At 44.6% G+C, this 243,793-nt stretch overlaps 7 protein-coding genes across 14 annotated transcripts; 5 read left to right on the forward strand and 2 right to left on the reverse strand.

Annotated features, from left to right (window-relative positions):
• Positions 1 to 8,310: 8,310 nt before the first annotated feature.
• hrh2a (histamine receptor H2a) lies at positions 8,311 to 16,824 on the reverse strand. 2 transcript variants are annotated; one of them, XR_013467395.1, is made up of 5 exons: positions 16,712 to 16,824; positions 10,490 to 11,805; positions 10,173 to 10,344; positions 9,887 to 10,058; positions 8,311 to 8,902 (listed from the first exon to the last, which is right to left on the reverse strand). XR_013467395.1 is itself a non-coding variant. In XM_040173546.2 (4 exons), the coding sequence occupies exons 2-4, from the start codon at positions 11,493 to 11,495 to the stop codon at positions 10,049 to 10,051; spliced, it is 1,188 nt and encodes a 395-aa protein (XP_040029480.1). In that variant the 5' UTR covers positions 11,496 to 11,805; positions 16,712 to 16,824; the 3' UTR covers positions 8,311 to 10,048. The 2 variants fall into 2 exon arrangements, 1 of the variants encoding a protein (XP_040029480.1); XM_040173546.2 differs by having other exon boundaries at positions 8,311 to 10,058.
• Positions 16,825 to 18,818: 1,994 nt separating this feature from the next.
• On the forward strand, positions 18,819 to 86,498 carry dock2 (dedicator of cytokinesis 2). The gene is made up of 51 exons (XM_040173547.2): positions 18,819 to 19,064; positions 20,465 to 20,548; positions 20,974 to 21,014; positions 21,215 to 21,270; positions 21,355 to 21,451; positions 21,540 to 21,688; positions 21,938 to 22,073; positions 22,571 to 22,728; positions 23,625 to 23,706; positions 23,939 to 24,074; positions 24,628 to 24,703; positions 24,848 to 24,924; positions 26,681 to 26,931; positions 27,152 to 27,250; positions 27,411 to 27,483; positions 27,725 to 27,828; positions 28,687 to 28,891; positions 30,617 to 30,714; positions 30,811 to 30,900; positions 31,040 to 31,140; positions 33,095 to 33,229; positions 36,265 to 36,373; positions 36,672 to 36,742; positions 38,783 to 38,889; positions 49,100 to 49,242; positions 51,858 to 51,953; positions 73,719 to 73,817; positions 73,906 to 74,000; positions 74,554 to 74,632; positions 74,737 to 74,837; positions 75,125 to 75,183; positions 75,298 to 75,446; positions 75,716 to 75,801; positions 75,913 to 76,069; positions 77,299 to 77,339; positions 78,514 to 78,604; positions 79,481 to 79,591; positions 79,961 to 80,050; positions 80,910 to 81,014; positions 81,540 to 81,681; positions 82,251 to 82,332; positions 82,450 to 82,534; positions 82,767 to 82,853; positions 82,936 to 83,112; positions 83,477 to 83,560; positions 83,673 to 83,810; positions 84,242 to 84,369; positions 84,956 to 85,166; positions 85,296 to 85,401; positions 85,881 to 86,029; positions 86,245 to 86,498. Exons 1-51 carry the CDS (start codon positions 19,022 to 19,024, stop codon positions 86,305 to 86,307), a joined length of 5,532 nt encoding a protein of 1,843 aa, XP_040029481.2. The 5' UTR covers positions 18,819 to 19,021; the 3' UTR covers positions 86,308 to 86,498.
• Positions 52,144 to 69,144, reverse strand: insyn2b (inhibitory synaptic factor family member 2B). Its single transcript, XM_040173545.2, has 4 exons — positions 68,994 to 69,144; positions 59,331 to 61,201; positions 57,139 to 57,213; positions 52,144 to 53,959 (listed from the first exon to the last, which is right to left on the reverse strand). The coding sequence occupies exons 2-4, from the start codon at positions 60,845 to 60,847 to the stop codon at positions 53,767 to 53,769; spliced, it is 1,785 nt and encodes a 594-aa protein (XP_040029479.2). The 5' UTR covers positions 60,848 to 61,201; positions 68,994 to 69,144; the 3' UTR covers positions 52,144 to 53,766.
• A 31,571-nt stretch (positions 86,499 to 118,069) lies between the features above and the next one.
• On the forward strand, positions 118,070 to 243,232 carry LOC144406190 (protein diaphanous homolog 1-like). 2 transcript variants are annotated; one of them, XM_078101201.1, is made up of 12 exons: positions 118,070 to 118,074; positions 227,588 to 227,688; positions 227,788 to 227,882; positions 228,310 to 228,411; positions 228,761 to 229,000; positions 229,515 to 229,644; positions 229,837 to 229,961; positions 230,075 to 230,239; positions 230,521 to 230,650; positions 234,494 to 234,583; positions 240,087 to 240,130; positions 241,175 to 241,312. In XM_078101201.1, exons 2-11 carry the CDS (start codon positions 227,595 to 227,597, stop codon positions 240,128 to 240,130), a joined length of 1,215 nt encoding a protein of 404 aa, XP_077957327.1. In that variant the 5' UTR covers positions 118,070 to 118,074; positions 227,588 to 227,594; the 3' UTR covers positions 241,175 to 241,312. The 2 variants fall into 2 exon arrangements, with proteins under 2 accessions (XP_077957327.1, XP_077957326.1); XM_078101200.1 differs by lacking the exon at positions 240,087 to 240,130 and having other exon boundaries at positions 241,175 to 243,232.
• Positions 120,561 to 156,072, forward strand: trpc7b (transient receptor potential cation channel, subfamily C, member 7b). The gene is made up of 12 exons (XM_040174920.2): positions 120,561 to 121,190; positions 125,331 to 126,093; positions 129,759 to 129,941; positions 133,066 to 133,230; positions 136,474 to 136,690; positions 138,003 to 138,236; positions 139,326 to 139,590; positions 149,079 to 149,274; positions 149,933 to 150,154; positions 152,585 to 152,665; positions 153,308 to 153,383; positions 153,612 to 156,072. The coding sequence occupies exons 1-12, from the start codon at positions 120,706 to 120,708 to the stop codon at positions 153,749 to 153,751; spliced, it is 3,027 nt and encodes a 1,008-aa protein (XP_040030854.2). The 5' UTR covers positions 120,561 to 120,705; the 3' UTR covers positions 153,752 to 156,072.
• Positions 161,149 to 165,892, forward strand: smim32 (small integral membrane protein 32). Of its 5 annotated transcripts, none has more exons than XM_040175308.2 (3): positions 161,149 to 161,272; positions 162,520 to 164,479; positions 164,703 to 165,892. In XM_040175308.2, exon 3 carries the CDS (start codon positions 164,834 to 164,836, stop codon positions 165,173 to 165,175), a length of 342 nt encoding a protein of 113 aa, XP_040031242.2. In that variant the 5' UTR covers positions 161,149 to 161,272; positions 162,520 to 164,479; positions 164,703 to 164,833; the 3' UTR covers positions 165,176 to 165,892. The 5 variants fall into 5 exon arrangements, with proteins under 5 accessions (XP_040031242.2, XP_077957330.1, XP_077957328.1 ...); XM_078101204.1 differs by having other exon boundaries at positions 161,164 to 161,272; positions 163,902 to 164,479; XM_078101202.1 differs by having other exon boundaries at positions 161,173 to 161,272; positions 163,720 to 164,479.
• On the forward strand, positions 167,950 to 200,379 carry diaph1 (diaphanous related formin 1). Of its 2 annotated transcripts, XM_078101198.1 has the most exons (18): positions 167,951 to 168,766; positions 181,858 to 181,884; positions 182,570 to 182,734; positions 182,851 to 182,952; positions 183,481 to 183,611; positions 184,758 to 184,841; positions 184,929 to 184,992; positions 185,373 to 185,512; positions 185,855 to 185,960; positions 186,169 to 186,279; positions 186,459 to 186,576; positions 187,472 to 187,589; positions 189,640 to 189,755; positions 192,181 to 192,245; positions 193,679 to 193,858; positions 195,317 to 195,853; positions 197,060 to 197,174; positions 197,314 to 200,379. In XM_078101198.1, the coding sequence occupies exons 1-18, from the start codon at positions 168,668 to 168,670 to the stop codon at positions 197,436 to 197,438; spliced, it is 2,403 nt and encodes an 800-aa protein (XP_077957324.1). In that variant the 5' UTR covers positions 167,951 to 168,667; the 3' UTR covers positions 197,439 to 200,379. The 2 variants fall into 2 exon arrangements, with proteins under 2 accessions (XP_077957325.1, XP_077957324.1); XM_078101199.1 differs by lacking the exon at positions 181,858 to 181,884 and having other exon boundaries at positions 167,950 to 168,766.
• Positions 243,233 to 243,793: the final 561 nt, after the last annotated feature.

Consider the following 243,793-nt stretch of genomic DNA (forward strand, 5'->3'; position numbering starts at 1 on the left):
ACGAAATGTGATGCCAAGAGTCCAATTACGCACGCGCGGTCTTTAGGACGCAACCTTGAGGTTTAGTTTAGGCCCCAAACATTTAGACGAGGTCTCTGTAAAGCCCGCAGCCCACACGAAGCAATTAAGATGCGCATCAATCCTCGCCCCCCCCCCCCCCCCCCCCCCCCCCCCCCCCCCCCCCCACACACACCCACCGCTTGGCAATATAAAAGCTGACACCCTGATTCCAAAAGTCCAAAAAAGAAACGACAACAAAAGAGTGAAAGACTGCGATTTGTTTGAGAAATTACCACTTGATCTGCATAATCGGGGGGTCTGGGCTGCAGCTCGGTACCCGGGGGCTGCGTTTTTATTGCGCGTCTCCTCGCTGTTATCAATTTCACCGGCGCGCCTGACTTTTTAAAAGGGGGACGAGGCCGGCTGCTTCTGAATAATGAATGACACGCTTTTATATTGTCGCTAAAGTGCCCGTGATGTTACAATATGAAAAGGCAGCGGTAAGTAATAGTGCATTTAAAGGGGATGTAGTGTATTATTATGATGTAAAAGAGAAGGAGAGAGGCGGCGGAGAGAGAGGGAGGCGAGCGGGGAGCAGCACCCACAGAAAGCGAGAGAGAGAGAGAGAGAGATTGTTTTATTACAATAAGAGGAGATGAGTTTGCCTCGCAGCGGAATGGGGACCAGTTAATGAAACTTTACCGCGGCTAACGATTTCCCCTCCCTCGCTCTAAAACCCGCCCTTATGAAATATTTAAACTATTTAATATAGGTAGTATTAAGCTGAAAGACAGTGGCATCGGCCATCTGACAACATTTACAAGGCTGCGGATTTTTTAAAAGTTGGGTAAGCAACGCTTTCCCCTCAACCCGCATGCGACCAAAGTCGCGCCGTAAATCACGCTCCCGTTGAGCGCAATATAGAGCAAATGCGTTTTTACTGTTGGGAGACTTGATTCGGTCTAATTTACAGCTTTCTGTGCGCCGAGCCGTGCATCTTCTCACAAGCAGTGGCAGCAGTTTACAGGCTCATCTTATCAATATAAACCTTTCTCGTCTGTAATGGGAGGGGTAAGCCCATGGTGTGTGTGTGTGTGTGTGTGTGTGTGTGTGTGTGTGTGTGTGGGATAGTGTTTCATATTGACATGCTCAGTGGGATTGTTGGATGAGAGGAGAGGAATGGGATCCCCCTTCAGGGACTCGCTAGAGGCCATCATCATGGACCTCTGCTCTCTGGACTCTGGCAAACTCTTAAAAAAAAAAAAGAGCAGAAATGCCAATTTAAAATGTCACTGTAAATGTGAAATATATGGGATGGTAAATATGACGTTAGAGGTTAGTTTCCAAATAAGTAAGACGTCAACTCTAAAGGTTGTTTTCACTGAAGCACTGATGAGTCACGACCGGAAAAAACTTTCAGTGTGTTTTCTTTCTTTTTTTTTTTTTACAAATGAGTCATAAGCTTTAGATGCAAATGTAAGATGCCCTGAGGTATTTGCTCCAACGAACATTGCATTCTAGTTTCACTTGAGGAACATCATGCCTCGTCTCCGTGTGTGCCTGTGAGGGTACACCATGTAAGCCCGTCTGATGGTTGAATGCATGGCTGCCTCTTCACGCTGGTTAGAAGTCAGGGAGGGAGGGAGAGGAGGATGGAGAGGAAGAGAGTGAGAAAGGGAAGTAAGTAAACCGCACAGACGTGAATTATAGGGATGGACGGAGAGCAGAGAGCAAAAACAGGATGGCAGACTGAGATGTGAGAGAAAGAGTTAAATCATTATTGGGGGATCATTTGGGGCTGATGATAATTGAACACATGGTTTGAGTTTGGTCGAGAGGATCCCCGCAGCATTTTGATGTGTTTTGCGATAGTACTTTTAAGAGTTAATCTCTGCCTTTATCCGTCCTGAGTGCTAAGTGAATGTTTCTCCGTGGTTTTTACGGGGACATTTTTAATCTCTCATCGCACTGGATGGCTTCCGGGGGCACCTGCCGTCCACAAAATGACCGATGTAATTAATAAGTGAGTGTGTTTGCTATTGCTTTAATGACTGATTTGTGTGAGCGTGTGAGGGAGTGTGCCAGTGTGTTTAAGAGCAGCTGAGTGCCCCTGAACGCCTCGCGACGCTAATGTGTTAATTCATTACGGCCTGGAGTCGGTTGCATTGTGTCGGAGCTGTGTTGCCCCGTCTCTCCCCGTCTGTGTCCTCTCCGCCTCATAAAAGCTGATTATCCAGCATGTCGCCGCCGTTCCACCCATTCTCTCCTGCCTCTTGACCTCCTCACCCCTCCTGTTGCCTGCCCGCGGGGCGCTCGCGCAGGGGAGGATGTGGGGGGATGGACGGAGGACCAGCTGCCGCCAGACATATAGTGCTCCGGTGCCTGGCAGAGGGAGCTACTCCAGCCCCCTGCTTTGCTGGGCCTTCTGGCCCCTCAGGGTTGGGGGGGGGGGGGGGCACCAGCGTCATGCCACCAGCCCCACCTGTCTGGCCCCGGGCGGAGGAGTGTGACCGATTAGACGCGCACGCTCGGCTGTTCACAGCCATATATGCAGGTTACTGCCGGATGACCCCGAAAATGTCAAGGATCCAGTCATTTACATCAGATCCAATAAGCTTTTTAAAAGCTGCACATTTCCTTTTAACCTGTATAAGTTGAGCCCCAAAAACAAAATGTTGTATATTTTGTAGACCTGCATTCATTGGGCAATGTTTAAAAAAAAAAAAAAAAATTCTGATCCGCACACACACACACACACACACACACAGAGGCACTCGCACACAAGTACACACGGAGGCACTTTGCTGTGAGGCGTGAAAGAGCGAGAGCTAAGTGAGGTCCACTCCAGAGCGCTATTCTCTACATTGATTTCCCATTATCGGACCCCGGTCCCCCTGGAGTCATTAGTGCCGGGATCAAACAGACAGACAGAGAAGCAGACTAATACCAGTCACTTACACCAGCACGGGGAGATCACCTTACCTCCCCGAGGGTAGGAAGGCCAGGGAGGACTAGAGGAAGGGAGGAAACGAGGAGGAAGAGGGGGGAGAAAGGGGGGGGGGTTAGTGGATGGACGAGTGCAATGGGCTAACAGATGGAGACGGCAATGTGCAGAGAGGGAGAGGGGTGGAGTTTTGCAGCGGAACGCTCACCAGCAATAGTAGACACTCTTTGATCACTTTATTTGGTGATGTCCGTCGCGGCGCAAACGTCCTTTCTCGCTCTCCCTTTGCTGCTCTCTCTTTTTTTTTTTTTTTTAAGCTCTGCATCCGCACTGTCCGCGGCTACCTTTCGTAATTTAGCTCTTTTTTTTTTTTTTTTTTTTGTCCTCCAACGTGCAGCCAATAAAGCTCCTCGTCCCTCTCACTGTCAATAGTTTTATGGTAAAGACGCAATGATGAATGGTTTTCATGTAGCCAGCAGCTGTCCCCAAGAAGGAAACAAAGCGACAGGGGGGGAAAAAGTGAAGGAGGAATATGAAATGTGAGATACTCATTTTGGTCCCTTGCTTCGTAATTTCTGTAGATGTATTTATTCTCTATGGATTCAAGGGGAGCAATGAATTCAGAGTATGAATCAACACCATCCATCTTATTCACCAGTGCCTGCCAGTGCGCTCTGGAAGGGGTGGTCAGGCTACACACTCGCTTGGAGACACACACATACACACTCTCTCTCTCACACACGCACACAAACGGCTCAGACGGGGGTGACCCTGGCCTGACCCCCCTGCTGACCCCCAATCTGTTCCCCAACCTCACACCATGAGAGACCGGGGCACACCGGGATAGGGGCACACACACGCTCAAAGACGCACACAGACACACACACATTAGCACAATGTGTGATCTGATGGATATCTGCTCAGACAGTACCATGTGTGTGGGCAGTGTGCGTGCGGACCGCGTGTGTCTGATTGTGTGTGTGGTGCCGTACCCTCTGCCCCCTCCCACTGGTGTTAATTGATTCTTGGTGTGCTTTGCTGATTGGTGTGAGGACCCCTAGAGGCGGACCCAGTCTCCACCGATGCCCCCTCCCCATTAGTGTAGCACCTCTCAGACACACGTACAGCACACACACCAATATATATGTCCACAAACTTTATAGCAAATGTGGTGATTGCACTTACACTGGGGAGATACAACGCACGCACACACACACACACACACACACTCACACACACACACACACACACACACACACACACACACACACACACACACACACACACACACACACACACACACATCCGTGTCTTTCAGGGGGTTTTCACACCCCAGTAAAGAGGAATCTGGCTCGCTGACATGAGCAGATTGCGGCTCATATGAGACGATCCACACAGAAAAAGCAGTGCCCGTGTCTTAGAGGAAATTCAGGAACAATATAGGTGGGCAAAGGTGTGTGTGTGTGTGTTTGTGCGCGCGTGTTTGTGTGTGTGAGCGAGAGCCAGAAAGAGCGTAAGAGAGATGAATCTCCGGTTATTAATTTCCAGCCGCGGCCCCTGGGTGAGATGTTAATATAGGGCTGATTGTGACTAATTTCTTATTAATTGCCATCAGCGATTACACAGTGGCCAGTAATGTGGCTAATTTGTTGAAATGAATTTGGGTTTTCTCAGGCATTTTAATTGCTGCAGGTGGGCAGCGTCCCCGGCACGCTGTCCCTTTTGTTTTTCAGCAGGAAACTTTTGTAGTTGTCCCCGCTGCTGTGTGCGACTATCATCCGTAATGCTGTGTGAATTAGAGCGCATTACTTTAACATTAAGGTATGTGCACAGATGTAGTTTTTCCCCATCTGTGTTTTCTGTCTGACGCACACAAACGCTGCTCTGCAGCATCACTGGGAACGCCGTCGACGTGATATTCGTCAGGCTTATGCATCCCCCGCTCCGTCCATACATCTCTACACGTTCACGCTCATTACAGTGGGGACGGAGGAACATTTAAGTGGTTGCCTTTTGTTTGCGGAATGTTTATAGCTTCCGTTAGCACAGTCTCAACGACCACTGAGGAACCAGTAGATACAAAATCCAAATCCCTCTATAAAAGCAGAGATGCCCTCTGGGCAGCCATAGCTCATAGTTGGCCTGATTTAGTGGCAGCCAGGAATCTGGGCTTGAATAAAGACAGAGCGAGCGAGGGCAGAGTGGGAGAGAGAGAGAGAGAGAGAGGGAGAGAGGGGAAAAGATAGCTCCCCGTGTGATAAATAGCCCCGGCTCTCTCTATTGCATTAGCCGTCCGGGCCGATAGATTGCGAGCCCAATAGACCCAGACGTATGCGATTGGTTTCTCATATAAAAGTTGCATATTAAATTCCTTCACAGGACTGTGCCCCCCAAGCATGAAGGGAGGAAGGAAGAAATGGGAGTGAAAAGGCAGAAAGTAGGAGTGCAAGAGCAAGAAAAAGGCTTTTTATGAGAGGCGAAGCGAAGGCAGGGAGTTTGGGAAGCCGCACTTAGAAAGGGGGGGAAGATAATAGCTGGAAAAAAGTAGCTCGATGAAAAGACAAATGGTGATGTCATGTATTTAATAGGTCCGCCGATATTGGGCGATGAGTGCGAATGTACGTCCATTTAATCAGTATTGCTTCCCAATGAAGATTTCTCTCTTGTTTTGTGCTCACTTTCCACCCCCCCTCCCCCCTCTCCCCCCCCCCACTCTTCTTCTGCTCTCAGCCGCTCTTCCACATGCTAACGACCTCTCTAATTGTTTCCGAGCTCATTAAGGTGCTGATGTTTTAATAGTAATTAATCCGTCATTTGCCTACATGCAAACACGGGCCACTGAGGTTTGTTCATCGCTGTTTCAGTACACTGGTAATGCTGTAGCCCAGTCAGAGGAGACAATATCCTGCTAATTTAGCTCATCACTGTTAATTGGTTGTTAAGTGCCTTTAATTACCATGCAGGCTTTGGGATTCAGGTCGGCGGAAAGACGTAGATCGCTGTGATCGTCCCTGCAGGCTTGTCCCTGCTGCCGTACTGAACTTTGTAAACAGGAATAAATGACCGACGGGCGAGAAGAGACACGCGTTGACCTGTTTTCTTTTTGTCTTTGCCAAGTCTCTTTCCTTATTTCCTTCCTCTTTTTTTTCTTCCTTTCCTCCATCCTCCTGTCCCTTCCTCCATCTCTGTCTCACTCCGTATCTCCTTCTCCATGATATTATTAACTCATTAAGTTTTTTTCATTATTTTTAATAAAAGATGAGTTATGGCTTTAGCCTCACTGTGGCAGCATCCACCCCCCCCCCCCCCCCCACACACACACACCCTCCTCCTCCTCCTCCTCCCTTCCCATTTACACTCTCTCCCCCTCCTGCCCAATCCCCAATTTTCTCCTTCCTTCTTGCCCATATTGTGCCCCCTCCAACACGTTTGACCCTTGAACTGTGGTTTCAGACCCAAGTGTTGCCGGTTTTTGACCTTCTGGCCGCCATCTTTGCTTCCGCCGCAGTCACTCACGTCTATCAATCATCTCTCTTTCTCATAGCGCTGAGAAGTCTTTAGATGGCATTCACAAGATTTATGATTCATGTTTCCCTCTCTTCTGTCTGTGTCTGAGAGAGAGAGAGAGAGAGAGAGAGAGAATAGAGGGAGTGAAAAAGGGAGAGAGAGAGAGAGACAAAGTCAGAGACTGTAGAGAAAGGAAGGAGAGGGGCTTGTCGATGACACAGTTGAATAATGACAATATCTATGATTGATCGCTTATACAGGGCTAGCCGGATGCGGGTACTGTGTGTGTGTGTGTGTGTGTGTGCACATCAGAGTGACAGAAGGAGAGCGAGAGTCCATATGTTTTGTTTTCCACCACATTAATCTGATGTTAAAGAAGCAATGATGAATGGTTCTCATGTAGTTTGAGCTGTCAATGGTCAAAAGATGGAAATGGGTGGCAAGTAACCAGAATCACCAAAGGACACGTTTGTGCAGAAAAAAAGTGGGACTTAAAGGACGTGAAAGCCAATAAATGTATTTAAGTGAGAGAGGACAGAGCACAGATACGGACGGACCCTCTGAGTTATTAACTGCTGTGGTTTTCCCCTGAATGAATCTACTGCAGCATCTGTTTGTCATTTTCTTCTCCCCGTGACCCTTTTTAAAAGGCACGATACATTGTTTCTTATTAGAAATACTCAACGCACCGGAGCTGGACAGAGTTTGGTCACTGTAATCTTTATCCTCAAGAAGTATTCCCTTCTAGTGCGGCTATGCCTTCTAAGTGATGGTGGACGACCACAATAAAGGCATTGGAACTTTGACACCCAGCAGAGCCTAACAAGGGGCTTAACTGTCTTCAGTGTGAAATCCTTGTCTGTGTTTTGATTCGTCCTGGGGAGGTACACCCAGGTTGCCCCGTTTCTCTATTTTCCTCGCCACTATTAACAAAGCTAAACCCTTTTTGAGAGTTGATCACATGCCGTCCTGTTCCGTGACGTCCAACTGGCGGCTGTGCACACAGAGCAAGGGAACACTTGGGCAACAACACGCAGAGCGGGAGATTACATTCTCTGTTTGTCAAGTCAGGAATACCGACTTCCGACCTGCGATTGCGGCACATGTATAATGTGTGTAGAGTTCAAACGTCCCGTTTGAAACCTCTGGGTGCTTTAGTGTTTCTAGTGGCTGATCTCAGTCAAAGTTGAGCAAAGGTGAGCCAGCTGGAGATCGCACCAATTTGGAGAACTACAACCATGTCTCACGTGGCCCACAAGTGTCCGTTAATAAAATGGCACGTTGTGACTCTTTCCCTCCTGATTCCTAATGCCAACACTGCTTGCTGCTGCAATCTCCCACTCAAATGATGTATGTTTCATTTATCTTGGATTCTTGACCATAACTGTACTGGGGGAGTAACTCCTCTGTGGATTCCTTGTGAGAGATCCCATTAGATCCTTTTCAAATGAATCAAACCGTTAAAGTGCACATAATTGTCTCGGACGGATGGAGGGCTGTGTTTTTGTCGCTCCTAATTATATATAATATTATTATTATTATTATCATCATTCATATTAAGTATGACCTCCTTTTTGCAAAGCATTGACAGTTAGTTGAAACTCGAATCCCTCGTTTCCAGCTGGTTTTGACCATTATGTCCACTTCTGTGTCGGTCCTAGAGGAAATAGCTTGAAGTATGGAGAAGGTTAAGTGTTAATGTGGTAGTAGTGTGAGGCAATGTGTGCTGACAGCTGTGATGAATTGTTTCCAATGTACTCGTGTTACCACTCGTAGATTTTTTTTTCTGCATCATCCCACATGATAAAACTACAGCTAATTTGTGTTGCCCTCTAAAAATGGAAGTAGACGTTATATTCTTTATTGAAGCCCCTCTTTATTTGTACAGTAGGCTTTTAATTATGTATCTTACAGGAACAGAACATGCCATTTCTTTAAGTCCTCAGTTACTTATACAATATGATACAAGACATACATTTGCCACCTTTGTGGCACTGAATAAGCATGAAAAAGACATAATCTGCATTCTTCAAAAGACAAGTGGTTTCTACACGGAGTAACTTTAACAACAGTCCAATAATCACATTTTCTTTTCTCTCTGGTGGTGAAACAACCATTTCCGGTTTGTCCAGGTCAAAGTTGTGATTCGTCGTGTTTCCACTGGAGTGCACTCTTGAGTCGGCTTAAATAATGCACATCATGAAATTGATAACCCGTGTGTTAATCGGCTGGTCTCGTTCTGTCCCCCAGTGCTTCAACACTATCGCTGTTAGCTCTCGATCACATGCGTGATGACCGCCGGAGCTCCATCCACGCAGGAGCAGCGTCATTTGTTCGGTTCTCCGTTGGCAGAGGCCGGCTGTGTGCGTACGGTTGGTTCTTGCTGATCTCCCATTTTCTCTCCCAATCTTTTATTTTTTTTATTTTTTTTTATTAAGGATGGAGCGGTTGCTAACAGGCAGAAGAGACAATGCAATCAAAAAAGGATTCAATCACTTTGGGTGTAGAGCATGCAGGGAGGAAAGGATCTTTCATTTTACCACTGTGGGCCTGGATTCGCTCCAAATCTTAGTATGGAGATTAGTCAATTTGCTGCATCGACAATCACTTACGGTACGGAGCTGCACATGAATGTTTTAGCAGGTCTGATGGGTGTTCAAAGTTCTGTGCACATTTTAGCCCTCAGAAACTACTGTAATTATAGCTTTTTTTTGAAGAAGCAAAAATAAATACAATATACAACTGCAATTTGAACAGTTAGTAAGAGCTTTGGAAAGTGAAAACCTAAAACAACATTTTCAGGAAAAGAAAAAATTGAAATAATAATAATAAATAAAAATTATTTTGTATACAATACATCCACAATGACCCAGATCCTCTGTAGATGAAATCTGACTCCAAATAAAGACAGTTGTTTTTTTTACATGAGTGCTGTGAGGATTTCTACTCTTAAAGAAATTATGAGGCATCATCAGTTAGTTTTTTGTTTGGCTGTACTGGCCTTCTGAAATATGCCAAAAATGACATTGCTGTACTTTTTTGCTGACTTTTGTTGTTGCACTTTTAGTTTATAATGTGCAAGTTAGCTACTTTGAATTACCTCGCAGTCTTTAAAATCAATCACCAAGATTATGTTTTGTTTTTTGCTGCTTCAACTAATACACACTTACCAAAGCCCATATATATATATATATATATATATATATATATATATATAGCCCCGCACATACAAAGAGAAAACCACTCAGTCGAAACAGTTCACAAAGTGCGAACAAAGAAATGAGAGCAGCATGTGAAACTGGATAATGTATCTCCTCTGAGCTGAGGGCAGCGCCAATGACACGACGAGGACCTGTGTGTCACAGTCCATTTGTTCTGGGCCCGACATCATCTGTAGGGGGGGGTGTTTACGTCTGTGTGTGTGTATCTGCTTACATGTTGTGTTACGGATGCCTTGACCGCAGCACCAAAGGCCTCCAAATAGAGGGCCTTTAGATCTCTTTGTGTCCTCCGTCGTCTAGGTCTTCCTCTCAGGCTGGTGGGTCTTTCTTCTCGGTTGCAACCGCAGTACACAGCGCCCCCCTCAGCAGCGCGGGCTCAGCACGACCTGCCCTCATTGAGAGGAAAGCGAGTTTAGAGAAGAAATACGTGTTTGTGTGAAGGGTTCAGATGTGGTTCTGTTGGGTTCTGTATGTAATGTACATGCTGAGTAGTGATTGACCTCTCATTGCCGTTGACGTCTGTCACTGCAGTGCCGTTTGCAAAGTGGATAGTCGCTGCGGCCGCCCTGCTGTTCATTTCTTGAAGCGCGACGTTTTGTTCCGTTTGGCCCGCCCGGCACGTGGCGGGGGCGTGGCTACACAGCAGTGTCACCTCTGTAAACTGGTCTCTGGCTGCGAGGGGAGAAGAAGGAAAAGACGACTAAAAAAACTGGAGCAACTGGAATTAGAACATGTGATGTGTGTTAACCCCGGTTGCATTATTTTGTTGCTCATAAATTAACGTGTACTGTGAAAACAACCTGATTGTGGGCTTTACCTGCTGCTGCCGTGTGAGGCGGCTGCCAGCTCATCCACCCGCCGTAAGTCGGGCATCGACATTTCAGTAAATGGGTGTAGGCTGACCTGAAGTCCCGGTTGAGCGCTCCGTAGAGAATAGGGTTGAGGGCCGAGTTCGTGTAACCCAGCCACAAAACAATGGGGTATTCTGGTACTGTGCTCGGGTCCGGATGCTCCTTCAGGCCCAGCACCGTGAACAGAATGAAGTACGGCAGCCAACACACCACGAAAGCCCCGATCACGGCTGCCAGCGTCACCGTGGCTTTGTGCTCCCGCAGAGCCACTGCTGTTACGCTGGAGACCACGGTGGTGCTGGTGGAAGGGTTGTCCCTGCAGTTGTAGCTCGTGATGCAAGTGGGTCGCGCACCGATAATGCGTTTGGCCTGCGCCCGCGCGATGCGCAGTATTCGCAGGTACGTCCAGCACATCGCCACCAGGGGCAGGTAGAAGGTGAGAAGGGCGTCCGTCAGTACGTAGGGCCTGTTCAGCTCGAAGCGGCATTTCCTCTCTGGCGCCCAGGGCCCGTGGTTCTGCACCGTGCCGTTCACGGTGTTCCACCCCATTTGGATGGGCAAGAAGGACACGGCCACGGACACCGTCCAAACGCTGGCCATGGCCACGGCAACTCTCCACGGCAACACCACTGAGGCGTATCTCAGGGGCCTGGTCACCGCCAGGTAGCGGTCCACGCTGATGGCCAGCAGCGTGAGGATGGAGGCGGTGCACAGCATGACGTCCATGGAGATGTAGAAGTTGCAGAAGGCCGGGCCGAGCGGCCACTCGCTGTTGAGCTGCAGCAGGGCGGAGAAGGGGAGGACCAGGAGGCCGAGCAGCAGGTCGGTCACGGCCAGCGACACGATGAAGCAGTTGGTGAGGCAGCGGAGGCGTCGGGAGGCGCAGACGGCCATGCACACCAGCACATTCCCACTGACGGTCAGAAGGATGAGGAGGGACAGGACGACACCCAGCATCACTTGGGACAACATTATCGCTGGTGCTTCACTGGGGACGATCACATGACCGGAGCTTTGTGCGAACGACTGCGAGGTTTTCCTTTCGGGTTTTGGAGATCAGAGGACTTTTTTGCCAAAGAGGACACGCACATAATAAGCCTTGGCCTCGGATATGCCGCTATTGCATAACGTCAATCAGAGGGTTAAGAGCTATTATGAGCACACAGTCTTTGGCTGCAGGAATGTGACTGCTGTTAAACATTTTTCTGCCTGTGGGGGCGCTTCCTGGTGGTCCGTGGCAGTGCTTTGGCTTCAGCATTATCTCCCATGGTTGTAGGGACACCTAGTGGACAGAGATGAGGGGCACAGATTGTAATCAGCACAGCATTTCCTGTAGTTTCAGATATTGCACTGGCATGTGACGAAAGAGAGGTTTGGTTATAACTTGTTATATGTAATTCATCGATTGTGTCTATAATACACAATATACTAGACAATATTTATACATCGACAATAGCTGGATACGTTTTAAACAAATACTGAGCATGTGTGTGTATGTTTGAGTGTGTGTGTGAAAGAGAGAAAGGGTGTAGATGTATTTTGAGACCCTTTTTTACATCTATGGTTTGATAAATATGATGGAATACAATTTCCTTCTGCAATGGAGTCCCAAACTATCATCAAAATGCAGTAAATAGATAAAGTAAAACAACTGAAATGACTGTGACTGTAGTATCAAACTGGCTTTTACTGATCAGTTGTGTTTTCTGTTTCATCTCTTTCGCTTGCTGAGCTCAAACCCTTTGCATGCACGATGCATCACGGTAAGAGTTCCGTTCCGAAATCAACGTAGAACCACAACTATTCTAAATAATCACAATGACTTTGGGGTTATGCATTCTGTCAGACATAGATTCATTTGTATATTATGATGTTCCGTTTTTTCAAGTCAGGCAGAAGTGCAGCTGCCATTTCAGACTGATCGCTCAAGGGAATTCCAATCCCCCTTTTGATAAAACCGCGACCAAAACGGTAGTTTGTTTAGCTCAGGCCAACATGTGCAACTTCATAAACAAGCAGCACTGCTAAATATCTCAGACTGCTACGCCTGAGATGAAGCCTCATGAAGTTTTATTTCAGTTTCAGTTAAATACGATTAACATTTTGATGAAATAATGCCATGGATGGAAGGTTTGGTTTGAATCAGGAGACCAGCGAGCGAATAATGATATGATAATAAATACAGTTAACCAATAGTGGCTGTGAATAACAAAAAGGTTGTTTATGAAACATTCAGCATCAACATAATTCCCATTATTTTGTCAAGGTAATTTGAACAAAAATCCTTTTCTCTTGTATATTCGAGCTTTTGCTCCGTAGACCTTCTCGAGCGGGTTTCCGTGTCATCTACTCTGTGAACTTATCAATGGCATGTCGGCATGAGTCTTTGTTGTGTGCTTGCTGGAATGAGCAGAGCTGCCTGATAAGTGTAGAATGTGTGTGAGTGGAGTACGTGTGTGTGTGTGTGTGTGCGTCAGTGGGTGGTGGGTAATGTTTGCTCGTCTATTTTCTAACACTGTAATGGACATCGGGACATTTGCCAGACTTTATCAGGAGCCGCTCACTTATCACCTAAAAGAGTGAGAGGGACGCGGCGAGGTGCACACGCCGGCTTCACGTGAAAATGGGGGGGAAAGAAGAAAGACCATTACACTACGGGATGAAAAGGAAAATGCCACGGTTTTTAATTAATATCCGGCTCTAACCAGAACACCAGCTCTAATCTGTGAGCTTGTCCAATCTTGGCTCCTTTGTTCGTTGGACGCATTTCTGTCCCCCGACTCACTGCTTTGAACTTCATCCAGAAGTAGCTGATAGCTCGCCCGCTAGCGGATGGAGTCTGGCTCTCGGATGACATCTCGGCTTTTGTGTTTCACAGAACCACTGACGGAGCGAATCCCCGAGAGGACACGTTTCACGTCTTTTCGTCATCCAAATCCGTCTCTCTGGAGCGACCACTTTCCTTGTCTCGCTCCCAAGCGCAACACGTGCAGGTTCGGAAAGGGGTTTAGGCTCAGCTCCAACGCGCGCATGTGAAGAATGTCCTCAAATGGAGATGTATTGCAGTCAATGGAAGCTTCCGAATAACCTCGCCTCGACCCCGGGACACAATGTATATATAGGGATGTGTGTGCTCGCTTGTTATCCGTCTCCGGCCAAATGCATGAGCTCCCTTTCCCATGTCACGGTGCACGTGTGTGAGAACATAACCATATTCGTTTCCTGTTTATTTTTGCACAAATATTTGTGTTACTATAACATTTTATTAATATACCACGCGGCCCACTCCGTTATCAAGAACCAGCAGTGAGCGCGAGCGTCGTTTGCAGAAATGGCTTGCATGTGGTTTCACTTCATCAAGCCGCTGTTAGTCTGCGCCGAGCGCATCGCAGCAGAAAGTCAAAGTCTTTCACCTTCGCGTTGAAGAACGATGTCCTTCTATAGCAAATGCAGGCAGTGTGCTAATGTATTAGCGACCATCTGTTTCCTTTCACAAACTTCTCATCAGTTGTCCCTAATGGAAAACGATGGCGGGTGTTACTCCATATGTATATATTATCAATGACACACAGCAACCCACAACCTGGAGATTCTTTCTTAGTAATGGATCTGGAAGCTTGTAATGGATCGTAATGGCTGATGAGAGCCGGGTTTTCCTCGCGACATAAAGGCGGCTCCACCCAACGGGGGTTTTCTGCTGGAGAATTCAGAGGCATGTTTCCAGGTGACAACCAGAAGGGGACTAAAGGGTCTGGGGCTTTGAGGACGTTCAGGCCCTCACATTATCTGTGTGGAGCAGTTGGTTGAATGAAATAGGAACTGGTTAACCTCCAGGAACAGCGCTCCCTCCCTGTCATCCATCTTCCGACACAAGAACAATGCCAACAAGCTGGGGAGGCTTCAGTCCGCCCCATCAAACCTTCTATTACCCAGTAAGTGGTCTGGTGAAAAGACTCCAATTTGGGTACAGAGATAAAAGGCAGGAGGAAAAGAACGGATCCGTGGCTCTTTTGCAGTTTCCCAGTCGGAGCTCGCAGATGAGTAATGAGGTTATTTACCTCTCAGCTGGGACTTGTTGCTTGATTTGAGATTCTCCAAATACCACGAATTCATTCTGGCACCTTTTTTTTTTTTTAACCAGCCAGCTGTCTTTTTGGAGGTATTAACATATCTGCTCTTCTCCAGCCCAAATGTTTACGTAATCACCTATATTATCACAAATGCAATGCAATGTATTCCAATGTATTTACCGGGAGGAAATCGCTTAATCCGGCCCCAGTGAAATCACTGAAACGTTGGGAGAAGGGTGTCAGATTTACTTTTTTACGTGGTAGCTGCAGCCTGATTGATTGCAGGAAATAACCCAGTTCATTCAGTCATTCGTTCATTCATTAAGCCCATTAAAACGCAATCACAGTCAGCGTATCTGCCTCCTGACGGTTGTGAAGAGGCTCGGCAAGATGACTCACGCACCACTCGCTATGCGCGTCTCTGCCATACTGCTGAAAAGTGTGCGGAGCTCCGTGTCGGCGCTGCACGGCCCAACTACACAACAGTGACCTCGTGCACTCAGTCACACGCATTCTTTGGTGGCGGTTGGTCAACTGCCGAGGGGTCGAAAGATTAAAGAAGCTGAAGCTCGAGTTTATTGTGTCAACTATTTAGCAGAGCTGTAGATTGTCTGTTCCAGATATGATACAGGCATACTTAAAAGAAAAGCAAGGAACTGCTATGAGGTCAATACACCTTTTGTATCCTTGTATGCATGACATATTTTGGCAATAAATGTTTCCTGATTCCTTTTATTTAGCGAGGACCGTCATACTGAATGGGCCCTGCACGCAGTGAACATCCCAGCGACAATCTGAAGGCTTCATTTATCCTCCTGTAATTCAATCAAGCAGAAACACTCGGCTCAATCGCTTCCTCTGCCTTTGCAGAGAAATCTATAGCTGTGTTAATTTTTGTGCCGCGTGGTCTTCTTCTTGTTTGTCTTTGTGCCGTCCTTTTTAAGAGGGAGAAAGGGATGCTGGATGGTGGGTTGCTTGGTAACAGTTGTGTGTGTGTGTGTCCCCCGGCCAGCAGAAAGAAACCGCGGAATCTTGACGAGGCATGAAAACATAACGGTGTGAGTGACAGACGTGAGGTCAGACGGCGACACAGGCAGCAGTGGGGGAGGGGGGGGGGGGGGGCGCATGAAATATGCATGTACACTAACAGCATGCCTTCCTCAGACACACACAAACAAGTTCAAGTCATTACGGGGATAATAGTTCGCCCCCTCATTGTGTCAGCCTTGTCCTCCCCTCAACTCTGTTATGTCAGCGTCACAGCTCCTGGATGCACTGCCTCAACTTAATAATCAATCCTTCCCCAGCATTCCTCCTATCTGCTCTATATCTGCCGATATATTAGATTTTTTTTTTTTTTCACGAGGAAAGGGGAAGGCGAGGAGTTCCCGGCCAAGTCATGAACTTAACCACATCCTCTTCTGGTGGCTCATTGAGCTGATACAAAGACGTCACCTGGTCGTGAACTGTCGCTCACTCGGGTTAACTGATCCACTTTGAGCTCTAATCGTAATGATGCGACAATTTTGATTTGATTTGGGGTTTTTTTAGGCTGCTGCCATAATAGTCATTTGGTGATTCTGTTGTCAAATGGTACTTTCCCGTGTGAAGTATGTAGCTGTAGCAACTGCACTAAAGCAAGGTATAGCATTTTTAACCACAAGTCACACGCACACAGACACAGACACACACAGCACAATCTCACTTCCTCATGTGGAGTGCCGATTAAATGACCCCTTCGTGTATTTGTCTTTGTGCAGAGTTCACATGCTCTCACCAGCCTCGGTATTGACTCAGTTGAGCTTTGCTCAAACACAAACCCACGACTTTCAATCTCAGATCATTAAACCTCAATTACAAAAAAATGAATGAATTTTTTTTCTCGAGGTGGCCAACTTTCAGAGCAGCATTAGGTGTTCGAATGTTGTACACACCAATCATAAGCTACTGCCTCACTCTCTCTATCTTTTACTTGAAATGCATAGCAGGAAATCAAGGCGGTCTCAAACATGCTGGCAGGGCACAAACACAGCTGGAGGGACGACGTTTGTCAAGCCAAATTGTTCAAAACATTCTAATTTACTGAAGAAGATCTAAAGTAGGAATTCATCAACTCACCCCCGTGCTGCTTTTCCTTTCCTGAGACGACGGTCCCTGCTGCCGCGCTCTGCTCCCTGAGAGCGGCGAGAACCACAGCCTCTCTCTCTCTCTCTCTCTCTCTCTCTCTCTCTCTCTCTCTCTCTCTCTCTCTCTCTCTCTCTCTCTCTCTCTCTCTCTCTCTCTCTCTCTCTCTCTCTCACTCTTATTCTAATAGCGCTTCTAATCATGCCTTATAACATCCATGATCCAGCTGCTGTGGCTGTTGCTTTTGGAGACTTGGCAGAAGAATGCAAGCAACCTGTTGCATTCGGTCTAAATGGAGCTGCTGGCAGATAAGTCCAGCTTGCATCGGGGGCCGGCGGGCCGACACACGGGGAAGGTACGGTATTCTCGCATGCATCGCTTCATGTCCTTTAAGATCCAAATTCCACTGAACTCTAAACGTTAAACAGTTGAATAAAGCTTTAGAGAGTGATGGATGGGTGGCTTTCTGGTACATCTATGAGAACTGGACCTGAAAGGTCATAAAGATTTCTAAATCAATCTCTCTATTTCTGGTGCAGCCTTTGACTCAGCCTCTGTATCTATTTTTAATGCGCTATAGCCCCTGATGTTGCCTCGCTATCATTTCCTATAGATCTCTATCCTGGGTTGGAGACATTTAAAACTCCTTATAACATCTCATTTTACTTTTGTTATTGCCTTCTCTTTTCCTTGTTGTTGTTACCTTTGTGTCTTTGGTTCTGTCTTGGGTCCCTAAGCATAGCTGACGCTAAATGGCATGTTTATATCTATTTGTGTATTTTCCCTATGTTACAGCATCTGCTTGCTGTCTCTTTTTATTCCCTCATACATCATATAAATCACTATTTTTTTTCTATGCAGCCTTTAGCTCCACCTTCCTTTGTCCTTGTGTCAAAGCTACAAGGTTCCAGGTTTGTTCCACTACCCAGAACTAGGCGATAACATATCTTTCTTTATCATCTTTTCATTTGTTCTGTCCTTCTCTTCGTTCTTCATCTCCATTTCTGTCTTTCTCTCACTCTCCCTTTTGACCTTGTGTTGCTGCGTCTCACGTGTGCACACCTGGGGATGAATACGCACACCTTTCTGTCAGCGGCAAATCCAAATCCAATCGTGTTACCACAACAATGTACCCTGAGATGTTTCCTTCCACCTCGGGGGTCCACTATGTCATTGGCAGCTCCCCCTTTAAACCCTAGCTGTTGTTTTAAAATCGATGCCCTACATATTGATAAGATAATATGAGGTAATGCCAGCGGAATAAATACAGTAATTACAAATGGTTTAGAACTCTCTACCCCCTTCTATTGGAGATGCAAAGTATTGCCTACATTTGTTAGTGCGTGTTAGGGTGTTAGCAAGAAATGACAGCTTTAGTTCCCCACAGCCAGCCTCGTCCCCACAGCCATGTGTGAGCACCAGATATACGTCTGGCTGCACCCATTAATTATCACCTCGGTAAAAACGCCATGGCTGTATTTCTTTACACCAATCACACCTGTCTCAACACCTGATGCAGCAATGGACAAGTCCAGTGTTATATTAAGGAAGGGCCTATATATACCTTTATATGTGAGTACGTGTTTCAGCCAAGTATGTATAATGTTTTACATATGACATGCGTGCATAATATGTATGTGAGTGTGTCAGTAGTGAGTGTGTGAATGTTTCAATAGTGAGTGTGCGACACATCATGCTGATAATAAAATCTGTCAGCATAGAGGGTTGTTAGTTTAAAAGTGGATGCAGGGAAGATGAAGGAGTGCACAATTAGTTTATACTCAGTTCCTGAAGTAAGCAAACTCCAAAACAAAAAAAATATCTTTTGGAAACTTTGTTCATCGACTTTCAAAGTTGTTTGGTGTGCATTACTTATTTAGATCGGATTCAAGAATGGATCACAAATATGACCTGCGTGCTATTTACATCACCGCTCAACCCCTCCTGTGACAGGAAATGTGCGCAAACAACACAAATAAATGAATCGGCTAAACCCAAATGAGCCAAAGCGAGACACACTGACACGCCGCGCGGGCCTGTGGCCTCTACAGGACTCCACCTTGTCACACTCACTCACTTCCCCTTAACGGCCTGAGGTCAGGAAGAGACGAGAGGCAGAAGAGGAAGAGAGGCAAAGGGGGATGGGCCTGTTGCCTTCATTTCAAGTAAAAGAAAAAACAGAAGTAGAAAGTTGAGCAGGCACTCTGTCAAAAAGAAACAGACAGACAGAGAGAGAGAGAAGGCGAGATCGGAGGTGAATTGGAAAGACGAGACTGAAAATCGAACGAAGGGCTACATGCAAACATGGCTCCTTGGACGCGGACCGCCACAGAGCGCTATGGTGTTGGTAAGTCAGAGGGAGCTCACTTGTGTCTGTCTTTGTGTGTGTGTGTGTGTGTGCACGCGCAGAAACGTTTCTCTGGTGCCTCCCCATTTAGCCGTGCTATGTGCAAGAAGGAGAGAAATGGATACTCACGACTTCCTGCTCAACAGGATGTGAGCAGGTGCTAACGGTCTCAGACAACTTTAGGACGTAACTACCACCAAGGATACTTGAACCCTACAATCACGTTCACCATTAACATTCAATCAGGAGGCACGAGAGCTGGTGGATTGATTGGCGGGTGGAAACGTATTCAAAGTTAATATCCATCCTGAGCCGGTGCAGGCTAAGACAATCTGATTGCATTTCAACGTGCACCTCGACAACACAAAAGCAAGGAATTCACATTTTTGTGTGTAGATAGATAAGCTTTTGGTACATTGAACAAATCCAATATGGGTACGGCTCAGCGTCTCACCACAAGCCGTATTTTATCGGGTATGTGGGTTGAATATGGCCGAGCTGATCACCATGTGTTGCCGTTAGATATGCGAGAAGCACACAAGCTCAGCAGGACACTGATTTCTCACATCTAATAAAGAATGAGTGGATGTAATAGCAGACGATGCACTCCTTCAGTTTGACACACACTTTACATTGTAAGTGATCCATGACAATACATTGAAATCTTTAAGCCTTTTTACCGCTATATATCTTAAGATTGACGTTAAAAAAATATATGTATCTTACATTTTGAATCAATTACTAAGAGGATTACTCAATGAGGTTTTGTTCATCTGTATCTAGACATAATTTCTTCCTGGTCTGCATAAGACTACAAGACAGGAAGTGGAAGAAGAAGGAGGGACGTATTTTCTTTGAAGCCGGAGCTGCATTCAATTAGACGATAGCTTCACTGCTGCACTTACTTTCTGCAACGTACTGACATCCAACGCACTCTTTGCAGGGACCCTTTTGTTATGCATGCCATGCTGTATATGAAGCATTTTTATTACTGGTCAATCTGCATATTACTTTTTAGGTCAATTATTTAGTCTGAAGTAAAAAAAGTTTTATGTGTATTCATTTATTGTTGTAAATGTATTTCCTTTCTATCTGAATTTATTGTATTTTTAATTGTTTTGCTCATGTCATTTTATGGGTTTGTTTCAATTGCTTCTCTTCAGTCACATTTCCCTCGCTTCAAAGGTTCATGTGGCAGTTAGAGAAGGGCGGTTGTTAAAGAACGGCGTCACCTCGCCCACCAAGTCGACGCCGGCGTACCGCCTGTGCTGACATCCATAACATGAGTACTGGCTCCGCTCAGTTGGTGCTTGTGTGCTTGCAAAGTGTTTTCTTTGCATTGCCTTTAAACAGCGGTCCATCAAATGCGCCAGTAACCAGTATAATTATGTCCTTGACAGTCAAGTGGAATTTTGTTGGCAACGGAAAGAAGCAGCTGTCCCTGGAGGTAGGAGATGCAGTCCAGATCCAGGAGGTCTGCGATGGTAAGAATATGACACATTATAAAAATGGGAGGTAGCACTTATGCCTAAATTACCTTTCTATGTTTTTTTCCCCCCCATGTGTTTTCTGTGAAGCATGCAAGATATGTTGATATCATCACTATTAATAGCATTGTTCTAAAACAAGGTTGCATATTAAAATGCAAACTACCAAAATAAAAGATTATGGTAAAAATGGTGCATTTAGCATTATTTAGGTGGCATTTCTTGACGTTCGTTTAAAAAAATATGTTTTACATGATCAAATATTTACTGCACAATTATTTTGGTACCAGTTTCATTTTGTACGCCTCATAGTTCTTTCACCAGGTTTCATAACTTCGACATGTGGTCGAGACATTTCATCATAAACACCACAGATTGTAGACAGGAAAGTAAAGTAGGGTGATGGTCAATTTGTCTTTCAGGTTGGTACAGAGGCCACTTGGTTAGGAACAATGCCCAATGGGTAAGACTTCACACAAACACGTCACCTGTTTTCATGCCAGACGGCACATCACATTGATTTCAGCCGAAAAGTGAGAATAACAACAATCAATCTCAGTCACCGGGGAGGTCTTGTTCTGTAGCTGTGCGGATGGAAAAGGTGAAAGCTACTAATGATTACAATCCTTTCCCCTGATCTCCCTCATGCACATTCCTCTCCAGGGAGTGTTTCCTGCCAGTTTCATTCATCTTAAACAGGTCGTCATTGAAAAGCAGGGGTGAGTGCATTAAAAAAGTCTTCACCTGACGCAAAGTTACGTTGTCTTCACTCGTTTTCTTTTGTCTCGTACGTGCGACCACAGAGACGAGGAGGTAGTGATGTCTGCAGAGATGCCCTTGGTCAAGGAGGTGACCACCACATTGAGGGAGTGGGGAAGCATATGGAAGCAACTCTTTGTGGTAAAAAAACAACAACAACGAGAAGCATCGCTTTGTGGATGTTCATTTGCGCATGTCTGAGCTTAACACTACGCATCCACCTGTCCAGGCCAATAAGCTGAGGCGTGTGAAGCAGGTCCAGAGGCTTATGTGGGACCTAATGGAGTGGCGTTCCCAGCTCCTCTCTGGCACTCTGCCCAGTGACGAATTCAAGGAGCTCAAGCAGAAAGTCACCTCCAAGATTGACTATGGCAACAAGTACGACTTCTTAAAAAAAAAACACAACCCAAAACAACTTTCTCTCACGGCAGTTTTCTGTTGTCTCGCCTCCTTGTTCACCTCAAAATATTCAGCGTCCTCTCCATTTATATTTCATACCTCTCTGCTTCCTTCTGCCTCCCACCACCCGAGTCTTCTTCTCCAAAGCATTTTCTATTTTCCATTTTTTTCTTCTTCTTTTTCTCGTCTGTCCACCGTACACCTCCAATCTCCCGCTTCTCTCCGCAGGATCCTGGAGCTGGACCAGGTGGTCCGCGACGAGGATGGCAACATCCTGGACCCGGAACGGGCCAGTGTCATCAGTCTGTTTCGGGCCCACGAGGAGGCCACAGCCAAGATCAACGAGCGCATCAAAGAGGAGCAGGTAGGAAAAGAGATGAGACGGCAGTGCACCGGGGACCAGAAGAATTGGAACCCAGGAGGGGGAAAAAGCTCCAGACGGAAAGTTTCATTAGGCAGAGAGAGAGAATCTCACGGGTGGATGTGATGGCAGATGCTTTGAGACACAGCTTTGATATTGCTGCACCGCACTAGACTTTCCATCGTAAAGTAGATATCTATTAAATAGATAAGAAATTGAATGGGTGGAACTTTCATAAAGTCTTAAAAAAAAGAAAAGATTTCACTTCCATTCAAATTGGTTTGACTTCATTTCATCTCCATGCAGACTCGTCATTTGTAATTTCCTTCTCCCTTACCGACCCGCAATCAGAGCTCTTACACCCCAGAGTGCAGTAAAGAGCCATTAGTTCTCACAGCAGCGTCTTCAGGACCTTGAAGCGAAGGCTTTTGGCCGCCACCGTATCCGGTTAAACTCTTTGTCCAAAGTGAACCTCCTGCAACTAACGTCCTTCCCCGCAGTCCAACGTCCAGACGGACCACAGCGGCATCTCAGCGCGAATCCAATCCTCGCCCACGCACAGCCTCTACGTCTTCGTCAGGAACTTTGTGTGCCGCATCGGAGAGGACTCGGAGCTCTTCATGTCGCTCTATGACCCCGTCAAACAGAGCATCATCAGGTGCGCCTGGTCCTTCTCTCTTACATATACGCCCCCACCCTCCCCCCCCTCTCTCACAGTGGGACTCAAAAGGTGTTTCATAACATGTTGATGCTTTCTTTTCAGTGTGTTTTCAGGTTGATTTTACGATTCATATGAAAGTTGAAATGTTTCGTCTTCAAATAACAAACTTAAGGTTATGATGGGGTCTGGAAGATTTAATAAAAAAAAAGCTTTATAGCTATAGACTATTATTTAATATAGCTATTATTATTTCTTCTAAAATTGTTCTTTGAATAGTTGATTTAATCAAACATTTAGATAATAAAGCACATAAAGAACTCCGTCCTTTAAATCAAATAATTAAGATGGGTTTAGCCTCCACCGCATCCACCTCAGTACCTATGAAAGTATCACTGAATCAGCTGTCTATGTATCTATCCTCTTGCTCCTTCATTTCTGCCGTGTTTTCTCCATTGTTGAAGCTCTCTAAATTAGAACAATGGGATACCAGAAATAAGAATAAAGCGAACACAAATTATAGGGCAGAACATGCTGACTGGCAGTGCTATGTGGTGCCTGACGGTGCCGATGTTAAGCCCCGTCACTCACTGTCGTACTGTGAAGTTCTAATTCTCACCACCGATCGTCTCTTACTTTCTTGGCATTAGTTCTGGTTTATTTCGGTGAGATGTTTAGGAACTTTTTACACATCCTGCTTTACCCAAAGACCCTCAGCTATGTATCTTTCTTTCTATTCAGTCCTCCGTCACTGTCTGGTTGTGTATATATATATATGTATATATATATATATATATATATATATATATGTATGCATATATATGCTGCATATCAAAGAAATGTGTGGTATCGCTTTGCAGAACAGTAACAACAACTGTTTTCCGTGCTGTGTGCAGTGAGAACTACTTGATACGTTGGGGCAGTAAAGGATTCCCCAAGGAGATCGACATGCTCAACAACCTGAAGGTTGTCTTTACGGTGAGTAACCAGTGGAGGGCACTACCGCGCCGCGGCTCAGCATCAGAGACCACCGCATGAGTAGATGCATCCCCTCTTAGGAGATTGAATTGCTTCTTCATTTTCCCCTCTCACCCTCTTTCCCACGTAACCCGAAGTCCCCGCACTGTCTGTTAATCCTGTTAGTCGTGTGTGTCACTCCCGCTTCCAATCTGTACTAATTGTTCGGCTTTCTCTGTTTTGCGTCTACCAGGACCTGGGGAACAAGGACCTGGGCAGGGACAAGATTTACCTCATCTGTCAGATAGTGAGAGTGGGCAGGATGGACCTGAAGGAGACAAACAACAAGAAGAGCACTCAAGGCCTGAGGCGTCCGTTCGGTGTAGCAGGTACTTATAGAGCCGCCCATGCAGGGCGGTTGTTTTCTTTTGTCAAAGGTGCTTTCAAATTGTTCAAGCACTGTGTGCCACCTTATTTGTAGTTATTAGGTCAATTTGCTTCATTCAACTGCCAAAAGGCACCGGTTTAGCCAACATAATGGCATTTAGTGGACTTAAGGAAAAGTAGACTTTCGCTGTTGTTGGCAAAGGTCAGAATAGTTTTCTCTGATTTGTCAGCAGTTGCTGCTGCAGCTGTTATCACCCATATTCAAGCCCCGTAACTAAACAACACCACAGCAAACACAGTCATCTTTTGCACAGACAAAACTAAAATACTGTTATATGTATTCCACTAACTTTTTTGTTATTGTTGCTTCCTCCGGCTCAAACATGTTTTGTATGTTCTGAATCGACGCGGACGAGTTTGTGATGAAGAGATTGAAATTCAAACGTCCACAGCGGCTGTCATTGCTGACTGATGTGAATCCACATCCGAAATTACCCCGCAGCATTGTCTTTGATTTTGTTATCCCGCACACATTTGTTTCCCTCTTCCTGGCAGTAATGGACATTAGTGATCTCATCAAAGGGAAGATCGAATGCGACGAGGAGAAACAGTTCTTCATTCCCTTCTTCCCGTACGTACATTTTCCTTTTCTATCACTCACACATGGTAATTATATAACAATATTGCCATTTTTTTCCCGCTTCTGCACAATTTTAAAATCGAAAAGTGTTTGTGTGATCTCCAAGTGTGTTTTTCTGTGTCCATGTGGCTCCAGTGTGGTCGCTGAGAATGACTTTCTGCACTCCTTACTGAACAAAGTGACAGCATCGCGAGGGGACAGTGGTGGACAAGGTAGGTCTTCTCTCTTAGTTGTTAAGCCTTGTGACCTAAGGTCAGTGGTCCTGTGTGCATTTGAGGTTCCTACTGGACTGTGAAGACTGCAGTCATTTGTGGTCCGACGAAATGGTCACTTCTCATCAGCCGGTCGCCTTTTGTCTCGGCTAGACATGACGGGCATTATCCTGATGGATCGCATGCGCCCTCTCGCCCATGTCTTTATGTCACTTATCCTTTATTTCTCCCTTTACCGGCCTGCGGTCCAGCTGCACTATCTCATGTTTACGGGGGACTTTGACAGAGATGCTGAGGGCGACATAGATCTCGCTCGGGCCTCTATCTTTTCCGCTCGCCCCTAAACACCCCCGGGCGTAACCTAGATATGAAAAGAGCACCTGGACAAGCAGATAGGGACGGAGCACCTGACGTCAACGCTCTGCTCTTCACGTTAATCAGTCCTATCTCTCACTTTGAGATGCTTCAGCCAAAGTACGCACATAAACACTGACACAAACACAGAGGCCCTGAACAACGTGGGTTTGTCACATCCACCGGAACCCCTCAGAAAACTCTTTCCCCGAAATAAACAAGTAACCCTTCTTTCCGTCCTCATGTCTCTGCTTGTCTGTGCTTTCGAACATAATTATTTCGAAAGCCCATATTCCTTTAAAAAAAGTAGACCCTCCTTTAAACAGTAGACTGACTTTTTATAGTGCTGGTAATTGCATTGTGGTGTAGAACAGCCGCAGACATTTTCACTTCCACAGCTCACTTTGAAACACGTTGCGTTATGCGTTATGCTCCCCACAGATAAATACTTACATTTTACCCAAAGTGGCTCTCACACTGGGCTGAATGTTGCAGGGTTTTAGTTGGCCTTGAAAACATGTTAAAGTGTTTTACATTCTGTTTTAGTCGTACCTCGAAATTTCTTATTCATTCATTTGGCTTTAATTTCTCTTTACTTACCTGCCGAAGAGGAAAATGCCCCTCTGGATCCCTCTTTTGAAATAACCCGGAGTGGCACTTATTTGTCTAAGTTAATGATTGGAAGTATATTGATATTTGTTAGCACACAGTTCATGAAGTACAGTATTGACTTTAACCTTTTGAAAGCCAGACAAACCTGGTTCTCTCCACCTGGATGGGGTGTAATTTTGGTCACTCTCTCATGTCTGTGAAACTACATTAAAAGTGCGATAATCTTTAGGGAGCAATAGATAATGAATAGATACGTCTAATAAATACTCAATCCAACCGGGGAAGGTCGTTGACTGCAAACGGACACCGCTTTATTAAATCCCGGAATTAAACATTTTTCTATCTCTCCATCCATCTGCACACCGCTTATCCTGCACACAGGGTCGCAGGGGGGCTGGAGTCTATCCCCAACTTCGGGCGAGAGACAGGGTACACACTGGATTGGCCGCCAGCCAATCGCAGGGCTACACAGAGACACACAACCATTCACACTCACATTCATACACCTACGGGCAATTTAGAGTCCCCAATCAACCTGATCCCCAGAGCATGTCTTTGGACTGCGGAGAGAACCCACACGGACACAGGGAGAACATGCAGACTCCACACAGAAAGGCCACTGGCCGGAGTCGAACCCAGGACCTTCTTGCCTTATCAAGAATATGTATTTTTATCGGGACATTTCTTGAAAAAGGATGAAACAATTTGGTGGTCAAAATTAAATTGTGAACATTAATGCATAGCCTTTCCTTCCTCCTCCTCCTCATCCTCCTCCTCCTCCTCCCTCCAGGTCTGTGGGTGACCATGAAGGCTCTGGTGGGGGACATAGTTCAGATCCGGAAGGAATACCCTCACCTGGTGGACCGCAGCACCGTGGTCGCCCGCAAGCTGGGCTTCCCAGAGATCATCATGCCGGGAGATGTTCGCAACGACATCTACCTCACCTTACAGGGCGGCGACTTTGACAAGTACAACAAGACGACGCAGAAAAACGTGGAGGTCATCATGTGGGTGTGCGACGAGGAGGGCAAGGTCATACAGGTGAGCAGCAGGAACCCATCGCCTGATCGCTTTGAGGGTGTGTGTTTTTTTTACGGGCCAGTGAACCAACCCTTCCATGGTTCGGTGGGGGGGGGGCGCGGCGCACAGACGCGGCTTTACTCCCAGAAATAAAAACCTATTAAAGCACAAACGCACGCAAACGTAAAATCCCTCAGCTCAATATGTCCTGTATTTGTATGTCTCTCTCCCTGTTCCCTAGAACTCCATCTGTCTGGGTGCAGGGGATAAACTGGTCAGTGAGTACAGATCAGTCATCTACTACCAAATCAAACAGCCCCGCTGGATGGAGACAATTAAGGTGGGTTTGTGTGTGTGTGTGTGTGTTGTAGAGGGAGTTCAAGAACTACTCCACGGTTAGTGGTAGACTTCTTGTGGAGGTTTCTTGAATACATCTGATGTTTATGCATTTGTGATTTACCATAAGCTTCTAGAAGGTATACCTGTTTTTTGTCCTCTAGGTGGCAGTCCCTCTGGAAGAAATGCACAAAGTTCATTTGCGTTTCATGTTCAGACACCGCTCTTCCCAGGAGTGTGAGTATCAGCCTCTCTGCTGCTCTGTTCTCTCCCGACATCCACACTCCCTCCACTGACAGGGCTGAGTGATGGGAGGCAATGTGTTGAATTAGCCAAGGCATCATTACGCACTCTTGATCTTAAATCGGTTGTCCTTCCTCCCATTCCTGGAGTCTTCACCATCCCTCCTCTCCTTTCTGTTCCCCTGATGTCTCTTTCCCCTGAACATCCCTCCTCCTCTTCACAAATCTGTCTCCAGCCAAAGACAAGAGTGAGAAAAACTTTGCCATGGCCTTTGTGCGTCTGATGAAGGAAGACGGGACGGTTCTACAGGACGGGCTGCATGACCTTATTGTCTTCAAGGTCAGAAACAGATAAACTCAAAGTTCAGTATCAATCGAAAAAGACAAATAAATAAATCAACCTGATTTATTCATGGAGACCTTAAAAAAACTTTTAAAAAAAAAGCTGTTCACTCATTGGTGGTTAGTAGAGTAACACAGCCTGTTGATATATCATTCATGGTCAGACTTGAATGACTGTATTAAGCTTGCTGCCGTTTGTAAGGCTTTAATTGTGAAAATGAATTGTAGATTTTACAGGTTGCTGCTGTGATTTTCCTCAAACATAGTAGAAAAAATCAGATCACTTGTCGGTCTGAAATATATTGTAAATACGACGACAGTTATGCTCAGTTTGATCTATGACTAAAAACAATGAAATAGGGAGTCTGGATGGGAGATTATGCCCCCCGGTTTGGTTGAAGCCAAATAGATTTCCTGCCAAATGATCCCAAAGCTAAGATTGATTCCGCCTATTGATTAAATGTCAAATGCAATGAAGATAAATTACTCCTGATGCACTCAAAGACCAAAAGGAAGGTCTCTGTGTGCCTTTTGTTTCTGATTATCTCTCGTTATACCAGCATACCTCACTCATGGCCTCAATCTCTTATTCCCACCCACTCACTCATTATTACCTACTGGTTTGGCATTAAAGAGGGCAGAGTATGAGGTTGAGGGGCTAATGAAATATAGGAAAAATATAGGTTTGCAACCCAGAGGGAAGTTAGTCTGCCGCAGAACTGGCTGCTTCAGTCCTTGGTTGTCATGTTTCCTTCAGAGCCGCCTTGATAAGCAGTGCAGCGCAATCAAGCAAGACATTTTGATTAAACACTGAAGATCGTAGCTCTCATCCCCAACCGGTGCACTGTTCTCTCAGGGTGACAGCAAGCGCATGGAGGACGTGAATTGCTACTTGTCGTTGCCCCCGACGCGCAACCAACATGGTGACGCGCACGCCCACAAGGCGGCAGCGCTGAGCCGCAGCTCCAGCAACGTGTCCGGCAGCGGAGGCCTGTCGGTCAGCTCCAGGGACAGCTTCAGCATCTCCACCCTGGTCTGCTCCACCAAACTCACGCAGAATGGTAGGTGTGTGTGTGTGTGTGTGTGTGTGTGTGGGAGGCGGTTGTCTTTTGTGACATTGGGATTAATATTCTGCTCCTTTTAGATTTGGGAGGGCAAAATAAGGTTTTTGAAAAAAATACATACACCCCCTTATATATACAAATGTTGGCACATGAATTATAAAGGGGAAGGTGTTTTAAAGCAAACCTGAACGGGACATTAATTGAATACTGTCAAGCATGCAGAAAGAATTGACACGCGTACAAAGTCATGGATCAAGGCTTATCAAAGGTCTTCTTCTCCAGCGGTAAAATATATATAGCGGAAAGATAACATAATCAAACAGGGGGCTTTCTGCACATCCGAGTGCCGGGAGCATTATGCTCTGCCCCCATATAATTCTTCCCCCTCAAGTCACCAGGAGTTCATCTAGCGGTTCCCAACCCTTTTAGACCTCTCGCGACGAATGGCTTCAGACGTCTACCTGAACGTTTCCCCATTTCAGCCAGTTCAGCATGTTTTATAAATGTTGCTGAATAAGATAGCCGTTAGCTGCGACATTAGTTAGTGTGTACGTATAAGGAGTAGCTGAAGTGTATTCATTAATTAAATTGGACATTTCTAATTTTAATCTTGCAAAGGGTAGTTTTATAATTCATGTCTCTATTTTGTGTAAAAAAAAAACATTGATTTTTCACAAATGACATTTGATATTAATTATTACTACACTAGACCACCATTACATGTTTCCTCTGGGGGTTCTAGAGATCTAGAGATTCTAAGCGCTGACATCACGTACTCCGTTATCGGTGAGAGGGTTCAGGCATTCTGCGCTCTCCTTGAGCTCCTCCGTCAGATTACATTTGACTCTCCTGAGCTCGCCTCCAGACCTGAAAGGGGCTTTTGCTGGTGCTCCAGGGCTCGATGTTGTTTCGGGTGTAAAAGTTAGAGCCTGATGGCGGTAGCTGACGGGTGAGAAAGGAGTAAAGTGGGCGTCTATAAACATATCTGTTCGGTAAATGGTGGCAGAACTACAGGTGCATGTGGGTGTGACGTGTTTTGATTATGCGATACTGAGCCCCCCCGCCCCCTCGGGAAGGGCGAACCGTGTGTATACATGGGTTTGATTAGTGAAGCCTGGCGTCATTTTGTCCTACACACTCTGGCAGGCAGCCACTTTAGCAGATGCACACACGCACACGCACGCACACACGCACACACACTGAAATGCATCTACAAATGCATAACTGCACATACGTTCCAGGCGGTGCAGTGCATCAGTTTAACAGCTGTTACTGAGAAAGCCAGTCCATCACTATAATGAACATTATTCTGCAGTATTAATCACTTGTACCACACACACACACACACACACACACACACACACACACACACACACACGCACACACATAAACACCCCAACAATCACAACACACACTCAGACATTACTGGAAAGGAAAAGCAGTGAGCTAGCAGAGACATGGACATCTGCCATGTGTCAAACTGTAGCAGAAATAATGAGGGAAACCGTGGATTTGAATGCGCCGCTGACTCACTAAGCAGTGGAACAGCCTATACAGACCAACATGTCACTGACAGCTAAATATAGTGTTAAAGTTCAAGCTTAAAGCTTATTCTGCTCCAAAAAAGAGCGAGACAGAAAAAAACCTATTCAGAAGACAACACAACTAGGACAGTATTTTCAATACAAAAGCTTTAAGCAGCATCAATTCTCTCCTCTCCAGTGGGCCTGCTGGGGCTGCTCAAGTGGAGGACTCGACCCGAACTCCTCAAAGAGAACCTCGAGAAGCTGAAAATAATCGATGGAGAGGAGGTGGTCAAGGTGAGTGGTGTGAATCAGAGTGCGTGAACTTTGATGTGTGCGCTCTCACCGGACCTCTCCCCCTGTGTGTGTGTGTGTGTGTGTGTGTACGTTCAGTTTCTGCAGGACACCCTGGATGCTTTGTTCAACATCATGATGGAACACTCTCAAACCGCCGACTACGACATCCTGGTGTTCGACGCCTTGGTGAGCGCGCACTGCGATACTGTCGTCAAAATAAAGATGTCTATCGAATGTTTGCTATGTGGCCCGGTAAATGTCTACCTCTGTGTAATCACGTAACACCCCCCCCCCCCCCCCTCTGTCCGTCCCTATTGTCTGCCAGATACACATCATCGGTCTGATTGCTGACAGAAAGTTCCAGCACTTCAACACAGTGTTGGAGGCCTACATCAAGCAGCATTTCAGCGCTACACTGGCTTACAAGTAGGTTACTGGCTCACAGCCCACTGCCTTTCCTCACCACGTATGTCTTATCTCAGACGTTTCCCCCCCTTTTCTCATCAGAACACTGAATTTATTATTGTCAAAGCAGTACATTTACATGTTGGGCGTCTTGACTGAGAAGGGAGCAACAAGACAAATGCAAACACTGTAATCCTGTAACATGTAATGTATAAGGTCAAAATATGAGGTAAACTCAATGACCTAATTATGATGTGAAACGACAATGTTTGACTTTGTGTCAGAGACCATCGTACCATCATTGTGTGAAAGCGTAACACAACCAGCGATGCTCCTGTTGCAGGATTACCATCTCTCACGAGGCTATTCTCCCACCTCTAGGGAATTATGAAATATTTAAAATCCCATTAGATAATCTCGATAATGCTTTGTCATCAAGCCAGAAAAGAGAGCGTTTTTGTGGGTCCTAGTATGACGTAGCAGCCTGAAGGACACAAACACACGCACTGCATCAACGGGGCTGCTCCCATTCAGAATCCTGTCAGGTCCGCCGGACCTCAAGCCAAAGTGTTAAACCAATTGTGCTCAATGTCACTTAAAGAAGTGAGGCAGGTGAATACTGCTGTGTATCTAGCTGCAGGAGGTCACTGTGTGTGTGTGTGTGTGTGTGTGTGTGTGTGTGTGTGTGTGTGTGTGTGTGTGTGTGTGTGTGTGTGTGTGTGGGCATTTGGAGCACTTTAGTGGATGGGATTAGAGTTTAACCCCACCTCTCTGTGGAGCAGCATAAGCACTCATGCATGCACCCCAAACACTTCAGTCTCCTTCTTACTCTCTGCTAATTCACTTAACTTGATTCAGTGGACGCCGGAGACAACATTTGTTTGCGTTGCCAGAGATTCATTTAGGAAATTAAAATCAACTCCTCCTGCTCTTTTGTCCGGGACGAATCTTCTTTTCATTTCTCAACTGTTTCTTATCTCTCCTGCTCACTTTGCACATCTGTCTCTCCACATCCCTCCACTCCTCCTTTGCTAGTGTGTCGGCGTTCACCCTCTTTAAAGGGGTCAATGCAGCTTAATGCCTGTGAGCCCAGTGGCTGTTATGTAAAACTCTCTTCACTTTCAAACTCCCCGTTTGCTTTGCTCTGAAAAAATGAATAAATCCTCCCATGCTCGCCTTTCAGCCATGCACCAAACCAAAACCAGAGTGGACTCAATTGGAATGACGCTGGTAATGGGTTGAAGGCCGCCCTGACAGCCGGCCAGAGGCCAGATTATCTTAGGACATTAGACATATTTGAGGCTTTTATTGTTTAAGGGGATTGGGTAAGTTTAACCCAGTTAATAAATTATCCCCTGCTTCCGTTTCATAGGAATAAAGCCATCACAAAGCCCTCTTTAGACCTTCAGCATTGTTTTTTTGTGTAATGAATATCCTAGTAATAATAAGTACAGTTAATTTATATAGCACTCTTCCAAATGCTCAAAATCACTTTACACAAAACATTTTAAAATATTGCAAAAGCTATATAACTAAAAACAAGGGATGATGCAAAGTGTGAGTGATCGGTCAAAGAAAATAGACTGAGACTGAACCCGTTACCACCCTGCGCCTCTCCAGCTGCTCTGACACACTTTAATAATGATGCGTGCGTGTAAAGACGCCGGTGGGTTGCGCATGGGTTGGAAAATGATTCCCCCCCGCCCCCAGCATCTGGAGGCATATCCAAATGTCTGTGAGCTGTGCACAATGTACATCTGTTGAGGTGTGAAATACTACTTTTCCACCTCCTCCCTGCCGGCCTTCTCCCGCGTCGCGCTTTCCCTCTCAGTCTGATAAAGTCTGCCTTTCTGCTCTATGAAAGTGAAACATGAAGTCGGTGATTTATTTCCCAACCCTCAGAAAAGGATGACAACCCTCAACGGATGATTGCTATTTCTTTCACATCATTCTCTCTCCCCCCCCCCCCCCACAGGAAGCTGATGTCGGTGCTGAAGAGGTATCTTGATGTGTCCGGCCGAGGGGAACAGTGTGAGCCGATCCTCCGGACCCTCAAAGCCCTGGAGTACATCTTCAAGTTCATCGTCCGCTCACGCATGCTCTACTCCCAGTGAGTGTTTGTGCGTCTCTTTGTGTGGACCGATCGTTATCGTGATATGCCTACTGACTTATTTTGGCATCCACAACGATGCAAATAGGTGTTCCTGTCGAGCACACACTGAGGCCCAGTGACGTTGCACGAGTGATTGTTTTTGAAAGCACTGCGAGAAACAGGCTGTTGATTTAAAGCCTTAACGTTGCCGATGAGGTGCAGCGTCGGGATCGGAGCCAATGAGGCGACGGGGCAGGACCGCCGAATGGTCAGCCATCGAAACAGCAGACAAAGTTCCTGCAGGAGAGACTTACGAACCCCCGCCCCCCCACCAACCCCTCCGGTGCTGAGCCGAGAGCCGCGCCATACAATGATTTATAATTTATAACTGCAGCGCAAAAATGGATGCTGCTCCATCAGAAAGCCGATCCTCAACAAGTGCCGAGGGCCTTTCCCCTCGGTGACAATGACCTGACTCTGTCTGCGTTTGCTATGTGGGACACAATCGTGTTTGTAATTGAGTACTTGTTGACACGATGTTTAGGGGATATATTGTTTAGAGTTCACTAGATGCAGTTGTGTATACGGTGGCATAGTATGTGTGTGTGTGTTTGTAATTCAACGACCTCTGCAGTTGCCTTTTTAATCTTGCAGATTTTATCGATCCTGTTGGGTGTAGGTTTATTTATTCAGTGTGTGTGCGTATTTGTGTGGTTGCGTGAGATTCCCAGGTGGGTGAGTGTGAGATTGCGCGCGCAGGTCGGCAAGCTGATGAATGCAATATTTCTCCCCTCCTATATCTGTCGCGCCCCAACTACCCGCCGCCGACCACCTCGACTTGCTGGTTGCATCTAGTTTTCACATCAGATCCCTAAACTTAGAAGGCCTCGCCATGGCAGCAGAGAACCAGCTGTTCAAGGGAGCCCCTGCTGCCGTTAGTGGGTCTGCAAGGCATCGAGACTAGCCGTCATTAATTGTTAAATAGGCAGAACCGAAGATTTATTAGCTTGTCAAACCGGCTTCGTGTTCATGCAAAGTTTATCATAAGCGTGTGATGTTTGCTTCCTAAACACGTGAGGCTGTAGTAGATTTTGCCCTTTCCTTCACCTTCTTTCTGTCCCTCACGCCCGGGCTCTCACACTACTTCCATGTGGTCCGGTTCATCGGGTGTAATGGTTCCTTTTTCTTGCCTGGAGCACCTGCTATGTTCTACATTTCTCTTTTGTCCCCTCCTCCCCTTGTCCTCTTTCTTTCCTACAACTTACAATCTCCCGTTGTTATTTCGCCTCTTTTCTTTTCCCCCCGTACACTTCTCTATGGAATGCATCCATCTTGTAATGTAAAAAAAAAGAAGATATTAGATCATATTAGTTATCGCAACAGCTTTCCAATTTTGTTACATCAAAAGTGGACGCATTAATAACTAGTCATAATATTAATACAAACATAAATAATGAGGAATAGTTTATAATAATCATTGCATTGAGAACTAGAATCCCAGTGAAGCAAACACAATTACCTCATACTCCAATAAACTCTTTAAACAGATGGGATTAAACAATACTCTAGGTAATTCAGTGTGTCCAACCCACTTTAAAAAGCTTAGCCGATCAGCTTTAAAGGAGCAGCATCATTTTTATAATATATTAAAATATGCATCACAGCAAAGTTGGTCACTGGACCGTTTATGCGCTTGTCGGATGGGAAAATGATCTGCATTTCACATCTTGACTGATTGGTCCAGAGGGGACCAGCTTTTATAAATCATAACTAGAGCCCCCCTCCACTCACCGCCCTCTCCTGTTCATTTCCTGCCCTTCATCCCTCTCTTCTGTCTCCAGTATTAGTTTGCTTTATATATATATATATATATACATATATATATATATATATATATATATATATATAGAAAGTGATCATATTTTCACACACACGTACACATGCACACACAAACATTCATGCACAGACAGGCGTGGTGGATTAAGCAGGACAATGAGTCATTGAGTCATCATAACTGTACTCAGCAAAGAGCCCAGTGATAATACATGTGTGTGTTACCGACTAATCCCTCCCCCGCTATATTTGCTGCGTGCCACATGCTAATCCTTCCCTCCAGAACTCATAACTTCTTTTGTAATTACCAACTGCACAACTCCGTCAAACCGCACAGAGATAGTGAGGAGACGGGGGCGGACGAAGTTTGACCGGAGGCATGGTGGAACAGTGTGTGTGTGTGTGTGTGTGTGTGTGTGTGTGTGTGTGTGTGTGTGTGTGTGTGTGTGTGTGTGTGTGTGTGTGTGTGTGTGTGTGTGTGTGTGTGTGTGATGTGAATGTCAGCAACAAAGATAACCCAGTTTTTTTTGTTACGTCAGAAGAGGATTGTTATAACCACTGCAGTTATAGATTAAACTTGGCCACATGGTTCCTGCTTCTGTTTAATAGACTATAGGCCTACGAGTGTGTGTGTGTGTGTGTGTGTGTGTGTGTGTGTGTGGTGGCACTACAAATTATTTCTGCAGCGTGGCACTTTGGGAACTTAATTGTACAAGAAGCATTTTCCATAAAAAACCAGCGGGAGCTCAGGTGCTGTTTGTCATCACAGTGATGGGCTCAAGTGACAGAGGCGACAGATACATAGGAAGAGGAAGTGCAGGAGATGCTGTGAACTGAACCATGGATGAATTGTCAAGCCATATGTGTCAACGAACACATTGCATGTTCCATTTTTTACAATGACCTTTTGCAGTACACTTAATAATCAGTCTGTATTTCTGTTACTCTGAAGCATACAATTAAGGCTCTTTCTGTTTATATTTTGCATCCAACCTGGTTTGACCGTTTTCTAGTATTGTCTCTCTCCACCCTCACTAATTATTCATCCTCCTGTTGTCGTTCTCCCTTTTCAATTTGTTGCTACATCCTTCCCTTCACCTCCCTCACAAATCATGTCACGTAATGTTTTGCTGACGTCCGTCTGATGGCTTGTCTTTCTTTCGATGTTTTTTTGTTACATTTTTCCTAAGGCATCCATTAATTTCCTCTCTCCCTCATAGGCTGTACGAGGGGAAGGAGCAGGCAGAGTTTGAGGAGTCACTGAGAAATCTTTTTGAGTCCATCAACAGCATGATGAAAACCGACTACACCACCACTCTGCTGCTCAGGGTAATCATGCACGTTCACCCTTCACACCAAACTTCACCACCTCGCACTGCTCTTTCTTCTATTCTCGTCCCAGTTCCTGCTCGTACCTCTAGAAACATTTAGCCGTCTGACTCTCATCTTCGTGCTCAAACTTCTCGAATAATGATAATTATATAATAATCACATTAAAAAAACTCTCCAGCTGACTCAAGCTTTTTCTTACACTTGTGATCAGAGGCTATTTGATGGCAAAGCCGCCTTACACAGGGTTTCAAGACAGCTTTTTAACAGTGTTTGCTACTTGTGTGTGTGTCATCAGGTTGCTGCTCTGAAGTACCTCCCAACAGTCCTGCATGATGTTGAGAAAGTGTTTGATGCCAAACTCCTCAGGTAAGCTTGCCATAGAAAACACACACACACACACACACACACACACACACACACACACACACACACACACTAGCAGCTTATCTTTGGTCTCTTTCAGGGACACGTGTAGAGAGGATATATTGGAGTGTTCAGCTCAGCGGAAGCTTTTCCTCTTGGCTTTGTTCAGTGACCCCCATCCTTCTCCCCCCCACACACACACACACATTCCCTTCTGGCTGAGCCCTACTTTCTTTATCAGTTGATAACAATCTCATCAAACTGACATATGACAAAAAGGACAAACACTCAAACGCAGCGTGCGCCTCCTCCCACATGCCCCCGCGAGGGAATTGAGAATATCATTGAAACCTTCTCTCGGGTTTATTCTGAGCCTCCCGTGGAGCAATATGACAGACACAGAATGGCTGGTTCAACCTCTCTTTGACCCTGCATCAAATGTACATTACGCTTCGTAGCCCTGGAAATGTCTTCACTTCAACAGTTTTGAGAGTAGAAATTGCCGACGGTTGATTCGTCCTGTAGCAATCTCACAGTCCGACATGGATCTTGTTTTGGTTTGGCCTTCCGTGCTTTACGGAATGAAGACTTTAATTGATGCCCTCTCGACTGGCCACGTTCTACTTCAGACACGGTCTTCCTCGTGATTTCTCTCTTGACCTTCCTTTGACCTGTGTCTGCCTTTCTGAGTTTGTATCATCCACATCTGCCAGCTGAGTCTCCCCGGAGTGGCTCGATGTCAACGCGGTGTCACAAAGGCGCTGCCTTTAACACCACCTGAGAGGGGAGGAAGAGGGACGGCGCCTTTCAAAACCGGTCCACGTATTCACACTTTCTGTCATTCATTTTCTTCACTTTCACGTTCGCGAAGATATAGCGGAGCCATCTGAACTTGAAAGTAACGTCTCCATTGCATTCCCGATCCGAAATGCCTAAGGCGAAGTTTCCAACGGCAAGCCGCGTGCATTACAATACCTTCTCTCAGCTCATTCTTGGACATGGTAAACTCTCAACAGTCACCCATGCCTTGTTCTGCGTGCCCAAGGTGTCCTTTGTGTGTCTTTTGTCCTGTTCAGACGTGGCCTTAAAGGGATCGCACAGGGGGTTTGAAGTGGGGTTGTCTTAAGGTACTTATGCATAGTCAGTGGATGGCACTTGAGAAACAAGACATCTATCATGCCGTAAGATGAAGGCGAGCTGGACTTGAAGCAAAGCTTATCCGTGCTCTCTTCATAGCCGCACGACTTGGTTTACAAAAATAGTCAAAAAAAGGTTTCACCTACAGTATAGATCCCTGATGGAAAATATGCTAAAGATAGCATACAATGAAACTCAATCTCATCGGCGCGTTCACACCTGTGCTCAGAGCTGTCCACTTGTGATTGGATGGCCCAGGATGCATCTTAATGTCGGGTCTGAACAGGGCCCGTGTGGGTAGTAGGATGACATTTGGGCTTTTAATTAAATTCAGCCCGGATGATTAGTGGCCTTGATAAGTCTGCGCTTAGCCTCTGTGCCCCAGCGCGTCAGTCCATACACATCACAAGTCATGCAAACCCTTGTTGTGTTTGGGAACGGAGGTGGTGCATTCCATTCTTTGATGCGGTTGTTGAAAGTGCTTCTGCAACCTCTGCGGCATAATTTAAAGCGATGGAGATGTCAGTCAGAAACAAAATATTGAGATGGAGGGTTTCCCAAGCTCTAAGCATTCAATCTTCCTAAGTGACATCGGGGCTTGCAACCAGACTGTTTAATTATTCTGAAATTGCATTTGGGGGCGGAGGATGACTCAAACCTGTGTCTTCATTAAAGCGTGTTTAGGTTTTGGCTCATTCGTTTTCCTGCTGCAAACAGATATTTGCTCACATCTATGCTTGTGAGATGCTCTTAGTGGTTACATATTTTATCGCCTTACAGGAGAGACGTTGATAATCAGATTGAAACGTGCCATAACTTATGCTCTTTTCTGAAGGAGCAATCCGGTTGCTCCTTCCGTATGATGATCTTGCTGATCACGACCTGCCTATTGCTTCCTCTCCGCAGTGAGCAGCTGCGTGACTTTTATTCCTGCATCCCCCCGGAGAAACTCCAGAAACAGAAGGTGGCCTCCATGACTGAAATCGTCAGCAGCCTGCTCTTCCAGAGACAAGGTGTGTCATTTTCTGCAAGTTATAGCTCTCGGCAAATGAGCTGCTGACAAACAGTGGACCGCACGGTTGTGTGGAGAGCAATGTTCACAGATGCTCACAGTACCGAACACACGGCAGCTCATCCCGGGTCCCGGGTGGAATCCTATGGGGCATTAGTTGCTTCTTACTTAAAGGTTGAGATCACATTAAAAGGTCAGTGAATAATCCCACTGTACTTTATGACCAGTATGGTGTCTTTTGCTTCAAAGGTTTAATCTCGATACAGCACAGTGCATAGAAGTGCGGTACAATCTGCGAGGGTATATCCATTCCCTGTAGGGTAATCCTGTGAAGTACTCTGGATGAAAGCATCAGCCAAATGCTGAAAGGTCATATTAGTGTTTCTGCAGGCATGCTGTATTTGCTTTACTAATACACGCATTCAAGTTGTTTACAGTTGTGTTGAAATGATTTCTGCCACCAAAAAAATGCAATTATGAATATTTGCATGATTTATCCTCTTGTGGTTGAGTTTTAAAAAAGGATGTACCCATCATCACTGTATTCTGCTGCTGTGCCAGTCAAATAAGAGACAAAACAATCTTTTCCTTTATGAGGTATTTTCTATTAGGATAAAGAAAGCAATATGGACTTTAGATGTTACTGCAACAAACCATGTCTGTGCTGCTATCTTCACCTGCACTGACATTACAATCAGTGCAATGGACCCCAGTCGTGTAGCACCTTTATCACAATCAGCACAAGAGGCCCCCAATTAACATCATCGCTAGATGTCAATTGAGGTCACTCTTGATAAGATTCAACAGTCATGAGGCAAAAGTGCATTATACCTAAACACATATGTGTAGTCATCTATTTTCTCTTGTCCTTGAGGTGTTGACATTCCCGATCCGCCCAGACTGAAAACATCCGTGAACCCTCCTGCAAGCGGCGAGTGAATATGCCGCAGTAGGCGTTAGTGGTGAATACAGAGGAAGACGAATGTCATCCATCTTAATATCACAGAAGGTTCTTCTGCTAAAGAGATGACGTAATATGGGTTCGTTTCTCCGGCATATACAAAAGCCAGGGTGTGTTTTCAGAGTGCTGCAGAGTCACTGGCATTCATGAGCCACTTTTTAGACTTTGCACAATTGTCAGGGACACATGTTTTGGTCTGTGTTTTACCTTCCAATCTAGTGCACATACATGATAAGACACTCACCGCCAATCTGACTCCACCCACTCTCTCTGTTCGGCCCTGTCTGTCTAATTAGCTTGTTGCGGGTTGATAAGTGGAGGTTTCCCCTACAGAGGACCTCATGGTGATGGATGGAGTGGGCTAATGTTTTGCTGGTGTATATTACAGAGTTGACAGTGGGAATAATCCGGACTAAGCAGCAGGGGCTAAAGAATGGGAAGTAGGCTGTGAGTGATTGGTAGACCAAAGTTCATTAAAAAGTGGGACTGGGAATGGCTACATGCTGAGTTGGGCCGGACAGATTCTGTGACCTCGTGGACATTCCAGGTCATGTAAAAGAATGCATTCATGCACACCTGGAGCCAACATATTTGTATTGATATGTCCCACAGAAACTAATGACACTTCATCCTGGCATGAGTGTTTTAATGCATTTTGTGCAGTGCTGCATGCTAAATGCGTATTTGCACTGCTTTGTTTTTTCCCAAAGTAGCAGTGGGTCTTCTCATCAGTCAGCCGCTGCCAGCCAAGTCAGTGGCCGGACCTGAACAGGGCCATTTGTTATTGATCCTAGTTCAGATGATTGATTCCTCGGGGGCGACCACGACAGCCTCGGTCTCTGGCTCGCTGTCGGAATACAGTCGCACTATATGTTCCCGGGAGAAGAAGGGGGAGGAAAGAAAGCAATGGATGCCAGGTAGAAAAGCAACAACATATTAAAGAGGAACCAAGCAAAGACACGTAGGGTTTCTTGTCAAAATGCTACGCATCAATTTTGGCAAACCAAATATTCTGAATTATCAGTCAATATGTGAACATTTTGAAAAAAAAAATTGGATAATTACTTTTTGCTCTAGTTGTATCCTAAAGGGCTTTCGTATGTCGTTAGCCATTTGGAGACTTTTTTTTAAATTGCTCAACGGCGGAACCATTAGGAAGAAAACACTTCAGATGTAAAGATGATTGAGATGGAGTCATGTAGAGGAGAGACCAAGGAGATTTGAACAAAGTGGAGGAAAGGATATAAAATGGAAGAAAGATTTAAGACGCAAGGTGAAGATGGCAATAATCTTCCAGACAATATAAGAAATGTGACTGGGAGGAAAAGAAAGAGGGATGGCATGATGTTTGGTGAAGAGGGGGTGGAGGCGATACTTAAGTAAAGGGATGGGAAAGATTGATGACGGCGGTGTGGGGAATTGACAATGACTGTTTATAAAAAGAAGGAACAAAGGATTTGCTACTGGTAACGAGATAAAAGAACATGTGGATGGTTGTGCCAACAGGGAAGAAAATAACTTGGGGATAGTGCAAAATAGAGTGTATTGGAGAAAGAGGCAGACTGGCCTTGTTTTGCTACTAAATAGTCCAGAAGTGATTAAAGTTTTAAGTTCTACTCATACGCAATCTGCCAGCAAACCAGTACCCCCCCCCCCCCCCCCCTCTTACCACCCCCCCTAACCCATCCTCTGGAACTGTGCTTATTTATTTATTTGCGGCTTTATACATTGGTCTACTCCATCACAATCTCCACCTCGCCGAATGACTGCTGACACTTTGTCTAATTGAGATTCATTTTAGCACTGGGATGCTAATCAGACGGCTTGGGTTTCATTCGTCCAGGAGGCTGAAAAATGTAGCAGGGCTAGATCATATATTCATAATGGCTAATGGCCCCTGGTGTCCTATCAGCGCTCTGCAATACATATTTAATAACCCTACCTGCCAGTCCGCCTGTCTGTCTGAACGCGCCTGCAAAGCTCGCCCGCCAGGGAAAAATGTCAATGACATGTGGTAGAGTTTAGATGATGGAAGAGGAGGGTTTGTGTGTGTGGGTGTCAGTGGGAGACAAGAGATACCCGTCATGTGTGGCAGAGCGTGCTAATTAACTATAGGAGGGATTATTCTTTTTGGGCTTTTATTCTATGAGTTCATTGTCAGTTTATTGCAGTAGTAGAAAATTGATTAAAATAAATCAATAATACTACTTTATGGGTTATAAATGTACCGACTGTAATGCTACCTCTTCGCATTCCTTCAAATTATTACATTTAGAACTATAAGGTGTTCATGTGGAATAAAATCTGGATGAAAATTCCTCCCTTCTGGATTTTATTTTAACATTTTGGTGAAATTCAGCAGAACCCAGAAAATGGTTGTTTTATATATATATATATATATATATATATATATATATATATATATATATGTGTGTGTGTGTGTGTGTATATATATATATATATATATATATATACAGTGTTGGGGAAGGGTACTTTTTGGTACTTCCAAAACTGTAATCCTTAACGTATTCCGATACATTAACTAGAGTTAGTAGTACTAGAATACTTGGATTACTTCCACATCGAATTGCATTTTGTATGAGTTTGCTATAACAACTGGAGCTACATGCAACTAAAACTACAGCAGGTGACTACCCTTGGCTAATTAAAAAATAAACTTACTTTAAGATGCTTCTTCAGGTTGGAGGTGGAGTCTTCGGACGCTGAAAGAAGGTTGTTGCTGGCAAGCAAAATTGGTGTTAAATCACGGGAAATCATGCAATTAATCGAGTTAAAATGTTTTCATCTTTTCCCAACCACTTAAATCTCTTCAATCCTGGTTTGCAATGAGTCGGTGTTTGAGTGTGTGCAGATTGCCTGCTTTCAGATTTTGATTGACTGTGTGCTTGGCTTTCTCATGACTAGCATCCATGGGCAGTCTTTGAAAGATTCGATTTTGGGTTTTCCCTCACACTCCTGGGATTATGGCTCTTGGCCAGCACATACTGTATACTCTAACACACACAGGCCCTTGTGCACAGATACACATGTGCATCCTGTTTCCGTGGTAATCTGGTTTAGAAACTAAATTAAATTCTACAAGGCGCATTACGCCTCTATTTAGGCAAATTAAAATGCCGTCAGGCAATCACTGTGACAGATTGAGAGCATCAACACTGATAAGGAGAAAAAAAACGGAGCGAAGAGGAGAGGGACAGCGGGATGAGTCTATCGTTGTGTTTGGCCACTCAATTCCCAAAGCTGACCAAAGTCCCTCATTCAATCCACTAACGCTCTACATTCTCTCTGCCCGGCCGACATTTCCCCTCCTCCGTCCGTACAGATGGAGAACGGACTGCAGTCCTGTGACTCATCTTGTTGTACATATTAAACAGATTAAAGGAAGCCCCATTCGCTTTGGTGTAATGCTCTTATAAGTTGAATACAGCAAGGAAAAACTCTTTCAACGTGACGTGACATATCCCCTAATACGGGAATCATAAAAGCTGCATGTGCCATTTGACTATAAAAATGTTTAGGCATTCCTATCAATCTATATAAACAATAGCAATCCCATTAATTAAAATAAAAGTGCAGCTCGTAAATTCCAAATTGTGAATGTTGTTCACACCCACCCCCTCCATTCTTCCTCCCATGCGGTTACTTAACAGATGCATGTCAGTGCTTGATGAATATGACTGAATGAAGTTATTTTTGTCAGGGTTTAATCAGTTGAGTGAACTCTGTCGTTCCTGCATTCTCCACCAATCAACCTTAGTGACAGTTGCCTTTAGGCCCCAGCTGAGGGGCTACTCAATGTGAATTTCTGCCCTGCGAGAGAGCTCCAGATGGCTGAGATATTACCTTAACCAAGCGGTATTTTGCTATAAATGTGGTGTTATGTGCTCTAAATTAGGATGCTGATACCTAAACCTGAATCTAAATCTTTACCTTTGGCAAGCAAATGCCGAAAGCCAGTGTTTTTAATATCAATGTGGTACGTTTTATGTGCAAGGGTTACCCTAAGGGTAAGCAAGAGTGTGTGCGTGCACCACAAGCGACCTGCACGCATTCATTGTCATGGATTTCTCCAAGCCCTCAGCAAAGCAGCGGCTTGAGCTGCAATTTCAAAGCTGTCAGCTTTACAGCTGCTCAGGGTGCCCGAGTATCTAACTGGTTGCTTACTGGCCCAATAATCCCCCATGTGACCCCATGTTCTGTTCTTAGCTTAGACACGAGTGTGCTTGTCTCTGTTTTGAGTTACAGTATCCTTACTGCACACCTCTTCTATTGGATTCTGTTCCAACTCATTTTCTTTTTCCACCTTCGTCTGTGTCTTGCTTATATTATTTTGTGCTGTGTTACATTAAGCCAGGCTATATTAGCACACTTTGCCTTAACAGCGTCGAGATTTTGCTCACAAATACCAACAAACTGTAGAAATCAAACCTGGTTGAGGACTATAAATGTAAATTAGGCTGTGATTTGGGTGAGTGGGGTAGCGGAGCCGTCTCCACCAAATAACTTTTGGCTGATGTTTTACAGGCCGACCGTAGTGTAGAGAGGTGGGTTGATGGTTCCAGAGGGTTAATGAGTTCTATCAGGGACTACCGAGGCTGCAGTTTGTGACATCGTGGATGAAATGCTGGAATAAAAGAGGGATGGATGTGACTAATGGGGCAAAGTGGAGTTAAATCATTTTGGGGAATGTGTCCGTCACACTTGTTTCTTTTTATTTATGTTCTGATTCATGTTTGACTTTGTTGGTTGACTTCAATGGAAAACTGAATGCAGGCAAGGGTAATGGAGTTATACAACAGTCGGTGTGTGTCAACGGACCTACCCATTGATTATTTCTTAGGGGTGTGAGGGCAGTTGAACGTTAACCAGAAACGGGAGCAGCTTGATGTGCTGTAGCCGTCTGTCTGTTTTCTACGATTGATGCAAAATACAATTTCTTGGACTGATTCAAGTTTCGTGATCCCTTTCTGGGACGGTGGTCATTCATTATACAGCAGCAGCAGCAATAGCAGTTTAAATAGATCACATGAAAGATGTTGGCACAGATGATTTCAAGAGAGTTTGAAGATTCAGGTATTAAAACTGTACTCACCCTATTATTCCACCTGAACACATACAAATGGGGATTTAAAAACTGAAATATGATATAAACTCCAGCTGGGCCAGCAGCGTCTTGCTTTGTTACTTACTTTCCTAGAGGACACTGAGAATTCTCATGCCCAGCTGTCAAAGCAGAAACACGCTTCACTGCAGGACATTCATCTGCCATCGATCTTTCCACAGCAACTAACGCTGCCAACGGCCTAATTGGTCAATAGATTAAGTAGTCTTATGGGGGACGCGGCAGGGGAGAAAGGCACGGATGAGGGGGGGCAATTAGTGGGTGACTCCGACAGAGTCACTTTGTATACTTTGAAGAAAACATCAGTATAGACGGCTCCCTTTGCTGTGATTGTGTTTACTTTGATGTTGTTAAGAGTAATTGTTTTGGGGCAAAGTCTCATCATCATCACGGCAAAAATCGAATGGAAAAATTCACTTCATCACTACATCATTATATATCAACATAGTTTCGAGTGCTTATTCAGACAGGCAAGACAATTTTATGCATTTCTATGAAAGAAATCTCACTACACTAAACAATCTGAGACTTCTTCGTCAAACATACTACCACACCCTAACAAACCAGTGATTAAAGAAGCGGGAGAAGTTAAGACGAACAGGTACTGCCTAAATTCATAGGTTTTAAAGATGGAGCGGGAGAAAGAAGAGTGGATGAGAGGAAACACAAACAGTGACACTGAGGGATGAAAAACCTGCTGAGAGAGACATTTAGTCATCAGCAAGTGGCAAGAGAGTTGGCTCGATCCCCACCTCCCCTCCACCTCTCCTCCACCCCCCCTTCACCCACCCCCCGCTACAGAAAAGATTTACTTGTCGTCGTGCCGACAAACCTCCTCATTATCATCTCTCGTATCGCAGGCACCACCGGAAAGCGATAAGGATGGAGAGAAAGAGGAAAACAACTCGGATGTACAAGCCTCTTAGAAACTATTTTTCTCATTAACGCGTGCTGTGGTTTATTGTGTTTACCTGTCAAATTAAGAAAAACGGGGAGAGCGAAGCGATGAGCTGGCTGCCGAGGCCGCCCGAGCTGCTCTCTGTGCGTCGGGCTGGACACGACTAGTGGCTGTCTGCAGCTCAGTAACCCAAACACACAAACCCACCAGCCCACACGGGCACGTAGGGATTCCAGCTCTTCCACACCAGAGAGCCGTGATGCACCGAATCAGATAGAAAAAAAGACGGTTCAAACCTGCGCACATAGACACACGTGGGTATTAATAATAAAATGCTGAGATTACAGCTAGAATAAATAGACATTTCCAATTGAATATAGATGAGTACTTGAAGCTCGGTGTGCGCTCTGAATATGTTGTGTCGTGTGCGTCAGCGGCTGTGTGGATTCGTGTTTGTTCGAACTGGGGTGTGTGACCGCACGCGGCTGAAGCTAGATGGGAAAAAGTTCAAATGCATCTCAATGTTTGGCCCAAGACGTTGATTTCCATTTGCCTGTCAGCTTTCTTCCACGGCATGGCGAGATTGATTTACTGCATTGTTGCCCCATGGGATAAACACATGAAATGCATCAAACGGGCAAGTGGAACATAGAAGCACAGGTGTGTATTGGAAAGGGAAACCGACCAATGTTAATTTTATTCTGTGAAATTGCACCTCTTCCATCACAAAATTGTTAGGTTTTTTGACACCTCCGTCCCCCTGGGATGAGCTTCTTAAGGCATCTCTTTTTAGGCTCCTTCTTTACAAAGCATCTTCTAGCAGGCCCGACCAAACAGAGCTCTGCAAAAATGGTTTACGGCGACAGGATTGGGACCCATGACTGGGGTTAGACGCTGCCAATCCTAGAAAAGGATCCCGGATTTGTCTGGAGCCCGGAAGGAAGTTCTGTCTGCGTCGCTCAAGCCAGAGAAAAGCCAGAGCACATGGCACACAAAGTGCTGTTCTACACTCGGATGGAAAACAACCAGTGAGATGGAGGAGAAACCAGGGAGGTACAGGAGAAGCTACATTTTCAAGATTATTGCAACCAAGGGCCGGACTTCTCTGCAGCTTCTGCTTTTCACGGTCCTCAAATGCAGACTATTCTTTTCAGAGATGGTTAAACTACCAGGCTATTCTAACAATACTCTTATTCATATTTATTTTGCCTAGAACAAGAAATAAAGTCCCTGCAATGACGTCAAGTTGTGTTTCTGTTTAAAAAAAAAAGGTTTTAAGAAGAAATGTAACAGACACCCACCATGTTTGACTGGAGCACTGATGTCATCCACTGCGCGGAGGCATCTTTTGTTCAAAAAGAGGACATGCACACAGGCTCATTAGTGTGCATGTTTTTTTTGTTTGCATATCCCTTTGTTGGTACAAACATATACCCTCCACACAGAGGTCAGAGTGTGCGGTCAGCACCGTGCAGGGCCCCAGGACAAATGTTCCTCTGAAATAGCTGTAGTTTCAAATGCCCTCTTAAAGAATGACCTAGAACCTGAAAGCTGCACACCATTGTAGTTGGTGTTTTTACAAGAATGAAAACCCCTCAGGACCAGAGTGCAGTTCAAAGAAGTCTCACAGTCAGGCTGGAGCAGCAGATATTAACATTCCTGATGTTTTTCCAAGCTCTGCAAGGTGCAGAGAATTGCCTGCAAAGTTAAAGGTATACTGCACATCGGAGACTGAAGACTATCAGCCTCCTAGTCTGGAAGAGCATTGCCAAGGCAGCCTGTGGTTCTTCCTTTTTATGCTCATGTTATGGAGCTATAGAGGCATTTTCGAACTAAGGTCAAATCAAAGGCAATTCCACCCAATATTCAAACCGCAAGTGGGATGCTGGAGATGAGCTTATAGCTATTAGGGTGCTTAAGTTTTTATTTAGTTAAAGATTTTTTGAACTAAGGCAGCTCCCTGTGTCGGCTGGATCAAGACCCTCCTTAGCAAAAGGCTTAATGCCTGTCGGGGGGGGGGGGGGGTATTCCTGTGTATTCACGATGATGTTATGTGTAGAGTTTCAGGGAAGGTTTTCTTTCCATCTCGCTGCACATCTGGGAAATTATCTATTGTGGTTATGTTTCCCGTGTGGCTCCTTGCACAGAACCAAACTCATGCAATGCATCACACAACAGAATACGCGTTCAAAGCCCCCGCACGCTCTGTATTTCACATTCTCTCTGTGAATATGTTGCACCCAGAAATACCAGCTTGCTTTTTTTGTTTGATTAATAGAAATAAGGAACCATGTAGCTCTGCGGTCGTTTAACCAGGATTGTGGTTTCTCCTCCGTTTTTCTTCCATCTGCACCTGGAGGGCAGACGGAGTAATTATTGCGTGCACAACATTGGTGCTATAAAACACAACCCATTGTTTTCCTCTATGTGAAAAAAGAAAAGATGATGAGCTTTTATTTGATGGGTTGTTCAGGGTTTCAAAGCAAACAGAACACCGTACTGTAATGCTAGAGCCCAGCAGGCCTCCCTCTGGTTTCTAATGGACATTTTTGTTTCTCATGAAACATGATGTTAATTATATTTGAATTATATGGCACTGAGAAACTGCACTTTTTTCCTGTTTTCTCACTGAAACGTTGCCTTTCTCCTGTTGCATGTCTTCTACCTGCGCTGTCCTCTGCCTCCTCCTACGTCTCCTCCCTCCTTTTCTCTGAGTCATCGACGTCCTTCGGTGACTCATGCATTTCCTTGCCTCTCTTTTCCCTTTCACGCGCCCTCTGCGCGTTTGTGTGATGGAGTGAGTGTTGTGATGCGGCTCCACTCAGCGGGCGTTGCTCAGTCAACTTGCGGCTAGAGAGGGATACAGGTGGAGGAGGTGGAGGCCACGAAGACAAGGGAAAAAATAATGACCGGAAAAGTAGTGGTCAAAGCATCTCTGCGATACTTCACTGTGTAAAATACTTTGGACTCATTAAAAAAATGTATCTTTAAGATTTCAAGGACAACACTCAAGTTGAGGTAATTACTGATGATACGTTGCACCTTTGACCGAATCTACACATGATTTAGTAACGATTAGGATCAGTCTGAGAGATAAGGTGATTGATGAGTTGTTAAACTATGTTAAACCTTTGTTAATCCATCCAAATGTTCTCTCTTATTACACCCGACCGTCATCTTTAACCCCACGTGGCTTTGTTCCCCTGCAGAGTGCCGTGATGTGCTGTTACCCATGATGCTGCGGGAGCTGAGCGGGGCCCTCGCTACTATGGCCGACGGGCCTCACGATGAGAGGAGAAACAGTCTGGAGCTGCTCAACAACATTCTGGAGGTGCTGAGCAGGGACAACGTGGTGAGACGCACAGCTCATTTCATCGCCCAAAAAACCCCCCGTAAATCTCACAAATGATCGGTTTTGCAGTTATGCAGCCAACTTCTCAGAGCTTGTCGGGACTCAAGGCTCTGTTAGGATCGGCTTGCCTGCAGGCACTGTGGAGCTCTGTCGACTTGGCTGCTTATTGGGCTCTTGTGGATCTGCACACGATGAATCGAATAAGAAACCTGAAGGGACAAAACGCACATGCGTATGCTTTTGTTTTTTTCGATATAGGCCGGATAAATGAAAACTGCTCATGCAGGGACGACGAAAACAGCGAGTGAAGGAGCAGGAGAGTCAATGAGTGACGGACGTAGTTGAACACGTTTGTTTCATAGACGATAACAAAGAGGAGATGCGGGAAGCTGTAGAGATGATGAAAGTGAAACAGAAGGACAGAAAATGGATGAGGAGGAGGAGATGACAGACAGTCACCTCGTTGCTATCCATCTCTCACTTTCTGCATTCTCTTCCTGTCTCTGTCTCTCTCTTCGTCGCTCTGGGTAGCACGATTAAGTCGTCACACCACAGATGCCTCCCAACTAGAGAGGAATGAAGAGAGGGAGACAGATGTGGATGAGACGACTCCGCAATAAACAGATGCTGGTGTGGGGTTCTTTGTATGGAAGATGTGTGTGTGTGTGTGTGTGTGTGTGTGTGACAATGCTAACAATCAGAGACAGGGACGCATGAGTGCCGATGCTCTCTCGCTTTTGTCCTTCCCCCCTGAAAAAAATGTTTCGTTTTCCACGTCACGTCGCCATAGAGACGATAAACCAGACGGGCTTCAGTTTGGAATGAATGAACAGCATCGTGGTTCACGGCTTTGTCTGCAACTCTCTGAGAAACTTTTCAGAATACCAAAATACCCACAGAGAACCGAGCTGTGTGTGTGTGTGTGTATCAACCTACACATGTGTGTGCTGCCTGCAGTAGATTTAACTTGTGAACACACTTAGCTACAAATCCCACTGGCTGTAAATGAATCCCACAAGACATAACCAGGAATCAAATGTGTATCCGTGCGTTAAGAGAGTGGACATGTGGCAGGTGGATTTTTAATAATCTATTCAAATTCATTATGAATACGTTGAAAATCATTCCCTTTCTTTTTGTGCGTCGCTTTTGTTGCTCTCCTCCGGTGTCTATTCTCAGTCATTGTCTTATAGGAACAACAGCTGCGCCTCACTCGTTGAGTGTGTGTTTGTTTGTGTGCGTGAGAGAGTTTGAGGCAGGCTGAATGGAAATGGTATTCTTGATGACACAAGACACACACACAAACGCACACAACTACTCACACCGACACACCTGAAGAGTTGACGTCTGTGATCCAGCTCAATGTGGTTTAATCTCGCCTACCTGATTTTCATCTTTAAAATCATCAGCAATCAGGCCGGCGCACACACACACACACACACACACACACACACGCATGCCAGAGAGCCGTGACATTTTGAGTCTTTTTTTACTTCTGTTGTTTTCGGCTCTCCAGTCTTTACTTTTACGCTTTACTCATCGGACAACGACACAAGAGTACACAAACGCAAATTTAGTTTGTATGCACACAATGTTGCACACACATACACACGGATGCACCTCGGAGCATTTTGGGTAAAGTGTGTTTGGATGCAGCAGATGCTTTACTGCTGAGTTTCCTCCAGGCAAGTCTGAGTCAGCTTCCATTGACCGCTTCACTGTAGCTTTGTGTGTGTCTGCGTCTGTGTGTGTGTGTGTGCGTGCGCGTGTGTACCTGTGTGTATGTGAGGTCCTTTGCACATGGATACAGATGCTATTTTGAGAAAGAACCTTGTGCTCTTTCCATGTGTCTTTAGTCAGAGCACGTTTCTCTTGTTCCACATACTTCATCAAGAAATAATTTCTTTTTTTTTTCCTCATTAGCACAATTTCTGAGATATTACTCCAGGTTCTTTTTTCATCATGTATTGACCAGCTTTTGCATTTCCAGTATTAAAGTAATACAGATGAATGCTTGCTAAAAGGGTCCAAAGTGCAGCAGAGCAATAAAATGCAGAGAAGATCCTTCTAGTTATGCCACTATGTTTAGATTAAATTGTTCTATCAATTCTGATTCTGATAACACAAACAAAAAGTTGCTGGTTTCGATGTGTACCTGCTCTTGCCATTTAGTTGACGTGATATTTTAATGATATCAGCAGGAGCTGGTCTGAGCAGACCGCTAGGTCCCTCTCGTTTGCCTCTGGCCAGATGGAGAAATAAAGGATTACAGATAATTGGTTTCAGAGCGAAAGTCAGGAATACAAAAGCAGGTCTGCACAAAAGTAAAATCCACCTCCACGTGCCTTCGAGGTGCAAATGTCCACACTGGAGGTGATTGACTGCATGTCCATGGTGAGGCTCCGTTTCTAAACAGTGAATGGACTTCAAATTTATCTTCCATGTTTTATTTGATCTGCCAATCATCCTCTCAGAGGCCCAGTGAAGCTTTGGACTGTGGGTGTTTTCTCTGTGAGGAGAGTTCACAAGAAGGCGAAATAGCTCTACGAACAAAGTATGTGTCAGACAAATGTCCAACATTGACTTTCCTCTTGCTCTCTGCTGCATCTCTTTAGGGTGAAACGTTTCAGCATATCCAGGACATCGTGGTGTCTCTGCTGAGGATCATCAACCGGACATTCATCACGATGGGTCGCGAGCACGCTCTGATCGTAAGTAAATGCCCCTCTGCGCCGGCGTTGTCTCTGCCTGTGCCTTGACTCAGTCATTGCAGAACCTTCTTTCCTGTCTTTTGTTCCCTGGCGTTTGAAGTGGATGCGTGAAAAAGCCAACGCTGTATCCACTCCAGCCTGCCACTCTTAATTTCTTCTTTTTCTTTCTGAAACGTATTACACCGGCACATTTTGTTTAAAATACACACTTTTTATTGCACATACAAGAGGAAGATCAGGGAGATAGTGGCATCATGGGAGCTGTTTTGGTTAATTATTAAGTGTGGCGTCATCCAGGAGTCTGATTGGCAGCAACGTATCAGCCAGAAGCAAGTGGATGTAAGATGTATTCTGTATGTTTTAAACATCTATTTTTGTTTCTCTATTGTAGCTTAATGAAAACTCTAGCAGTAGCAGTGTGCCCAAAATGCTAAATAGATATGGAAATTATTATTTATGCTATATTAAAAGTGAACAAGGGGATGTAAGTTGTGCAAAAATTTCAAAAGGACTTTGGATCTGCATCCGGCGGTTACTGGGTGCCCGATTAAATGAAAGTAATTATTTAGGCCTTTCCATCTGTTGCACGACAAGAGCGCTGCACTGTTTGTGTACGTTGAACTTGGGACTCCACATATTCGCCTAGTTTGTACAGAATGTATTGGGGCATCATTAGCTAAGGCTTTACAACTATTGATACAATGTTGAAACATTACTACAGGCCAATATATGGAGTTATAACTTTAGTTTGCATTGGTTTACGTGTGTGTGTGCGTGTGCGTGTATTGAGTGCTTGCTTGTGTTTCAGTGAGCAACCTGCACTTGTGTGTCAACACCTATAGCAGCATATGCCACTTGCACAGGCATTTGTATGCACGCGTGTGCTGGAAAAGCCTTGAAACTTGCTTGACCTTACGTCAAAACACTCTTGTTTTGAATGGTAATAAAGGAGAGAATCAATCACTCTCCCTGACGGAATGCGTTATCATCTGACACGGCCCGTCCGTCAGCGATCAGCTCCACATCTCACTGTCTCCTAATGTATTCTAAACGCAGTCTTAATAGTCTCCACTGCTCTGCAGTCTCTTTGTTTCCATCAGCTCATTTTCCACTCATACCCTCTTTGCTCTTCAGTTGTTGATACATTCAAAATGTGCCTTTCAAGCCGTCCAAAGACACAGTATGTCAATCAGTTGTTAGATTGCTTGGATTTTCTGTCTTGTTGTGACTCCCCTCGCTAATGGGTGCCATTTATCCAAAATGGTTGTGAGTATTCATACCCAGCTTTAGTGTGAATCCCTCTTGGCTTCGATCCGTTCATACATCGGTCCATCTGTTCAGGCAGCTCACTCAGCCGAGTGACAAAAACAATATGCACGTCTGTAATCCAAAGTGGCAACGCTTCATCTCTCTGTCACGGAATTGCTGTGTGAAAACCGTCCCCTCACAGTCAGAAGTGAACCACGGAGTCTGGTCCCGCAGAGAGGAACCCGTGTGGATCCGCTTCTCAATAATCCTTTTGAGACACATCAGAAAGGGAAAGTTCAGCAGCTGCTTTGGTCCTGTTTGTATCTTCAGTGCATTTCTTCCCTCCCCACTTGGTTACCTGCTGTATATTTCCAAAGATGAGGATGTGGGGGAAGTGCCATTTAATGGGACGCACAGGACGCCGGCGCTGCTTAGGTGGTACTCAAACACACTGCACACCGACAGGCCCGAGAGGGAAAAGCTTTGTTTCATAACTGCTGGGCCTTTGGTGTCCTATAACGCAATCACCATGCGCCATGTGGAAGGTTGTTCGTGTTTCCAAGTACTACAGCCACCAGAAACACTTCTTGCGAAGTTTCTTGACGCGGGCCCTGGCGCTGGGCCGACTGGGGAAGGAGGAGGCCTGTGAGGCGGGGGCGAGCTTGGTCGGAGTGGGTGCAGATACATCGCACTCCCCCTCCAAGGCCTCCAGAACCCCCTGGAAACGTCCCTCCTGTTGTCGGAAATCATGCTCTACGCTGCAGAGGAAAGAAAGAGAGAGCAATTGAAGGGGGGGGGGGTGATTTAATGCGGCGATAGATCACAAGCTGGTGGGAGGAAAACAGTCGAGGGAGAAAGGGAAAAAAGAGAGCGGGACGGGGAAGCGAGCAAAAGAAGATGAGAGGGGAATTTGCTAAATGGAGGAGCTAAAGGAAGCACATTTTTGGGGCTCTTCTGATATGTTCAAAGCAAACCCTCCTGGCTTTCTTTTTCTATGCCCCTGTCATTCCCCCTCCTCGCTCGTGCTCTTTCCCCCTCACCATCTCTCTGAAGTGCCCACCGCTTCGGCTCGTATAGTGTTGGTGGACTTTGAGATTCTCTCTGCTGTCCGTGACTGTGTTTAAGCGCGTGAGGGAATGAGCGTAGATTTGGATTACAGGGGCGGAGCTGCACGGGACGTCTGGAGTTAATGAACCACAGGGAGCGCTAATACAATAACCCTCCTCTAGTAATCCAGCATCCCAATACACACACACACACACACACACACTGCGCAACCCCATATGTGCTCCCCTGACACCACCGACGTGTGCATCTTCCACAACAAGCCTCACGGCTGAGCGAGCGAGGGGAGGCAACTTCTATAAGGAGAGAGGACAGAAGATCACTCTCCTCCAGGAGACAGAAGGATTGCTAAATGAAGGGCAAGGCAAGCTTTAATAAAACAGGGCAGGTCATGAAGGAGAGACACAAAGAGGCAGAGGGAGGTGAAGGAGGAGAGGATAAGTGCCACCAGCGGCGAGGAGGGAATAGAGGCGGAGGTGGAAGCTCCGATGGGCAGAGAGGGGGGGAGATGGCTGCCATGAATAAATGATGGAGGTGATGTACTACTTTGTTACTACACACACATACAGACACACACACACACACACACACACAGCCTATATATAAGGTAAGAAGGTAAAGTGGTGCACTTGTCCAACAGCTACTGAATTTGTGTTTCAGAGCGCGGGACTTTCCTGTGTTGTTTTTTCTTTAATGCACACTTCACTAAGTTTCGACCGCCCCCTCTTTCATTCCTCCCCCCTGTGTCTCCAGCCATATCTTTACCGTCATCATTGTTTTAGTGGGGAAAAGCTGCTGCCCTTAATTCACTGTGCAAGCTGTCTTTTTCCGCCTCTTCACAACGCTGTGTGAGACTGTGTGTTATTGTTGATTCTATCCTTGTGAAAACCTGCAAAATGTTACTTGAAGGGAGGGTGGACAAAAGCTATGCGCGTGACAGGGTTAAGATGGATGGAAGATGGAAGATGGAAGTTCCTCTCCCCTCGTCTCTCCTCATGCAGATTAATAAGGACACACAATGGCAAAACGTCTTCAGGCAGACAACACTTAAACCACTTTTTTCCACAACAATTCATTAAGATGGATGTGTCAGTCGCACAAGTAATTCATCATCTGCATGAGTATCTCTCTCTCAGCTATCTGGCATCTTTTTTTTACCCAGAATCCTCTCTGCGCAGGCTTTCGACTTTGACTTGTTTTTGTCAAAATGTGCATCTAAAAATGTCTTCTGCTTACATGATGTGTGTAATTCTTGAAAGTATTACGCCAATATATGAAAAGAAATCACATTTCCTTTCATATATTGGCCCATCAAGAGGATTCTGATCATCTGTCAAAAATCATTAATAGTATGCAAATTAAAAGCTTGCACTTGCATCAAGCAATAGAATCTGATTCCCTTTATTGGTGGATTGAGTAGCATTTGTGTATGCATGAAGTATTTGCTGGGTACAAATGAACGGATAGTGGAGCGTGAAATAAAATGTCTGAATTGGATGATTATGCAGCCACACACTCTTCAGATTGAAAATATATCAGTCTAATCTTGAAAGTCTATACTGTATTATATATTCAAAGCTTTGATGCTTTTTGGAATCTTTTTTTTTTTTGCCTGCTGCGTATTCAAAATGCAGTTCCATCACATTCAAGTGAGAGAATGCATCTTTGAGAGCAGGCTGTTTTAATAAAAAACACAACAAGGCTTATCATGTGCGTGTGTGTTGCAATGCAGGTGTTTCATCTTTGTTTGTAAGTGGGGGGAGTCAATGCATGTTCATTCCCATCTGTCTACATCTTCATGAATATATGGATGGGATCGTATGTCGACATGTGACAGTCATTTCTCCTTGGAGTTCATTATTATTTTGCCAAAGATCCTGCTGTGTTAATAAAGATCAAGGGCAGCAGAGAGTTGTGGAAAGTGAGAATACAGAAGGTGTGTGCATGTGGAGCTGCTGGAAAACCTGGAGAGATGAAGGCCTTGTAAAATGTGTCTACACCCCCTGTGGGCCTGCAAGAAAGATGTATCTATATTTATGACTGTGAACAAGCAGATCTAGCTCCAATCATAGCTTTTGTTCTTTGGTTACCCGCACAAAAGTGTGCAAAAAGGAGGTTTTTAATGCCGGATTATTCCCGGCAGCGATTAGATATTTTCTGATGTAGACGGTAAACCACACACTTGGTGGTTGGCAGAGACGGGGCAGAGTTTTGGAGGTTGGTTTGCCAGCAGGTCAAAGGTTATTATAGCCATGACATTTGACAGATGGAACGAGGACGTACAGCGGAAACCAGTTGGATTGAAAGTTGGGGATGAAAGTAGGAGAGCTTGAGCAGGCACGTTATGATTAAAAGAAGGGATGGATGGGACGAGGTGATGGGAGGATTAGGGAATCAGATTGTGAGGTTGCAGAGGATCTAGGAATGCAATTACTTATTGAGGTCACACACCGAAGGATGACTGGAGCAGGAAAGACACATCAGTTACTGTAGGTGTGGAATTAATTTGCTTGTTTGCACAGAAGATTCTTTTATGTGTAAATAGCTTTGCCGGAGAGAGCGTCCCCATCTAATCTTTTTCAGAACTGATGATACTGAATTACTTATAGCCTCACATGTATTGTGTAATAGGGATATATTGTACGAGTAGCACGATTATGAGAGGAGGGGAAAGGGCAAAGAGCGGCAGGATACCAGGATGAAAGGCTAATATAAAATCAAATGATAACGATAGATCTGCTGAATAAGTGAAAAGAAAATGGGGAAAACCAAGTGATGAAAAAGTTTCAGGGCTGTTTATTCTGCTGCAGGAAAAGAGTGAGTTGTCATTGCATTACACAATGCAGTAAGCTCATTATCTTGATGGGGTTACCTGTAGATGATGCAGGCTGTCTTTTGGCAGGTGGGGCAGTTGTTAATGTCCTGACCCGTTCTGTATGAGCTGCGACTGCAGAAACAACACATGTAAAACATTTGCACACACATGCAGTAGATGCTCAAATAAACATGCTCAGCTGGTCCAAAACATACCTTTTTAAGAGAATTATATTATTTAGTTATTTAATTTGACCCGTCCCAAGCGCAGGGACGGGTTGGGTAGTTGGGAGCCAAACATCACAAGCTTGATGTTGCATTTGTCAATGAACATGTTGTATATTTTACCGCAGCCATCCTTCCGAATGGTGTGTGCAAATAGACACACTAAGCATGAGCTGGATCAAGCTTACTATACGGAGCCTGAGCCTTGTTGGGAAATGAAGTCGGATGAAAACATTGCATGCTTGCTGCTGTTTAATTTGGACACTTTGTTTTGCCAAGATATTCTGGCTGCCCCTTTACTGAACTGTGCAGATGGGAGATAATCTCATTTATGTTGCAAAAACAGACATTTTGATTACATGGAGGGACACCGTGTGACTGGCATTATTTCTCTCCCCTACCAGTCTTTATAAGAGACAAATGGCACAAGAAAAGACAACTATCTGCCTCGGGAGGGAAAAGAAAACAAGGAGCTGAGCACAGCGACAAGCTCTTTGCTCAGCTGACATTTTTATCACAGCAGCTCACTTGAAGCGCTTTCATTTCTGGCACAGCATCAGACACATGTAGACCCCCTTACTTGCTGTTTATCTTTACCTCCTCACTCTTCATGTCCTCATCCCTCCATTGCGGCCTCTTTCTGTCTCTCCCCTTCTGTTTTGTGTGCCTTTTGTACACTATCTGTCACCTATTTATAATGAGGCACACACACATACTGAGAAATGTGAATATACACAGTGCCACACAAGGCAGGCCAGCGCGTACAGTACACAACGCAGTTTAGAAGCCATATTTTGCATCCTGCACAATAATTACATTTATTGAGGTTAATATGAGTGGGATTAGTCTAAAGCTAGAGAGACATATTGCTAAGAAGCAGGTAAACCATGAGTAAGGAGTAAAAAAGAGGCTGTGTAGGTGGAGAAAGGATCATCAAAGAGCATTTTAAGCAAAGGGGAGAGAGGTGTTTCTATACAATTATCTACTTCCCAACATCAGAACAACTCGAGGTAGGTTATTGGAGCTGATGAGACCAACCGATGGTTATAAAGGATTTGGAAAGAGATGGTAGAAAGGGGGTTAGGACGGCAGAAAGACATCGAACATCCAGCACAGGAGAACGAGCTGCTGACATTGAAGGTGAAATGGTGAAGAGGAGGAAGAGAAGTCAAAGGAGTGTGAGCGAGAGAAACAAACAGAGTGACAGCCAACACATGACAGCAGGGCAGAGTGAGGGACAGCTTGTCAGGTTTGGAGAGAAGGTGGAAATCACAAAATGGTCAGAGGGGATATTACTGATTTAGTGGCCACAGGCATAATTCACATGCGGAGGTGCAAAAAGAGTTAAGGAGGAAGAGAGCGAGCGGGGATCCATTAAGAATGTAGGAATGGTTGGTGTGAAAGCAGGATGTGAAAAAGCTTGAAGTAGGTGAAAGGGCCTCTGGGAAAGGCGAGCCCGTTGATTGAAACGAAGGGATTCATGGGGAGAAGCAATATATGTCGAGGAGAATTTGAGAATAAAAAGCTCAACAGAAGAGAGGAAAAAAAAGGAAGTGATTAGTTTGCTTTGGTGTAGAGCTAAGGTGTCTCCCTGGGGTTACATACCCTTGAATGTGACGGGAAAGAGGAAATCTACTAGCACGTACAGGCTGGTACGTATGACATGTACATCAATCTCACACACGCATGCACACTACAGCAATTCTCCACCGGCCTGACATTTCAATTCTATTACACAGAGTTGACAGCCTACTGGTACATATTGCTATAAAACTTAAATGTACTCTCCCCTTAGTGTCAGTGCTCCCGCTTGACACCCTATCGTCTTCTTCTCCCTCTCTCCCTCTCTCACTAGAGCACTTTTGCAATTAATATCTCTGGATCTGCTTTTTTTTCTCCATCATTGCTCCCTGTTTTCATCCTTATCTTTTTCTCACTCTCTCTCTCGGTGTCTAATCTTCTAGTCTTGTCTCATCACACCACATCCTCTGGTCCCCCCCCCCCCCATTTACTTCCCTCTCTCACCCTTCGCTGAGGGCCTTGCTCTTCTCCAGGTCTTGAATGACGTTGAGAAGCACTTTGATCTTCTCCTGATTGGACTGCAGGTTCTCCTCCACGCTGTGCAGCTGCCCCTCCAGCCCGCGCGGTGCGATCCCCGCGGGTCCAAACAACATCCCTCCCGGAGCCCCGTTACATTGTGCTTTCATATGAGTCCTGCAAGGCTGAGTGTGGTCCTCAAAGGATTTGCTCTTCTGTCTTGCGCCGTCCTTGAGTTTGATCCGCTCCGAGGATTCCCGTTTAGGTGTGTGTGTGGGGTCCTGAGTGTTTTTAGGTTGTGCTACAGGTGTGGCCGGTTTGGAACGAGCAGGCTTCGGGGAGCATTTCGGCGGGAGAGGTGGGGTGTCGGTCGATTCGAAGTCGCCGTGAGGGGACGGAGCTGTCTGTTTAGGAGGGACACAGACTGATGTGTGTGGGTGTGTGAGTTCATCATCGCGCTGGCTGTCGGCCAAGTCGTACTTTTGTTTGTCAGTCAAACGGGCCGCCGCGGATGGTGTTTGTGGGTGCTGCGTGTGCGCGGTAGCTGTGGTGTTGTTGTGCATCTTTGAGTCCGTTGTTTGCGTTGCTGTGTCCTTGTAATGAGTAAAGTCTGCAGAATGCGGCCTCGTCTGCTGTTTGGATTTGCTGTTTGATGTGTGGTTGGAGTGGGAGCTGTGTGTTTTTGGTATAGTGTGCGAAAGCTGTGGTACCGCGCCCGTGGGCGGGTTTCCCGCGTCTGTGTTTTTGCTGCATTGCTCAGGGTCCGCAGCGGATACCTTTCTGGACTTGTTGGGTTTCCGTGGCGGATTCGGTAAAGTCTGGCTGGCTGTTATTTGATTGACGGCCTTCCTGCGACATGCGCCTGTGCACGGTGTGATCTGTGATCGTCTCCTCCCACATGTCCCACAAAGACTGGGTGGGGAGGTCGGCATCAACCGGCAGGGCCGCGGCGGGGTGGCGTGAACAGTCGTACAAGCACCGCCGCTCTTCAACACGGAGCGATGGCCCTCTCCTCGCAGAGACTGCACCCTCCTTCTCTCTCTGGCCGGCTCCTCCCCTTCTGCGGCCTCGCTGCAAACTCCTCCCACTGCATCGGAGGCCACCACGCTGCCATTTGTGTACCTAGCTGTCCGTTTATTTCTCGTGTCCGTGGGGTTTAGTGTCTTGACCTGGCAGTAAACCCGGCTGCCCGGCCCCTGTGACCCCATGTTGCCCTGTGTCAGGCTGTTGATCTCGTTCTGCGATCGCTCCTTGGACACTGGCATACTGTTGCTGTCACTCCCGACGACTCCCGCCTTCTCCGCTGACGCCGTTTTGCAGGTTTCCGTGGTGTGTGGCCGATGTGTGTCGGTTGGTTGGCTGCCGTGTCGTTTGACGGAGGCGATAGTCCGCAGTCCGGGAGATGTTTGCACGCCGACACTGCACAGCGGCCCCCATCGCACCCCTGCCAAGGGAACCCCCAGCGCAGGCACTGGATTGGTTGGGTCGGCCACCCTCCTGCCCATAATCCTCCGCAGGTTGGCTCAGCCCCCAGACGAGCTGAACATGATGGAGGCGGGCCGTGACATCAGCTAACGTCAGCAGGATTATACCCAATTCGAACCCAGAATGCATCCAGCTTTTGTTGGCCAAATGAAGTAGCGGGTTTGTGAGGTAGAGTGAGAGTGTTTATATGTCAATGCTGGAGACAGGAACTCAATATCCAATACGATTTTAAACTCTCAATGTTCTTCCTTTAATGACCTCCTTTAGATTAGATACTACTGATTGGACATCGCAGTCGAGGCTTCTCTCGGGCCTCTAACCGATGGCCCGCAGATGATGAGTTGGACGGAGTCCATGGGCACCGTAGGTTTGTTCTAGAAAGAGGGAGAAAAAGAGAGGCCCAATGAGCGAAACGACAGGAGAAAGAAGGGAGACAGGGAGTGCTTGTCAGATTAGCAGGAAGACACAGTCGTTGGGCAGGTAAAGCACCAAATAAAAGCTTTAACCAATACTGAAGGCACACATTGACCGGATCGATAGAACCATCAACCTCTGATGAGACCAGCAGGTAGGTGGGAGTCACACAGGCAAAACTCTAAATCTCATCAGTTCATTTCTGTAGAGGGGGCTGAATGAACTGGTAACAGTTTCTATCTCTAGTCACAGTTTGTCATTATGTCTTTGGTTAGTTTGGGACTGCAGGTGGTCTTTCATTGCGTGATGACACAGCGTGACGCATTTCAAATGAGGTAATGTTTTCCTCCCACAGCAGTATGTAAACGATGCATCGTCCTTCAACATCTCTCACGGAAACAGGTTTAAAATCTGTTCACTGAGTGTAATGTAATCGTAAACTCTCAAAGACAGTCATGTTGCCTAAATGTTTTTTTAATTGTGTGTTGGGTAGGAAAGGTTATTTTGAATGCCTGGTTTTTAATTATTATATGGTCAACGTTTAATGGCTAAAGGAGTAAAGTTAGAAATTAGACCCACTTCAATGACTAGAGACTAAACTCTTGCATCATGACACTATGATTAGCTGCCAAATTTGGGGCAACGGATTTTTCCTTGGGAGGAAATAGGGTCACATCATGAGCACAGATTGGACAAAAACGGGCCAAAACGACTAAATAAGAGACCAAATCCAGGTTGCCACACTGTCTCTTCACATAATACAAACATTCATTTAAGAAATTTAAGAAATGTTGTACATCAAGGTCAGAAGTTGCAGCCAATTTCTTCCTGCGCACCTTCATTTAAATCCGATCCCTGGCCAAATCGGGGAGCGAATATGCTGGAGTCCCAGAATATTTATGATTTATAATAGTCTATTTAAGGCCAAATAACTAATTTGTGGATGAAATTGAGCTAGTCCAATAAATCAGTAAGCAAACTGAATTCATTTTTCTGTTTACCACATTATTGACACACACACACACACACACACACACACACACACACACACGCAGAGAAAGGAAAAAGGGCTTATTTTGGGCCAGCTGGTACAACATCACAGCGCAGATCCTGGCTGTAGGGTCAAGGTTGTTACAGTATTTTTTTCTTTTACAAAATAGGGGAAATATGTTCCTGTTAGTTAAAAAATTCATGAGTTCACTGTGGAAAGAAATCCATTAGGAGGCCTGTCTGAACAGCAAAGACTGACGTCAGATTCATGCTCAGGAAACGGGCCTTTCAGTAGTGGCCTCCTAGTTAAAGACGTGTTCTCAGTAGCGGACTGAACGCGGACGGCGTGACCGCGACTCGTGTTTAAGCCGTATGTCACATGCTGCTTTGGCGGCATGTGCAGAATGGAAATGGCCGTTTTAGCCCTTTTTTATTTCTTTATTTCCCTGACAGCAAATGTAATTAATTTAGTCAATCTCTTTTGGAATTTCAGTTTTCATTTCTCATGAATTATTAAAACTGAGCGAATGCAGTTTATTACGCTGGTGGGCGTGTCCATCGACTGCTGTATAGAATTGGGAACAGTTTAAATTTAGAATGTCCTCCGTCTGTGTCTGGGGTTTATGGGAGCATCTACGTGTCGTCACACAGTACTCGGTGGTTTGTGCTCAGCTGTGTTTGTGAGCTTTACGTAATAATAAAGATCAAAGAATTTCAACTTCAGGGACACGTTGTTGCTATTTAATTGAAAATGGTGGCAGTGTATTTGGCTCAAGGGCGGCTACTATACCTCAGCTTATTGGGTCACACGTAATTGAGAGTCCATACTGTTTTTAATTGGTTGCCGTGGTAACCGTGGTAGAAGTCTGGATTCAAGCACACACGGGTCCTGACCCCAGAGTTCAAACATCCCTTCAGTTGTGTTTGTTTGTGAGCATGTTGCAGCCCACAGAGGGACTCGGCGTTGAAATTTACCGATGGAAGGGGAAGTTTTTGTGTGCAACGGGGAGCATGAGGACCGCAGATGTTCCTGTGAGTGTGTGTGTGTGTGTGTGTGTGTGTGTGTACGTGTTGTCGAGCAGTTTGCCGTGGGATGATTCAGATGAGTCAATTCAAGGTAATTTCTCTGCTGCTCATTTCCATGCATTTGTCTTTCCCTCGGCAACCACAACAGACATCAGAGCACCTGCTGCAACAATCTTCCTCTCCCTCTGTCTGTGTGTGTGTGTGTGTTTGTGTGGGAGGACACATGCTTGCCCATCTCATGTCTCACTCTTCACCCTCTGACCTGCAGGCTGTCAGACGGTCAGTTCCCTCTCTGATGCCCACGTGTCTCTCCTCATCATTCCACCACTCTATTGGTCCCTCCATCTCTCTACACCTAATTGGGCACCGCTCTCCTTCAGTCGCCTTCGTCTTTCATCGTTACCCGAGTTGGCTGTCGCACTTTTCCCACTCACCGCCCCGTTTTCCATATCTGTCACGCTGCCTTTGATTTACTGTGCGTTTCCCACTCCCCTCTCCCTCTGTCGCTATAGGCTCCTTTTTTCTTAAACTCTCGCCCACATCGCACCTCCGGCTGGGCAAACTGAGCGGGCGGCAGACTGGCAGGTGACCGGATGAAGGGGAGGCGACAATAGAGGACAAGCGGGGGGGGGGGGGGGGGGCAGCAGCGCCGGGAGGTGCAAAAAGGTGGTGGAGGGATAAGGGGGAGAGAGCGGATGAAGGAGAAGGATCACAGACGAGATGAAAGTGATGTGCGAGCATCTGGTGTCAGTGTGTAAGACAGCGTGAGAGAAGAAGAGGCTCATTTTGGAGTGTTTGCTGGAAGAATAAAGAGAGGAGCATGACGGAGAAGGACGGGTGCCACGGAGACCGTGACATTAAAGTGGAGGAAGATGGAAAGCTGGACACACTGCTTGCCAACAATCAATGCGCTTGAGCCTCTCTCACCCGTAGACACACACAACCCCTACACACAAACACACCAACACAAAACGCCTTTACACAGCAGGGTGTTCATGAACAGTTCATGACATCGGTTTCTACGTTTAACCGGTTTCATTTACGCTAAGTTTGTGGATTTAGGGTATTCAAGAAGTCTACAGTTGAAGCAGTCTGAGCAGAGCCTTGTGTGTGTGTGTGTGTGTGTGTGTGTGTGTGTGTGTGTAATTGTCCGTGTGTGTGAGTGAGTGCTCACCCACGCCTTTGCAGCAGTAACAGAGCGCTGAATGCTCCAGCGAGTCTAGTCCTCTGTCGCTTCAAGGTGAGCCTCATTTTTCAACTGCCGATTGACGTGTGTGTGTGTGTGTGTGTGTGTGTGTGTGTGTGCGTGCGTGTTTTAGGGAGACTGAGACTCGCTTTACTGCTCTGTAATCACCCTCCTTTCTCACTCACTGTCGCTCGCCCACTCACCACCAGAACAAACACATTGCTTTATTGGCCCTTAGACAGGGCGCGCACTGCATTTTGGGTAATGTAGTCAGATGTTTTTCTCTGCTTTTTGGGCGCAAAGCAACAACCGATTTACTATTTCTTAGAATTTGATTTTTACATGTTGATGAAAAGGATTTAGGATGGTTTATTGCAGCAATTTTGCTCGGCAGGAACAAGGCGCTACTTTCCAAATGAACGCGAATATGTGTACGAGTCACTTATCCGTCCTGATATGAATAAAAGCACACAATCTGAACTAATTACATGCACAATAATTTATCTATGAATGACTGGAGAAAGAAACTAGAGCGGGATGTTCGCTCAGGAGCCACAACAATCAGCTAAGTATGTGTGTGAGCTGTTAAATCATTAAGACCTTGTTTTGATGTGATTGATGGCTTATAAAATACTGCCGGCGTGGTCAGCTGATAGGGCTGCCAGGCAGGTCAGTTGGGCTGAACGGCTCATAACGGGTACCACTGCTCTGCTTCACCTGAACGAGCATGGTAACGGCAAAAGTCAGCAGAATTACAGAGAATCCTGTGTAGCAATATAAGGTTTTCCCGTCCAATGTTCTACATGTAATTGTAGTGAGTACAGTAAACGGACGGAAATGGACCAGCGTTGTGCCGAATGGAGAAATATCAAATACTTCTGTTTGTGAATGACAATATGTCTTTTGCAAGCTGCGCTGCAGTGTGTGTGTGTGTGTGTGTGTGTGTGCGCACGTTTTAAACATATGTTATTACTGCACTTCAGAGAGAAGGAAAGGATCCAGTAATGATCATCAAAACAACCCGGAAGCCTGCTTGGCTTCGTGGAGCCGGTTTTGTTGTGCATTTTAATTGGGTTTATTGTATTTTTCAGGCAGAGTGCACTTTAGACAGAATTTTTTCAAGTGCCACTAAGGTGAGTGTTCATTTAACAGACGCCAAGTATCTCGGCGAACTCTGCGTCATCCTATTTTGGTTCTCATTGAAGCAGGCCGCACGTTCCTCACTGATTCCACGACACTCGGGCTCCTCTTCAAGGCAGCTGGTGCAAACAATGAAAACAGGGAAACGCACAACTCAATCTAGCTTTCCACATTCACAAAACCTTACTCTATGATTAAAAACTGGTATATTGCAAAGGGCTGTGATCCACATCAACGGGTCCCAAACTTTGAGACCGAAATGATCGCTGACCCTGTTGCTCCTAAATGGGCTTTGGCTTATTTTAAGAGCGTACAGGGGACACATTAACAAAACGTGACTTTAATAGGACACGTTAGCCTGCGAAGAGAGAGAACAACCTGCAGGTTTTCACCCCACTTGAGTCAGTGATGTGTGAGATGTTGGGAGCATCACAGTAAATGGGACAATGATAGAAAGCCCTCGTTCCACACCGACAGGAAAAGGGCCAGTCTGACATCAGTCCTGAAGGCCGAGATGTATCATCGCTCCTTTGAGCGTCCGGTGTTATTATCACCGGCTCTGACCGTCGGTACTTTTTGGATCCGCTGAGCTCCAGAGAATCTCCCGATCAGGGAGGCTTGATGTGTTTGTACGTCCAGATGTTACATCATTAGCTCTCTGGAAGGTTTTGAAACACGTAAATCAACAACGTGACGCATCTCGTGGCTTCCAGTTCTGGCCCTTGCAAGAACTTCTCTGCCTTTTGTTGTTGATGAACCACAGATGATTTAACTCTGTTAGATGCAGACTAGCTTTCCTGAGAAATAAAGTGTGATATCCATTTAGTTTAATTTGAAATGATTGGAGCCATTTCACTTGTGCTTTGAGTGTTAACAAATCCAGCTTTTTCTGAAAAGGTTTTTACCACTTCTAGTTGTTTACGAGGGAAGAAAGTAGGACAGGACGTGACGTGATGTCTTCTTCCACTCAGAGTGGGAAGAAAATAAATCTGTTTGGTTTTATGGTTCAGGCGTATTTAAAAAGCGGTATCAAGGAAAGGGCTTGAATAAAGACAAGGATCATTGACATAACCATCTCCGGCTTAATTCATTTGTTCTGTGTATTCGCTGAGCACCGCAGCCGAGAATCCAACGGGAGACGGAATGTGAATGAGATTTGTCTACAAATACGGAGCAGCGAGAGATAAACACGGTGAAGTGGAAAACTAGATCTTCTAAACCATCAAGGGAAAATAAAGCCCATTAGTTAGTCCACGAGCTGCAGATGACCAGACACACACACACACACACACACACACACACACACACACACACGTCGTATCAGTATGCTAATAGATTGTGATACTGCTTGGTCTGTTTTGCATTTTTCTTTTTCTTTTTTTTATTATTATTATTATTTTATTTTTGATTTTAACTGCACACCGCCCTCTTTCCGTCACCTTTTTATCTCTCCTTTTCACCTGCCGTTACTCTCCATTTGTCTCTCCTCTCCCTATCCTCCTCTATCATCTCGTCTTTCTGTCCCCTACCATTATCACTCATCCTGTCCACGGATCCCATCCGATCTCTCCATCATTACCCCCCCCCAGTCTATCTCTCCTCCTCTCATCCGTCCATCCTGCTGCCCCCCTGGCTGACCTCCCTCCCTCTCCCTGATCCATCTCCCGCCCCTTCTGACTCTCTAGTCCTTTTCTCTTTCACCGCATCTCATCGTCTGCTCACACCTGGCAGTGTCTGTGACACACACACATAAGGACACAATATGAAAGACTCTTTCTCGCTGTCAATCTCCTTTAACCTTTATATCTCTTTCTCCCCGTCAGCCGTCATTCTCGGGAGAAAAGTGGTGCAATTAAAGCCAACGCTGTTGAATGTCCAGACCTATTGATTGGCTTCCCACAGCCTCTAATTTGCATTATACTCTTTCAAATGATTTCCATGCTGCAGTTGTTTACAATATACCTTTTGATCTACTGGTATGAGTTGAATATCAGACATGTAAATTACTCTTTTTTTTTTTATCACTGCCAAAACAATGTTTTATTTGTTTGTTCAGGACTAAAAGCAAATATACAACACTACTAATGGAAAACAAGGAAACATAAAGATAATAACAATCAATCAAAATGAATAACTCATTTGTCAGAAAAAGTGGAATATGTATAAATTTGATTAGTGCAGACTGCATCATTCTTTCATCCCAGGAAGAAAACCGAGAAAAGCAGTTAGTATTTGTAGACACACACACACACACACACACCCTGTACAATCAAGGACTATTGCATTCACTGTATATCAATAATGCTTCAAACCGTACGGGTCTGATATTTGTCACTTATTTATAGAGCAAATATTTTGCAAAAAGGTAATCCCAACAGAATTAGTATTTAAACATAATGAAATAATAGAGAAAGAAAAGAGACCTACAATGATTTTGTTACTCTGTCTTTGACTTGATGTGTTTGTCTGCGCCAAGACTGTTTGATTGTGTAACACAAGCACACCTGCATGTCAACAAATCTTAATTTTAACTCACGTTTCAAGCTGGCCGCTGAGGTTATATAACAGTAAAGTACACAATTCTCAACACTGTAGATTCATGCGCACATGCAAACACACACATACAACAACACAAAGATATACAGCGGCGGCATTAGTATATAAGAGAAGGGTTGTTGCAGTATAATCCCATATTAACACTTTTAATAGCGAATGGACACGCAAAAAAAAAACCTGACGCACACACAGACGAGCGCACACACGTTGCACATTGAACGAAGCATTTGGACTCCTTATGGAATGCAAAAGTTAGAACTGATGTTGTGCGGTGAAACGCAAAATAAGCGCTATGCACATAATCACTCCCAGACGTAATCATATGCAGCAAATCCTTCTGTGACAGATGGGTGGGATTACCTACCTGCCACACACACACTCACACACATATACATGCACACGCAAATGGACTAATGCATCAGACTGTTTCTTTGAACACAAATTTGCACAGGCACCGTCACTATAATGAATACGGCGTCCTGAGGTGGATGCACACACCTTTGGCAAAGCTACAGATTGTGTACAAACAAGATGCCCAAAACGAAGCCAATGGCTGTGTTGTTTATGTTTTCAAGGAGGCTTCCACAGTCCAGAGGTTAAACCTCAGGATTATTCCATTGGGCTCACTGTGGCTCGCTTCCATACAAACAACAGTGCATCCATTCAAATCCTGGCCACTGTCTCAAGTCTTGAATGAGCTGCTTTACAAATAAAGAATTATAACCGCCAGCTACGCGATAAGCACTTCAGGCTTGCACGCTCTCACTCACACACACACACACACACACACACTTATTGTACACATCCTGATCTCTTCTAACAACTGTCTTCCCTTTGCCTCCTCAGTCACTTACCTTTTCCTGTCCTCCCCTTTAGTCGGCGTGCTTGTTCTCCATGTCGCTCTCTCTCTCATGTGTGATAGTCCTTAAGTCCGCCGGTGCGCTCTGCTCCGACCCTTCAGCGCGCTCCAGCCTCTCTCTCTCTCTCTCTCTCTCTCTCCGTCTCATTCTGTTGCTACTGATCCCCGCATGCTGGCGGAGCCCAGTGATCCTCCCTCCTCTCCCTCCCCCTCCATCCCTCTCCCTCGCTCTGATTTATCTCTATCTCATTTATTTCTATGCCTACTGCTATTCCTCCTCAACCCTTTGTCTCGTCAGCTCTCACCTCTCACATCCCGCCAATGTGAATTCCTCCACACTGTCTTTCACTCTATTTCCCCATTTCTGTCACTTTAATGGTGGCTCATGCCCTGTTTTTATGTGTGTGTGTGTGTGTGTGTGTGTGTGTGTGTATTGACCCTGGCATGGTGGTAGAACAGTAACACCTTGGCAGCACGGAGGTATCTGGAGCCAAACAAACACACCCTTTGCCTGCTCGCACACAGTCGATTCTATCAGTCGCTTTAAATATAACTTTTCAAACTCCGTCTAGCATTGCTTCTCTCTCTCTCTCTCTCTTCTCTCCCCCGTCTCCCCGGTTGCTTCACCTGACTCTCCCCTTTGAGCTGTTTTTTTGTCGCTGTCCTCCCTCCTCTTTGCCCCACTTTAGCCTCCTCACGCCATTCTGTCCTCCTTTTCTTTCTTTTTTATCTCCATCGCTCACGCTCACCTCATCCTCTGAGTTTGACTGTCCCACCTCCCACCCTCTGGTTGCCTCGGTCATCCTTTTGTTTCTCTGCTACTATCCACACCGGCCAGGGATGCTGCTGCTTTCTTTTCTTAAGGGCAAACGAGACGGAAAAAAACCTCCCAAACAGATGAATAGAACGTGAGATTAAACGCCATACGACGTCAGGCTCTAATTATGCTTAATTGCGACGGCGCTCTTTTTGTGCACGGCATGACTGTTCGCCTCTTTAGTTATGAAGGCAAGTATATTTTCTTTCCAGTGAAGTTTTAACCTCGAAATCCGTTGGCTTCATTCATTTGGCTTCGTTGCGCGAGCACGTTGGCTTCTTTCCTTTTTTGAGGTTGACGTCAGAGATACAAATATAGCAAAACTGTTTGGTGGGTGAAGGTGTGTTTTGGTTTGGTCGGTGTCGTGTCTGTACGGACAGTCGTTTCATGTGAAAGTGTGTGTGTGTGTGTGTGTGTGTGTGTGTGTGTTGCCAGTGGTCTCTTGTTGCAATATAAGCCCCCGTTGACCTTTCCCCCACCTGAATATGACTGGTGATGTATGCGCCACTGCAAAGTGCTGGACTCACCTTGTGTCGTGTTGCAATTGACCTCTGATGAGGCAAGCGATGGTAGGTGTGTGTGTGTTTGTTTGTGCATGAATTACATAAGCGGTGCGAGCGACAAACACGCGCACATACAACGATGACAAAGCATGAGAAAGCTGTCTGAAGCTCGGGGGTCACGGTGATCTCATTTTGAGGTGGGGATGAGAAGTCTGTCATTGAGGAACAGGAGGAGCGCGAGTACACCGACTGACCTTCAGAGGAAAGTTTCTCCCCTCTTGTTATTCCTCCCCCCTATCTCCCTCCCCTCTGTTTGCCGTCTCTTCCTTGCGTGGATCACCTGATCCTTTCTCCCTGTGGTCGAATCCGAGGACGCGTTGATCTCGCGCTCAACACGTCACTGAAATTCAAACCCATGTTCGCTGTGTCTCAGACAGACACGGCGTCTCGTCACCGTACGTACAGCCACTCTTAATCCTGTCCTTCTATTTCAACCCCCCACCCCCCCCCCCCCTCCACTTTCCGCCAGCTGTCCGGCAAAATGTGCGTTATAGTCACAAATTACAGAGCGGGGGCTGCGTTGGTGCGGTGATCGAGGCTTCCTCTTTTGTCTTTTGTTCATATTTCTTTTTTATATGGGAAGTGTCACATCTGAGAGCAGCATAAAGTACTTCACAACAAAAAGCAGACACGGGAGGAGGAGGAGAGGAGGAGAAATGCTGAGGAGGTGCGCCCCGTCAGGGTGAAGGGCTGTGAAAGGCATCAGTGGGCCTAATACCAATTCCACTGTCCCACGCTGCTGAGCTTTCTGTCAGGGGATTTTAGTGGGAAGAGACTTCGCTTAGATTTGCTGGATACATGACGTTATAACTCGTCTGTGACAGTGTGACCGCATGGTGTCGCGTGTGCGTGTGAATGAATTACATACAATCATTTTGAGGCTTTATCACCACGTTCATCACGGCTGTGTCTTTCCCGGGTGACGGTGACGCTTTGTTCTCCACAGCCGATTTAATGGAGTCATTTAAACACAACAACAACAACAACAACAACGGGATGTTGTCGCAAACTGGCTCAGTAAACCAGTAAGCGAGTCCATGCAAGAGATTCACCCAAAAACCCTGAATTCAATAAAACTAAAGTTTACTCAAACAAACAATACGGTGTGGAAATGGGGAACGTCGCCAACGGGCGGTTCGCTAGTCGTGCAGGTGAGTTTTTAGGTGCTTGTCCTTTTCAAGCTGGAAGTACATTATTAATGAGAGTGTCCAGAGTGAGGAAATGGATGGATAAACGACGGAGAGAGGAGGAGGAGGAGGAGGAGGGGGGAGAAACCCCAGACCTCGCCAGCATTTGTGTCCTTGTTTAGTCCGTAATCTCCTCCCTGTTGCGTAAGGCCTTTGCCTCAGCAAGCCCTATGCTCTCTCTCTCTCTCTCTCTGTCTCTCTGTCTCTGTCCTGTAACGTGTTGATGAAACACATTCATGAGTGGGGACACAAACACCTGATGACCGGGCATTTGGCCCTTTGAGCGCTTGTGTCTGTGTGTGTTTCCAGAAGACGTTGTAGGTGATTGAGTCGTCTGAGAAGAACAATTCCTCAGGAGTGGGGCGACACAACGTGTGACCTTCACACAGACACACACACACACACACAGTAGACGGAGGAGAGGACGCAGGAGAAGTGATTCATCCTCTATCCTGTTATGCTTTCAAGATAACTCTCAGTAACACTACTTCTCCACGTTTTTAGTGCCTCTCGGTGAGTAAAGACATTGTTTACAGACGATATGAAACTTAACCTTTACTCGCGCTCCTCGCTGTCGAATCACATGAGAATTGATTTCAGAGTAACTTTGAAGGAGTGTCGGGGAGAAGAGGGAAAGAAGAGAAGAGAGATTGAATGAGCGGTCTCACACCCATGAGCATGAACAGTTTGAAGTCCAACTGAAAACACGATTGGTGTGTGTCTGCCGTCATACTGGCATATGCGGCTAAAAAAAGTCTGTTTTCTTATTAGAACGAAGCCCCAAGTGCAGGCAGGCGTACACGCAGGCCCTGCGCAGTCTGATTTAGATGAAAACCGTCACCACGTGAGACGCCGCTCATCTTTCATCTCCAATCAGCCATCCTTCATGCTGCAACTTCGTCTCCTGTTGCCAAGCGGCTCTGGAGAATAATTTACACACAAACCCCGGCCGTAACCATGAGGCAGAACACCTGCACATCTGCCTGGGCTTCAAAAAAACGCTCATAGCAGCAATCGAGCCCAACAGAGGAGAGGATCAGAAAACATTAAGCAGCAGAACAAATCTAAAAAGCCGCTGAGAGCCGTTCCTGCTGGTTTACGGATGGAAATGATGAAAAAACAAACAAATAAGAGGGTTGTAAAAGTGAATAGCAACACCAACAGTGCCTCTGCATAGTTTATTTATTTTTTTTCCGATGTTTTTCTTCTGTTTAGCAGAAACATTTTTAAGTGAAGCTTCACCAAGTTACATTTTGGGTCGTCGAAGGGAACGTTGTTAACGGGCTGGACAGGAAATAAGACGGGCCGGGACGGTTAATCTATTCGACCAAGATGGAAAGAAAGGGAAGTGAAATGAGCAACCAATTCAAAGCTCAGTAGTCTATGAAACAGCCCCGTTTATGTATGAAAACTGTTTCGACGTTTGTGTCATTGCTGGTTTCTGTAAATATGGGCGTGTTTGCTGAAGTCGGTTCTGTTTTCGTCTCCTCCGCCCTCGGCCCTCTCAGCGTCTCCCTCCGCTCAGCCTCAGGTGGTGGAAGGGTTGAAATTAAAGCTTTAATCTCAATCAAGGGTTTTTTCTCAGAAAAATTTTTGTTCCTTTTTTTCAGACACACTTAGAACTTAAAAAGCATTTTTTCATCTACTTCATGTCTGTTTTACTTTTAAAGTAATGCTCAGTCCTTCTGCCTCCTCTCCTGTCTGTCCTGTCTTTTACTTTTACCTATGTCCCCATGTCCCTATTTTCCCTTTTCCCTTTGGTTGTTCTGTTCTCAATCAAGAGCTTGAAATGTCTGTTTTTAACATTTGACCATGCCATAATATCACACTGTGTAAACCGTTGACTATTTCTTGCATTTCACAGAATATGATAAGCATTAAAAAACCTTTTTCAAGAAACTGTTTGCCTTTTTAGCAATTTTGCTGTCATGTGGATATTTGTTGCCGCTGTAAGTAATTCAAAATATATTTTTGAAATCTCACATAGTGGCAGACGGCCACAATTTAAACTGTAAAAGGTCATTTATAAAGCAGAGAAGCTGCCAGCCTTCCTGTTTTGCTCCAGGTCCTGTACTATGAGATAACGTCGATGGTTTTTGGACAAACTAGCAAGTGACAGAACTGGTGTGGTTCCCTTTTTTTTTTCTTTGTAGTCCAGGGTGGTCGCCTGCATGACGGCGATTCTCAGTCAGATGGACGATCGCCACTATGCTACATACATCGAAACCTTTGCTGGGAGCTCTGACCTTGTGGTAAGGGTACACACACAAACACACCTGGGGACGTCCGTTGCGTACAAACCCAACACAAGTTCTTCTCCTCTCGCTCACCTCGCTGTAGGACTTCCTGATGGAGTCCTTCCTGCTCTTCAAGGACCTGATTGGGAAACACGTGTACCCCTCTGACTGGATGGCTATGATCATGGTGCAGAACAGGTACTACCAGCACAAAGGTACAGACCCCTCCTTGTTTTGGGGTCTTTCCCCCTCTGACTGAACAAGCCACGTTTGTCTGCCTCGACCTGATGAGGAGTCCGAGAACTGGTTCTTGGGCAGTGATGTGCAGGTTAGAAAAATGTCGCTCTGGAACAAAAAAGGGCGACGAGAGGCGACGTCAGTCAGCTGCGAGTAACGAGAACCGATAGATTCGCGCTGAATGACGCCGAACCCATTTGCCACTTAACTTGCATGAAATCACAAATCAATTACACACCTGCACTCAGGGATTGAAGTCACTCCCCGTCTTTGTGCGTTGTAATCTGAGCTTCTCTTTGGCTTGCGTGGGCTCTTCGTGTGTGTTCCCTGCACCTGAGCGTGCTCCACTCTGTTGCTAGTGTTTGCCTTCAGATGGAGATGATAACAACGTGCACCTTGTACAAAGCCGTTGATTCCCCCGCAGGCTAACGCTGTTAGCCCGTTCAGCACTGTGTTATGTGTGTGTGTGTGTGTGTGTTTGTGTACAATCAACGTATGTGTTTCTCTCCATTAGAGTGTTCCTGCGAGCCATTAATACCTATGCAGACACAATGAACCAAAAGTTCCTCAATAACAACGACTTTGAAGTACAGGTAAGTGTGTTTGTGTGTATTTTTAGGCGTTTACTCATAATATCAAAGATCTATATTGTCGCTCTCTACATCCCTGCTCTGTGTTGCTTCTCTTCTCCTTCTAGTTGTGGAATAACTACTTCCACTTGGCGGTGGCGTTTATTACCCAGGAGTCTCTGCAGCTGCAGCATTTCTCGTCAACCAAGAGAAACAAGATTCTGGCCAAGTGAGAGAAGGGCCACATCATTTCCTTACTCTCCACACTTAGTCTCTGTTGTCTAATGACACAACTCATTTGCGATCTATTCTGGAGTGTGCATTTACTGTTTACACACCCTCGCCTATTAAAACCGTGTGATGCCCGGAGATAGACATTCAATTTGGTTCCTGTCGAGGCAGGTTCGCATTGTGCCCCTCTGGGGCCCTCAGTTCCCGAAGAGAGAAGTGTTGATCAAAAATGTGGATTTGAAACTAAGCTGACTCTTTCTGTCTCTGTTCATCTCTTTATCACAGATACGGAGACATGAGAGAACTCATTGGCTTCGCTATACGCGACATTTGGTACAAACTTGGTAAGAAGATCTAGTTCGTATAAGACCCGTGACCTTTCAGAGGTCAGCCTGCGAGCTGGGTGGGTCAGATAGGGCAGCTTTTTGAATTTGGTCTATTGTGCGTGTCTGTTTCAGGCAGTCACAAGATCTGTTTCATCCCCGGAATGGTGGGTCCCATCCTGGAGATGACTTTGATCCCGGAAGAAGAGCTGAGACGGGCCACCATCCCCATCTTCTTCGACATGATCACCTGTGAACACGCACATTCTGGGAACTTCCACAAGGTTTAAACGCACAAACACACTCCCCAAATGTGTATGGGTTCAGAAATGTTCGCACGAGACAAATTTGCCAAACAAATTGACATTTGCACGCTTGAAAAACGCTGGCCCGTGCACACTGTGCACCCCATCGATGTCCTGTGGCACTGCATGGAAGTGAAAGAGACACCCATAGTACAATCGCTTGATTTTCTCTTCTATTCCTTGTCTCCTTTGTTTTATTCACTCTACTCTCTCTCTCTCTCTCTCTCTCTCTCTCTCTGCTTCTATAGTTTGAGAACGAGATCATTCTGAAGTTGGACCACGAGGTGGAGGGTGGAGGAGGAGATGAGCAGTACATGCAACTACTGGAGACCATGTAGGCTTCAGTATTGGAATATAAATATTACAGCAAGTTGACAAATTGTACTTTCCGTCGCACGTAAACAAGCAGATAAGAACGAACTGGTGGTTGCTTGTCGTCTGCCAGCCTGCTGGACTGCGTTTCAGAGAAACTCACGCTGAGGTCAGAGGTGCAGCACTTTGTCGCCTTGGTGAAAGGACTCCTCATTCGTCTCCTTGACTACCGTACGGTGATGAACGATGAGAGCCGCAACAACCGCATGAGCTGCACTGTCAACCTTCTGGTGAGTGAAAGAAAGGGAGGAATGGAAAGAGGCCGGTCCTAGACGTTCACACTCACACACACACATTCCCACATTGTTAAACTCATTATTATTGAAATGAAGTTCATGAAGGGATGAGAACTTATTATGAAGTGGTTTTGTTCCAAAGAGACCTCGGTCAATAATCTGAGAGGGAACAGAGAGCAAAGAGCCCCACTGATTAAACTGTTAATCATAAAACACTGATTTCACGTCTTGTCTTTCATGTGAAGGTCTTTGTTTCCCGTTTCCTCATTCGATTTGTGTGCTGATGGATCTAAAATCATAAATTCATCTCTGAGTTTGGTCTCCGACAGTTTTTGCAGAGCGTTGCATCAGCTCCTGTCTGCTGCTGCTTTTCCCTCATGTGATGTCCTAATCACATTCTCCCTCCCGTGTACACACGTTCAGATCCCATCTAACATGTGATTGTCTCCACAGAACAATCAAATCATATTGTTCGCCTTATTCGCCGACATTTAGGAGGATCGGTTAACAATAAATGGTTGTGTTTATGTTGGTATCTATAACGTGTCACATTCCCGTGGCACATGACAGAGATGTTTATCTTCTAACCGGTGGCAGCTGCCCATCAGCTATTCTCTTTAAATAGTTCCGACAGCTGAAAGAATCCCTCCTGCTGGTGAGCTCGTGTTGCTGTTGCAGATAGCTGCTTTCTCCGTGTGAGATCGACTGATTACACCCATTAAATTCAATGGCACTCACCTGCTATGTTGTCGGTTAGGAAAGATGCACACAGGTGATGCTGTAGACTCTGTTGCATGTTCCAAAGACTATTGGGTGAGAAATCATCTGATGGAGAACCTACAGCAGCACCTTGGCTACTCAAAAAGCATTGATTCAAACAACTATATGTCTGACCTTTGCAAAAATAAAGTAGCCTCAGATGCCGGATGCTTTGTCTTCACAGTAAACATCACAGTAATTTATTTTTTTTGTTTTTGATTGTTTGTGTGTGTGTGTGTTTGTTGTGTCTGCTGACTCGTGATGGGGAAGCGCGTTTGGGTGGCAGTTTGTGCTCCTTCACTAACAAATGTGCATGCATGCGCACACGCTCATACGTTAACACGCTCGGGCAATCTGAAACACTCACATACAGTAAATAAAAGATGACAAACTAGTGATCAGTGCAGTGATTCAGGATGATATGCCACACACACTGTGACCCAACTTTTCATTTCATTTTGCAGAACTTTTACAAGGACATCAATCGTGAAGGGATGTACATCAGGTATTTGTGAGCCGTCTTTGACATTAAATACCTTTAAGTGGTGCATTTTTGCTTTGTAAATGATTGTGCGTGCGTGTGTTTCTGAAAGTGTGTGTGTGTGTGTGTATGTGTGCGTTTCTGTGTGTGTTGCTCCCTAATCTGACATGGGATTATATGAGTCCCACTGAATTAATGTCAGAATCCACAGGATCAGCTCTTAGTCTGACTGGAGGAGGACGGGATGAGGGCAGGAGGGGGGGGGTTCTACAGATCCCGTCAGGTCCCACGTGCATTTCTGGGCATAGCTTATGGACCTCATTAGTGATCTGTGTGTTTTAATGTGAGCTCAACGCTTTGGTTGATCGGTTGCCTCCATCTATCCTGTGGAGAATGCATTTAGCATTTAATGTTTTGCTTATTAACATTAACAAGCAAACACGATTTAATGGAAATGCATTGCTGTATTACCAGAAGCCGCACGCATGGATAATAAGGACCTCAAACTAATTGGGATCTGGCCCAGCGTGTGAATTAACAATCATCAAATTTGCATCTTAATTGCTTACATTTATATTGAAAATGAACCTCATGTTATCATGACAAGTGGTTATTCCCTAAACTGTATTATAGTAAATTGAATACATACAATAGTATATTGTCTTGTACAGTCATTCAGTCTGTGTCACGCTCAAAGAGGGTAAAAGGCTTTGGTTTTTATTACGGACTCAACATGGGCAGAGTTGCTGAGTTGCTGGTGAACAATTTAAGCACCCCTTGGCCACTATTGACATTCAGTAATGATATAGTCTTACTTTATTAACATACTTTATTAACCCAGCTATGGAAGAATTGGCCTCTTGCCAATGTCATTTTGGTTACCTCAAACTAAAAAACGAATCCGTAAACCAGACAACATTCCCATCTTCCTCGTTGTCGGGCTTGTAATACGTTACAATAGACTTCTTTGTGTGCGCTCCACGTCGTCCACATGTTTAGGGCATGTGTAGGTGTGTGTGTGTGTGTGTGTGTGTGTGACAAAGGCAGCGACCCATTAGTGTGTAAACAAATTAACGTGTACATGCTCCATTTGCTTCTAGCTGCCCAACGGCGGCCTCTAGTGGAGCGGTGTACACGTTGCATGTAAAGGTGAGGTGACCTCTGTTGTATGTGCGTGTTTGTACACGCGTGTTCTCAGGTACCTTTACAAGTTGAGGGACCTTCACCTGGAGGGGGAAAACTACACCGAGGCAGCGTACACACTGCTGCTCCACTCTCGCCTGCTCAAGGTAGGAACCCCCCCCCCCCCACACACACACACACCTACATTATATGTGCATCTACTGTATTTATTTATAGACGCAGTGTGCTACTCTGTCTTTTATTGGTATTGCCAAGTCTAATGACTTTTCTGTCGGCCACGAGCACGCCAGTGTTTTTTATTGGCTGATGAATGGTCGCCTCGTCTCTGGCCTCCAAAAGATTAAGCCGCAAGGTTTAGTTTATGGCCTCGTATCGGCCGCTGTGGGTGCCTCGCTGCGCTGATTGACTCGCCACATGCATTTCAGTGTGTGTGTGTGTGTGTGTGTGTGTGTGTGGCCTCTCTTAACGCTTCATCTCTTTAATGGTACACTAAGAGCCCCACGGAGAGGAACAGGGGAATAAGGGCGTCGCTCTCTTTCCCGCTGTCACTCTCCTGCTCTCGCCGTCTAGTATCATTAAATCAAGGCAGTTCAACTCTATAAAAGTAAATGATTATCTCCATTCATCTCCAGTGTCAGTCCTGTCATACTTGCTTTACAGTAATGAAAAGAGCTGTAATCCTCCTCCTCTCCGTCGAAGCTGATAGACCTGCTGCAATAATAGAAGTCCCGCTTGCAGAGATCATTGTGCACTTTGGTTTGGTTTCTAAATGAATTCATGTGTAATCCACGTAATGGAAGATTAACTATTGCCTCATCACAATTAATGAACAGAGTGCTGCATGCATTTTGTGTGCACTCGACTTCTAATTAATGTTGATTTAATACCACAAAGAAAGTCATTTTTTTAGTTGTTTTAGTTTCAACCTCATCATGAGTGGAACGATGAAAAGCAACGTTGCTCTGACTCTTAACTATTCCCCTTTTGTTGTTCATTTTGCCTTCTTTATGTCTTCATTTCAGTGGGTGGATGAGATGTGCAGTCCCCAGTTTGAGTACCGCGGTTCGCAAACCCAGCGGCAGCTCAAAGAAACCCTCTACGACACCATCATCGACTACTTTGACAAGGGCAAGGTCAGCCTGGATTGAGCCTGCAGCTCTTTATCAAAAGATCACCATCGTGGCGCAATGTGATGATTCGAAGAGGGTCCATCTGTCATCAGAAACGGGCTTTTTACAGAGGCCCTTAGATTCTTTTGTAGAACGATTGGGAAAAAAAGTGTTCCTTACATAGTCGTCGTTGTTGCATAGTCTCTGAGCATCGATTAGGGTTCTATGTTCCCTAAAGCGATGGAAGAGATCTGGAAACAGAGATTTCCACCAGATGAATTCCATCCACGATAGCTGGCGCCAATCCATGAGCAGATGGTGTAATGAAAGAGCCTTCTTCCTCCCCTTCGTGTGTGTGTGTGTGTGTGTGTGTGTGTGTGTGTGTGTGTTTAGATGTGGGAGGAGGCCATCACTCTGTGTAAGGAGCTAGCAGAACAATACGAAAACGAGATCTTTGACTACGAGTTGCTCAGCAAGAGACTGGTAATATAAACACTCACTGTGTACTTTCTGCACACTATTCCATGCATTTCATTGTCTCCTCCTTTTTCTTCTAACTTCCCTTAATAAATATGTAATAGATGTCCCTGGGTGAAAAAGTGTGCGTTTGCAGCAAAGGAAGAAACCGTTTAAGTGTTAAGAGAGCGGCAGTAAGATCGCTCACCTAAAGTTCACCTGTGTTTTACTGCTCCCTGAGTAATTTGTTCAGCTGCCAGGCTGTGACAGTTTCCTGAAACTCAGACAATATTATTCCCAGTCAGCAGTTTTCCACACTAAGTTAGGCATCTACACTCGTAGGAAACTAGCAATGATTCAGCACCACCGTTCGCCCATGTTTGAACGTGAAATCTTCCTTGACACAAATGGTTTCTGAGGAGCTCTGGTTCGAGCTTCCTCAATGATCACATGACTCCCAAAGCGCGATTCTTCATTGGAAATCATCAGCAACTTAAAACTACTCCCAACTCAGCACTTTGTCCACTCAAATCACTTTTCTCTTCCTTCCATCCGTTGCTTCAACCGTACGGCAGACTTGATTTGATCCATTCTCACATCCAGCACCACCATCTCTCCCTTTTCCTTTTTACACAAATCTCTTTCTTCACATGACTGCAGCAGTGGCCTTCCCTGCTAATGTAGCAAGCATGTAATTCTATAAAGCGCAGACGGTGCCCTTGGATGTTGTGCATCCTGTTTTTGCTCCATCAGTCTCCCTCAGAGGGCCACTGTTCTGCAGAGTGTAGCTGTCCCGTTGGCGCAGGCTGATAACACTGTTGCACACAGTTGACTGAAACACATTCTCTCTCTCTCTCTCTCGCTCTCTCTCTCTCCCGCTCGGCAGGAGAAACAAGCCAAGTTCTATGAAAACATCATGAAGATCCTGAGGCCCAAACCAGACTACTTTGCAGTGGGCTACTACGGCCAGGGCTACCCTCCATTCCTCAGGGTTTGTGTTGGCCACTGCTTGTCGGCACTAAAAGTGAACTGTGGTACAACAGAAGTTCTCATTTCCGGAGAACGGAACAGAAGTAAACAGATTGACACCGTGTGAGCAGCACCTACGCGTTGCACCTTGTGATGAATGACGTTGTAGGAGAGTAGTTTTATATGCGTTCTTAGCACTGAACTAAGGTGTTCACCAGCGGTTCATTAACAGACGTGAAGTGAAGAACATTACGGGAACCTGGTAGATTTCAGCAAAGTGCAGAGAACAAAATGTTCCACTGTTTATCGCCCCTTTATGTGTTAGATGTGTTTAACTAGTGGGGTAATGAGTGTGACGGGATGGGGGGGGGGGCAGGGTTTAGAAAGGAGACAAGGTATAAGCCCACTTTGATAAATATGTGCAGTGTGTACCAACTACACTCTCTGTACTCTATGGAAAATACAAATTTTCCCCCGCCTGATCGCCAGTGAAATAAGGGCTGAGGCTGTATGTTTATCAACACCGGTACATCTCCTGTGGCTGCAGAACAAGGTGTTTATCCACCGAGGGAAGGAGTATGAACGCAGAGAGGACTTCCAGAACCAGCTGATGAGCCAGTTCCCCAGCGCCGTGCGCCTCAACACCACCACCATCCCGGGAGACGACATCAGGAGCTCTCCGCTGCAGTGTATCCTTCTGCAGGCACCCCTCCGCCTTCAGGAAAGTAGCGGCTGCAGGGGAATCGTTCCGCATTCTCGGGTTACCCAACTCCAACGGTCTGCACGTCGACGTGCCGTTGGTGCTTCACTTCCCACTGCTGCCCGTGCTTTGGCTGGTGAACGCAGGTCATATTTAGCTTTTGCATACGGCGGGTCTAGTGAAGTAAACCCTTTTGATGTATAGATGTGGAGAAAATGTACATATTAATTAGTATGGAACTATTTGAACTCCACCAGAGTAGTATTTGATTTTTTTTTTTTTGTGAAAAAGGGCAATAAAGCAGATGTTTCCTCAGGTTTGATGTTGAGCCTCTTTGCTTTGTAGTATTTTTTTGACACTGTAGAGTGACGTTAGAGCCATTTTATGATTTCAGAGGGAACGTATCGTTTACTCTTATTGCTCTAATCTTATTAATAAAACCCAGCCGCTTGGGGTGTGATGTATCTCTCAGTTATCAGGCCATATGTTCTGACACAGGGGTGTAGAGATGACCCTCTAACACGGAGTGGGGATTTCTTCCTGAGTGATCTGAACCAGATATCCAGTGTTTCACAGTGAAATCGGTGCTGGAGATTCCTCCACGCCTGAAGAACAAACCTGTTCCCGATCAGATAATCAAGTCTGTGAAACAGCGTGTTTTACGCTTCATATATTGATAAAGACGTGTGACTTTCTGTAACATAATATACATTTTAGTCTTTGCATTTTGACTTTTACCTCTTTACACCTTGCACAGCTTCTACAAGTCCAACTACGTGCAGCGTTTCCATTATTCCCGACCGGTCAGGAAAGGACCTGTGGACCCAAACAATGAGTTTGTTGTGAGTTTTGTTGCAAAACGGCCCATTAATCACAATTGTGTTCAACCATCACTAACTTTCAGTCCAGCACATGAATGTGTGAATTCCAACGTAAACTAGTGTACCATTAAACCCTTGAGTACAACAAGCCTCTGAATAGGACTCTTAATATAAGATATTGTATATTGTTATGAGCCTACACTCACTTTATTGCTTTCCTTTTCTTCTTCTTGTTTTTATTCCCGTGTTTAAGTCGATGTGGATTGAACGCACAACCTTCACCACTGTGTATAAGCTCCCAGGGATCCTCCGCTGGTTTGAGGCTACAGACATGAAACATGTAAGTATGTGTGTGTGTGTGTGTGTGTGTGTGTGTGTGTGTGTTCCTTAACCCACACCCCACCCTCTGCTCCTCTCCCCAGACTACCTTGTCTCCATTGGAGAACGCCATAGAGACAATGGAGTCCACCAATGAGAAGATTCTGACCATGATCAACCAATATCAGGCTGATTGGACCCTCCCCATCAACCCGCTCTCCATGCTGCTCAATGGCATTGTGGACCCAGCGGTCATGGGCGGCTTTGCCAAGTATGAAAAGGTAAAATCAACCCAATTTATAACCCTTTGCTACCACATATTGCTCCTATTATTTTATAATAGCAGTATTGGAGTTTGTTACCACCCTTTTATTTTGGGCTGGATTTTAATAGGCTATAAAAATCTCATGGAGACTGCTTGGAAAAAGATTCCCCATCTCGTTAAAACGTTTTTATTTACATGTGAAGACTATCTGAGCTTTGGAGACATCTGTATCACTTTGTGAGGCTTTAATTACACATGAATAAAATCATCTTCAGTGTTCTTAAATCACGCTTTGGATGAATTCACTGGGAACTGAGCCTGGACCAGTGATATACATATTCAGTATTTTTCATTAGTTTCAAACTGTCCCTCCGTATCAGGCCTTCTTCACCGAAGAGTACAATCAGCAGCACCCAGAGGACCGAGATAAACTGATGCGCCTCAAAGACCTCATCGCATGGCAGGTACTGGACACCGCTACACACACGGTTGAATACATGTACACGCCACATATGTACAGTAGCTCTTGCGTCCATGTGGTTGTTCTGTTGACACCATAACGTTTGCATTTTATAGATCCCGTTACTGGGTGGAGGGATATCTCTCCATGGGAAGAGGGTGATGGATGACCTGCGTCCTTTCCACGAGCGCATGGAGGAGTGTTTCAAGCAGCTGAAGAAGAAGGTGGAGAAGGAGTACGGAGTGAGGGAGCTGGTGAGAACTGGGGGGAGAGAACAAATGTTGGGCAGCGACTTTGGACCAAAGCGGGCTGTTTCTCTGTAATGAGGCCCGGGCTGTTTTTTAAGATCAAAACACCCTCAAAAGCTCTTCAGTGTATTGTTAATGTAGGATTTGTACCTTTTTAAATTCTCTACAACCACAGCGTGGTTGCGATGGTCTGAATGGGGCTGAATGAGGTCATTAACTAAGGGTAAGTGTGTGCGGCCCTTGAGGAACGTTCGACTAATGACGAGCAGGAGTCATGTGATGTTTTCATAACCAACTCCTCTTGCTTTTGCTGTTATTACATTTTCAAACGGTGTTCTGTCTTTCACATTCATGATCTATAGTAGTATCAGAAAAATATTATTAATGTCGTATCGTAGTATTGTCCAATATAACAATGTTAAATTCTCTATTTTCAGCCAGAAATGGATAACAGGAAGTCCAGCCGTCCGCGCTCTGTGCTGCGAACCTTTCGTCAGTCCATCATCTCCATCTCCTCGCTGCAGGGATCTGAATGTGGGACTCCGACCAGGCTCCATTCAGACAGGTAGCCCCGGCCGTAAACTCAAACCGTCATTTTATCAAACACTTTTTAGGTCCTCAAATGTTGCGATGTTGTGAGGTGGAGCTGGACTCTACTGTCCCGTTGACCGGTACCCGGACGAGGACCACCAAAGGAACCGGTCAGGTCCACTTCAATGCAGACGCACTGGTTTCATAGTCCATGTGGGCGTCCCTGTCCTCCCTTTTCCGTTCAAACAAACCAACAGCTACAACGTTCTGCTGTCTGACTCCCATCACATGGGCCAAATGGTGCAATCCTCCTAATCCCTCCACCAGCAGAGTTGTTTGTCAATCCTGCTGGAGCTCTCATGGATCCCTGATCATCCCAAAACACATCAAATCTAAATCTCCACATTGGGCCGTGGTACTGGACGTTTTAGCCCACTGCTCTCTCTCCGTCAACAGAGACATAGTCTTTGGGCAGCCGGAGTCTGTTGATGCTTCTAGGAGGCACCTTAAGAGCCACTTTCATTCTGTTTTTTTTCTGTTCCACAACGTTGTGAACATGAAAAAATGAACAGTCAAGCCCCCTTTTATTCACACCTCACACCCTTCATGCCCCCTGACAGGGACAACCCTCCAGACTCGCCCTCCTCCTGGAACTCCACCTTGCCGCGCTCCAGCGGCAGTGTGAGCACGAGTGTGGGTGCGGGGGAGGGGATGGTGACGGTGGGCGACGCAGAGGTGAAGCTGAGGAAGAGTAAGAAGAAGAAGAAGAGAAGCAGCATGATCTTCATCACGGAGGAAAGAGAAAGGACACAGACGCTGGACTGCAAACGGGTGAGACTGGTCTCTGGGGGGGAGGTAGCTCCTGGGATGAGAGGCCAAGGGTAGAGAGAGAGAGAGAGAGAAGTGACTGTCTGTGGAAGCGACGTTGCAGAATTTCTTGTGATCTCTGTCTCCCTCTAGCTGTCCAAGAAACAGGAGTTCCGCAGTGACACCAACTTGGCCGATCCAGGCGAAGGCAACGTGTCGCTGACCAACGCCAACTCCAGATCGCTGCCTGCCATCACAGGTGACGAACGTACACAAATTCATGAGGTCACATTTTTCACTCAGTGCAAGGAAAAACACATAAAACACACGGTCATGGCAGGAATATGCCTGTTATGAAAGTAACCGGTGTCTGAAAACAAATGCTGTTGCAGTAATGGCCGGACCTCACAGCAACTCTTGGAGCATGGTGGCAAATTAGTGAGTCCGTTCCGGTTGATTGTGATCGTTTCAGAAACGCTCACCAACCTCGTCCAGTTGACCCGCCGCACCTTCACACAGTGTGAAAGTGTCTCTGGCACCCGGCCATGTTGGTCCAGGGCAGCTGAGTCAGCATCGCCGACCGCAAGCTGCACGGCCTCCTCGCGCACGGTGACTACACAGTTCATCAGCAGGACATCGGAAGAGTTATTCACCTTAGATAGTCCGGCTGCAGGAGGAGGTTCATTGCGTGAAGATGCAAACACTAAATCCTCACTTGTCTTTTTTCTCCGTCTGGAGGTCTGTCCTTGGCAGTGCTAGGGGGCGCAGAGGAGGTGGACTCTGTCCGAGCCAGGAGGGACAGTAAGAGCATGTCCGTCTGTGTGACCTCTGACCGGACAGCTGACAGACGCTCAAAGGGCGTCATCAACCTCCTCTTCAAGTCCAAGGTGAGGCCAACACGTTGCACGTGGTCCCAAAAAGAAACACCAACAATTTGACAATTTAAAGGACCAGACCTGCAGTTTGGGTGTATTGATAACATATATTATATATAACATATATTTTAGGTATGTATACATATCAACGTTAACACACTCAGCTATTTTAACACCCAACTAGCATTAAAACTTTTCTTTACACTTTGACTTCTTTTTTTCAACAGAGCTCCAAATCAGAGGATGTGAAGCCCAGTGATTCAGCCAAAGGCGATGCCAATCATTTCTAAATTCTTTTCATTTCAGTTCATTTTTTCATGCATTTTTTTTTTTTTTTTTTTTACAAAGAAGTTCACATAAACCTTCAAGCTAAAGCAAATCATGCACACACACCCTCACTCAGTCTGACTGAGAGTCCCGGTGTTGCTCTTGTCTTAATATAATTGATTTTAGCTGTCAATAAAGACATATTTTTGTGGCATGACCTTTTCCTGCTAATTCAACTGATTCCCAGTGAAGCTAAATGTCATCTTACAGCTTTTCAATCAATTCTGCTTCTACAAGAATGAGCAAACACAAACCATCCCGCCACGCCGCTTGATTAAAGGCCGCCTTATTACACGTTTTCCCTCATTGTTGGGACGGACTGAGGTTAATGAGAAAATAATCACTTGATGAAGCACAAAGGTTTCCCGTGTCATCCCAAAGGATGAAAATTTAAACATGCAGCCAAAAAGCTTTGGCGCTGATACAAAAAACAAATCTAATGAATTGGAGAAAGCTGTGGTTCCTACATTTTTTGTGTGCACAAAGAGATGAGACGCAACTGTTTTTTTTTTAACCAAAATCATGATGTATATTTTGTTGGAACAACAGTTTACTTTTGATCTAAGATCTTAAAAATGTAAGGGAACCATTGGTTTTGCTCATCGACTCCTTGCTCTAGTTTAATCAGATCTGTCCCAGTCATTACACAATCATTGAGCTTTTCTACAAAAAGCTTTTATTTTCTTAAGTTAGAGTAAAAGTTATGTTGCATTAAAAGTAGTACAATATATTAAAAAATGTCACTGCGTGAGAGTGAGTAAACACAAGTTATTGCTGAGACGCCTACGCTCTGGATCCGAGGAACCCAAAAGAGTGTTGCGCTGATTTCCTCTTTTCTCCTGTAGCAGAAGGAAGCCTGTTTGTAGGAGAAACGTTTGCAGCCTGAAGGCCAGTTATAGACCTTCTGTTGTACAACCATTGTTACCCCGCTCTCACTCAGTGTGTTGGTGGCACCACACAGGCTCCGACAACACGCAGGTCCACCCTGGATCCGCTCAACCAAACCCTATTCTGACAGCAAGAAAGTGAGGTGGGCCAGATATTAGCCTGAGCCTTTCTTTCTTTTACATTACATTACATTACACGCTGATGCTTTTATCCAAAAGGACTTGCATTGCATTTTTAACCCAGCATGGCTTTTTACATTTTTGCCCGGGGAGCATTTTGGGGGGGTTGCTCAGGGACACTTTGACATGGGACATGGAGCAGCCGGGGCTCAAACCACCAACCTTACGGTTCCCAGCACACCCTCTCTACCCCTGCGCCATGACGACCATTGACTTTAGTGACATTTGAATCAAAATATTAAGATCAACTGTTTGAAAGAGCAGCGAGGCTCTTGAACATGTGACCAGTGCAGTTAATGAGAGGCATCACCTCCATTGTAAAAAGTTAATTTCCTTATTAAACATCATATTAAATTAGGCAATTTGAATGATTCATTGTAGATTCATGAATATCTCCCGTTCGCCCTGTGGTGGTTTTATTTCCTCACAGACTCTGCTCCATCTCAAAGGAGGGCAGACATTCAGAGGGTGATTCAGGATGATGGATAAATGTTCCTTATTATTAATACTGCCATAATTTGGTGCCAGACAGACCACAAGATTTCTCCACTGCCGATTTCAACTTACAGAATAGCACCATAGAATATATATATATATATATATATATATATATATATATATATATATATATATATATTCATGATTAAACCACGGAGCGACTTTAGTCCAGGATCATCCATCTCACTTCAGCATGAAAGTGAGAAGCTCAGTCTAAGAACATGCTGTGTGTGTTTTCACAAGGAATGAAAGCGCTGCGTCGGACCAATTAATCAATCAATTGCCGGATGAATACCGATACATCAAATATTTGATGTGGGAGGGGGGAATGTGTAACAAATTGCATTTTAAAAGGAAAAGAATCACGCTCAAGATTTATTTGAAAACTGTAACTCATTCATGGCCCGTGGCTATATTCATTATATTCACATCAAAGTTAATGATCTCGCTCTGTGGCTTCTTTGGTTTCAAGACGGAAAACACATCAAAAACTCACAACTCCTGCGGTTATTATTCAGTGTTACTTTGAGCCTTTGAAGGCACGACAGATGCTTGTGAGTTTGAAATGTTCTTTGGAGCTGTGTGTTTGTCTGGTGATATTACGTTTAAAAATATTTGGTTCATGCGCTCAAATGGAATCTTGCCTGCTGCACTTGAAAGACTTCTTCTTATATACAGCTGCTCGGATCATTTCAGTAACTCACTCTGCTGAGTTACTTAAACCAGAACACTTTGTTTGAGTTTGAATGCGTACATATTAAAAACAATGAAATACACACCAATCAAGAGATACATCCTACAGAAAACTGCACATGATGTTGTATTAAGACTCAAGTCAGCAGTAGATTTTAAACACAGAGAGTAATCTCGCTTCCACAAAGTAGTACACCTGTTTTATAGGAATGTTAGGTTTGTGAAACAGAAAGTTTAAGGTACTATTGTGTGAAAGAGACAGAATATATTTACTCGTCTAATGTAAATATATTGACCACTATATATTCCCCCCCACAATGAATACAAATACCTGTTATAACGTCAACTGTATCACAAGTCTCCGACAGACGCAGGCCTTTACGCATACAATCCCGGAGGCCTGGATTCATACTTACAATACAACAATATATATAAACAAAGCTGTTTCCGCTTCTCCCAGAAAGTTAAAATCATCAGAGTTTAATGAGTTGATCCGTCGTTAGATATTATTAAAGCATGTGCGAACACAAAACTCATTTATCTCGGACGCAGCGAGGCGGTCGGCGCATTATAGATTGAGCTCACTGTGGCGTTTCCACTATCCATCCAAACTGTGCGCAGGTGCACAGAGCTGCCCGGGATCCGCATCTCTGGAGGGCGGCAGACGCGCCTGAGCGGGTCCGCTCTGTCAGATGTCCTAATAGGTTTCATCGGCAAACGGTCCGGCCACGGCCTGAAGGGAAGAGGCGATAAAGTCGGTCATTTGAAAACAGTGAAACTAATGTGTGTGTGTGTGTGTGTGTGTGTGTGTGTGTGTGTGTGTGTGTGTGTGTGTGTGTGTGTGTGTGGCACAGTGGAGGCAAGCTCGTTAAATTATGGATCAGCACGGCAAATTCCTCTTAAGCGTTTTCGTTGTTGCAATGATTGTATCAGTGTCATGAGGAAAAACTACCGCCGCCAACCCGAGGAGCTCATGTCCCTGAGCGCGATGATGAGAGCTGTAGTTATGACATCTGTCCTCCAGGGGGCAGTAGGATGCAAGGATTTAAAGAGAAAAGAATGACTACACAGATTGTTGTTGTGGATCCTCAGAAGAAATGTGATAAATCCTCTGATGAACCATCCTGGTGACTGAGTGAATGCTTTGGTCTGCAGGAGAGGAGAAGTAACTTTCTGCTCATCTCATCTCCTGGTAAGTATCACCAAGGTGGCATCTAGTTGAAACGCGAATGGTAACTTATTACATCCTCACATACCTGAATTGATCTTCACGTGTGTGACATCTTAAAAGGAGTGGCTCAAATTGGCTACAAGATATTTTTATATGTCGTCTTTTTGCCACATTTTCTCCGCTCTGGGTTTGCCATTGGTCAGCAACGTTTTTCATCTATACTGCCTTTTTTATAGCCAAGGTCTTACAATCAAACAGTCGGGGTTGGGGAAGACTATGAACTGTCACATCAAAATGTGTACTTGATGTCTGGTATTTCTGGTAAGCCTCCAGTGTAACTCCTTCTGTGGTTGCAGGTGAGATGCATTTCATATGCACATATATGAAAAGCTGTCTTTTGTTGTTGTTGGACACATCATTTGGTCTCTTCACAATTAAAAAAGTGGTTGGAAAGGATTCATTTTTTAACATATTTTTCTTTAGATATTCCCACTCCAGCCTGAAGAGGGCAGTGTTGCCAGCAGTGAGCGCTTCCATTCTGCTTGGATCTGAGGCTATTAGATGAAGGTTGAGCAGCGTGTCCGACTCTGACCCCATGAGAGCTGCAGGGTATGAAATATGCACAGTGTAATTGGAGCCGTGACGTTGGGGAGTCATGACAGATGGCGAAAGGAACCTGGCAGAACTTTTGGGGAGAAAAATATTCCAAAGCTTTGTTGCATATTATTATCATTTGATTTGAGCTAATTTAATGTAAGCCAGTCCCCTGTGTCCTCGACCCAGGGCCGACTGAGGACACGTCAGTGAAGCAAATCAATCGCCCCCATGTTCTATGAGCCGTGCACAAGCTGTTGGGCCTTTTGCCAAGTGCATTCTAGGATTTGTGTTGTACTCCATCATGTGACCTTCCCTTCTTTCGGCCTCCTTGGTTGGATTGAGGACGCTGATGCGTTAGGAATGAAGGCTGTTAAATAGCCAACACAACACGCTCCTTATCAGCCGTGCGCCTCCTCTGCCTTTCTCTCAGTGGACCTTCCTCCTTTCGATTGTCTCCTTCTTGTCACTTACTGTCAGAATTAGTAACCTCGATTTACTCTTACCAGACCATTTTGTTTTAAATCAATGACTTTTGACACTCTCTCTACAGGTTCAACAATAGCTGATGGGGGAGCAGAAATTGGCAGTTTGGGGCGCCTTTGTAATCCTTAATCTGAGAGCTCGTCAACACATGTCGTGCTGATTACGCTCCCTCTTTGTGGAAATACTCACCAGAATGAATGTGATTGTAATGTTCCATAATGTAATATGCTCCTGCAGGCTTACGGGTGGATAATGTACATGTTTAATATAGTGCAGCGCATATACTGGTTAATATATACTGCATCATGTTGTTTAGCCTAAAGTTGCAGATGACAGCGTGCATGAAATATATTAAAGTTTTGCAGGACTACTGACAGATTTCAACAGGCAGTTAAAACTCAGAAGTACTGTTAATGACACTTGACACAACCTCTGTCCTGAATTGAGACAGCTATATTGATTTGGTACCCTGCAAGCTCTGATTCACTAAGCTCTATGCAAAATTGAAATTCCACAACATCAAAGTGAGAGCAGGCATCATGTGCAGAGCTGCAGCATCCAGTACATGATCCAATCAATGTCCCACAGGCTGCGAGACAATTGAGACATTGCAACTGAACGCCAGCACCTCAGAGTCTGTCTCCCATGGTACTTTTATACATGTGTGTATTCAATCATTCACTCCACCTGGTGTGCACAAGTAAACCGAAAATTGTAGTCATTAGTATTCAGCCTTTTTAATCGGGCGTAACAGCACGACGGCCCGTTCATTTGTGACATTTCCAGTTTGCCGCATCATCTGCCTGATTCCAATGGGAATGCAGCGTATTCAGGATTTGAAACAAATGTTATTTTGTGTAAAAGCAACACGTTCTCATCCCAACTCCTCTCATACTGAGGCGCTGTGAGGTCCCTTGGCATTGCCTTCTGACGCACAAGGTAGCCGCTGTGATTAACAACAAAAACATTTGCTTGGGTTTGCAACAAAACCAATTAAAGCTACAAGCAGCGATGGTGGGTCGTCACTACTCAGCAGGAGCGACATCAGGGGATGCCGCTTTGCAAACTTCATTGTTAACATTAATAAGGTCTTAGGTATTTTCTGAGCTTTTTATGAGTCCATAGGGTTAATGGTTGGTAAAGAAAAAAAGAAAAAAATTCAAGAAATATTCAAAAGAATGATTGATTACAAATATTATTATATGTAATAAGGGGGGAAGGAAATCTGTGTTTGCCACATATCTTGCTTTCTACAATATTGCCAGAAAAACAAAAGAAGTGATCTTCATAGGGAACCAATGGGTTGATGGTTAATGGGAAAAAAAACATTCCAAAAAATATTTTAAAACAATGTTCAAAATAATTATTCTAAAATATTCAAAAAATATATTCAAAGCAATATTTAAAGATATATTCATAAAAATATTCAAGAAATATTCCAGAGATATTCAAAAGAATGATTGAATAAGATAAAGATAATTAAGGCCGGGTAGAAAACCTGAGTTTGCCACATATCTTGTTTTCTACAAAATTGTGGGCCCTCACAATGAGCAGAGGTTCCTAAACAAGCAGCCATGGCCACCCAACATTTTATAGAGTTTGCTACAACAAAATACAAGTTTTTGCAGCGGAAAAACACAGAGATGCATACTTACAGACTCACACACACGCGTGACAAAGCGCAAGAGCCTTCCGGCTGTGAGAAGATTTCGCTGCAGCTGCACAGATTGCAACACTACATCAAGTTTGATTGGATAACACACATACTTTCGAGAGGCATGAAGAGACAATTCATCTTCCATTTTTGCTCAAAAGTAACAATGGCGACAAGATTTGTTTCCAAATTCAAATATGTAGACGTCACATGGCTTAAGCTGCTACGGTTGTACCCCTGCAAGCAAAGATCCGAAGAGGGCAGCAGCTCTTCGTCATTCTTTTATCGATTGGATCTTTGTGGGCAACATGGTTTATAGAAGTGTGATTAATAAGCATGACGTTCCCAGGTAGCCTCCAACAGTAAAGGATGACGAGCGCGTTTGACATCTTAAATTGACACACTAAATGGTGATGGCCTCCCCGTATCCAAGCCCAGTCTGTGCGGTGCCACAAGAGTTGGAGGAGTGTTGTGTCCATGTGTGCTCCGTGGCAGTGTTTTGCTGACAGATATTTCCTCGGCCTGGTGACAATTTGTGCCGACCAGAGACACAATGGCAGCAGAGGAAATGGAGAAAAATGAAGATGGAGGGAGCCTGAAAGGAGATGATGTTATCTGTTGGTGAAAGAAAGAAATAGCCAATGAGGGGCTTTGTGGATAATTTAGAGCTGAGGTTACGATCTGATGCAAAGAAAAATGAATCATTATTTGTACTTTAGTCGGCATGTTTGTGTTTAGTTTGCATAAATAAAACATTGTCTTCGATCCACACATTCGAATACGTTGATGTAGACAAAAACCTTTTCTATGAGTGCAAATGTACATGTTAAATGGCATTTCGTTTCCCCCCGTGATGGATGATGTGTGCTGACCCCGAGGGATCTCGTTGATGCTTGTTTGACAAATTGTTTCTCACTCAAGGCGGTGACCTCTGATCGGCCACAACCATAAGATTGCATTTATGATTAGATCCTTTTTTAAGGACGCTACGGGTTTCATCTTATGCGATCTAAATGTAAATCTCTCAAGGGCCCTCGAAGGCGTTTGACAATCTTTTTGTCACACCTTTGGAAAACTTCAAATATTTAGTGTTTGCATATCTAAATGTATGAAAATGATGTATACCGCTGGCCTTAGACTGTCAACACTATCAGCTGATTGGAATCCGATTGTATATTTCTCCCCGGGTTAACATACTTCCATCAATCACAGACCTGCAGTATATTGACCCACTGACTCATGCTTTTCAGATGAGATTTTTGGAGAACGAGGATGCTTCACAAGTGGCACACATCAAATAACTCCTCAAATCTTATCTTAAGCAGTTAAAATTTCACAGGGCGAAATTAAAACACTGAGATAAAGCCATAACACGTAACAATAAACATGCAAAACATGGTTTGATTATGTTGTTTTTTTGCAAAAACATTCTCTTAGCTTCTCAGCTGTTTTTAAAGTATTTTTTTCAAAGGAAATTGTGATAATCTTCATTGGGGAGCTTTTGTATATTATACGTAACATTTTCCTGAAAAAACAACTTTTATTCAGATGAGAGAACTAGACTTTCTATTAAAGCATACAATTTTTTCAGAAAAATCGACGTAAATTCAGTTAGCATGTGGCTGTACTAAAGCTTCTGTAAAACCACCACAGTGTGCACAAAGTGGCTTCATCAGGGCTCAAAGGGATCATTTGAGAAGTTGCTTCTTGGTCATTGCTGCAAAATAGTTCCAGTGATCCGCTGGGGAACTGAAGATACGTCTCTGGGGAGTCACCCTGGGTATCTGACTGTCCTCCCACTGATTAGGAACTTGTCACAAGAGGCCTGGTTGCCGAGGAAACAGCCCTCTATCACCTCCGGTTTCTACCCGCTTCCCGCCGCTCTCCACTCTTCGCTGCGCTCTCGCTTTCCAACATGCTCATTGCCTTTTTCTTTTTCAAAGGGCAAGTGCTTCTAGCGCATGTGTGGATCTCCACGTCTGTATGCCTGTGACGTTGGCCGTGTGTGTGTCTTTGTTTGTAACAGCATGTTGGTGTTATTGGTCACGCAGAGTGGCCACTGTCTCCCCTGGTGATGGACTGTGATGCCAGCTCACCGTAGCAGCAGCTCATTACATGTCTGTCAGTACTAAGCTGGGAAGAAAGATGGAGAGAAAGCGTTGTCCATCTACTTTTCTCCATCTTCCTCACCTATTGTTTTTTTCCTTCTTCCAATCATTGTCTTCTCTCTCCAATATCCTTTACTTTCATGTCACTCATTTCACTTTTTCCTAATCTTCCCGTTCCTCACCCCTCCACTGCCTTCATTCCTTTACTTGTCTCATGCTTTTTATCCTTCTGTGTTTTTGTCACTACGTTCTTTCTTGCTTTTATCGTTTATTGGCTTCATTGCTTCATTAAGTCAATTTTTCCTCACTACACTTTTCTTTTTCAGAAGAAAGAGGTGTGGAAGGAATGAACAAGCATTGTGTTGGAATGGAGATAAGACTGTGGCACCAGCGGTAACTGTAGCTGAAGAAGGGACAAATGGTAATTGAAAGACAGCATGTGTGCAGTGGGAAATGGAAAGATGTCTACGTGTGACAACCAGGAAGAATGACTTCAGGTTAAGCTGAGGAAGTGTGGTAAGCTTTTTTCAAAACAGTAAGGCTCTGATAGTATTAGGGGTGTGAGTTAGAGGCTGCAATTGTTGCGTCTTTTTCTTTCTTTGAAGCAAAGTGCTTCATACATTGTACCTTAGATTCAAAGATAAAGACACCCTCAAAAAAGGAAAACAAGATTTGTGGAGCTGGGCACAGATTTCTGACCTGTATACTCTCTGCGGATAAGAATGAGATCGCCTTTGGGAGAGTGAGACAGACTGCTGATGGTAATTTCTATCTCCCAAGAGATGTAGAATAGAGATAAAGACAGATTCATGGTTATAGGTCGGAACACATTTCCTCAAAGCTCCAAAACATTAAGATCCGGATAGACTGTCCCTGTGCCTTGGAAGCAACCCCTTCCAGCTGTGCGCGCCTGACTGCCAAATGGATGCTGAGCTTTGCCCGGCCCATATCAGAGCAAGAACAGATCTAAACTCACATACCCACCTGGAACTGTGTGCCATGCCCACTAGTCCCACTGGCAATGTGGATTTGCTAATGTGATTAGAACCAACGATGTAGGAGAAGACATTTTACATTTTGAATATATAGTACAGCAACCCACATATAGTACTCAGCCACTGGGACACCCAACGTCTGCAAATGTCTATGCCTTTCATCGACCCATATTGTTCATCTGTTGTCTCTGTCCATTTGGTGCTTCTTGTCTCAGCAGAATAGTAATCGCTGTAAGAGTTTTTAGAGGACGAGCAGGTCCCTCTGGACGATCAGTCCTCTGCACGAGTCTAATTAAACACAGCCTTGTCATTGGCGCCCCTCTTTCCTCTCATCCCTCTGTCTTCTATGTCTCCTACGTCCCTATGATGCACAGCGGGCTTATTAATCACGCTGGAGTTTACAGATCAGCATGCTCTGTCTCAATAACATCCTGTGTGAGAAGAAGCACGCATGGAACTGCAAAGCACTGACGTTCTGTTTGCATTATCAGTAATGAAAGGCTGCTGACTGAGCTATTGCACATGTTTTGTTTGTATTCTAGCTAGGTGGTTCTTTATTGCATGTTCCCAGAAGTGAGCGTGAATGTGCGCTTTGATTTGAAGTGTGTGTCCTAAAGGTACCGTCCCCATTGTCTGAAAGAAGTCGTCAGCCATTTTTTTCAAAATCAAACAAAGCCTGCACTGATTACAAATGATTTAAAAAAACGCTTTTGATGCCAAAAACTCTTGTCTCGTTGCCTTTTCAAAGTGATGATTGTCTCTAGACTGATATCCGGCAAACAGAAAGACAAATAGATGGAAAATGCAAGACAAAAAAAAAAAATTCAAAGGGATTCAAACTGCAGTTTTGGATGTTACAAAGAAATGAACACCACCAAAATAAGATAAGAATGACAATTCTCCATGTATTTTGAATCCTTACATTATTACTAGTAAAAAGGTAGTTGACAATACACAAACCTTCTCCATCATAGATGGTCCTGTAATAAAACATATATGAGATTGTCAGCCTTTAACAATGGCTTCATCAGACAAACTCTGCAAGTCAGACTCTTTAAACGGTGGTACAAAAAAAAACAATTTTCTTAAATGAACTGAATGTGCTGTACTTTCCATCGTTTGGGCTTGGGTTCATACGCTTTGGTTGTAATCATATAGTATGGGGTGTCAGACGTTGTAATAACAAACTCCCACTGACAAGTATCCACCACTGAAGAGAGTTGATATTGATGTTTCAAAAATAAAGCCGATGGCTTGGTACAGCACGCTCCAAAAGGAATGAAAGACAGCCTCGAGTGGAGTTTAAATGTCAGAATTCAGCAGGAGATTTCCCCCGAGGACGTCTGTTTTCTTCAAGTCTTGCCAGAGGTGAAGTTATCTGGAAAGCCCCGCTGAGCGGAGGTGGTGATATCAAGACAGGAGGTGGTTTTCACACTAATGTAAGGGAGACGGTTCAAATGACACAACAAGTTAACCCCACAGAGATATAGTTTAGACTCCTTCCACACAATCACACTACCACTCAGGCATCATCATTATTTCTTAACAAAATTTTATTTGCTACAGAATTTTTTCCACTTTTTTTGCCATTCTACTACGTTCTACTTGGTTCTAGTTATTTTATTACTATTATTTTAGTATTTCGTAATAAAATATCTAGAACCAAGTAGAACGTAGTAGAATGGCAAAAAAAGAGTGGAAAAAAGTCTGTAGCAAATAAAATTTAACCGGCCACTAGAAATGGGAGAGGAATAAAGAACAGTCTAGAACATGTGCCAAAGTCACCAGAAAATAAAAGATGAGGAAGAGACAAATTTAAATGTGTGTCTGAATGCCTGACAGCGAGGCAGTGGGTAGGAAGAGATAAAAGGATGACATGAGGGTGAACAAAACATGTAAGCCAAGCCAGGTGACAGAATGTGACGGAGAAAAGAAAGCTTTTTCTAATCAGCGGAATCGACAGAGAATGAACGGTAATTTTTTTTACACTTACAAAAAATGTACATTTACATTTATCCAAAATCCAACATTACAGATAAACAGGACACTGGAAAGTAATGATCTATTTATTTTCCAGGAGATCGTTTTAAAAAAGTTAAGTCAAGTGAAACAGTCAAATATTTACAAAAAGATATTTGTAAATGCTCAGTAAATGTCACGTTAAACTCATCCAAGCATCTTGGGCTGTGTTAAAAGTCTTATGAGCTTGGCATTAAGCCAGGAAAATGCTTCATGACAATGCTGCATTTTCCATGTATTTGTCTTTCTTGGTGATTGACAATATACCACCAAGCCCCAACTTTCTTCTTGTGCCGTTTAGTTTGTCCCCTCTTTGCATTTTGTTTCTAAGAGAAAGCAGAAGACCTCAGTCACCCAGTTACAAGAGGTGTAATCAGGTAAAAATGAGCGTTTGTCTTGGTGGCTCCGCACTTTAAGACTGTTGCTTTAAGAGATTATTGCTATTATTAGGTTGTTGTTTTTTTTGCTAATGTTTCATTTGGCTGGCAAGTTTCGTGTTGTCCCTCTTCATTACATTACAGGTCAGTTCAAAATCAGCTTTAATTGATCGATCTATACATTTTAAGTGACATCAGTAGAGCTGACGTTTACATCCACTGGCAGATCCGAACTGCTGCGTCAGAAGGAGGAGATAGAGACCGATTGCATCTTTCCCTCTCCCAGCTCCTTATCACAGCAGCCACTTATCTACCCCCAGTGGTATGATGTTGTTTGAAGTGTGGCAGGAACAGAGACAAATGACTGAAAAATGCAGAAGTGAACAACTTTAGGAGCTGAGTAAAAATGCAAAGCTGAAATTGTGAATCAGGGATCAAGTACTGATAGTGTGAGATTATACGGTAAACCCGTGTTACTGTCCATGCCAACGTCCGCCCCATCTGCTCCTTTGTCAGGCTGTCAGAGCTATGCGGAGCGCACCCTGTCACTAACTGCAGTCGATCTATATGTCTATACAAAACAAAAAAGTCATTTGTGAAGGAAGCAAACATATACAGGTCTGCAGTATGTGTTAAAAGGGGTATACCCAAGATGTCAAAATGAAGTTAAGGAGACAGAGAAGTTAGAGAAGCCTACTCATCAAATTTCAATTTAGCAAATGGTCAATTAGAGAAATTGTACGATTCGTACTAGAAAAGATGCAGCAAAGGACCATGGGTTTAACTCTGACGTTGCTCGCTGCGGGAAAGGAATCTCCCCCTGTAAAAATGTTTGATGGGGCATTTTGTTTAACCCCCATAAACCAGCATTCTTAAAACTACTCAAATTTCTGTTTTCATCTGATCTGATGTATTTATTAAGAGGAATGCCAATATAAATATATTTTTTCGTGAGGTTACACCACAATATCAGAGCACCACAAAGCATCGTTAATACAAATTGCTTTTCTGCTCAAAATGAGATTGCAGGTTTCCTGCTGGATTTGAAAGTCTTGCCCCCCCCCCTTCTTCTTATGTATAATAACATATAGGAAAGACTCCAAGGTCAATCCTAGAATTGTTTCCCCTGCGCTCCTCCGCTGCACTATTTAAATATGCCGGAGGGAAGAGTTCTAGTAAAATGTCAAGTTGTATTTTCCATTAAATGAATAGAATCCCACTTTGAAGGAGTTTGAAGCCTGGAGGGATTGTTGCAGCACAATATGATTATGCTGCTGTTTTTTCGTTCAAACCAATAAACCAAAAACAAAGTTTTGTCATTTCCATATTTAAAATGTCTCCGCTGTAGCAGCATTGCACAAGTGACTTCTGCATTTAAAATTATTTTCTTCTGGTATACTGACCAACAATGTGTGAAACAGAGCATCCTTTGCTTTTAATGCACATACAATACATCCTCTCACACAATGGACTGTACTATACTGTAGGTGCATCAATCCATCAAAGACCATACACAGGGCTGGGCGGGATACCGGTTCAAATGGTATACCGGTATATGATCTCCTTACGGTATGAATTTCTCGCATACCGTTCATACCGGTGTTGCGCCATAACAACTGACGTGGCTCTTCGGCAGGCAGCATGTTTTAGTTTTACACATCATCACAGACCGCACAGCGGTCGGAGCTACTTGTCTTACGTGTGTAACCCACAACAAACACTCTTTAACAGGATAAAACACCACAACACAACAGCTTGTGACATATAAACAATATGTAAATCTAATAACTGCATACTGGTTACAGCTCACAACAAGAAGTAACTCTGTTGCTACATTAAAACATGGAAAAGAGTGATACAGGAGGAACAACGAGAGACCAGAGATTCACAAAACCCCGTGCCCAATAGAGGAGCTGTGTCTGTTTTTGGTTTTGGAAAATCCGACGTAAGTTACGTTGGATACGTCTGCCGACCCTCTGGGGGCAACACTAGCAGCCACAACGAGCAAATACGCTAACAAGCTAACTCGCTGGCCAGTTGCGAACGAGTTGGCCAGCGAGCGGCGAACGGCTTTTCAGGTGGCGGGCGGTCCTTTTCAGGGTCAATGAATTAATGTGTTGAATTAAAGCTACTGACAATTTAGATGAATTAAGATGAAGATGAATCATCGTCTTTCTGAGTTTCATACACACTGTCTACATTACTCCAACTTAATGTTTCTGAAAGCTGCAGAGCAAATGAGGTTCATCTAGTTTTTCTGTGGTTGCCTTATTCAATGAAGTCATTATCCAAGAAATCCAGTTAATACACAATCATTTTCACCATAAATCTTTAAACCTCTACTTACAGACTGTATTTCCTATTTTATATTAACCTTACTCTATAGACTTGTTATAACTCTTTTTGTTTTTATTTGCTTTATATAAATGATCGTAGCATGGGAAAGCGATGGAGAAGGAGTCTGTGTGTGTGTGTGTGTGTGTGTGTGTGTGTGCGTGTGTGCGTGTGTGTATTCTACGTGATGATGATAATGGTTTTCCTAGTTTACCATTAGGATAGCACCTGATGTTTGTTTAATCAGCTGTTATTTACATCACAAAAGGGTTTATGAGCCCTTGAATTATTTTGTATGTGTGTTTGCATAATGTGTATGTGTAGGCACATACTGTGTCACTTTTTTATGATGGAAGAAAATTACTAATATATTCCTGAGGAAGTGCACAGATGTTCACCTTTATATCTGATCTGATCTAATTAGTTCCTGGTTGAATTTCCCTCCATTTTCCTACAGGTGAACGAGTTCATTGACCACAGATAGGGTTGTTTTGCTTTTATTTATTGAGCAAGTAAGACAAACTATAAAAAACATCAGTGTGCGAGAAAGATTATTATTAGATTAGATCCAATTTAGTAGCGAAACTTTATTCATAGTCATATTCTTGCCATCGCATTGCCCACATTTACTAGATGTCTGTGGACACAAATCTGGGGAAGTCCTGCAAGTGAACAAGTGTACATAACTCTTGTGGTGTCTGCCAACAAAGTGTCTCTGTTGGGGTACAAGCTGTCCTAAAAACCTTACAATTACTTCTGCCTTCCAACGTTACTTTTGAACGTGTTGTCCAGTTAATTGGGAAGAACCTGTACGGTTCTCAGCTGCCTAACGTTGGCCCAACATGGTGAAACGATTCGGTTCAGTTAAGGTTAGCACGGCTCAGGGAGCGTAGCCGCTAAGGTAGCCGCCTAGCGGGCTAAAGGCGAAGTTTGGGGAATGAAAAGGTCCCTCAAAACAAGTCAGCTAAGTCTACAATGGTGTGATGGTGATATATTGCTACATAACCACAACATCATTGATGTATCATTAAAAACAGAACACACAAAAAGTCTCTGCTAACCATGTAAACTGGTGACTGTGTCGTATCATCGGAGGTGGTTGTGGCTGTTTATTATGTAACCCAACTATTTACATAAATGACTATGAGTGACCCGGGATGGCGGTGCCACTAAACTACGTAACACACAAAGTGGTGTGTTACGTCACCAAATTTGTGTGTTTGAATGCCTTTTGTTCTTGCACTTTACAGCTCTTCTTGTTTATCGGTTTTTTGGCCCTAGTAAATGTAACGTAATATAATGTGGCAGTTAAGAAAACCCATGGTTATGCACAAACCATGAACTACTCCAGAGATCACAAACAGCAGTAAAGGACAAACGCTAAACAAAGAAAGAGGAAAAGAAAGCAAGGGCCAATGCATTATAGGTACATTTACAACTTGCACAGCCTTACAGCAATGACACAATATGGCACCCCATCTGTAAAGACTAGCAACCAATTGTAGTTTTAGTTGACTAATCAATGAGTTGTTAGCTCACCAATACTTTGTTTCATATTTCCTTCATGTCATAACTGTAGCTCACTAGGTGGAGGTACACCTTTTTAGATAACGATGAACGATGCTTTGTCAAGCAGATCAGTTACATCGTCACAGAATGCACACTTTGCGCAAATATTTAATTACACGTAAGGACATAAATGGAGTGTTAAGGTATAAGCACACAAGATGAAATATGAATACATCCATTGTTTATAGGGGGGAACACTTGTAAATATTGTGGCATGTACGCACACAGGCTACACATTCATCTTCATTAGACCAGTGACTGGGAAAATGTTTCCATTTTTATCATTTTCTTTCTGTCTAACCACTCGTTTCTCATATCTAAGTAACAGTTAAATCACTTTAAACCCAGCTGCTCTCAGTACAGAAAGCTGGGTTTCGCTGTGAGATTCCTTATTGCTCTTTGAACTGTGTTTTTAGCTGGTTTTGACGTATTGCAGAAGTTTGAGAAGTCTATGATGCATCAGTCATTTGGGACTAATTACTGTGGATTAACTAACACAAGCAGTTTATCTGCAGTCTGAGCTGACAAAGCACATAATACTTACTTACATAAAACTCTAATAATTAGAATAATAATTTAATTGTAATAAAAAAAAAATCTCAAACCTCATTATGGAGGAATGGTGTCTCGGTGGAAATATGTGTTTGGCTCACACGCCACACACAGAGTTTTGGGGAGCAGATTTAATTTGATGCGGACATGTGATTTAATGGTCTAACAAACACCCACATAGACTAACAAACACACACACACACACAGAAACACATTCATGCCTAAACACATAGAAACACAAACTAACTATGACCACCATATTTATGTACACGGGGAATTCTCACTAATCTCTCTCTTGTCAGGCGGCCTTGCCGTCTATAAACATGATTTCAATACAAGCTCACTCTTCCTTTGTTGGTACAAACCGTCCCCATTTTCCATTCATATTTGATTGCTCTCCATGCTTTAATGATACACGTTAATTGTGGCTTCCAGCCATCTTTGACTGTGGCTCAACAACACAACTGGCGCAGCCTGCAATAAATTCTGCTCAATCCATCAGAAATCTGGTATTTAAATATTTTACCGCAGGTTCTGCGGCAACTTATCCCCCCCCCCCCACACACTTTTTGGTGCTTGCTGCTGGTAAAATACAGGGCCAGCTGTAATGTGTGTCCCTGTTTGCTGCTCCCTGATGTCTGATGTCTATAGACTGTCTGTAGACATTAGTTTATTCAATTGTCTGTTTGTGCAGAAATGTAATCATAGTCCCACACTATGAAATAAGCAGATCAACTCGCCACACTGTTTTATGAAAAGTTTTATTAAGCTCAGTGAGATCAGTAATGAGGCATTAAGATGTGTTCATCAAGTGAATGATACATGTTGTTACAACACTTTTTCACATTGTTGGACTAAATGAAAAAAAGAACGAGGAAAGGAAGAAGTTAAGGAGATTAAGTTTATTCCCCACACAATTTGGTTTCGTCATCAAAAGCTTGGAAACCGTTTCTCAAGGAAACTCAAGCATATAATTAGCAAATACTGATAGATGTATGATTTACTCTTTACGCTTTGTTGATTTTCAAAATGAATATGTCCTGGATGATTTGTTGTTGCTTTTCTCCTCAACCTCTTCCCTAAATGTAATTCATAAATGTGGTTGCCAATGTATAGCAGGTATCTTCTAAATGGAATATATATGCATAAGTGTATTTGCAGCTACCATGTGCCACAGTAGCTGAAATTAAACCAACTCTTGATCCAGAGGTGTGAGATATCTCTAACCTTCCTTTTCTCTCTAAGATCATTGAGGAGGTTGTTGCAATCAGCTGTATGGCTTGTGGTACATATTCTCAGAGACAGGCAGAAGGTTTAGACCTATTTCAGCCCTTGGTTTTTTGGGGGTACGTCGTATTGGCCATTAAGCACTCAGTTTGTGGCACCAGGAGAGTGGTCGTTTAATTCCAGATGTGTCAGAAACAGAACCTTGGGCTGGTTTTCAATGAGAAATTGCAAGGGCTTTATAACTCTATTACTGCACTGGTAAGGAAATTGAATTCATCACTTGGGAAGGCTGAGATTGTATTTCTTATCACTCTTCGCTTCTCATTTTTTTCCCGTCTCAGTTGTTTAGATGCTTTCCAAAAGAACATCTTACAGCAATGATGCGCAATGTGAGCACATTCTCCTGACTATGAACACAAACTATGAACTGACACGTCTCTAAAGGGGCAATGGCTGTTCACTTACCAATAAGAGCATTTCACCGTTTGTCTTGTTAAACTATTCAGTAGAAGTTTATAAGAAGAGAAATGAAAAAGAAAAGTGGCAGCTATGTGTGATGGTGAGGATGAGACGGAGGAGTGAATTTGAGTTTAGAGAAAAGCACGCTGTGTGAGCTGCTGTGAATTACAATTCTGTACTGAGTGCTTATAAGAAATCATTTCAGACACCACTGCAAGCTCCTGTCTTATCCTCCCCCTCCATGACTCTCCTTCTCTTTATCTTTACAGGCCAGAACCAGATAACGGGAAAAGTAGCGGCAGGAAAGCAATGAGGGTTTCCTAATAACCCAGAATGTGCTACAATATTTCTTAGGCCTGGAGACCGAGCTTGACGAATTCAATTAGCTTTGAGGAAAGGACCTTTTTATTACTCAGTATACACTAACAAATTGCTGTAAATTTACGGTGCATTTCTAACGGTATCTTACAGTATGTCATAATAACTGTGATATACAGTTAAATTTCCATCCCTTGCTTGTAAATTAACGGCCAATGTCATGAATAAACAGTTAAAGCTGTCAATTTACAATAATAGCAGACTAACGTAATTCAACTGCATGTTACATATATTTTATGAAGTGGTGAAAATACACGTACAAGTGCAGTGAATGACAATCCATCTTTTGTAGGTTAATGTATGGAAGCCCATATCGGCCACTGAAAAACAGGTCCTGTAAGTCGTCATAATGAGATAGTATCTCATGAGATACAATGATGACTTTGACTTACAGGACATTACTATACATGCTGCTGTCACTTTTATCCAAAACGCCCATAGTTTGACATAATTTTATGTGGAGTAATTGGGGGTTAGGTGTCTTGCTCAGGGACACTTCAACTTGGCACAGGGAGCAGCCAGGATTTGAACCGCCAACCTTGTGCTGCACAGCACACCCTCCCTATCCCATGCACCGCCTTCGCTGTCATTTCAGTGGCCGGAATGTAAAGATTATAAATATTTGTATTATTCAAAGTGTTCATAGCCTAAAAGTGATTTGAGTGTTAATTGTGACCGATCGTGGTTGTCTTTCTTTAATTTGTGGGGAATTAAATGCAAAAGTATACGGTTATAAGTAAACGGTAACATTCTGGTATTTATAACACAAAAACGGCAATCGTTTGGTAACAAACTGTAATCCAATATACGACAACATACCGTAAATTACGGTGGGGCACTGTAAATGAAACAGTAAGTTACTAGCTGTCACAGGCCGGCTCATAGCCTGTGGCAGAAATGAGCGGACAAGAACAACAGGTAAAGGCCAATCAAAAAGGTTTTCTTTATTGTAAACCAAAAACTATTAACTTTAAACAAAGAAACAGGATCATACCTGGAGGAGCAGAGAGGGAGAGAGCATGGTTAGTGAGGCAGTTTAAATATCCTGAGCCCAGGTGGCTCCAATCACCAACGACTCTCCTCTGCCTGCAGGACGAACCGCCCCTGCCAGGAGAGGAAGGGCCATGACACTAGAGTCGACTGCCAGTTAATTCATAGTGAAATCCGTTCAAGTTCACGGCAACATACAGTAATCCATTTTACGGTAACGTAGTGTAAAAACTATTTACGGTATTATACCGTAAGATAACGGTAAATCCCTGGCGTCCTTGCTGCCAGGAAAATACTGTTAATTTACGGTGAAATCTTTTAGAGTGTACGTAACTACCCATGTTTTCTGTTTGCAAAGAGAGTAGCAGCCCAACTTCTTCTATTGAAGCACATCGGTGCCTCTCAATGGAATATCCACATGGTTGCATGACGAATGAAAATTCGTTATTAAGCACGAAAGGAGGGATGGGGAAGTGAGTACTTCGTAAGTGGCTTTTTTGGCTCCACACATAAGAATAAAATCACATCAAAATATTGAGTAAACACTTGTTTTTGGCAGGTATTGGTATTAATCACTGATTTAAAAGTATATTCCTAGAATGTACTTCCTATTTAATAGCAACCTGAAGCAAATATACAGGAGTACATGTTTGTCTTTGCTTTTCTCATCGTATGTTGGCTTGAAAGGGTAAGAGAGAAGTTGTGTGAATAGGCTATTTTGTTGAAACTAATCAATTATCTGAATAACCCAATTAGTCTACATTTGCTTCACTTCATGCTGCTATTGGACATTAGAAGGTTTAATGATACTGTAAGGCCCAAGGGACTAGATCTTATTAAAAAGCTGTTCAACCTCTACTGCACTTACCAGTCAACATGATGCAGCAGTGAGTGATCAATCACCAAACCTTAAGTAACTTTTAAACAACTCTTAAGGTCTTTATCAGTTAATGGTTTGCTGCGTTTTCAGCATTTGGCTGTTGTTTTGCAAAGGGAGCTTCACGATAATACAAATCACAAGAAATGGTTATACTGACTTTGGAATTTTCACTCAATATTATTAATATTATTAAAGTAAGGCAGCCACTGAGCAAACTCTTCTAAAACCTACAATCACAGTACTGAGCATAAGACACTTGATGACAAATGTTGCTCTCCTGCTTTATTGTAGGAGTTATCAGGGTAGTTCCACGCAATCAAGTAAATAGACATAAGAGACTGGTCATTTTCTTGTATGTACACATTGATTCTGGATCACCCAGGTTTCTTATTTACATCCTGGATCCAATTGAGCACAGATCCAATAAGTGCAGTTTACTTCTCACACAGGCTCCCATCTAACCTCAGGCTGGGATCATAAAGATAATGAACATCTGTTGGTCCTTCTGCCAGTATCAGCGGTTTGTATACGTCCCAGGGCTGTTTATCATTCAAATACAGGGAATACTTTTTCTGTTGAGCAGAGGCAATAAAAGATGAAACATAGATGAAGATGAAAGAAACATAAAGCGATATGTGGAAGCTTGACTAGGAAGAAAAAAGAAGAAAAAGTAAGAGTTTCCAGCTCAGCAGGGGCAGCCCAAGTTAATTAAACTTGGCATCTTGTTTAACCCAACTTGAATCATTTATTAAGCCTATTAGTGAAATAGGAAGGGGAGGGTGGCAAAAAAAATACTCCTGTCAATTTATCACCCTGAGAGCGATTTGTTTTATTTCATATTAGGGTTGTCACGATACCAAAATTATGACTTTGATACTATTCCTGCCAAAATATTACAGTACCCAATACTTACGATACCACAAATAGGAAACCACAAATACGATACAGAAATATTTATCTATGATAGTAATAAATAAAACACCTGTAAGGTTCCCTTTTTTACCTGGCATTTGTTCGACTGTCTGTTGGAGGAACAATGCTGTATTTACTTGCATATAGAGTTTGATATTCTCACATTCATATTTCTTAATTCATGGAATAATTATTTTTCCTTAACTAAAACTAAAAATAATTACTTGAAGATCTATTATTTGGTACAATTGTGTGTCCATTCTGCCCTTATGATCATAAAGGCTCATATGAGAGAAATTGTAGGTTATTTTGCATGTATATATTTTTGCTGGACTATTCAGTAACTTATTTGCTGTCTTGTGTTGCACTTGCTCGATGTTTCAGCCCCGACGCTGTTTGCTTACTTTGTTTATGACAGACTAGCAAGTCAACAATTTTCCAAACACAGTCAAACATCAAGCAAGTGAAACACAAGACAAAGCACACGTCCTCTTTTTTCCGGACATTTACTCTATTCAAGGAGGTAAAAGAGGAGCTAAGCTAAGCTAAGGCTACACCTGTTAGGCTGTATGTGGGTGAGCTTGGGGGTGTTCGTGTTTATGATCACATTTGCTAACCTGTCGTTCTTTGAACTCTTTGAAAGGTTTGCGGTGTCTGCTTAGACATATTTGAAGTGTTCCGTCCCTTTGCCTGGGTGGATTTGAAGCAGGTTTTACGGACGGGTCTGTGTGTCGATGGGCTTTCCATCGCAGTCTGCTACATGAGGTCACGTCTCCCCTGATAACTCGCTGTGAGTGACGCCTGACAGGTAGCGGAACAGCGAGTGTGCTCTGAGTGCTTTTTTTAAAGTACCGGTACAACATTTTTTCAAAAATGTTTTCAACGTAAGGGTACCGCGGTACCTTTCTGGTACCGGTACACCGTGCAACACTATTTCATATGCATACGAACAAAACGCCGGAAATGTAAGAAGGAACAGGTGAGTGAACTCTGTAACTCTATAGTTTGGCAACCTTATTTATAGCTTGAGGCCTTACAGCATCGATATGCTTACGTAACTTGTCATGTGCTGATACAGATACGTGAATGAAAAGTATCTTTATTATTTAAATTCGTGTTCGAGTCGTGACTTGGCTACTCCTTTCTCAGTCAACCAATACGACCTTTGAAATCATCGCATTTTGTGTGTGTGTGCGGTTCATCATATACTCTATGGGTATTTTAGAAACCACATTCATTGTCCTCTCACCTCTTGTCTCCCTCTGACGGGCTGTTGCTCGAATACCGACTGGATAGTGAAACGTCAAAAATGTAATTCATAAGTCAAAACGTGCAATTTGTCACCAGTACAGATGAATTACATAACATTTTCGTTTCGAGAATGGGGGAATAACTGCAGCCTTTAAATGGATGTAAGCAATGTAAAATGTTGTTGATCGTATTTCAGAGGCTTTACGTGTGTGTGTGTGTGTGTGTGTGTTTGTCTTTATAGTCTTGATTCCTGAAAAAGTGCTGACTCCCTGGTGATGTTGACTAACATTGTGACAATAGTTTTAGCAATAACTGTTTAAAGTCATGGAACCTCACGGACAAACATACAGCTACGTGCAACAAATTGGTTCCTTCCTCATGAGAGATGAGACATGGAGACATGGAGACAGTATGATGACACTGTGATAGATACGCCAGGCAATTCTCTGCAGCTCCCCTCATATCTCCCTCACATTTGATTGTGGAGACAGAATAACCTCTCAGGAACACGGCTGCACTCTTGTCCACCCTCCTTCTCACTTTTTATTTTTGGCCTAGAGTTTGAACTTCAATCTTTAAATACACTGCAGCGGTGTCTGTATTTTAATCCTCTACCTCTTCCCTGATTGCAGTATACGTGTCTTGACCCGATTAGGTAACAACGCGTGGGGTGATCTCGCCGTAGGGAACTGGGGAAATGGGGTCGAGTTGTTGTTATGTTGTTGGGATCAGAGAGTGAAACAACAGAAATGAGAAGATGAAATCTTTCAGACACAATGCCTTTCTCCCATAAGTAGTTTTGGGCGGTGGGCTTCTCCCCTGTGGTTCCCCCAGAGGAAATAATAACGAGGAGCAGATGAACCAAGAGAAGTAAATGGGATTCGATTTAGTTTAAATGAAATCTTTACCTGCAATGTTTCAGGGGTCATCAACAATGTTTTCATTGGTATGCCCTAGTCTTTCTCTCTAGCTTATGTTTGTTCACCTCGACCCCATTTCCCTCATTCTTCTGTTTTGTAAGCCAGCGAAGAATGTTTCTCTTGAACACTGTATCTAATTTCTATATCTTAAATTCAGCACAAACGTCCACGTGGACTCAAGGTCACTATGACCTCTCAAAACGTTCCACACCACACAAACGTCCAAATGGATGAAATGATGATGTGAGTGGACGGACTTTAAACTGCCACATCCAACTGTGACTGGCAGGCGGAGGCAAACAGCCGTGAAGTGATAATTCTTCCTCTCCCTTTCTCGCCGTATTCCTGCTTTCACAGCCCGACTCTGACTCAGCCAGGGCTCCTGTAGATCACAGTGTGTTGTCTGCTGAAAGGAGTAAGTCTCACATTTAAGGTTGTTATTTTCCTCCCTCCTTTGCTCCCAGCCGCCCCTCTGTCTCATGCCAGGGCACGTCCAAACCTTCTCATCTCATCCATATTTTACACAAAACCCGGCTGTCTTTTTCCCTCTTCAAACCCCGTCCTTTAAGTCTGGGTGCACATTAGGGAAGACAGGGAGAAAGAAAAGCCCTGTGAATGTGATGGACAGAGAAGGCTTAAGGGGAATCACAATGGAAGATGGAGAAAGAGGGAGGAAACCAAATCAAAGCCTGTGTGTTTTATGGGCATTTTAGCTTCGCCCCGCAATGGATGAACACCTGAGCCCAGTTATGTGCACAAGCCACCATGTGCTGTTTGCCTGTGAGGGGAAACACATACTGTACATATGCAAACACACACAGACACTTGTATTTCTTTATGCAAGTCCAAACAGTATAAATCATCACAACAGTTTTATCAGCATTTTCTCACAATCAACAAATATCAACTTCAGAACAACTGCAACTGGTTGTGTAAATGATGAGTTTAGTAATGACATTAATTTAAGCCATTTTTTAAAATTGCGGATCAGGCAATTAGTGATCCGCTCAATGTGGTTTAAATGTAGGTTTTGTAATCTTGTCTGTTCCACAAACCACAACACTGACAACATCCGTTGTTCTTTTGCTTTACTGCCGAAACTCCCTCTGTCCTTTTTCACGAGCAAGAACCGCAGAAGGTTGGCAGGATAAACGATGCCTGTTGTGAGGCGTAAAAGAAGACCAGTGCACGCAGAACCAGCTGGCATTCATGTCTTCAGGTACAGAGACTTAAATTCCCCTGTTTCTCCCTGCCTTCTGTCAGTCACATGGTTCATGCCTTACAAAAGTATTCCAGTAATACAACCCAGACACCTTCAGCCCTACAAAGTAAACTATATCTACGGCTGCTTCTGAACATTTCAGGCATACCCCCCTTTTATCTATTCATTTAAACATTCTTCCCTAATTCATATCTATTACAGGATGCTGGCATGATCCCTTTGGATAATCTTGTATAATCTGTCCAATGTTAACATATGAACTAGCAGTGTTGCAGTACTATATCACTTAACGTACTCTATCTGCAGTACTGTATCTCCCTTTGTATAAGGAGCATTGCAATGCTGCAGAGCAATGAAATCCTTCTTGCAACAGCTGATTTTCATCACCTCATTCATGCTTCAGCAACAGTGACCCCTGCATTACCATGTAATTACATGATTAGTTTGAGAGTACAGTCAAGAAGCAAAGAGAGAAAAAAGTTTTACATTTCTTTTGTGCACTATTCAGTTCTGATTTCATTTAGCTATACTCTGACATCCCAGAGAAAAATAAAGTATACAAACATCCTACTAATAACATAAGCATTCCTGTTCTTAACTTGGGCTAAAATACACTAAGACATTTGCTTAAAATATAAATTAAATCAAACATTTCAGCATTTAAAATGCACTGCTCTTTGCAGAAAGATCAGAAGATCTAAGCTTCTTTACACACTGTAGATTCTGACGCTTTTGGATTTTGATGGACAGCAAATAGGATATTTGTGTGTCGCACATTATCGAGTGATAACTGAAGAGCTTCCCGACAACGTATCGGTTGTGTTGGTCATGTTGTGCGACGTGTTCGGGGTGAGAAGTGCTGCAGTGGCAGCTGTGAGGGAATTGCTTCTGTTTGTGCTGCCCTGCAAATATTACCCTGTTGGTGTCGGCATTAGAAATGGTTCCCTGTTGTTGGGATGTCTTGTTTATTCTCGATCATGTAAGCAAGGTGGGAGCTAAAGCGAAACGTGCTCGCAGATATGACTAATATAACATGCTCAGTGGTCTCAGTGAAAGCATCACTTCACGGCTCTTTTCTTTCAATGCCTCGGGCTACATGTCCCTCATCATTAGCCGACGCTGACAGACAATATTTTACCTTTGAGAAACAACTGATTTGAATCTCAGTCACTGGAAATTGGTTTCTCACTCTGCCAAGCAGGCAGTGGATTATTGGCTGAATCCGCCTCTGGGAATGTGTGTGAAACCATTACAGAAGCTTGGAATTAATAATAATAATAATATTCTTCTAAGGAGCACTAGACTTGTCTTGGCTGTATACAGTCATACATCAAATGTGTCATCCGGCAGAATTTGTACCCCAGAAAAGATTTAGGTTGGTTTGATTAGGTATCTGTGTATGGCTTTTTTGTCATCGACTGGTGACATGATATAATACAGGTGATGGAATGGATCTGCTTTATATGTAAAGAATAATAATACTTCAAGTCATCAAAGACAACCCATGCGAAGATACATGCACATTCTATTTTGACATATAATAAACCATACAGCATTAGATCATTAACAAAAAAAAGAAATTTCTAAGGTAAAAGAAGTATTTCTACTGATGAAATCAAGAGACAGTAATAACATATATATATATATATATATATACATATATATATATATATATATATATATATATATATATATATCAGACATTTTCATTTTAAAAGGAACTGATCTAATTTTGTTGACAGATAGTTTTTCATAAGATCAAATTTTGCTGAGGACATCGTTCCACTCGTCTTACGAGGAAGCAAGAAGCTGTTCAGAGAAACTGAGGCTCGTGCAGTTTCCTCAAAGTCAGTGCGGCCTGTTGAAATCCTTCAGTGAAAATAAAAGTATTTCCGCTCAATTCACTCCAAAGAGGGCTGTGTTGGTCTTGGTGGTTGTGTTGTGTTGTCAAGTGGACCGATCTCAAACGTCCTCCCTCTGCCCCGTGTCTCTCTTCTTCAACCCTGTAGTATAATACAAATATTTCAACGCCAATTTCAAATAGATACCCAGAGATATTTGAACCTCAAATCAACACACTTAAATAATTTTAAAGCTGCCTTCTGATGATTACCAGTTTTCTCTTTGCATATTGGTGGAGAAGCAGAGGGGCTCCCTTTACAACGCATGGAAAAGATGAAATGATCCGTATTTTGAGCCTTCTGAGCCAATGGTATACTGCTGAGAAGGGAACTCCCGCAATTGTCATAATCAATCAATTTTTTTCTCCTTAGTCATTTTGTGAAACCTGACAAAGATCCCCAGAAACAATGCGCCTGTTTTCACAGGCTGAGTGGTACTGATCATAGTAAACTAGTAAAAATAGTATTGTTGTACTGAATTCATCAGTCACACTTAAAAATAATGCTGGCATTGTTTTTTTTTTTATAGTTGCATATGTTTATAAACTAACATTTCTTTCTTTTACAAAACCATTATCTGTGATGGAAAGGAACTCACTCCTAACACCAGGCTTCTGTCACTTTTGTCTTCTGTGCGAAATGGGAAATCCATGTCTGCCACTTCACTCTCTCAGGAACGGTTTCCATTTATAGCGTGGATTCCTCACGCTGCAAAGGCTTGCTGAGGCCGAGGTGATTTAAGGTTTTGGCAAAGAAACAAGTGTAAGAAGACAGTTGTACAGCTTGTGTGGGTTCACCACAAGAGAGTCATTTTGTATTGTGGAGAGAACCAGAACCTTAGTGTGGTCTGAAGATACTCCACTTCAAATACATCCCAGCTGTAGAAAACGTTGATGCTTTGCAGCAAATGTTTTACGCAATGCAAAACAGTATGAGAAACTTCAGATATGTGATATGAATTTTACTTCCCTCTATCTCCTCTACCTTACACTCCTACATTTACAGAATGTAGTATAGAATTATTATGATGCTCTCCTGGATTTAAATGTTGCCACTGAGGGTACAAAACTACTGCAAATAAATGATAATGCTGATTTTTTTGGAGAAGGGTTGCTGAACATCATATTATTAATACATTGTGCCATCGGACAAGACTTAAGGGTTGGAATAGAAAAAAACACATATAATTCATTAAACAATAAAATAGTAGACTACACTTAATGTTCCGCATAAGGACATCTTTGAGGGACACAATGGAGATATTGCTAATTGACATTGTGACATTGTGTTAACAAAATAGCCAATGATAAGTATTTTTTTCAGCTAATGGGTAATATAGGTACATTTATTGTTTATGTGAAACTATTTTAACATTGAGTTAAACATCATTTTAACAAATGAGTTTAACATTTATGTCCCCTATTACAATATTTAAGTCTTACAAACATTTTTTTTTGTACAATTTCTGTCCAATCAATTACATTTATTACAATAGTACAATTACAATTAGTTTCTAATCTCTTTAATTTGCACCCATTTATTTAACTTTAACCATTTCACTTTGTTTACTTTGAAGGGGGCCTCTAACTAAACGTCTCTGTGACTTTAATGTGTTTTTAAGCTTACACATCCAGAGTTCCAGTTGTTTAGCTCAAGGAGCAGCTTCAGGGCCCATGCTGATCCTCTCTGCACAAACCACTGGTGAGGATAATTGATGGCAGGTTGAACTCCAAAGATCTGCTCTGCATGGAATGAAACCGCCTTTCTGCCTTCACACTCTGGGAGCACAAAAGTCAGCTGCACCCTCTAATTTTCATTTACTTTTCACTCCACGTTAGCAGTATTCACAAGGACAGACCTTAACCTACAACAGCCGTCACTTTGGGAATGACAAAGCTTAGATTGGGCTTTTTCCTGCTATTCTTAAACTTGCAAATTCAGTTCATTATTTTTCCCCTTGAATTCTTACATCTGCTGAATTGGCCTCTACCAAGACTCCATCCATTAAAACACCCAGGCGAGCGCAATGCGATGCAAAGCTCATTTCATCTCAACCCGAAGCACTTGCCATCACTTTCCATAATGACTTGGAGTCACGTGTCAAGGTGGAAATGTGCTGAATGCGGCAGAGCAGAAGATATGAGTATAGATTAGTATAATATTAGTGACGCCCATTGCGCTGTAAATAAATGTGTGTGCCAGCAAACCGCAACTGGGAACTCGAATTTGAGAGTGTATTTAATGTGAATAATAAATAGCGATGGCTGAACATTGTATGGTGAATTTTAAAAATTCATGCCAGTGACAACTCTCTGCATTACAAGTGAATATATTACTAAAAAAGAAGTTTTCTCATTCACACTTATTATATATTTTTTCAGTGCGTCCGAACTTTAAATAACAACAGTCGTTGGTCGGTGCCTCTACACAACACAAAGTCGGTCTGATATCTTTGATGAAGGCCGGAAGGCAGAACACCTCATTAAATGCTCTGTCACGAGTCATTCATCAAACTCTGGCGAGCAGACATAGAAGCAGTTTTAAACACTTCGGTGCCTCGCCCATCGCTCAGTAACAGTAAAATATGCACATAGTATGTATTGACTCCGATATCTGCCCGCTATTTCGTTCTGAGCTGCAAAGGACCTCATTTTCTGGTAGCAGAGAGGGCGAGAATGAGGTGAACGCAGGATACTAAAGAGCAAATCTGGAGGGAAGCAACCTTGTTATCTGCTGTCCTCGGGGGAAAAGCTGCCACCATTGATGACGGGATCAAGTTACCAACACAATTATCAGTAGTTCGATGGAGGGATTGAGTGATTGGCTTACGCGCCCTTTCACCTTGTATACATGATACCACTGTTCAAGTCAATAACAGGAAGCCATGTTGCTCGAGGACCGCGTTTATCCGGTACAGATGGGACAACTGTACCACTTCTTTACAGAATTTAGTCACTGGTCAGGCAGACGCACCGCTGAGGTCTCATTAGGGTCCTCAAATCATCTTTTTAACCAACAATAACTTGATTTAATTGTCTGTGTTTTGTGTGTCAAATTTAAAAAAATGATTATGCTACTTAAATCCAGAATGAGTGGTGTTCAAGCCACTAAAATGGCAGTTTCTGCCTTTGAGGAATCCTCTATAGATGCAGCAGGAGAAAAGAGGAAAAAAAAGACACTGAGGTACATGAAATGATAGTTTTGTGTCACCGTTTCCACCTGTCTGTTTCTGTCATTCGAAACCTTTGTGCTACCTTGTCTCCAAAAAAAGTTCTCATACATTTGCATAAGAAATGGTGTTAATTAGGAAATATAAAGCCGGTTGGTCTGAAATGAATTGCTAAATAAAAAACGTAGATAAGGTGGTCGGAATAGAAAGGAAAATGTTGGCGACCCATTAGAATAATATTGTATATCCAAACGTGTGGTGCAGGCCTGATGCCCACATGTCGGCTTGACTTTCATCTCACTCCGATGGACTTGCATTCTGGATGTGAAATGTGGAGCCAGGTCTTTGAACCTCTGATGCATTACTCATTGTTTCTTCCATGTACGTCCTTGCAGGCATCACCACACTGGCACATCTGCTGTCACCAGATGATGGAAATCTTCCGATGGCTCGTCCGACAGACTAGACTGACAGACTAGACTGACTCAGCTGCTGGAGGGTTTTATTAGAGGGGTGCTGAGTGTTCGACCAGCTGCTAAGAGCAGGTAACTGGTAATGGACAGATGGGGTAGGATACAGAGTCCCCTCTGGTGATGGAAACAGCAGGGCTCGCAAAGAGGAAGACAGCGTGCCGTCCCACCTGACCTAAGCCAAGTCCTAATTGAATGGGCAGGGGATTTGTGCAATGTAAAATCAACTACGGTCTGGTGAGTTTTTTACGCTCTTCCGGTCCGTGGGGATGAGGTAAAGGGAATCAGAGATGGTCCCTGCAGATCTCAGTGCATTTGTGTGTTTAATATGTACAGTGAGAAAGGAGGACTCTGATTCGGGCTGCAGAGGGTTGACGTTGTGTTTCAATGTGTGCACAACGTTTGTTCTGGTAAGCTGTGTAATGAACGTGCGGTGACACTGTAATTTGACGTTGTATTGCACGGGACAAAGACGTGCGGCTGCACTGCTTTCTCTCTTTGATCAAAGCTTTCAAAAATCAATTTTTTATTAACACCTTCAATCAGTGATTGTCACAGTGGAGGCTTTTGCGCCGTGACAGATTTGAGAATACTCCTGCTGAGACACATTTGATTGGGTTGAGACCATTTCAACCCGCAGAGAGACTGCGGAATATTGACTTTCCCTTTTGAATGGCCAAATGAGTAATTCCCACATATTACTTGTTCTGCAAATCTGCATTGGCTTATTAGTGAGAAGCAGGAAGAAGAATAGTGTGCCTTGGATTGCTAGAGTTCTACATAATTGTTACACTTACTCACCAGGACACAGAATGTGTTGAATGTAGAGCCTTTTACAATGGCCCTTTCATTTTAGCAGAAGCTTATCAAAACTAAATGGTCTCAACAAATCTCTTTTTTGAGGTGTCTTAATGGAGCTTTGGAACACACCTACACAACAACCGTTTTGTATTGCAAAGGCCCTATTACAAGAGAGTACAACAACAGACTCTCACCACGAAAACACACTCGGTGTGTTGTGACTTTCACTCAGGATGCCGTCGTCGTTGACATTTTCCCTGTTTAAAGGTAAGGTCATACTTCAGATGGATTAAGGAGTTACATAAACAACAATAATACTCGGCAGCCTTGGACGGTCCTCCGTACAAGGTCACCAGGTTTGGATGCATGCACAACATACAGATGACTTGGTATTAAAGTTCCACTGAAAACAAAAGTGAGCACACACTCTTGAAAAGTTGCTCTACAGAATCAATTATGGTCTACACACCTCATGGTTTTGGTAAAAATGTGAAACCATGGCCACTCCTGTTCCTAAGAAGCCCAGGATCACAGGACTTAATGACTACAGGCCCGTCGCCCTGACCTCTGTAGTCATGACGTTTTGAACGGCGAGTCCTGTCTCACCCTCACTGACCCCCATCCTGGACCCCCTGTAGTTTGACTGCAGAGCCAACAGGTCTGTGGACGATGCTGTCAACATGGCCCTACACTTTATCCTCCAGCATCTGGACTCCCCTGGGACCTACGCCAGGATCCTGTTTGTTGAATACCATCATCCCGTCACAAACTCTCAGCTGCACGTGCCCGACTCCACCTGCAAGTGGATCACAGACTTCCTGTCCGGTAGGAAGCAGCACCTGAAGCTGGGGAAACATGTCTCAGCCTCCCGGACCATCAGCACCGGTTCCCCCCAAGGCTGCGTTCTTTCCCCTCTGCTCTTCTCCCTGTACACTAACGACTGCACTTCCAGCCACCTGTCCGTCAAGCTCCTGAAGTTTGCGGATGACACCACCCTCATTGGACCCATCTCTGGTGGAGATGAGTCCACCAACAGGTGGTCTGACTATCTGGTGTCATGGTGCAGCCAGAACAACCTGGAGCTCAACGCTCTGAAGACAGTGGAGATGGTTGTAGATTTTAGGAAGAACGCAACCCTAACCCTAACCCTTCCCCCATCATCCTGTGTGACTCCCCCGTCAATACTGTGGGTTCCTTCCGTTTCCTGGGCTCCATCACCACCCAGGACCTCAAGTGCGAGCTGAACAGCAAACAAAAAAAAAATCTGAGATACAGCGAACTGAAGAGAAACCCTTTTGTATATAAATATATTAAGTCTATGTTGCTGTACTCTAAAAAATGTCACTGTAAATTAACGGTATTTTACTGGCAGTCAACGCTAGTAATTTACTGTTTTATTTACAGTGCCCTACCATAATTTACGGTATGTTGTCGTATATTGGATTACTGTTTCTTACCATACGATTTCTGTTTTTGTGTTATAAATACCAGAATGTTACCGTTTACTTATAACCATATACTTTTGCATTTAATTCCCCACAAATTAAAGAAAGACAACCAAACTAATTTCGGTCATAGTGGTTGGAGTTTATTAGATGCCTTTAAGACAAAAATGTTAGGCCTTTGTAACCAAGAACAAAACATAAAATATGTATACGATAATAAAAAAATGAATCAGAAAATCATTAGGAACAAGGTAAACTAACTGCAACAATAAGCTATAGAACACTTTCGATTGACTGCAGCAAACGGCTGGCGTCCTTAAACCAGTGCCTCTGTAAAACAAACCAAAATTTAACATTTAGAAACACTGTCATTGGTAAAATATTAAAATTACAAAGTTGAGGAAGACAACAAGATGTAAGGGAGGAGAATGTTAATCATGCTAGGAAAATAACACTTACCAACGTTACTTGGAGAGACGAGGCAATGAGAAACTCCTCCGATGTTGAACTGCACTGACAGGTGTTCTGGATGAACTGAGATTACACATCTGACATCACGTTCAGGAGCAGTCGGTCACGATTAACACTCAAATGACAATTAGGCAATGAACACTTTGAATAATACAAATATTTATAATCTTTACATTCCGGCCACTGAATTGACGGCGAAGGCAGCGCATGGGATAGGGAGGGTGTGCTGTGCAGCACAAGGTTGGCGGTTCAAATCCTGGCTGCTCCCTGTGCCAAGTTGAAGTGTCACTGAGCAAGACATCTAACCCCCAATTACTCCTCATAAAATGATGTCAAACCATGGGCGTTTTGGATAAAAATGACAGCCGCATGTATAGTAATGCCCTGTAAGTCAAAGTCTTCATCTTATCTCATGAGATACTATCTCATTATGATGACTTACAGGACCTGTTTTTCAGCGGCTGACATGGGCTTCCATACATCAACCTACAAAAGATGTAGATGGTTTGTGATTCACTGCACTTGTACGTGTATTTTCACCACTTCATAAAATATATGTAACATGCAGTTGAATTACGGTAGTCTGCTATTATTGTAAATTGACAGCTTTAACTGTTTATTCATGATATTGGTCGTTAATTTACAAGCACGGGATGGAAATTGAACTGTATGTTACAGTTATTATGACATACCGTAAATTTACAGCAATTTGTTACAGTGTGTAACAAATCTGGTTATTTGGATGCATCTACAGTAAAGACCTCATTCTAGACAGATTTAATTACAGCATTTAGTCACTGGCAGACAGAATAATTTTCTACCCAAATGCAAAGGCAGTAAAAACAGTTTGGCATGTGTGATCTGTGTTGATTCAATTTTTTGAGATCTTTGTTTACGAGTGGGAATGCGTTGGCTGCATGAATACAAGGACAGATCAAAGCGCTAGGTTACGCCTGCTTATCATCCGTGTGGGTTTACAGGAAGTCTCTGCTTCTAATTACTGGATTACACAAAAAACACACACACACAAACATCCGGACACTGTCTTAAGATATGAAAAGCAAAATATCGACTGTAAAAGGTGTTTGATTCAGGTTTGCCTAAATCTAGAGAGCCGAAAAGTATCCTTATAAATCTACCACTGAGGTAGATGCGGCCTAATTGCTTGTTCTCTGAAGTGATAACCAGATTATGTGTGTAATTGGCATACAGCAGGTGGGTATGTTAACCCCTTCCCTCACAACCAGTTGCGCACTTTTTTTCCTCTTTTGAAACATAAGTTGAAAACAAACGGTTCTGGTCGCACTGCCAGCTCCTCTTGAAAAGAAGGGGTACTTGCATCAAAATCAGAGGATACTTTATTGCCAAGTATTTTATCTAATTTGCTAAATAAAAACTGTTGGTGCAGACAAGTAAGATATTAAGGTTAGATCAAAAAATACACGCAAAGTACTGCAAAAGTCTAGAAGAACACTAAAGTAAACCACGGAATTTCTCGGTAGTAAACCTAAGGACGAGGTGGTATTTTTTTGTAGGCCAATGCATTGAGTAATAGGCTGTCTCCATGCGTGCGCACCCTCGGTGCGCTCTAATTAGCGTGCGCACTCTTGCGTCAAGGTGGAGGCTCCGCTCCTCGCTGCTGCGCTGCTCGGAAGAAACTTGAGCTGTTTAAACTTTGACGAACATCGTTAGATGTCTGACACATAACCAGACATATTTAGAGTGCATGCTGCCCGAGAACTCTCCCAATGTTTGACGAAGGTGACGGAACCGACAGCGGCGAGCGAGCCCCTCCGCCCGAGTCTCCCCCGCCGCCTCTGCCCGTCTGTCTTCCCCGAGGATCTCCTCCTTCACCGCGGCCCCTGGACCTCTTTTCCGCCGCCTCTCCGCTGCTGGGTGACACAGACCCGCCTTACCCCGCCACTCCAGAGTGTCTCCACCCGTCTCCAGAGAGCAGGGAGAACGGGGACTCCCCGCACTCCACGCCCGCAAAGTTATGCCCGAGCATCGGGGAGGGCGGCTCTCCGTTCCTATCGCGGCAGGATGTGAGCATGGACGCGGTGTTCGACCGCTGCGATGACCTGTTCCCCAAGTGGAGAGGACGAGGCGCGGCAACCTCCGACCGCCTTCAGCACCGCGGACAGAGAATCCCGCGGGCTCCGCAGGGCTTGGACCTCGGGAATCACTCCGTCGAGCCCGCCGACACCGAGTTCGACTCTGAAACCAGGCAAACGTGAGTGATCCAATTCGATTCTTCCACACAACTTTTGCCCTTTCACGCAGAGACACGATGCATTAGAAGTCACCAGTGTCGAGGCCTTGTGTCCTTGTGCTTATTTGATCAACTCTGCACTGTGCAGTTTTTGCAGAGAGGCTGCTGAGTGGTAGTTCTGAATTTTGAAAGGGGAGAGCGACTAATCCACCTGGGATGTCAACAAGTAGATGTCAGTGTTGGAGAGAGGCTCATCATATCTAGTTCTGCAATTCACTGTTTGAATTGGGTCTAACTTTGTGTTTGAGTTTGAATTAATAAGTGTGTCTTTGTAGCTTTTCCACTACGCACCCATATGTGTTGAGAGATCTTCATTGATTCCGGTACACAACCATCAGTCAATGAGTATTGTGCGTTTCTGTGTGTGCGTTGTGGGTTAGTGTGAGTAAGTAAAGGAGGAAACCATGTGACACTGAGCAGAGTGTATGAATTGAACCGCACAACAACCGCCCTCTCCCCCCCACTCCCCCCTTCTCCCCCATCCCCAATGCACTCGTCACCCACACAAGAACTCGCACAGAAACGCTAACAAAACATAGTTGGGAATTTTGCTGTCTTTTTTTTGCTACAGTGTCTGACATACAAATATTTTTCTCAGGTGTCTTTATTATGTTTAAAGCAAAATGAAGGAATTGTTATTTCTGCGATTCAGCTCCCCTCGTGGACACGCGTGTTTCTTGACAAGACAGCTGTTATTACTTCAAATATAGCACTTAACACTAACTTTCATTTTCTTATTGATGCCAATCCCATCCCCCAGCATTTCTGATGAAAATGTATTTATAGCAGGTACATTAAAATAAATTCACGTTTTCACACAATGGGTCTGATGGGTCAAACAATTCAATTATCTTTTTACTTTTATTTCTTAAGACATAATTGCTGTACTTCAGTCATCCCATCCCTGTGTTCCACCTAACCCAAAACACAATCATTAAAATATCACATGAAATTTTTACTTGCTCAAACACAAAAAAGAGCAGGGAAGACGTCAACTTGGCTTCTGTCTTAAAGCCTTTTGTTTTGCAGAGCTCCCGCAAACGGCTAACTGTCATTCCGAGGCGACGTCTGGTTTTCTTTCTTCAGTCTTTACACCTCTGCCATCGTGTCCGTGAACCAGCTAGCTTTATCTTCTACGTAGTTTGGAGTAAGCTGCACGTTCTTCTTCCAGGAGATCGTACCCACTCACCAAAAGAACATAATAGAAACACAGACATTCTATTACAATTCAGTGAGCCTTCAGAGTTATATAAAGCTCTTATTTTAAGGTAAAAGAGTTGATGAGTGGTCAGAGCACCGTTTGGAGGACACTGTCCATTGCATCCATGCAGGAGACATCTACATGCACAGCTAGGACATGAATGGCTCCTCTCAATGCACTGCCAGCTTAGTTATGCCTATGTCAGATATTAAGCATGGCAGGCCTCAGAGTTGGCTCTTTGATCTTCTCTGGTCTGCCCCTTTGATACACCAGTGTTCATCTTAAAAGGCTTTGTGTAGAAAAGAAACATGTATGCTGTCCCTGGACAAATGTTGGATGCTTCTGTGTGTGTGTGTCCTTCTTTGAAAGAGAGTGTATGAACATGCCTGTTTCTCATTACAGCTGACAGATCATCCTGCAACTTACTTTTGATCTAAGAAAAATTACAATTTACCGCTTGAGAGAGAGTGTGTGTGTGTGTGTGTGTGTGTGTGTGTGTGTGTGTGTTTGATAAAGAGAGAGAATATGCTGAGAGTTCAACTCTTTAAGATATTCTGCACGTGTGTTGACTCATAAAGTTGTCACACGTCATACTAGTAAATTACTTAACCTATCTGATTGTTTGAGTTGGACGTAATGAGTTCGGTGGCCCAACTTCAGAGTTTAGTTGTATTGAACAGGTTATACAGAGTTTATGACAGAAGAGTCCTCAGTGACTGACACGTTTAATTGATCATTTACTCTCTACACACTTTGCACCTTCTATCGGCTCAAATCCATTGATTAGAATACAATTCTTTTGAATGCCTCATCTTGAAAAATAAATTGGTTTTTGCTTGTTTTATTTGAATATATATTATTCAGTATTTCTACAGTGGTGAGTTGGAGTGTAGTCTAATACATCATTAGCAGGGGTGACATGTTTTGTTGTTAACAGGGCCGGGTCTTTTAAAGTGACCTACAGCAGCCTCTGCTTTGGATGCAGCAACAACACCAGAGCTGAAAAGACTCAGTAACAAATTAAATTGCTGCAGTGTTTGGTTTAGGGATTAAAAATGTTGCCATATAATCAAATTGGAAGCAGGGATTAGAGGTGGCTGAATACAGGACTTCTGGCCAGCAGGCAGGAAGAAAAATGTATTCAGTGTGATATTGGTTTACAATATAGGCATGAGGCACGCAGACACACACACACACACACACACACACACACACACACACACACATTTATATCCATCTACATCCATTAAGTCTGCCTCCTGACTTTGTGACGGTAATTCTGCACAAAAATGATGCAAGTAAATTCTATTTCAGATCAGAATCACAAACGAGAGATGGATAGAGACGAGGTTGGAGAGGGTTGCAAAATGGCAATTTGTTACCTGACTCTGAGGTTACCTAAATGGTCTGGCAGCCACGCTGTCCCCTCACATGTGATTACTATTCACAATGCGTTAACATGTATCCATGGACGGTTGTGTGTTGAGGAGATATCAAGTACAACATCTGACATAATGCATAGTAATTAAAAATGACAAATAATGCCCTTAAGACGGCAATATCCACTGCAGGATTTCCATGTTAGCTTGCGTCACAATTTACGGATGATGGATGTTGTGTCAACATTCTGTGTTAATGCTGCTGTGTCACACAGGTGTCTATTCATGGATGCATTGCGTGTGGATGTGTGTGATAATCTACAATTGTGTGTGCGTGCATGTTTGTGAGAGAAAGACAGGGTTATTTTGTCAGCTTGATTGGCAGTTTGAGGCGTAAACAGATTATCTGGTAAATTGAAATTCTGCAGGAACATTGTACCTTTTAACGGACTCTCGTTCTTTCACGCATACACACAGGGGTTTGCCTTGGTGAGCTCTCTTCATCTTCTCAGTTGCACATCCTTTAACGCTCCCAGGGAATGTTGCCACCGTGAACAGATTTCCATTTTCATTTCCCTCCAACAACACTTCCCGTTTCCACTTTTCATTTCAAAGCTTTATCCTCATCCAGTGTCTCCTCCTTCGCTCCCCCACCGTCACTCAGTCTTTCTCCCTTTTATTTCTCCAGATTTGGGATACATCAAGGCTTTTCCCCCCACCATTTGGGTCAGAGTGACAGGCCTCTCAACACATTGTGTTTTCAAAACACATATGTAGAAATCCAATACTCCTGGATAGATGGGTTTTTCAGTACAATCTGTGATTAACGGTTCTGTTTGTGCAAGGTACAGCTATTACCTTTTTCCCATTACCTTTTGATGAAGAAGATTGTTTACCTGCTCTTTCTTGCTGAGATAGTGTGTCTCTGGACTTGGTGCTTGATTAAAAGAAAACAAACAAAGACATTTTGATCAATATTCATGTTTATTTATTTCTGCATGCATGCATTGATAATGATTCACCACTGACCAAAGAGTCTCTTCGGAATAGCCACTCGCTCATTGTTGTGTGAGTTTGTCATGCAAGAGCCAATTACAGTGACAGCTTCATCTCTCTCTTGCCAATCAGAGCTGTTGACCTGAGGTGGCCCCACAGTAGGATTTGACCCTGGAAGCCGTTCATTGATTTGACAGATATGTCACAGATAGATTGGTCGGCTTTCTCCCGGGTCAGCAGAGTTAGGCACTGCTGATCTTATTTAACTAGTTCCTTTCTATGGAGAATACCCACATTGGGAGACATTAATGCTTTTGTTTGCCTTGTAACACAATTGTCGCTTTGATGTGGCCAATGATGCTGTGGTTTCCTCTTGTCGCCATAATTTCCTCTTTCGCGCATCATCTTTCCTTCGCCATCACCTCATCTCTCTGATTTATTCTTTGTCTCCTACCTAAATTTTCATCATTGTCAACCATGTTCTTTTTATTCCCTTGACTGTTTGCGCTCCTCTACTGTCCACAGGATGGAAGCCATGCATCGCCGACACACCACACTGAGAGAGAAGGGGCGTCGGCAGGCAGTGCGGGGCCCAGCCTACATGTTCAATGAACGTGGCTCGGCCCTCACTGCAGAGGAGGAGCGTTTTCTGGACGCTGCCGAATACGGAAACATTCCTGTGGTGCGCAAAATGCTGGAAGAGTCCAAAACCCTTAACTTCAATTGTGTGGACTACATGGGCCAGAATGCCTTGCAGCTGGCAGTGGGCAATGAGCACCTTGAAGTGACCGAGCTGCTTCTAAAAAAGGATGGCTTGGCAAGGATCGGCGATGGGTTGCTCTTGGCTATCTCCAAGGGTTATGTCCGAATTGTTGAGGCCATTCTCGCCCACTCGGCTTTTGGCGGAGGTCTCCGACTGGCTTTGAGCCCTCTGGAGCAGGAGATGCGTGACGATGACTTTTACGCATACGACGAAGACGGAACCCGTTTTTCACACGATGTCACGCCGATCATCCTGGCCGCTCACTGTCTAGAGTATGAGATTGTCCACATCCTTCTGACGAAGGGGGCCCGCATTGAAAGGCCACATGACTACTTCTGTAATTGTCTAGAATGCATGGAGAAACAGAAGCAAGACGCATTCAGTCACTCTCGCTCCAGGATGAATGCATACAAAGCGCTGGCCAGTGCTTCTTACCTGTCACTCAGCAGCGAAGACCCTGTGCTGACCGCCCTGGAGCTCAGCAATGAACTGGCAAGATTGGCCAACATCGAGACAGAATTCAAGGTAAGGTGGTTTTGGTTTTCTCAACATCTTTTTCTATCGTTCTTTTTTTGTTTGGCAGGTTTTACTCTTTCTTTCCCCGTCCCAAAACTTCTCCAACATGGTATTTCATACGGGTGGGCCAAGGGTTCACCAAAGTTTAGATAGAGTGACGTAGGGGAAGAAGGTAAGATAGAGGGATGCTCTTCAGAAGAAGAAACACACAATACATGAAGTGCTTCCAAGCTTCTAATCTGCATTGATATCTGTAGATATCGAGGGACCTTTTAATATCTCTGTGGAACTCTTCATTGTTTTAGAGTGGTTTACATCAGACTGGCTGTAAATATAAATTCATTCAATTCCATGAGGTAAAGCAAGTATTTCGATGATTATATTTAAAAAGTTATTCAAAAAAGTCCTCAAGCAGCCCCCACTGCCACTGTCACTGGTGGAAGAGGCACATGCCGGTGACACTGTAAGATTGGATGTCCAAATAGCCAGCAAGCGACTGTTCACTGTTAAAGTATTGAGTATCATTGGCCATGGTAGGTCCAGACCTAATCTTAGCAGCCCCTCTGGAAAAATTAAACACAATCAGTGACATTTTCTCCTCTTATGGTCCATTAAGTACAGGAATTAGCCCCTTCACATACCCCCACAGCACAGAAAGGGGGGGGTGAAGATAACCAAAAGCTTTCAACCTTTTGAGACTCATCAAATGATTAATCTTAATCTTTAATTTGAAATCAGTAAAGCAGTGATCAAAATTACTTTTTTAAGATCAAAATCATCAGAAACCAATTCAAACAGTCAAAAAAAGCTTTAAAGTAGCAAGAAAATAAAATGGACATTTTCTAAGCAAAAGCCTTGTGTGAACTTATTAGGTTAATAAGTCCACATGTTTTACTTTGGAGGATGTGAGTTTACTGTAGATCATCTAATTGAACCAATGAGAGAACAATGGCCTCATGGCGTTGCAATTCACGTCTCTTCTTCTTTAACCCTCATGTGTTACTGCATTTCTCTCCTACGCTCGCTATATATTTTAGATTGTCCTCAATCGCCCTTTCCTTAATCTTTTCTGCCCACTTTGGTATTTGTTAGTCAGCCTTCCTGCTTGTCATTCTGTTTTCCGTCCCTAGACAAATTAATGAGAAGGGCTCACCTGAGGGACAAGAGATGTGTTTTTGCTCATCCGTCTCATTAACATCTCATTATCACCCCGTCGCCCTGCTCTTCTTCACATCATCTTAACAACGTTCAAATATGAAACAACTGAAAAAAGGGGGCCGATCACCTGAGATGTTCCTCTTTCATAAGGACCACATTTTCTTTTAACGTTACGTTTCTGTGACGTCATCGTTCGTAACCATGGTAACCACACTCATGTAAGTCCCAGTAACCTCAACAAAACACAGACAAACTCTGCTTCTATATTAATTCTATATATCCAAAATCTTTTAGAAGTTGGAGCACATGGACGCACGTTACGACACAAAATCCTGGCGTTCCGTTTTAATTTGAAAAGAATCAGATGAAGTACTTACCACAGGCCTCCTCTTTAAGCTCTGCATGCCCATTGTCCCATTGACACATGAACAGCCTTCCTCGAAGAACATCCATTCTGTCAGGTCAACACAACAGGACAGATTGTCATTGACTTTTTGACGAGATTCACTGCCCACTTCATCAATCGACATCTGCGTGAGAGACACAGAAGGGTGCTGTTTCATTTCACTATGTCTTTGCGTCATAGCAATTTTTGTTCGATTTAGCAGAAATTAAGCCAAACAACAGCAGAGAAATTGAAAAACAAAAAAACAGTCCAGCGATGAAAACTTTTCCCAGCCCTCTTTTCTTCTCATCCCTCCATCTTACATCTCTCTCTCTCTCCTCATGTTTGAGGCCCAGTTCCCTCATCTGTAACCATTTTCGCTCTGCTTCACGCTTTTCATTCTCCATTTTCAATCTCAGTCATTCCCTTTCCTTTATCTCAACCCCCCAAGGCACAAAGCACATACTGAATTCACTGAATTGTGAACGGATTTTCCCTTACACTGCATGTGTGTTTTGACTATGCGTATGCATTCTCTGATGTGTTTCTTATGAGGTCCAATGATTAGGAAACCATTCGTGTTCACTCACTACCATGAAGTTGTCATTTATTTAACTTATCAACCTAAAGGTGACATACACCAAATTCCGCCTTCTATCATGAAACCCAAAGGGACCAATGCTCAGAATTAACTTCTTTTAATTTGAATGACCTTAATAAATACGTGGTTTTAAATAATAAATCCAAGCCCGAAGTGCCAGATATTACAATGTATGAAATCAATTGGTCTCTGTGTGACTCCAGTAAATGGATAAAACCTTCCCTCAATAAAAGGGTCAATCACCGAAGGAGTGCAAATGAGGTCCAAGTTCAGTAGGTTCACCAACAGGTAGTATGTGTGTCGGTACATTTATTTTATTCGTTTTAAACTAATAATAAGGCTTTACAATCACACTACAGTACATTGTACTGTTAAGTACCCATGGCTACTTAAAACATTTTATAGCATACTTGATGGAGATCTATCATAAGAGTAATACATTCATTATTCATCACTATGAGCCTTGCAAGCCTTCCAACAATTATGGAGACATGATATTTTAACTTATAATAGAGTATGGTGGATATTCTTGAATGCCTATGACACAAATACTCATTATAAATATGGTTAATGCGTTACAGACATGAGCAGGGTCCCCATAACATAATTTACCCAAGCAAAAAGTTACATAATTATGCGGCTTTAATCAGCAGTAACTTAACGCAAGTTATTGACCGATCTAAAAGCAGAAAGCTGAAGAATCAATGTCAATGGCTCGAGGGTAAGGGGAGGAGGGGTCCACAGAGCAACCCACTCGCTTTCAGGCACGTCGGTTGCTCTGCGGCCCGACGCTGCTGATAATAAAAGACGTTTTCATACCTCCTCACAGCGCTAAATATGAGAAAGTGGGAGTAAAACTGCTAATTTCATGCCATCTTTAATTAATTGCTGATGTGATGACCGGAGACGTGGCTGGAAGTTTGAGCGAAGCAGGGATTCTACTTTTTGGTGGTGTGGCTGACCAAAGAAGCCATAATGAGATTCCCTCCTCGGGGACTCAAGGGCTCTAATCATGCTGACTGCTTATCGGCTCCGCCAAACGCTGAGGAGCAGACCCAGCCAGGAGGGGAGGGAGGTAGGGGAGGTGTAAGGCAGATGGCTGAGAGGGGAACTGTGCCGACCGAGACGGGAACAAAAAAGGCCCGACAATAATTATGAATTGTAGTAGAGTGGGAAGAGTACATTCAGAACTTGGAGCTTAATCAGCATACTATAATCATTCAGGAGAGAAACATTTTTCCTTTGGTGCCCCATGAGTGCCATTATTATTATTATGAGAGCTCAGCATTAGCTGCACTCCACCAAACATTTTCCAACAATGGAAAGAACTGCATACAGTTCAAGATACAAAACTGAAGGCAAATCATACCCAAACATTTGATTCAATTTCTGTTCCATTTAGCTTTGCTCTCTTTACGACATATGACATCCCGTGTCATACTCTATGTTGTCTGTGACCTGTTGTTTAAATGATCTATGTGTTTAGATTCCGTTTTAAATAATGTTGATCGTAAACTCTCCCCCTGTCAGAATGAGTACCGTAAGCTGTCCATGCAGTGCAAGGACTTTGTGGTGGGTGTGTTGGACCTTTGTCGGAACACAGAGGAAGTGGAGGCCATCCTGAACGGCGACGTGGACCAGTGCCCTCCGAGTGCGTACAACCGACCCTGCCTCAGCCGCGTCATACTCGCCATCAAGTACGAGGTCAAGAAGGTAAGACGACCAGTGGTCACCTGACGGATCAACTTTACCATACTAGTAGTAGTGTTATGGCGCGTTTCCACCGAGCGGTACGGTACGGTACGAGTCGGGTCGGTACCCTTTTATTTGTGTCTCCACTGCCAAAAGTTGAGAATGGTACCAAAAATCCGAACCCTACCGTACAACCTTTTGGGTACCCTTCCGTTGGGGTACCTGGCACAGTTGTTTGGTACTAAAGGGTGGAGCTAGACTCACTGCAGAACGCCGGAGTTTGCTCAAACAAAGATTGTCGTCTCCTTTTGACAAATAGCCACATATCGAGAAGCAAGAACAGGATCGGCTGTATGTCCTCCATTATTGTTTGTGGTTAGCTTTCAGTTTTCGCGCGATCGAATGACGTCAATCTACTTTCCGTCATATATACCACGCCTATCAAGTGACGTTATCACAACTTTCTGGAATACACCACGCCTATCAAGTAAGGGTACTGTTGGCGGTGTAAACGCTCGCCAAATCATGGTTAACAGACCCGACCCGTATCGTACCGCTCGGTGGAAACGCGCCATTAGATGCAGTTAACATTTGCTCACGTCATGAAACTGCAACATGCAAAACATGCAATCCTGCAGCTACAATGTGTTGTAAAAAAATGCAGGAGCCTGGTTGGAAGGACAGAGAAAAACTGCAGTGACTTATTAGCATTTCAATGCCAAAGCAGGAAGTAGTGGGATATGGTTATAGTGCAGATGACAACTTACTGCTCTCAAGCTTTATCACTACAAGGCCCACCTCTCATTGATGATACATTTCAGAGGCCTAACTTGCCAAATAAATACAGTAAGAGGAAAGATAATACAAAAAATACTCTGCGCTTTAACTCTATTTGTAATGCCACTGTGAGCTGTAAATATCATGAATAAGCCTCTTAACCATTAAGGACTGCTGTATAAATCCAAATATAATTTATTCAAGGTCATATTTCCTCGGCACACGCTTTGAAGCTTTTACTGCCAAAGAATTGATCTCCTTTTAACTAAAAAACCTATAAAGTTTATACCACTGGATCTGAGAGAAATGTGCTATCATTAATGGTGGCCAATCACGTTTGTCTCTTCCCGATGAGGTGATGACATTCAGAGGGATTATTTAATCTCCATATAGTTGGGGAGCAACATCGGCTTTTAATGTTGGTAGACACACATTTATAGCAGAATCTCCGATCCAAAACACCAGATCCTAATTCTCGCACATAATCATTCTTGTAGGACACTCCTTTCCTGATAAATACTCACATCTTTCAAACTCTTTGCTCCCAGATTGTCTTTTATAGTTTTTTAGACAATGCATGAACATTCAAACAAATGTTACTGAATTAACTGAAAGCCGAGTTTTAATAGGAAGTCTCTCTGCCTTTGTAGATACAAATGTAGATACAACTACAGTATGAGTGCAACACATAATTTCACTTCAATAATGAGCTTTACTTTATATTATGGTAATGAATTCCATACATGTAATGCTCGGATGTCAGACAGCCTGCTAAAAGTAGCTCTGCTTGCAGCGGATTTGTGGTTGATGAAATCAGACAGACGAGGAGCTAAATTATGCATGATCTTATAAACTAGGCAGACATGTTTGTGTGTGATGAGGTTTTACCAGCTAAGGAGGTTCTAAATGTTCTTAGTAGTGTCTTCAAACTCAGCCAAGCTGAGACAACCCTGATTTGTGCGTGTGTTTGTGTACGCATCTGAAACTAAGCCCGAGCCTTTTTTTGCCCACATAGTAAGTTTGTGTATTTGTGTAGCTTTAATTTCCCATATAAACAGAAAACTGGCATCAATATCAAAAACATAATCCCTGCTGTGAAAGAGGTGTCTTTATGAAATGTCAAATCAAATGCCCTTTCCCCATTTCCTTAACTACACTCACTGTCTTTGACACAAACACACACACAGCCTATTTGACCTTTGTGCGCTGCATGTTTTCTTTAATCAGGTAAATCCCATTTGTGTGTATGCGTGTATGAGTGTGTGTGTGTGTGTGTGTGTGTGTGTGTGTGTGTGTGTGTGTGTGTGTGTGTGTGTGTGTGTGTGTGTGTGTGTAAGGCGGTGGTTCATGCATGATGGTGTGTGTGTGTTTGTGTGTTGGGCAGTAAATGGTTCGTTCCAGCTGTGTTTTCCATCCTGTACAGGAAAGCGTGACCAATACTCAGGGAGCTAATTAAACGGATGCAGGAAAGGAGGGGGGGGGGGGGGGGGGGGTTGGGGGGATTGCCATGGCAACCAGGTGAAGCCCGGTGCATAAAGCTGGACGCAGGCAGGGTTCATGTGATGGGTCAAGGGATTGATGGACCCGTCGCAGGACAACAACGGAGACACTATGTCACAACGTAGGCGAAGTCTAATGTCTCTCTGTGTGTTGGTTCACTGTGAATGTAGGCATGATTAAGAGCCCGTATGCACACGTTGTATGTGCAGTTTGTCCAACAACAAAAGGTGTGACTAAAACAGGAGACACTAGAGTTTAATTGTTACATCAGTCAACCTCCGACTGGGCATCGATCGCTGTATCGTCCACATCCTTCCTCCTGCTGGAACAAAAAACATCCATCCTGTGCTTCCAATGGACCAGTGGAGAATTTCATCTATCTTGTCCTTTGTTGCAGTAAAGCAACAGATGCTTAAATGCCAGACCGAGCTTGATCTAATAAGGCAAACATGCTTCAGTAATGAGAATGAACAGTATAAACACTCACGAGTGCCTCTCGTTTGCGGCCTGCTTTCTTTTTGCGTAGTTCACGGTAAATTGATTGTTGACATTTTCTTTCTAATTGAAGTCACGGGGCAGTGAGTCCAATCATGTACGGGGTAAAATATTTGTGTTCTAATAAATAGACATTAGGTGTGGCCCTAATTGAATCAGTTTGCACGCTCAGCTACTTGGGCCTTATAAGTGTAGCTTTGGACTCACATGCTGTTTCAAAAATAAAACACCAAAGGTTTTTTTTGAAGATGTGAACTAACCGGCTGTTTGATCATTTCTCTCCCCTTCCTGTCTCTTTCCTCTCCCCTCGCTGCCCTGCGCGGTCGTATCCTCTCCCTTGATTTAACGTCCGTGTCTGCGCCTGCCTCTTCAGTTCGTCGCCCATCCCAACTGTCAGCAGCAGCTGCTGACGATCTGGTACGAGAACCTGCCCGGCCTGAGGCAGCAGTCCGTTGGGGTGAAGTGCTGGACGGTGCTGGGGGTGGCCGCAGGTCTGCCCTTCCTGGCTGTTGCCTACTGGATAATGCCATGTAGCAAGGTAGGAACACATGTGCACCTGAGCGACGCATACATACATACATACATACATACAAGAAGGGTATTTGTGCCTTTTTGTAAAGGAAATGTACATTTAATACAGTATATGGCCAACACGGAAAGTCTACGGCCGACAAACACACCTCCACTATTTGAATATTCATTAAACACAAAGACAAGTGAATAGTTTTATGGATAAAATCTTTGTTTCTGACCTTTTTTTTTGTTTGGCCTGAGGTTTAAACAAAACAAATTGTAAACTAAATCAGGTTTATACTCTGTTGAAAGGCCATTACAGCCATTACAGGGCTTGATTTGAAAATATATTGCTGAACATCCATTATTATAAGCTGTCATCCTCAGTTGCACTTTTGCTGGGCTGTGCTTTAAATTAATGCAAAACCCCAACAGTCTATTACAGTGTTGTGACGGTGCCCATAAACATGCAACAACAACTACACACTGAGGGGATATTCCATCTCAAATCGTCCGTATCCTTCAGTCAGAGACTTGGCTGGTAAAAGTTATATTTCTAATGGTCTGAATGATATCAGATCACCAAATAGTTGTCAAGATATTTAACACTAAAGTGTTGGACAGACAGACGGAATGACCACAGCGGGTAAAAACATATCGATTTCCCATTTAAAAAGCACTGTATAATCATCGTTTCATTTCAGAGCCCAGAGGCACTTTACCATCATTTTGTTAATCGTCAATCAAGTAAATTATAATCTGTCGAGTGACACGCTGACACAAAAACACGCACACAGGCGAGGTTCTGCAAATCTTTCCATTAACCTGGATGATCCTGTGCACCTGGCTCTTTTACTGTGTCACAGGTGGGTACATTTGATGATAAATCAACCAACCAAGCAATTGTATGTGTGTCACAGTCTGCTATTTTGCGATGCAGCGCAGAGAGCAGGAAGAAGGTAGATGCGTGAAATAATAACAAGTCAATGTATTTACATTTTAAGTGTATTATGATTATCATTTTTGGTAATAGTACATACCTGATTTAAAAATCTGGCTAAATATATAAATAGATTTCTGTAGAAAATAGAAAAGCAGAATTACGGACGGTAGGGTGATATAAACAATTAAAGGAAATTAATAACTGAGAAAAGGAATAATGTTTGTGCATCAACATTGTGAATGACACTGATTCATTTCAACAGTTGCTGATGTCATGATGTTCTGTTTTTACAGCACCACATTACCTCAAAACATATTTAATTTCATCTCAGTGGGGGGTATAAAGAAAATATTAATACATGTTGTAGTACTAGCATCTCATTGAAGGGAGACAGAAAATCCACAGATATAATTGTTTTAGCAATCTCTTTTTTAAAGTGGAATATATGAGATGTCCTGAAAATGGTGATTGAAAAGGGTGAAAAATGGGGGAAACAAGCATTGCGTTATGGCATAGGAATTGAAAGATGCCAACGAGACCAATTATGGTTATTATGTAATTGATTATTAATTAAAGGTGTATGTATGGTGGTCATTCCTATATTACAGGTCATAAGATCTTTGGATTGATTTAATGTTTTTTATAGATTTTCTGCCAAACATATTTTTTACTATTCAAGAATTGATGTCAATAATCAAAAATATTCAGTATGAAAAACATTTCACATTTGGAAATTTACGTCCTTTGTGGTTGTAAAGTATCACAAAGCTTCAATGATCCACAAATGATTATATACAATGGCTACTGAGTAGACACACATTATTATTATTATTATTATTGGATCCACTCAGCTTTTCATTCATACCCATCCATTCATTATCCGTAAACACTTATCCTATTCACGGTCGTGAGGGGCTGATGCAGATCCCAGCTGACATTGGAACAAGCCGGTTTAGGAAATATTCCAGGCAACATTTTTAGAATAATGCTGACACAAAGCTGCAGTTTTTGCCCCAATCTGCTTGATTTACAATGTCTGTAAAGGGGTAGAAATAGTGCGCGTAAGCGTACAGCAATTGAACGAACACCAATGCAGCACAGGAGCTAACACAGTCGCACAAAACATGCACTGACACACACACTGAACCATTAGATAATTTGCAACAGGCCCTTTTTTGCTTGGGTTTGTGTGATTGTGGCATATAACACATTTATAACATACTTATTTATCAATACATTACTCCTGAAAAGTGAAAAGATGTATATGACGATGTATATGGAATAATACCAGACATTTAGTGTCGTATTGACTAATGTCCTCTCACCAAACGTGCCTGCCGCTAGTGGCTGCCACTTTTTTGGAGGAGAGCATATCTGCTCTTGTCATCGTCCCGCTGATGAAAAAGAAACCTGTGGAGTTTGAAATCGTCACACAGAAGCAGGCCCCGATCTGGGATCATCTAAGCTCATTTAATCCGATCAGTGAGCCCGATCAGGGGCCGAGCTGCCCCAGTGGCTGGAGGTTTGGAGGAGCTTCGGCGGGGTTAAGATTCCCCAGACGACCTCTCCCCAAATGGTTTAGTCGCGTGTACGCCATGGCGACAGCTATTGAATTTGATATGCCACCGCGCATGCTGAGAGTAGAGGTAGCCTGTGGGTAGTTCATATTAAAAGCAGCAGTGTGCTTGTGTGTGTGTCTGTGTGTGTGTCTGGGCATATTTTTGTGGTGGCATGTTTAATGCTCCTTGTGCCACACCAACTTGCATGGTGTTCGTCCCATATGGTGTGTTTTTGCAGTCGCTGCTGATGGTTTGGCATGGAGTCACTCTGGCATTATGTTCCCCAGTCACGGCTGATGCTCATCGCCTGCCACGATGGTTGTTTAGTGGTGCTGTTCACATTTCTGAGGGCCAAAAATCTCAGGGGCAGCATAAAGAGTGAAAACTGACAACCTCAGTGAAAACAAGTAGATGTTTTGTTTGGGTGCAATTTTGAACCTTTCTAAATGTTCAATTAAAATACAAATAAAATATGTATTAAAATGATTCCCCGAGACAAAAAAGCCCTTTGGTTAATTGTTGTTATTTGCCAGGACACACTGACAGAGAGATATGAGACTAGTTCAGAAATGCACGTCTTTGAATCTAGGGAACTGTTCCCAGATTCTTTCACCAAATCAACTTAATTGATAATATGTTTCCCCCCAAATATGCCTAAATCTGTAAAAGGGTGTTTGAACAAACAATAATAATATGCCTTTAACCGTAATGGTCCTTTGTAAGTATTTGGAAACGTTTTTTCTTATCATATTCCTCTCACTTCCAGCTTGGTCAGATCCTGCGAAGTCCCTTCATGAAGTTTGTGGCTCACGCCGTCTCCTTCACCATCTTTTTGGGTCTTCTTATTGTCAACGCCTCCGACCGCTTTGAGGGCGTGAAGAACCTGCCCAACGAGACCATCACAGACCACCCACGACAGGTGTTCAGGGTAAAGACCACCCAGTTCTCCTGGACAGAGATGCTGATCATGAAGTGGGTGTTGGGTAAGGCTTCTGCTCGCAGGCATGCTGCACACACACACACACATACACACACGCACACACGCACATACACACATTGGTAGTGTTTGAAAGGATCCACAGTTGCAACCAATTAAAAAAATCACTTTCAAGGCAGATTTCTCACCATGATAAGAAATAACCTTGATGCAGCACATGTTTGTTGATGGAAGTTTTATCAAGATGAATTTAACATTTCAATTAAGCCAGATTAGTATCATCATTTTGGGGTATTTGATGTTAATCCAAAGTATGCACTCAACTCCTTCCCCACGAATCAAGGGAAAGCCTGTGTGAATCTTTATGCAAAACCTTGACATGACGCAGATTCAAGAATAATGCAAGATAATACCAACCAAGTGGATGAAAGCCATAAGCCATTATATGTTATGTTCCAAAGATTAAATAGAGTTTTCTGTTTGGATCCGGCACTAGCCAGATTTCTAGAAGCAGTGGCCGTACTGACTCCTAATTATAAGCTGGACGGAAATTTGTAGTTTGACTTCAGAGGTGGTCTTGGGGAAATAATAGAGAGAAAGAAAAATGGTGGAAACATGGGGGCTGATGGAGGAGATGGAGAGGTGGAGTGTAAACCATACAATAAGACGGGCATGAGAGACGGCTGTGAGACAAAGACACATTCAACAGATAAACAGCCCATGGCAGAATCTTCCCATCTGCTGATGTGCTTCCTTTCATCTACAAACACACACATCTAATGACATCATGTGAGTGGTCTGTGTATGTCCGTGCACATATGCCCCTGTGTTTGCTTACGTGTAGGGGCACCGTTCTCTGCCCAGCCGCGGTACTTTTTGGCAGCAGGTGCTCTTGTGTGTGTTTCCTTGTGTGTGTGGGGGGGGGGGGCAGGGTAATTCTAATTCCAGCTGCAAGCTTTGAAGGCCTGGTAATTGTTACAGAGATCATACTGATCAGGGCGCTTTTTCAGTAAGCAATTTTCTCCCTGTTTTGCCTCCAAATAGAGAATGGCAGTCTCGTATAGAGGTGTGTGTGTGCAGAGCTATACAGAGCTGTATATCTTTTTCTTTTCTGGGGGGATTATTTGGAAATAAGGCTTTATGTGACAAAAATAGTCCTGATCAAATGTAAGCTACAATAGTCATGATAAGTGATTTCTTGAAAAAAGTGTGCAAACATCAAACATGACTCATTGGAACTGCAGCACTAACAGCCCTGTCAATTCCAACTCCAGTTGCCTCCCAGCAACAAGGTCCTGGGTTTTAAGCCCCCCTGCGGCCTTTCTGTGCCCACTCATTTGTATGTCCTCCTTCCTCAGGGATGATTTGGTCAGAATGTAAGGAGATCTGGACCGACGGGCCCAGAGAGTACATCATGCACCTGTGGAATGTGCTGGACTTTGGCATGTTGTCTATCTTTGTGGCTTCCTTCACGGCGCGCTTCATGGCGTTCCTCAAGGCGTCCAAAGCCCAGCAGTATGTGGACCTGCACGTACCAGACGAAGACCTTAGCAACGCCTCGCTGCCTGACGAAGTCGCCTACTTCACTTTTGGTAAGCGGTTACTCCTAAAATGTTACAGAAGGCTTTGAAGATGTTTACGGATTCCTCTGGTGTTTATCAGAGATTGCTTGGACCAGGTCTTGAGTGTCTGTAAGTGGCGCTCATTTCTTTGTCTTCTCTACCATTGTAACCAAGGGCATTCGTGATTACGTCTCAATTTATGTTTGATCCGAAAAAATATGTGTTGTTTCAGCTCCAAGGAATGTGCAGATAGTCTTTACAAATCCTAAGCTTTTGACTTGTCTGTAGCACAGCACATTCAATACGCAATTCCATAATAACAATAGCAAACACAGTGAAAAGTGGATCATTTGGATTCACAACCCTCCAAAGATAATTAATAATGATTCTATTTTAATTTCTTTGACAAAGACATCTACCTGCGCAGTGAAACAGTGAAAACTTTTGTTGAAAACGTCTGCAACATAATAATGCATTTAAGGCTCCAAGCTACCGGACTTTAAACTTGTTAGTTGCCGTCCAAGAGAATCTTTACCAGTGCTGACACCTGGTGGGCTTACTCTGCCATGACATAACAGTAAACAGGAAGATGCGAGTCAGTCATCCATACGTCTCATAGTTTGCACTGAAAAGTGCACACATTGTGTCAGTTGTATACACTCCTTTACCGAGGTCACAGTTTAACAGTTGCTTTCATTTCTGTTTTCATGTTTTGGTCTTTCCTCATCTGTCCTGTACCTCGTCGTCCTTGCTGTCCTCTCTCTCTCTGAGTCCCTTCACCCGCTGTCCCCTCTTGCTGCACAGCTGCCTCACACTCACTGACTCTCTCTCTCTCATCCCCATCCATCATCACTGAATAAATCTTCTTACTGGACCTTTGCCAAGATTACACTCTTTAGGAACATCACTTCCAAACAATTATGCACAGGTGACAATTTGTATCAAGCCAGAGGGATGCATGGTTTTCACACAAGGATTTATAGCAAAATAAAACACACTCTGATAGTAAACTACATTGAGATCATTTTTTTCAACCAGATATCAGAAAATGTTTTAAATTCTGAATCCACAAATGCAAATGTGGATGATTATTTCAATATTTGTTTTCTTCTCCTCCAGCCAGGAACAAGTGGCGCCCCTCAGACCCCCAGATCATCTCAGAAGGCCTGTACGCCATCGCCGTGGTGCTGAGCTTCTCCCGCATCGCCTACATCCTGCCGGCAAACGAGAGCTTCGGCCCATTGCAGATTTCACTGGGGCGCACAGTCAAAGATATCTTCAAGTTCATGGTCATCTTCATCATGGTGTTTGTGGCCTTCATGATTGGCATGTTCAACCTGTACTCGTACTACCTGGGAGCCAAGTACAATCCTGCATTCACCACGTGAGTAGTGCTCAGCTAAGACAGCGACTGTGATCGGATGGCGCTTAAGTTTAATTTAAACATATATGATTTGGCTCCCATCCAATTTGAGACGAGGCCACAGAACATGGTCAAATTTCCTCCTTGATGAGATTGTTTGCCGGGTTAATCAAATCCACAGTCCTTCAGTTGCAGAGACCGACCATCAATCTGCAGGGTCAATCAGGCTATTTGGTTTTGGTTAAATAAGCAGGATGTGGAATTGGTACACTCACCCCCTAAAATCTTCAACACTGGGGATTTTTGGTTTTACTTTTAACAAAGTTATGGGTAGGAAAATGTTTTTTTTCCCAGACACTGTTTTTTGTTCACTTTAAAGTAAAAGAGAAATCTACTCTGCAGATCGCCATCAAAAGGTCCATTTTTTACTATAAAATAGTAAATAGAAGTAAAAAGGAAATGACCAGTGTTAGGGACAGGTGTCAATTGACTATTCTGTCTGAGCTCTGGGAAAATGCATCAATATTGTCATATGTCATTCAGTTAATGATGAGCCAAAACATCCATTGGCCTATTGAGTTTGTCAATATGGATGTGAGAGTAAATTGGGAGCAAGTTTCTTGTCTGTGTCTCAAAGTTTTTTGATTCCAGCCCAAAGTATTTGGTAAAGTTTCTTTGAGGCACAATAACTTTCCCTGTAACAAGCCAGGGTACACGCAGTGGATCGTATTGACCATCTGTGATCAGTGATGCATGATTTAACACACCACCACAGTGGTTGGCAGTAATAATAATACAGTTCCTTTTTTAAAGGCACTTAACAGGGTAAAGACAAAAACATTGACAGCAAAAAATACAAGCAAGGCAGAGACATGACGTGATAACAGTAAGAATCAAAACAAAAGCATACAAACTACAATCAGATGTTACAAGCTAATTTAAATAAATGAATTTCAATGCACCAAATGTCACAAGTTGTCCACACTGGGGACTTTGGTCAAAGGAAAGCGGACAACTGCGACGGCAACAATTAAGCCGTGTGCAAGCAGCATTTATCAGGCAGGTCCCCACACAATTAAAAGCAGCCATGTGAGAGAAATGCTAAGTTACATTTTTTAAAAGCTCAGAATCATCCAGCCTATTTCAGATGTAGACTTCAATCAGGACTAAAAATAGTTTTCCATTTTGTCTTAAGTCTATTTTCTAAATCCACATCCATGTATATATCATTTCTTTCTCTACTTAATGGTTATGAAACAATCTCTTTGTGGCACAACAGCTCTGTTATGAGTGTCTGAGTTAGACAAGTCAAGTGTGTCAGACTATTATCGTATTTGATAATTGAAAATCCTCCAACCAAAAAGGGATGGTAACCACCCTAAGTACTCTAATTACACTTAACCTGCCAAAGCGCTGCATTTAACTTCATTGGGAGCATCCATTACAAATGGGCAATTAACTGAGTCAATTTGCACTTAGAGGCTGCAGTGCATACAACCAGGCCTGCAATACCCTGAGTCTGTTCTTTCAACAACCAGAAAATATAAGTTTATTTTTTTAATTTTAGTGTAGAATTCTTACCGACAAGTTATGTATCAACCTGCTTGTAAAGCAATCAATCAAGTCCTGCAACATTTCATTCTGAATATTAATGCAGCTGCCACTTTCTTTATTTTAGCATATCTACTTGCATCACTCATCAGCGGCAAGGAGGTCGTTGTCTTATATTTGTAGAAATCAGATCACAGAAATAAAAAAATATATATTTATGCTTAAACCAATAGTATTGCATTATTAGTATTAAGTATGGCATTGCGAGTGGGTGTGTAATTACATCAGTGGAAAAGTCCATGTTATTGTAGTTTATAATCTGGTATCAAGGCTCACACTTGTTATCAACATGTTACGGTACCTTAGTCGGTTACTTCCTGAGTAATCCTAACAGGTTAGAAAACCAACCTGCACATTTAGTGGAGTCTGATGTTTATGCTCTTGTGCAAAATTAACCTGACAGTTTTTTCATATCAGTTGAGAAACACACAGGGTGACTTGAATTCGTGCCATCGATACTTCATTAACAGGCTTCACAACCATGAAAAACTGCTCCCAGATGTTCCTCCATCTCCTCATTTTGCATAAACCGCATACTGTTTGCCGTGCTGGTTTGGAGTACTCCCAGTCGCACCACTCAGTAGTTGGATGCACCACAGTTTGCTGGCATGAAGGCTAAGACCTGCCAATTCAGATTTGTTTACCTGCCCCTTTGTATTGGGAGAATTAGATCAGATAAAGTCAGTGACCTCTAGGAGCGTCGCCACCATTTGGTTGTTGAGTTGATTGTGATTCAGTTTTTCTGGATGACTTCGCCGTGCCACACAGCTTGCCAATCCATCCGTCTGTTATCAGGTTATGCACCTGTCTGTCCTCCTGCATGCACTTACGTTCACATGTGCACTTGATACAGATGCATTTCTCTTACATCTACACACACTTGCATTGCGTGATCAGTTCAGCTAATGCAACCAAATGTTACACACCTACAGTTCAACATAAACATATAGAAGTGTCAGGTGCAGTAACACCACACACCCTTTGATGTTGTATTTATGCAGGCTCAGCCGTTTTATCTAAACGCACCAGTGTCACACCTCAGAGTCTCACAGGCTGCGCTCTGCTTGGCTGCCCACATGGAGCGAAAGATCCAGGCAACGCGTCAGCCGGCAGACGGAGTTCCCCTCTGGAAAAAAGTGGAAGTAGAGACTAATGCAGTTCAAATGGACTGTGAGAAAGATTTTGGTCACAATCCGTGAGTGAGAAATAATGAAGTCTTCTCAGAAAGGAAAGCATAGGAACAGAACCGGCCCCACGCTTTACATGTGAAGGTGTCCTCGTCATCGCCATTTCATAATCTGGCTCCGCTTATTGTTAGCTCATCTCTTACCACTCTGCTTTAGAGATCAGTATCGAGGCTGATTAGAAAAATCATCACTCATCTTAAAACTTCTGCCTGTTTAAGCAAGAGATTGACCACTTCCTTTCCAGTTGTCTACTCTGGCACTGCGAGCTGTGTAGAAAGGGTTTTAGGATGATAGAAACGGCCTTACATTCTGTTGTTGTTGTTGTTGTTGTTATCAGTGTTGCCACTAGGGGTCAGGCTGGCTTCAACCGGCCTGGACTGAAATAAGCAAGGAGAGGGTACAAAATTTTTTCTCTCTGAATCTGCTCGTCCCCAATTATTATATTTGTTTATAAGTGAAGCCTTTTTTGTCACTGTCTTACTCAATTAAATTCAGATATATGACTGCATGTGATTGGAATGACTGTAATTAATAGTCTAGTGTGCAAACAACGCACCGTCCATCTCTTGTCTCTCTGTTACAGATGAGAACATGGTGCGAGTGTGTCTACTTGTGCTCGTGTGAGGGGAAGGAAGGTGGGGTGCTGTGGCGGATCTCCTTCCCTCTCAGACACACACACATAGACTCACTCCTGCATAAGCTAAAACTCACACAATAAAGTAAATATGCATGCACAGTGGGATATAATGAAGATTGAGCTTTAATAGCCAAACATATTCAGTCCACATGGGCGTGAAAAGAAAGGCTATCTGACTCGCAGACACGCTTTTTCTTGCCCACACATATAAATATACTGTAGCAGTGACGCACAAAAAGGGCACAAACATACACTCACATTCACACATCACACTTCACACTCAATGTTTGTTTTTGCATATCTGCTATAAAAGACTGGGCACACAAACATTTATATACAGATTAATTCACACACACACACACACACCTATCAGGATTCAGATTTGGACAGCGGTCGTGGAGCAGTGGACCTGTCTCTTTGTTCTAGTCAACCATGTGTGACACCACTGCACACGAAGACGGAGCGGGGAGGTGGAGGAGAAGAGGAGAGGTGAATGAAATGGCAAAAGCGTTTTGAAATGATGGCAGTTTAGAGAAATAGAAAAAGACACAATGGGGTGTCAAGGAACAGTGAAACAAATCAAAATAATGATTGTACTGACGCGAAAGTGAAAACGGTGGAGGAACTACTGGATAAGTCTTGGGGACAGCGGAAAGAAAAGATGTGCGAGGGTGCACGGACAGAAGAGGGAGAAAGGATGAGAGAAGGTCAAGAAGACTCACCCCAGATTTAAGAAGTGTTGCAAGGAACTATTTGAATAGATGGGAAGAAATAATGAAATAATTACTAAATACTTTTTTTAGCTGTTCTTTTTTCTCCAAGCCGTTCGTTATCAGTACTATTCACAAAACTGCTCTTTATATACCACAGTTTGAGTCTTTGAGTTTCTTCCTCTTTTTTCTTTGTCAGTGCTGCTTGAGAGGAGGCTTATATCTTAAAGCAAAGAACAAAAGCATGTAATGCAATGTAAATGGAGACAGACAGACAGAGAGAGAGAGGGTGGGCCGAGGCACGAGAGGGTCGGGGTGGGCAAACGGGAGGATGTATTAGCTCTGGAGGCGAGGTGTATGAATTCCTTGAGTTGAGAGCAGGAAGATCACACATGGTAATGGAAACTGTTCAATAATGATAACTAGGCCGTCACATGAAGGATTAATTAACCATGAAGACAATGATTAATCGTAGTAGCTTTTGAAACAGTAGGTCCTTGAAACAAGCTTTTATTGTCTCCTAACCAATGTTTGTTCCATGAATACACTTTTAATCTTTACAGCTAATTCCCCACTAAATGAGTCTTACATACATGATCATTTACTAAACGGCTGACCGTGAAGTTAGACTTCCAGCCCGCCAAAAAAAACATCTATAATAGTAGAAACCCATCTAAAATAAACGGCTATTGTAATAAGTAACGTTTGTAGTTTAGTGTATGTTTCAGTTTTTAGTGGAAAGTGGAAGTAATAATAACATTGTAATTAACTTTGCTGGGCTCGCTGTAATGTAAACCTCCCCAAATCCTTGTGTCGCGCTCCCTGCTCGGGTCAGGCAACGTAAACAAAACAAACGGCAGGGAGTAAGGAAACTAGCAGACGACAGCGGATAGGGCAAACAATAATCAGGAATGTATTATTCTTAAATTAAATCACAAAAGAAATCAAAAGTTGCAAAGAAAGACAAAACAAGCCTTCAGAAGGAGGCCATAACGCATCTCTCAGTGCACGAGCCCCCTGGGTGATCATCAATAAGCCTTTTAAAGGGGCCGGCACTGATCACGCACCCAATCGGGATGGACCATCAATTAAGCCTTCTGCTGGGCAAAGTAAACACATATCACCAGCAATGGTCAGGGACGTAACACCTTGCCTTTTTGGTTTTGTAAAGGCTAATTAAGAAAATTAACATTTTATTTCTCTTTTTCAGGGTAGTGTTTTGGTCTGTAAGCTTCACAGTGCCTCACAGTGTGCAAATCTCCTTTTTTCCCCTGCAGTTAAAAAAAAACCTTCTTGCACCTCGGTATCTTTGCCTACATGTGTGCATAGTTGAAGAAACCACCCTGCAGACTCAGCGAGTATCGCCTTACTCCAGCCTCATGTGGAGAAACGCTCGGCGGGTTTCTGTAGCTAAACTATTGCTGTTCTGTAAAGGAGTTTTAACGGTACACAAAAAAATAACCAAATATAAAATCAGCCAAATACAATGGTTATTGCTGCTTTTCTTTTTAAAAATGTAAATTGTTTAATCCTATAATAATGTATATCATTTCCTTGGAAAGAGGAAGACAACAGAGAGACAGTCAGCAAGAAAGCAGGCCAATTTCAAAAAAGTCAATGTTGCGTTTGTTCCGGTATCGAAACAGTCTCTAATTGCTGTTCTTGTGGTGGCGTTTACCTCCCCGCTTAACCAGATTTCTCTCACTGGTGGCCTGAAGACACACACAAAAACCGCATCCTTTTGCGTTCCTCATTTAAATGTGTAAATATGCACGCACACAGAAACCGACACACACGACACATGAGACAAACGCATCAGCATTTGTTCCTCCGGTTTCTTTTCCCCCTCTCTCTTTTTTCCCTTCTATCAACAAGATAGGCAGGCAGGAAAGTCAGCACATCTGGAGCAGCATTCGTTCATTAAAACCAAGCCCCTGCTGTCGCCATGGTGACGGCTCCTCTGGCGTGACAGATCAGAAGTTGCAAACTCAATGCGAGTGTGTCTAAAACTCAATTTAATAGTTAAAGATGCTTCGCCTTTAGCTGCCTGGCCGACTGACTGCTTGCCTGTCTGCAGGAGAGGAGGGGAGAGAGGAGCAAATCTAGAAGGATACATTTAATATCTTGCTAACGGAAGAGGGGCATTTACATGTTCATTCATCTAATGGGAGAATGTGGCTGCAAATAAATAGAAGAGAGAGGGGGAATAAAAGGTGTAACCCATACAAATAGCTTGAGGGACAGAAATGACTGAAAGCTCTTGGGATGAAAGAGAGAGAGGGAGGGAGAGGGGGGGGGGGGGGCTCTGGAAGAAGAAATGGCATGGGAGTGTAAAGAGAATATGGGCAAGAGAGATGAACGAGAGGCAGAGATAATAGCGAGAGAGAGAGAGAGAGAGAGAGAGAGAGAGAGGAAACGTGGGCCTGAATTTGTGCCTGTCTGGGATTTGGATTTGGGGGCGACTCACAGTCCCCCGCACACACAGAGGCACACAACGCTGTGTACTGTGCCTGAGTGTATATATGTGTGTAGTAGGCAGAGAAGGAGTGGTAGCTTTACTGTCTTGTGTCCTCCAGTGTGTCTTTGTGTGTGTCCTTGTCGTGGGTGTATTTATCCGTCGTGCCGATCGGGAGCTGTCACTCTTGATATCAGATAATAAGACACTGTCCATCTCTGTCTCCAGATACCCACTTGTCCCCGCTGATTCCCCGCCTGTGGTACAATGATGTTATAACACAAACACGCACAAGTTTGAAATCAGATTAACTCACGTGGAAAAAAGGCTCCCATTACCCAGAGCATATGTCAGTCACTGGTCATGTGATAATACACCCATGAGCAGTGTCACAGCTGACATTAGCAAAAGACCAATTCCAATTTCTTAATGTTTTTGATCGGATTTTCCATGATTGCGCTTCTTCCCGGAGAGGCGTCTTACGCAGATTTCGGTGAATCAAATAACCGCCGCCAACACGCCGGCTGCTCGTGCGTCAGCTTTGTCCAGCAGGGACAGAGACCCCCTCCCCTCATATATACATATATACTCGCATGATTCATTTGCAGAAACCAATGTCACCGTTTGCAGTCACGCATGATGTGTTCCCCCGCTGGGAGGACGGGTTTACCTCCGGTAGCACTTAGAATGCTGTACAGTTTTAGAACTTTGTATTAAACCACCTGACGGCCCAAACAGACAAAGTGGGTGTATAAATAGCCACCGCGTTGTCAGTGTGTACTTCTAATTGTGTGTGTGTGTGCGCGGGCGTCTGGGAAAATGGCTGGTTTATTTGCACATTAATGTTTCCTGGAACAAAGCCCTTCATCATTATCTACACTCACATTTTTTGTGGTCAGGGGACATAAAAATGTAAATTGAGAGAGCATTTCACTCGGGGAGGAAGGAGAGCTGGGAGACGGAATCATTTGATCAGACGCATAATTGGGATATAACGTTTTAGAGACCAGATTACATTTGCCTTTTTCATTTTGTTTCATTTTTCGAAGCCCCAGGCCGGCATTTTTATCTTGTAAGAGAGGCTCCAGATAAATGATGAGGCCTTATTTAAAGAGAGAAGCCTCAAGATAACAGTTTTTCAAGGCAAGGCAACCAAAATCACCTTCCTCAGTCTCGCTTGATTGCACGATAGGCAATCACGTGTGTGCTGTGAATAGTAAGTGAAAAGATGGTATTGTTGATGTCTTCCATTGGTCACTGATAGTGTCGCGTTATCACTTCTTGGTCTGATGCCACAACGACTGTTAACACTTTTGAGGATGTTTCTGTTTATACGTGACTCAAAAGCCCGATGTCCCTGGAATTTGCAGTCACGTTGAAAGAGAGAGACCTAATCCTAAAAATAGTTCCAGGTAGCGTCAACCTGTTTAAATGGCTCTTTGTCTTCTTACCTTTGGGCACTGCACATTTTTCTGGTCAGAAACAGATTCATTAGTCCTGTTTAAACACTTTTGTTGGAGAAGTTTAGTTTAAGTGCACAAGTGCCTTGTCGCACTGATTGTTTCAGTTCCTGTACGTGTTTCGATTGATTAACCATTATTTTATGTGAATTTATCTTATTTTGGTAATGTGACTCGTGTCCCAACAGTGAGAAAAGCACAGGTCCCGGCCCTTTTTTTGTGTCACGGTGTGGTTTTATTTCCTGTCTTATTTTGTAGTTTCTGCTTCTTGTCTCCCTGGGTAACTTCACTTCCTGCCTTGTCCTGTCATCCCCTGTGATTGTCGGATTGTTTCCACCTGTGTCCAATCCATTGCACCGCCCTGGTGTATTTAAGCTGTGTGTCTCCTGTCACTTGTCGCGTCATTGTATTGGATGTTCCATGGTCCTGTCTGCGTTCTTGCTCCTTGGCCTTGTTTGGAATCTTTGACGATTAAAGTCGCTTTTGTTGCTCGAACTCTGCATTTGAGTCCTGCCTTCCCCGCATCCCTGACATTTTGTTTGGTGGCAGTATATATGAGTGCAAACCCGGTTTGTTGGCAAACTATCGGTAGAAAATAATTGTTTGTTTAGCTTTGGCAAGCACTGGTGTGTAGTGCACCTGTGTGCGAAACCGCCAGCAACTGTGACTTTAGAACCACTGCAGTGCATAGATGCACCTCGCTCACTCCCAAAGTGTCACGCTATCTGCCTGAAAGGTCCGAGCTGAAGCACCCGGAGGAGTCTCAGTCCCATGTGTGCGTGAGCTGAGCCTCGACTGTGCCGCCGCCAAGCTCTCTGCTTGATTTCAAGTTGGAAGAGGCCCACAGCCTCCGACCAGGAGCCGGAACGTCTTCTCTCCCCACAGCCTCATTGCACCTGGAGCCCCTGCGGCAATTCAACGAGGCAGCTCCACCTCTCTGTCATCTCAATCCCATTGTTGCCACTCACTCACCCAGATTAACTACCCGACTGCCAATGGTGACAGGTCCTGCAGCCTTACCGTGTGTCAGTGTCAGAGAATGATCCCTCAAGCTGAAAAGTTTTGTGCCTGTGGAAGTCCAGTGGAAAGGAAACTTTCGGTATTTATTTTCAACACAAGACTACAGGCTGAACCGATGCTCAAATGCTAAAGTCCCTTTTCCCATTTCCAGTTTTTTTTCCATTTTGACAAAAATCAGACCTGCGTTTGCTTGTTTGTGTGAGTGAGTCTAGGTGTGTATTTGTATGTTTGTGAGTACGATAATGGGATGATGTGTTCAAATTGGACATGAATAATCAGTTGTTCAATCCATGCCACGTTATAAAGCCCACAACATTAAAATGCATTTGTTGTTTCTATGTGCATGTGTTAGAGTGAGACGATGCTCTTTTGGGTGCGTGTCCACTTGTACTTTTTTCTCACTGCCACATCTTGTCTCTTTCGTTACAGGGTGGAGGAGAGTTTTAAGACCCTTTTCTGGTCGATCTTTGGGCTGTCTGAAGTGATCTCCGTGGTGCTGAAGTACGACCATAAATTCATAGAGAACATTGGCTACGTGCTGTACGGAGTCTATAATGTCACGATGGTGGTCGTCCTCCTCAACATGCTCATTGCCATGATCAACAGCTCGTACCAGGAGATAGAGGTAAATATCACATGGTCAGTCAATAATGAAGGTTATAATACTGCCAACTACTACTAATAAGTATTCTATGTCTGATCACATCTGAGGCTGCGGGAGAAGTTGAGAAAGAAAACATTCAATACAATGGTTCAAAGGGAGACTCGGCGGCGGGCCCATCTCCCACTGTGTCTGCAACGACCCCTGCTGTAATGTTTGATTGAGTGAACTCAGCCCCAAAATTCTTCAACCCCTCCCCCCCTTGTAGACCAAAAGCGTAGCTCGCACCTGAGGTGCTCTCACGTGTTCACTGTTATTGACGCAGCTGTCTGCACTGGCGCTGTGCAGCTAAACTAGACTCTGAAGCCTCTGGTGAGGAGAGCGACTGAGCCAGCGTCACCGGTTAATACCAGCTGTAGTTGTTATATACAGAATAATTATATCAGCTTTAAGTCTGTGAGATTAGCCGTGGATCCGCATAAAACACAAGCCAGCAACCGATTACATAATCTCCTCGTAAAATGAAAAATAAAGTAAAAAGTAACTGGTTTTCTTCTCTGAAGTTTCTACAATCTAAGCCTTAGATTGTAGAAACTTAGATTCCAAGGGGTTTTGTAAGGCTTCAGAAACCGAGCTTATTTCAAAGCGCACTCTGCCTCCGTCCTTCCGTCCGTCTGTGCAGGAGGACGCCGACGTAGAGTGGAAGTTTGCCCGAGCCAAGCTGTGGCTCTCCTACTTTGACGAGGGCCGCACCCTGCCCGCCCCCTTTAACATGGTTCCCAGCCCAAAGTCCTTCTACTACCTGGTGCTCCGCATCAAGTCCTGTCTGATACGCCTGTGCAAGGCCAACAGCCGTCACCATAACAACGAGCTGGAGCTGGGCATGCTCAACTCACAGGCCAAGGTCAGTGCGTTGAGCAAACAATATTTTGTTATTTCTCTGCATAGAAGAACCAACAAAGGGATGAAATGATTACTGATTATTGGGATTTTTTATGTTAAAGTAGCTACTAAATGTGTGCCTTCATTTAAGCATCGTTATCCCTTCTAAGTGCTCTGATTTAATTATCCCCACATTTTACAGAAACTCTGAGACCCGATAATTACAAGGTTAATTACTGAGGACATGTAAATGGATTTTCATTATAAAGGGACAATTTTAACAGAAATATTAATCAGCTCATGGCTTTTGCTATTAAGCTCTGTTGTAGTCGAATCCAGGTCAAAAGTTTTGTTCATTTGAAAAACAAACTCAAGGACAGTCCATCCAAATGAAATCCCTGTAATCAAAATAAACTATTGCATCAAGACAATAGCATAAAGGCCATCTAACACAGAAGCAATCATAGCGCTGGCCCTGTTTGCGGGCATTACCTGCCTCAGGTGGCTCAAACCAGCGCCTCGTAAAAGCTATTAGTCAGGCCTGCCTCTCCTCAAATGCCCGGGCAGGTCTGGGAACAAGATAAGCTACACCTCGCTGCCCCTGTGAGCTCCTAAAGTTCTCCGCAGCTTTGACGGTTTAACTGCAGAGCAGAGCAGGTTCAGCAATCAATCAATAGTTAAACCCACACGCAACCACAGTGAATGTCAAGTGAGATCTGGAGAAGACGGCGTGATCCTCCCATTCTTTTGGTTCACGTTTCATGCCAAAAGCAAAGAGATTGAATGTCTGTTAACATCAGGCCATCAAAGCAAGTTATTTAATATGAAGTAGATGTTTTATCGTTTCATGCTTAAATAGGTGTAGTCCTTTTATTTTGACACCTGTGATGAAGCAGGAAGTGCAAAATAGGAACCAGGAAGTTGAGAGCTGTAAACCGCAGAGAGCATAATCGCAGCTGTGTGGCATCCCATTTATAATCCACGTGAATCCTTCGTCTGTATTCCTCAGAAAGTAATGGCTTTTCACTCAACGTTGCCAAGATGGCGTAATTTGTATGAAGAAATTAAAAGGAGCGAGCAAGCTCACATCGCTGGCTCTTGAAAAGGAGTTTGGCTGGCTGTTTGTTTGTTAACACTTTGGAAGTGAAATGCATAGCGAGAACAGTACAATGCCTCCCTTAATGGTTTCTTTTCTCAGTGATGATTGGTTCTGTTAGTAGGCCGCATGCTGTGGGTTAGAGTGTTGTATCATGAACTTCAGCAATATTTTCTTGCCCATTTGAGCTTTTATTCTTAAGGAAAAGCTCAAATGGGCATCCATCTATCAACTTTCTTGTGCGTATTCTGAAGTTATGCAGGTTTTTCTAACATCCCTCTTGCCAGCCACACTGTCCAGGTCATCCCGGGGAAACCCGAGGCGTTCCCAGGCAAGATGAGATGTATTCTCGGTCAAGTGTTTTCGGTTGGACCTCTGGTTGTCTTACCTGCGAGATGTACACAAAAAAAAAATCTGAAGGGAGCGTCCAGGAGATCCAGATCAGAGGCCCGAAGCACCTCAGCTGGCAATTTTCAATGTGAAGGAAAGGCACATGAAAAATGCATGTTATTTATTTGTATGTACGTTCTTAAAAGCTCAACGCCTCCGTAGGGTTGGTGCATATTCAGCAGAAGTTAGTTGCGTCCAGTCTACAGGGCAAGGTCGTGGACTTAGAGGAAACTTAGAACTGAGTTGATAGAGATTCACAGTGGAGAACTGATAATGTTAATTTCTGTTGTGTCGCGGACTCTCGGACGGAATCTCTCAGCAATGATCAGAGGTTTGGGAGAATAATGTGCTTTCAAAGTTCCCACTATTTCCTCATAGCTTCTGTCACCGGGCTTCTCCGGTGTTACTTGGCTGCGCAGTAGATTAAACGTTTTTCCTCCCATGACAGTCAAAAACGTTGGCACAATCACCTCCGACTTGATGCTATTAGCTAACACAAAGTACTCAAAACGTCTTCTCCGCGTCTTCGTGCCGCGCAGAAAAGAAAAAAAAAATATCAAACTGAGACTTTTCACAGAGAATAATACGTGTGAGAACATCCCATTCTCGTCGCCAGTTTTGTTGTGTCGCGGACTCGACAAACACGTCAAAAGGATCGGACATGAGACTCGATAGAAAAGTAATGCATGTACTTTTAATGGACGTTGCGTGACACAAACAAATACCCCGCATCCAGTGCCGGTTCCCTCTTTTATATGGATGCCCCGTAGGGACAAACTTAAGATCAATACACAACAATTTCCCTTCTCTTTGAAGACATCTGTCAGCACCTTCTTTTCATCGTTGTTTTGTTCTGCCATTGTTGCCTCCACCAGCACCCACAAATACTTTTATTATCGAAGATCCCTCAACCCTGAAATGTGACGTTAACACTGGACTGTTGTTCCTATCTCACTATTCAAACAGGATGAACGCCTCAGGACTTATCCACGCCCGGGAGAAGAGTTCATCCCCAGAAAACCGAGAGAACACCCGACCAGATACCAGGTAAGACACGGGAGTCGAGGATAGGTGGAGCGAAGATGACGTCGAGCACCGAAGAATCTCAGAAAGTTTTTAATCAAACGTAAAAAAAAAACGTCAGTGCCTGGAGGGTGATACAGGAAGAGAGCTGGAGAAAATGCATGGGTAGAAAGAGGTAAGAAGGAGTGAGGTATGGAGATGAGCTGGAGACACTTTTTTGTATTGTATTGTATGAAAGGGCATCGACTGAAAAGGAAGCGGGATTGAACGAGTGATTGCAAGTGAAGGAGCGAGAAAAGGAAGGACTAAAAGAGGGAGAGAGACACTGAGCAGAGTCTGAAAATGCCTCTAATGAGCTGTTTGACGGAGATGGAAGGCAGACTCTCCGTAAATGAGCTCAAAGTATCACGCGGAGAAAGGGAATGCTCTCCTCCTGAGTCTGCCCATCACCTTTTCCCCAAAGGGGATCCTAATGGCCTTCACAAGTCCATTGCTATTTTCTCCCAATCCTCGCGGATTGTGTGGGTTCTCTCGCATAAGGCAGGCCTGTAGATGTCAGTTGATAAGACACTTGTACGTGTGGTGAGAGGTAAACACTCAGGCAGAGTAGCTACAGGCAGAGATCACCTTTTCTCTAATTAATCTCTTTTCCTCTCCGTCTCTTAGAATATCATGAAACGCCTGACTAAGAGGTACGTGCTGAAGGCCCAAGTGGACAGAGAGAGCGACGAAGTCAATGAAGGTACAAACGTCCCCTTCACACTCTCATTGCATCATTATTTGCACAGTGCATGTGAGCTGAAGTCCATAAAATGAGGTTTGTATATTATTGCATCTGCTCCATGACTGCAAGTACTCACACGTGTCAGTTGTAGCCCAGTTTACGACGTGCAGATCGGGGCTTACCCGCATGCGTCTGCATTTGCTCGTGTTCACATTCCCTGACTGTCCGTGGGTGACTCTGTCGTAGGTGAGCTGAAGGAGATCAAACAAGACATTTCCAGCCTCCGTTATGAGCTCCTGGAGGAGAAGTCCGATGCCGCCGGAGAGCTGGGTCTACTCATCCAACAACTTGGCGACAAGTTTGGCAAGACCACCGTGAGACACTGACAGGACTCGCAAGAAGGAGCGAGAGGGGAGGGAGGAGGGGGGAGGAAGATGTGAAAGAGGGTGAACACGGGAGGAGGCGGAGGCAGACAGCAGTGCGAGGGGGGAAAGGGAGGCAGGATGTTTATAAGATATACAGACAAGAAAGTGGAGGGAAAGCGGGAGAGAAATAAACTTTTTGAGAAGCGGGTTTCGTATTACGCAATGGTCCAACTAAGGAGGAATGTGCCAAGAACATATCCGCGACAGCACCAGAGCATGAGGTTGACGGTTCAGAGGTGAAGCAAACTCAGTTGAAGGGGTTTATGTTGGCGTTCCAGTTCTAATAAAATGGCGACGTCTTCAGGGGGTTGAAAGATTTGCTTCTATGTCTTCACTTTGTTGGGACGCCTGTCGAGATACTGTGCTCTCCTCGGCGCACTAGGCTATCTAATTAATGCATTTCCATCCATGATGCACAACTTGATCAGGGGTCAGACGATTCAGGAAAAGGAAACCGTGTAGGACTTATCCACTCATTTGAAAGTCATTAAAGCTCTCTCCTAAAAGTCAGCCAGTGACTTTTGTATATGCACACAGCACACGGTGTGCAGTAAGGCCTTTAGTACCTCGTCAACTGTCTCAATTATTTTATGTTAGTAGAAATCGACTTCGTAGAGTTCCAAAAAAGGGCAAAAGTGTCGATGTCATTACAGTAAGTAGTTTACCTCAGTCAGAATAATCTAAATAAAAAGTACTAAATAAGGATTGGATCATTAATGAGTAGCAAATACATGATGGAAAGACAGGATACGTCTCCCACTTTGAAAGTCCAGGTCTCATGTACACTGGACCTTTAAGACAAAAAATTGGACAGGTTTAGATAATCGTTCGTGGGTGTTCTCCTTTTCGTTGGGCCTTTGCGGTTCAAAGTGTTTTCTAAAATGGTAGCAAAGACGTGACATGACCTTGGGAAGTTATGATTACAGCTTAAAAACGCAGGAGGTCAGTGATGATTATTAGCCCATAAAGGAAGACAAACTCTGTGAGTTCGCTTTAGGGCAACCACACATATGTGACACGAGAAAACGTGAGAGATACACAGATATGGAACAGTCGTGCAATCAATGGGTTATAAAACGCCTGAATTCTACTGCAGACGCCATGTGGAGTCATGTTATGTCAGACTTCACCAGAGCTTCATTGAGAAAAGTTTCTTTAACTAATAGAGAAAATGTGATCCAGTGATAATGGAGTTTAACAAACTGCTAATTCGGCCCACCAAAGTTTTAAGTGTGTTTTTATTGTAAAATGTAGAATCATATCTAAATACAAATACAATGCTAATACAATAGATTATTTTGATCGTCCATATTAACTGTCCGTCATGTAATTGCAGCCAATTTGGGATTTTGACAACGAAAAATGGCAACTTTCCCATTATTTCTGGTGCGTGTGTCCGGTCTCTAAACCGGTACAGCATCAAGATCGAGCAACTTGAAGGAGATGTCTCGGACTATTATATTTCTAGTGTGCATGCTTCAGTAGTTTCTCTAACGCTGTTTCTTACTCAATGGCCTGACATGTTTTCCCCACTGGGAAACGGCAGCAACCACAATGCAGGTCTCCAAATATATTGTGCTCATTTATACAGTTCATAAATGAGACGGTTTGGGTATTTTACATGCCATCGACAGATTGGATCGATGATTTGGCTCATAATGTTGTTGGCATAAGGAAAGATGCGCTCTTGTTAACACATTTAAAAGACTCGCACTGCAACTGGTTTGCGTGGGTGTCAGACCTTTTTCATCCTAAAATCATTAACTAGTACAGAGCTACTATGAAATAAGTTACTGCCATAACAAATGTATCTAAATATTTAATCACTTTGTTGTTATTAAAGCGTCTGAAGGTAAAAGTTAACTAGTAGGTGGAGTAAGCCCCTTGAACATTTTGTAGCATTGAAATAGAGTTGAATTAAATTTTCTATCATTAGACCTGAAATACAATTGAAAAGGTTAACTTATAAGAGACATATAGTGGGCGTGTTTTGATTTAGGTACACAAATTATTTCAGAATAATTTCAGTATAGTAGAGTGGGACTTGTTTATTTTTACTGTGAGTGAGAGTAAAAGAGCAGCCAATTATTTTCTGTGTGCAGACCCAGGCTATGAATGAGCAGACTCCCAGAGAAGGTTTATTGATTCCCCCTCCTTTAAACACAAAGTTTACTGAAATACTGTATTTTTCACGTGTTTAGAAGAAATATTGATTAATGCAAAATCTTCTACTGTGTATTGTTCTATTTTTGATCCTTGAATTAAAGACATTACGCTCTGAACAGGCTGTTTAATGACTGGATCGTTGTGTATGTTTTTGCCCATAAGTAGAGTTTGATTATATTCCATGAGTCTAAATATTCAGTGTTGGTCCCCATTAGTGGCACTCAGCTGATGGCAGGTACTGGAGCGGAACCAACAAGTAATTGGAGCATTACTCTGCACTCAAGCGATGGTATGCACAAACACACGCACACACACACACGCACACTCAGAACTAATGCCCAAATATTTAAGCAGTGGGATGACCCAAACTGCACTGCGTGTACGCTTCACACATTAAAACTATTTATAGTACTGCCGTTTTTAGTTGTCTTTTACCAATTGTTACAGGCATCTCTCAGTCCTGGTTTCATGCAAACACAACACACTCACTTTACAATAACAGTTGCACATTCAAAACGCCTTTTTTACATAAACCAGCATGTGCAGCATTTTTTTATTAGCCAATTTCACATATGGGATTTAAAAGATGCAACTGTTCTTATTTTAACAATCTGTGACAAAATCCAAAAAACAATACAAAATGTTTTTTTATCAGGGACGTGGAACAGTGCAAATGGCTCCAAGAAATAACTGAACAAAGGCTCTCAGAAGCTCAAACAATGTTCCTTTAAAACGAAACACACAGCCAGGCTGCCGGTACTCTACTTACACATGAACTGATCTCCATCTGATTACATGAGGTTACCGCGCTGCAGACTCAACAGTGGCATTAACTAAAGAGCCTTAAAAGCCCAAAGCAGGCCCTCTCCGATTGGGACATCTGTCTTCCTGTGAGTCTGTGCACGTGTGCTCCTCATGCACCTGTGTGTGTTGACCTCCCCGAGAGACTCCCCGAAAGCTGCCCTATGAAGCAGCACTGCAAACACTGCTTACTAACATATGTCCACAGATGTATCATCCCTCACTTACACCACACCATTTATTCACCACTCGGCCTGAATGGTTTCAGACTGTCCCTAAAAGACCTTTTTTTGTTCTATGTAAGGACAAAGAACGAATGTAAGTTGTGCATAAAGATGACCTCATGTGGTCATCTTTTAAGTTGTAGTTTGTTGGATGTGGTGGCTTCTAGCTTCAAGGTTGCAACCAATCACAACCTCTTCTGGGTGACAGAAGAGGTTTCTGAAGAGGAAATGTGAAAACATGAAAATGTTGGTGCTTTGTTGGACAGTTGGTGTTTATTTATTTCTCTCTCTGCTCCTATAGAAACATGGCGCCCGTGGAGATAAAAACAGCCCATTTCTTATTTCCTGTTTTGTATTTTTTGATAGTTGCCAAGCATATGCTTAAGGGAAAACTCTAAAATAACAATTACAGGCTTGAGTACACCCAGGAGAGCATCCTCTCTCTTCTCATCAAGTTGTTAAGTCTGGGTTATAATCTTGCTTGCCCTCCGTTTCCTCCACTCTTCCCATAAATCACCATTTGTGTACACCAGTAAGGCAGAATAAATGCCAAAACACTGTCTAAAAAAAGGAGAAAGAAAAACTAATTCAACCCATAAAATGCCATACAGCACACGTGAACAATAGCCGAGCATTTCTGGACTATCGCCACAGTAACAAAATCAGTCCGAGGGAGCTTTTGAAAACAGGAAATTATATTATCTGAACTCCTTCAGAACTCTCCTGCAGACTTTTGATAGGAGTTTGGGCCTTTGCTCAATAACACACTGGTGTGTGTGTCTGTTTGTGCTGAACATGTGTTTGCGTTCTGTCAGTTTTAATCACAGATAAAATCTTTTGGAAGTGTATTCTCCTTTGTGTGAAAGAGAATTGAGCGTGTATTTGCAACCACGGAACACTGTGTGTGTTTTAGACCAACCAAGTGGTGTCATTTGCAGACGCCCAATGCAAGGAATGGTTTCCAGCCGTCCCTCCATCTCTCCTCCTCTTTAACCTCCTTTTCATCTTGCCTGCCTCTCCATCCTTTTCGCCTCCTCCATCTGCCTCTCTCGGTTGCTGCATCTCCTGGCGGAGCAGTGAGCAATGTGGCCTTTTGCCTCTGAAAGACAGGGATTCCGGGGATTTGGAGAAGAGATTAGCCTCCCTCTCCAACACGCCTCCCGCCTACTGCCTGAATGCTCCCACCCCCCCAGGAGACAAACCAGTGCGCTGCTTCGCTGTTTATACAAACACAAACATACATGGCTAGAAGGTTCAACACGTACCCTGCACAAATTACACACTCACCTAGCCGTGAATACTCACATATGCATGCACGCTCATACACCAGGCTGTCTGTGAAACACTTACATTCAAATGGTGAATGGTAAGTTGTTGCACTAAAACCAATTAAAACTTGTGGTAACATAATAATGGATGCATTGACACTTAAAGTTCAAGTCTTACTGTGGCTCTTAACATGTCACATTTGCACACACACACACACACACACACACACACACACACACACACACAGATAGAGCTCCTATCACAAGGCATTAATCACGCCCTTGAGTCTTCTCTCTCTCATCACAGTATCTCCTTTGATTGAAGCTGTGTGGAGAGGAACTAATCAGGAGATTTCTAGAGCATAAAGCTGAAGCCGTCTTACAATCAAAGCCATGCCGAACTGATTATCAGCCACTTTTGTCATACTCTTAAGAATATCATCTAGCATGCTCCAAACCATCTTTCACCTCTCAAAACGACAGCCTGTAAAGAAATCAAAATTCCACCGTGCTGAGACATTCCTGCGTGCCCGTCATTGGCGGAAGGCCAATATCTAATTTCTGGAGCAGTCGGAGGGCTGATAAAGGACGACCGGGTGGGCTCTCAGAAGAAAAGACTGTACACTCGTAGAGTGTAAACTAATTTGTCAAAAGCCGCAGCACACTGGTTCAAGATGGACGATGAGATCAATATGACAACTCGCTGACAAGCCCTCCAGGTGGCTCGACTTGGCCTTTATTTCGGCGCTGAGGAAGGAGAGAGCAGGCAGCCACGAGTGAACCCACGATCCTCAAGTGGAGATAGATGTGTCATGTGCGCATCCATCTCTAACCAAGGATATAGAAATATAAACCTGTATTATCATCATCATCACTTTCATTGCACTGGGAAAAAAAGTCATTTATTGGTGTCAGAGAATAGTTTCTACTCTCATGAGGCAATGAGAGCAGGTTTGAGACAATGAATATTGTGCATTATGGGGTGGGAGTAATTTACAGCTTGATGCAGATTGTTGTAATCAAGCAGCACACAGTGTTTGACCTGCTGTTTAACCTTGTCCAAGGCCCAATTACATCCATTTGAATTTCTCCATTGATACGTGTCACTGATTTAGGCTGAATCAGAATCGGTGGGTCGATTTTTTACAACTTTACAGTTGTATTCTGCTTTTCAAATCTCCAACAGAGTAGCTACTTCTTCAGAGGCCACAACTGATTTAGTTAGTTTAAAGCATGATTGATCCTAAAACTCAACAGACAAATTATCTCCAAATAAGAAGAATTGATCTAAGCATTTCCTCTAAGGACATCGCAGCACCTCAACACAATGAATCTCAATAGAGAGCATAACATTTCAAATAGTCAGCTTAATCATGTGAAAGCACAGCAGATGCACTGATCAGCTAATTACACAATGGTTATCCACGCAGCCTGTTCAAAACACAGAATTAGACCGCGTACGTTTTCGGCGCATCACTCACTATATCATCGTCATATTCTGTACTTTTCAATTTTGTGTCACAGCATTCCTTAACTTCATCATCCTTGAAGTCATTTTCCATTACCGGTCAATGCGATGCACCGTCATCATTGTCATCCTCGGTGTTTACCCATCACATCCGCTTTTGGAATTTTCATCTCTGTGTCACCGAGAGCTGTGAATAATGGATATGATGTGCTGTACAGGAACTGCTACAACATTTACTGCATTCCGAACGCTCTCCCATTCACGCTGTGTGAGAGTGCGAGCGTGAAAGGAGAATGAGTGAGACGTGGAGAGGAAGTTATGTTTATAACGACCTCAGCGCTGCTGCTTGTCATATACAGCAACATTTCCCACCAGCTTGTTTATGTACCTACAACATAGTTTCCCTTTTATGGGCCAACCATAGCTGTTGCGCCAGCATTCATCTTCTGACTCTCTTTGCAAGTTTTTCCTTTATTCTGCTCTGTCTTCTGTTTGCTTTACCCCCCCCCCTCCCCTCACTGTCCCAACTGGCCGCTCTGTGTTTGTTTCTCCGTCTTTTCAATCTGCGACTATTTACTGCTCCGTCACTCTCTGTTTGTCTCCGTCTATATTATTTCCATGTTTTATTCTGCATCCTCACTCTGGTGTTGCTCGAATCACAGGTGGCCTTGACCTCCACGGTGCTCTTGACTATAAGCTCCTTCCGGTTTGTTTTGCTCCCCTGCTCATCCAGACTGGCTTCCCTGTGTCATCCAGTAATCTGCCTCTCCAACACTGCACACGTCCTGCGGTCCTCCTGTGGCTTCTTGGGTGAGTGTCTGCTGGACCAGAGGCCCTGCACATGCTCAAACCAGCGCCAATTTAGCCGGGGCAGCTCTTCCCTTCGCTGATCCTGAACACAACAAAGAAACAGAGAAAAATAGGATTGGCTTTTCTGCTCTTCTTATTATTTGTTTGGTTTTCTGCCCTGATCACATTCTGATACGCGCTGGTGTTCAGTGCTGGCTGATCCTGCTTGGTTTGAGAGGCCGGTTTGAGATCTGAGCCGCACGCCGCCAAATCAAATATTAAAGTGTACTTTATCCTACGCTACAGCAAAATAGAGTATAGAAAAGAAAATAGATTCAATCAAACCTAAATTTAAATACTTATTCTCCTTTATTTGTGGCAGCATACAGTATATCTGCTATAGGTTTCAATCAACTGTTCACCAAAATAAATGATTTGAATCCATGCAATGTGCATATTTGCTGCATATACCATTTTTAAATGTGAAGGTCTCTGTACGTATGTGTTTTGTTGGTTGCAAGACCGTTCCTGCTCCTTTTGAGTATGCGTCTGTAATTTTTACTTTGAGAGCAGGAAAAAGCCTTTAATTCCTCCCTGAGATGATGAGCAGCATTCGGTGTTCTGCCGAGATAATCAAGTGACTACATGTAGAGTGTCTGATTTCTGCCAAAGGGTGCGTTTTATGCTGCTGGCAGGCAGAAATCCTATTTTGCTGGTTGCCTTTTCCCATGGAGGTGAAAGAGGAGACTTTCAGGCTGGTTAGACGGTAAGAATTAACACAATTACAGAAAACGAGAGAGGAAGACATTTGCATTTTTTTAAAGGTTGACGATCGGTGATAGAGAAAAGGGAATTGTACTGAGGAAAGATATATAAAGCAGTCCTAGCTGCTTCTGTAGCCATTAGAGAACAAGACTCAGGCATGTGCTAGCTTGTGTAGGAGTGTGTTGTGTTAGTTTCAGTGTGTCAGCATGTGTTCTTTCCCTTTCACTGTCTGTCCCTTCTTATGTAAGTGTGCAGCTCTGTCTTAGTTTGTGTGTGTATATAAGATGGCTTGGGGTTAATGCATGCCAAACGTCCCCCGTGAGTCTGTTTGTGTGCACATAAGCAGGAGTTTGCACATCAGCGGTCTCGTAATCTGTCTCTCACTGGCTTTTTTCTGTTTTTGTCTGGAGAGCGTCTGGGAGTATAACAGTTATCAGATGCTACCGTATGTCTAAGTGTGGGTCTTTTCTCTTGCATCTGTCTTTTTAAGCAAGAGGTGATTAAGTGGAAGGTTTAGAAATATTCGTCATTGATCCTTTCAAAGCTTTGGTAGAATTGTTTTTTCTATGGGCCATTCTGCCAGCGGAGCCTCAAAATGCTTCAAAAGAATACTAGTTTTTTGTGACGAAAGAAATGAATAAACACAGTGGAATCAAGAAATCAAGTTGCCTCAAAGGGATTCGCACCAATGCCTGAGGAACTCACTGCTGTGAGTGCTAAGTACCATAGATTAAGATTGTGCGCTTCACTTCGAGCACACTTGACATGATATCATTTGAGGTGACTGAAACTGTAATTTGAAAAACTGCAGCAAAAGGCTTTTAAAGAAGACGTTCAAAGCATTGATCTTTGTTCCTCCTAGAAATAATGGAGGTCAAGAGTAATAATATTACAACCCCTGAGCAGTGCCACGTCTCGAGTCGACGGCGGGGAGGAGTGTACCCCATCGCAGGTTTTGTCACAGAGGGTGCGCATAAATGAGAGAGGAGAAAAGTGGTCGGTGTGTGTAGGCCACACATACATAATCCCTGTTCACTTGCAGACCTGCCATTTGCTTTGGTTATGTCTCATCAGCAGGAAACATTAAGCCTCTTTTAAGCTTTGCCGTCATTCCTGTGAAATTGACATTATCAAACTCAGAAAAAAAGAAATCGCACAAATTTTAGTTTTTTTGTTTATCCTAATTTTCAGCTCACGGTGCTTTATGGATGGGTAGTCTTTTTCCCCGCTTTTTTTATGGATTAAAAGGATTAAGAAACAGCAAGAGAAGGAAACTGAGTGAAGGAGGAGAAGGGGAACGCACCCAAAGAGAAGTGAGAGAGACGTACCTCCCAACAGAGCAATGAGGGGACGAGAGCGACAGTACATGGTGGTGTGTACAGTCTGGTGTGTTACCATCTGTATGTATGACACAAACATGGTGAAAGGTCATTGATAGATATGTACGTCATGGTTTATTCTAATCCTTCTCTATACCTTTCCTCTATTTCTTTAAACTTCACTGCATCTCATGATTGTGTTAAATCTGTTATAGCGACATCCCTCACATTTCTGCAAATTGGGTCAGATGGTGTGTCTTTAGATTTGCCTTTTTGTGTGTGTGTGTGTGTGTGTGTGTGTGTGTGTGTGTGTGTGTGTGTGTGTGTGTGTGTGTGTGTGTGTGTGTGTGTGTGTGTGTGTGTGTGTGTGTGTGCGTGAATGAGGACAGCAGCAAGCCCTGAGCAAGGCAGCCAACGAGTGCCACTAAAACTCAATAATGAAAGGTAAACTCCTTAGCCGCCAAAATTACTGACGTCCCTCCACGATTGTAAACAAGGCTTCTGGCTGTTTTTAGATGTCCCATGTGACGTGCACATTTCCCCGTAACCACGTCCACTGTAATCCTCTTTATTGTTGAATGGAGCTGATGCAGGACGCCAGGACCCTGCCGGCTTGCACACAGAACATGTGCACATGAATATGAAACAGAGCTTTTAGGCTCCAGCCCTTCGTATGCATGCTCATGTCCAAAGCAACTGGTTTCCCGTCTCCACCCTAAGCACCTTCTTGTTGGTGTCCGTAGCACAGCACCACTGTCAAATCACTTTCACAGAGGACACACATGTTGCAAACAAAACACCATGGTCATGTGAGATGCAGAGTCCTTTCAATATTTCCAAAAGGATGTGAACCCAAGATGAGTCACAAACTATAAGACTCAGACAAAAGACCTCCTGGTTGATCATTTCTCAAACGTATCCCCACCTATGAGCTTTTACACCCACTCACCAATCTCGCACCCTTTTCCGATCTCACCCCAGAGTGAGACATTCCACACAAGGACCCAGAAAATGGACAATGGACCATGAACTTTCTCTCATTGCTTTGAATTGCTGTATAGAGTGATAGATATATGGGCCGATGGATAATTGGACGGGACTTTTGATGTGTCGGTTTCTCTCTTTACAGCCACACCACCCCGGTGACGTGCATTCTCCCCTCCCTCTCTCTCCCTCTCTCTCTCCCCCCTCCCCCTCTCTCTCGCTTTGTCACATTGTCATAGAATACGGGGGCAAGATGTAATGCTGTTCACGACCCAATGTGCTGCTGCGTCTTGTCCTTCCTCAATCCCTCCTTTCCTCAAATGTTAGGTGCAGTGGATCGATAATCCCGTCAGGTCAGAGAGGCCGTCGGTCACATCTGTCCGACACGTATCGACGCTTTGCTGGAAGAAGAAAAAAAACAGAAGGAGCAAAGGTTTGGAGACGCGGGGGTTCCGGCGTGTCCTTCCTCTGCGCCCTGTACGCACAAGGAAGAGAGAGACCTTGTTTCATTGCGCACCGGAGATCTTCGTTGAACTTCACGAACCTCTGGCGGACCGGATCAGATATCGGTCCAGTCGGTGCTTTACCCTGCAAGTAGCGAGACAGTTTGGATTTATCCGCCAAAAAAAGTGGAATTTGGGTATTGTGCTGTTTCATCCGGACCCTAATCTGCGCTGACACGTGGAATCGGATGCGTTCCGTTTAATATCAGCTCTGTTCATAATAATCCAATTTAGAAACTCGTCGTCTGCGGTCGTAGGTTTGAGGCTGTAAACTCACCGCTCTTCCTCAGCTCGTCCTCCGCGGGGCTGGAGGGGAAAGAGCCGGCGCGCTGAGGGATGCGGAGCCGGGACCTTGTTTTGTTTTTCAGCTCACCTGCGGAACTCTTCGCAGCGCAAACCAAAGTAAGTCATTCCTTGAGTCATTCCTTCTAATGATAATTTGTTGAATTGTTTTGTATTCCAGGTGCTTTATCTAGAATATTTATTTTATGCAACACCAAGACCACTTATGACATCGCTGTGACGTGATTTGTTTATAGGGTTTTTTTTAGACCCTGGGCAGTGACCTTGTCAGACATTGAAGTATTCTGGGTGCAATGGCATGACTGGGTTTTGTATCACACAGGTATCCCTGCTGATTCTTCTTGATCGGTGCATCAGAGATAGGACACACACCCAGACTGAACAGACGCGGGGTTAGTTGGCTACATAACCTCCCCCTGCCGACCGAGGCAGCCGGTGAACCCGCGGGGCGCCATGCTGAGGCAGATGCTCCTCAACTCCACCGACACCTCAGACTTCCACCTGGCACTCGTGGCCCAGTCCTCCACGCACGCCCCCTCCTCCATGAACGCCTCCCACGGCGGTTCGGTGAGCGTCGCCGCTCTCCTGAGACCCACCGCGGGGCGAGGGGGAGGGGAGCTCCGGGAGGGCGAGCTCCACAAGCCGGACCTGACCACCTACATAGTGATGTGCCTGCTGCTCTTCCTGTTGGTGCTGCTCATCGTGTTCTTCATCAACTGCCAGCTGCGGAACTCTTTCTTCGCCTCCATGCCATATGACAGGTCGTTGAGAGAGGCCCGGAGCTCCTACAAGTGAGACCCCCCCCCCAACCCAACCGACCCAGGCCAATCTCTGTGACCTTTAGAGAGACTCCTGTGCGGGGGTTGAAGGACTGACTGGTCTCCTTGAACTGCTGCTGCTGGAATCATGTGGTTTGCCTTTAATAGTTGTCTTGGACACATTGATTAGTCAGTGCCTCGGTGAGTGAAATGTTGCACACATCTTCCACGTCGGGGCCTGTACACCATCCGAGATATATGGCTCTTCGGACCATGGGGGGCATTTGGGAAGCTGAATAGCTCCAGATGGCAACATAACATTAGACTATAACTCCTGCTCAATTTAGGGCGCCTATTTTGGGTGATTAATGAATACAATGTGAAACAATCCATCACGCCCTGTAAACAACTCATCATCCCCGTATTGCACTTTGGAAAGAAATGATATATATCCCTTTACAGCATATTCGCAAACTTGTGTTGATTCATCTCCCTGAATTGGAGTCTAAATTTGCTGTATTTCTCACTGGCCCAGACAGGTTTCAGCTTCTTCTTTTTGTTCACGTAAACGTGGCGTACTGCAACAGAGAGCGTATACAGTAGGTGGCGTATATTCAACATTTTCTATGACTGTAACTTAACCGTCTTGTCTCGTCAAATGAAAGAATCAACGCACAACGCCCTTTTGTCCATGTAAAATGCTGATTCAATTACAGACTGTTTCTATAATGTCACATAAAGATATTTAAATGTACTTTAAGTGTCTCTTCATCTCTGCACCTGCTTGTTAGTGGCGATGCTGAAAATAGCTGTTGATGCGATGGTCCAACCGTTATTCATGGTGGTTAGTCCTACAGTGCATTTTCATTTTTAATTAACCTCTCCCCCACAATTAACACAAGAGAGAATGAAGACCTGAGGCTGCAGTTTATGATGAGACTTTTGCGATAAACTAAACTGTTTTGCACAAAACCTCTCCAATCGTGTTGTTGGAAACTTCTCCCCCAAACCAAGTCAGATATGAGCCTATCTCTATAATCCTGTGCGTGGTCGTGTGTGCGCCCAGCTTAGTGGAAAAGACATTTTGCATTTAAAGTGTAGAAACACAGTTGTTTGTCTTGGAATCGGAGAAGCATTGCAAGCGATAAAACTACATCTGCATTGATTGGTGAATTCATAAATCACAGACCAACTACTGTTTTGGATGATATTCCGCTTACAATTGGGTCAGCATATTCAGAACAACATGTGCCTTGTTAAATCAGTTGCCGTGTATATTTTGATCTTCTTTCACTAAAAATCTTACCACCACCCTATGTAAATTGCATCGGTATTTTAGAGAATAAAAACGTCACAATTGCTTCCTTAAGGAACATTAACTTTTCTGGATATAACGCTGAGTGAGACGACTTCCACCACTTGGTGGCGCCCCGAGGTCGCTTGGACAGTTTGATAACAGTGTGCAATGACAAAGTGCCCACTTCATGTAGGTCGAAGCTTCACGTATACAAAATAGAAAAAATGTGGTATGTGAAGAATGAAAATATATATTTTATTCCAAAAATCTAACAACTGAATCAAAATGTATATTTGACCCCCAAAAAGTGTTTCATTCACTTATTTTTTTTGTGTTTTTCATTGTTAAAGGCCCAACTCCAACTTTCAGGTTCAATAGTCCGTGCTCCACACAATAATAATGATTGTCCCAGTTACACAAGTAAGATCTCGCTTCAGCCGACTCCCTTTCCAGATATGAGATGGATGGCCTCTGCAATATCAAGGAGTGTGTAGTCTTTGGTGTCTGAATGGAGAGTGCTTGGGTTTGCAGGTGCGGATTTTGTGTCTGACCTGTGGACGACCTTATTAGTTTTACACGGCTAAAGCGGCCTGGGGTCAAATTGACCCCGAAGAACACCGATGCGTACAACATGTGTACAGGACATTGAAAACATATCATTATGTTAATTTTATGTTTACCCAGTTGTCCCCGTTAAATTAGGAAAATTCATCAAATTTGAAGCAAAAAAAAATGATGTCTAAATGATCATCTATTTAGAGACGTTAAACATTGAATGGGGTCAAATTGATAGGAGGGTTAAACATCTGTGACACGGGTTATTTTAATATCCCTCATAACTCCACATTAGCTATACCAGTAGTTGTTATGAACATTCAGATACATTTGACTTTACTGGCTCCTAGTGGCGCGGTATTGCTCCTTTGACTTATGACTTGACCGTGTGTTTTTTTCTTTCTTTCAGGATTTTCGATTCTAGACCATAACAAACATTGTGACGTCAGAATTACTGTTAAAGGGGAACTACGCCAACTTTTTGAATGCATGTTACTCAAATGGCCAATGAATGCTAACAATTACTAGAATGTTAAAACTCAATTTGGGGATAGCATTATAGAGAATAAGAGGAGATAAGTTATATATGAAGGAATATGTATTTATATCTATGTATATATATATTGAATACTATATATTATATAAATTCCCAAACATACATTAATGGATCTATTTATACATTTGTTTATTTTAATGGGCCATGTTGTCCTCTCATCAAAGACGTTTTCAGTTTGCACGGGAAGACGTGCACAGTTCCTACTGTCCTGACGTCACCGCACCTTTGGGCCGTGAGAGACCGAACTAGTAAGCGCTCGTCCTCCTCGCATCACCGCTGGTTAACAGGTGCCGCGGAGCTCCGATGACCCGCGGGCCCGCAGCTCAGCGCGGTTGGGCCGAACGGTCTGCGGCGTTAAATCCGCTCAGGTGTCGAGCTGCCGCAGAGCGCAGGCTCCTCCCCCCAACCAGCTCCGACCGGCCTGTCAGAAGAACAGGAAGACTCCTCCGCACCTAGAGACGCAGCGCCGCTTCCCCTGTCACACGGGGGGGTTCAAAAGTTAAACAAACTTGTAGCAGTCATGGAGACGAATTTATGAGACGCAGTCGCGCCGAGTCATCCGCGTTATAAGTCGCCGAAATAACTCGTGGAAGTGGGAAGAGCGGAGTTTTTTTGTTTGTTTTTCTCTCCACGGAGACTTTGCCTTGTGTAGTCAGTCAGACGAGCTAGCTTAGCTAAAGCTAACGGGTAGCTCAGTTACTACCGCTAATTTTCGGGACCTAAAATTGACGTTGTTTCACAAAGCTTTGGGTTGTGTTTCACACGGATAACTCTACCGGTAGAATAAGTCCTCGGTTGTATTATATTGACGCCACATACTGTTTTCATACTTTACGTCCCGAGGACGTGGGGCTGTGCTTTGAATTTCCCTCCTTCAGTGATACGGAGGGGCTCGTTCGGCGTAGCCTGCTTGGCTCTCCACCAACTCATTAGCAACCTTGTGCTAATTGTGGCTAAGTTAGCCAAAGTTACTAGCCAAGGCCCCGGGGGAATACACGGTTGGCTTTTTTTCTTCGCAAAAGTTAAAAAAACCCGTCATTTTTACGTTTGAGCGAAGGGAGATTACCGCCACACGGGTTTATTCGCACAACCAATTCAAAGACACGGATTAAGTTATAACCATGGATCCGAACACGGGGAGCTCTGCCTCGGCATCTGGTCCCAAGAAGGACAAGAAGCCAAAGAAGAACTATGAGGATGGAGAAGGGAAGAAGAAATTTGTGAGTATCCCTGCAGGTTCAACTTGTTGCACCTTGTTTTTTTTTATGATCGTGGGGTCAGAAATGTTGCTCCCAACCCTCCAGATGCTCTTATGTTCCTCCTCCGAGCTACAAAGCAAGACACTGCCTCCCTACCTGTAATTATTGTCACCCCCTGAAGCTGCGTAACAGCTGTCAATATAGCCTGACTTGGCTAGGAAGCAGGATTCAGGTCAAAGTAAGCGAAACATATGAGGAAGTAGCTGGTTTCTAACTTTGAAGACCTGTGACACGATTGTACAAGACAGCAACACTTCAACTTCATGTCTTCTAAGCGCTTTCAAACTCATGAAAACATTGTAATGCCACACGTTTCGATGGAAAGGTGTGGCATTGTCCCTCTAAAAGTTGCCTAGATGACGTCATGTGGTCCATGTGTGACTCAGCCTGGCGGAGCAAGTGTCCCCAGTAGTTTGTGGCTGTCATCAGCCAGCGCACACTGTTGTGTAACATAACCTGCCTTGGCCATGTCTACCAACTGATATCCTACCCACAGACACCCGGTAACCATAGAGGATGCAGTGGACACTCATCTGGTCGGCTTCTGACTAGACACCTTCATGCGGTCACACACGGGACTAATGAATTAATTACTAGGATGTTGTGCGGTTGGTGGTTATTAGACACAGTCTTTACAGCAAATGTACGCTCCTGTGCCTCTTTTCGAAATGGATATAGATGAAAATGGAGAGAGAATTTGATGAGTGACACATTATTACAGTAGTGTTGTTTGCATAGGTTGAGGCTGTAAGTAAATATGAGTCATAGACCGAAATCAACTGTGCAGTGTGCGCTGAGGTAACACTCCGTGCACAAGCGTTTTTGAGTGCGTGTCTGCAGCTTTCAGAAAGAGCTTTGCCCCTGACTATTAATTCTGAAATTGGATCCCAATTCTGGCAGGTTGTCGTACGACTGCGCAGTCACAGTTCAGAAAAAGGTTGAGCAGGTTATAATTCTTTGCGCAGCGTACTCAATCCACTCTTGTCGGCTGCGCGATCTGTGACTTTATCGCCCTCTGCCTCCTCAGACATACCAGTGATGATTACATGATGAGATAAGTACCACTAAAAGTGTGTTTCAAGTCTTCGGGGCGTCTTGGTATTTTGTAAACCAACCCGAAATCCACCTTGTATAAGTGTCTCCATAATGCTGTCTGGGACCGAAGGAGAGGGTGGGTTATCCAGTTTATCTCAACGGTTTCTTTTTAACAATCACTTTTTTCCCCTTAATTTTACATTTGTTATTGCAATATTGTCCACCAGGTTAGACATTTAGACAAATTCTCTAGCTGTTTGCAGCATGACACATTTTCAGTGGCCTTACATTGTTGTACTTCTAAATCACCAAAAACATTTTCCACATACTCTGCCCAATCAGCATTCAGTGTATTAAATATACTGCTTAACCCCCAAATCCTCTCATGTAATGTTTCCTTCTTGACACATGTATCCTTCACAGGAATGCTTAACCTTATCGACTCTTCTGACACATTCCTCTGTAACGGAGCACGATCCAAAAGTCGGTCATCTTTGCTGTGTATTGCTCTCCCAAACACTGTCTGTGTTTCAGGCGCAACGAGAGCAGATCAGCATCCATGGATGCTGTTGCTATAAACAGGCTGCCAGGCACAGTTTGCATTAGCCAGGGATCACTGCCGGGGACGGGTTGTTTGGGATACAAGGTCAAGGTTGATATTTTCCCTCTGCCACCGCTTATTGAGTTTTCTCCTCTTCTGATCTGTTTATATAGGTGAAAGGTTGGCTGAGGAGAGTTTTTCTCTGATAAGGAAAATTAGTTTAGAGGGAGACCAATAACTAATATTCAGAGGCTGTTGTACAACATGAGCATATTTTTCACAGGCTTCTAGTTATTGGCATTTCATATTGTCATTTCAGTCAATTCAACACAGTTTTGGTTAGATTTTCAGCTACAGCTCCTTGCACACATTTCATGCTTTGTCAGAGGAATTGCATGAAATTACATGAAATTGCACTGCAATTGTAAAATATATTGGCCATTCTGACCGTCATGGTTGGTGAGTTTTGATCAAACTTTTTCAAACATGTTTAAACAGCACATGCTTTACTCGCCGGTTAAATATTTCGAGATTTGGAAATTATGCTGGCTCGCCCATGCATGCAACCTCAACCCACCAGTTGGGTTACTTCTGTCTACTTAAGAAAACGTCATAATGATTTTATCTGACTGATACTGTAGATGTGGACTAGAACATACCACGATACATTCTTTATTTTTTCCCCCACCCTTTAAATGAACGCATATGTTCAACTACACTGTATTTAAGCACTATCGGTCACCGGAAGGGCAACCAAAAACCGCACAGCTGTTTTCCTCTGTTTGTCTGACCTGTACGCAGGTGTTGCATTTTGGGACGCTGCTGATGTTGTTGCCAAGGGGCGCCGGTCTAAGCGTTGAATGCTGGTTAACATGCTGGTGTATTTCATGATCAAGAGCAAAGGTAATTGCACCTTCCTTCAAGCGTGAAACCCTGTGCTTGTGATATGCCTCCCGTGCAGCCGTGCACTTACTTCCTGGGGAAAGCACCTCAGCAAATGGTTGATGCGAAGTCAGGACATGAATTAAACCAGTCACAACTTTTCAGTTACTAGTTCCGACTTGGGTAAAAGTCAAGTGGGGTAGTTCCAAATGACCTTTAATGCGCAGTGGGTTTCTTTTGCCCTCTTTCGTTTTCTTTATGTCTGCTGTGATCACCAGACACGCGCACACCTAGGCAGGCGCACACAGACATCCAGCTTCCTGTGCACTGCATCTCCGGGGAAGAAGAGCATACTGTGAGCTGAAGAATAGGATGACCGGGTGCCAGCGTGAAGCTGGAGTGGTTAATGGACTGCTTGGAGCAGAGGCCTCTTGGCTCCGAGTGAACGGGAATACTTTAGGGAGCCAGGCTGAGCGAGGGATTGCAAGTGAGCCAACATTGAGCTGAGTGGGGCAGAAGAAGTGTGTGTGTGTGACTGAAACGAGAGAAAGTCATTGGGGAAGGAGCCAGAAGGCAGAAATGCAGATAAGGGTAGAAAATGTGTAGGAGTCAACAATAACGACGAGTCACAGGGGACGTGACGGGAATGGAAAGTTTAGTTTACTGGGTTGATTCTGGAAAAAAAACGCAGCTGAAGGTTAATTTTCCGTGTCTGAAACCTTTTTAAGCCTGTTGGTCATTTGGTCACACCCCGAGGCAGCAATTTAATCTCAGGTGTTTTATTCGTTGTCAGAGATAAAATTCCTGGTATGTTGCATAAAGGTCGATGAGACGTGGACGCAAAGAGCTCTGGCATCGTTATTCATCGTGGTCCTATAAATTGTTAACTCCACGAGACATGTGATGCATTAGCAGACCTTATTTTTTTGTGACACTTTGGAATTGATTTCTTGAATCAATATTAGAAACTTGGCTGAGGGCTGTTGACATTCTGTCTCAAACTCGACTATTGTCCAGACACTGTTGATAATGACCCAACATGGATGAGCATAGTGTTTAACATGGTGGTCTCTGTTCATTCCCTCCTTACTGTACTTTACAGAGGAAAAAGAAAAGGCCGGGGGCTGCGTTTGATTTGCTCTGGAGCCTGTTCTTACTTGCTAAGTGCTGAGCTGTTCAACACGAGGAGGAATGTCACTTACACGCCGTACTTGGAACCTCGGCGTGTACCGTTTTCATTTAGTTCATAGGAATCCCCAATAAACTTCTTGAGCCTTTGTCCTCTGATAACAATGCATCAAGTGCCTCATGGCTGTGTGGTTTGGAGGCATCTCACAGATGGCTATAGTCACTCGATCCATTTAATGATGGTGGTCCTAGCACGTTGCTTCCAGCTGGTAATCCCTCCACCACTACAAACCACGTGGCTTTCCTGGTACCCAGACCGACAAAAGGCCGCTTCGATGGACTTACTGGCGCCGCTGGAGAGTCACGCTCGGGTTGCTGCTGTTAAAATTTCTCCCTCTTTTCTCATGTTGAAATGCCATTACTGCGACAAAGAACCCCTCTCCATAGAGATGGTGTCAGGTATTCCATTCTCCTACCTTTTAAAAAAATATGAAGAAATCTACAAATGTTTTTAATCTGGATTCCAAAAAAATCTGACTGTATATCTGTATGACAATCTGAAATTTAGGACCGAGATGAAGTATTTATCAGTTGCAGGCGTAGTACATCTCCATATTTTGTGATAAAAGACACATGCCCGTTCCTAGTAACGAAGCGACTCTCTAAAGGTGCAGCGATGCAGTGACTTTTCGGTTTCAGGACACGACCAATTTCGCAGAACAGTATTCTGCGTTGTCATGGAAGAAACGGTTTTGTTCATTCTGTGTCTTGCTAAGCTAACTGATCAGAAATGCCATTTCTCGGCCGCTATGCAAGGGTTCGTCCCACAGTGGCAATGTGTGACATGAATAAACGGGAGTAATGAATAATGGTCGACAGCTTACTCATCCTCTCTGTATCAGTCTGTGTCGTTTGAATATTTACCACCAGGCAGGTTCACTTGCTCAGAAGTTTGTGCATCACAAGGTATAAAGTCCGTTCAGATAAACAGGCCAGAATGGTCAGTGGTATTTGTTTTGTTTGCTCTCATACCCTTTTCAATTCAAATGAACGGCCCCCTCTTAGCATTTCTGCCACCGTATGGCCGAGTTAGATGAACGGGGCTCCCCTTTTCACTGGAAAGAGATGAAGAAACACGGAGCAACATATTCACGCTGTGCTCAATCTGCTCTGACCTGGTGTGCACCGATTGGCCACGTGCTCATTTTGTCCGCTGTTCAATAAAAGTTCTCCTTTGCACTAGCTGGTGTACATGTGTACACACACAAAAAGACACACTCATGGAGATATGTCGACGCCTCCGCCCTGTTATTATTTCTCAAATTCTGTGGTCTGTGACAGGAAGTTGTGCAAAAATAACGAACAGTATGCTTCCTTATTCGTCCCCATTATTGCGCGCCCCTTATCGCTTTCCTTGCCTCCTTTCCATCTATTGTGCCAGACGGTACCAGGGGTCTACTATATACATCCACTCTTAAAGCTTCGCTGGTCTGGATGCCTTAGAGGCCTGGAAGATGTTGAGCTTTTTATGTGTGAAACATTCCACACCGGAGATGGATTATTTGGTTATATGGTGAAGCTTCTCTCATGTGATATAAGCTCTCCACGGCATACATTTCACAACTTTGTGTAAAATCTTGGTAAGTTGTTGACTGGTTTTAACAAAATGGCACACATTAAGGCATGTACAGAGCCCGATGTCAGGCCGATTTATTTACACAATGGCACGTGGCAATGTTGGCTCACGTGGTTGCAAGGGCGGGGCCAGAAATGCATATCACGATTTTTGTAAGATTGTGACGATATTCCGGTATTTGTTTCTAAGTAAACATTCATTATTTGACACTGAAAAGGGCCACCTGGCCAGATGTTGGCCGCTCACTCGCAACCGTCCGGTTAGCGTGTTAGCGCTTTATCATCTCTGGTTGTTTTTCCTGCATCCCTCTTTTCCGTGTTTTCATGTTGTTATGACAGCGGGCGAGCTGTTCCCAGCATGTAGTTTGGTGGGGTAATTTTATAAATGTACAATTATGAGATTTCAAACTGTTAAAGAGCGTTTGTTGTGGGTTATTAAATGTTATGAAATGTTAAAACCATGAGTCATTACACGTAAGACAAGTAGCTCTGACTGCTGCGCGTTTGGCGGTGAGGTGTGAAAATAAAGCCTGCTGCTGGCCAAAGGTAAACGTCAGCAACGACACACACCGGTGTGACGGTACGTGTAAAGTCATACCATAAGGTATACCGCCCAGCCCTAATTTTTGCCCTTTCTAGTATAGGACAACAAATGTCTCCCAATATAAGCGATAATGATAGAACAATACGTTCCACTGAGAATAGTCTCCTGTACACATTGTGTCGGGTGGTCCAGTAGTCTTAACTGGATGAGCTCAGCTCCAGAAAGCGACGTGGATGGACAGACCTCCAGACTGATCCTCACAGATACGAATGCTCTGGGGCCTCATTTATAAAACCGTGCGTAGGATTTGCGCCAGAAGTGGCGTACGGATGAAACATAGGACGTGCGTACGCACAGAAATATTCAGACTTATAAAACCGTGCGCACGCACGTCCTACGCAGTTTCCTCTTAATAAATCACAATCACTTCTAAATGCAGCGCAGTTTTTGCGGCTTCATGCCACGCCCATAATTGCCCATATATAGTCTGTGGAACGCCCACAAATTAATATTAATCGATTGCGAATTCATGACAAACACTGAGAGGAAAACGAAGAAACGTAACGTCACTCAGTGTGAAGTCGAAATGATCATTGGCGAGGTGGAAAGGAGAAGTAAAATGCTTTTTGGAGGACACAGTATGAGCATTGCTAATGCCAATAAGGCACTTGAGTGGCGAAAGGTTGCAGAGCAACACTGCAGCCTCACAACCTCGGATCGTGGCCGAAATTAATAAAAAATGGTCTGACATCAAAGCGGAGGCAAAAAAGCATTTAGCGCGCCATCGCCAAAGTGTGTCTGCCCCCGGTGGGGAAAGGGGACACCATAGCTGTCCCTTCTTGATGAGAGACTGGCGGCAATGATTGGGGATCGGGGACAGGGTCTGGGCCAACATCGGTGTCACGGGGGTCGAGGCACGTTTGGAAGCTGTGCCACATTATGTAGCACAGCACACGCCAGCACGATTTTGCACACCTTTTCAGGAGTAAACAATAACCTCCCTCCAGTGCAGTCGAGGCAGCGCCATCTGCCCTTAAACAGACCGATGGTGCGCTGCACTACAGCATATTTCACTTTTCTTTTTGAAAATGTGTTAATTTGTATTTCTGGTTGTTTTACGCTGCAGATCGATCAAACAAGTGTTCATGTTATTTATGAGGCAGTATTGGCAGTATTTCTTTTACAACAGTCTAGTTTTACACACTTTCACACACGTTTGCGTGTTTCTTGCATTTGCAGACGGTTCTCATTTCACCCGTTTTTGTGCGTACGCATGGGTCCGAGCTTGCGTGAAGGACCGCACATTTTTCTGTCAAGTTTGCTTTTTATAAATACCAATCATTGCGTAGAGAACGACGTACGCCTTCTTTTGTGCATACGCAACGTTTATAAATGAGGCCCCTGGACTCTGTTACCTATGTTGTGCATGGGGAGGGAGGGTGGGCGGGTTGTTCTTGGTGAGGATTACAGTGTCAATCCTTCTCTGAAACTCTCCTAGTCTGGCAGATTACAGCTAATCTCAGACTGAGATGTCATGGCTGTGGAAGAAAGGAAGCTTCTGGACACACATGCACAATCTCGTTACTTCGCATTTTGTTCACTGTGTGAGCTGAGCAATAATGTTCAACAGGGACAAATCCCAAATGAAGCGTAGCAAACTTTGAGGTTGTCTCTCAACATAACTAAGCTTATATAAACATATAAATTTATAACAACAAGCAAATTTAATTCAAACTAAATGTAGAAGACCACTAACACTAATGTTTGAATAGCTCAAATGTAACAAAGGAAAATGCATTTCCCATGACTCTTTTCAAAGAAACCTTTGAGTCTCCATTTGTCCTGTTTAGATATTTATTATGAAAATACCCAGTGTAGGAGCTCCAAAATAGAATAAATGACCTCCCTTATCTCCCCCCAAGGTTGTGTTCCATGCACTGAATGGTCCTCTATAAAATATAAATGTACACTATACTCGCACATCTTAATCAGCCATGCTCACAAGCCTGTGATTTATGGTTTTCGGGCTCTGGCTGAGTTCATATTGTGGCGGGACACACAAAAGCCCATAAAGTGGGCCTCACAACCTTCCCGTGCCCTTCCTCCTTTTTTTTTTTTTTTGCGGTTTCTGTTTAACGCGGCTCTAATAATTTCCACTGTGCGCCTCTCATAAGGATGAACTGAGCTGGTCGTTGTCGGGCCTCCGAGCGACCGTAGGAACAAACGCTGTCTCTGTGCATCCAGGATGCTGTAGTCATCTGAAGGAGCAAGCGCATCAGCCAAGTCTCTGTGTGCTGGCACAGTGGGCCGAGGTATGAGGGAGGTGGAGAGAATTTGTACGCGTGTGTGTGGGAGACTGTAACCGGTTCCTGTGGTAATGAATAAGGGCTGAGATTTGTATTCAGTATGGGAGCTTGTTTTGTGAGCAATGCACCTTTCTGCCTGTGTGGAGGCAAAAAGAGCTGAGATGTGTAGTGTGGCAGCTTCATCACCTCCATAACACCCGGGGCGGGAAAGCAGCCCTTAAAGACGCGCTGAAGGCCCAACGCCTCATCATGTTACACCGTATATATAGACACTGGGGAAGTATAGCAACAAACAGTCAATAATGGTACAGAAGAATATATTGTACAGGTACTTTGAGATGAAACTAGCTGCGGCCATGTTTGTTCTTGGTCAGCACTGCTGGTGCTTCTCTCTGCGAGGATTTAACACGTTTGTACCCGTTCATCTTAAAACACAGTTAGAGTATCCAGATGCGTTAGGAAGGTATAAACCCAAAGTTGTAGTTTTGGTATTGAGACAACTCAACACCACCAGAGTTATGAGTGAGCGTTTCCGCTTTGCGCTCACTCATATGCCGCTTTATCAAAGCGATAAAAACCTCCTCTGAGCATTTCTGTGAGTGACGATGAACTGAATAACCAACGGCGATGTTGAATTGGCTGATTCAGATTGGCCCAAAAGAGACACACCCGTCTCCAGAGAGTAGGTTTATCCCTTCGCATGCGGTTGTTTCTGCCCTTCTGTTTCCTACACATTGCTGTGTGTACGGTGGCTGTTTTGTTCGTGACGTTGTTGTCGGGTCTCTTTTGCGTTCTCCCTCATAACCGATTCACATGTTTTATTACACGCGGTGTTCGCTAAGAAACCCGGTAATTGAGTTCCAAGTTCACCCCTGCGGGAGAGTGGCGCTGTTGTCGAGAGACGCAGCCTCCTCTTTCCCAGTATGTCTCCACAGCATGATGGAGCGCGTGTGACGTTCTAAATGTGAGAAGGGCGTCAAAGTGTCCGTGGAACCAATGCAGTCAGATATTTTCTAAAGGGAGACTTTAACGTATGTGTGTGTGTGTGTGTGTGTGTGTGTGTGTGTATATATATCAAAAACATGTTATTGTTCTATGTGAAAAATATTGTACAGAGAGGGATGAAGAAAGAGAAGCTCCCCTTGTTTTAAGTAGAGGTGGGGCCGTGTGAGTGTGGGTGGGGGGGGTCGGAGGGCAAGGAGCAGTCATGCAGCAAACATGCCCCACTTGCGCTGACGTATAACTCACACGGAGGTCGGTGCACTCAGATGCACCTCGGGTCAGTAGGTCGTATAACGTCAAATTCCCTCCTCACGGCCTCGTTTCACTAAGACACACAGTAAAGTCTTAAAAGTGTGAGGGCAGATTTTGTTTTACTTTAGCCGCCGGTTAACCAGACACGTAAGTCTGTGTGAGCAATACGTCAGGGTTGTGGCTTATTTCCTGCTCTATTCATGAGAGACGTTGAGTCTGGGCGTGTCTGCCCCAGTGCTGCTTCCCCCTTTGTGATATCATGCACAGTGTACGTAGCTGTGGCGACATTGTAAGCAAAATTGTAACACTTTCACACACTCTGTGAGGCACCCCATCCCTCCCCTTACCTCACCCGTACACTCCCCTCTCCTTACCCACCGGCTCTCAGAAATATTTACAGAAGATTGATATCCAGAAATGTTACCACCCCAATACCCAACTTCTCTGAATCACAAATCACACCACAAACAGAAATGTGAGTGCAATAAGCCCACATCCATCCCAACAGACAGGTCATTTGTTTTCTCTATATTTCTGTGAATACTCTGAATTCATAATGTCCTTGGGATTCTCAGTCATACTTTAAATAATGTGTTTAGACCTTATATATAACGTTATGTAAAGCATATCCAGATTGGCAGAAAGGCCTTTGTGTTCTAATCATTACATTGTCATTCAATATTTATTTTTTGATGGCCTTTTGCTTTTAAAACAAAGGTCCCTGCTCAGTCTTTGTCTGCTACACACAACTTCTTTGTTTTTAGTACCGGACTGTGGATGTTTGTGTTAAAGCTGCAAGACTAAATAAAGATCCAGTGTGGCAGCAGGCGAGACGAAAACCTTTTAAACGCGGTACGCAAACAGGCAGGGCACGACACCAAGATCACCGATGAATGACTCGGGCTGATAAATGTAAATCCAGCTCAACTTTGACTTCATTTCAACACAGGCGACTGCAAAGGCCCTTTCACAGTGCTGCACTCCTTCCAGGATAACGTACAATACAGTTGCCTTAATTATACTATGATAAGAACATGTGACTGCTCCCACTCCATTAGTCCATCACAAGCGTTAGATGGTCAGCCTCATGGCCAATCTCGGTTCCCTGTTCATGATTCAGCTTATATATATATATATTAGGGCTTATAGAAGAACTCGATTTAATGTCGGTGCCTCTCTGTGAGCTTGATAAACAGCAGGATAAAGTTGTTATTTCACCTAGCCGCCCGTAGTGCTTTCCACAGTCCTTCAGGTCAGATCGCGGAGTCATCAGATGAAATCCAGCAGGTTCACCAGAAGCTCTCTGAGCTCAGACTCCAGCTGTTTTTTTTTTTTTTAATTTATTTTTTTAACATGTATCTGTAGACACAGCCGTAACACATTCAGCCTGCTGCTGTCTCTGATGCAAAGCCATGTGCGAAGTTACAGTGTTTGAGAAATATGATATGAAGAAAACCTTTTAACTGTAGCTTTAAATCACATGTTTGAACAATAATAGTCACACCTTTTCTCCTTCCATTTGTTGGTGGAGAGTAAATCAGTTGCCAGAAACGGGCTAAAGTAATAATTGAACAAAGTTAGAGAGGGATTAGACTAATGGTAATATTATTTTGGAACGTCTTGGATATCGAAATAATGTTATTGTAGATATTGTTTTAGTGAAACAGCTGATTGTACTTCAAAGCACAAACTCTTTTTCTATGACAATAACAGTTCATTGCCCATAATGAGTTTTAGTTTCATACGTTATTTAGCATTCACTGCCTTAAGGTGATGTGCTGTAAACGATCATGTGATCTTGTGGTGTTGACTGTAGCCGAGCTGTGTGAATGAGCGCTTTGTACCTCGTAAGGAGCTGAGATCTGTCAGTGTTTCCTCTAAGATTTGTAAGCCAAACATATTTAGTCAACTGTACTTGTGGGTTGAAAAGCGGAACTGTGCCCGCTCAGTTAGTTGACAAATGTTGACAAACTGACAAGTTTTTTTTTTTTTTTTTTTCCTCCCCGCCATCTCTAAAGCCACCTTCCTGATGTGTCGTAGTCGGTTTCCTGTGCGATCGCTCTCAATCCAGCGTGCCTCCTGTCAGCCGTGCGTTTCATTAGTGTGACTTTCTCAGAGCGAAGTGGTTAACGGGACGTACCTGCCCGTTAACCACTTCCTTCTCTTGACCGCTCTCCCCATCCTCATTGGTTCCTTTTCTCATGTCACAGAAGAAGAGGCTGTTGTTTGTCTTTCGTCAGGGAGCCCTCTGTGTTTGTAGGTGCACAGACGACACAGGAAGTCTTAACTACAACATTCTTATAAAGAGTGTAAAAAAACCCTTTTTCAATATGTGTAGTTGCTATTTGAAGATCCTGAGACGGCTGTGGACAAAATTCAACGACTAGAGCTGCCACACTTTTAGATGTTTGCTATTACCAGCACACCGAGACACCCGTAAACAACAAACCAAGTTGACTTCGTGCACCCTGAAGTTACTGCCACGTAGGGGATTTTAATGATGAAACAAAATGCATCATAAGAGGAACAAAAGCCAGCGAGCAGCCGATGTCTCGACAGACATCACTCAGTTCATTTCTCAACCGAGTTATGTGTTTGAATGCAGTCTTCAATATGTTTAAAAAAAATGTCTTCACTTTGTCCTGTCAGACATGGTAATGACATGCGAAACATGTCCTCGATATTCTTTTGGTTTTCTTCATGTGACCCTTTACTGTTGCAGTGTAATATTATAAAGCTTTTGATGTTGCTTCATCTGCTCTCTGGAGAAATTTAACGGCGTCTGTGATGGTTTTTTTACAAGCCGGTTGAGCGTCTCTGCTGTGTTGTGGGCAGTCTGACACCTAGCGGGGGAGACACACATTCACATGAGCGCCGTCAACAACCGACTGGGTGATCCTCTCACCATCTATCGCAATACTTTTTTTTTTTTTTTAACTAGTATTTGGCTCGGGTGGTGAATTGTGAGCCAAGAATAAAGCCGATTTCTTGCTTTTGGTCACAGGCGAAGGGAAGCATCTGTCCACAGCTGTGCATTCAGTCCCCTCACGACACGTTTACGTGTCACTTGTGTCCTACAGACTGTTGACATATTGGAGCACTTGGATGTTCTATACGGGTCGTTCTCAGAATATGAATAACAAGCAAATCAAGAACCGTTTACCCATTGGGACGATTAGGTTAGTTAGTTTGACAGTTGAAGGTTACTTGGGATTAGTCAAAGAGACCTTTGGAAGGATTGCTCCACAAATACAGTTCGGCACGGCAAGAACATTTATGGACCCAGACTGACACCTAGTGGCCAGGACACACAAGTGTATTTTCCCCTCTTTATAAATGTACTGCTGTCTCTCTGACCCCCACTGTTTGACCGCTGATCTCTTGGCTCTCTCATGTAATTACTAGCTACCTGGCGAATTGATTACCTCCAACGTAGACTCTTAATACACATGTGTTAGTTATCTAGAGATGTGTATTAATGACGAATGCATTAAACGATGACAGTAATTCATTTGTAGTTTTCCCCTCTGCCATCCTGTGAATCACTCATGAGCTTAGCAGTTTCCTGGGTCCTTCTCCTGTCATAAAGGGTTTCTGTCTAATTAATTATTCTTCTCTCTCTCCCTCCACCTGCCTCCCCCACTTGTCTCCGTCCGTCTGTTTTGACTTATTTATTTTTCCCTACCCTTCCGTTTTGCTCCCTGTCATCTCGTTGGTCCTTTTACAGACACTCAAACGGCTGATTCCTGATGAGGTAGGTTCTTCAATGCATTCCACCATCACACGTGTGCTTCACTTGTCCGTCTGTCGTCCTGGACTTTGATAAAGCAACTCACCATTATGCGCTTGAATGTCACGTCACACAAAGCTATTCCAGCGTAACACTAGTGTCATCCGGCACTGTGCTGCTCACGCTGGACGTGCATGCTGTGAGGACAACGACTGCACGGAAGGCCTGAAACATAGACTTGTGACACAGTATTTATTATTGTTTATGGAAGCGGCCACTTTGTCATCATGCAACAAGATCACAGCTATCCAGAAGTGTTTTTTCTATTTGGCAGTAAAATATGAAGTCCTTAAAACCAGATGCATGGAATCCCAGTCTGAGCGTTGTGTTCTGTGCTGGCCAGTGATGAGTGCATGTTAAACGTTCAACTTTATGTGCAGTCTTTGTCTCTCTAATCCCTAATCACTGTCTCACTCATGATATCCCCAAACTGAGGGAGAAATATCCCTCTGGTATTTTATTACCATTAAATAATTTAACATTGGTAATCAAGAGAGGCCTTTCTCCAAACTGTGAGCTGATTAGGGATTGTCACCGTGCCTGCTGACCTTCCAGTAATGGTTACACACTTTTCATGTTCCTGTTATATCTTTTACTTTTCTCATTGACCTCTTTCCTCTAACATGTGTCGTGTGTTCCGCTGATCCAGCTGGAACGTTTCACCAGCATGAGGATGAAAAAGGACAAGGAGAAGCCCGGCCAAGCGCCAAGCCAGCGACACTCTTCGGCGGCCAGCTACGAGATCGGCCCGCAGAGCGCCATGCTGCACGATCACTCCGATGAATACGTGCTGGAGCTCTTTGAACAGATGCTGGTGAGAGAGACGGTGCACATTTGTTCGAGTTGCGTTCACCTGTCATTTCTTAAATCTACAGATTTGTGATCACCTCATTTTCTCCTCTTCCCATCCTTTCTCCTGTCTTCCTTCAGGTGGACATGAACCTGAATGGGGAGAAGCAGGAGCCTCTAAGAGCAAAAGACATTATGATCAAGCGAGAGATGGTCTCCCAGTACCTCCACACGTCTAAATCCGTCAGTACCCAAACACATGTACTAAAGATTATGAAAGTATTTGGTCCCGTAGCTAATACATAATAATAATAATAATGCATTACATTTACTATGCACCTTTTCATCAATGAATGTCAGAGTGCCATATTATGAACACAGAGTGCTGTGTACCCAGTAGGGTTTTATCTTGTTCATCTTTAACACCAAATAAAATGAGTGATCAGATCTTAGTCACAGTTATGTGCGACTAGCTGTTCAGATAAATGACCCCTACTCGAGCCAATATTGGCTTGTTAGAGACCGTATACAAATATCGGTTCGTCTAATTATCGCAACCATAATCTGATGGGTCATCCCCCCAGGTAGTCGGGTAAATAAAAGCTGCGGGTGTAATATAATCTACAAAACAGGTGGTTGCTGACAAAGTTGTTGTACATATGAAATATACCACACACAGGGCCTTCTTAATTCTGCTCATCAATCAATAACATCATTCATATTCTGTGAGGAGATTAATGTTAATGCAAAACAAAACCTTTCATTGATTAGGGTCAGAACCAGAAGGAGAGCACCAAATCGGCCATGATGTACATCCAGGAGCTAAAGTCCGACTACCGAGACACACAACTGCTGAGCTGCCTGGAGTCTCTGAGAGTCTCCCTCAATAACAACCCTGTCAGGTAACATACACACACACACGCATGTACACACAGAGATACATGCAGTGCATCCTGTTGTGGAGGGCAGATTTCCAACCAATTAAGTTGAACACTGCCTTTAAGAAGGCAGATTCTTCAGCTCCTCACACAGCTGATGTTCATACAGTTGTCCGAGTTGTGTGATCTCTAAAAAACGTCAATAGGTGACCGCTGATTACAGCTGGGGACTATTAAGCCTAGTTTATGCTTCTGCGTTATCAGAGCGACGCAGACGCAAGCCCCCCTTGCGTGTCCCCTGCGTCCCTTTTCACACCTCCTCACGTGTGTCGACCCATTTTTCTAGGCTTGCGTCGCAAGCCTCCCGCAGCGCACAAGGCTGCGATTGGTCCGCTAACTACATCCGTTACGGAGTCTCACATTTCCGTTTTCATAGCCTGATACCGCCATTATTAAAACGAAGAATGTTTGCGCGAGAACGGATCAGAGTAAAGAACCTTTGTCGGAAGAAATGCGTAAATATGACCGCTTATACAAGCAGTCATTGGCGTTTTCTAGAAGAGGGTTGGATTGACGGAGGGAGATCTCAGCAAACGGCGGTTTGCCGATCGAGAGGTGCACAAAGTTGTGGAGGAAAATACGGGACAAATGTGTCCGTGATGATAAGCAACAGTGGCGATGGACGGGGCAATGAAATCTATGATAAATAAATAAACAAACCAACAACTTCCACACACAAAGACGTGACTCTCTATGTCGTCTTCAACAAAAACACGTTACTCCACCTGTTGTTCTGGCGGTGAATTGCTCTGCAACACACGCAGAACCATGAATTGAAAAGAGTGCGTCGACGCGCAGACGCAAACGCAGGAGCATGCGCCTGTCTTTACTGTTAACGAATCAGTGATTATTTGACCTTCAGATAAAACAGTGATGCTAAACTATGATAATCCAAGACAGAGAGCAGTGACTCCTTTCTAGGAACCATGAATAACTAACTCGTCTGATGATAAATCGACTTTTCAAGATACCTCTAAATCAATGTGGGCATGATGGTGTGTGATGACAAGAGAAAACTGCTATGCCAGCAAAGTATTTTCTAAGAGAGTGGGAATGGGAATAAGTCTGGCAAACCCCGATGTAATAATCAGATGCTCTTGTCCCTTCCAGTTGGGTGCAAACATTTGGAAACGAGGGACTCGCCTTGCTGCTCAACCTGCTTAAGAGACTACAGGAGGACAAAGACGAGTACCCGTAAGACCCTCAAACCACAGGGAAGGCTGTCTAACCCGATGTGTCCATAACGTCTTTCTGAATCTGTCCCTCTTATCCAACCACTAGAATGGTGGGAGTGAAATGTCAGCATGAGATCATTCGCTGTTTGAAAGCCTTCATGAACAACAAGGTAAGAAAATGAACAGTTTCCTCCGGTTGATTGGACATAGTTGTTGCGTGATTCTTCCTCTAGAGAGCAGCATTGAGTGAATGTGATTCATTACAATGAATGCAGTCACCGACGATCTTTGAGATCTATGATACTTTGGGGTTTTAGTCTGGTTTCCAACTTTAGAAAATTAGTATGATTTCCATCTTAATCTTTCACGTTTAATAGTCCCACACACTGGTAATTTACCTGGTAAATGAGGTAGTTCCTACGGAATACTTGGTTCTTCGGATGCATCCACTACAATATGAACCATGAGCCTGGTCGCGCTGCAGAAAGAAAAATCATGAAGTACTTTTCCTTCTTCTTTCTCTCATCCCATTTCTTTTCTCCCCTTTCAGCACGGCCTAAAATCCATGCTGGAGTCTGATCAGGGATTTCCTCTGCTGGTCAAAGCCATCAACCCTCGGGTGCCTCATATGATGGTGGATGCTGTCAAGCTGCTCTCTGCAATCTCAATATTGGAACATCCTGAGAACCTGTAAGCATGAGTGAAATGTTAAGAGCATGTTTCAACAGACCAATAACTAACCAACTCTTCTGCACAGCTTAAGCCTAAAGTGCAGTCTAATATGAAGATAGAGCATTAAACTGCTCTATTGGAGCAACTTGGCATTGGCGTCAATAATTGAACAATTTCAAATCACATTTATTTTCTCTCTGTCACCTGTGTATTCCACAAAAAGCTGTCAAATAAGGGAATAGAAAGTACTTTTGGAGTTGTTCATGTTTTTCACAGTAAACGTCATTTGGACGTAGTATCTGATGGAACGAGGTGTAGCAGCGTTTTATATGATGTGCATAACTTCCCTTTTTGTTGCAGTCACGAGCGTGTTTTGGAGGCCATCACCGAGGAGGCAGAGAGACTGAATATCGAGAGGTTCCAGCCACTCCTCGCTGGCATGAAACATCCCATCATTGCTCTGAAGGTGCTCATGGACGCGTCTTTGAACGTTCATAAATCCCCACATGTGTTTTTGTGTGAAAAAACAACCCGGTAGCGCTTTGACAGACGGCGCAAGTCGATGCAGAGTGCAGTGAAAAGGACTTCCTTGGCTGACAAAGTATTCTAGCTGGCATCTGTCCAGTTACTCCACGTTGTGAAATTGACTGTCCAGTGTTTTTTTTTTTTCGCAGGGTGGCTGCATGCAGCTAATCAATGCCTTGATAAGCCGGGCAGATGAGCTGGACTTCAGGATCCATATTCGCTCCGAACTGCTAAGATTGGGACTCAGAGACCAGCTGACGGTACAGAACCCCCCCCCCCCCCCCTCCCTCTTTTTCATATACTCTGCTAAAAACACTCCATTGTGTGCTGTGCGTGATGCCTCTCAACTATCCACACTCAATGTCTCACACTCTCCCTGTAATCTCCCCCCCTGTGCCCTTTTCCTCCCTCCGCCTACATCCCACCGCTCTCCCTGCAGGAGGTGCGGATGATAGAAAACGAAGAGCTGAGGGTGCAACTCAATGTGTTTGACGACCAGGCTGAAGATGACTCTGAGGACCTCAAAGCACGTCTTGATGACATCCGCATTGAAATGGAATATCCTTCTACTGGGCAAAGTTGTCCCTCTGTGGAAATTGCCGCTTTTTGACCTTGGTTACAACATAACTCTGCTGGCTTGTTGTTTTGTGTTGCTTTTCTAGTGCAACCTATATACAACCTTCTTTTATAATGAAAGAATGTATCTATTAGTTACACGGTTAGGATATAGAAGTATATGCATGTGTCCTCCATTATTAAAATGAGGAATATACACAATCAGTTTTCACCTTTCTTCCCTGTTATTAGCATGACAACTTACTTTCTAGCAGGATAGATTCAAAATGTATATTTTCATCCCTGATGGACATAACGGCTCTAAGGACACGTTATGCTTGTTTGGACATTTTTACATTCAAAATCTGTCTTGCTAATTAGAATCTCAGACATTTACTACTCATACTTTTCCTCTAATTAAGTCACCATAACTGTGTACTTAAACAAAAAAGGGCAAAAGATCAGTTTTACCAATTGCTGTAATTGTCCTTGCTGATTTTTCCCTGCAGTTCTTGGTTTCACCACCAGGTGTCTCCCATGAGTAACAATTCAGTGACAGTCTGTTCTTTTCCCTGCTGATCTCAGATGATTTTTGAAAACATATTTGTTTAATACAACAAAATTGTGTTGAGTATTAAAACGCTGCCCCGTTATACAACAACGGTTTTTAGATCGTCCACAAGTTTAGTCCCCAACCCACTATTTATTTAGTTGTAATTTTTAATTACAGAAATGACACTGCTCAGTTGTATAGTAAAGTCTTGTATGAGTAAAAAAAGTGTCTTACTCAAAGTTTATTCTGTGCAGCAAAGGTGGTGTTGGTGGAGACTATCCAGAGTTGTTGTGTCACCCTGTGTTGTTGTTTGTATTGCTTAAGCCTTAACTGGTTTTGCTTCAATGATGTGAGGGAAGTCTTTGAGATTCTTGTCAACACGGTGAAGGACTCCAAAGGCGAAAACCACTTCCTGTCCCTGCTGCAGCACCTGCTGCTAATCCGCAATGACTATCTGGCCAGGTAGTACATGCACACGAATACACAACCATACATGTTCGTTCTCTCTCACACATGCACCTGCTCACACGTTTGCTTATTACAGCTGGCACAGTGAAAAGCTGCATTTACCACAAATACGGTCAAGGTTGTTTTTTTTCTTTCAATGAGAAGGTCTCCAAACCTTTGACTGGTACTATATACATTTAATCAGTTTGTAGTTTTTTATATATATATATATATATATTATATATATATATATATATTATATATATATATATATATATATATATATAAATGTAAAGAACAGTATAAAAAAGTCCTCTTTCTTAGATTTATCCTCTCTCTCCTCAGCCCTGTCCTCCATTAGCTGTTTGTTTTCTGCAGGACCGTTCAAAGGCTGAGAAATTAATACATGCAAAGAAGTCCAATTCCATTTTAATAGAAATGAACGCTATCACCTCTTATCACCAGAAATATGCTAATGTCCCTCCCTGTGTCTTCCAAAGCCCCTGGGGGGTTTAGCCAGGGAAACAGAGGAGGAAGGAAGAGTGAATAAATGAATGACAAGACTGAGGCTAGAATAATAAAAAGACAAGGGCTCCATGGTGTAGTGAGCGCACACACACGCATACGTGTTCTTTCACTCCCGGCTACCGAAAAGGACAAAGGAACACACAACACACCTTTCAGTTTTATTAGCCTCGTTGTTGGTCGTAGAAGCCTTGATGGTAACAGACAGGCAAGGAATTGAGATTTATGTTTTACACAGCTCGGGTAATAAATTGTGAGGATGGAAAGGCAGTTTGGCCCAAACAAACGGTCCCAGCTGAGGTTGTTATGTTACCATCCTCTCCCGTCCGTCCCTCTTTTCCAATCCGTCCATTCTCCAGCCAGCTGATCCGCTGGAAGACAATAGAAGTGGTCTGTAATGGTGTCCGTGGAGAGACTGCAGGTGTGGGAGGGAGGAGAGCCATAGAGTGGCAGAAAAATACCGCTCAATAGTTGCAGAGATGAAGAGAGAAAGGAGTTAGAGGGCTGGACAGTAACGAGGAAGAAATACAACGTTGGGGTCAATTGCAAGGTGGACGTGGAGAGAATGAGGAGAGACGTAAAGGCCATGTAGGAGTTTGGAGGCTTTGCATTTCTCACATTCTTACTTACTGTAATTCAATCTCAAGTGCAGATGGAGGCCTGATGAATTTATGTGTCATTCACATGCTGTGCATTTACCGGACTTAATTGATGTCATTTAAAAAGTGCAATTACTTCTGTATATATGATATATTGTATATGGCTGTAGGCCTACCAGCCACCCTTTTCATAATTTACCTGATCTGAATTTGGGCTTGTCAAGGACACCAGCTACAGGATCCAGCCAGCACAAGGTCTATTGGAGTGAGGCTCAGTTTTCCGGAGCGACACTAGATGTCTCTCTCGCTCCACGGATAAGTATAAGCTTCAGGAGAAAAAAAAAGCCAAACTAAAACCTTGTAGTCTATCGAAGGAGTGGAATAAGTGTTAGACAAAGAGCAGAGTGACGGGAGACGGAATGAATAAAGTATTGAGTTTGTGACTCTGGCAGCATCTAATGGGGTCAGGGAATAAGACACCTTCCCAAATTGAGTGTCTGGGAGAAGCGGGCTTGATCGGACATGGGGCGCTGGACGTAGACCAACACACTCTCAGAACACAGTGGCACACGATCAATCTTAGTGACAAGAAACTCAAACCGTCATGCTCCTGACAGACGGGCCATCTGGGTTTCTGAGTGATAAAGCATCTGTGTTCATGCATTTGTCTGGACAAATGAAGAGACTCGCTCATCGTCAGTCCGATCAACCGCTCCCATAGTGTGCCCGATTTCTTAACGTGTACTAAAGTGGTATTCTACAATACTGCATGCAAAGTGTACTACTGATCCATTCTCTTCTTTTTTACCCCGCACACCAAACTGACTCCACTTTCCATTGTCCCCCCCTCTTCTCTTATCTTCCCCCTGTCTCTCACCGCTGCTTTCTCCCTGTCTTCTAATCCAACCATCTGTAAATCTGTCACTCCGTCCTTCCTGCAGGCCTCAGTACTACAAGTTGATAGACGAGTCTGTTGCTCAGATCGTGCTTCACAGGAATGGAGCCGACCCCGACTTCAAGTGCCGTCACCTCAGTCTCAACGTTGAAGGCTTGATAGGTGAGTCGATGGGCCAGAACATACACATGATCAAGTATTTCTCCTTCCCTTCTTCCTAGTGCACCCTAAGGGCCTTCTGCCCATCAGCCAACCTGCTCCAACATTTGACCAAATAGCCACAAAATGCCCGTAGACCAAAACCAAGCTTTGAGGATGGAAACCTTCAACTGCATTTCAGTTTGGCCTTCCTCCTTTCGGTCTGTGATATGACTGCTGTGTTGATGTTCTTATGCCAACCCGATGGGATTTAGCCTGAATCACAATTTGTGACTATGGCTCAATGTGGTCAGAACCATGGATGGATGAGAAAGTTTCTCAGGTATAGAAAGGTCGCCTCTCTGTTTAGAGGATACGGTCACCATTTTTTAAAATGGCCTTAAAACGATAATCAGGCGCCCAGTTGATTGTTAAAAATATCTTTCGCTTACTGTGAACATTCCTCTTTTTCAAAGTGTCCGTTTAAAGATCCGCTCCTAGTGCGCTTCCAAACTCCTTCTGTGCCAAAATGTTTATCTGAAGCGACTGACTTCAGCAGTTTGACTTAATGAAATCAAGTACCTTCCATAGTTCCAAAGTACAAGGGTCTGTCTTTGTGCTGCCATGCCTTGACTGCGGCTCATCAAAAGGGTGTCGGGGAAGCAGACTTTGACTTCAGGAGATGCTCAATTCACTTGATTAACTGCGGATGCTAAAGCCTCATAGTGGATTCAAATACATTTTTGCACATAATGAGCACTGAGAGGGTCTTTTTAATGGCCTGCATGAAAGAGGAATGATTAAAGCTGACTAAAACGGTTTTGACTTGCATAAGAGCACCTGACTATAGTTTTCAACACTGACTTTTGATTAAAATGGTGAGCCCATGAACCCACGAGCAAGGCGCAGAATCCAGCTCATCGGAGCAACGCAGACTTTTCCAGCCGGATCAAGAAAGTGTGTTATGATGGCCAGTGATCCATGTCATTTCCTGTCTCCCTCTATCCTGTGCGCACACATGACATGCAGAGTTTTAGGTGAGGAGTGGTGCATACTGGGTAAATGTGCACGTGCACTTCAGTGACTAAATGTTGACGAGGAAGCACCCGCTAACGAAAACCGGAGCATAATGGAGGTGGAGGCCACGTCTCAAGAGTTCAATACTCCTTTATGGCAGTTCTCCGTTGCTCACCGCAGGAGGCTCTAATTGCACTGCTTCTAAATGCGTCCTGACACACACACACGCTCACACAGGCTGGCTGGCCTCCTTTAAGGCTGCCAGAGTTATTATCGGTGGAAAGCAGCCCAATTCTGCCCTGCATGCATTATTTAGTGTTTTTCTTTGAACTCTGAAATTCAGCACAGTTTTCCCCTACATTCACGCTCCCTTAGTGCTCTCCATTCGAAGTTTGTCCCATTTAGCCTAGCCACCACGACAGAAGTAACCCCCCCCCCCCCCCCCTCCCCACTCCCAGAGACACAAACACACACTCCCCTCCTCCATTACACATCCAATAACTACGTAAAGTCATACACAAACCTACACTCCGAAACTCTGTGGGTTGGCATATTAATGTGAAGTTCTTTCATCCGGCAAAAATCTTCCCAAAATAGAATTCCCATTTAGCATTCTGTGCCTTTCTTAATAGCTTATCTATATATAAGGTTGCATAGTTTCGACTTCTTCTTCCACTAGCATTATCTTCAATGCAACCGAAGCCTCCCTCTCTCCTCGCACTATCTAATACCATCTTCTATTTTTGCTCCACTCCCATCTCTGCTATCTATCTGTTTGATCCCTCTCCTGAGCATCATGATTAGCTGTCTTTGATCCAGTTACTCTGTGGCATTCATCTTCATGCTAATTAGTTATTTTACTGCACATGTTCGGTAAGCCCTCGGGGGCGCTGAACCACCTGTAGGCCATGCAATTATTCTGTACAAGTACCCTGTTGGTCAGCGGGTGTCCTTATCATTTTGTCCTCTGCCAAGCCCAGCCTCTGATAATGGATTACCTGCAGACTGTTATACGGGCTTTCTTTTTCACAATTCGACAATTTGATGGAAATTGGTGTGAGATGTATCCGTCGTAGAAGGAAATGAGTGTGCTCCCACCTCTCTCGCACATCCACAGACTTGGACAAAGGTGTATATAGTCTGGGCTTTAAAGGGAGCGGCGTGCAACAGAAGGCAACGAGATGCCTCCACAATCTTCTCGCAGATCTTGAGTTTGAGTAGTGTGATAAGGGGGAAAAAGACTAGGGCGGGGGGGCAGATAGGACGCTCGCTCTGTTTGTATGCATCTGTTTGTAAATGTCTGCTGGTGCACAGTGTGCGCCAGACAGAAGGGTGCGATGTCTTCGCGCCCAGACGCGCGCGGGTGCGCTGTCTGAAACCCTTATCTCACCCGCCACCTTTTCCTTTTCTCCCGTCCTCTGTGTGTCCACAGACAACATGGTGGACCAGACCAAGGTAGAAGCCAGCGAGGCCAAGGCCGCCGAGATGGAAAAGAAGGTGAAATACACGCATTCATTCACAGTGGACGTCCAAAATGAAAAAACAAACGCACAACAACAACAACCCACAGCATGTAATACCCACGGACATATTTGCATGTCATCCCAGAAGCACACAAGGTATTACAATCATACATTGTAAGAGCCCCCCACCCCCTACCTCCTCAAACACGGACACATTGTAATTGTAATTAGATTCTATATGAGCAGTGTTAGTCTGACACGGGATGACAAATGAGAAAAAGGGAGGGATAGTGGGAGACTAAGAGAATGAGCGCGCACGTGTCTTTCGGACAAATGCGCTTACATTCATACATGGTGAGGGGGTCGGGCGGGGGGGGGGGTGTGTGACTTGTTTGTGTCCCACCGACAGGATAATTCCACAAAGGGAGCACGGATGGCCGTTCGTTCAGTCACACTGGATCACGTCCACGCATTAACTGAAAACACATTCATTTCATTTCTGTTTACCACGCACACACACACACACACACACACACACACACACACACACACAGGGCTAGTTGTCTATGACGAGGTAATTGCAGGCAGTCTTTCTGGCAGGAATTAGGGATGCGGCTGTCAGGTCGCTGGCAGTAAGGGGAAACGGATCTTCCGTCAGCAAATTAAACAGCCGTGTGTGTGTGTGTGTGTGTGTGTGTGTGTGTGTGTGTGTGTGTGTGTGTGTTGTGCGTGTGCGTGTGCGCGCGCGCGTGGGGTCATCGGTTGGAACGCTATTATCCTGTTTTGTCAAGTGTCCTAGAAACAAAATCCTCGAAAATGTATGAAAGTGAAACAATTCAAGTTTTGGGTAAAAAATCTTCGCTTTCTGTTTCTAATGCATGTGAAGTCTTTAAAATGGAAGTGAGAAGAGCGCTCATTCAAGTGCACTGAAGCATCTTAACTCAATAATTGATACTAATTTGCAGTGCAAATTATACAATGGAACTGAAAGCACTAGACTGCAGGAAATTGCTTCTACAGGTCTTTGAGATACGGAAACTGCTGCTCTTAAAAAAAGGGAGACTGAAAGCTTGTGCATATAAACACACTTTGTTCCCATAATCCATTGGGGTTCGCTGGTGTGTGGTTTGCTTCAGGGTCGATATTGATGTGGAGTATTTCTTTATTTTCTGCTCTCCAATCCTCTTAATAAAAATAGTTTGTGAAATGAAGCCTGTGAACGCTGCTCGCTTCTGAATTACAACAACACTAAATCCATTCCATCATTATGTTTTATAAGAAGAATCTTTCTAGTTTTCAGGCCAATGGGACCTTTATGATTCTTAGTGAAATCTTCAGTCTTTTCTACAACCGTAGAGATACCGCTTCTTACAGGTGTAGGGCCACCAAAAAGTCTACCTTGCCCCTTGGGCCACTCTAACAGAGTCTGTCTCCCTCTGTGTGTCCCTTCATGTGTGTTTGTGTTAGCTGGATGCCGAGTTGACGGCCCGCCACGAGCTGCAGGTGGAGCTCAAGAAGCTCGAGGGCGACTACGAGCAGAAGCTGCAGGGCTTGAGCCAAGAGAAGGAACAGCTGGCCACTTCTAAGCAGGAGCGGGAGAAGGAGAACCAGGGACTCCAGCAGCAGCTCGGCACCCTCAAGCAGCAGGTACACACGCACACACACACGTGTCCATGTTAGGAACATTAGGACAGAATCAATAAAGCTTCAGTCGGATCATTTATTCACTCCTGTTTGTTTTGCTCGGAATCGCCTACAGAAGAAAACAAACTTCTACTGAAGAGAAATATTTTTGTTTTGATGAATACTAATCCCGCAACTTTAAGCGCCAAAAAGTTGTTCCAACAAACACACAGAAGCCCCGTGGCCTTAAATGATTTAGCCAACTGCCAGAAAAGAAAGAGTCAACAAAAAGCATATCTTGTGTGTGTGTGTCTCAGTGTCAGTGTGTGTGTGTTTGTGGAGTGGAGTGTGCGGGGGGGGGGGGGGGGGGGGGGGGGGATTGTTTAGCCGTCAGTGTCCTGCTGCCACACCAGCTGGACTTTGCCTCAGAGTGACACCCAAACTCACCAAGTGACCCAGAACAGTCTGCCTCTGTGCACGTGTGCCCGTAACCACATGAAGATGTTTCACTTTGAATGTTTGTGTGTTTGTCCGCCTGTCTGTCGGGTAAGAGAATTAAATCGCTTCCAAAATGAGCCTCATCCAAAGCGGCGGATGCCACCACAGTCCTCGTCCCCGAGCGCGCGTACGCTCGTCCGACGCATCGACGGCGTCGCTGTGCGGCCTTCAGACAGGCTTCCACGCGGTGACGGCTCACTGTCTCTTGTGTTTGAGGCGCTGCCCATCGGAGATTTCGTCACATGTGCCGATCTCCCGCTGTTCCTCCGTGTGATGCCGTGCCCGGCTCTCCATCAGTCGCCTCGCTGAGAAAGCTCGCCTCAGAGGCCCCTTTTATGTCTTCTGTTCAAAGTCCGAGGAAACGACACTGACAATTTGTCACGCGGCATATGGACACACTCTCTCTCCCTCCCTTTCTCACCGTTCACTCTTTATGCAGCTAAGAGGAAGATGTTTTAAATCTCATGCGGTACATTCCCATTCAAAGTCCAAGTCCTCTCACACAGATTCACCATCAGCTGGCCGACTTAAATGACTCGGGATAGTTTCCTCAAGAATTGGCCCCTCACTGATATAGTCGGATTAGTATTTCAATGTTGACTAAAAAAATTGATTTCACACTAATTTAGTTTCTTTTGGATTCCTCTGTGGACTTAATTCCCCCCTGTAATGCGTTCCTCTCTGGGCGTGCTCATCCATTCTCCCCCAAAACTCCATCCTGGCCAGACTTTAATCCATTTCTATGTTGCTACTTTCCCTCTTTTGTTAAGCTTGTTTTTTTTATTCCCTCAAATATAATCACTCAGTTGCCATGGCTATTCAACTGGAAATGGTGGATATTGCCAAAGCTTTCCAAAACAAATGTCCATGCTGAACGTACAGTGTTGTAATGCTCATATGAATTTTGATGGGCTCCTGTGTGGACCTTCCCATTCGTATTTCAATCTATGGTGATAACAAATATGTGTCTTCACTTCCCTGCAGATTGAAAAGCTGTCCAAAGATCTGGAAGAGGCCAAGACCAAAGTAGTCACAGTCACTGTTCCTCTGCCGCCTCCCCCCCCTCCTCTACCCGGCCAAAATGCAGGTATGCCCCCTCCACCCCCTCCGCCTCCTCTCCCGCCGATGCCAGGCTATGCAGGCGTACCTGCTCCTCCACCCCCCCCTCCTCTACCGGGTCAAGCCAGCATTCCTCCGCCACCTCCTTTGCCAGGCATGCCAGGGCCACCGCCACCCCCGCCCCTCCCTGGCATGCCGGGACCTCCTCCACCCCCGCCCCTCCCTGGCATGGCAGGACCTCCCCCTCCTCCACCCTTACCCGGGATGGGACCTCCACCACCGCCCCCACTGCCCGGGTTTCCCGGTATCCCCCCGCCACCGCCGGGCCCAGGCATCCCTCAACCTCCACAATTTGGCATGGGGGGCTGGGTGGCCCCCGCACCACCCTCCCTGCCTTACGGGCTCCAGCCTAAGAAGGACTACAAGCCCGAAGTCCAGCTGAAGAGAGCCAACTGGAGCAAGGTCGGTCCTCAGATCGGCGGTTCAAAATGAGATCGCTCTCCAATCACTTGATGTGCAATTTCCTCTGCTTTTTTTCACGTTCATGTTGTACGTTCTCGTCAGCTCCTCGTGAAACAGGGAGGGACTTTATTTTAAGGGATTCTGATGGAATTTAGTTTATGTCAGTTATGTCCGTTTAAGTCTTTATTGTGTGCAACAGTGTGGGCGCGTTAGTAGAGGGATTCTGACCTAAAGTGACTGGCATGCATATGTGTGTCTCACGACTGTGCGCTTCATGTTTTTCTCAAACCTCTCATGTGTAATGGTTAAAACATCAAAACGGCCCTCTGTCTTTCTCTAGCCTAAAGCTACTGTTTAATGGCCTCAGCAGGCTTCATCAGCATTTAGCTTCTCTCTCTCTTTCTGCCGAGAGTGTTTGACGAGGATGTCACAGAAATTGCTTTTTAATAAGCCTTCTTTTAACTGCGCCAGTGAAAGATAATTAAATTGCTGGTAGAAAGGACAGTATTCTTTTGTAATTTAAATTAACTTTTTTTTTTTTCATTGGCTTGGTCTCATCCTGCTTTTTTTCCCCGCATTTGCTTTTCTTTCTTGCTCCTTCAACTCATCCCCCATATCGCATTTCCCTTCTCTGTCTTTTCTGTCCTCCACTCCCCCATCCCTGAGGCGTTGTCCATAATGAAAGAACTGATATCTGTAAATTTACTACCACTGCTTTCCCTCTCGCTCTGTTTGACTATTTCTCTTTGTCCTTTTTCTTTAATGAGAGCACTCACAAAGTTAAGGAAAATCATACAAAGTTCATTTTGACTTGTGACCATGAGGGAGAGAAGAGGAGAGTAAGAGTCTTAGTAAGGTTGAAGAAAGAATGGGGCGAGAGTCCTCTCTTGTTTCTTTGTATTTGAAGCTCTGGATGCTTTGTGGTATCTACAGTGTGCAAAGATTAGAAAATAACCACCTGTTTCCTCCTCTGTGCCTTTCAGCCCCTTTTTACATCCTGGCGGTGTCCTCTGTTGTGTCGACTTCTTTTTACGCGTGTTTCATTGTTTGCCCTGTGCACAGATAAAAATTCAGGAAAATTTAGTCAACTTGATGATATGGTTATCTAAAAGATAAAATGTATAACATCTTTAACCACAAAGATAACATCTTTCTTCTTCGTTCCATCTCCCCCTCTCTGTGCGTACGGCCGTTTTTCTCCCTCAGATCGGACCTGAGGACCTCTCTGAGAAAAGCTTTTGGACCAAGGCGAAGGAGGAGACTTTGGAGACCAGTGAGCTCTTTGCCAAACTCACTTTGGCCTTCTCCTCACAGACAAAGTGTGAGTGTGTGGCTTGTGTGTTTTCACTACGGTCATCATCATGTGGTGTTTCACAGTAATGAGCAATGTCTTCCTCTATGTCTCGTCCCTCCCCTTCCCCCCAATTCCACGTCTATTTCAATCCTCCTGCTTCCATCAGCCACCAAAGGTAAGAATATCACACACCCGCTTCCATTTAGTCTTCATTTCTCCTCGCATCCTCTCCAGCATTCCTCAACCTTCCTCTACTTGGAGGACACGCTGCACATTTACATTATTCAGTAACACTGTGTCAAAACAGCCTCTCACACCACTTCATGAATAAACCACCCACACCTGTGGTTTGTGTGTGTGTGTGTGTTGGTCTTCTCGACGTGCCTGAGGTTTGTTTGTTTGCGGAGAGACCGAGCGTCTGGTGAGATGAATTTGGGGACTTTGGGAGAGACGGACAAAGAGAGGAAGGACAGGAAGAAGGTCACTGATGTCCTTCCACTAGCCACCTGCTGTCCTGGCACAAAGCGCTGACACACGGGCGTACGCTCGCACACGCACACCTGTCCACTCCTATCACCTTGTCCAGGGCCACTGAGCCTTCTGCCCCGACTCCTCCATATTAATATAGTAACCAGGACACCAGGAAATCCCAGGCACACAGCGCGTGTGTGCGTCCGTGCGTGTGTACACACACACAGACTGGCTCGTGACATATACATAAACAGAAGTGCACATGCACACATGGCTGATGCTAGCAGATGATGTCAGGTAAATGTCAGTGTTGGCAGCTGTCCCATTTCCATTCACCTGCATGGCAAGTCCTAACGTTCGCCTGTCACTCCTCGCTTTGACCCCTCCACCCCCACCCCCCGCTCGTGCACCCACGCCTCTACTTTTTATTGGTTGAGACAGCCGCTCGTTCTGGTTGATGTCTAATAACCTTTTCGCAGAGCTGAGTATAAAGACACCGTGGCCTTTTCATAGCCCCACACCTGTCTGCAGGTGTGTGTGTGTGTGTGTGTGTGTGTGTGTGTGTGTGTGTGTGTGTGTGTGTGTGTGTGTGTGAGAGACCTAGTCCTGTGTGTTTATGACTGTGGAAGTTGATTTGTTGATATATATGGTCTTGAATCTGTTGAAGTTTGGTTGAACAACATGTTCTTCAAAACCAAATAGTCTTTTCATTGAGCTGTTGTGTGGGCATTTTATTGTTTTGTTAGTGCACATAGTGTGAGGTTTAATCCTTCCTGTGTGTGTGTTTGTGTTTGGAATACATATTTGTGTATTCATTCCCAATAAGCAACCAGCTCCGGTTGTACAGATTGACCTTCACCCGTTGTCCTTCCTTCTCTCGCTTAAACACACCGCTGCAGGCGTGATACATTCCTGCTCACCTCCCCATCCGTCTCCTAATCCCTCATTTGTGGAAGGCTGACTTTCCTTTTCCTCGTCTTCCTCCTGCGCCTCCCATTCCTTGTTATCCAGCAAACGGACAGACGAACACATCTGACCGGCTGACCCTGTATGACCTTTTTCTTCTTCCTCCCTATCAGATGGCCGGCACTGCTGCTGGGGTTACACACGCACACACAGGCACAATCCCACACAGATAAGAGACGTGTGTGTGTGTGTGTTTGTGTGCATGCTCAGGGCGGGGGTCAGGGGTGTTGACCTCTGAGGCTCGGTAGAAGAGCGTAGAGCTGATGGTGAGAGACACGTCCTCTGGCTGCAACACGGCTCTCAGGAACACACTCACGCACTTGGACACACGCACGCGTCTCGCTCTATTTCACGGTTTGCTGTTTATGTAGTTGTGCGTATTTCTCTAGCTATGCAGCTCAGGCCGTTGGATGACGTGCTCGACTTCAGCAGTTAAGATGCTCCCGGCTCCTTTCAGCTGCTGAGCACGTCCGGCTTCAGCCGAAACAAATCCCCCAGCAATCCTGGACTGACTACAGAGATGATTATTAAAACATTTGTTATTCTAACGTAAACCTAGTAAGTGTGTTTCCCTGTGCTGGTTTTAGATGCATTACAGTAAAGTGATGTACTTGTCCTTGATTCGTTTGGCTTCAACCCTTCCCTTTTGTTGCGATATCTATACATTTTTTTTTTTCCTAGTTGAAGTCATTTGACTTTTATGTTGAGGGATTTTCCCCCAACAAGAGCAGAAGCTGATATCAGACACACACCAGCTCCTTTCGTATATTTGTGCATGTGTAAATAATCTATCAGCATCTGCAGAAAATATCAGAAAGGACTTTCTAATTATTTCTTGTACTTTGGTGGTGTTTTTGAATGTGGTACCTTGAGACATCCTTCTGCCTGATCAAGTCAGCGTTTGGCATTGAGCCCACTTGACTACGTGTCTTCAATAATGGTTGTCAGGTCAGGCGATAGATGCTCATGTGCACCAGCACTCGAGAAGAACTTCACTTAACTTGATGTTTTCCAGTCGAGCGTCCTTAAATTCAAGAATTTTCCCCGTTGGTCGCTGTTAGTGGTACTGTGGTGCTGAACATCGTATTCACCTGCATGGGCAAGATTAAATGAGCTGTCACCACGAGAAATCAGAAGTTTATATTATGGAGTCAGTCAATACATTGACACTGTTTTGCTTTATGGGTTATATCTTGTTTTACATAATGCATCTGAACAGCAAGATGACGCTAATACAGCTTGTCATCCACAATCATTTATTTTGATTTTATTAGTCTAATTGTGGAAAATACTGCTTCTATTCAGTGTCCTATTGTTGGGTGTTGCCAGTTTAATGGCTTACAATGTGGATGTGAGAGGAATGAGAACCAGCTACTGGTTCTCATTCCTCTCTTCATTGTGCCTGTAGCCGTTTTCTACTCCTAAGTATGTGTTTCGCGCTTTCTTTCTGATATTACTGAGAATAGTGATATTACCGGGAGAACATAATCTGAACGGGGATGTTTTTCATGCGGGTACCCATGGTTTTGGTCTTTGTAGGAAGGTGACAGGGCTGGAATTCATACTGCTCTTCTAATAGGTGTGGATATCCTTAACTGTCCTTTTCTCACTTTTTCCGACTGGCTTTGATAGCAGGTGCCTTTTGAAGTCGGCACCTCAGATAGCCCAATTAGCAACAGAATGAGGGAGAGAGAGCGAGAGAAGGATAAAGTGGGAGGAGGGTGGAAAAAGAGCGAGCTGAGGGAAAGGCTGGGCTAGGGGGAACGTCGTGATTCATTTGATTCAGGAGAGAAAAGGAGAGAAAATGGCCAGGAGCATATATGATTATTAATCCTCATAATGCCAGGATCATTTTCACATCCCAATTCTCCAGCGCTCACCCTTTCCCTTTTATGTGTCCCGGTCTCCATTGCCGGATTTTCCGTGGTCTGTTGAAGTAAGACAACCTCATTTTTCTTCTCCAGTGCAGCCCCCCCCCCTTCCTCTCCACCCACCAAAAGAGTCACTATGGGATGTCATCAACTCCATATCACTGCCTAACACACCTACACATGCAACAGCACCTTTCCTGCAATCCAGATTCATTTCCAGATGAATGCGTGCGGGGGGGCGGGCTGTGTGCTGGGGAGAGTGGGTGGGCGAGCTCAGCCGCATTTACAAACCAATTATAATAAGCCTTTTGATCTGCCTGTGTTATGAACAAATCAATTTCCTTCTCTTAGTTCATGTACACACGTGTGTGTGTGTGTGTGTGTGTGTGTGTGTTTAGTCTTATGCCCGCTCTTTTCACCTTAATGAGCCACCAATCTGCAAGAAAGTGTGCGTATTTGCTGATGCTTGCCTGGGGCCTCTCTCTGGTGTAAGTCCATTAAAGGGATGAGATGTGTCATATATTAGCAATAAAAGCTCTACGCATGGAAAATAAGGGCGCGGTGTTGACGAGGCCTCCACATCTTCCGCTAAACAAAACTCCCTCCACCTGGTGGCTTGTTTTTTATTTTCCTTGGAGTCAGCTGGAGGAAAATGAGCTAGCCAGTGAAACTCACTTTCTCAAACTAAATGTCATCTGTAATATATTGATTTACCCTTTAGTCATCTTATCTCGGAAGTTCATAGACAGTTCATTGTGTGACGAGCCTGATGTCCGTGCACTCGCTGCTCCTCATTGGATACGCCTGATATCCAATGAGGACAAAAAAAGTTTATGAAAAGGAACACAGGTGAGAGTGAGGGAGGGAGCGGGGGGGCTCCTGTCTTGCCTCCTTCCCATCTCCTCCATCCCAGTTTCATTACCCCACCCCCTCCACGATGTTTGTTTTTCCACTGTTGGATCCCCTCTAGGTCTCAGCCAAGGAGCATCTGTGAGTTGCATTCGGGTTTGTGTTTACATTTGCGTCTGTGCGTGTGCAATTAGAGAGTTTTAGATGAGTTTCTGGGACTTGTAGACTTGCAGCTGCGGTCTCATGAGACCATATCTAACATGTACTAATGAAGCACTTAGTAGACTAAATGAGGAATAATCCCACTTTATTAAGCCACGACAGTGTTTGTGCATGCTTGTGCGATTGTGCTAAATTAGTATTGGCTTTGAAAAGCTTGTGTGCGGTGTGTTTGAAGTTATCTCTGAGTGCATGTGTGTATATGTTTGTAATTGTGTGGCGCACAAAAGCAGGCCGTGTTAATAAATCATGCCGTGTTCAGGCTGTAGGAGGAGAAGCAGGTTAATGCGAGGGTCACTAATGCAGCAGAAAGAGCCGCGGAACATAGCGATAGTATTCTTTGCTCCTGTTCTCTCCCATTCATTCCATTTCTGGAGGCAGCCACGGCCGCCATTTACCTACCTGCCTACCTACCCACCCCCGCCCCCCCACGGCAACACATAACCAGACGATCGGATCACATTGGCTCTGTTCTCAGTGGGAGACGTGAATGGAAGTGGCCCCTATAAGCCGAAATATAGACGAGCTTTTCGATATGCAGGTCTTGAACGATTGGCTGGGTCCCCGTTGTGTTGCACGCGCGTTTTATGTGTACCACTGCTTAAGTTGAAATCCTAACCGTGCCGCCTTAAGCCCCTGACTGTAGCGTTGCATTAGACCGGCCCCGCTCGCTCTCTAAGCCTCGGCGTGTATTCCCACCGCGGCAATAGCGAGAGCGCTCCCTCATTCTTCCGTGTCTTTAAGGTTGGGGGAGCAGCCGCTCATTCATCGGGCCTTATCAGGTTCAAACACATCTCTGTGCGCTCAAATTGGCTCCGATTGCCGAATGCAACAGCTCTCGCTCACATGTGCGAGCGGAAACATACACATGTAAGCATGCACACAGTCACACACTCACACGTGCTTTTGTCCCAATCATTCTCCTCGTACCATCCCTCCCTCGGTATATCTCTCTCCTTCTGTTTTACATGCAAATGAGCTAAGTGTACTCGTACCGCAGCATTACCGCTGTGGGTGCGCCTAATCTCCCCGCCGCCTTTTCTTTTTTCCTGGAGATTATCCTGTTTTTAAGCAGAATACGCTTTCTTCGCCTCACTCGGCTCCTCTCCCAGCCAACCAAGCAGTCGGTCAGCCAGCCAGCGTTCCAATGTCTCATCCGTCTCATCCGAACACCGTTACCATTTCAATGTTCCCAGTAATATGACAGCTGTGCAAGTTGCTGCGGGAGCCTCCGTGTGTATGTACGCGTGTGTGTGTGTAATCTCTGTGGGTGTGTGCGTGTGTCTTTTTAATAGGCTGATAAACTCGAAAGCTTGTTACAGATGCAAAGTATCCCCAGTGTTCCTGATTCCGTCTCTTTTCAGCGAGGCCAAGAGGGAAGGAAATATGATCCGAGATGGGAGGTTGTGGGTATGAAGGCATATATGTATGCACACCTACTCGCTTCCTGTTTGGCCCCTCTTGGTATCGGCAGCATACTGCTTTTTTCCTCCCCCGTCCTGTGCATCCTACTTAATGTGTGTGTGCGTGTGTGCGCGCACATCCACGTGGGCCAACCTGCTCCTGTGAACGTGTGTAGTTGGAGGTGCTTTGATTTTTGGTGTTGACTAGTTGAGGAAGTCTCACAGAGGCCGTGTCTATGATTAGAAATGATGTTGATCGTGAGAAAGGGGGGAGAGATGAGAGTAAGGAGTCGGGGGGGCCCCAGCTAAAAGTGCAGATTGACTGTGGATGGCGGCTCTTTTTCCCGCCTCAGCGAGTCCCTCTGTTTATTTTTCTGCAATATTAGCTACCTATTCCCGAGGGCAGTGACACACACACAGAAGCACGCAGGAGGCTTAGCCCACTTTGATGTCACTGATAGCATACATTAAAAAAATGGAGCGGTAAAGAGCAACAACTTCAAAGATGGAGTTGACGAGATAGGAGCATTAACCCCAATCCTCCTTCCTCCTCTTCCTCCCTCCTGATTTCCTCATCTCTCTTCTCTTATCTCTGCCTGATAAAAGGGTTCTCATGAAAAGCGAATCCAATAAACGACGGATGGAACCAGAAAAATGACAGCAGGCTGGTGGGGGTGGAGATAAAAACAAGCTGTAAAATGAGAAAAGGCAAAAGAGATGGCGGCAACCGAGGCATTAGGAAGTGTCCTTTTAAAATCCAAAGCCCCTATCTCAGTAGAATTGTTTAACGGTAGCCTGGAGCTGCTGCTGAGGCCGCGTTAGCCAGCTGCTGAGTTATTAGGTTGCTATTAGACTATCGTCCCCATTATGCTGATGGCTCGGACCACGTCTCCCGGGCTCTCGCACAATCACACATATTAAAACTATCAATTCTGCCCAAACTTTGCAAACACTTGTTCCAACATTGTTCACATGGTCTTGTTTACTTCCGTGCGCACGCCGGTGCACGTATTTTGTGCTCATCCAGGGTACACGTGAGGTGTGTGTGTGTGTGTGTGTGTGTGTGTGTGTTTAGTGACCTGCCCGGCTTTTCATTGCCGCTGGTCTGCCGCCGTGGAGGATGTGTGTAATGTGGATAAGCTGTTGGCATTTACACCGACACCGATGGTATTTACAAGGCCTGGTGGAAGAGGACACACTCCACTTTCTGACCTTAATCTGCGATCAGTGGCCGCGTGTGGAGTCAACTGTATGTGTTGATGTGTAGCTACAATAGCTTAGACTCCATGCATAGTTTGTGTGTACAATAATGTGTGTGTATGTTCCCAGGTAAATTACACTTGGTTTGTGCCTCTGTGTGTGTGTGTGTGTGTGTGTGTGTGCGTTTGCATGCTCAAGCCCCACTCCATCACTCGGTATCTGCGTGTGTCGTGTTCTGTGAGACGCGGGCTCTGTTTCGCCCCGCGGGCACCTTCATTTTTCACCGTGCTTTGGGCTGCACGTCGCTGGATGAAAGTGTACCGGTGCACCCTCTTCGTGTCTCCGTTTCTCTCTTCATCTTCCTCCCCGTGTCCTTTTTCTCTCCCACCACCCAACCCTCAGCTCACACACACACACGCCTAATCAAAGTGAGGGAGCTCTCTAGATTAGTACTTGAGAAAACTCCCTAAAGATATTCCTTCATTTTGACCATTTTCAGGTACTCTCTTTGCTCCCCCTGCACCTCCTCCCTCCCGGCTTTGAATTTTTAACCTCTCTACTGAATAAGAGATGTGCCGATTCTCTTGGGGAAAGGTAAGTTGGAGGGAGAGCGAGAAATGAAGGGAGGGAGAATGCTGGTGGAGGCAGAAGGGAAAAAGGTTGTCCCTAAACATGCTTTCACAGTTATCCCCTAAAAACTCCACTCTGTATGCTCAATAATGCATGGCCATCGCTCACTCCCCATCCCCTCCCCCCTCCTCTCATTCCCATCTTTCTTCATCTCCTTCATCTTCCCCTTGTTGGTTCCCTAAGCGCTCATCTCTCCAGCCAGCAGATTAACTGCAGGGTGAAACTGAGACAGGCAAAGCAGGGTGATGGTAGCGGGGCATCAGGGACCAACAGTAAAAGTCATCGTGTGAATGGAGCTACTACTTTAAGTATTGATCTGAGCGAGCGCGCTTTGAAGTTGTACCATCTCAGACGGGCCGCGGAGCTTGACTTGACCTGAAAATTGGAGTCTGACTTCTCCCAAAGAGTATAAACTCCATCGCATTCTTTAATAGTTTTCCTTTCAGAGACAAAGCTATCCCGTCCTGACCCCAAATCCGCCTGCTCCCGTTTCACCAGGGCAAGGATATGAAATATTGGTGCTGTGTTAGTGATGTGCTGTGATCGGAGACGGTGCTTTAGAAGGAGGACTTGAGGCTGTGTCATCTCAACGAAGACTGAATCCGTTATGTGGTACACATAGTCAATACGGGTCACAGGTTCTGCTTGTCTTCTATGTATTGTACTTAGAAGAGCTTTGTCTACTGGAAGCGTTCCCGATATGCGAGCAGAGTGAACCTCCTAGGACTTGATGTGCATGCAGATGGCATCAGCAGCAGCTCCACTTCGGGTGCGGCAGAGACTTCTAAAGATCCCTCCAAGAGGCTTTTTTTTGTTTTCAGTCTGTTCTGGAAAGTTTCTTTTTTTTAAAAGCCGCAGTCTTTTTTTCACTTTCAAAGTTTCATGTTGATTTTTGCTCTCAAGCTTTACCTTCCTCACTGGTATCTTTGTTTCTAGCCTCAAAAAATATAGCAGCAAGAGCAACAGACTACAAATAATACCGCTAGTAATGAAATTGACCTTTTTCTGAAAACTGGAAGCAACAATTCTCAAATGACTAAAGTGATTTACTCTCTATAAATTCATGTTTGTGCAGCTAATTTTATTTGAATGGAAATCTGAAATTACGCCATGTTGTTGCCAGCTACGCTTTGAGGACATTCAGAGCTGAAAGCGCATCAAACTGCTAACGTGCTGCTTCGCCTTTCTTCCAGACTCTAGCACTTGATGCGGTGCTGCAGTTTTAATGGGAGGAAGTTCCTAAAAATGTGGTAGTCCGTTGGCTCACGAGGTAGTTCCCCAAACCAAGAGAGATAAAAGCTTGCCGACTCTGTGAGAAAGGGGAAACTCTTCGGAGCTGGAATGATAACAGCTATGCTGCTTGATTGAAGCCGGTTGAAGGAAACGAACATGAAGGCTGCTGCATTGTTTGCCAAAGAAACATTTTAATAAAGCATTTATGCCGTGGCAGAGGGGAGTGCCAGGAAGAAATTCAAGACCACAATAAATGTTCTGGTTCCGTATTAATACGGTTTTAGATCAGTACAGTAGATCCCTTTTGTTTATTTCGTTGATTTATTACGTTAGTCGTTTGTTCATTTGAATATATGGCCTTACCACAGATAACCTGCAAGTACAATTTAGTCCGTGTCGGAGACGCAGATGGATGCGGTGTAATCTCGGTTCGGCGGACGAGGAGACGGATGCCGTTATTGAGGGTAGCGTGAAGGAGAGCGAGGCGGGATGGATGGAGCTCGGAGAAGGACGAATGGAGGCAGCAGGGATCCGTGTGCGACTGAAGAGGGCACTCAGGGAGGGAACGGAGGAATGACAAATGATCAAAAGGTGCAGGGACACCAGGCGGATCGAGGACGCCGATGTCCAGTTTGAGAGGGCTGTGCGGGAAGACGCACTGCCCCACTGGCTGCTGGGAGACCGCCATAGGTGGCTTGACCAACATGCGCATACCTCATGCCCAATTTCCTCCTCGTATTCGCCTTGTGAGAGAACAGATGGACAGAGACCTCTGTCCGTTTCTTTCTTTTCTATTTCTTCCTCTTGGAGGACGGCCACGGGTCACAGGGAGCATTTCCTCTGACCGCGCTTGGCTCTCCACTGAATCCCTTCCACTTCCCTTTCCTCTTTTTTGTTTTCCCAAATAGCTTAGTTAGGGCTGAGTACTTAACTGTACACAGTTGGCGGTCAGACACACACACACACACACACACGCCCACACCACCGGGTTTCCTTAGAGATTGTCTGCTTAATACTTCATAGCACTTAGAGGCTTCAACAAGCCCCAAGGTGCTCCTCTGAGGTGTGGAACGCATGAGAGCATGCAACCACCCCCCCCCCTTTTGTGACCCCCCCTCGTGTATCCGATACACTACTTCCCTTTTCTGCCCCCCAATCTTCTCCCCAGCCAGCCTGATTTAATGAGCCCAGAGAACACAAGGAAGTACACGTAGTACAACATGTTACACATTATTCATTTATAGTGGGCCAAATGTAGCTGCATTTCCTTCAGACTTTAGTCAAAACCAACCTGCACTTTTCAAAGGCCTTTATGTCAATTTACTCTGGTTTCGTTTTTATGCTTTTTAACAAATTACGTTTTCTCAGATCACGTGAAAATAAAGTTTAGTTATCTATTGAGTGCAAAAGGATTTTCCACAGTTAAAATAATCAGCAGCTTTATCATTCTGTGCATTTAACTAACAGCCTCATTGTGGTTCCCTCTGTCCTTAAAAAGTGTCCTCATCCTCTAAGATGGGGAATAATGCATATTTGTTGAATGGTCTCTGTTCTCTTACCTCTCCCAATTGTTTGGTTTATCACTTTTAGTGATTAGAGTCCAAAAGTGGAGAGAAAAGATTCCTGCTCCTCAACAGAAACATATCATTTATCTTTGTGGTTTACAGCTCCATTCTTCCCCCCCAGAAGGAGTAATCTGTCTCTATAAAACACCGTAGACCGCTCATCTTTAACGCACAATAGAACATAAACTTCATTAGTATTTGCATCCAAGCCCTCTGGTTTTATTTCAGACTGCATAGGAATGCCAAAGTCGTCACATGGGACAGTTTGTGTGGCAGCTTTGAAAAGGGGACAAGTGTGTGCATCAGGGGAGCGGACTCTGTTATGTGAGTAAGCACGTATCCCCCCCATGAGCCCTCCCCCAAAATGTGTAAAGTTATGCTACAACCCTGCCACTCAACACAATAATTCATAAGCGTTTCAAGACTTGTAGTCTAGGTGTGTGTGTGTGTGTGTGTGTGTGTGTGTGTGTGTGTGTGTGTGTGTGTGTGTGTGTGTGTGTGTGTGTGTGTGTGTGTGTGTGTGTGTGTGTGTGTGTGTGTGTGTGTGTGTGTGTGTGTGTGTGTCATCGGGGACCACAGACACTGTCAACTTGGTAAAAAAGCATGTAACTGAGGACAGGCTGGCCTTATGAGACCTCCATCTGAAGAACAGTGAAGCAACATCAAGCGCGCGCACACACACACACACACACACACACACACACACCCCGTCATCCAGGCAAAGGGTGGAATCCTGGGCTCGTCATGCGTTGCGCCATAATCCAGTTTAGCAGGAATAATTAGAAATTAAGGAGTGTAATGTTATCAGTGCGCGATCCGTGCCCGCCCGTGCATGTGCTCATATCTCACTCTGAGTGCTAATGTAGGACAAGGATCATCCACAACTGAGGGAGAAGAGTAAAGTATTTTCTTTGTGATTTGTGACTATTACCGCCTTCCTCAGTCCTCTTTCGACCCTCCCTCCTCGCCGCCTCGCGTATTATCCTCTTCTCTCCTTGTTACAGTCGTCCACGCTCCCTCCTTCCTCTCACTTTTTCCCTCCCATCTTCTAGGAACATCCACACAATTACTTTCCCATCCTCTACGGCCTTGTTTACCGCCGCCTGTGCCGCCATTATCCCGTCCTGCGTGGACTCTCATTCGGCGCTTTCATCCTCTCCCGCGTTGGCTTTTTGTTAGAGAAAAAGCCATTTCCATAGCTCTGCCACTCTTTTCAAGACGGCGGGCGGCATTCAGGTGTGCATCTCTCAACGTCCATTTCATGCCCAGCTCTTCATGTTTCATAGTTTGTCTTTATTCCGGTTTGTGAATAGGGCGACCGGGAAGCTGTGCTACTTACAATTGCTCGACGTGAGTCTGGCCCCCCCTCCCTTCCCCCGGCCCGGCTTTCAGACGGGAGCCGAGTGGCTTACCTTTTGTCCTTGAGACGCTGCGTTCAGTCTCCGTGCTCTTTTATTTCTTTTTCTTTTTCTCCAGCCGTCTAGGCGCTCATTCGTGTACGTCTGCTGTTGTATTGCCCATACGCTGTTTGTGTTGTATCTCACACAATCGTTGTAGAGATAGATTGAAAGATGGAGGGCAATAAAAAGGCAATAAAAAACAGCAGGAGGATGAATAGGAGGGGAATGGAGACTGAGTAAGAGCAGGAAAAGCGCCGTGAGTGATGAGGCTGTTTTTGTCTGCGTGTTTCCTGGATTGCAATTTGTGTGCGTTTGCCCGCCCGCCAGACGCACTGAGGTGTGTGTCTATTGATACTCCCTCAGGCAGACAGTAATGATATTGTTTTTATTAATGCCTGATTAATGTTTTAGGTCGTGGCTGCCGGAGCTCTTAGTGCTTTTTATTCCGCGCCTTTCGTCAGTTCTCGACTACAAAACGCCGCCTCGACGATTCTTTCTTTTGTCTCGTAATGAGCAACAAGTATTTTTTCAAATCAGAAAAAAATAGCAATAGCGGGTAAAAAACTTCCCTCTATTGGATCACTGTGCTCGCTATCCGGCCATCTCTCTGCTTTCTCCTCTCCCTCCTCTGTCGCCTCCTTCCCCCTTTGCTCTCGCTCGTCCCCCTCTGGCGCCATCGGCGGCATTCTGTCTCTGTCAGGTGCGTGCGAGATAGCCTTCACGCCGCTGACTTGGAGCAGATGGGCTTTTGGATGTTTCAGCCTCCCATTCGACTCCTCCCTCACCGACCTATAAGGAGAAATCTATTGCTCCTGTCGTCCTCTCTCGATCTGACTGAAGGTTGTTAGACGTTTGATAGATCCCGCCGGGCGCGCGGCCTTTTTTTATTTAAATGTTTGATTGCTTTTTTTCTTGCCCTCTAGGCATCCATTTGTTTCTGCTTATTTCAGCTCAGCGTAATAAAGCCCTGATAAAGATTTTAAGTGCATTTCTTCTTATTGAAATAGTTTTTGTATAGCGTTGTCAGTGAAAGATGATTTGAGAGTTAGCTGCTACACAGCAACAGATTCATGACGTAGGAAAATCCAAACTTGTAGACGACAATAGCATCATTTTAATATAAGGGTTATAAGAAAAAAAAGACCTGTAGTGTAATAAAAGTCCACGTGAGTTTGATGGCTTGTCTCCAGGTTAGAGACACGTTGCACTTGACCAATAACTTCGGAGGAGAGGGGAAAAAGTCGCTATAAAGTTAGCTGTGATGGATTATGCTCTTGGAGCTTAAAGTTTAAAGTTCAAACGCACGCAGCGAACTCCGATAAACAAAACATTTCCAGGCCGGTTTCTAGCCACCGGATGCGCATTAGTTCACAACAATAGATATAATAAATATTATAAATACATTTATTTAACCCAGTTACTCATTGACTTACAGTGGTACCACCTTGTGAGCCATAACAACCCCAAAACATGTTTAAACGTCCCAATGGCTTTTCTTTTAGGCGTGCATCTTTGCAAACTGCTGGCCCAGTGCACCGTGAACAGGCCTCTTTCTGTGTGTTCCCGACTGTATAAAAACACTCCAGTTAGGCGGCATGTTCTGTATGCGCTGTGCACATGTCCTTAGAAGGCTCCTAAAGCCAGAGCGATGTGAGCAAATCCCACTTGTCTTCATTAGATAAGGATACATCCAGAATACCCATGCTGTTTACTTCACCTGTATCAAAATTCACCGGATTGCCATATTTGGAAAGGGAGTGGGGTGTGCGTGTGCATGTAAACATGGTCAATTAGCTGAAAGCGCCACGCGTCTGTAGAATTAATTCTCAGTTTGAGCAGCGCTGCTCAAAAAATCTTTTGCATTCGATGTAGCACATGGTTCAATATTCATTTCCGGAATACCTTGCAACGGAGCTTCCACCGGCTAAACATGTAAGCTCGGATACAAGGGACGTCTATTATCGATTACCAGTCACTATTTTTGGCCTTGAAGTATTGAACTAAAATGCAGGTAAACGTTATCCATAAAACAAGTGGATGTTTATCGTAAAAAAAGTAACTTATGTGTTTTTATGTTAGTCATATCGTGTGAGAGAGAGCGAGAGAGAGAGAGAGAGAGAAACAAGGCCAGCTCTGCCTGCAGGCTGTTTGGCCCCAAACTCTCATCAGCCCGTTGGTGCTGAAAGAGAGAACCGTCTGCCCCCTCGTCACTGTAGAACCACACACGGCACCACATGCACACGCGGAGAAACCCACGCGCATTCATCTCACACGTAATGAACCAAAATCCCCCCCCCCTCCCCCGCCATCTCTCGTCGCCATCCTTCCTTGTCTTATCAGTGCATCCCATCTTCTTTTATCCACCTCCCCAATCTGTCCGTGCCTCTGTCAGACACTTCCTATTCCCACGTCTCGCCTCCGAGACGAGCTCTCTGTTTCTTACTCCTCCACTCCCTTCATCCTTATCTGGGCTCCTCGCACCCCCCATATATCCACTAGCTTTAGATTACTTTGAGAATGTCTCTTCCCCCTTTCCATTCCCCACACCCCCCTCACACTCGGCCCTCTTCATCTCTCTCTCCTCTCCTCTCCTCGTCTCCCTCTCTTCTCAGTGGTGGTTTTAATGCATTATGAAAATGGACTGGGGCTATGAAAGCGAAACAGGACAAGTTTGGCTGTTTAATGTGACTCCTTTCACTCCTCATCTGCCTCATTGGCACGCTGCGGGTGTGTCTGTGCGCGCATGTGTGTGTGTTCATTCTACTGTGTGAAGTTGTGCTTTTCATGTGTACATTGGTACACACACACACACACACACACACACACACGTGAACACTAAATGTGACCGACACGTCGACTGGTCTTCAGACATGTCGTGCCGCATTCCCGCTCTTTAATGTGGACTTCCAGCACACACACACGTGCACACACTTTGGGCAAGCATTAAACTGCATGAATAATAGAATAGACGAACAGACGGCGTGGAACACATGTTTCTCCGAGACGCGTTAATGGAAATGAGTGTTGAGGACATGAATAGAAGGATGAAGGAAGCTGGCTGTTTGTGAGGCGGAGGGTGAAGTTCCACCCTGCAGGGGGGTGTGACCTGGATCGGGCCGTTTCCACCTCCTCTGACATTTGTACCGACCTCCGCTTCCAAGTTAAGGCCTGATGCCGGAGGCCAACCTGTGACAATACCGAAACTATGCTGTAATTTTGACTAGCAAACAAACAAAGGCATTAAGGACCAAGAATGGGATGGGGGGGTGGGGGGGCGAGAGGTTGCTGACCCACCTCGTACCTTATTGTCATTTTCCATTATTCAAAAAGCTACGAAGAAGCTGATTGTGTTTGGCTGCGAGTAGAAAGAACTTTTACCGTGTTGCTTGTGGGAGAACGCAGCATGGATTTAAAATAGCCTCCGTCTTTTCCTGTCTTTTCTTTTCCTTTCCAGACTCCCCCCTTACTGCCACACTGCCACCTCCTCTTTTGCTCAATCTTGCTCTGATGTTGCTGTGTGTGTGTGTGTGTGTGTGTGTGTGTGTGTGTGGCGATGGATATTTTGAGCAGGCGGCATATGTGTGTGTGCATCAGGGTTTAATTGCGGTGTGCATAGAAACGAGTGTAATTAGCCGGCGCTCGCTTCCCTGCCGCCCGGCTAACAACCAGCATCCCCTCTGCGCTCGCTCGCTCTCCCTCCGCCTTTCCTCTTTGTCTCCCTCCCTCTCCCCCTTGTCTCGTGCCTGTTGCCACAACGACGAGCCCCACTCCGCCATTGTTCCCCGCTGTTCTCCAAGAACAAAGGAGCAAGCTATTAGCTCCCTGAGAGCGGAGTGGTGGAAATGGAGGAGAGGGATAGAGGACGAGAAAGAGCGAGGGAATGGGGGGGGGGGTGTAAGGGGTGATGAGATGAGTGTGGAGAGCGCACTGGCGAATCAGCGAGTGAAGGAGAGAGAGCGGATGAGACACGGCCGTGGAAGAAGTGAACAACGTGACAAAGAGACGTTGGGGAAGCGGAGTTGGGGAGATTTACTCAAAGGAGTAGAAAGGGGAGAAGGAAAAGCCGGGGAAAGAACATGTGAACAAGACCTTTGGAGAATTAGAGGCTGAGAGGCAGATTAGAGGAGCAGAAAAGGCTTATGGGGCACCAGATATAGCGCCGGTTTTTCGTCCTTCAGGAGCAAAAAGTGGGCTCCAGCAGCTCATTTCATTCCTTTTAGAGAAACACACCTGGCTTCCCTACACAGTCTCACCCCATCTACCTTTCTGCTTTATGACCCCTCGCTTTCCCTTTGCCCCTCCCCCTTTTGCTCCTTCTCGGCCCATTGCAACCAGGATGTGTTTTTGTGCGTTGCCCGAGCGTGCACACGTATGCACCGGTAGCTCGTCTGTCCTTGCTCCCCATGCCCGTCATTATGGCCGCACTGTGTGTGCGGGAGGGTCATTAGTAGCGAGTGTAGGCGGGTAATGCGCCGTCTGCAATGCCGGCCATCTGAATGTTAACAGATTGTAACGCGGCACGGAAAGTGAATTTGGTTTCCCAAGGAAAATGGAAGCAAATTACACTTTTATAGCCCTCTGCCACTATCTTTTTCTCCCGCCATTACTCACTGGGTGTAGCTGGGAGGGGGTAGTGCGAAGGGGGAAACCAACTAATTGGGAAGATGTCCTCGCGGAGGAGGGTGGTTTAGGTGCGATGGTGAAGCCGTGGTTTACGGGGAAACGCAGGGACAGATTTTTAAGTAGTCGATAACCTCTATCTCTCTTTGACCTTCTCCCCAGTAGAGACACAGCTCGGGGATGAGAGACGCGCTATTATCCCGCAGGAGGCTCAGATAATTGTCTAGATGGCCGCTCGTAGTTTGCAATACCCATAGACATGTAATCCTTTATATTTGGATTTACATATGCTGGTATTCCTGATTTTTACAATTTACCCTGTTTAATAATACAAGGTAAATGTCTGTGTGATGGATTTTCTGGCTAAAGGTAACTAAGTCAGCATTTACAAATTTACACACAAACATGGGTTTTCAGAGTATTTGTATTTAAAGTACCTAATGCTTAATGACCTGTCTTCAAATACATCCTTTTTTTCGGGATTCTCCAACAGTACTGTTATTTGTGTCATTACAGATGTTTTTTTCTTTTTGGCAAATATGAAAATCCGTTTTTCAATTTTTAGCAACGGTAAAAAATAAACTTAATTGTCTTTTCTTTGGTGGACTGCAATACGAATGTTTATTATGAAGACAGCCCTACGGCGCCAGCTTTTAGGGTTCTCATTTTTGAAAACTCCATTTGTTCTCCCTGATAGTGACAAATTGCCAGAAAGCCACTGCTAATGATGACTGACAGCCAGTAAAATGCTTTGAGAGCTGTCAGACTGTACAGATTACGGTAACAATGGCTTCATAGTGTGACTGGTCGAGCTGCTTCACAGCTCTGAATCCTGCTGATTTAATACACTTAAGTTGGAATGCCGCCTGTCGCTCTTTGCACCTGCCGGTCACCTCAATAGCTACTATGGACCAATCCAAAGACGACCCGTCTATGAAAATGTTGGCAGTGGAAATGAATAATACATTGACAGTAAACAACATACACAACACGTTTTTGACAGATGCCACCATTTATTTTAAACTTTATTGTGCAATATCTGGATCTTTTCTTAAATTTTGACACACAACCCTGGATCTACGCCCTTGTCCTTTTGGTTGGCTTTTACTCATTAAAGTTTAATTTCCTGTTAATATAAGCATTCTGTTAAGAATCGTATCTACTTCACAGCTGGTCTTTCACCGGCTTTTTGACACTGTTTAAAGTTAGTCTATTATGATTTAGGGATATAGGGAACACCGATGGATTGGCTCTGCGTCTTGGGAAAGGAACTGAAGCCCGAGTACTGAACCACTGAGGAGGAAATCTACGAGCACCTCGTAGAGTTGGAGCAAAGCTTCGCTGCAGTGAAACCGCATTCAGGGTTGGCTCAAGGGCGACGTTTCCCAGCCAGACGGGGAATGTGTTTTACTCACACACACACACACACACACACCCCGTCATATGGTGGCTTACCCGCCTGACCCGGCGGCTCTGTTGCCCTCCGGGGGGGAGACGGGGAGCATCTTTCACGGCGACGTGTTGCTTCTTGGCACCGGAGAGATTGCATCCCTTCCTCTAGGAGGGAGCAATGATGGGGAAGTGTCTCCATCACTCCAACCCCACCTGTCTGCTCCCGAATGTTTTGTGTGTGTGTGCGTGCATGCCCCCCCTCACCCACTTCCCTTCCTCCTGTAGCCCCCTCGATCTCTCGCTCTCTCTCTCTCTCTCTCTCTCCATCTGCTCCCCTCCCTCAGCTGACATTTGCTGTCAGGCAGCCTTATTATTTTGTTCTTCAGGTTTCTTATTAGGATTCTCTTGTTCCCTCTCTCCAGCTCCGTCTCGGTCACTCTTCTCTTCCTCTCTTCATCTGCCTCAAGGCCCTCCCTGAACCCCCCCGCCTCCCCTCTCCCACTCAGTCCAATAATGTTTCCTTTACTTCTCGTTCTCTCCCTTTTTTTTCTGCCTTTCTTTGCCGCATTCAATTTGGCGTAATCTAATTCAGTCCGTCTCCCACGGTCCCATCTTCTGTTACACCTCTCTCATCTCGCTCCGTCTAACCGGGTTTTCTAAAGGTCACTTTTCCTTTTGTCTCTTCTCTCCTCCTTTTCCCTCCCTCTCTCTTCCCTCCTCCCGGTAAAGTTGTGGCTGCAGTTGCTCCCAAGGACTCCGTGTCTCTTGGCTTTTAATTATACTCTGCGGGCCCTCTGCCCCGTCCCCGGAGGAACGTGCACACACGGCGGTTTATGCCCCCCCCCCCTAACGTGCACGGACGCGGGGCAGACGGACGTGCACAGAGTAAACAAAGAAGGCCTGACCGTGATTGTCCAGCTGTCGACGGCGTCGTCCCTTCTCTCTCTCTCTCTCACACACACACACACACACACACACACACACAGAGCTACGTCGGAGCTCGTTAGCTCGGATTATTGAACCACAGGTTGCACGTGGACATTTAGTCCGTGCCGAAGTCTGCAAAAGTACCGGGAGTTCATCATGCAGCTAGACAGCAAAGGAGACAGGAGACTGTTGTCATGGCGATTAGAATCCCTCGAGGTTATGTCCCCCCCCCCCCCCCCTCCTCCACCCAACTCTCATTCCCTACATCCTGTCCACTCGCTCTTTTTCTCTCTCTCATTCCATCTCTCTTTACGCTCCGCTTGCTTACTTTGTCTTCACGTCTCGCTCCCTCTTTCTCCTAATGTCCTATTTTGTTCCTTTCCTCTTGTTTCTCTTTTCCTCTCCTCTCTTCCCTCCCTGTGGTTCTCACCTCTTGTCCATTTGTCGGGGGAGGGAGGAGCAGAGGAGGGAAAGGAATGCTAATTTTATCGCTATAGCGACGGAGTGCAGAAGGTTAAAATAAAGAAAGAAAATGTCACTTGTCCTATTGTGTGTGTGCAAGTGAGAGTGAGAGAGAGTGAAAGTTTTGAGTGACATTTGGGGTATTTTTCCGCTTTGCCCTGCTCCCCTGCCCAGTAAATGATGTGTTTTATATTGAGATATATATATATATATAATGTCATATATGAATATATATTGTGTGTGTGTGTATATATGTATGCACGTTTTTGTGCGCAGAGGGCAAATGCTGCAAACCTAAGAGCCGTTTTCTCCCTCCTCTTTGTTTTTCCGAGTCAATCATCTATCTCTGTCACTTTTTCTTCATTCCGCTCTCTCTCTTCACCCCTCACTCATGTCGAAAATGTAATCATGTTCAGGGGGCTGCGTCGAGGGAAAGTGAGGGATCATGTGAGAAGGGGCAGGGGGAGACTTTGAAGCGAACGTGGGGAAGAGAAAGAAAAAGGCATTTGTATGTGTACCCAATTACCACTCCAGCCAGCCCAAAGTCACCTTCGCAGGGAACGGACGCACACGCTCTCTCAAAATAGCTGCTTTGTGTGTGTGTGCTGGAAACAGTGGTGATGAGGTAGACTGAATAATGTAATGGCTCCTCTCGTCCGTCAGCTCGGGGCTTATTACATGTTTGTTGCCGCTGTGTGTAATTGTAGTTGTGTGCGTGTGTGTGCGTGTGTGTGTGTGTGTGTGTGTGTGTGTGTGTGTGTGTGTGTGTGACGTGAGCCCAGTGGTCTTTATCAGTGCTGGTCGCTCTTTGTTGAATGCATGCACTTAAAGTGTTTATGCTGGTTCCTATTCTTGTTCTTCTACCTGTGTGAGGCAGACTTGTAGTCTATGTCTCATTCCTTAGGTACGAGTCCAGGGTCATTAGGACATTAGTTTCAGTCCCACATCGCTGACCGGTAGTCACTGGCAGTGGGCTTAAACGCTGCAGTTCTTACAGGTGAAGCAATGCAAACGGCCTGTGTGTGTCCTTGTTAACTGTGGCCTCGTTCTGCTTTGCATCTTAATTAAAAGACCGTAGGCCTCCCAGCACTGCCTGCGCCCCCACAGTCCACTGGGGCAGAAAAGCACAGGAACAGAGAGAGGGAGGGAGGGCAGTACAAAGGGCCGAGGTCGAGAGAGAAAAATGAAAAAGCAATGCGTCTGAACACATTGAAGAAAAAGTGATCAATCTGGAAAGGAGAAGGAAGGAAACTACGAAATGGATGTTCCTATGAGGGAGGGAGAGACAAAGTAATGGAAAGTTTTCGAAAAATTTGGATTGAGATTGAGGCCCATACACCTTCTGTTCCCCCTGCTGAATAGGGATGGGCATCGTCTGGGGGAAAGTGGGTAGTCGTTGCCAACGCTCGCTCTGCGTCCGCTGGTGGGAGCGTGCTCAGATGTGCGTGTGTGCGTGCGTGTTTGCCATTGGGGAGGAGTTCATGTGCAGCAAAAAAAATTCCAGATAATTGTATAATTGTAAAGGAAACACTGGCTTAAATAAATATAAGTCCAAGCTAACTACTGTTACCTGCTGTCATCAGAGTAGTGTATATCAATCCGCTCAGGCACCAAAAGGAATCTGGGAAATCTGCGTAGCGTCTGGGTCTGGTGGGAACCGGCCGTATAGAGACGTTTTTGGTACCTAGGGCTGTCACGATCACTACTTTTTGATGTACGATATATGATATATGCAAAATTAATTGCGATAAACAATATTATTGTAATTCTCAGACCATTTTATGCCACTGATTACATAATTACAATATAATATAATAGCATGCTAATGCAAGTACTCTCTTTCAATGAAGAAATAACGTATTATTCTTCAGATTATTTAGAATCCAAAGGTGAAAACATGAATTAACAAACAAATAATGAATACACCGTAACAAAAAAGGGACACCACGGGGCGAAGCATCTGGGTTGGTGTAAGGCAGTAGGGATTGAGAAGATGTGTTCACCACAAAGGCGCTCCGTGGCTACTGGGAAAGACTGTCTCGGTCCGGCTAATGGCCCCCCCCGGGCACCTTGCAGTGTGCATGGCCCTCCCGGCCAAAGAGGCAAACCCGCAGTCTGGAAGCAACAGTTGTTGTTCCCACTGTGTGTTCCCACAGATTTTAGGTTTGTTGTGTTGCCTCTTTTAGTTTTTAAACAAAGTTGACATACCGGCTCCTTCACCTCTATTGGAGCGTTCACACCTTATCTTCGTGTGTGTGTGTGTGTGTGTGTGTGTGTGTGTGTGTGTGGACGCTGCCTGAGCCCCGCCTCCTCTTTCTAAAAAGAAAGCAGACAAGATGACAAAAGCAGCGCAGGACATTCGTTGTTATGTAAATATTTGTATAATATATGAATTAATGATCATGCTCATTTCCATATAGCGTGCCATAAGTCACATTGATTATCCTGACAGGCCTATCCGTACCCAACCCTACTGCTGAGTTGATGCCACGCCGTTTATCCATCAGATGTGGGTGGTTTTCAGCCGCTAATCTCATCCATTTTATTCTTTACTTTCCATCTGTGTAGGATTTTTTGCTCCGTCGCTCCCAATCTCTTGCTTTCACGTCTCACACACTCCTTCGTGTGTGTCTGTGTGTGTGTGTGTATGCGCGCAAATCAGTGGTTAGATACATGCCTGTATATCCTTGCACGGCTGTATCTCTGCCGTCCCCCCCGCCCCTCTCTTGTCAGTGTGTGGTGAGTGGTGAGATAGTGGGTTAAATTTTAATGGTGCTGCCATCTCTCAGTAGCTTCTGAAGGAGGGCCGATGCGGTCTGACATCCTCACTGAGCCGTGAGAAGAGACAAGACCGGGAGCGGGTCAATCGCCTGCTAGACATTCACACGCGTGCTAGTTAGCGAGTCCACAGAACAAACACCAGGTAGAAGGAAGACGATGCACAACAAGCCTCATGTTGACTCATCAACAAGACTTCATCAACCTCAAATCGTAGACTCATTGCATTCAGAGCACAACAAACAATTCACACTCAGGTCAGCCTGCGAGTTGAACATGGAAACGGGTCCAAAGTGAAAGAATAATCCTCGCATCACATTAGTTTTGTTAACGCTTTGGTCCACGGAGGCGCACGTCAGCAGTGAACCCCACACGGGTTCTGCTCTTGAATGCTCCGCTCACCACGTGTGACTTTTAGTTACAGAAGAAGCAGGAACCATCTGCGCACACAGGAGCTCTAGGAACGCACGGTGTGAGCCCACGGGCTGGTCCACAGTTGGCATCGTGTGTGCTTGAATCCAGGAACTCAATCACACGCCCACACACACACACACAAACACGTGCCAGTGTCTCAGCCTTTTTGTGTGTTGTGCCTTGATTGTTTTCATTTGCCCAACCTCACATAGCAGTCTGATTGGCAACATGTCCCCTGATGGCTCACTAAGCACATGGTGGGATTAGGTGTGTAGTTCTGCGTGTGTTTTCTGTCTGTGTGCGTGCATGTGTTTTTGTCTAGCCTCAACTACAGCCAACTCCTGAGAGAGGTGAACAGACAGATGTTCTAGGAAAGGATTTGGTCCTTTGTCTGTGTTTTAAATATCAGTTTTTCTAGCTGAGTTTATTTTGGGGGATTGTTTGTTTTTTCTATGGATCGGGTAAAACTGATTTACAAACCCTGCCGCACCCCAACGGGTCTTTTTGATGTGAGAGACTTTTCCCCCAGGTTCCCACGCGGAGTCGGAGGTTGCCAGATCGTGGTTGTCCTCCCCCTCCAGCTACTTGGCTCCGCTGTGATCTGCCGGTATTGATGTGTTTCAAACACCTGCAGTAGTTTTCCCAAAGCGTTGCAACAAAGCGAGAAGTTTGCATACACAAATGCAAAGAAGTGCTCGCCATGTTTTCAGCAGTTAGGACCAGCAGCATCGGCGTAGTTTGCGCTTTTCCCGAAGGTTCAAAGCTTTAAAAGAAACATTTTAGTTCACAGGGAGGCTTTGTGTCTCTAGTCCCTTAATCATCGTGATTGAGGTAAACCCTCTCTGCAAATGGCCTTTCATGTCCGCTTTCTTCTTACTTTGCTGACCAAATCACAATGTCTTGCCCCCAAATTCCCCCTAACCCCCCCCCCCACCGTACTTTTATGCTCCCCAGCCTCTCATCCACACGACTGCCTCCCATAACAAGTCTCTCCTCCAGTCATTTCTCCTTTTCCCTTCTTTTTTTGTTTTGCTCTCTACTCAGTAGTTGCCTTGGCTCGGTCTACTAACATGTTGTCTGGAAGAGAGCACAGTGGCACGCACCAGACGACAGCCCAGTGTTTTTGCCTCCAGTCAGATCCACTTTCTCAAGTGTCTCTGAGTGTGTGTTTCCTGCGAGCGATGGCTGACATTAGAAATGGCAAAAATAAAAAAAAGGAAAACTCTCTCTCTCTCTCCCCAGCCCCCCTATTGTCTCCGGGCGTTGCTCAAGGGGTAATTGGTCCTAGCAAAGCTGGCTCTGTCGTCCTCTTTGCCACATATGTGTGTATGTATGTGTGCGCTCCTGTGTGTGTTTCTGCATGTGTGCCAATCTTTCCACCATGCGGTCAAGTCACAATTGCTAATCAGGCCTGCGAGCCTCCCCTGAAGAGAGCAAGAGAAGGAGAAAGGAGGGGGGACTGGGGAGAGATGGAGCAAATGAGTGAGTGCTTTCCTTTGTCCTCATCACTGAAGCAGAGATAAAGACGAGTGAAGGGATGGATGGTTGGAGACGAGAGGACAGAGACGGAGGGATTAACAGGATGAGTGTGTGCTCCGGTCCTGCTACGAGCTTTTAACCGTCCTCCACGGCATGACACCGTGTAGACCTCTGCTTTTTTTTTTTTTTCTTCTTTCATCTCGTTTGCTTTGCATAAGTCAGAACTGCTTGTATTCATAAAGTGCCTCTCTATCACTTCCTCGTGCTCTTTTCCGCGCTCTCCCTTTTTCTAGCTCCTTCTCGCTCCCACTCGCTCTCCGCCCGCTATCTTTCCATAAGGTAATAATGAATATTTGAGGGCTGACAGGAGCACACCACCTAATCCTTTTTGCCCGGGGGCAAGATGGGCCTCATGGGGTGCATGCGTGTTACAGTTCATCTTAACTTTTTAATTGAGATGGAAAACCAATTTTTAAGTTTTCATTTCCCCTCTCTGTGCTCATGTAAATGAGCCTTTCTGCATGGCTGTGCATGGTCATGGAGGCGGTCAGGATGGACGGTGCACTTGACAAGCTGGGAAATGGCGGTACATTCGGCGAGAAGCTGCCACTGAATAGATGGTGTACGTGAGCAGGTGACCCCGACACCCCCCTACCCCCCCTACTTTATCCAGTGAAGGTCAGGTTCCCTAATGGGTATCAGTATCAAGTATCTAGTTGTCAGTGCTTTCTAATTTCTTGTCTCCGCCCACATCCACGCTCCTGTCCGTGAGAAGACTGATCGCATCAGTCAGTCCTCGCTCCTACACCTAAATAATATTTAGTGTCAGTGAGGACCGTCTATCGGGGCGCGTAAAGGTGAGCGAGCCATAACGATGTAGTTCCCTCTCCTCCCCGTAGAGGGAGCACTGTGGCGTGCAGGCCGGCGTGCAGGCCGGCGCGCCTTCAAGGACGCTCTCACTGTGAATAACAAACACAGGCTACATACTCAGGGAGTCACTCTGCTATTCAGACGGACTCACTCACCTGGTTTGTCACTTTGAGGTTTGAACACGGATCCCTTTGCGTGTGTCTCTTTTGATGCTGTTTCCATGTACTGTGTACGAGGCTCAGGTGTTGTCCTCTTTGTCTTCTCGCAACTTCTCTCTATCTCACTTGTATTTGCTCTTTCTCCTTTTTGATTAGATTTCCTTCCCTTCTTTAGACTCTGTAGCTCTCCCTCTTTCTCCTCTCCTTGTAATTAGCCAGTATAATTGCTGTAGTAAATCTTTTCTGCTGTCCCAAGGAGACTGTCTGATATAGGACTGATTTAATAAGCACACCATCAGCTCACCTCTGTGTGTCTGGGTGGAGTCTGTGTGTGGGGGGGTCGGAGGGTGGGGGTGTCATCTATGTCCTCTGTGATTTTCTAAGGTGGATTTATGGGCTGTTTGTGTGGTTTCAGCAAGTGTGAATTCAAGTTCAAGGTACTGGCGTGTCGACTATGCCCTTTATCAGCAATGCAGGCAGCATACTGTGTGTGTGTGTGTGTGTGTGTGTGTGTGTGTGTGTGTGTGTGTGTGTGTGTGTGTGTGTGTGTGTGTGTGTGTGTGTGTGTGTGTGTGTGTGTGTGTGTGTGTGTGTGTGTGTGTGTGTGTGTGCGCCCCCGTGTGTCTCATCAGTGAAGCAGTTACGTGCCTAGTGTGCGTCATCGCTGAAGACCTTCATGGCCAGAAGAGCATAGAGAGGTCAGAATGGCCCTGAGAGAACAACAGTGACACACACACAGTTTCCAAACATCTGCCCCGTCTCCCACTTGAACACACTCTTTCCATCTCTCTCCCTGAATTGTATCCCCGAAACCATCACATGTATGAGCACACGCGCTTAGTCGGTATCCAGGTGGAGGGTCTTTACAGCCCTCTCATCCAGCAGCAGTACACCAGTCTGTCCAGTGGAGGGCACTGTAAGCCCACACATAAACAGTAACCACAGTGAAGGAACCACACTTTATGCCTCCTGTAGTCAATGCAATTAGATTTAAAATAAAACTTGCTACTCTACTTATCTACACCAATACCCAAACTACTGTTTAATAATGTGGCAATTAAAATGGTTTAGTTCAAGGCTAATATAAAATTAGCAGTTAACATTGGAAGTACGTGGTAGAAGTATACAATTATTGTACTTAGTAGTGTACTGGAGTTTTTCGTCATCCAAATGTGGACAAATGATGAGTTTGCGAGCTGCTGTCAACCATGGGATTAATTAACAAGCTGTGTAATACAATGACTAACAATTGTAACATCAAAATCCTCAAATATACATATATTTTATATATTCCATTACTGATGGACCTTAAATGAGTGATTACATGTTGTCGACTAAAAGGGTACCTATTTAATTTGAAATGGAATCAAATAGAATATATGTGCAGGTTGTTATACTATCTATATATATATCTATATATCTATATAATTTTAGGACTACTTTCAGACGTGTTGTTCCTTTCAGTCTTGGTTGAAAGCTATAGCCCAATGTAAAAAGCAGATGGCAAAGCCAAACCAATATCTGTATTCTATATATATTTTTTCAATTGGTATGTGTGTGTTTTTTTTATTTTTTTAATGTTTCTAAACCAATTTTAGTTTAATAATACACAATTTAGTTATTTAAGCTGCAATTACACTGTTCATGCACCAGGGGAGCGCAAGTGAGCACAGTCTTGGCCCCTCCCACAAGCCCTCCCCCTGCATCCTGGCCCTCCCACATCCTGCCCCCGTCCCCCCTCCCCACTGCCCCACCCTGCCATCTGGTTCTTTTCACACACGCACAGACGCACACACACACACAGTCGGGACTTTTTATTTTTTCTGATTTCCTTTCACAGTGGAAAAACAGGATGAAGGGGCTCTTTCAGACCTGGGTAACCGTGGAAACCCCCTTTATTCTTCCTCTGTCAAACTTGCTTACATTGTAACACACACGCACATACTCTTTTAAAGAGAGTGACAGCATGTTGGACATTTAAAGTTTAAAGGGACACAAGCTACAGCTGTCCTTCTGTCTGCCTTAGTTTGGGCCTTCTGTTCTGGTTTAGACAAAGAACTTTATGCCCCCCTCCCTTTTTTTCTTTGTCTTATTCCCCTTTTAGTACTAATAATGTATCTTTCTTAAAGTAAACCTTCTAAAGTTCCCAGAAATGTGTTGCAAAGGCAAAGAATGTGTTTGTGTCTTTGTGTGGTTCTTTTAATTGGGCAACCTCAGTCATTTTTTCCGAAGAAACTGCGCAAGCCTCGAATGTTGATGTAACTATAAACCCTCTTCTCTCTCCAGCCCTGGAATGCTGCATGGAAAAAGTTAGCTGGAAGTTAAATAAAGTTAATCTTTTGCATTCTTTCTATGTTGCCACGAGGGGGCTGATGAAAAACATATTAATGTACAATGGAGCGCATCATGTGCAAGCTTTTAGTGGGTTGAAAATAAACCGCATTCACTCCACAAGCGGGGAGTGGATTCACTAAGGATGAAAACAGTGTGTGTAAAAACAGGAGAAGAGATTGAAACGAGAAGAGACTTAAACTATTCTTTGAGTGGAGTCTGTGGCTGAGAGTGCAAAGGAATCCACGTACCACACATTTCTACCTCTAATTTCTCCTTTTCTGTCTCTTCTCGTACTATCTGCCTTTCTCTAAGCCTGGCTACCCATCACCTTCTCCACCACACATTTTGTCCTTTTAAGGAGTGAGGGACTCACAGAGTAAGGGAATAGGAGGAAGGGGGGTTGAAGGACACACTCGGGCCTGCTGACCGATAAACAGACTCCTCTTTGTGCTGATACACACACACACACACACACAGTTATAGATTGACTGAGAACTCTGCATGACTTGGCTCGTGATCCTCTGCACCCCTCTTTCACCTCTTCTTCTCCTCCTCCCTCTGTTTTTCTCTTGCCCCTAATTGAAAGCAGAAGTCAAATTGGAAGAATTTGTTTTTCTTCTTCCATGAGACACACACACGCATGCTTTTGGGGCATGTGTGCGCACACACACACACACACACACACACACTCACAGCCCCCATCCTCATCATCTGTCAGTGCCAGGCAGCTGTTGGGGAGACGAGGGGGAGGTGTTCCAGGAAAGGAGAATTGTGTGCGTGGCAGTGATTTCTTTCCACAAAAGGTGGTGGTCTTTGTATGACAGTAAAACCAAAGGCAGCTGCGACGATAAAACATGTGGATGTGAACATGTCTGCGTGTGCTCGTGCATGTTTATTTGGCGGGGGGGGGTTTGTGCATACCGTCTAGCCACACGTGTGTTCTGCCTTCCCGGTAGACTCCTCTCCTCCCCCACAGTGACTAAGTGTAACGTGGTGCAGTGGTCCATAGCCGACGCTAGAGGTGCCATCGGATCATAAATGAAATGAAGACCGCATGTGGGAAACCACACAGCAGCCATTTTACAATCTGCACAGCAGACCCCATTTTATGAATCAGCCATAATGTGGCAGATTTCATTGGCTGGAGCGCAGCTGGCTCCGGCTACGACAGCACGGATGCACACACAGACACACACACACACACACAGTGTCTCACTGGCTCTACATCTATCTTAGATGCACACACACATGGGCGCACACAGTGACCTCGTGATGCCTTCACCGGCTCTAGTCTTGTCCAAAATTGCCAGTCCATGAGATTAGAACTATCTGCTCTGTAAGCACACGTATGCCGCCTGTCTTTGTACAAGGCCGCATGTGCACATTTTTTTTTAACAAAGCACACGCATATAAATGTGTGTGCTTTGTTTACAGATGAAAGCTCTTCACTTTTATTTGGTGACTTTATGCCTCGCTAAATCTTTTTTTTCCTCCTCCTTTTTAGATTGTACTTTCTGGAAAAAGTGGATTATTTCAGGGTCCCGATGGGTCTCCCTGTTTGTGTGTCTGTCCCGAGGTGTTTATTTGTAGATGCTTGTCACTTCCTTTGAGTCTATCATAACCTTTCAGCCGTGACTATTTCTGTTTATGTGTTTGTGTAAAGCTATCGTCTTGTTTCCTCTCAGATGAGAGATTTTCGTGTGTGTGTGTGTGTGTGTGTGTGTGTGTGTGTGTGTGTGTGTGTGTGTGTGTGTGTGTGTGTGTGTGTGTGTGTGATGGACGACTTCCTGCCGTGGCTTCCTGCCCGCAGCAGAGACTGGCCGGAGTGCTGGACACACAATAGTATTATTGATTCGTGGTAGCGATGCACACTGCTGATCTCACAGATATAAGACAAATTATACGCAAGCGCTAGAAGAACGGAGTTCAAAGAGACGAGATTGCGTCCGACTTTAGATACGAGTGGCGGTTGATCCTGAGAGGAGCTTCACACAGCTGAATGAAACAATGGGACTTATTGAGGCCACCGTCCACTGACTGGCTGCTTTGTCCACAAGTTTATGCTCTCAATGGAGGGATGAGAAGCTCATTAAGAGGCCCCAGACTGTCTGACTGATTGGCCTCTCGCGTACAGACAAAGCCTGGCCGGACATATGGGGGGACGGACAGACCAACTCTGCTTCTGATGTCATTACGGGAGGTCACCGTCGGGAAGTGGAAACAGGTGGACTCGGCGGAACGGGGGCTGGTTTTGGATTTGTATCATTTTGTCAGTGTGATTCATAAAGTCCGGCTCTTGCTCAACAGGAGGTACAAACTCTGTTTGTGGCTGACTGGTTTGCCCACGGTGATTCTTATTTCCTGCTACTGTCCGGTCTTAACAAAGATAACACACTGAGAAGGCCACAGATGGAATTAGACTAAACCTAGGGAGAGACTGGAAAAATAACTCCGGGTCAGGAAGTGGTTGAGGCAATGCTTCTTATAGTTCATACCGAATTAATTGGAATAGTCTCATTAAGACACTATATTCTTCCGTGTCATGCCCATAAAGATAAGAGAAACGTATTTCTCCTGCATCTTCCTATGAGTATTGCATTGAGTCTCAGTAGTCAAACCTGTGCGCTTGTTCATTTTCCGCTCCTAATTATCCTCCTGCACACATTAACCCCCCCCCCCCCCTCTGTGCGCGCGCGCGCGCGCGCACACACACACACACACACACACACACTGACACATCTGTACAGTCACCACCCTGACCTTGTCAGATCAGCCTAATGTGAAGTGTGTGATGTGATCTACTGTATATGAGTGCGCGCAGACTTCGTCCGACCATATTTACCACAACCGCGTGCAGCGGGAAGTGTTTCCCCCGGTGTTTCATGCGGTTTCATTGTACCCCAAGGACAGCGATACAATAACCCCCGACACCTCCGTGACACCATACAGTTGTCAGGGACTGAAAAATGTGACGGCCGGGCCAAGTCTGTCAGTTTTTATAGCATCAAATGGGCCGTCTGTCCGCCCCTCGTATCCACTTCTCGCACTATTACAGAACCTCTGTGCTTTTTTGCAACATAATTTCTATTCATAACCAGCTGTACTGGTCACCACACAAAACAAAGTCACTTGAGAAATATGTTTCTGTGCTTATCTGAATGTTCCCAATCAACCTCCCCATTTCTTTATTCCCCTTCCCAGCCAAAATGGAGCAGGATGGCGCAGATGAAAAGAAGCAGCTGCAGAAGAAGAAGGTCAAGGAGCTGAAGATTCTCGACTCCAAGTGCTCACAGAACCTCTGTAAGTCCACAGAGGCCCTTCTGTCTGAACGTATAACAATGGCATCACTCTTCAAATGCATTCTTCCTTACTGGATGTCAACTTTGTCTGCTCATACAGCCATTTTCCTGGGATCCTTCCGTGTCCCTTATGAGGAAATCAAGAACGCCATCCTGGAGGTTAATGAGAAGGTCATCACAGAGTCCATGGTTCAGGTATTGTATCTTCTAATATGGTGTCGGTTTTCGGGTATTATTCCCCACATAGCTTTGAATAAATGAAGTGTGTTGAGCTCATGGTACGCTCCCCTGACTGCCAGCGTCTCCTCTGCGTCCTTCAAAAGGACATTTCTCATTGTCTTTCATACATTATCTCTGGCAGCGTAAGATGGGCATCATGCTTAATTTTGATAGCATATGACCTTCAAGATTCCTCATACATTGAATCCTCGCGGCTAAGGCTCATTATCTGAACCTGGACACTGACTGTCCCTCGCATTGGGATACTCTACCAGAGGACATTTGGGTCCGGGGCCACGTCTTTGTGTTTTGTGTCGACCTGCGTCTCGCTAAAGGAATATGTTGGGACGCATCCATATCTTGGTGGTCATGTAGAGTATATTCTGCTCTCCTTGTCTCATAGAGCCTGATCAAACTCCTACCAGAAGCAGAGCAGCTCGGTGTCCTGGCAGAGATGAAAGATGAATATAATGACTTGGCTGAGTCGGAGCAGTTTGCAGTAGTGGTGAGAAAACTTACACACACACGCAGGGTCATCACACAAAACAAACAATTTAGTTTTTTTTCTAATGAAATTTCCAGCTGACTCGTACATGATCAACCACAAACAGGGCCGAGAAATCAGCGTAAAGGCAATTGAGTCATGTGAAATGTTGAAATACTGAAGTAGAGTCATACCGTCGTCAATACATTAGACACAGAGAACCCTCACGCTGTTCAACACAGACTGCTTTGTCCGGCTGTAACGGATGTGAGTAATGAAGGAAGCCCCCTTCGATCCCACATAACTGCACACAATCTACGTGGCAACAAACACCCCTCCCGCTTCTTCCTCCCCCCCTCTCCTTCTCCAGATGTCCGGTGTGAAGCGCCTGACGCCACGGCTCCAGGCCGTCCTGTTCAAGCTGCAGTTTGAGGAGCAGCTGAACAACATCAAGCCAGATGTGGTGTCTGTGACCGCGGCCTGCGAGGAGCTCAGTCAAAGCCAGGCCTTCACCAAGCTACTGGAGATCATCCTCCTTGTCGGGAACTACATGAATGCGGGCTCCCGCAACGGGAAGGCATTTGGCTTCTCCATGTCATACTTGTGCAAGGTAAAAATCTGGTGGAGGCGTCACACAGAACACAGAACAAACAGTGGGTGAACGTGCTTGAAAGGCCTTTAGTTGGAACTTTTGGGTACTTCTCGGAAGTCATGTGTGGCAACGCTGAGGTATAGTAATAATAATAATGTAAATTATGATTATTCTTAACAAAAACAAAGTAACAAAGTAAAATCACTGCGATATTAATCCTTTTTATTCAGGTGAGTGACGTCAAACCAAATTAATCTAGACGATATCAATGCTAGATTGTCCCTTATGTCTTTCCAATTCTATCTTTAGGCATGCCATGTAGTACACACAGATATGAACATGTGCAGATGGCCATTTAACTCCGTCCTCTGTACTTTACTGTTCTTGTATTATTTTACTTCACTACGCTTTCTTTTATTGTGAAATAGGCACATTGACGTGAGTGCAGAAATGTTTGGATTTTGGAAAACCTTTATCCTACTTGCTGTAACTGAAAAGTGCGGTGAGCCATTTTTAAATCAATCCTTCTCAGCTGCGGGACACCAAATCAGCTGACCTGAAGCAGACGCTGCTCCATTTCCTCGTCGACGTGTGCCAGGAGCAGCATCCTGAGGTCATGGGCTTTGCAGACGAGCTCATCCACGTAGAAAAGGCCAGCAGAGGTACATGGGAAATATGATGGTGTGAAAAACCTCCATCCATCCATATATAACCATGCATACCACCCGCCGCTTACAAACTGTCGTCATCTTATGGACACGGTTTGGTCGTTTTGTTATAGGAGTGTGAAAACACAACGGCCAGTTATAATCTATGTATGTAGGTGCTCTTCATCATTCGCATTTCTTCTGCAGTTTCTGCGGAGACACTTCAGAAGAACCTTGACCAGATGGGGCGTCAGATCAAGAACCTCAAAAAAGACCTGGAAACATTTCCTCCTCCACAAAGTGACAAGGACCTGTTTGTGGAGAAGATGTCTATATCCTCTTTATTCAGTCAAACAAATAGACCTTATTATTTCTCGATGTATGACTGTAGTCTCTCACAGATACAGAGAGCTATCTTCTATGTTCCTTAACAGCATGTCTCCACAGTTTTGTGAGTACCGCCGAAGAGCAGTTTGAGAAGCTGGATATGCTTCATAAGAATATGGAGAAGCAATATAACGACCTGGGAGAGTACTTTGTCTTTGACCCGAGAAAAATCTCCGTAGAGGAATTCTTTGGAGACCTCAACACCTTTAAGAATATGTTCCAGGTGTGTGTTCATGTGCATGTGACTCGTGTGTAATCTGACCTGAAGTTAGTTTATACATCAACTGTAAGTGGGCTGTAACTTTTTTTACCAATCACTGTGGGTAACTGCCATTAGCAGCACTAGTTATGGAGTTATGTCTACACACAGACATTTATCACATATATATACTTCTTTAAATTCCTTCTGTATTTTTTTAATTCAAACTTATCCACACCCAACACTCCGGCATATTTAGCATGCCCACGTTGTCTGATGTCCTTCTCTGTTTGTCCCCGGAACAGCAAGCCGTGAAGGAGAATCAGAAACGTAAAGAGGCTGAAGAGAAGATCAAGAGGGCCAAGCTGGCCAGGGAGAAGGCAGATAAGGAGAAGGAGGCCAAACTGAAGAACCAGAGCCTTGACATCAACGCAGGTCACTTATTGCTGGGTCGTATCTGTTTACCGCTTTGTGTGACTGAAAGCAGGAGAAACACTCCGTCTATCAGTTTGCATTCCCCTCAGACTCCAGTTGGGGGCAGTCAGAGTCCATGCTTTTATGGATTATCTGTATGTGTGTGTGCGTGTATTTGTGTGTGTGAAAGAACAACCCGTCAGTATTTATAGAGCAAAGTTAATCTAATGTTGATGACCTTGGTTTTTAAGCAAGTAACAATAATCTGCACTGAAAGTGAGGACATGGAGGATGTATATCAGGAACCGCCTGACCTCTTTTCACTCCTCAAGGGAACAGGGGATTTGTTTTCATAAACTCTTTATCACCAAAAACATATTTCCACTCTTCTATGGAATGCTGTTGTACTTAGAGAAATCCTATCAGCATATTACACACACACACACACACACACATTCTCACTCGCTCATCCTCAGATACATACAGTTCAATCTAAAATCCTGCCTTGCAGACGCACATTTCTTCCCTCACAGTGTGACCTAGTTTGAGTGCATTCCTCCTCTCTGGCTGCGGTCTTGTTCTCCCGGGACCCCACAGTCCAAATGTGCTGCAGCGTGTTACAAAATGACTACTAGTTGCTACTAGTTTCTTTTACCCGCTGTGATTGTTTCTGTTTTTCCCAGCCTACACGTTGATGTGTTTTCGCACTCTGTGTGCGTTTCAGACTGTGTGTTTGTGTGTCTGCTTTAAACCCCTTTTACAAGAAGTCTTTCCAGCCTTTCTCCGAGTGCCCCGCGGTCCAGCTGGCTTCTCCTCTCCTCTTTCTTGCTTTTGTTCCATCACTCCCTCTCTTCTTCCCCCCCCCCCCCCCTGTCGTTCGTTTAAAGGGCACTTAAAGACGCAGCAAGCACCGTGGCTCTGCTCTGAATGTTCAGTGTCTGTGTTTAAAGTATGGAGGAAAACAGTTTGTGGTGGTCAAGTTTCCTGCTAGAGGCATGCACACATGCAGCACAATAGTGCTTCAAAGGCTGCGTGAGTGGGCTGGAGATTATTTACATACAGGTGGCGAATTTGACTGCCCCCGTAGCCCAGTCTAGTCATTCGATACCCTCCTATTTAAATGAAACCACACACAAATCTGCCGTGGACACACCTGGTCTTTGTTCTCTATTTGTTTATAAGCATCATCCCGGATGGCTACTATGCAAAGGTTGTTTTCAGCAGCTAGGCTTTCAGTTCCCCCAGCCTTCAACTCGCATACCCCCACTATCTCACAAACGCCTTTGTGGACATAATGTACCAGTTGTTGATGAAACCCTTGAAGGTCAGTGTGTGTTTGCACTTTGTGGCCTTGTCATTCCTGTGTGAGTCAGACAGAGGGGCGCTGATTCAGTGCAGCCTCGGCTTGGGGAACAAAGAGTTCCACATTTGGATGATCAGCTCCATACTTGTTTGTACTCCACTTTATTTGGCTGCATTGTTCAGACTACTAGCGCCACGGGATCCCTCCCCAGCTGTCACACACTCATCTTTGGAAACGTGCCGGACTACTAAGCCTATGACCCTTTCTCATTTCCACAGCTAGGTGTCAGTGCCGTCGGTAAAAGAAGATGTGTGGTGCTGTGTGCTCGTATGTAGGTAGCAAACATTACACACCCACAGAGATGCTGGTATGGGAACAGCCACTAGGAGTGCTCGCGCTCTACGCAGAGAGAGAGTGAGAGAGAGAGAGATGAGTGTGGGGGAGGGAGACGGGGCAGCAGGGCAGCAGATGCTCTCTTGAAGATTAGACCGTGATGTTGTTGTTCTTATAGAAAAGGAGGTAAGGAGCCGAGGAGGGAAGCACATGGTGACAGAGGGGATGAGATGGGATAAGCCCGGGTAGCGTCCCTCGCTGCAGGCCACCGGGAAGAGGGCAACGATTAAGGCACATTAGCAATATCCAGATTCGGTCTCCCGACCCGCGAGGACACTTGATTTTCTTCCATAATTCTTTTCCCCCCCTTTTCTCTCGTTGTTTCTGTTTGTTTTAACTCCTCATCTCTGTGAATGTTTCCATCCATGTCCTCCTCTGTTGTTGTGTGAACGTCCATTAGGGGTGCTACTGCTCCACACAAGATGCTGTCTTGGTGTGTGCGTGCGTGCGCATGTAATGAAGACCAGATCCAAAGAGGCTTGTTTAAGAGCTCATTCTATTACACTAATTAAGTGTGTGTGTGTGTGTGTCTCTCCATGCCTTTGTTGCACTCACTCAGTCTTTGCTGGCAGTTTTTGAGGCCATTTCAATCGCTTTTTTTGTATTGATTCTCTATAACAGCACCATTGCCCTGATACCCTGAGTCAAGTCATGTGAACACAAGAGCACATGAGTATCAACAAGTGATCCAACCCAACCAGTGTCCCCCTGCGTTATCAGCCCTATTTGTGATCACTAACAAAGCACACATTGTAAAGCTTCCCCTGTGAAAATGAAGACTTGTATATGGCTTTATGAAGTTGTGTTGCCAAGCCCCCACTCAGACAATAAACAGTGGAGAGATGTATAATGCTATACAGTGCACTAGTAGGGAGTTCTTTTATGCACAGCCAGGTCATTGTTGGGTCCCTCTATCGCCTGTGGGACAGTCACAAATAGGTGTGTGTGTGTGTGTGTGTGTGTGTGTGTGTGTGTGTGTGTGTGTGTGTGTGTGTGTGTGTGTGTGTGTGTGTGTGTGTGTGTGTGTGTGTGTGTGTGTGTGTGTGTGTGTGTGCGCGCGCGCGCTTCACCACTAGTTTAAGCCAACCATGTGATTAGAGTAAGGGGAAACGGGCCAGATGTGTTTCCCCGGAAGAAGGCGGAAAAAAAAAATGGGCTGCATCCCTGCGAGTGTAGTTCCGGGACGTGGACGTTGAGGGGTGTATGTGAGCCGTGGAGGCCCTGTGCGGTGTGTGAGGGAGACTTTCTCTGGCGAGACCACAGGCCATCTGCTCCATGGCTTACTGCAGGATTAGATATTCTCTGTGTTTGGGGGTTGGGGAGGTGACGGCATAAACCTTTAACCCCACCTCACTGCCCCCTTTTTTAGACCCCTCCGTCTCCATTCAGGTTCAAATAGAAATAATTAAAACCATCTGCCCGACGCTGAGATGAGCCACTGAATCCTGTCTAGAAAACAAGCTACACACACACACACGCACACAGCAAACCTTGCCATGGTGTCTCTCCCCCCCGCCTGCCATATACACCCCCATTCTCTGATCTCTGATTTAAGACCTTGGATAAGCAACGTGCGTGTAAACAAACAACAAACCCACCCGTAAAAACTGTCCCTGTTCCCATAAAGAGATACAAGGTTAATTTTCAGTCGGCACCCTTTTAACTGAAAGCCCAAATTACACATCGCTGTAGTATTTCATTGCTCATGGAAAAGTCTGCTCTCAGTGGGTGTGTCTTTCTAATAAGGCCGTGTTTGTGCGTTTACAGAGGTTACCTCCCAGAGAGTGACCCATGTAGCCGCTAGCAGAGACAGTAGCTGAACTAGGTCACTTCCTATCTGGGTTAATGCACTGTAGCTAATTTGCCAACGTGGCCATGTGGCTGGTAAAGAACCTCCCCGCCCACGCGTGTTTTGGCCATGTCCAGGAGGAACAGTTATAGGTAGAGGGAACACAAAAACCACCCATCACTCCCCCGCTGTCGGGGCGGAAGATTGGCACGTACGTCAGGGCTGTATTGATTTAAAATAACACGGTTGCGATGACTAAGTTGTGTGTGTGTGTGTGTGTGTGTGTGTGTGTGTGTGTGTGTGTGTGTGTCTCCACATGTTGTTTGATCCCAGTGTTCTTCTGATGCATTGCTGACGTGGTGGATGCTGTGTTTTACAGAGGGGGATGAGACTGGTATCATGGACGGCCTGTTGGAGGCGCTGCAGTCCGGCGCTGCTTTCAGGAGAAAGAGAGGACCACGGCAAGCAGGTACTCACTCGTACACCAGGAAACAGTGTCCCAAAGGTGTCCCAAAGTTTCCTCGTTCCCTGATTCCCGTTTCCTTCCACACACACATACATACGCACTTTTAGGTACAAGGAAGAGACGCACAAAGCCTGTGAGACTCATTTGTTCCGTACCCCTCTTCCTCTGTGTCTTTGAGTCTCTGTCAACACACAACCACAGATTTGTTTGTGCTGCTCGTGTCTCCGTCCCATCTGTTGCACGGCCCACAGGCCTTGGCTGGTGGTGGTATTTGGTGGCCATGGTTACCAATGGCTGGCACAACGACAGAGGAATGAAGGCGGGCCAAAGGGTGGCCGTGGAAAGGGAATTCATAAGAGGAATATGAAGGGCAGCCAAGGTGGATGGACCAGTGTGAGTTGACCCTTTTAGGAAGTGCAATTAGTCATCGGTCAAATTTGGACACCAGGTTAAAGAATGAAAAACTCCCGTCATCATCAAATATGCAACCCGTGTGCAAAATATTACATTTCACTTATTTTTATGTAAGCTGTGAAACCCCAGCTCACTGCAGATCAAATCTATAACATCAAAAACATTCAACCTAAAATCTATTTTTCACTTTATCTTGGAACCCCAAAAAATGGCCGCTATGTTTTTGTGATTACTGGGCCAGCCAGAAGTCCACTTCCCGTATGGGAGCACATGAACACAAACCCAGTCTGGATTGTTGATTCAAACCACGGGAGACCAGCCAGCAATGTGGTGAGCTGCCCGTTTTCCCGTTTTCCCGTTTTCCCCACCGCTCCTTCCAGCTCGCTCGGATACCAGAGTCGTCTTCTCCCTCCCTTCTCGTTAATTGGGCCACATTTTGTGTTTAATGTGTATTTGTATGACCATGCAAATGAACATGAGGCACTGTCAGCTTTTATGATACTAACTTGTAACATGATACTGCCTGCTGGGAAACGTGTGTGAAACCATGTGAGCCCATTAACTCTGGGGGAGAGCGAGCGAGTGTGTGCGTGTGAGCATGCGAGCGTGTGCGCGCCCTTATTCTCATGCATTGGCTTGTGTGGGTTGGGTATTCACACATAACACAGGCTGAAGAATGAGTGAGTGCAACCCAATACCTCCTTCATTAAAAGCCAGATGTGAAGCGGCGCTGCAGAGTGCAACAGAGCCAGAGCGTCGTCTGCACTTTCTTTTTTTCGACCGTTCTGTTTTTTACTGTCTTGCGGTGTCTTTCATCTTTTTTTTTTTTTTTTCATTCACCAAATGCATTTTTATAGCCTGTTAGCCCAAAATGTCCATAAAAAGGAAACGGGTTATAACAAGTGGGGCTCAGTAAGTCACAGCAAGTACACCTCTAAGTGCAGCAAACTGTCTTTGATCGGAGTGCTACTCTCACCACTAAGCTGAAAACAGTTTTAAAGGGGGGATGTGGGGGAGAGGTGTGAGCTGGGGAAAGGAGCCCCGTGTGTGAGAGAAAATGGGGCCCATTTGAGGGCTCACTCAGTCCCCCATAATGCTGTTTGGCCGCCTCGCTTTCCAAACAGGAAATGCCTTCCAGTGCGTTGGAGAGCGAGTAAGTGGGAAAGAACCTTCCTCCTTCTGTGGTGGAAAAAAAGAGGGGAAGATATAAGTGACTGCATGTATCACGTCTCCTCTCTGTGCCCCCCCCCCCCCTCAGACTTATCGTTTTAGTTTTCTCTCCCGTGATTTTTGGGCAAAACTCTGCTTTGTTGAAGGTTACATTTTCTTCACGTATGTTTAGTAGCCACTCCTTTCCAGTTACCCACATTGCTATGGACACCCTCCAGAAGTCCTTCCCTCGCACAATGAGTCACATGTCCTAATTCAATGAATGGCTCATCCGGACGGTGGCGCCAGAGGCAGCCTGTTTAAGAACACGCCTGTATTCATGTATGCACGGGCCTTTCTTTTGTATCCATAATGTGTAATACTATAATATACACAGTATAATAGATCCAGAAGATGTGACAGAAAATGTGACTTGTTTTCTTATTGTTACAAAACCCAAAGACAGAAGGAGCCACAGCTCATGGAAAAATACAACATTCCCTTTTCTATAAATAGCGGTAGATACATTTAGAGCTGTAGGATTTCTTAAAGGTGACATTTTTTCCTCCTCACTGATGATGAGATAAAATATGTCACATGCCCCTAGACCAGTTGAATCAGTTGCTCATCCAATCTCACGGTTTTCCGTGCAAATACTATTGACTACACTTGAGCATTAAAACATTTAATGTTAATGTTAATGTTGTAACATTGTAATAATAGTTAAACTAATAATAAACCGGCATGTACAGCCGATTAGAGGCCGGGCGTACATTAGACTGTATTAAATGGTCTTTTCACAGCTTTGAAATGCTTTTGAGGACGACGTCATAAGGTGGTCAATGGGGGACAATGAAAGGAATACTTGCATAAACATTTACAACTTTGTCCCAGGGATTTAATATTGTGGTTATTATGCATTTATTCATATTTAGTTATTGGTTGAACAGTTACTGTTCTACATTGGTGTGTGATTGTAAGATCTCATTTTAATCAGAATTCAAAAGACACAACGTCCACTGTCTCATTCATCATTCATCAGCTCTCTTAACACATTATTATTTTATAATATTGACTACAAGCAAAAACAAACACCGAGAACCTTATCCTTATTCTGTGGTTGTGTATCCTTCACATGTAAGCAACGCTATTGTATTAAGTGTTCTGATGGACCACAATAGCAAGTGAGGGTCTCCATTACGGGACGTGTGTCCCGCTCCTCTTTCTTTCTTCTCTTCACAGCTGTGTCGACCGTAAACATCCTCAACTTTGTGTTGAAGGGCCCATTGAGTGTGCGGTCGCGCTTATTGTGTCACAGCATCGTGACTGAAAGGAAAGCCACGAGGCTACGAAGGCTATATGCATTCTGACCTTTGAACTGCACCTCAGCTCACTCTGTGTGTGTGTGTCTTTGTGCTGGTTGTGTTGAATGAGAGGACTGCATGGGGTGTCCTCAGCTGTCCGTCTAACCCCCCTCCTTTAAACACATAGACAAAACGCACACACCAGATGCTTGCATGCCAATACAAAGACACAGGGAAGCGTGCGTACCCATGCATGCACCCAAATCGAGACGTTACGTCCAAGAGGACGTTCTTCCAACACTCAAGTCTCTGCTTGAGATTGTAACTTATCGTCTGTCTGCGTCTACACAGCTTCGCTGAATCAGACTAATTTGTCCATGCATGCGTTTAAAGCAATATATGGTCACTCGTGTGTGTGTGTGTGTGTGTGTGTGTGGAGGAATGATGTGTTCAGACACTCAGTGTGGACCCATCTGCGGGGTCGCGACCCAGCCACAGCAACCAATCGCAGCCGCAACTAGTTACAAAGCACCAATCACAACAGAGGGACGCGGATAAACGCGATGGCAACAAAAGAGGCACACGCTGGCACCGCAGACCCCTACAATTGAATAAAGAAGCTCCCTATAGAGGTCTGTGCTGTCCCAGATGTTCACATAAATACACACACACACAGAGGAAGAGATCATTCGGACCAATAGAACTCATCAATCACGTCATTATCAAGCCTCACATATGCACCAGTTGGGGCACATGAAATGCCGGCGGGCACATCAGCACCACACACAAGCCGGCAGTGGTTCTAGATGACGTCACCATTTCCCACAGTCCTCCAGTGCAGAGCTGCTGTGTTACGCAGCACGTCCTGAGGAGGGCGCTGTGAGTCCCTCAGACAGAGACACTGAAGGAGCTCCAGCCGCCCTCTGCAAACACGCCATCCCGCTCGATCATAATGGCGCCGTTACCATGTTATCATGTGACCGGGGGCTTTGCTGCAGCTGCTGTTGCTGACTGTGAGCTTAGAGAAGAAAGATGGCTGCTTCGCTGTTGGTCACAGCAATGCAGAGTCCATGCTCACTAAGTCGCAGTGTACGCTTTGTGCGGGATACAGACTGTGTGCACTTTGTGCGTTCACCAAGGTCCCCGAGACACTTCCCCGAGGAAGCTTCTTGTCTCCGGCTGCCTCACACTTGCATTGCTGCAAATCCTCACCCATCTTTTTTTTCTTTACTTTCCCCTCATAAGGTCAACACACTTGCATGCTGTACAACAAAGGGCTCTTTCCCTCATCAGCCAGTCATTATTCAGTCTCCTGCAGCGTAATGTGTTACAGACTATCTTTATGCCTCTGATTGCCCCTCCATGTGCAAACACATTGGTTCAGCAGTGAGCCGTCTCTGTTGTGAGTCCCGACGTCTCGTTTCCACACTACGGGCTTCCTGCCAAGTGCATGGATCATTTAGTGAACATCACAGCGAGTTTCTGCACACACATCCCGAGTGTTTCCTGTGTTTGTAGTGCCACGGGTCTAATGGGTACTTTCACAAGGTCGAGAGGCTTGCAAGAGATGGATTAAAACGTTGAAATAAAGAGTGGTCAAAATCCCAGCGGAGCGTTTCATCGTCGATGTGTTTTCTCGGGCTTTAGACGGCTCCTTCCAGACCCACGTGTGTCTTTGTGCAACTAAGTCATGACAAAAGAGGACTTCTGAGTTGCAAGAGCATTCTATTTACTTTCCACATATTCCTAAACGTGTCAATGATCAGCCTCAGATCTGCTCCAAAGCAAATCCCTTATAGGATTAGGTCTGGTGATCCTTGATAATTTGTTGTTGCTCCCCCACAAAGCCCTGTTAACACCTCTGCATAACATTCAATCAACACTAAAGTGCCCATCTGTTCATGAAATCTAAAGCTTTTGTTGTTTTGAAATGAAATACACATAGTGTACAGACCCTTTCTCATTGAATGAGAAAATGTGTCCAAACCTCTGAATAGTATTGTATATATATATATATATATATATATATATATATATATATATATATATATTATTTGAAATGCTTTTATAAATGCAATCTGCCATTGAGATTAAGTGGGTTTGCTGAGTATTTGCTTCTGAGGCTGTTCGAGTATAAATGCAGATAAAATGTTCCTGTCATTACTTTAATCTGCAGGGTTCTGTCTGTCTTCATCTTTCCCCTCCGCTGCATACAATGCAACAACCCTGTGATACCCCCCCCTCCTCCTCCCCTCTCCTCCTCCCCCCTCCTCCTCGCTGTCTTCTCTCTCCGGAGGAGCGAGGAGGAGGAGAAGAGGTTGACAGCCTTTGAAGAGCTATTCTCTGCAGGGTTTTTATTTTTAGGACTCGCTCGGCACAGCACACATAGAACGACGCCCACACTGACTCGCACTCTTTTGCTTCATTTTGGGGTCATTTACATAATTTCTAATTAGTAAGTTTATGAATAAGGCGGAAGTGAAATGGGCAAAAATAGATATGCAGGACATACTTGAGTTGACTGAGCGATAGAGGATCTCTGAGGAAACGGTGTGAAATGGTCATTTGCAGCCGTCCGGCTGAGTTTCACGTCCACAGAAGACGAGTCTCCAAATTCTCCTTCTCCTCTTTCTCCCCAGACTCAATTGTGTCTTTGTCACAGCTAGTTCTGGAGACCTGTTAGGTAACTTTTGTTTCTGCGTGTTGTGTTTTCCCCTCTGTTTGTCGTCTGTGTTCCACCGTTCATTTGCATGCGTGTTGCTGTTGGTTTGCATCATGACCTTGTTGGATTGATCTTTTATTTCTCACCAGTAGGAACAGGAACACATTACGTCAATGTGTGTGCGTGCCCATAACAAATGTGTCCTGTACTGACGTCAACCCTTTATTTATAACCTCTGGGTTGTGAACATGCATAGACGAGTCAGAACCTCACATCCAATCTCCCACTGACCTATATTATTCAAAATGGCCGCTGCTGCACAGCGCGCATCCCACGCAGGAAAAGGAAACGTAAGAGCTGCAGACAGAAGGAGAGATAAGGGCAAGGCTACTGCTAGAGTGTGTGTGTGTGTGTGTGTGTGTGTGTGTGTGTGTGTGTGTGTGTGTGTGTGTGTGTGTGTGTGTGTGTGTGTGTGTGTGTGTGTGTGTGTGTGTGTGTGTGTGTGTGTGTGTGTGTGTGTGTGGGAGGAGGATATAGTGCAGGTAGAAGAATAAAAGGCAGCATGCTCGTCTTTCCTCACTGCATCCACACTTTGTTTTGGATCTGTTGTACTGCTTCCTTCCCTCCCTCCTTCCACCTCATGCATCCTTTTTCCTCAATTTCTGCATCCATGTTCGTCTCATTTTCACGCACCTGAACCTGCCTCCCACAGGATGAGTCACCCTTCGTTCTACCCCTTCCTCCTCTACGTTTTAAACGTTTATTCCCACTTCTTCATCTGAAAGTCTGCCGCACTTCGTCTTTACTCATTTTAAGATCAGGTTGAGTCTAAGCTGACGCTAGCAGAGTTAGCTCCAGATGTCGCATTAATCCACATGCGTACTCGGCCACATACTATTAAGCCTGTTGTGTTTTTTTTGTGTCATACTAATGCATGTCTCTCTGTTTCGGTAAGAAATGAAGCATCTTGCTTGTTCCTTTGTTGGAGTTCTTGGAGGTACCCAGGTATCTGCTATAAACATCTCGTTATTTTGATCTCACTAACTCGCCATTTGTCTTTCTCAGCCAACCACAGACGAGCTGGCAACGCAGTGACCAGCATCCTGGCCAAAGAGCTGATGCAGGAGGGGACGCCCTCGTCCAGCAAAAAGCCCGCCAAGAAGAAGTCTGATGTAAAGGAGGAGCCTGAACTAGAAGGAGCGCAGTCATTGGAGGAGTTACTGGACGCTACTTCCTCTCGCTCCAATTAGGCAAACGGGAGGGGTTTGGGTTTTTTTTTTTACTCACAGTCTGTGATATAAAAACACGGATGTATTTCGTAGCCATTCCAGGGGCCAATATCAATCTGAGATTAGCTCACAGGAAACGCCTCTGTGCTTCTCAGAGTTCGAGCTTCATCTCAACGGGATCTTCTTTAAGGGAAGCGCTGACCGCGCCTTCAGGGAGGGGCAGAGGATGAGGGCGGGCCTCACAGCTCCGCTTCTGGTTACTTTGCCATTGTCGTAAAGATTGAATTGCTTTCTTCAGCATGTGCACATATCTGTTCACCTATTTCTGTCTTTGTTTTTGACGTTATTCACCTGTCGTCGGACAAAGATCGACCTCAGCAGTTCCAAAGACTTGTGAGGACCCCCCCTTCTTGGTGTTTTTTGTTGTAGGCTGGGAATATCTGAAATCTGGCACATCCTGCTGATCCTTCATAGCCTTTTCTCTGGCTGTATCACGTTTATTCACTTATTCACTTTTTTTAATCCCATGAAACATACTGCTTTGTGCGCTCTCGTACGTTACCGTTTGTAATCATTATTCACTTTTTCTCTGTTTTTGAAGAAAGTGCCAACCAATGCAAATCCAGTCTTGTCATTTCCCTCCCCGGTTTGGTCCAGTTCACATTGGGCTGCTCTGTGGGAGAGTAAGCAGCAGTCATCACCGGGGGTTTTCTTTTATTTTCTACTGAGAAGGGATTTTGTTCACTGGTGTTCATGCCTGAGATGGATTTCACAGAAAGACTGAGACAATTTAAACAAAGATACCACCTGTGCCCAAATTACATAAACATGCTCGCACCCGTTCACATCAACATCCTTATTGAGTCCGGGGAGCGAAGTAGAGATTTCATAGGAGTTCTTCTCTAAACCAAATTTGTTTAGCTTTTTATAAGGTGTATCCCTTTAAAATGCAACCCGGCACACTTTTTTAAAATTTTCGCATTAGTTTGTCAAGTATACCACATATATTCAGTTTGATGTGCACACTCACACCTCCCACATGTGGGTTTGTGCTTTTTAGGATTTTTTTTCGTGCATGCGTGTGTTGCCGTCTGTAATTACTGTGCAGCACCGACCGTGCTGTCACAATCCTCGGTTTCATAAACGGCTCTGTGGTCTTTCTCCTGAAGATATAGCACACAGGGAAACTGCCCCAAAACTGCTGAGACAAGAATGTGTGTTGGTGTTCACCCACTTTCCCTCCTGCTGAACTGCAACAGTTGTCGCTCCATGTCTGGCCTTTGCTCTTATTTGTGTTCAGTAATCATCAGCATACATGTTGCCATGATGTTGTAGTGTCATATCAGACGGAAATACAGAGAGGGAGTGTCAGCTGCTCCGTATCATATTTATAACTATGCAAACACAATACTGTACTGCTCACAAGTTCTAAATCTACTGGATTCGTCACCATGCTGATTTAAGGCTTCATTTCGCCCGTAATGGAGGAAATACTTGTGAAATATCCAAAATGGAAAGGATTCACGGTTATTAGTACAGTACAGATCCTTGACCTGATCCGGTGCTGGTGATGCATTTTAAACCAGCAACAATTAGCATGATTCGCTCTCAACCACAACATATCTTGTAGCTGTAGTTAAGCAGGAGACGTGTCTGCTGTTTTATTATTCTGCCCGTCTCTTCAGGGGGACCATGCCAGGTGATTGTGTGTAAGGAGACAACGGTTGTCAGGACATCACTGGAATTTTTTTTTTTTTTTTTTTTGGAGAGATTATTTTCTATGTGAATTTTTACACTTATTTTATTGTATTTGACTGGAGAATATGTATACAGAATTATGCTTGTAGTAATTCTTTCATATGCAGAACTATTAAAAAAATCTTAAGGAATTTAAGGACGTGACTGGCTCATTCTGAAAGTGTGTGCATCATCTGGAAACGTCATTTCAATCCTAGTTTTTCTGTATTTTTTGCTTGAGTGAATCCCACCCATGATAAGTTGTGATTTATTCTCCGTCCCGTAGCGGTCATCCTAGCCACTACAGACCGGTTCTGGGAATACCCTGCTGTGTCATACTGGCTACAGGGATGCACACCCAAAGTAGCTGCAGAAGTTTCCCAGGCTTCTGCCTCGTCTGTATGTGAGGTGAGTTCATTCGGTCTTTGAAAATGTTTTCTTCCACATCTCCTACAATGATGTATTCTCCCTGGCTGCAACTTGTTCACACACAAACCTTTGCAACTGCATCAAATCGCACACAAAAGTCAGTACAGGGGCCGCCTGTGTTAATTAAGATGACAAAAACTCATTTATGGTTAATTGGGCACAGATTTTCTTTCATAAAAATCCATAGAATACAATGTCCTGAGAAATGATTTATTGTAGTGTATGATAAAAAGCCTATACTTTGTTTGAAAATAAAGTATAGTATAACAAAGTCATGGACTACAATTTT

Source organism: Gasterosteus aculeatus, chromosome 4 (genome assembly GCF_964276395.1).
Source record: "Gasterosteus aculeatus chromosome 4, fGasAcu3.hap1.1, whole genome shotgun sequence".
NCBI classification, from domain to species: Eukaryota; Metazoa; Chordata; class Actinopteri; order Perciformes; family Gasterosteidae; genus Gasterosteus; species Gasterosteus aculeatus.

What these genes read in the sequence shown, in the direction of transcription:
- hrh2a (XM_040173546.2), bottom strand. Translation starts at nt 11,495, where the DNA reads ATGTTGTCCCAAGTGATGCTGGGTGTCGTCCTGTCCCTCCTCATCCTT. An exon ending in GCCTCACACGGCAGCAGCAG is followed by an intron (nt 10,345 to 10,489) that starts GTAAAGCCCACA and finishes CTCCCCTCGCAG; the next exon opens with CCAGAGACCAGTTTACAGAG.
- dock2 (XM_040173547.2), top strand. Translation starts at nt 19,022, where the DNA reads ATGGCTCCTTGGACGCGGACCGCCACAGAGCGCTATGGTGTTG. An exon ending in AAGATTGACTATGGCAACAA is followed by an intron (nt 21,689 to 21,937) that starts GTACGACTTCTT and finishes TTCTCTCCGCAG; the next exon opens with GATCCTGGAGCTGGACCAGG. An exon ending in AGACGCTGGACTGCAAACGG is followed by an intron (nt 85,167 to 85,295) that starts GTGAGACTGGTC and finishes GTCTCCCTCTAG; the next exon opens with CTGTCCAAGAAACAGGAGTT.
- insyn2b (XM_040173545.2), bottom strand. Translation starts at nt 60,847, where the DNA reads ATGGGCAGGAGGGTGGCCGACCCAACCAATCCAGTGCCTGCGCTGGGG. An exon ending in AGCAAGGCCCTCAGCGAAGG is followed by an intron (nt 57,214 to 59,330) that starts GTGAGAGAGGGA and finishes TTGTTTCTGCAG; the next exon opens with TCGCAGCTCATACAGAACGG. An exon ending in ACAGCCTGCATCATCTACAG is followed by an intron (nt 53,960 to 57,138) that starts GTAACCCCATCA and finishes TTTCCTCTGCAG; the next exon opens with CGTAGAGCATGATTTCCGAC.
- trpc7b (XM_040174920.2), top strand. Translation starts at nt 120,706, where the DNA reads ATGTTTGACGAAGGTGACGGAACCGACAGCGGCGAGCGAGCCCCTCCG. An exon ending in ACATCGAGACAGAATTCAAG is followed by an intron (nt 126,094 to 129,758) that starts GTAAGGTGGTTT and finishes TCCCCCTGTCAG; the next exon opens with AATGAGTACCGTAAGCTGTC. An exon ending in TGCTCAACTCACAGGCCAAG is followed by an intron (nt 150,155 to 152,584) that starts GTCAGTGCGTTG and finishes CTATTCAAACAG; the next exon opens with GATGAACGCCTCAGGACTTA.
- smim32 (XM_040175308.2), top strand. Translation starts at nt 164,834, where the DNA reads ATGCTGAGGCAGATGCTCCTCAACTCCACCGACACCTCAGACTTCCAC.
- diaph1 (XM_078101198.1), top strand. Translation starts at nt 168,668, where the DNA reads ATGGATCCGAACACGGGGAGCTCTGCCTCGGCATCTGGTCCCAAGAAG. An exon ending in GAGAAGGGAAGAAGAAATTT is followed by an intron (nt 168,767 to 181,857) that starts GTGAGTATCCCT and finishes GTCCTTTTACAG; the next exon opens with ACACTCAAACGGCTGATTCC. An exon ending in ATCCCATCATTGCTCTGAAG is followed by an intron (nt 185,961 to 186,168) that starts GTGCTCATGGAC and finishes TTTTTTTCGCAG; the next exon opens with GGTGGCTGCATGCAGCTAAT.
- LOC144406190 (XM_078101200.1), top strand. Translation starts at nt 227,595, where the DNA reads ATGGAGCAGGATGGCGCAGATGAAAAGAAGCAGCTGCAGAAGAAGAAG. An exon ending in CAAGTGCTCACAGAACCTCT is followed by an intron (nt 227,689 to 227,787) that starts GTAAGTCCACAG and finishes CTGCTCATACAG; the next exon opens with CCATTTTCCTGGGATCCTTC. An exon ending in TCACAGAGTCCATGGTTCAG is followed by an intron (nt 227,883 to 228,309) that starts GTATTGTATCTT and finishes CTTGTCTCATAG; the next exon opens with AGCCTGATCAAACTCCTACC.